The 223035-nt window shown below is 35.8% G+C and overlaps 8 protein-coding genes across 10 annotated transcripts; 5 read left to right on the top strand and 3 right to left on the bottom strand.

Annotated features, from left to right (window-relative positions):
- The first annotated feature begins 3326 nt into the window (after positions 1–3326).
- On the top strand, positions 3327–14884 carry LOC128995085 (urokinase-type plasminogen activator-like). The gene is made up of 3 exons (XM_054419970.1): positions 3327–4646; positions 12036–12233; positions 14717–14884. The coding sequence occupies exons 1-3, from the start codon at positions 3420–3422 to the stop codon at positions 14882–14884; spliced, it is 1593 nt and encodes a 530-aa protein (XP_054275945.1). The 5' UTR covers positions 3327–3419.
- A 1701-nt stretch (positions 14885–16585) lies between these two features.
- On the top strand, positions 16586–28976 carry LOC128995084 (uncharacterized). The gene is made up of 3 exons (XM_054419969.1): positions 16586–17874; positions 26849–27049; positions 28809–28976. The coding sequence occupies exons 1-3, from the start codon at positions 16648–16650 to the stop codon at positions 28974–28976; spliced, it is 1596 nt and encodes a 531-aa protein (XP_054275944.1). The 5' UTR covers positions 16586–16647.
- A 2943-nt stretch (positions 28977–31919) lies between these two features.
- Positions 31920–45147, top strand: LOC128994789 (uncharacterized). The gene is made up of 3 exons (XM_054419557.1): positions 31920–33197; positions 41740–41940; positions 44980–45147. The coding sequence occupies exons 1-3, from the start codon at positions 31980–31982 to the stop codon at positions 45145–45147; spliced, it is 1587 nt and encodes a 528-aa protein (XP_054275532.1). The 5' UTR covers positions 31920–31979.
- A 1204-nt stretch (positions 45148–46351) lies between these two features.
- On the top strand, positions 46352–62528 carry LOC128994505 (coagulation factor X-like). The gene is made up of 3 exons (XM_054419102.1): positions 46352–47665; positions 59556–59756; positions 62361–62528. Exons 1-3 carry the CDS (start codon positions 46445–46447, stop codon positions 62514–62516), a joined length of 1578 nt encoding a protein of 525 aa, XP_054275077.1. The 5' UTR covers positions 46352–46444; the 3' UTR covers positions 62517–62528.
- Positions 62529–70869: 8341 nt separating this feature from the next.
- On the bottom strand, positions 70870–145311 carry LOC128993793 (melatonin receptor type 1B-like). 3 transcript variants are annotated; one of them, XM_054417803.1, is made up of 5 exons: positions 145276–145311; positions 136185–136242; positions 78977–79281; positions 74513–74637; positions 70870–73976 (listed from the first exon to the last, which is right to left on the bottom strand). In XM_054417803.1, the coding sequence occupies exons 3-5, from the start codon at positions 79241–79243 to the stop codon at positions 73475–73477; spliced, it is 894 nt and encodes a 297-aa protein (XP_054273778.1). In that variant the 5' UTR covers positions 79244–79281; positions 136185–136242; positions 145276–145311; the 3' UTR covers positions 70870–73474. The 3 variants fall into 3 exon arrangements, with proteins under 3 accessions (XP_054273778.1, XP_054273777.1, XP_054273776.1); XM_054417802.1 differs by having other exon boundaries at positions 145157–145305; XM_054417801.1 differs by lacking the exons at positions 136185–136242; positions 145276–145311 and adding an exon at positions 84764–84937.
- An 8550-nt stretch (positions 145312–153861) lies between these two features.
- LOC128995029 (uncharacterized) lies at positions 153862–183620 on the bottom strand. The gene is made up of 4 exons (XM_054419898.1): positions 183542–183620; positions 177717–177881; positions 177137–177298; positions 153862–154057 (listed from the first exon to the last, which is right to left on the bottom strand). Exons 1-4 carry the CDS (start codon positions 183593–183595, stop codon positions 153872–153874), a joined length of 567 nt encoding a protein of 188 aa, XP_054275873.1. The 5' UTR covers positions 183596–183620; the 3' UTR covers positions 153862–153871.
- Positions 183621–185054: 1434 nt separating this feature from the next.
- LOC128995469 (pickpocket protein 28-like) lies at positions 185055–199229 on the top strand. Its single transcript, XM_054420488.1, has 11 exons — positions 185055–185143; positions 185658–185852; positions 188724–188865; positions 192146–192279; positions 192851–192932; positions 194584–194682; positions 195363–195549; positions 196305–196358; positions 196891–197001; positions 197344–197457; positions 198854–199229. The coding sequence occupies exons 1-11, from the start codon at positions 185055–185057 to the stop codon at positions 199066–199068; spliced, it is 1422 nt and encodes a 473-aa protein (XP_054276463.1). The 3' UTR covers positions 199069–199229.
- Positions 199230–203838: 4609 nt separating this feature from the next.
- LOC128995381 (zonadhesin-like) lies at positions 203839–222506 on the bottom strand. The gene is made up of 10 exons (XM_054420392.1): positions 222273–222506; positions 220687–220869; positions 219888–220049; positions 218357–218527; positions 214846–214983; positions 213773–213894; positions 212269–212377; positions 210596–210748; positions 208519–209442; positions 203839–205858 (listed from the first exon to the last, which is right to left on the bottom strand). The coding sequence occupies exons 1-10, from the start codon at positions 222328–222330 to the stop codon at positions 205593–205595; spliced, it is 2286 nt and encodes a 761-aa protein (XP_054276367.1). The 5' UTR covers positions 222331–222506; the 3' UTR covers positions 203839–205592.
- Positions 222507–223035: the final 529 nt, after the last annotated feature.

Here is a 223035-nt window from a genome sequence, read left to right as displayed (position 1 = left end):
CTTGGATCGGCCATATTGGATATAAATAATTTTTTTAATGTAATGGCAATGTTGTGACACATTATTTTAAACTAGATTTTCACGCCCATTCCATTGCCAAAATGAGTTTTTAAATATAATTTTTTCGTTTTAAAGATATATTCAAACGAAAATTCTCCTACATACATTTCTTAAGGACGTTTCGTATTTTGAACATTTTATAAGATTATTTTTTCTTATATCTCCAGTACATATTAACGCTTGCAGTTCGTTCTAGCCTGAAACATTTAGTAATGTAAGGGCTTTCATTTGAGCTATTGATCATTAAAATCTGACGAGTTAGAGACTAGTTACCAACCCCAACAAAATATTAAATTTCACTTTTTAAAAATACATTTTTATTAAAATATTTATATCTCGGGTTCTTAATACGCCACCAAGTTCTTTCTGGTTTAATATTACTCAGTAAATGTTTGGGTTAATTTTTTTAATCACTAAATAAAATGTGACAAATTTTATATGGGTCTGTCTTATTAAACAATAATTTTTTTTCGAGATGTGTGTGTTGTTTTTTGTTTGTTTGTTTTGTTTCGATTTGGTTTAAGACATATACCCCCAAATCGAAAAATAACTCCCAATACTCTTTATAATCTTAAAAGATTCATTAAAGTATTGACTTTTACTGTAGTTATGGATTATTTATTGGGAGTTATTAGAATTGGGGATATATGTACTTAACTAAAGACAAATTTCAAATGCAAATAATTTAATATTAAATTAAGGTGCATGACTCATTTTTTATTAATTAGTCAGATATTATTTAGTGACTAATAAAATAAAAAACCTAATTCTCTGCTGAGTAATTTGAGACCAGAAAGAACTTGGTGACGTATTAAGAACCCGAGATATAAATCATTTAATAAAAACTGATTTATAAAAAGTTAAATTTAATATTTTGTTGGGATTGGTATCTCGTCTCTAACTCGTCCAATTTTAATGATCAATAGCTCAAATGAAAGCCCTTACATCATTAATTATTTAAGAATGAACTACTAACTAAAGATAAGGAAAATAATCGTAAAAAATGTCAAAGTACAAAACGTTTAAAACAAAAAAATGTATTTAAAAACGGATTTCGTCAATGGAATATGCGTGAAAATCTAGTATATATAGTAATAATGTGTCACAACACTGTCGTTACAACAACAAAAAATTTTTTCCAATAAGGTGGATCCAAAATGGCGGCCAAAATACGTTACCCTTCGAAATGAAGTTTTTTTTTTTAGGGCAAGGAGGGAAAATGCCTTTACGCACACAGGTAGCCAGCCTGTAGTGTGAGACTCCTGAGTTTATCACAGACTACTCACTAAAAAAACCCCCTCTACTCTGTTGGACACAGACCTGGAATAAAATTGTTTGTCACATTACTTCAAGTCAGGCCAACATGTGACCTAAGCCCACAGGGCTCGCACCGTTTCTGGCATTATTTATTTTTTTGACCTAAACCGCATCCCGGTTGAGGTCAAGCTTCTTGGCGCGGAGAACACCCTGGATGTAAAGTGACACACAGGTCCTGATCACCCAATAAATATAGATGTTGTGGTCCCAAGTAAATATTAGAAAATTGTGCATAGAAAATGCTTATGGTATCTTTTATTTAAAAATTTGTCCAATGTTGGGAAAATCCAACTCTGCACACCCAAAACCACAACATAAAACCATAAAACGTTTCCTTGGATTGTTTTTATGGTTATATTCTATACTTCTCGGACTAATAAGAAATTGATTTTGCTTATTCTCTTTATGATTAAAACTGAGGAACCGAAATACGTAGGTTTGCTGCAATGATAACTGCCAAAAAAGGATTTTTTAGTAAAAAAATATTAAAACAGATAATATGAAGCAGAACAAAAAGTCTTATCTATATAGGTTTAATGAAAAATAATATTAATATTTATGCTTATTCTCCATAAGATTAACATTGAGCTATCTCGGCAAGAATACATACTAACGTTATTACTTTCAATATCTCTGTAACAAATTGAAGCAGAACAAAGATTCAATATACTAAATTGTTAGGTTTTTGTGTTGAATCTAATGGTGAAAAAATAAATTTGAAATTAACAAACTTTGTACAAAATATTAGAAAAACATATATTTGAGGTAAAAAATCTTATTTTTTTAGCTCATAATACCCTGAAAATTCATCTTTGGGTTACTTTGTCTGCCTAGTTTTCATATTTAAGGTTGGAAATATAGTTCTATATTTGTTTGCCAATTTTCGTGGAAATCGGCCAATCCTGGAACTATGAATCGACGAATTTGCAGTCATCTTGTCGATTTGAGGGCCTCACGGCGGCATCTTGGAAAAACCCGACTTCCGGTTGTCCGATTTTGGTAGACTTTTTTCCTGGTACTTTCTACACCTATTACTACCAAAAGCCGTCGAAAAACATTTGTTGGAATTTGTTCTATCTTAGAGGCTTTTTTGGGCTAAATTGACTCGTCTACTCATGATTTAACTGACAACCTTTTGATTTTCATGTGAGTACTATTACTAATCAGCTGTCCAGTTATCAATCCAATACGAAAATGCAAGATCATCACTCACAATCAACCGGGGTAGGGAATGGGCATACGGGAGGGACGATGGCTAAAGGTGTGGTGACGTCATATCTATTGTGGCTAATGTCTTATCTTGAGGCAACACGAATTCCGTAACGAGACGAAGTTATTCCAGCGGCGTTCGTGGCACAGTTGGTAGCGTATCGTACTAGCATTGACTTTAAGTCAATGGTACTAGCCTACAAGGGGTCTCGAGTTCGAAACCCGTCGCGGATATTAATTTTTGACAAAGATTTTGCTATATTTGATTTTTATCTTATATCTTTTTTATATCATCAGCAAGTTTGGTTGGTTAGGTTAGGTTATTACAGTTTAATTTTATAATTAAAAAGTTAATTTTATAATTAAAAAGTTAGTTTTATAATTAAAAAGTTATTTTTTTAACTAAAAGTTATAAAATTAACTCGATTTAAATTTTTTTACTTAGCGGTTCTAGCGGCGAATGCTGACACTATGTTAGACGTCGTCCCTCACGTGTGTCCCACCGATCAGGGTAGCCAATGCACACACTGTCTACAAAGTACACATATCACCAACGGTCATTAAAATGATCGAATGCAGTAAAATATTCTCATCATTGAATACTTGGAGATTCATATGTATATGTACGTTCATTAGCTAAACTGATGACCTATGGCATAGAGTAACCAACACATGGGACTATGCTTAATCTATGGCTATGGCTAAACCAAATCATCAAGTCTGTCAATTTGATCACATGTCGTTGTTTTATACAATGTTAGTAAACAAACATAAATACTCCTAAACTTTTGCATTAAATTCAAAATTGTGTTGTTTCGGTTTCAAAATCATCAATGGAATTGATACTTGGATTATTTACTTTCTATTTTCAAACAATAGTCGTATTTAACCAAAATGTAGCCGGGGAAACAAATGGACAGACCCAAACTTTATCAACAGCAACCAACCATTCTAACTATGAAACACATCTATTAAATACCAACCGAAGTACTGATGGCAATTTTACTAACGATGTTAAGGATATGCACATTGTTTATGCTTTGGAGAGAGCTCAAGATGTACCTGTAACAAATTATACAAGTCTAGAGAACACAAAATTAGTGCATTTTAAAGTCAACAAGACAAAAAAGATTGTCTTCAACCAAATTAAGATTCCTAGCAAAGTCGTTGAAGACGGAGTTACAACGACATCTAAAAATGATATGCATAAAGCAACATTTGAACCAGACGTCATCCAAGCAGAACCCGAAGGGTCTTTCAATAATGGTCGAAACGTAGATATCGCTATGCATCGCTCAGACGTTGGGCACACGGAAGGCACTGAATTCAACGTCACCCAAACAGAAGGTTTGCAGAGTAAGCCAACTGCATATTTTAACGAAGGTGAAAATTTGAACAATTTGACTCATCCCACTGAAAAATGTCAATTCGACAACAAAAAAGAACAGAAAATCTTGCACGACTCGCAGTTTGACAGTGAAAACATTGAATACCAAGACACTTTCGACTGGAGAAGAAGAGAAGATTCTTACAACCTGACAGAACCAGAGCAATACCCGTATTCTGTGCTCCTCGTCGTATTACTAGGCGGTAAAGTGGCAGGTCCGTGCACAGGTTCGATAATAACTGAGGAATGGGTCTTGACAGCGGCACATTGCCTCCGTGAGGGTGATGATTTTATAGTATATGCCGGGGGTCACTCGATGGAGGAGTTAACCAAATTCGTAAATGGAAGCGGCCCCTTTCCTCCTACAGCCCAGGTGCTCCGATCCTCTAGTTTTATCATTCATCCTCGTCATGTGGGAGGAGATTTTGACGTGGGGCTGATCAAAGTGAAGGGAAAGTTCAACTTTACGCGGGCTGTGAGCTCGATACAGCTGACCACGACACCTTGGATGGAGAGTTACCATGGATATACGACGTGTGTTTTTACGGGATTTGGTGTTGTTCAGATGGGAGAGAAGAACAAGGACGATGTCTACAGGAAGACGACTCGTCTGGAGATTAAAAGCCCTTGCCTCTGCTCGTTCCATCTGCACATGCGATTAGGATCAGAGTCGGTGAGTAAGTGTGTGGGTCTAGTGTAGTCTTAGGGTAAATGTAAATGGTATACGAAAGTCCAAATTTAATTTAGTAAATATTTCTTAATGATATATTTTGGAAGTCGCATTGTTGATGTAGTTTAAAGTTTAAAAGTCTGTCACTGATAGTTTTTAAGTAATTTACCTTATTCTGTGTCATTGGGCACTTTTGAAGAGTACTTTAAGTAGGCCTATAGACAAAATACTTTATAAAACAACCCTTTTACTTTTAAAATTGTAAGCTTCGTAGATTTTGTAAAATTTTTCAATATTTTATTTATAACATTGTTAATAAAACGTTTTGACTCGTTACAACTGACTTTGGCAATACGTTTCACAGCTGACCTATGATAATATTTTTTTTATTTATTTGAGACCGGCAAAGATAATGGAACTTGAAATCGCATTTATTCAAAATTCGATATTAAACCTTTGCGAAGTCTGTTAAGATATTTGGGAATGTCGGGTTACAATTATTTACGTTTAGATTATAACGTACAGTAAACATATAGCCACTATATTTTGCAGATGCTTCCTTTAGTTTAGTATTATAACCAAAAATTACAAATCACACTGTAATTTTTACCCTTAAAAGAATATATAAAAATAGTCGATATCAACGCATTTAAGCATTATTACAAAACAGGAAACGGTAAAATCGGCTCGTTCTGAAGATTTGTCTATTTCAATATCATAAGATAGTAAGATGGATATCTAATGGTCGAACATCGCGCCACTCATCCTACACTCATCTCCGATACTTGGCTTAAAATACCTACTTTATATGGTCGCCATTTAATAAGAAAGTATTAAAGTATAAAACTATAATAGTCAATGGTTGAACGAAATTGATAATAGTAGTTTTTGACAGTACAAATTTGTTGTCCGTCATACTGCAGCAAAAACAGCCGTTTTAATGCATGCGTTGCGGGTCAAAAGTAGCAGTTTTGTTCATCGTTTACAGCTCCAAGGGAGTAAGAATCAGCAGTATGTATCGATGTTTTATCGATTGTAGATAATTGTTTCCGTATTGTAAATAGTTCGAAGTATCGATGGTATAATGTACACTAGCATACAGTCGTAATGACGAAACGATTGCATCATTTACTAAACAGCTGCTTGTTTCCATTGCGGTAGCAAATTGAATTTAAAACAAGCTGGAAGTGGTTTTGAGAGGTCAATTTTAAAATTATTAAAACTATTTCAGTTTTTTTTACATAGTTTGTTTAACTAATGGTGCGTTATGACGATAAATAGTTCATCACACTGAACCATGCCCTCGAGCCTGCCCCCAGACTAACGAAATGGAAGCGTGATCCATGCGCAGGCCCGAGGAGCGGCTCACAAAACTTTACTTAACAAAATGAGAACCATGGATGGAGGTTCAAGAACAACACGCCATTTGAGAGAAACGAGCTGTAATTAACCATTGAAAAAAATAAACCACAACATTAACAACAATACATGAAGTAAATACTCTAAATTAAAGTTTAAATAAATTTTTGTTACCAATTTGGCCTACTAACTTACAAAGGAACATTAATTTAAAAAAATTCAAAATAGGCTAAATTCAGTCAAAGTAAATTTAATCAGTTTTAACCTTAGTAAAATAAAATTTGTAAAATTGCAACAATGAATATATAAAAATCTCTTCCTTTAAATAACTGGTAACAATTTAACATTTAGGGGCCCCAAAAAAGAAATTTAATTGGATAGGCTAATTAAAAGGTTATAAAAATATTTTAAGGATTAACAAATAATTAGGCTAGCTAAAATAAATTTTTAAAAAGAAATAACAAAAATAAACTCTGTAGGCCTCAACAATAATAACTTTAGATAGTCTCTTTCCTCTTTTTATGAATCCAACTATGATTTAAATATGTGGTGAAAACAAAACAACAAGTAACTTGCGGTACGACGGATAACTAGTTCATGGGTCTTCAGGCGCACATCACAGGAGGGCTGCTGAAGTTCGACGGAGAGGGGGGTGGCCGGCCCGGATCCCAAAAGAGGGCCCCACTAAGAAGTGTTTCTCCGCCCATGCTCCAAACGTAGAAGGTTGACTTCAAACGGTAGTCCTCCTGGGCCCTGAGTGACAAACCCAGAAAACACAGTAGTCACAGTCTAAGTTCATTACCGCAAGGTTCACTGTCACACGTTTGTTTTGTTTTTCACTGACTTCCAAAAATCCACAGATTAGGCTTAATATATCATTTTCAAAAAGATAATAAATTTTTAAAAGGTTTCTCTCTCTATCACAGCTCTTTAACAATATAAAACATTTCAAACAATAACAATATTTTAAAGACTCGGCTGGCTGCTGAGGACGAAAAACTCTCTCAACTTTCAGCTTCTCCATGACCCGACGGGGCATGAAAAGCTCCAAAACTTCTTTATGGAAAACATCAAAGGTGACGCCTCTGCGCAAACAATCAAGCAATCTGTCCCCCAACGGTTTCAGACAGTATGGAGCAATGAGTTCCATCAAAGTTGCGTCTGACATGCCAGGGTATTCACGCATGCGCAAAACACTCTCCAGAAAAAAACAAAGACCATTCACATCTAACCCGTCCACCGGCCGGAAACCACTCAGGACAGAGGCAAGGGGATGGGGAAGTTTGCCAAAGGAGTTAGAGATGGAAGGGGAACTATGAACTTGAGAAGGAAAGGGAGATGGGGACTGGACATTCAGCGTAGCCGCAGCCAAGGTGGACGTGTGAGAGGGGGACGGTGTGACATTTGCATTTGACATTTGAACATTTGCAGGCAACTGGAGCAGTGTACTTGGCGTAGGCGGAGCCTGGGGGGTACCCACTGGAGTCACATCAACTGACCTTGGTACTTCGTTTGAAATTTCCGAAGAACGGTTGTCTTCAAAAATTTCAACTTTCTCTTTGACAGACTTTCCTGCCTTAATACTCTCCAAAATACCTTCCAGCTCAAGGATTCTGGCCTCCACCCAACTCTTGTCTTCATCCTGGATTTCAGGTTGCCCCAAAACCAAGAGTAGACGCTTACGCCAGTGCGTCAGCTGTGTGATAGCCGAACCCCTAGCTGAGCCCATAGGCAAACTACTCCAACTATTAATTTCCCCACTTAGCTCTTCCATCCTCTCTTTACATGCCTCCAGTTCCTCATCCAAACTGAGAGACTCAACCCAAGCTTGAGGCATGCTAGCTATTTGTCTGAACTGTGTACGCAAAGTGCGTACATCAGTTCCAGGAGTCTCCCCCCGGGACCGCACCTCGTACACCAGCTCCGGCTTCCTCAAATATTCCGGCACAATTGACGCCATACCGAGTCTCAACCAGCACTTGACTCAAAACAGACAACAAAATTTTTTCACAAAACAAACACAGGCTAGCTAAAATAAATTTTTAAAAAGAAATAACAAAAATAAACTCTGTAGGCCTCAACAATAATAACTTTAGATAGTCTCTTTCCTCTTTTTATGAATCCAACTATGATTTAAATATGTGGTGAAAACAAAACAACAAGTAACTTGCGGTACGACGGATAACTAGTTCATGGGTCTTCAGGCGCACATCACAGGAGGGCTGCTGAAGTTCGACGGAGAGGGGGGTGGCCGGCCCGGATCCCAAAAGAGGGCCCCACTAAGAAGTGTTTCTCCGCCCATGCTCCAAACGTAGAAGGTTGACTTCAAACGGTAGTCCTCCTGGGCCCTGAGTGACAAACCCAGAAAACACAGTAGTCACAGTCTAAGTTCATTACCGCAAGGTTCACTGTCACACGTTTGTTTTGTTTTTCACTGACTTCCAAAAATCCACAGATTAGGCTTAATACCTATATCATTTTCAAAAAGATAATAAATTTTTAAAAGGTTTCTCTCTCTATCACAGCTCTTTAACAATATAAAACATTTCAAACAATAACAATATTTTAAATAAAACAACTAACAGGTTAAACAGTACAAGAATGGTAACATTAATTTGCGGTAACAATGTCAGCAGGCCAGACGGGTATGTGACAGTGGTAAATTTCACCAATTGAGAGAAAAAATTTAAATTGTCTGGTCCAAAGTGGCCAGAAGAACAAGTTAACAGAGAACAATTGACACTTAAACACAGAAAAATACTTTAAAATTGACAAAAAACGTTCCATACAAAAATTTAGGCCTAACGCAACGACTCATGTATTTTTGCTAATTTCTCCAAAAGTTGTGATCAGAATTTGTTCGGAATGGTCTTAAAAGCTGGGGGAAATGTTCCAGCAGCTTTTCCAGACCATTCCAAACCTTAACTCAAAGGCAGAAACCAGTGGCCTTCCAGGTTACCCAGTTCAAACCTGAATGAAAAGTTGCCAAACTAAAAATTACTGTAACTTTCTTAAAACTGGAGTAAAATGACTCAAACTTTCAGGGGAGCTTTAAGAGCAGTTAATTCAACTTAATTTAACTAGTTTGGCAAGAACAAAGCAAAATAAAAGACTTTAACCTTACTTGACTGGGTAACACAAACTGAACATTTTACAAGACAAAACAACACTAAAATTTTTACGGGACACAGAGCAAAGGGCTACCAAAGGTAGTAGCCTAAGACATTTACATTTACTGAGCAAAAATTGTAAGCCTAGGCCTACCACAAAACAGTCAGAAGGACTGACTTGGCAGTTTCTCTCAAATAGCGGCTTTCCAACAAACATTTCTCAGTCAATTCTAGGCCTAGCATTTCGGGCAAAGCCCTGAATTATACAAAACAACAGAGAACAGGGAAACTAACTTTCAAAAGTCTTCCACGACCCCAAGACTAGGTTCCAGACCTAGTGCAACCATGTGCAGCTAACCTAACTTTAGAAAAAAGTGCAAAACTCACCCAAAAGGCGCGCGTGGCGCACTTGAACTACTCCATAACCTCGCAGACTAAGCACAAATTAAAAAAAATAATTGACTTTGCATAAAACATGTGCCAAAAGGGCGATGTAAAACGATGGAAAAATGTCTGCGAGGTTAACTAGTTGATTGTCACGCAACCTCTGAAGTGCTTGGCGGTGGGAGTAATAAGAACAAAAACCCACAGCCTTGTTCGGGGTCGTGGAGTGACAACGAAACACTGAACTAGCCTACTATAAAAAAAACACTTGAACCATTGATCATGAGTCGTGACATTCGCCCGGTGGAATTAGTCACGGCTCAACACGGGCAAAAGGTGTCTTTTAACTCTCGCTTATTTTCCAGCGTTTAGGCCCTGACGATGAAATATCCTATTAACAAAAAAAAGGTAAAAAGGGTGAAAAATTCCAAGTTCAACATGAAAGTCGTATGGTAGTTGTTATTGTTTTTAAATTAAAGTAACAACAATTTCGCCTAATCTTGAAATTCTTTGTTACAAATTTTATGTTTTAAAATGTGCCGTAAATATTGGTTGCCAATTTACGAATTTTAAATAAGTCCTGCGTGTTTTACTCGTAACTCTCTCTGTGATCATGCTTTATATATACAGTATCTACAAAGATCGAATATGCAAGTTGAGCATGCTGGGAAAATAAAAGAGGTTATCGTGTTCAAAATATATCGGAAAATGTACGGTGCAATATATAAATATTGCACACGTTTCCCTACCGTTCGCTTAAGTTAGTGCCTCGATGGCCAAATATCGTCGTTCGGTAAAATAAACGGGGGCCGAACTACCTACCGTTCGCTTTAATATCGTACGGTGCAATATATACTATTGCACACGTTTCCCCTAAACTTACCTTACTCCGTGTTAGCGGTGCAGCATGTACAGCTACACTCGCCTAACCCGCAGCGTACGAGTGCTGGGTCTTGACTGTCTCACCACCGTACCCAGAGCTTTATATACCCTCCTGTGACGGTAGGAATTTTCCAGATATCAGTGCGAAGGTCGCGAGTGCAGGTTGCAACGCGCTTGGACGGGCAACTCGACGGTGCGTGCTCGTCCGCGCCTTATCGCTCCTAAAAACTGATACGACCCGTCGACAACAAAGTTCGTCTTGGCTTTAAACAAAAAATATTCTTTTGATTTAAATTAAGTTATTATACTCGACGAAATCATAAATATACCTTTGGGTTCAAATTATATTTATTATTTACAAAAATAAAAACTATCTCCTTAAGTAGAATAACATTTTCTTCTAAACAAAATAAAATCGTCTTCTAAATAAAAAAAAAAATCGTCTTTGAATTAAAATAACGTACTTCTAAAAATAAAACCCTTACAGTCTATATACAATCTTGAATCGACCATAAATTAGACAAGGCATTGTTACAGTCATGAAAGAACATAATTTTTAAAGCTGTAGTTTCGTACTCGAGTTCTGGGCTGTGTTCAGACATAATTGTATATTTCCTAGATCTTCATCCCAATTACAATGTTCATCATGGTAAAAACAACGCAGTTATGGCGACAAATCCCTGATGTATCGTTCAGATTTGTTCCCAGATGGCCTATAAGCCGCGATGCGCCGATGCTGTATGTAATTTCTAAACAAGTAACTGTTCATTTCTTGTGATACAACATATTTAGCGTTGTCTGACACCAAAATACGAGGATACGAAAAGTTTGAAAATGTAAAGTTGAATTTCATTATTATCTCCCGTGAAGTGCAATTTCTCAGCGCATGGAGCATGAATAATTTTTTATTAAACTCCGAAACAATAGCCTCATGATCAGTGTTCAATTGAAATGTATGTAAATTTTCCACTCTTAATTTAAGATGACCCAATTTCGCATCTAATTTAGCTACTGACAGATTGCTAACCTCACTCTCACACTGTTCAATTAACAGTTCCAAAGCACTTATTTTAATCTCAATAAGATCTATTTCATCTTGAATATTAATTTTGTCTTTCAAATTAGCTAAATCTGGTTTGATGTTAATACATTCACGATATTGTTTCCGCAAAGCCTGGACGTTATCAATCATAATAGTTACTCCTCTTATCAGGAGTTCATATCTTAACTCATCCTTACTTAAGTAGTTCAAGTTGTACTTAGCCATATTCAGGTTGATTTTTAAAGTGATAATCCACTATTGATACTGACTATATGATCGGCTCTCTTAATAAAATAAAAATAACGTAAAATACTGAATAAGGTAAATAAAATTGTTTAACACGAGGCAAGAGGTTATGATTGGCAAGTATTTAAAAATATTTTGATTGTCTTGCAGATAAACTAAATCTTTGTTGGAATTTGTTAAACATTTAATACTTCTGATTGATATAAAGGATATTTTACAATGGATGTGCTCAGATAATTATAATTACAACTTTTTACAATAGATCTACTCACATTTTCGAACGGCCTCCTCTATTTCCGCTCTCCACTAAAAAAAAAAAAAAAAACAGTAACAAACATGTAACAAATCAGTATATGTTGTCTGTTGCAGGCCAGCAAGTACCTCTGTACCAAGCCCAAGCTGGACTACGGCTTGTGTCCCGGAGATTCTGGTGGAGGTTTGGTCTGTGGAGGGAAGTTACGAGGAGTGGCCATGATGATAGTCAGGATAGACGACACCAAGAACTGTGATATGTCTATTATTGCTCGCATGCAATGCGGAGGCATGACTACACTCAATGTGTTTCAGGTGGGTGTTTAGTCTCATAATAGAAACATAGATATAACATAGGCTAGGCGTCAACCGAGGAGACTGTAGTCTTGGCCTAACCACTGAGGATGCCTCTTCAGCGATCTCCAATTGACGACTCGATTGATGCTGATCACTATGGATTCTGATAACGCCGGCCTTATGAAGCTACTCGCTTACTAATTTACCTATTGGATTCAACGTTTTAAGTTTTAGGGAAATTCCCATATAGGGATTAAGCTATTACCTTAGGTCTCATGGTAAAACCTGGACACGGGACCGATTTATTTTTTTCGTTTTGGGGTCCCCAGAGGCCAAAAACACCATCCGTTCAAATTAATTTATATATATGTGTGTGTGGGGGGGGGTGTGGGGGTGTGTGCGTGTGTGTGTCTGTGTGTGTGTGTCTGTGTGTGTCCGTTAGCACGATAACTCAAACAAAAATCATCCGATTTTGATTAAATTTGGTATAAACGTGTAAACCTACATTTATCCGAACGAGTTCGCGAACCAGCATGATCGGACCATGGGAACGGGGGGTTTAAGGGGGGTAAAATGGGGGTTTTCCCATTTTTAACCCTAAAAACATTAAATTTTGGAATTTCTTTCCCAACTATTTTGTAGATCCTTTGTTTGAAGTTCATTGTTGGTGATGTTGAGTTAATGTTGTTCAAAGGTTTATTGCGGACATTTTGATTTATGGTTTACTTGACATTTGACCATCGTGATGGAAAATGTCCGCAATAAACCTTTGAACAACATTTTGTAGAGCTTAAAAAAGAAATAATTCAGTATAATGAAGCATTGTTGTATGCCTAATGGTTACGGAGAAAATTTAAAAAATTGCAAATTTAAAATTCCTATGTTATTCTTATGAAGAAAATTAAAACCATTGTAGTTTACATGTTTATGGATACATGTTGATCAAATTTGGCAAATTTATTTATTTCATCCTATAATATTGATGTTTGGTAAAAAACACTGTTTACATTCCCCAGCAGCAAACCTGAGCATTTGCTAAATCTAATGTCATTTAAATCGGGAATAAATACCGGGTGTCCACAAATTCTTGGGCTGATAATAATAACCGCATGGTATGAAAACGAGTGATAGTACGATAACGATTTATTTACAGATATAAAAGGTAACTTCTTAAGATTTTATAACTATGTCCAAACGTAACACAACTCTACGTGTGCGCCTCAGGTGGCCTGCAGATTTTCTAGACGTCTTTTCAGTTTGTCCCAGTTTAGTCAGCATATCCCTGGTTACAGACGCCACAGAATTCCTGAATCCCTCCCGCAAGTGTGTGTAAATTATGAACCGGGGAAGAATAGACAGTGTCCTTGCCAAATGGGTACAACAAGAAACCCATGGGGTTACAACGGGGGAACGAGGTGGCCATTTGGTCGAGCCATCACGCCCGATCCAGCGACCGGGGAAGTGAAGATTTTAAAAATCCCTCACACATTTAGCCCAATGAGGCGGAGCACCGTCTTGCTGGAAAATTATCATAAGTTGCAGTTATTATAATTGAGGGACTGCATACAACCCCAACAAGTAAACAAACCCATTTACATTTTCTTCCGCAAAGAAAAATTATGCAATGAATCCATCATGTATTACACCGCACCAAAGATTAATCTTTGGATGGCCCTTTCATTTTCAATCACGGTCCTGGGATTTCAACTCTCCCAAATTCTACAAAGAAAAATTATGCAAATGGATAGTCGATGAACTGCTATAGGGGATTGGGTTTCGTGAAACAAAAAAACAAACTGTGATATCCGATGTCTCTTTTAAACTCACATTTTTTTTTATTTGTTATTATATTGAATCATAACTGTATTGTTGTCAATCAACTGTGTTTAGGTGTTACCAATTTCATTAAATAAAACTTGATTAAATTCCCTTCAAAACAAGGCATAGGGTTAAGTGTGGCGCTAATGGTTTTCGTACAGCAAAGCTATTAGATCAGACAAGACTTTGTGGACACCCGGTATATCTTATTAAGAAAATATTTTAGTGAATATGTAATCAGACAAGTTGAAATTCGCTTAGTTTGCAGGTTTGCTCTGGCGTGGGTATTAGGGATTTTTGTTTTTTCCCTGTCTTTTATTTTATAGAGCTGGGTAGCTTATCGGTTATATTGCTCGCGTATTAACCAGACGATCGGTAGTTCATCCCAGAGAAAAGTCAGTAGCGTTGTGATGGTTCTAATCGGAATACTGCTGTCCGTTATTCCTACTGTAATCCTAGGTCACTGTTTTCTGGCACATTTGAAGTTTGGTTCATTTGAATTTATCCTAAAATACAATACCTTTGAATTTATTATGCCCTAAATGACATGTTATTGTAAATCTCGCTAAGAAGTCAACCTTGATAAGAAATCGTATATGATAATCCCTAGAGGCTTGCTATAGAGGTTCTACTGCACCTTCTATAATGACATTTATTCCAGTCCCATATTGATTATGTTTCAGGATATCTGTCCATTTCTTCCATGGATCAATGAGCACACGAACGTCTTCAATGGAACGAAAATCTCGAAGAAATGTAAATATAGTGGATCAGCACGAACTAATAACTCCTATGGTTTATTATTTATTAATATCTTATTGATTGTTTTAATAAATTCATTTCTCAGGTAATGTGCTGTTTTATTTATTTACTTAACTAGAAGTAGGCTACGCTTATTCTGCGCGTAACGGCAATGTCAACCAAATCTCAGTCAACAACAGTCCTAACTTCTTGTCGATTAATTAACCAAAGTCATTGGTAATACACGTAATGGATTTCCAACAGTTATCAATAGGAGGGAAATCCATCGTTCCTGTACAAAACGTATTTTGATTAATTGAAGCCTATTTCCTTATTTGTTATGAGGCCTATCATAAAGAAAACTAAGCTAAACTGAACTAATCTAAACCAGACGATTATAAAAACCCACAAACCAAGGATATCTGGGCCTAGTTTCGAACCATATTGCTCCGCTTCTAGGAATACAGTAACATTAAATTGCCTAAGGCAAGTGGAGTCCGCTCTCCGCGTTCCTCTCTCCGCTCGCCGACTCCGCGTCTAGGAAAACCCGGCTTAAAGCAAATTAAGTTCCTCATGATTTAACAGACAACCTTTTGATTTTCATGCGAGTACTATTACTAATCAGCTGTCCAGTTATCAATCCAATACGAAAATGCAAGATCATCACTCACAATCAACCGGGTAGGGAATGGGCATTCGGGAGGGACGATGGCTAAAGGTGTGGTGACGTCATATCTATAGTGGCTAATGTCTTATCTTGAGGCAACACGATTACCGTAACGAGACGGTGTCATTCCAGCGGCGTTCGTGGCACAGTTGGAAGCGTATCGTACTAGTCTACAGGGTCTCGAGTTCGAAACCCGTCGGGAATATTAATTTAGACAAAGATTTTGCTATATTTGATTTTTATCTTATATGTTTTTTATATCATCAGCAAGTTTGGTTGGTTAGGTTAGGTTATGACAGTTTAATTTTATAATACAAAATTTAAAATTGATTTAAAAAAATTATAAGTAAACATTCATTTCATTTTTATCTTATATGTTTTTTATATCATCAGCAAGTTTGGTTGGTTAGGTTAGGTTATGAAAGTTTAATTGTATAGTACAAAATTTAAAATTGATTAAAAAAAATATATAAGTAAACATTCATTTCATTTTTATCTTATATATTTTTTATATTATCAGCAAGTTTGGTTGGTTAGGTAAGGTTATGACAGTTTAATTTTATAATTAAAAAGTTAATTTTACAATTACAACTAAAAGTTATAAAATTAACTTAATTTAAGTTTTTCAACTTAGCGGTTCTAGCGGCGAATGCTGACACTACGTTAGCCATCGTCCCTCCCGCGTGTCCCACCGATCAGGGTAGCCAATGCACACACTGTCTACACAGTAGCTACACATATCACCAACGGTCATATATATATATATATATTCCTTTTTGAATGTAGCCTAAATTATTGTTTGTTTGTGCGGATGATTGACTCAATCCCCAACCAAAGGCATATAGCCCATTTAGGGATCCATATTTTTCATAAATCGTTTTTTTGTACCATTCAATCTGATGTTCTGTATTGAAATAATATTGAAATAATAAAGAATTCATTCATTCATTAAAATGATCGATTGCAGTAAAATATTCTCATCATTGAATACTTGGAAATTCATATGTATATGTTCGTTCATTAGCTAACTGATGACCTATGGCATAGAGTAACATGTTTAATCCATGGCTATGGCTAATTCAAATCGTCCAGTCTGTCAATTTGATCACATGTCGTTGTTTTATACAATGTTAGTAAACAAACATAAATACTCCTAAACTTTTGCATTAAATTCAAAATTGTGTTGTTTCGGTTTCAAAATCATCAATGGAATTGATACTTGGATTATTTACTTTCTATTTTCAAACAATAGTCGTATTTAACCAAAATGTAGCCGGGGACACAAATGGACAGACCCAAACTTTATCAACAGCAACCAACCATTCTAACTATGAAACACATCTATTAAATACCAACCGAAGTACTGATGGCAATTTTACTAACGATGTTAAGGATATGCACATTGTTTATGCTCTGGAGAGAACTCAAGATGTACCAGTAACAAATTCTACAAGTCTAGAGAACACAAAATTAGCGCATTTTAAAGTCAACAAGACAAAAAAGATTGTCTTCAACCAAATTAAGATTCCTAGCAAAGTCGTTAAAGACGGAGTTACAACGACATCTAAAAATGATATGCATAAAGCAACATTTGAACCAGACGTCATCCAAGCAGAACCCGAAGGGTCTTTCAATAGTGATCAAAACGTAGATATCGCTATGCATCGCTCAGACGTTGGGCACACGGAAGACACTGAATTCAACGTCACCCAAACAGAAGGTTTGCAGAGTAAGCTAACTGCATATTTTAAAGAAGGTGAAAATTTGAACAATTTGACTCATCCCACTGAAAAATTTCAATTCGACAACAAAAAAGAACAGAAAATCTTGCACGACTCGCAGTTTGACAGTGAAAACATTGAATACCAAGACACTTTCGACTGGAGAAGAAGAGAAGATTCTTACAACCTGACAGAACCAGAGCAATACCCGTATTCTGTGCTCCTCATCATACGAGGCGCAGGTCCACAGGTGTACAGGTGCACAGGTTCGATTATAACTGAGGAATGGGTCTTGACAGCGGCACATTGCCTCGTTGAGGTTGAAGAATTGGTAGTATACGCCGGGGGTCACTCGATGGAGGAGTTAGCAAAATTCGCAAATAGAAGCGGCCCCTTGCCTCCTACAGCCCAGATGCTCCGATCCTCTAGTTTTATCATTCATCCTCGGTATGTGGGAGGAGATTTTGACGTGGGGCTGATCAAAGTGAAGGGAAAGTTCAACTTTACGCGGGCTGTGAGCTCGATACAGCTGACCACGACACCTTGGATGGAGAGTTACCATGGGTATACGACGTGCGTTTTGACGGCATTTGGTACTGTTCAGGTGGGAGAGAAGAACAAGGACGATGCCTACAGGAAGACGACTCGTCTGGAGATTAAAAGCCCTTGCCTCTGCTCGTTCTATCTGCGCATGCAATTAGGATCAGAGTCGGTGAGTAAGTGTGTGGGTCTAGTGTAGTCTTAGGGTAAATGTAAATGGCATACGAAAGTCCACATTTAATTTAGTAAATATTTCTTAATGATATATTTTGGAAGTGGCATTGTTGATGTAGTTTAAAGTTTAAAAGTCTGTCACTGATAGTTTTTAAATAATTAAGCTTATTCTGTTTCATTGGGCACTTTTGAAGAGTACTTTAAGTAGGCCTATAGATAAAAGACTTTATAAAACAACTCTTTTACTTTTGAAATTGTAAGCTTCGTAGAGTTAGTAAAATAGTTCAATATTTTATTCATAACATTGTTAATAAAACGTTTTGACTCGTTACAACTGACTTTGGCAATACGTTTCACAGCTGAGTTATGATAACATTTTTTTTAAATTTATTTGAGACCGGTTAGGATAATGTAACTTGAAATCGCATTTATTCAAAATTCGATATTAAACCTTTGCGAAGTCTGTTAAGATATTTGGGAATGTCGGGTTACATTTACTTACGTTTAGATTATAACGTACAGTACACATATAACCACTATTTTATTTTGCAGATGCTTCCTTTAGTTTAGTATTATAACAAAAATTACAAATCACACTGTAATTTTTACCCTTAAAAGAATATATAAAAATAGTCGATATCAACGCATTTAAGCATCATTTCAAAACAGGAAACAGTAAAATCGGCTCGTTCTGAAGATTTGACTATTTCAATATCATAAGATAGTAAGATGGATATCTAATGGTCGAACATCGCGCCACTCATCCTACACTTATGTCCATGCATACTTGGCTTAAAATACCTACTTTATATGGTCGCCATTTAATAGAAAGTATTAAAGTATAAAACTATAATAGTCAATGGTTGAACGAAATTGATAATAGTAATTTTTGACAGTACAAATTTGTTGTCCGTCATACTGCAGCAAAAACAGCCGTTTTAATGCATGCGTTGCGGGTCAAAAGTAGCAGTTTTGTTCATCGTTTATAGCTCCAAGGGAGTAAGAATCAGCAGTATGTATCGACGTTTTATCGATTGTAGATAATTGTTTCTGTATTGTAAAAAGTTCGAAGTATCGATGGTATAATGTACACTAGCATACAGTCGTAATGACGAAACGATTGCATCATTTACTAAACAGCTGCTTGTTTCCATTGCGGTAGCAAATTGAATTTAAAACAAGCTGGAAGTGGTTTTGAGAGGTCAAGTTTTAAATTATTAAAACTATTTCAGTTTTTTTTTAATACATAGTTTGTTTAACTAATGGTGCGTTATGACGATAAATAGTTCATCACAAGGGCAAAAGGTGTCTTTTAACACTCGCTTATTTTCCAGCGTTTAGGCCCTGACGATGAAATATCCTATTAACAAAAAAAAGGTAAAAAGGTGAAAAAATCCAAGTTCAACATGAAAGTCATATGGTCGTTGTTATTGTTTTTAAATTAAAGTAACAACAATTTCGCCTAATCTTGAAATTCTTTGTTACAAATTTTATGTTTTAAAATGTGCCGTAAATATTGGTTGCCAATTTACGAATTTTAAATAAATCCTGCGTGTTTTACTCTTAACTCTCTCTCTCTGTGATCATGCTTTATATAGTTGTTAGGAGCAACAAGGCGCGGACGAGCACGCACCGTCGAGTTAACCGTCCAAGCGCGTTGCAACCTGCACTCGCGACCTTTGCACTGATATCTGGAAAATTCCTACCGTCACAGGAGGGTATATAAAGGGCTCTGGGTACGGTGGTGAGACAGTCAAGACCCAGCACTCGTACGCTGCGGGTTAGGCGAGTGTAGCAGTACATGCTGCACCGCTAACACGGAGTAAGGTAAGTTTAGGGGAAACGTGTGCAATAGTATATATTGCACCGTACGGTTAGGTTGCGTGTGCAATAGTTATATATTGCACCGCTCGGGGTTAGAATAGGCGTTAGGGATTTCGGCCCGCGTTTATTTTACCCAACGACGATATTCGGCCATCGAGGCACTAACTTAAGCGAACGGTAGGGAAACGTGTGCAATAGTTATATATTGCACCGCTCGGGGTTAGAATAGGCGTTAGGGATTTCGGCCCGCGGTTATTTTACCCAACGACGGCTTTCGGCCATCGAGGCATTATCCGGCTCGAAGGACCAAATTTATTCCCGATCGATTACTAGGTCTGTGATAGCTGTGATGAAAAGAGTTGTATTGGAGTAAGCTTTTGCTTAACTCGCACTCATTTCTGAGCTTAGACTTAGTATTTACTTTAAATCGAACCTTGGACGAAATTACCCACGCTTCGACTGTTTTATACGGCAAACTTTATTCGTGAGGTACGTTTTTCGATACCCCGGTAATTTTAACCTCACACGACCGAGAAAACCCCAGAGGATAAGAAGATTAATCTGAAGAAAGCATTGATGAAGAATATTTCGGCAAAATATACATCACAAAAATGTACATGCATGACAGTCAAAACTACATTGCTAGCTCTTTACAAAATGATATATATTTATAAAAAACTAATATGTAAAAAACAGAATCACTTAAAATATGTTATTTATATTTATTGTAAGCCTGTTTAAAAATTATAGTTTATTTGTTAGCTAACATTGAAAGTGTTGAGGAGATATAGAAAAATCAAATGTTTCCTTTGGAGGTAGGATGTTTATACTGACTTGTTTCATTAGGAAACATTTATTTAAGTTATATATAACATTCTTCAATGTTATATATATTCATTATATTCTATATTCATTATATTCTTCGATTTCATCAGGACTTTCTTGGTTTTCACGTACACACGGTACTCTCATGTAAACAAAATCATTGACTGGTAGTTGGTGTAGCGCTTCATCGCTAATGGTTATGTCAAAATAGAATGGGTTATTTGCCTTCAGCCAAATAAGTGCTTGCTGTAGTTTTTCACGTCGAACTTCGAAATCGATACACCTTGACGTTGGACAGTGATGACTTTTAAGTTTTCGGGCAGTGTAGGTAAGACAGATGCTATTTCATTAATATCTTGCTCAACATTAATGAGGTTACTAATAAAAGGTTAAATACCTGTAGTACTTGTCCGTGATCCTGTGTTTTAGGCCAGCGACCCAGGTTTCGAACCTAAAGGTTCATTTTCAAGCTGATACCATGGTTAAACTCCTTCTAAACACATAAATCCTCTTCATAACTGTGGAGAGTCGTTGAAGACACGAACACGAACACGAAAACACAAACCTGTAACAAAATTTGCCAATTAAAATAATACTGGTACGGTAGTGTGCGTGGTGTAGCCGGCAAAAGATGAGTCATGACTGGGCAGTGGGCACGCGTACGCGTCGATGTCGGAGCGTGACGTTTGTGCCCCCTCCCACTCCCGTTGTCGTCAGATCCTCGCATCACATTGACACTGCCATCTATCATATCTATTGCTGTATTGTAGATTAAATTTTACTCGAAGGATAATTTTTCATTGAGCAAATGGGTAGGACTGTTTTTAGATGATCGGTATATTTCGAACTCTTCGATGGTGTTCATATGTTTGCCTTTTCTGCAATAATGCAATATGTCCAGATTGGTATTAATGTCGGTGTAATTATGGTTTGTGTCAATCAAATGATTTGCGAAGGCAGATTTAGTAGATTTTTTAGGCAGGTGTTCTTTAAATGTTTGCGTAAACGAACGAGCTGTTTGTCCAATGTAGTAACTCGGACAGTCATTGCATTTAATTTTATAAATTCCTGTCTTATCAAAATTAGCAGTGTTTTGTACAATTCGGGGTTTTAGGAGATAAGATAGTTTATTTGACGTTTTAAATGAGATTTTAAAATTGTTTTTGGTCATTTCAGATTTAAGGCTATTGTTCAAAACTATGCCATACTCAGTGGAAACGTATTTCTGTTTCTCTTTTAACAACTTAGGCCTACTTTCATTTTTATATTTAGTTACTCTCTTGTCTATGATGGAGCTTTTATATCCACTAGATACTGCTATGTGTTTTATGGTGTTAAGTTCCTCGTTATAACTGTCTTGATTAAGAGGTAGAGAAATAAGTCGATGAACAAAACTATTATATGCAGCCATTTTTTGACTGTACGGATGATGGGATGAAGAATGTATCGTTTGGTCAGTTGTGGTTGGTTTCCTGTAGATATTGAAAGTGAAATTGTTGGGATGTTTTGTTATTGTTACGTCCAGGAAATTTAGCTTGTTGTTGTTCTCTTCCTCTAAGGTAAACTTTAAATTCTTATGGATGGAATTAAGATATGAGTTGAGGATATTGAGCTGTCTTATGTTACCATTGAAGAGAAGGAACGTATCATCAACGTAGCGGCAGTAGAATATTATCTTATCTTTCTGGCGGTTCTTGTCAGACCATAGGTGTTCTACTTCGATTTTGTTTAAAAATAAATCAGTTAGTACACTGGACAAAGGTGATCCCATGGCCATGCCTTCATTCTGGATGTAATATTAATTATCAAACATAAAATAGTTCTGTTTTAATATCGCTTCGGTTAAGGTTAACAATTCATCTTTAGCGTGATCTGATAATGTGGAGTTTTTATCAAGATTATTCCTTAGAATATTTATTGTTTCGTTGATTGGAACATTAGTGAACAGGTTAACGATGTCAAAGGAGGCCATATTGTGTCGTGGGTTGTAATTGATTTTTGACAGCTTGTCGACTAACTCTATAGTGTTTTTAATGGAATGGCTATTCTCTAACTTAGTTTCTCTACGAATGATTTTGTCAAGAGTCTTAGCTATTTTATAAGCGGACGAAGGCAAGGGGTGAAGTTAACTAAAGGCCTGATCGGGATATTAGTCTTATGGATCTTCAACAAACCACGTAATATTGGTGCTTGTGGTTTTGTCACTTTTAAGTATTTTATTTCATCTGCAGTTAAAAGGTTGGTGCTGAGAGAAATGATTTTTTTTATGTCCTTTGAAAACGAGGAAGTAGGGTCATGGCTTAAAAGTTCGATGTTATTATCGTTGATGAAATTGTGGACTTTGTTGACATAATCATCCTTGGTTAAGATAACAATACAAGATAACAATACCCTTTATCCGCTTTGGTGATAACTGCGTTGTTTTCTTGTAGTTTATTTTTGATTGAAGCAGCCGTAAACGACAAGTTCTTATATTTTGCGGTATATTTATTTCTTGGAACAGGGTTTTTTAAAACGTTCTTAATTTTATTTTGATCTACATTTACATTGATTTACATTGATGATCTGCATGGCCACTCCTCGTACCTTCCCTCCACAGACCAAACCTCCACCAGAATATCCGGGACACACGCCGTAGTCCAGCTTGGGTGTGATACAGAGGTACCTGCTGGCCTACAACAGACAGCAGACGGATCACAATTTGCTGTATCCCATCTTGTTGATCTGCATGGCCACTCCTCGTACCTTCCCTCCACAGACAAAACCTCCACCAGAACATCCGGGACACACGCCGTAGTCCAGCTTGGGTGTGATACAGAGGTACCTGCTGGCCTACAACAGACAGCAGACGGATCACAGTTTGCTGTATCCCATCTTGATGATCTGCATGGCCACTCCTCGTACCTTCCCCCCACAGAACAAACCTCCACCAGAATATCCGGGACACACGCCGTAGTCCAGCTTGGGTGTGATACAGAGGTACCTGCTGGCCTGCAACAGACAGCAGACGGGTCACAGTTTGCTGTATCCCATCTTGATTATCTGCATGACCACTCCTCGTACCTTCCCTCCACAGACCAAACCTCCACCAGAATATCCGGGACACACGCCGTAGTCCAGCTTGGGTGTGATACAGAGGTACCTGCTGGCCTGCAACAGACAGCAGACGGGTCACAGTTTGCTGTATCCCATCTTGATTATCTGCATGACCACTCCTCGTACCTTCCCTCCACAGACCAAACCTCCACCAGAACATCCGGGACACACGCCGTAGTCCAGCTTGGGTGTGATACAGAGGTACCTGCTGGCCTACAACAGACAGCAGACAGATCACAGTTTGGTGTTACCCATCTTGATGATCTCCATGACCACTCCTCGCACCTTCCTTCCACAACCAAACCTCAACCAGAACATCCGGGACACACGCCGTAGTCCAGCTTGGGTTTGATAAAGAGGTACCTGCTGGCCTACAACAGACAGCAGACAGATCACAGTTTGGTGTTACCCATCTTGATGATCTCCATGACCACTCCTCGCACCTTCCCTCCACAACCAAACCTCAACCAGAACATCCGGGACACACGCCTTAGTCCAGCTTGGGTTTGATAAAGAGGTACCTGCTGGCCTCCAACAGACAGCAGACTGATCACAGTTTGGTGTTGTTTCCCTTGTCTGTGGTGTTACCCATCTTAATGATCTGCATTACTACTCCTCGTAACTTCCCTCCACAGACCAAACCTCCACCAGAATATCCGGGACACACGCCTTAGTCCAGCTTGGGTTTGATAAAGAGGTACCTGCTGGCCTCCAACAGACAGCAGACTGATCACAGTTTGGTGTTGTTTCCCTTGTCTGTGGTGTTACCCATCTTAATGATCTGCATTACTACTCCTCGTACCTTCCCTCCACAGACCAATCCTCCACCAGAATATCCGGGACACACGCCGTAGTCCAGCTTAGGTTTGATAAAGAGGTACCTGCTGGCCTGCAACAGACAGCAGACGGATCACAGTTCGCTGTATCCCATCTTGATGATCTGCATGGCCACTCCTCGTACTTTCCCTCCTCAGACCAAATCTCCACCAGAAGCTCCAGGACACACACCGTAGTCGAGCTTGGGCGCTCTTCACCAGTTGTGCCGTTTCTGGAAGCAGGCCTTCGCCACTTGCGTAATCTTCGAATTCCTGGAGAGAGTTCCCGCCAGCGTAGTCAATAACTCCGTCCACTTCGTCCAGACAGTGCGTCGCCGTCAACACCCACTCTTCTGATATAATCGTTCCTGTACAGATGCCCTGCTCGTCTTTCCCATTCTTAACTAGTATCAGAAGCACAGATAAGTCGAAGAAGTCTTCAGCATACGTTAATTCGTACTCGCCCTTCTCCTCCTTTTCCTGTTTCTTTTTCTTTTTTACTTTTAATACTTTTACATCGTATTTTTTTTCCGTAGTTTTCTTCAGGACTAGTTTGGAAGACTGAGTTTTGTTTATTTATCGTTCTCTTTACTTTGTGTTTGTCACGAGTTTTATTTTTAGGCCTAAAGTGGTCTGGTGGCTTGACATTTATTATATAACTAACTTTATTTAATGACGGGTTCACTTTAACATGTAGATTATATACTGGATGTCCATAAAGTCCTTTGAAATCGTCCTTATTCCTGCATTCGTCCTCCTTGTCAAGCCTTACCTTCTCGTTTTCCGATACATTTTGAACACGATAACCTCTTTTATTTTCCCAGCGTGCTCAACTGGCATATTCGATCTTTGTAGATATAACTGATACGACTCGTCGACAACAAAGTTCGTCTCGGCTTTAAACACAAAATATTCCTTTGATTTAAATTAAGTATTTATAATCGACGAAATAATAAATATACCATTGGGTTCAAATTATATTTATTATTTACAAAAATAAAAACTATCTCCTTAAGTAGAATAACATTTTCTTCTAAACAAAATAAAATCGTCTTCTAAATAAAATAAAATCGTCTTTCGAATTAAAATAACGTCCTTCTAAAAATAAAACCCTTACAGTCGATATAAAATCTTGAATCGACCATAAATTAGACAAGACATTGTTACAGTCATGAAAGAACATCATTTTTAAAGCTGTAGTTTCGTACTCGAGTTCTGGGCTGTGTTCAGACATAATTGTATATTTCCTAGATCTTCATCCCAATTACAATGTTCATCATGGTAAAAACAACGCAGTTATGGCGACAAATCCCTGATGTATCGTTCAGATTTGTTCCCAGATGGCCTATAAGCCGCGATGCGCCGATGCTGTATGTAATTTCTAAACAAGTAACTGTTCATTTCTTGTGATACAACATATTTAGCGTTGTCTGACACAAAAATACGAGGATACGAAAAGTTTGAAAATGTAAAGTTGAATTTCATTATTATCTCCCGTGAAGTGCAATTTCTCAGCGCATGGAGCATGGATAATTTTTTATTAAACTCCGAAACAATAGCCTCATGATCAGTGTTCAATTGAAATGTATGTAAATTTTCCACTCTTAATTTAAGATGACTCAATTTCGCATCTAATTTAGCTACTGACAGATTGCTAACCACACTCTCACACTGTTCAATTAACAGTTCCAAAGCACTTATTTTAATCTCAATAAGATCTATTTCATCTTGAAGATTAATTTTGTCTTTCAAATTAGCTAAATGTGGTTTGATGTTAATACATTCACGATATTGTTTCCGCAAAGCCTGGACGTTATCAATCATAATAGTTACTCCTCTTATCAGGAGTTCATATCTTAACTCATCCTTACTTAAGTAGTTCAAGTTGTACTTAGCCATATTCAGGTTGATTTTTAAAGTGATAATCCACTATTGATACTGACTATATGATCGGCTCTCTCAATAAAATAAAAATAACGTAAAATACTGAATAAGGTAAATAAAATTGTTTAACACGAGGCAAGAGGTTATGATTGGCAAGTATTTAAAAATATTATGATTGTCTTACAGATAAACTAAATCTTTGTTAGAATCTGTTAAACATTTAATACTTCTGATTGATATAAAGGATATTTTACAATGGATGTGCTCGGATGATTATAATTACAACTTTTTACAATAGATCTACTCACATTTTCGAACGGCCTCCCCTATTTCCGTTCTCCACTTAAAAAAAAAAAAAAAAAAAAAAAAAAACGATGTCGAGATTGATTTGTACAACAAGGGCTACCAACCTACCAACTTATATTAGCAACAATAGATAGGCAATAGATTAGCAACAATTAGTTCAATGATTATAACTTAATTATATGTTTCCTACTGTAACAAATCAGTATATGTTGTCTGTTGCAGACCACCGGAAGGTTCCTCTGTTCCAAGCCCAAGCTGGACTACGGCATGTGTCACGGAGATTCTGGTGGAGGTTTGGTCTGTGGAGGGAAGTTACGAGGAGTGGCCAGCATGCTAGCCAGGATAGACGACACCAAGAACTGTGATATGTCAATTATTGGTCGCATGCAATGCGGAGGCATGACTACTCTCAGTGTGTTTCAGGTGAGCGTTTAGTCTCATCATAGAAACATAGATATAACATAGGCTAGGCGTCAACCGAGGAGACTGTAGTCTTGGCCTAACCACTGAGGATGCCTCTTCAGCGATCTCCAATTGACGACTCGATTGATGCTGATCACTATGGATTCTGATAACGCCGGCCGTATGAAGCTACTCGCTTACTAATTTGCCTATTGGATTCAACGTTTTAAGTTTTAGGGAAATTCCCATATAGGGATTAAGCTATTACCTTAGGTCTCATGGTAAAACCTGGACACGGGACCGATTTATTTTTTTCGTTTTAGGGGCCCCAGAGGCCAAAAACACCATCCGTTCAAATTAATTTTTATATATGTATGTGTGTGTGTGGGGGTGTGTGTGGGGGTGTGTGGGTGTGTGTGCCTGTGTGTGTGTGTCTGTGTGTGTCCGTTAGCACGGTAGCTCAAACAAAAATCATCCGATTTTGATTAAATTTGGTATAAACGTGTAAACCTACATTTATTCGAACGAGTTCGCGAACCAGCATGATCGGACAATGGGAACGGGGGGTTTAAGGGGGGTAAAATGGGGTAAAATGGGGGTTTGTGTAAATTATGAACCGGGGAAGAATAGACAGTGTCCTTGCCAAATGGGTACAACAAGAAACACATGGGGGTTACAACGGGGGAACGAGGTGGCCATTTGGTCGGGCCATCACGCCCGATCCAGCGACCGGGGAAGTGAAGATTTTAAAAATCCCTCACACATTTAGCCCAATGAGGCGGAGCACCGTCTTGCTGGAAAATTATCATAAAATGCAGTTATTATAATTATTGAGGGACTGCATACAACCCCAACAAGTAAACAAACCCATTTACATTTTCTTCCGCAAAGAAAAATTATGCAATGAATCCATCATGTATTATACCGAACCAAAGATTTATCTTTGGACTGGCCCTTTCATTTTCAATCACGGTCCTGGGATTTTAACTCCCCCAAATTCTACAATTATTGTGTCTGATAACTTTCCCACTTAAATGGATAGTCGATGAACTGCTATAGGGGATTGGGTTTCGTGAAACAATAAAACAAACTGTGATATCCGATATCTCTTGTAAACTCACTTTTTTATTTTTTATAATATTGAATCATAACTGTATTGTTGTCAATCAACTGTGTTTAGGTGTTACCAATTTCATTAGATAAAACTTGATTAAATTCCCTTCAAAACAAGGCATACAAGTTAAGTGTGGCTCTAATGGTTTTCGTACAGCAAAGCTATTAGATCAGACCAAGACTTTGTGGACACCCGGTATATCTTATTAAGAAAATATTTTAGGTAATCCGACAAGTTGAAATTCGCTTAGTTTGCAGGTTTGCTGCGGCGGGGGTATTAGGGATTTTTGTTTTCCCCTATCTTATATTTTATAGAGCTGGGTAGCTTATCGGTTATATTGCTCGCGTATTAACCAGACGATCGGTAGTTCATTCCTGAGAAAAGTCAGTAGCGTTGTGATGGCTCTAATCGGGATACTGCTGTCCGTTATTACTACTGTAATCCTAGGTCACTGTTTTCTGGCACATTTGAAGTTTGGTTCATTTGAATTGATCTTAAAAAAACAATACCTTTGAATTTATTATGCCCTAAATGACATGTAAATCTCGCTAAGAAGTCAACCTTGATAAGAAATCGTATATGATAATCCCTAGAGGCTTGCTATAGAGGTTCTACTGCACCTTCTATAATGACATTTATTCCAGTCCCATATTGATTATGTTTCAGGATATCTGTACATTTCTTCCATGGATCAATGAGCACACGAACGTCTTCAATGGAACGAAAATCTCGAAGAAATGTAAATATAGTGGATCAGCACGAACTAATAACTCCTATGGTTTATTATTTATTAATATCGTATTGATTGTTTTAATAAATTCATTTCTCAGGTAATGAACTGTTTTATTTATTTACTTAACTAGTAGTAGGCTACGCTTATTCTGCGCGTAACGGCAATGTCATTTGTATGGGCAAATCAACCAAATCTCAGTCAACAACAGTCCTAACTTCTTGTCGATTAATTAACCAAAGTCATTGGTAATACACGTAATGGATTTCCAACAGTTATCAATAGGAGGGAAATCCATCGTTCCTGTACAAAACGTCTTTTGATTAATTGAAGCCTATTTCCTTATTTGTTATGAGGCCTATCATAAACAAAACTAAGCTAAACTGAACTAATCTAAACCAGACGATTATAAAAACCCACAAACCAAGGATATCTGGGCCCAGTTTCGAACCATACACACACACAAACATACACCGATACATACACTAGACAACACCTAACACTTGTGTGATGGGGTGTACACACAAACATTTTTTTTTTTAAATGACCATGCTTTTGACACTCTCGCTCCCGAAGGATGCAAGTAATTACGACCGATTCCACCCGGTGCTTCGGCCCAAGGGCGAGCTCCGAATAAAATGTGTTTACGCCCCACCACAACAACAACAAGACCTTTTCCCAAAACTGCCAGGCCAGAACTTTCCAAGAAACCAATCCATCCACGGTCCTTCAAAACAAAACCGAACGTGGACAGTGATCGGGTCTCTAAGTATCCAAGTCGTGAAGCCAAGTTTCACGACAAGGCACCCAGGACGCAACCAGCAAACCACGCTCTGCTACCAAATGAACCATGCCCTCGTGCCTGCACCCAGACTAACGAAATGGAAGCGTGATCCATGCGCAGGCCCGAGGAGCGGCCACAAAACTTTCTTAAAACTTGATTAAAATGACTCAAACTTTCTGGGGAGCTTTAAGAGCAGTTAATACAACTTAATTTAACTAGTTTGGCAAAAACAAAGCAAAATCAAAGACTTTAACAATACTTGACTGGGTAACACAAACTGAACATATTACAAGACAAAACAACACTAAAAATTTTACGGGACACAGCAAAAGACTCCTAGAAGTAGTAGCCTAAGACATTTAAATTTAATGAGCAAAATTGTAGGCTTAGGCCTACCACAAACAGTCGAAAGGACAAAAAACTTCTCGGCAAATTCTCCCAAATAGCGGCCTTCCAACAAACATTTCTCAGTCAAATTCTAGGCCTAGTATCTCGGGGCAAGCCCTGAATTCTATAACAACAGAGAAAAGGGAAACTAACTACCAAACATTCTCTACGACCCCGAGACTAGGTTCCAAACCTAGTGTAACATGTGACTATAACCTAACTTTCAGAAAAAGGTGCAAAACTCACCCAAAAGGCGCGCAGGGCGCGTTTAATTTACTCCACCGAAGAAAAGTTCACACAAACAGCCAAAAATAAAGAACTAAATGGCACATTATTATCCAAAAATAGAGTATTGAAATGGAAAAAAATCTTCAGTGAAGTTTACTATTACGACGTCTCGCAACCTCTAACACTTGGCGGTGGGAACAAGAAGAACAAGACCCACAGCCTTGTTCGGGGTCGTGGGAAGTAACAATTCGAAACACTAAACTAGCCTACTATACAAAAAACACTTGGACCATTGAATCTGAGTCGTGACATTCGCCGGTGGAATTAGTCACGGCTCATTCCTTATTTGTTACGAGGCCTATCATAAACAAAACTAAGCTAAACTGAACTAATCTAAACCAGACGATTATAAAAACCCACAAACCAAGGATCTGGGCCTAGTTTCGAACCATATTAAAGCAATTGAAGTTCCTCATGATTTAACTGACAACCTTTTGATTTTCATGTGGGTACTATTACTAATCAGCTGTCCAGTTATCAATCCAATACGAAAATGCAAGATTATCACTCACAATCAACCGGGGTAGGGAATGGGCATACGGGAGGGACGATGGCTAAAGGTGTGGTGACGTCATATCTATAGTGGCTAATGTCTTATCTTGAGGCAACACGATTACCGTAACGAAACGAAGTCATTCCAGCGGCGTTCGTGGCACAGTTGGTAGCGCATCGTACTAGTCTACAGGGTCTCGAGTTCGAAACCCGTCGCGGATATCAATTATTGACAAAGATTTTGCTATATTTGATTTTTATCTTATATCTTTTTTATATTATCAGCAAGTTTGGTTGTTTAGGTTAAGTTATGACAGTTTAATTTTAAAATACAAAATTTAAAATTGATTAAAAAAAATATAAGTAAACATTCATTTCATTTTTATCTTATATAATTTTTATATTATCAGCAAGTTTAGTTGGTTAGAATAGGTTATGACAGTTTAATTTTATAATTAAAAAGTCAATTTTATAACTAAAAGTTATAAAATTAACTTAATTTAAATTTTTCAACTTAGTGGTTCTAGCGGCGAGCGCTGACACTATGTTAGCCATCGTCCCTCCCGTGTGTCCCACTGATCAGAGTAGCCAATGCACACACTGTCTACAAAGTACACATATCACCAACGGTCATTAAAATGATCGAATGCAGTAAAATATTCTCATCATTGAATACTTGGAGATTCATATGTATATGTACGTTCATTGGCTACTAATGACCAATGGCATAGGTGTGCTATTCCCACATATTCTGACGTCACTTGGATTGCAAACAAAATATCACCTGATTGTAACTGTCAAATGTGTATATGTATTTGTTTTAAATTTGGTTGTTATTATTTTTATTATTATAAAAACAATAACAATCAAATCAAAACAAATACATACTAATGTGACAGTTACAATAATATCTTTTGTTTGCAATCCAAGTGACGTCAGAATATGTGGGAATAGCACACCTATGTTTTTCCTTCCACCATGAGACTAACCAACACATGGGACTATGTTTAATCTATGGCTATGGCTAATTCAAATCGTCCAGTCTATCAATTTGATCACATGTCGTTGTTTTATACAATGTTAGTAAACAAACATAAATACTCCTAAACATTTGCATTTAATTCAAAATTGTGTTGTTTCGGTTTCAAAATCATCAATGGAATTGATACTTGGATTATTTACTTTATATTTTCAAACAATAGTCGTATTTAACCAAAATGTAGCCGGGGAAACAAATGGAGAACAGACCCAAACTTTATCAACAGGAACCGACCATTCTAACGATGAAACACATCTATTAAATACCAACCGAAGTACTGATGGCAATTTTACTAAAGATGTTAAGGATATGCACATTGGTTATGCTCTGGAGAGAACTCAAGATGTACCAGTAACAAATTCTACAAGTCTAGAGAACACAAAATTAGCGCATTTTAAAGTCAACAAGACAAAAAAGATTGTCTTCAACCAAATTAAGATTCCTAGCAAAGTCGTTGAAGACGGAGTTACAACGACATCTAAAAATGATATGCATAAAGCAACATTTGAACCAGACGTCATCCAAGCAGAACCCGAAGGGTCTTTCAATAATGGTCAAAACCTAGATATCGCTATGCATCGCTCAGACGTTGGGCACACGGAAGACACTGAATTCAACGTCACCCAAACAGAAGGTTTGCAGAGTAAGCTAACTGCATATTTTAACGAAGGTGAAAATTTGAACAATTTGACTCATCCCACTGAAAAATGTCAATTCGACAACAAAAAAGAACAGAAAATCTTGCACGACTCACAGGTTGACAGTGAAAACAGTGAATACCTAGACACTTTCGACTGGAGAAGAAGAGAAGATTCTTACAACCTGACAGAACCAGAGCAATACCCGTATTCTGTGCTCCTCATCAGTCGAGGCGCACGTACGTGCACAGGTTCGATCATAACTGAGGAATGGGTCTTGACAGCGGCACATTGCCTCCATGAGGGTGATGATTTTATAGTATATGCCGGGGGTCACTCGATGGAGGAGTTAACCAAATTCGTAAATGGAAGCGGCCCCTTTCCTCCAACAGGCCAGGTGCTCCGATCCTCTAGTTTTATAATTCATCCTCGGTATGAGGGAGGAGATTTTGACGTGGGGCTGATCAAAGTGAAGGGGAAGTTCAACTTTACGCAGGCTGTGAGCTCGATACAGCTGACCACGACACCTTGGATGGAGAGTTACCATGGATATACGACGTGTGTTTTTACGGGATTTGGTGTTGTTCAGATGGGAGAGGAGAACAAGGACGATGACTACAGGAAGACGACTCGTCTGGAGATTAAAAGCCCTTGCCTCTGCTCGTTCTATCTGCGCATGCTATTAGGATCAGAGTCGGTGAGTAAGTGTGTGGGTCTAGTGTAGTCTTAGGGTAAATGTAAATGGTATACGAAAGTCCACATTTAATTTAGTAAATATTTCTTAATGATATATTTTGGAAGTGGCATTGTTGATGTAGTTTAAAGTTTAAAAGTCTGTCACTGATAGTTTTGAAATAATTAAGCTTATTCTGTTTCATTGGGCACTTTTGAAGAGTACTTTCACGTTGACTGCGCGTGCCGACTTTAGTCGGCGTCGCCAGCGCTCCCAGGACGGCACCAGACCAACAGAAATATATTGAGTCAGTGTGAGCTTAGCCTCAGACGGAGACGTTATAATCGTTGCCAGCCTGCCAGCTTAGAATGCGAGCTTTACTTTGGTGTAGGTTGGTACTAAAATTTCCCGTAAAATCCTGTCTGGCAATGCTTTTGTCCCGGTTTCGGGTACTTTCTCTTCAACCCACATTACAAAGACACTGGATACGGATCCATGCAGTACTGCTACCTTTGGGTGTTTCAGTGAACTACATCCACTCTCGGGGTAACGCAGCACAGTCACCACTGCTCTTTTGTGATTCGTCAGACTGAAATATTTGAATGCCAATTGCGTTCGCTGATTCGGTTGCGCGCCGGGGCTTCGCCCGCCACTGGGGAGCGCCTGTAAAGTCGGCGCGCGCAGTCAACGTGTTAAGTAGGCCGATAGATAAAAGACCTTATAAAACAACTCTTTTACTTTTGAAATTGTAAGCTTCGTAGAGTTTGTAAAATGGTTCAATATTTTATTCATAACATTGTTAATAAAACGTTTTGACTCGTTACAACTGACTTTGGCAATACGTTTCACAGCTGAGTTATGATAAAATTTTTTTTAAATTTATTTGAGACCGGTTAAGATAATGTAACTTGAAATCGCATTTATTCAAAATTCGATATTAAACCTTTGCGAAGTCTGTTAAGATATTTGGGAATGTCGGGTTACATTTACTTACGTTTAGATTATAACGTACAGTAAACATATAACCACTATATTTTGCAGATGCTTCCTTTAGTTTAGTATTATAACAAAAAATTACAAATCACACTGTAATTTTTACCCTTAAAAGAATATATAAAAATAGTCAATATCAACGCATTTAAGCATCATTTCAAAACAGGAAACAGTAAAATCGGCTCGTTCTGAAGATTAGTCCATTTCAATATCATAAGATAGTCAGATGGATATCTAATGGTCGAACATCGTGCCACTCATCTCCATTCATACTTGGCTTAAAATACCTACTTTATATGGTCGCCATTTAATAGAAAGTATTAAAGTATAAAACTATAATAGTCAATGGTTGAACGAAATTGATAATAGTAATTTTTGACAGTACAAATTTGTTTTTCGTCATACTGCAGCAAAAACAGCCGTTTTAATGCATGCGTTGCGGGTCAAAAGTAGCAGTTTTGTTCATCGTTTATAGCTCCAAGGGAGTAAGAATCAGCAGTATGTATCGATGTTTTATCGATTGTAGATAATTGTTTCTGTATTGTAAAAAGTTCGAAGTATCGATGGTATAATGTACACTAGCATACAGTCGTAATGACGAAACGATTGCATCATTTACTAAACAGCTGCTTGTTTCCATTGCGGTAGCAAATTGAATTTAAAACAAGCTGGAAGTGGTTTTGAGAGGTCAAGTTTTAAATTATTAAAACTATTTCAGTTTTTTTTACATAGTTTGTTTAACTAATGGTGCGTTATGACGATAAATAGTTCATCACAAGGGCAAAAGGTGTCTTTTAACTCTCGCTTATTTTCCAGCGTTTAGGCCCTGACGATGAAATATCCTATTAACAAAAAAAAAGGTAAAAGGGTGAAAAATTCCAAGTTCAACATGAAAGTCATATGGTCGTTGTTATTGTTTTTTAATTAAAGTGAAAACAATTTGGCCAAATCTTGAAATTCTTTGTTACAAATTTTATGTTTTAAAATGTGCCGTAAATATTGGTTGCCAATTTACGAATTTTAAATAAATCCTGCGTGTTTTACTCTTAACTCTCACTCTCTGTGATCATGCTTTATGTAGTTGTTAGGAGCAACAAGGCGCGGACGAGCACGCACCGTCGAGTTGCCCGTCCAAGCGCGTTGCAACCTGCACTCGCGACCTTTGCACTGATATCTGGAAAATTCCTACCGTCACAGGAGGGTATATAAAGGGCTCCTGGGTACGGTGGTGAGACAGTCAAGACCCAGCACTCGTACGCTGCGGGTTAGGCGAGTGTAGCAGTACATGCTGCACCGCTAACACGGAGTAAGGTAAGTTTAAGGGAAACGTGTGCAATAGTATATATTGCACCGCTCGGGGTTGGAATAGGCGTTAGGGATTTCGGCCCGCGTTTATTTTACCCAACGACGATATTCGGCCATCGAGGCACTAACTTAAGCGAACGGTAGGGAAACGTGTGCAATAGTTATATATTGCACCGCTCGGGGTTAGAATAGGCGTTAGGGATTTCGGCCCGCGGTTATTTTACCCAACGACGGCTTTCGGCCATCGAGGCATTATCCGGCTCGAAGGACCAAATTTATTCCCGATCGATTACTAGGTCTGTGATAGCTGTGATGAAAAGAGTTGTATTGGAGTAAGCTTTTGCTTAACTCGCACTCATTTCTGAGCTTAGACTTAGTATTTACTTTAAATCGAACCTTGGACGAAATTACCCACGCTTCGACTGTTTTATACGGCAAACTTTATTCGTGAGGTACGTTTTTCGATACCCCGGTAATTTTAACCTCACACGACCGAGAAAACCCCAGAGGATAAGAAGATTAATCTGAAGAAAGCATTGATGAAGAATATTTCGGCAAAATATACATCACAAAAATGTACATGCATGACAGTCAAAACTACATTGCTAGCTCTTTACAAAATGATATATATTTATAAAAAACTAATATGTAAAAAACAGAATCACTTAAAATATGTTATTTATATTTATTGTAAGCCTGTTTAAAAATTATAGTTTATTTGTTAGCTAACATTGAAAGTGTTGAGGAGATATAGAAAAATCAAATGTTTCCTTTGGAGGTAGGATGTTTATACTGACTTGTTTCATTAGGAAACATTTATTTAAGTTATATATAACATTCTTCAATGTTATATATATTCATTATATTCTATATTCATTATATTCTTCGATTTCATCAGGACTTTCTTGGTTTTCACGTACACACGGTACTCTCATGTAAACAAAATCATTGACTGGTAGTTGGTGTAGCGCTTCATCGCTAATGGTTATGTCAAAATAGAATGGGTTATTTGCCTTCAGCCAAATAAGTGCTTGCTGTAGTTTTTCACGTCGAACTTCGAAATCGATACACCTTGACGTTGGACAGTGATGACTTTTAAGTTTTCGGGCAGTGTAGGTAAGACAGATGCTATTTCATTAATATCTTGCTCAACATTAATGAGGTTACTAATAAAAGGTTAAATACCTGTAGTACTTGTCCGTGATCCTGTGTTTTAGGCCAGCGACCCAGGTTTCGAACCTAAAGGTTCATTTTCAAGCTGATACCATGGTTAAACTCCTTCTAAACACATAAATCCTCTTCATAACTGTGGAGAGTCGTTGAAGACACGAACACGAACACGAAAACACAAACCTGTAACAAAATTTGCCAATTAAAATAATACTGGTACGGTAGTGTGCGTGGTGTAGCCGGCAAAAGATGAGTCATGACTGGGCAGTGGGCACGCGTACGCGTCGATGTCGGAGCGTGACGTTTGTGCCCCCTCCCACTCCCGTTGTCGTCAGATCCTCGCATCACATTGACACTGCCATCTATCATATCTATTGCTGTATTGTAGATTAAATTTTACTCGAAGGATAATTTTTCATTGAGCAAATGGGTAGGACTGTTTTTAGATGATCGGTATATTTCGAACTCTTCGATGGTGTTCATATGTTTGCCTTTTCTGCAATAATGCAATATGTCCAGATTGGTATTAATGTCGGTGTAATTATGGTTTGTGTCAATCAAATGATTTGCGAAGGCAGATTTAGTAGATTTTTTAGGCAGGTGTTCTTTAAATGTTTGCGTAAACGAACGAGCTGTTTGTCCAATGTAGTAACTCGGACAGTCATTGCATTTAATTTTATAAATTCCTGTCTTATCAAAATTAGCAGTGTTTTGTACAATTCGGGGTTTTAGGAGATAAGATAGTTTATTTGACGTTTTAAATGAGATTTTAAAATTGTTTTTGGTCATTTCAGATTTAAGGCTATTGTTCAAAACTGTGCCATACTCAGTGGAAACGTATTTCTGTTTCTCTTTTAACAACTTAGGCCTACTTTCATTTTTATATTTAGTTACTCTCTTGTCTATGATGGAGCTTTTATATCCACTAGATACTGCTATGTGTTTTATGGTGTTAAGTTCCTCGTTATAACTGTCTTGATTAAGAGGTAGAGAAATAAGTCGATGAACAAAACTATTATATGCAGCCACTTTTTGACTGTACGGATGATGGGTTGAAGAATGTATCGTTTGGTCAGTTGTGGTTGGTTTCCTGTAGATATTGAAAGTGAAATTGTTGGGATGTTTTGTTATTGTTACGTCAAGGAAATTTAGCTTGTTGTTGTTCTCTTCCTCTAAGGTAAACTTTAAATTCTTATGGATGGAATTAAGATATGAGTTGAGGATATTGAGCTGTCTTATGTTACCATTGAAGAGAAGGAACGTGTCATCAACGTAGCGGCAGTAGAATATTATCTTATCTTTCTGGCGGTTCTTATCAGACCATAGGTGTTCTACTTCGATTTTGTTTAAAAATAAATCAGTTAGTACACTGGACAAAGGTGATCCCATGGCCATGCCTTCATTCTGGATGTAATATTCATTATCAAACATAAAATAGTTCTGTTTTAATACCGCTTCGGTTAAGGTTAACAATTCATCTTTAGCGTGATCTGATAATGTGGAGTTTTTATCAAGATTATTCCTTAGAATATTTATTGTTTCGTTGATTGGAACATTAGTGAACAGGTTAACAATGTCAAAGGAGGCCATATTGTATCGTGGGTTGTAATTGATTTTTGACAGCTTGTCGACTAACTCTATAGTGTTTTTAATGGAATGGCTATTCTCTAACTTAGTTTCTCTACGAATGATTTTGTCGAGAGTCTTAGCTATTTTATAAGCGGGCGAAGGGGTGAAGTTAACTTAAGGCCTGATCGGGATATTAGTCTTATGGATCTTCGGCAAACCACGTAATATTGGTGCTTGTGGTTTTGTCACTTTTAAGTATTTTATTTCATCTGCAGTTAAAAGGTTGGTGCTGAGAGAAATGATTTTGTTTATGTCCTTTGAAAACGAGGAAGTAGGGTCATGGCTTAAAAGTTCGATGTTGTTATCGTTGATGAAATTGTGGACTTTGTTGACATAATCATCCTTGGTTAAGATAACAATACAAGATAACAATACCCTTTATCCGCTTTGGTGATAACTGCGTTGTTTTCTTGTAGATTATTTTTGATTGAAGCAGCCGTAAACGACAAGTTCTTATATTTTGCGGTATATTTATTTCTTGGAACAGGGTTTTTTAAAACGTTCTTAATTTTATTTTGATCTACATTTACATTGATTTACATTGATGATCTGCATGGCCACTCCTCGTACCTTCCCTCCACAGACCAAACCTCCACCAGAATATCCGGGACACACGCCGTAGTCCAGCTTGGGTGTGATACAGAGGTACCTGCTGGCCTACAACATACAGCAGACGGATCACAGTTTGCTGTATCCCATCTTGATGATCTGCATGGCCACTCCTCGTACCTTCCCTCCACAGACCAAACCTCCACCAGAACATCCGGGACACACGCTGTAGTCCAGCTTGGGTGTGATACAGAGGTACCTGCTGGCCTACAACATACAGCAGACGGATCACAGTTTGCTGTATCCCATCTTGATGATCTGCATGGCCACTCCTCGTACCTTCCCTCCACAGACCAAACCTCCACCAGAATATCCGGGACACACGCCGTAGTCCAGCTTGGGTGTGATACAGAGGTACCTGCTGGCCTACAACATACAGCAGACGGGTCACAGTTTGCTGTATCCCATCTTGATTATCTGCATGACCACTCCTCGTACCTTCCCTCCACAGACCAAACCTCCACCAGAATATCCGGGACACACGCCGTAGTCCAGCTTGGGTGTGATACAGAGGTACCTGCTGGCCTGCAACAGACAGCAGACGGGTCACAGTTTGCTGTATCCCATCTTGATTATCTGCATGACCACTCCTCGTACTTTCCCTCCTCAGACCAAATCTCCACCAGAAGCTCGAGGACACACACCGTAGTCCAGCTTGGGCGCTCTTCACCGGTTGCGCCGTTTCTGGAAGCAGGCCTTCGCCACTTGCGTAGTCTTCGAATTCCTGGAGAGAGTTCCCGCCAGCGTAGTCAATAACTCCGTCCACTTCGTCCAGACAGTGCGCCGCCGTCAACACCCACTCTTCTGATATAATCGTTCCTGTACAGATGCCCTGCTCGTCTTTCCCATTCTTAACTAGTATCAGAAGCACAGATAAGTCGAAGAAGTCTTCAGCATACGTTAATTTGTACTCGCCCTTCTCCTCCTTTTCCTGTTTCTTTTTCTTCTTTACTTTTAACACTTTTACATCGTATTTTTCTCCGTAGTTTTCTTCAGGACTAGTTTGGAAGACTGAGTTTTGTTTATTTATCGTTCTCTTTACTTTGTGTTTGTCACGAGTTTTATTTTTAGGCCTAAAGTGGTCTGGTGGCTTGACATTTATTATATAACTAACTTTATTTAATGACGGGTTCACTTTAACATGTAGATTATATACTGGATGTCCATAAAGTCCTTGGAAATCGTCCTTATTCCTGCATTCGTCCTCCTTGTCAAGCCTTACCTTCTCGTTTTCCGATACATTTTGAACACGATAACCTCTTTTATTTTCCCAGCGTGCTCAACTTGCATATTCGATCTTTGTAGATATAACTGATACGACCCGTCGACAACAAAGTTCGTCTCCGCTTTAAACACAAAATATTCCTTTGATTTAAATTAAGTATTTATACTCGACGAAATAATAAATATACCATTGGGTTCAAATTATATTTATTATTTACAAAAATAAAAACTATCTCCTTAAGTGGAATAACATTTTCTTCTAAACAAAATAAAATCGTCTTCTAAATAAAATAAAATCGTCTTTCGAATTAAAATAACGTCCTTCTAAAAATAAAACCCTTACAGTCGATATAAAATCTTGAATCGACCATAAATTAGACAAGGCATTGTTACAGTCATGAAAGAACATCATTTTTAAAGCTGTAGTTTTCGTACTCGAGTTCTGGGCTGTGTTCAGACATAATTGTATAGATTTCCTAGATCTTCATCCCAATTACAATGTTCATCATGGTAAAAACAACGCAGTTATGTCGAAAAATCCCTGATGTATCGTTCAGATTTGTTCCCAGATGGCCTATAAGCCGCGATGCGCCGATGCTGTATGTAATTTCTAAACAAGTAACTGTTCATTTCTTGTGATACAACATATTTAGCGTTGTCTGACACCAAAATACGAGGATACGAAAAGTTTGAAAATGTATAGTTGAATTTCATTATTATCTCCCGTGAAGTGCAATTTCTCAGCGCATGGAGCATGGATAATTTTTTATTAAACTCCGAAACAATAGCCTCATGATCAGTGTTCAATTGAAATGTATGTAAATTTTCCACTCTTAATTTAAGATGACTCAATTTCGCATCTAATTTAGCTACTGACAGATTGCTAACCACACTCTCACACTGTTCAATTAACAGTTCCAAAGCGCTTATTTTAATCTCAATAAGATCTATTTCATCTTGAAGATTAATTTTGTCTTTCAAATTAGCTAAATCTGGTTTGATGTTAATACATTCACGATATTGTTTCCGCAAAGCCTGGACGTTATCAATCATAATAGTTACTCCTCTTATCAGGAGTTCATATCTTAACTCATCCTTACTTAAGTAGTTCAAGTTGTACTTAGCCATATTCAGGTTGATTTTTAAAGTGATAATCCACTATTGATACTGACTATATGATCGGCTCTCTCAATAAAATAAAAATAACGTAAAATACTGAATAAGATAAATAAAATTGTTTAACACGAGGCAAGAGGTTATGATTGGCAAGTATTTAAAAATATTATGATTGTCTTACAGATAAACTAAATCTTTGTTAGAATCTGTTAAACATTTAATACTTCTGATTGATATAAAGGATATTTTACAATGGATGTGCAAGGATAATTATAATTACAACTTTTTACAATAGATCTGATCACATTTTCGAACGGCCTCCCCTATTTCCGTTCTCTACTTAAAAAAAAAAAAAAAAAAAAAACTATGTCGAGATTGATTTGTACAACAAGGGCTACCAACCTACCAACTTATATTAGCAACAATAGATAGGCAATAGATTAGCAACAATTAGTTCAATGATTATAACTTAATTATATGTTTCCTACTGTAACAAATCAGTATATGTTGTCTGTTGCAGACCACCGGAAGGTACCTCTGTTCCAAGCCCAAGCTGGACTACGGCTTGTGTCCCGGAGATTCTGGTGGAGGTTTGGTCTGTGGAGGGAAGTTACGAGGATTGACCATGATGATAGTCAGGATAGACGACACCAAGAACTGTGATATGTCTACTATTGGTCGCATGCAATGCGGAGCCATGACTACTCTCAGTGTGTTTCAGGTGAGCGTTTAGTCTCATCATAGAAACATAGATATAACATAGGCTAGGCGTCAACCGAGGAGACTGTAGTCTTGGCCTAACCACTGAGGATGCCTCTTCAAAATAAGGACCAAGGTTTCTGCAGCGATCTCCAACTGACGACTTGATTGATGCTGATCACTATGGATTCTGATAACGCCGGCCTTATGAAGCTACTCGCTTACTAATTTACCTATTGGATTCAACGTTTTAAGTTTTTGGGAAATTCTCATATAGGGATTAAGCTATTACCTTAGGTCTCATGGTAAAACCTGGACACGGGACCGATTTATTTTTTTCGTTTTGGGGTCCCCAGAGGCCAAAAACACCATCCGTTCAAATTAATTTATATATATATATATATATGTGTGTGTGTGGGGAGGGGTGTGTGGGGGTGTGTGTGTCTCTGTGTGTGTGTCTGTGTGTGTCCGTTAGCACGTGTTCTCGTTTTTAACCCTAAAAACGTTAAATTTTGGAATTTCTTTCCCAACTATTTTGTAGATCCTTTGTTTGAAGTTCATTGTTGGTGATGTTGAGTTAATGTTGTTCAAAGGTTTATTGCGGACATTTTGATTTATGGTTTACTTCACATTTGACCATCGTGATGGAAAATGTCCGCAATAAACCTTTGAACAACATTTTGTAAAGCTTAAAAAAGAAATAATTCAGTATAATGAAGCATTGTTGTATGCCTAATGGTTACGGAGAAAATTAAAAAAATTGCAAATTTAAAATTCCTATGTTATTCTTATGAAGAAAATTAAAACCATAGTAGTTTACATGTTTATGGATACATGTTGATCAAATTTGGCAAATTTATTTATTTCATCCTGTACTATTGATGTTTGGTAAAAAAAACACTGTTTACCTTCCCCAGCAGCAAACCTGAGCCCTTGCTAAATCTAATGTCATTTAAACCGGGAATAAATACCGGGTGTCCACAAATTCTTGGGCTGATAATAATAACCGCATGGTATGAAAACGAGTGATAGTACGATAAAGATTTATTTACAGATATAAAAGGTAGCTTCTTAAGATTTTATAACTATGTCCAAACGTAACACAACTCTACGTGTGCGCCTCAGGTGGCCTGCAGATTTTCTAGACGTCTTTTCAGTTTGTCCCAGTTTAGTCAGCATATCCCTGGTTACAGACGCCACAGAATTCCTGAATCCCTCCCGCAAGTGTGTGTAAATTATGAACCGGGGAAGAATAGACAGTGTCCTTGCCAAATGGGTACAACAAGAAACACATGGGGGTTACAACGGGGGAACGAGGTGGCCATTTGGACGGGCCATCACGCCCGATCCAGCGACCGGGGAAGTGAAGATTTTAAAAATCCCTCACACATTTAGCCCAATGAGGCGGAGCACCGTCTTGCTGGAAAATTATCATAGGTTGCAGTTATTATAATAGAGGGACTGCATACAACCCCAACAAGTAAACAAACCCATTTACATTTTCTTTCGCAAAGAAAAATTATGCAAATGGATAGTCGATGAACTGCTATAGGGGATTGGGTTTCGTGAAACAAAAAAACAAACTGTGATATCCGATGTCTCTTTTAAACTCACAATTTTTTATTTGTTATTATATTGAATCATAACTGTATTGTTGTCAATCAACTGTGTTTAGGTGTTACCAATTTCATTAAATAAAACTTGATTAAATTCCCTTCAAAACAAGGCATAGGGTTAAGTGTGGCGCTAATGGTTTTCGTACAGCAAAGCTATTAGATCAGACAAGACTTTGTGGACACCCGGTATATCTTATTAAGAAAATATTTTAGTGAATATGTAATCAGACAAGTTGAAATTCGCTTAGTTTGCAGGTTTGCTGTGGCGGGGGTATTAGGAATTTTTGTTTTTTCCCTGTCTAAAGCTGCGCGCGCACTACGGCGGCACGGCACGGACGGGCGGGCGGCACGGCAATTTTTAAAAGTTAATAACATTGAATGTCATATGAGTGCGCCCACTACGGCGGTACGGCCGGCAACGGACGTTCGGCAGCTTCCGCCGTTTGTTAAAAAGTCCGGGAGACAGAACTCCAGGACATTTCCGAGCTGCCGTGACGCCCGTACCGCCCGTACCGACCGGGAGCACTGCACACCGACCGGGCGGGCGGCACGGGACATCCGCCATTCTCAACTGATCTCTGTCAAAGTAGTAGTGTTTTCGTGTGTTGTAAACATAGATGTTAGTAAGTTGATTTTTCTCGTTGAGAAATATCCGAAACTGTACAACATGCGACATCCGGAATATTTTAATAACGTCCGGCGTGACAATATATAGGCAGAAATATGATCTATTATGAAACAATCAGGTAAGTTTTACACATAATCCTTCTACAAGATCAGGAAACAAGGTGTGGAACTCTCCAAAACTTTTCCTGTTTATGTGGTGTATATAAAATCTTTGCTTGCACCTTCTTGTCTCCTCTTCCTCTGCTAAAATTAAACCTACTATCACCACTTTATCTACATCCATCTTTACTCACAATTTTTAGCTCGCAGACTGTCAACTGTCCTAAATTGCGGATGTCCCGTCCCGTCCGTCCGTGCCGTGCCGCCCTAGTGCGCGCACCCCCTCTTAAAAATGCCGTCCGTGCCGTACCGCCCGTCCGTGCCGTGCCGCCGTAGTGCGCGCGTAGCTTTATATTTTATAGAGCTGGGTAGCTTATCGGTTATATTGCTCGCGTATTAACCAGACGATCGGTAGTTCATCCCAGAGAAAAGTCAGTAGCGTTGTGATGGTTCTAATCGGGATACTGCTGTCCGTTATTCCTACTGTAATCCTAGGTCACTGTTTTCTGGCACAATTGAAGTTTGGTTCATTTGAATTTATCTTAAAATACAATACCTTTGAATTTATTATGCCCTAAATGACATGTTAATGTAAATCTCGCTAAGAAGTCAACCTTGATAAGAAATCGTATATGATAATCCCTAGAGGCTTGCTATAGAGGTTCTACTGCACCTTCTATAATGACATTTATTCCAGTCCCATATTGATTATGTTTCAGGATATCTGTCCATTTCTTCCATGGATCAATGAGCACACGAACGTCTTCAATGGAACGAAAATCTCGAAGAAATGTAAATATAGTGGATCAGCACGAACTAATAACTCCTATGGTTTATTATTTATTAATATCTTATTGATTGTTTTAATAAATTCATTTCTCAGGTAATGTGCTGTTTTATTTATTTACTTAACTAGAAGTAGGCTACGCTTATTCTGCGCGTAACGGCAATGTCATTTGTATGGGCAAATCAACCAAATCTCAGTCAACAACAGTCCTAACTTCTTGTCGATTAATTAACCAAAGTCATTGGTAATACACGTAATGGATTTCCAACAGTTGTCAATAGGAGGGAAATCCATCGTTCCTGTACAAAACGTCTTTTGATTAATTGAAGCCTATTTCCTTATTTGTTATGAGGCCTATCATAAAGAAAACTAAGCTAAACTGAACTAATCTAAACCAGACGATTATAAAAACCCACAAACCAAGGATATCTGGGCCTAGTTTCGATCCATTTTAAAGCAATTGAAGTTCCTCATGATTTAACTGACAACCTTTTGATTTTCATGCGAGTACTATTACTAATCAGCTGTCCAGTTATCAATCCAATACGAAAATGCAAGATCATCACTCACAATCAACCGGGTAGGGAATGTGCATACGGGAGGGACGATGGCTAAAGGTGTGGTGACGTCATATCTATAGTGGCTAATGTCTTATCTTGAGGCAACACGAATTCCGTAACGAGACGAAGTTATTCCAGCAGCGTTCGTGGCACAGTTGGTAGCGTATCGTACTAGCATTGACTTTAAGTCAATGGTACTAGTCTACAAGGGGTCTCGAGTTCGAAACCCGTCGCGGATATTAATTTTTGACAAAGATTTTGCTATATTTGATTTTTATCTTATATCTTTTTTATATCGTCAGCAAGTTTGGTTGGTTAGGTTAGGTTATGACAGTTTAATTTTATAATTAAAAAGTTAATTTTATAATTAAAAAGTTAGTTTTATAATTAAAAAGTTAATTTTATAACTAAAAGTTATAAAATTAACTCGATTTAAATTTTTTTACTTAGCGGTTCTAGCGGCGAACGCTGACACTATGTTAGCCGTCGTCCCTCCAGTGTGTCCCACCGATCAAGGTAGCCAATGCACACACTGTCTACACAGTACACATATCACCAACGGTCATTAAAATGATCGAATGCAGTAAAATATTCTCATCATTGAATACTTGGAGATTCATATGTATATGTACGTTCATTAGCTAACTGATGACCTATGGCATAGAGTAACCAACACATGGGACTATGCTTAATCCATGGCTATGGCTAAATCAAATCATCCAGTCTGTCAATTTGATCACATGTCGTTGTTTTATACAATGTTAGTAAACAAACATAAATACTCCTAAACTTTTGCATTAAATTCAAAATTGTGTTGTTTCGGTTTCAAAATCATCAATGGAATTGATACTTGGATTATTTACTTTCTATTTTCAAACAATAGTCGTATTTAACCAAAATGTAGCCGGGGAAACAAATGGACAGACCCAAACTTTATCAACAGCAACCAACCATTCTAACTATGAAACACATCTATTAAATACCAACCGAAGTACTGATGGCAATTTTACTAACGATGTTAAGGATATGCACATTGTTTATGCTTTGGAGAGAACTCAAGATGTACCAGTAACAAATTCTACAAGTCTAGAGAACACAAAATTAGTGCATTTTAAAGTCAACAAGGCAAAAAAGATTGTCTTCAACCAAATTAAGATTCCTAGCAAAGTCGTTGAAGACGGAGTTACAACGACATCTAAAAATGATATGCATAAAGCAACATTTGAACCAGACGTCATCCAAGCAGAACCCGAAGGGTCTTTCAATAGTGATCAAAACGTAGATATCGCTATGCATCGCTCAGACGTTGGGCACACGGAAGACACTGAATTCAACGTCACCCAAACAGAAGGTTTGCAGAGTAAGCTAACTGCATATTTTAACGAAGGTGAAAATTTGAACAATTTGACTTATCCCACTGAAAAATTTCAATTCGACAACAAAAAAGAACAGAAAATCTTGCACGACTCGCAGTTTGACAGTGAAAACATAGAATACCAAGACACTTTCGACTGGAGAAGAAGAGAAGATTCTTACAACCTGACAGAACCAGAGCAATACCCGTATTCTGTGCTCCTCATCATACGAGGCGCAGATACAAGTACGTGCACAGGTTCGATTATAACTGAGGAATGGGTCTTGACAGCGGCACATTGCCTCGTTGAGGCTGAAGAATTGATAGTATATGCCGGGGGTCACTCGATGGAGGAGTTAACAAAATTCGTAAATGGAAGCGGCCCCTTGCCTCCTACAGCCCAGGTGCTCCGATCCTCTAGTTTTATCATTCATCCTCGGTATGTGGGAGGAGATTTTGACGTGGGGCTGATCAAAGTGAAGGGAAAGTTCAACTTTACGCGGGCTGTGAGCTCGATACAGCTGACCACGACACCTTGGATGGAGAGTTACCATGGGTATACGACGTGCGTTTTGACGGCATTTGGTGATGTTCAGGTGGGAGAGGAGAACAAGGACGATACCTACAGGAAGACGACTCGTCTGGATATTAAAAGCCCTTGCCTCTGCTCGTTCTATCTGCGCATGCAATTAGGATCAGAGTCGGTGAGTAAGTGTGTGGGTCCACATTTAATTTAGTAAATATTTCTTAATGATATATTTTGGAAGTGGCATTGTTGATGTAGTTTAAAGTTTAAAAGTCTGTCACTGATAGTTTTGAAATAATTAAGCTTATTCTGTTTCATTGGGCACTTTTGAAGAGTACTTTAAGTAGGCCTATAGATAAAAGACTTTAAGCTTCGTAGAGTTTGTAAAATGGTTCAATATTTTATTTATAACATTGTTAATAAAACGTTTTGACTCGTTACAACTGACTTTGGCAATACGTTTCACAGCTGACCTATGATAATATTTTTTTTATTTATTTGAGACCGGCAAAGATAATGGAACTTGAAATCGCATTTATTCAAAATTCGATATTAAACCTTTGCGAAGTCTGTTAAGATATTTGGGAATGTCGGGTTACATTTACTTACGTTTAGATTATAACGTACAGTACACATATAGCCACTATATTTTGCAGATGCTTCCTTTAGTTTAGTATTATAACCAAAAATTACAAATCACACTGTAGTTTTTACCCTTAAAAGAATATATAAAAATAGTCGATATCAACGCATTTAAGCATTATTACAAAACAGGAAACGGTAAAATTGGCTCGTTTTGAAGATTTGTCCATTTCAATATCATAAGATAGTAAGATGGATATCTAATGGTCGAACATCGCGCCACTCATCCTACACTCATCTCCGATACTTGGCTTAAAATACCTACTTTATATGGTCGCCATTTAATAAGAAAGTATTAAAGTATAAAACTATAATAGTCAATGGTTAAACGAAATTGATGATAGTAGTTTTTGACAGTACAAATTTGTTGTCCGTCATACTGCAGCAAAAACAGCCGTTTTAATGCATGCGTTGCGGGTCAAAAGTAGCAGTTTTGTTCATCGTTTATAGCTCCAAGGGAGTAAGAATCAGCAGTATGTATCGATGTTTTATCGATTGTAGATAATTGTTTCCGTATTGTAAATAGTTCGAAGTATCGATGGTATAATGTACACTAGCATACAGTCGTAATGACGAAACGATTGCATCATTTACTAAACAGCTGCTTGTTTCCATTGCGGTAGCAAATTGAATTTAAAACAAGCTGGAAGTGGTTTTGAGAGGTCAAGTTTTAAATTATTAAAACTATTTCAGTTTTTTTTTACATAGTTTGTTTAACTAATGGTGCGTTATGACGATAAATAGTTCATCACAAGGGCAAAAGGTGTCTTTTAACACTCGCTTATTTTCCAGCGTTTAGGCCCTGACGATGAAATATCCTATTAACAAAAAAAAGGTAAAAGGGTGAAAAATTCCAAGTTCAACATGAAAGTCATATGGTCGTTGTTATTGTTTTTAAATTAAAGTGAAAACAATTTGGCCAAATCTTGAAATTCTTTGTTACAAATTTTATGTTTTAAAATGTGCCGTAAATATTGGTTGCCAATTTACGAATTTTAAATAAATCCTGCGTGTTTTACTCTTAACTCTCTCTCTCTGTGATCATGCTTTATATAGTTGTTAGGAGCAACAAGGCGCGGACGAGCACGCACCGTCGAGTTGCCCGTCCAAGCGCGTTGCAACCTGCACTCGCGACCTTTGCACTGATATCTGGAAAATTCCTACCGTCACAGGAGGGTAAAAGGTCTCTGGGTACGGTGGTGAGACAGTCAAGACCCAGCACTCGTACGCTGCGGGTTAGGCGAGTTTAGCAGTACATGCTGCACCGCTAACACGGAGTAAGGTAAGTTTAGGGGAAACGTGTGCAATAGTATATATTGCACCGTACGGTTAGGTTGCGTGTGCAATAGTTATATTGCACCGCTCGGGGTTAGGGATTTCGGCCCGCGTTTATTTTACCAAACGACGATATTCGGCCATCGAGGCACTAACTTAAGCGAACGGTAGGGAAACGTGTGCAATAGTTATATAATGCACCGCTCGGGGTTAGAATAGGCGTTAGGGATTTCGGCCCGCGGTTATTTTACCCAACGACGGCTTTCGGCCATCGAGGCATTATCCGGCTCGAAGGACCAAATTTATTCCCGATCGATTACTAGGTCTGTGATAGCTGTGATGAAAAGAGTTGTATTGGAGTAAGCTTTTGCTTGACTCGCACTCATTTCTGAGCTTAGACTTAGTATTTACTTTAAATCGAACCTTGGACGAAATTACCCACGCTTCGACTGTTTTATCCGGCAAACTTTATTCGTGAGGTACGTTTTTCGACACCCCGGTAGTTTTAACCTCACACGACCGAGAAAACCCCAGAGGATAAGAAGATTAATCTGAAGAAAGCATTGATGAAGAATATTTCGGCAAAATATACATCACAAAAATGCACATGCATGACAGTCAAAACTACATTGCTAGCTCTTTACAAAATGATATATATTTATAAAAAAATAATATGTAAAAAACAGAATCACTTAATATATGTTATTTATATTAATTGTAAGCCTGCATAAATGAGCGAAGCATTATTTAAATGTCAATGGCTAAAGCGATATCTTTTGCGGCCGAGTGAAATCCAATAAGTCTGGTTTTCCATAAGGAAACAGATGAGGAAATGTCATTAGAATATAGCCAACCCTAGTGAATTCGTTTACGGGTGCTGATGTTCCGGTCGCCCACATTAGTCTCTGAACGTGATCCCTTTGACGAGACTGCGCAATCATGGGCACCGATGTTTCTTCAACTTGGTCTTCTTCGATTTCATCAGGACTTTCTTGGTTTTCACGTACACACGGTACTCTCATGTGAACAAAATCATTGACTGGTAGTTGGTGTAGCGCTTCATCGCTAATGGTTATGTCAAAATAGAATGGGTTATTTGCCTTCAGCCAAATAAGTGCTTGCTGTAGTTTTTCACGTCGAACTTCGAAATCGATACACCTTGACGTTGGACAGTGATGACTTTTAAGTTTTCGGGCAGTGTAGGTAAGACAGATGCTATTTCATTAATATCTTGCTCAACATTAATGAGGTTACTAATAAAAGGTTAAATACCTGTAGTACTTGTCCGTGATCCTGTGTTTTAGGTCAGCGACCCAGGTTTCGAACCTAAAGGTTCATTTTCAAGCTGATACCATGGTTAAACTCCTTCTAAACACATAAATCCTCTTCATAACTGTGAAGAGTCGTTGAAGACACGAACACGAACACGAAAACACAAACATGTAACAAAATTTGCCAATTAAAATAATACTGGTACGGTAGCGTGCGTGGTGTAGCCGGCAAAAGATGAGTCATGACTGGGCACGCGTACGCGTCGATGTCGGAGCGTGACGTTTGTGCCCCCTCCCACTCCCGTTGTCGTCAGATCCTCGCATCACATTGACACTGCCATCTATCATATCTATTGCTGTATTGTAGATTAAATTTTACTCGAAGGATAATTTTTCATTGAGCAAATGGGTAGGACTGTTTTTAGATGATCGGTATATTTCGAACTCTTCGATGGTGTTCATATGTTTGCCTTTTCTGCAATAATGCAATATGTCCAGATTAGTATTAATGTCGGTGTAATTATGGTTTGTGTCAATCAAATGATTTGCGAAGGCAGATTTAGTAGATTTTTTAGGCAGGTGTTCTTTAAATCTTTGCGTAAACGAACGAGCTGTTTGTCCAATGTAGTAACTGGGACAGTCATTGCATTTAATTTTATAAATTCCTGTCTTATCAAAATTAGCAGTGTTTTGTACAATTCGGGGTTTTAGGAGATAAGATAGTTTATTTGACGTTTTAAATGACATTTTAAAATTGTTTTTGGTCATTTCAGATTTAAGGCTATTGTTCAAAACTGTGCCATACTCAGTGGAAACGTACCGGTATTTCTGTTTCTCTTTTAACAACTTAGGCCTACTTTCATTTTTATATTCAGTTACTATCTTGTCTATGATGGAGCTTTTATATCCACTAGATACTGCTATGTGTTTTATGGTGTTAAGTTCCTCGTTATAACTGTCTTGATTAAGAGGTAGAGAAATAAGTCGATGAACAAAACTATTATATGCAGCCATTTTTTGACTGTACGGATGATGGGATGAAGAATGTATCGTTTGGTCAGTTGTGGTTGGTTTCCTGTAGATATTGAAAGTGAAATTGTTGGGATGTTTTGTTATTGTTACGTCCAGGAAATTTAGCTTGTTGTTGTTCTCTTCCTCTAAGGTAAACTTTAAATTCTTATGGTTGGAATTAAGATATGAGTTGAGGATATTGAGCTGTCTTATGTTACCATTGAAGAGAAGGAACGTGTCATCAACGTAGCGGCAGTAGAATATTATCTTATCTTTCTGGCGGTTCTTATCAGACCATAGGTGTTCTACTTCGATTTTGTTTAAAAATAAATCAGTTAGTACACTGGACAAAGTTGATCCCATGGCCATGCCTTCATTCTGGATGTAATATTCATTATTAAACATAAAATAGTTCTGTTTTAATACTGCTTCGGTTAAGGTTAACAATTCATCTTAAGCGTGATCTGATAATGTGGAGTTTTTATCAAGATTATTCCTTAGAATATTTATTGTTTCGTTGATTGGAACATTAGTGAACAGGTTAACGATGTCAAAGGAGGCCATATTGTATCGTGGGTTGTAATTGATTTTTGACAGCTTGTCGACTAACTCAATAGTGTTTTTAATGGAATGGCTATTCTCTAACTTAGTTTCTCTACGAATGATTTTGTCGAGAGTCTTAGCTATTTTATAAGCGGACGAAGGGCAGGGCCGTCCCTGGGGTTAGCGGCGCCCGGGACAAATGTGGTCGTGGTGCCCCCCCCCCCAGTAATAGTCGCATTCGCATATTTTAATACTATGTTAATACGGGATGGACAGGATTGAATTTTTAGTTCGGGGTGGGATTTTTTCCTGTGCATAAAAGTCTTGAGTATTGCAGTTACCAAAAAAGACAAACAAAATTAATTTGTAGGCCTATAGAAACTTGTGACAAGCGGTCGAAATGTCTCGCGGTCACAGCGTGATCGTCGGTATGACTCGCGGTCACGGCGTTATCGTCGGTATGACTCGCGGTCACGGCGGAATCGTCGGTATGACTCGCGGTCACAGCGGAATCGTCGGAATGACTAGCGGTCACGGCGTTATCGTCAGTATGACTCTCGGTCTCGGCGGAATCGTCGGTATGACTCGCGGTCACGGTGGAATCGTCGATATGACTAGCGGTCACGGCGCGATTGTCTGTATGACTCCGCGGTCACGATGCGATCGTCGGTATGACTCCGCGATCACGGCGCGATCGTCCAAATGACTTGCGGTCACGGTGCGATCGTCGAAATGACTTCGCCTCCTGCGTTAGTGGAATTACCGTGAACATCACTCGCGATAGCGGCGTCATCGTTACTCGCGAAGCGGCAAAATCGCCGATGATCGGATCAAATCTCGTCCCAAAATAATCCCGAATAAAATGTAATCAATAATCATGTCCTGATAATCGGGATTTTTCCCGAAAATTTCCAAAAATTTCGGGTTAATACCAATAGCCGTTGCACGGGGCCCCCTCAGCCGCGGCGCCCGGGGCAACTTGCCCCGGTTGCCCCCCCCCCCTTCGGACGGCTCTGCGAAGGGGTGAAGTTAACTAAAGGCCTGATCGGGATATTAGTCTTATGGATCTTCGGCAAACCACGTAATATTGGTGCTTGTGGTTTTGTCACTTTTACGTATTTTATTTCATCTGCAGTTAAAATGTTGGTGCTGAGAGAAATGATTTTGTTTATGTCCTTTGAAAACGAGGAAGTAGGGTCATGGCTTAAAAGTTCGATGTTGTTATCGTTGATGAAATTGTGGACTTTGTTGACATAATCATCCTTGGTTAAGATAACAATACAAGATAACAATACCCTTTATCCGCTTTGGTGATAACTGCGTTGTTTTCTTGTAGTTTATTTTTGATTGAAGCAGCCGTAAACGACAAGTTCTTATATTTTGCGCTATATTTATTTCTTGGAACAGGGTTTTTTAAAACGTTCTTAATTTTATTTTGATTTACATTTACATTGATTTACATTGATGATCTGCATGGCCACTCCTCGTACCTTCCCTCCACAGACCAAACCTCCACCAGAATATACGGGACACACGCCGTAGTCCAGCTTGGGTGTGATACAGAGGTACCTGCTGGCCTACAACAGACAGCAGACGGATCACAATTTGCTGTATCCCATCTTGATGATCTGCATGGCCACTCCTCGTACCTTCCCTCCACAGACAAAACCTCCACCAGAACATCCGGGACACACGCCGTAGTCCAGCTTGGGTGTGATACAGAGGTACCTGCTGGCCTGCAACATACAGCAGACGGATCACAGTTTGCTGTATCCCATCTTGATGATCTGCATGGCCACTCCTCGTACCTTCCCTCCACAGACCAAACCTCCACCAGAATATCCGGGACACATGCCGTAGTCCAGCTTGGGTGTGATACAGAGGTACCTGCTGGCCTACAACAGACAGCAGACGGATCACAGTTTGCTGTATCCCATCTTGATGATCTGCATGGCCACTCCTCGTACCTTCCCTCCACAGACCAAACCTCCACCAGAATATCCGGGACACATGCCGTAGTCCAGCTTGGGTTTGATAAAGAGGTACCTGCTGGCCTACAACAGACAGCAGACAGATCACAGTTTGGTGTTACCCATCTTGATGATCTGCATGGCCACTCCTCGTACCTTCCCTCCACAGACCAAACCTCCACCAGAACATCCGGGACACATGCCGTAGTCCAGCTTGGGTGTGATACAGAGGTACCTGCTGGCCTGCAACATACAGCAGACGGATCACAGTTTGCTGTATCCCATCTTGATGATCTGCATGGCCACTCCTCGTACCTTCCCTCCACAGACCAAACCTCCACCAGAATATCCGGAACACACGCCGTAGTCCAGCTTGGGTGTGATACAGAGGTACCTGCTGGCCTGCAACAGACAGCAGACGGGTCACAGTTTGCTGTATCCCATCTTGATTATCTGCATGACCACTCCTCGTACCTTCCCTCCACAGACCAAACCTCCACCAGAACATGGGACACATGCCGTAGTCCAGCTTGGGTGTGATACAGAGGTACCTGCTGGCCTGCAACATACAGCAGACGGATCACAGTTTGCTGTATCCCATCTTGATGATCTGCATGGCCACTCCTCGTACCTTCCCTCCACAGACCAAACCTCCACCAGAATATCCGGAACACACGCCGTAGTCCAGCTTGGGTGTGATACAGAGGTACCTGCTGGCCTGCAACAGACAGCAGACGGGTCACAGTTTGCTGTATCCCATCTTGATTATCTGCATGACCACTCGTCGTACCTTCCCTCCACAGACCAAACCTCCACCAGAATATCCGGGACACACGCCGTAGTCCAGCTTGGGTTTGATAAAGAGGTACCTGCTGGCCTACAACAGACAGCAGACAGATCACAGTTTGGTGTTACCCATCTTGATGATCTGCATGACCACTCCTCACACCTTCCCTCCACAACCATACCTCAACCAGAACATCCGGGACACACGCCTTAGTCCAGCTTGGGTTGGAGACAGAGGTACCTGCTGGCCTCCAACAGACAGCAGACTGATCACAGTTTGGTGTTGTTTCCCTTGTCTGTGGTGTTACCCATCTTAATGATCTTCATTACTACTCCTCGTACCTTCCCTCCACAGACCAAACCTCCACCAGAATATCCGGGACACACGCCGTAGTCCAGCTTGGGTTTGATAAAGAGGTACCTGCTGGCCTGCAACAGACAGCAGACGGATCACAGTTCGCTGTATCCCATCTTGATGATCTGCATGGCCACTCCTCGTACTTTCCCTCCTCAGACCAAATCTCCACCAGAAGCTCCAGGACACACACCGTAGTCGAGCTTGGGCGCTCTTCACCAGTTGTGCCGTTTCTGGAAGCAGGCCTTCGCCACTTGCGTAATCTTCGAATTCCTGGAGAGAGTTCCCGCCAGCGTAGTCAATAACTCCGTCCACTTCGTCCAGACAGTGCGTCGCCGTCAACACCCACTCTTCTGATATAATCGTTCCTGTACAGATGCCCTGCTCGTCTTTCCCATTCTTAACTAGTATCAGAAGCACAGATAAGTCGAAGAAGTCTTCAGCATACGTTAATTCGTACTCGCCCTTCTCCTCCTTTTCCTGTTTCTTTTTCTTTTTTACTTTTAATACTTTTACATCGTATTTTTCTCCGTAGTTTTCTTCAGGACTAGTTTGGAAGACTGAGTTTTGTTTATTTATCGTTCTCTTTACTTTGTGTTTGTCACGAGTTTTATTTTTAGGCCTAAAGTGGTCTGGTGGCTTGACATTTATTATATAACTAACTTTATTTAATGACGGGTTCACTTTAACATGTAGATTATATACTGGATGTCCATAAAGTCCTTGGAAATCGTCCTTATTCCTGCATTCGTCCTCCTTGTCAAGCCTTACCTTCTCGTTTTCCGATACATTTTGAACACGATAACCTCTTTTATTTTCCCAGCGTGCTCAACTTGCATATTCGATCTTTGTAGATATAACTGATACGACCCGTCGACAACAAAGTTCGTCTCGGCTTTAAACACAAAATATTCCTTTGATTTAAATTAAGTATGTATACTCGACGAAATAATAAATATACCATTGGGTTCAAATTATCTATATATTAATTTGAAACTGTTTTTCTTTGTCATAGCTATTTTGAGAGAACGGCTGGGCGTAGAAACTCGGTAGGGGTGTCTAAAGAAAGGTCTTGGTCTGTAGATGAGCCATCAAAAGAGAAACGTGGTAAATTCCCTCGGGGCTCTGCCCCAGTGGCCTTTAAAGTCCCATCCCATGTTATTCTTATGGAGGAAAACAGAGTTTTTGTCACAGCTAATTTGAGAGAACGGCTGGGTGTAGAAACTTGGTAGGGGTGTCTAAAGACAGGTATTGGTCTGTAGGTGAGCCCTCAAAATAGAAGAGAGGTAAATTTCCTTGAGGCTCTGCCCCAGAGGCCTTTAAAGTTCACTCTGCAATTTTGTTTACATTATGATCATATGGATAATTTTACACTACTTTTAATGAACCAGCTGTTAATATTAAAATTGTATTCAAAGGTCTACTGAAACTGTCAAAATTAAATGTTTACATTATTATTTATGATTTTAAAATGATTCTCCACTGCATGGTAAGTTTTTTATAGTTTCAACAAAATGATGAATTTATGATACGTTTTAAATGTTTTGTTCAAAAATCTATGCTTTATTGCTCTTAGAAAATGTTAAATTATGAAATAAGTGTGACATATCATTTTCAAAGGAACATATAACTATTCCTTATCGGGTTAGCTTATGTATTGTAAGGTTGGCACTTGCCTTTTTTTCCTACTTTCAATCACCATTTATTTTTCAATTCAAGAGAGAACACCACAAATTCATTTATTGGTATGAAAGTTTTCGATAATCGGGTGGAAAATTGTGTCATAGATGAGTAACTTGCATTGAGGATGAGAGCTGTGTTCAAGTTTTGGAATAGACTAACTACGGAGTATGTTTCATCTATGGTTTTGGTGAAGTAGGTGAACTAATGTCAATTCAGGTATTTTTAGAAAAATGTGCAGGCCTACAGGGTTTTTACTTTGATGTACACATGTAGCTAGGTCGAACAACGCATCTGAACCTCACTACATACAACACATTCGGAAAAACAACAGTGTCATCACATCTCATCGCATTTGCATAATTTGTTACCAAGGCTGGACTAGGTTATGCATTTGGTTCCACAAATGTTCAAGATTTGTGATTAAATTTCCTACAATTATGGTTCATTCCATCCACGAAAAACATGCTTTATGTGGTCGATATGGCCAGGCAAAACTACCCCCTAAGTTAATTAATTATCAAGTAAGAACAGGATGATTAAATACATGGGTCGATGTGGCAAGAGAAGGAATTAAAATTGCTTAAATTGAAGTAAGAATGTTACTGCTATCTGGAGAATCAGATATTTTTATCAAATACAGAAAAAACTTATTTAAATGATGATAAAATTCTGTATTTTTATGACTAAAGATGAAGATTTACTTATAAATCTGGATACAATCTGAATGATTTTTCTAAAGCAGTTGGAATTAGTTGTTAGTAATAAATATTGACTCTTTCCGTAACATGATAGACTAATTATATGAACTCATTCTCCCAGATAGTGAAAGTGGCTTTGACATGAAACAAACTCATGAACAAACAATTATAACGACTCCTAAAAAACCTTTTGGGCAACATAAAGCCGATAAAAAGGTAGGAAATATTGTGTTAAACGAATTCAACAATCACGTTTTTTAGGGAACACAATCGTCATACTTATTATTATGCTTATCCTCCCTTCATTTGACTAAGATTTTAATGACTTCACTCTATCTATCGCAGTTAGCTGAATTTACATAAAACCTCAAGATTAACCGTCGATTTCGACGGGGTTCCACTAGTATTTATTATTTACAAAAATAAAAACTATCTCCTTAAGTAGAATAACATTTTCTTCTAAACAAAACAAAATCGTCTTCTAAATAAAATAAAATCGTCTTTCGAATTAAAATAACGTCCTTCTAAAAATAAAACCCTTACAGTCGATATAAAATCTTGAATCGACCATAAATTAGACAAGACATTGTTACAGTCATGAAAGAACATAATTTTTAAAGCTGTAGTTTTCGTACTCGAGTTCTGGGCTGTGTTCAGACATAATTGTATAGATTTCCTAGATCTTCATCCCAATTACAATGTTCATCATGGTAAAAACAACGCAGTTATGTCGAAAAATCCCTGATGTATCGTTCAGATTTGTTCCCAGATGGCCTATAAGCCGCGATGCGCCGATGCTGTATGCAATTTCTAAACAAGTAACTGTTCATTTCTTGTGATACAACATATTTAGCGTTGTCTGACACCAAAATACGAGGATACGAAAAGTTTGAAAATGTATAGTTGAATTTCATTATTATCTCCCGTGAAGTGCAATTTCTCAGCGCATGGAGCATGGATAATTTTTTATTAAACTCCGAAACAATAGCCTCATGATCAGTGTTCAATTGAAATGTATGTAAATTTTCCACTCTTAATTTAAGATGACTCAATTTCGCATCTAATTTAGCTACTGACAGATTGCTAACCACACTCTCACACTGTTCAATTAACAGTTCCAAAGCACTTATTTTAATCTCAATAAGATCTATTTCATCTTGAAGATTAATTTTGTCTTTCAAATTAGCTAAATGTGGTTTGATGTTAATACATTCACGATATTGTTTCCGCAAAGCCTGGACGTTATCAAACATAATAGTTACTCCTCTTATCAGGAGTTCATATCTTAACTCATCCTTACTTAAGTAGTTCAAGTTGTACTTAGCCATATTCAGGTTGATTTTTAAAGTGATAATCCACTATTGATACTGACTATATGATCGGCTCTCTCAATAAAATAAAATTAACGTAAAATACTGAATAAGGTAAATAAAATTGTTTAACACGAGGCAAGAGGTTATGATTGGCAAGTATTTAAAAATATTATGATTGTCTTACAGATAAACTAAATCTTTGTTAGAATCTGTTAAACATTTAATACTTCTGATTGATATAAAGGATATTTTACAATGGATGTGCTCGGATAATTATAATTACAACTTTTTACAATAGATCTACTCACATTTTCGAACGGCCTCCCCTATTTCCGTTCTCCACTTAAAAAAAAAAAAAAAAAAAACCATGTCGAGATTGATTTGTACAACAAGGGCTACCAACCTACCAACTTATATTAGCAACAATAGATAGGCAATAGATTAGCAACAATTAGTTCAATGATTATAACTTAATTATATGTTTCCTACTGTAACAAATCAGTATATGTTGTCTGTTGCAGACCACCGGAAAGTTCCTCTGTTCCAAGCCCAAGCTGGACTACGGAATGTGTTACGGAGATTCTGGTGGAGGTTTGGTCTGTGGAGGGAAGTTACGAGGAGTGGCCAGCAAGCTAGCCAGGATAGACGACACCAAGAACTGTGATATGTCAATTATTGGTCGCATGCAATGCGGAGGCATGACTACTCTCAGTGTGTTTCAGGTGAGCGTTTAGTCTCATAATAGAAACATAGATATAACATAGGCTAGGCGTCAACCGAGGAGACTGTAGTCTTGGCCTAACCTCTGAGGATGCCTCTTCAAAATAAGGACAATGGTTTCTGCAGCGATCTCCAACTGACGACTCGATTGATGCTGATCACTATGGATTCTGATAACGCCGGCCTTATGAAGCTACTCGCTTACTAATTTACCTATTGGATTCAACGTTTTAAGTTTTTGGGAAATTCCCATATAGGGATTAAGCTATTACCTTAGGTCTCATGGTAAAACCTGGACACGGGACCGATTTATTTTTTTCGTTTTGGGGTCCCCAGAGGCCAAAAACACCATCCGTTCAAATTAATTTATATATATATATATATATATGTGTGTGTGTGGGGAGGGGTGTGTGGGGGTGTGTGCGTGTGTGTGTCTCTGTGTGTGTGTCTGTGTGTGTCCGTTAGCACGTGTTCTCGTTTTTAAGGTGTCCTCCTGATTGCGAACAGTCCTGATTGCGAACAGTCCAGACTGCGAACATGTTTGGTTCTACGAGGTGGAGGGGGTCGTCCGTGGGGTGGGGAGGATTCCTGATTGCGAACAAATTTTGAGTGGTCGGGGTTTTCAACCCTTTCATAGAAACCCTTAACAAAATGATTTAGCCTAAATCACAACTTAAGACTGGTAATATATATAATGGAGAGGATGAATGTTCTTGAAGACACATATCTTTATGAGACGTAGTATAATTTTACTTAAAGCCGCTTGTATATTAACAGACAGATTCTTTCAGACTCACAAATCCGTTCTGATAACATTTAAAGTGGCTGTTTATTTAAAATTAATTATAATATGTTTGACTTGAACAAGCAACTACAATAACTAAACAATCTCAGAGTAAAAGAAATAAAACAATCATGTCATATGAATACTATAGTTTAACATAATTAGCCGAAGTAACATGCATTTGCCAATATCACATTCCAAACTCAATCATTACCTAAAAAACCATCGTCAACGAGCAATTTAAATAGCAACTAAAACAAATACAATACTTACATACATCTTACATCCGAAATAACATGCATATGCATTACACATTACAACATTAATCATTCAATCACATTCCCAACTCAATCATTACCTAATAGCCCCGCCGCAGCAAACCTGCAGACTAAGCGAATTTGCCTGATCGGATTTACACTAAAATGTCTCCTTAAAATGTCACATTTATTCCCTATTTAAAAAACATTAGTTTAACGAGTACTTAGGTTTGCTGCAACAGGGAGGGTAAAAAGGTGTTTTTTTGTAAAATGTTAATAGTTTAGTATAAAATGAATACATTTTCCAAATTTGATCAAAATATGTGCATAAACAAGCAAACTACAACAGTTTACTTATCCTAGCATATCCCTGGTTACAGACGCCACAGAATTCCTGAATCCCTCCCGCAAGTGTGTGTAAATTATGAACCGGGGAAGAATAGACAGTGTCCTTGCCAAATGGGTACAAAAAGAAACCCATGGGGGTTACAACGGGGGAACGAGGTGGCCATTTGGTCGAGCCATCACGCCCGATCCAGCGACCGGGGAAGTGAAGATTTTAAAAATCCCTCACACATTTAGCCCAATGAGGCGGAACACCGTCTTGCTGGAAAATTATCATAAGTTGATGTTATTATAATTGAGGGACTGCATACAACCCCAACAAGTAAACAAACCCATTTACATTTTCTTCCGCAAAGAAAAATTATGCAATGAATCCATCATGTATTACACCGCACCAAAGATTTATCTTTGGACTGGCCCTTTCATTTTCAATCACGGTCCTGGGATTTTAACTTCCCCAAATTCTACAATTATTGTGTCTGATAACTTTCCCACTTAAATGGATAGTCGATGAACTGCTATAGGGGATTGGGTTTCGTGAAACAATAAAACAAACTGTGATATCCGATATCTCTTGTAAACTCACAATTTTTTATTTGTTATTATATTGAATCATAACTGTATTGTTGTCAATCAACTGTGTTTAGGTATTACCAATTTCATTAAATAAAACTTGATTAAATTCCCTTCAAAACAAGGCATACAAGTTAAGTGTGGCTCTAATGGTTTTCGTACAGCAAAGCTATTAGATCAGACCAAGACTTTGTGGACACCCGGTATATCTTATTAAGAAAATATTTTAGTGAATATGTAATCAGACAAGTTGAAATTCGCTTAGTTTGCAGGTTTGCTGCGGCGGGGGGATTAGGGGGGTAGCTTATCGGTTATATTGCTCGCGTATTAACCAGACGATCGGTAGTTCATTCCCGAGAAAAGTCAGTAGCGTTGTGATGGTTCTAATCGGGATACTGCTGTCCGTTATTACTACTGTAATCCTAGGTCACTGTTTTCTGGCACATTTGAAGTTTGGTTCATTTGAATTGATCTTAAAATACAATACCGTTGAATTTATTGTGCCCTAAATGACATGTTATTGTAAATCTCGCTAAGAAGTCAACCTTGATAAGAAATCGTATGTGATAATCCCTAGAGGCCTGCTATTGGGGTTCTACTGCACCTTTTATAATGACGGTTTCAGTCCCATATTGATTATGTTTCAGGATATCTGTCCATTTCTTCCATGGATCAATGAGCACACGAACGTCTTCAATGGAACGAAAATCTCGAAGAAATGTAAATATAGTGGATCAGCACGAACTAATAACTCCTATGGTTTATTATTTATTAATATCGTATTGATTGTTTTAATAAATTAATTTCTCAGGTAATGAACTGTTTTATTTATTTACTTAACTAATAGTAGGCTACGCTTATTCTGCGCGTAACGGCAATGTCATTTGTATGGTCAAATCAACCAAATCTCAGTCAACAACAGTCCTAACTTCTTGTCGATTAATTAACCAAAGTCATTGGTAATACACGTAATGGATTTCCTGAACTGTTATCAATAGGAGGGAAATCCATCGTTCCTGTACAAAACGTCTTTTGATTAATTGAAGCCTATTTCCTTATTTGTTATGAGGCCTATCATAAACAAAACTAAGCTAAACTGAACTAATCTAAACCAGACGATTATAAAAACCCACAAACCAAGGATATCTGGGCCCAGTTTCGAACCATACACACACACAAACATACACCGATACATACACTAGACAACACCTAACACTTGTGTGATGGGGTGTACACACAAACATTTTTTTTTTTAAATGACCATGCTTTTGACACTCTCGCTCCCGAAGGATGCAAGTAATTACGACCGATTCCACCCGGTGCTTCGGCCCAAGGGCGAGCTCCGAATAAAATGTGTTTACGCCCCACCACAACAACAACAAGACCTTTTCCCAAAACTGCCAGGCCAGAACTTTCCAAGAAACCAATCCATCCACGGTCCTTCAAAACAAAACCGAACGTGGACAGTGATCGGGTCTCTAAGTATCCAAGTCGTGAAGCCAAGTTTCACGACAAGGCACCCAGGACGCAACCAGCAAACCACGCTCTGCTACCAAATGGACCATGCCCTCGTGCCTGCACCCAGACTAACGAAATGGAAGCGTGATCCATGCGCAGGCCCGAGGAGCGGCTCACAAAACTTTCTTAAAACTTGATTAAAATTACTCAAACTTTCTGGGGAGCTTTAAGAGCAGTTAATACAACTTAATTTAACTAGTTTGGCAAAAACAAAGCAAAATCAAAGACTTTAACAATACTTGACTGGGTAACACAAACTGAACATATTACAAGACAAAACAACACCAAAAATTTTACGGGACACAGAGCAAAAGACTACCAGAAGTAGTAGCCTAAGACATTTACATTTAATTAGCAAAATTGTAGGCTTAGGCCTACCACAAACAGTCGAAAGGACAAAAAACGACTCGACAGTTTCTCCCAAATAGTGGCCTTCCAACAAACATTTTTCAGTCAAATTCTAGGCCTAGCATCTCGGGGCAAGCCCTGAATTCTATAAAAACAACAGAGAAAAGGGAAACTAACTACCAAACATTGTCTACGACCCCGAGACTAGGTTCCAAATCTAGTGCAACATGTGACTTTAACCTAACTTTCAGAAAAAGGTGCAAAACTCACCCAAAAGTCTAGAGAACACAAAATTAGTGCATTTTAAAGTCAACAAGACAAAAAAGATTGTCTTCAACCAAATTAAGATTCCTAGCAAAGTCGTTGAAGACGGAGTTACAACGACATCTAAAAATGATATGCATAAAGCATCATTTGAATCAGACGTCATCCAAGCAGAACCCGAAGGGTCTTTCAATAATGGTCAAAACCTAGATATCGCTATGCATCGCTAAGGCGTTGGGCACACGGAAGGCACTGAATTCAATGTCACCCAAACAGAAGGTTTGCAGAGTAAGCCAACTGCATATTTTAACGAAGGTGAAAATTTGAACAATTTGACTCATCCCACTGAAAAATTTCAATTGTCAATTATCAATCATTAAGATGGGGACGCCACTTAGGTGCGTATTTTAACCCAAATATGAGTGAAGGATGAGTGTAGAATGGTGTGAGATGATCTGTGTAGCTTTGTTACTGACTAAGATCAGCGGTTTCATTAGCCAGGATCATTTATTTAAAGCCCAATGATCAGGAACAGCTGGGTCCAGTTTCGAACCATCAAAAAGCTACTGATTTTTCTCAGGATCGAACCGGCGACCTTTTGATTACTAGGCGAGCACTATAACCTTATTCCTTTTCAGATGATGCCGAAATCAAATTAAATATACACTGCGTAATACATTAAACAATAGCACACATTCAAATAAGGTATCCAGAATTATAAGGTGGATAACAATAGAACAGAGTGAGATAAGGTATCCAGCATTATAAGGTGGATAACAATAGCACACAGTGAGATAAGGTATTTAGCATTATAAAGTGGATAACAATAGCACACAATGAGATAAGGTATCCAGCATTATAAAGTGGATAACAATAGCACACAGTGAGATAAGGTATCCAGCATTATAAAGTGGATAACAATAGCACACAGTGAGATAAGGTATCCAGCATTATAAGGGGGATAACAATAGCACACAGTGAGATAAGGTATCCAGCATTATAAAGTGGATAACAATAGCACACAATGAGATAAGGTATCCAGCATTATAAAGTGGATAACAATAGAACAGAGTGAGATAAGGTATCCAGCATTATAAGGTGGATAACAATAGCACACAGTGAGATAAGGTATCCAGCATTATAAAGTGGATAACAATACCACACAATGAGATAAGGTATCCAGCATTATAAAGTGGATAACAATAGCACACAGTGAGCTAAGGTATCCAGCATTATAAGGTGGATAACAATAGCACACAGTGAGATAAGGTATCCAGCATTATAAAGTGGATAACAATAGCACACAGTGAGATAAGGTATCCAGCATTATAAGGGGGATAACAATAGCACACAGTGAGATAAGGTATCCAGCATTATAAGGGGGATAACAATAGCACACAGTGAGATAAGGTATCCAGCATTATAAAGTGGATAACAATAGCACACAATGAGATAAGGTATCCAGCATTATAAAGTGGATAACAATAGAACAAAGTGAGATAAGGTATCCAGCATTATAAGGTGGATAACAATAGCACACAGTGAGATAAAGTATCCAGCGTTATAAAGTGGATAACAATAGCACACAATGAGATAAGGTATCCAGCATTATAAAGTGGATAACAATAGCACACAGTGAGCTAAGGTATCCAGCATTATAAGGTGGATAACAATAGCACACAGTGCTAGTACTGAAACCTATAATACAGATAATTTTAATTGACAAATTAGGTAAATAAAAAACATGTTATTTTTACATGTATTTTCAACAACAAATACAAAATATACAACGTTCATCAACCGTTATACATTTATACTCCACATATGACCCAGTTGGCATTCCAGTTTCAATTTTCTTGTTGTAAAAAATATCTTGAGTTACAACTAGGCCTACCAAATCTTATTCAAAATCGTCATAAGAATCAGTAGTTAAATATAAAATCAAATAAACTATTTAATGTTCTTTAGCCAACTAAAATGAATACTACTGTAGTCTGAAATGAATGTGTTTCATCACCAAACTTTACGAACAATGTTCATGGATAAGAAAATAATGGATAATTGCATAAAATCAATGATTATGCGTACTGTAACATCTTAATGCCAATTCGTTAACTTGTATGAAAAAAAGGTTCTTAGGTAAAGCATTTACATAAAAAAAGCGTTTAAATCTTTAAAATAAAAAAAAAATTACGTTGGATTTTTTTTTCTTTTTTGATAGAAAGTTTTTGGATTAAGTCTATCAACACTATCAATTTATAATCTATAAAGTCTAAAGAACTGATAGTTTTCAGATTTATTTATGAAATATTTTCGCTTGCTCGTAAATACTTGTTAGCTAATTCGGTTAACAAATACTGCATCAAAAATGGTTACAGAGAGTTTTTATGATTACATTATTGGGAACCGACGGAAATATTTATAAATATCTGTGTTTTGAATGTTTTTTCAAACTCATATAAACAGTATTTCTTATGTGTTATTCTATTAAATAAGCCTATCTTGTGGAAAACCAACTTTTGGAATGTTTTCCGTAGAGTATTCAAGTATTTAAAAAACATCTAAAAATACACTCAACATTGTAAACCCTATCTCAAAATTAAACACAACAATTCTATACATACAGTATATAGCAATGGGGGATATTTGTAACATTGGGAGTAGGAAAATACATACAATGAAAGCGTGAGGTTCTATCTACATACAGTATTGTTACATTACGGTAAGATATCACATATACATATCGTTGTTGGCAAGCATGGGCGGCGACATATAACACTTACACCAACATTGTAAACAAAAATATTTTAACACAGGTTGGCCATACAATGTGCAAGTAAAAGTAGGGAAGGAAACAAAAAATAATAAATTTGATGTAAAGTAAAATAATAATAATGATATAATATTATGCTTCATTTCATCATGTGTCTCCTGACATGTACTGTCTGGCCTCACGCCTTCTAGTCACTTAGTCTTTAGTGAGTCGGATAATAATAATTTTCTGTATGGACATTATTCATCTTAAATTTTTCATCAGTCAGGCTAATCATAGACTTCGGGTACTGTCATGGTTTTGGAATTACACGTACGTTGATGTGTTCATTCAAGTCCGGTTATGTAAGTGCGGTGAAGTTTAGTTGAATGAAGGGGTTCCTCTCATTTCAGGGCTGATTTTACAGTTTACGCTTCTATATTTAGTAGTTTGCCAAATACCAAAGTTAAAAAAAAAATAGTTTTTTCACCACACTATGATGTTTTTAGCTGTTTTACATACGTCAATTGGTGGCTAAAAGTTACGTTTTGCTGGCCATGTTAGCTGGCATCGTCATTTGGGGACCGAGCAGGTTTTAACATCCTTAGGGCCGCAAAATCAGCTGCCCGCTTACTTTCTTAAAACATGAATGCATATTAAATATACAATCAGTAACCATAGCATTGCAATAAATTGTTATATTGTCACCGCTGCCATAGACTAAGCCGCTGCATAGCAACTATTTATTAGCGATTTTCCGTATAGGGAAGTAGCTATTACCGTAGGTCTCATGGTAAGAACTAAGCCCGGGACCGATTTACTTTTTCATTTTGATGTCCCCAGAGGCCAAAAACACCATTCGTTCAAATTTTTTTATATCTATATATATATATATATATATATATGTGTGTGTGTGTGTGTGTGTGTCCATCCGCACGATAACTTGAGTAATTTTTGTCCGATTTTGATAAAATTTGGTTTGAAGGTGTAAGGCGGGATAAACTTGAATGAGTTCGCGAACCAGCATGATCGGACTATGGGAAGGGGGGTTTATGGGGGGTTTTATGGGGTAAAAATAGGTTTTTCCCATTTTTGACCCTAAAAACACAAAATTTCACAATTTCTTTTTAAACCATTTTGTAGAGCTTAAAAAAACAAATAATTTAGTATATTGAAGCGTTAGTATGCGCCTTATTGTTACGGAGAAAATTCAAAGAAATTGTAATTTTGAAATTCCCATGATATTCTTATGGAGAATAAGTCAACTGTTGTAGTTTGCTTGTTTATAAACATATTTTGATCAAATTTGGAAAATACATTAATTTCTTACTAAACCGCAGTATCTTTTAACATTTTACATAAAAAAATATTTTTTACCCTCCCTGTTGCAGCAAACCTAAGTACTCATTAAACTAATTCTGTTTAAATAGGGAATAAATGTGATATTTTTAAGGAGACATTTTAGTTTAAATCCAATCAGGCAAATGGAAATTCGCTAAGTCTGCATGTTTGGTGCGGCGGGGGTATTATTATTTTTGCTGATTCCTCAAATTATTTCTTCGCACAAACTTAAAGTTGTAGTTCTATTGACTATCAGTGTGCATTATTATTGTGGTGAATAGTGGTATAGGGTATAGTGTGGTGAAAAATAGCGTTAGTACCACGGATCGAAATGGTTTTGCAGCTCTCGATATAGTTTCGAGACGAAGTCAAGGACTTAAAACAATCAACCGTAAAACCTCATTTTCGGCCATAGTAACGAATTATACTATTTAGTAAAAGTTTTCAGGCTAAAAATATGAAATCAGCTGATTTAAAGTTAAATTCTGTGCATAAATATCAACTTCACAATATTTATCAAACTTTTTCAATCACTTAGCATTAGTGGTTACTTCAAATGCGTTTGTGAAGCTCAGAAAGTGTTAATATCACTAGATTTTGTCGTACGATGAAATCTTATGCGTACCTAAGCCTTAAGTTAACATTTTACTTAAATTGCAATAGTTATTTGTGCAACTAGTGAGAAAAGTGAGCAATTGACTCACTCGAGAGAAATCCTTACTCACGAGCCGTAGGCGAGTGAGGAATGGTTTCTTGAGTGAGGCAATTGTACTTTGAACTCGAGTTGCACATTATACTTTTCCTACAGTTACCACAAAACAAATAAATTTGTGAAGAAACATAACCTATTTTTACGCAGAAGTGAACTTTTAATATAACATTTAATGTGAAGTGACAAATACAACAGTACAACACCTGACCAGCTGATTTACAGCCAGTGCTGCCAACGTATTTCGCGCGCATACGACGTTGCCTGCATGTTACGCGCTCACTATTTCGTGCCTTCACGTTGCAAATCTGGAGTGAGACAAAGTAATTAGAGTGAGACAATGTTAACATTGTCTCACTGATGAGCGAATTGGCCACTTTGCTTTCTCAAATCAGTGAGAGAACATGTACATTGTTAGGTAACTGTAGGAAAAATGTATTACTTTAAAGACACTCAGTATATAAAGTACTTTCGACTATGAAAAACGTCAGTTTAAAACACCAGTTTATAGGTTAACATTATTTCGTAAAAGATATCAAATTGGCAATATGTTGTTGTCGGTTCGTACCACGGTGTCAACACTTAATATTTATTGATTTATTTCATCATTTATTTTACTGGCTCACCTCTTCTCTGCTTTACGTTTGAGGTATATATAAATGGACAAAAGCAAGGTTGGAAGAGACTGTCAGCTTGTTTTATAAGAAACATTGTTTCGATTTCAGGGTAACATATGCAATCTTTTAATATAGAAACTGAATAAAAGTTTGTGCACGTTGATAATATAACTAATTGCGTATAATACCTAAAGCACCATCGGGTGAGGACGGTATTTAAGGTATGGTTTTGATTTTAGCATACATTCAACATACATGTTAAGGTGATACGACATGCTAGGACACGAAGCGTTGGTGACTTTAGGCGATTTTGATTTGTATATACATTTAGTGAACTATTATACAGATTTCTTTAATATTGTTTTATTCTCTTGTTATGTTTTGTTATGTATTGTTATGTTATCAAAATGCTTGTTTTTTTTACCTAAAATGTTCAAGATGTATTTACTTTTTAGAGGTTTAAGTTATTTCCATCAAAGCTCAATTTTTTTTGTGATTTAAATTTTATTGGCATTCAAACACGAAACGGCCCAAGACCTGGTCATTTTACCATCAACATCAATATTTTGATTTTATACGATAGCTTCATTGATTGATAGTCCAATGGGGAATTACTATTGGTCTAGAACCAATTCCGCCTGGAATCGGACTAGCGACCTTTAGATTTGAATGTAACCATTATAATCCCTATATTTATGAAATGTATGACAGTTGTTAGCCTAAAAGGGAGTATGTTTTATCTAGACCTAAATGCAATTTGCCTGCTAACTATCCATGAGCCATCAACTGTTGCGAAATTTTTTTTACGATTAAAATACTTTTACTCGTAGAAAACTTCTAGCTAACTACAGTAGTTTTCACATTTTAAATTGATTGCACAACACAATACTGATCATAATAATTTTTTTTTTCATGACTGACAGTAAATCTAATAGCCTAAAATCACCGTTGCAATAGTTGAAATGGTCCCACCTCCTGGACTATCACAGAGCATTAACCTCAATAACGAGATTTCAACATGATTTCATGCAATATAACATAAAACATCCTAGCTAAATACATTACTGGCTAAATAAATCATTAAATAGCTCAAAACTACTTCAGTGGCATGTTTTTTTATGCAAAAGGTTTTAAAAGTTTGTATTTGATTTTTTATAGTATGTTAAGTGATTGGAAAATAGTGTACACAGCAAAAGAGACCTAAGCAGTTCATGGATTGGTAGATCGTTATACAACTTAGATATATCTCCAATCCCTACATCGTTTTCTGTCTACGTCCATATTTGTGATTAGTCAAGAGCATCAAAAAGTAGACTAAATTATATAGGTATTATATATTGTGTGTTCGAATGACAATTACAAAAATATCCATGTAAAATATGTTTATCTAAAGTTTACGATTTTGTCTTACACTTGTTTTAAACTCTATTCTAAACGGTTTTATTATTATTTATTCAATATTTTGTTTAATTAAATGCATGATATTGAACTACAATTGACACAATACCTTAATGGTTTTCTAGGAACTATCGATGCAAATTTACCCTGCAAGTGTTAAACATGAAATGCATTAAACACTAAGAAAAACTATGCTATCCATTGTAGGTACAAAAATATGTTTTCGTACTATTATATACACAATCTTTAAGCTGTTCAAGTTCCACTGAAGTACTTTTGATACATTGTCACATTTATTGTCACGACATCTATTTTATGTGGACACAAAAACGGTGAGTTTACTTACACAAATAGATACAAAATATACATCTATGACATATCTATGAATCAATATTAGTATATAACTAGTATTGGCTGTTAATGAAGATTAAATTGGTTTAGTTATTGAACATTTTCTTTCACTAAGAGAAATTTTAAGTTGTTATATTTTCTTTACAAAGAATACATCAAACATCACAATAACGTAGGCACTTTTCTGTATTATAACACTTTAGGTTGAACACCAACAATATGTACGCGTTAAGATATATTCACTCTGTAGCATATTTTTCTTTTAAAATGTTTATAAGAATGTACTGCCTAATGTTTTAGATCTGGAATTACAACTGAATTAATTCCCTTGTAATATTTTAGCATAGTTTTTACTTAGCATGTTTACTATTTTATTACTATTAATAGTACAAAATAAAAATTACATAATTTGCATCCATCGAAGACCTTTTTAGAGCTCTACTACATCTAAGAGATCTTTGTAAGAGATAATTTTTATGTTTTAGGTTTACAATTACACTCTCCTTGAATTGGTTATTTTACACACCGATTCTTTTTACCATACTAGGTATTTTTTTTATAATGGGTTTATCATGTAGAATATTTCCCTGTTCTCTTATAGGCATAGGCTACCTATTTACTAAGCTAGCTGTAGTATAAAAGATTAATTTTTGTGGTGCAAACATTTTGTTTTGCTCAGGATCACAAAAAAATAGGGACAGTACTAGCAACATACAGATAAAAATAATGACCAAACAATTCAGATTCCATTTGATCACTCTGAAATTTGTTGAGTTGCCCTGATATACAAATATTTTAGATCAAAGTTACAAGACATATTTCGTTGGAGAAAATATAATATATCAGGGAACCGTTAAATTCTTACAATTTCTTGGGGGAGGGAATATAGTTGCCACTTTTAAAATTGGAAGTGTTCGATACAAAACAACTTACTTGCCCCCAAAAAGGTTGGTTTAGTGAACCCAATAACATTTCAAGGAGTTAAAATGGAAATTCGAGTCTTCTTCATAAGGGTGAAATGTAACGCATCTAAAGATCATCCTAGTAATGGGGTACCTAACTAACAAAGGATATCAATATCTCTTTGTTACTATATTAGCTGTTGATTTTGTACTTTATGCTCAACTTTATAAATTAGTAAAATATTTTTAGGTAATACAATAATCATTCTAATAACTTACAGTTATCAACAAATCTTGAGTTGTGAGTACCATCATAGTGTGATTAAGATTTAATAAATTGTGCTGTATTTTTTGGTATTTAAATATTAGGCATACGTTGGTAACTAGCTTTTACCGTCATCACCAGAACTATCCGCAGCCAATATTGTTCATTAACATGACTTTTGGGTACACATTCATTACATTGCTACGTACATATATGGTTTACATTTAGGTTGTAGACAATTAGTGTAGAGTGTGCCCATGTATATTGTCCCGGATACAACAATCATCACATGAAACATGACATGAACCACAGCTGTATAAATATGGTGTTGACTAAGCGTACAGTAGACATTGACACAGTCAAGAAGCACGAATCGCTCATTTCACACTCGCTCGTCACTTGTATATTCCCCATTTTATAACTACTCGCCTTTTTCTTTATACTGTAGGAAAAATGACTGTTGTCAATACATGATTTGAAGGGTAAGAGTAATTCTTTCAAATCTACGGGAAAAATAATTAGCTGAATTATAATGAATGTGTATATTTAACTCGATGTATTATGTGGTACAGTTAGGTGATTTTTATTACTAAAATAGATCAGATTAAAAGCTATTTTGATATCGTTAAATGAGTGACTATCATTGTCTAACCATGTATATTTGACTACGATGAAACCCCCTTTGTCAATATTTAGTCGGTTTGAAACGTAGAGATTTGCCAGTTATTTATACTTAAAATCCTTTTTGTAATGGCGGAGTAATATGTGATACTTTTTACTCTCCCAAGAACCAAATAGTTGAATATGTCAGTTCCAGATGTTTTCTTATGTAACCAAACAAGACGATCTCATTTTTGTGAGATGTGTGAGCTAACTAAAAAAGTTTCAAGTGCATTTGTTAGTTTAAATATTTGATGCAATATAACGAAAAATACAGTTAATTGCAGGGGCAAAGGGTATTTCCAATTTTATTTATTGTAACTAGTGGATAAAATGTTTGAATAAGAATTTTGTGTCCAACTATTGGTTTTGTTGAAATAAATCGAAGTAATTATCATTTTCCCCAAAAAAGGTTTAATTCAAAAGGTTCTCTTATAAGCTGGTAACGAAACATAAAAAATTAATACATTCCAGGCATTTAGAACCAACCCTAACTTTGCAAAACGCATTTCAAAGCTCCCGAGGCAGTGTGACAGAGCAATTAATGCTTCTAAACAAACATCGCACATAAAGGAAACACCGCACGGGGACGTTAATTTATCAGTCGATTACTCAAGCCACACTTAAATGTTAAGATCACAACTCGTACACATCCCTGCCGTTAGGTCTAGTCCTCGTGGCCGCCCCTCGCTTACCAGGGGACTTGGCTGTGTCTCTATTAGCTCTCTGGGGGCTGGTGTAGGAATACATGTTGTACCCAGGGATGATGTGGACTCTGACGTCTCCCGTGGGCCTAACTGCTTCAGGACGAGACCTCCTGGAGAACGTGACTGTAGTCTTGCAGCAGCAGTAGTGGAACAGGTTGATGTAGGCGTTCCTGAAGTGGCGGTTACAAGCGGCGTAGAGGATGTTGTTGACGCAAGACTTGCTGAGCGCGAGCCACGCCAGGTTGTAGAACAGGAGAGCGGAGATCTTCCTGGTCGACGCGAGGCAGAGGATAATACCGAAGGGCAGCCAGAAGGCGAAGAAGCAAAAGAAGCTGTACATGTTGGTCTTCATTAGAGAGTAGTCCCAGTTGAAAGCCATGGGCGGCTTGAAGTTCGGGTTGGATCGGGCTAGACGGACTTGCATGATGATTCTGCAATTGAGGTCATAGGGTATTAGAACAAAATAAGGAAAATTGGAACGAAAGTACGTATTTTTCCAAGTTGTTTTTAAGAAATTGGGTGCAATATATATTACTCTACCAGATTTTTTTTCAAAAATATTAGGTCAAGCTGCCCTTGTCACTGGACTCCTCACTAAGAATCGTCTCTATGAAATATTTGGAGGGTTTGATAGAGAAATGACATTTTTTACAGAATTAAATAGCATCTAAAAAGTACTGTTTCTGTTTTCCCTCAGATTTAAGTTATATTCTCCAAGCCACATTTCTACTTGCCTAACCTCTCCTTCGGCATCTGCACAATACCTGAGAGGAAGACAAAGTATTCAACAGGTTCACTATCGGCCGTCACTCTCCTCTGTATGTAGTCTCCAGACACCCGGTAGGTAATGAATTGGTTAAACAAGTTGTTGTGTCTTTCCAGACATAGCTGTCATACGTCATGATAATCAGTTCTCGCCACATCTCAGTTCTCTCACATTTTCCCCTCCTTCGTCTTGTTGTCTTACCTAAAGTACAGCGCGAGAGTAATTAACCCCGGCAGTATCACACACATGACTGCCGTCAGTGCCTGGTAGGGGAGAATTTTGGACGTCATGGTACTGCAGTAGTCAGGCAGCAAGTCGTAGTAAAACTGAAACATCAACCATACTTTAGAGTTTGAACTTATCAAAAAAGCATCCAGAGAGGATTATACTAGTAGTACGCTTATTCTGCGCGTAACGGGATGAGTGAACATGAGCGCAGTAATGAAAGAGTCCACCCACACCTAGCCTACTTACCGGTGTCACTGGTGAACACAATGTTATTTGTATGGGCAAACCAACCAAATCTTAGTCAACAACAATCCTAACTTCTCATCCATTAATTAACCAAAGTCATTGGTAATATACGTAATGGATTTCCAACAGTTATCGATAGGAGGTAAACCCATCGTTCATGTACAACATGTCTTTTGATTAAATGAAGCCTATTTCCATATTTGTTATGAGGCCTATCATAAACAAAACTAAGCCAAACTGAACTAATCTAACTTAACCTAATTGCCAAAGCTCGGTGTAAGGAATCTCCTAAAAAATATCGTATGGCTTACAATGATGATTTAAAACAATATCGTAATTATATCATCTAAAAATGATTAAAAATTCAATATATGTTTATATAACTAATGAAGGGTTCCCACACTCCGGACTGCTCGCCTCAACTACTTCCACCACCACTTCCTACGTCGTAAACATGTTTCCCTCCCTTCCTATGGCATTTTAGTATTGCAGGTACATTAACCTAACTGTCACAAAGGGTCCCCACACTCCGGACTGCTGGCCTCAACTACAGTACTTCCATCACCACTTCCTACGTCGTAAATATGTTTCCCTCCCTTCCTATGACATTTTAGTATTGCAGGTACATTAACCTAACTGTCACAAAGGGTCCCCACACTCTGGACTGCTCGCCTCAACTACTTCCATCACCACTTCATACGTTGTAAACATGTTTCCCTCCCTTCCTATGGCATTTTAGTATTGCAGGTACATTAACCTAACTGTCACAAAGAGTCCCCACACTCCGGACTGCTCGCCTCAACTACTTCCACCAACACTTCCTACGTCGTAAACATGTTTCCCTCCCTTCCTATGGCATTTTAGTATTGCAGGTACATTAACCTAACTGTCACAAAGGGTCCCCACACTCCAGACTGCTCGCCTCAACTACTTCAATCACCACTTCCTACGTCGTAAACATGTTTCCCTCCCTTCCTATGGCATTTTAGTATTGCAGGGTACATTAACTCAACTGTCACAAAGGGTCCCCACACTCAACTACAGTACTTCCATCACTACTTCCTACGTCGTGGATCTGTTTCCCTCCCTTGCTTTAGCATTTTTTTATTGCAGATCCATTAATCTAACTGTCACAACGGGTTCCCACACTCCGGACTGCTCGCCTTGAATACTTCCTTCACCACTTCTTACGTCGTGGACCTGTTTCCCTCCCTTCCTTTAGCATTTTTTTATTACAGATCCATTAATCGAACTGTCACAACGGGTTTCCACCCTCCGGACTGCTCGCCTTTTGGATACTCCCTTCACCACTTCCTACGTCGTGTACTTGTTTCCCTCCCTTCCTTTAGCATTTTTACTATTGCAGATACATTAATCTAACTGTCACAAAGGGTTCCCTCACTCCGGACTGCTCGCCTTGACTACTTCCTTCGCCACTTCCTACGTCGTGGACCTGTTTCCCTCCCTTCCTTTAGCATTTTATTATTGCAGATACGTTAATCTAACTGTCACAAAGGGTTCCCACACTCCGGACTGCTCGCCTTGACTACTTCCTTCACCACTTCCTACGTCGTAGACCTGTTTCCCTCCCTTCCTTTAGCATTTTATTATTCCACATACATTAATCTAACTGTCACAAAGGGTTTCCACACTCCGGACTGCTCGCCTTGACTACTTCCTTCACCACTTCCTACGTCGTGGACCTGTTTCCCTCCCTTCCTTTAGCATTTTATTATGGCAGATATATTAATCTAACTGTCACAAAGAGTTCCCACACTCCGGACTGCTCGCCTTGACTACTTCCTTCACCACTTCCTACGTCGTGGACCTGTTTCCCTCCCTTCCTTTAGCATTTTTTTATTACAGATCCATTAATCGAACTGTCACAACGGGTTTCCACCCTCCGGACTGTTCGCCTTGACTACTTCCTTCACCACTTCCTACGTCGTGTACCTGTTTCCCTCCCTTCCTTTAGCATTTTTACTATTGCAGATACATTAATCTAACTGTCACAAAGGGTTCCCTCACTCCGGACTGCTCGCCTTGACTACTTCCTTCGCCACTTCCTACGTCGTGGACCTGTTTCCCTCCCTTCCTTTAGCATTTTTTTATTACAGATCCATTAATCTAACTGTCACAACGGTTTCCCACCCCCGGACTGCTCGCCTTGACTACTTCCTTCACCACTTCTTACGTCGTGGACATGTTTCCCTACCTTCCTTTAGCATTTTATAATTGCAGATACATTAATCTAACTGTCACAAAGGGTTCCCACACTCCGGACTGCTCGCCTTGACTACTTCCTTCACCACTTCCTACGTCGTGGACCTGTTTCCCTCCCTTCCTTTAGAATTTGTTTTTATTACAGATCCATTAATCTAACTGTCACAACGGGTTCCCACACTCCGGACTGCTCACCTTGACTACTTCCTTCACCACTTCCTACGTCGTGGACCTATTTCCCTCCCTTCCCATAGCATTTTTAGAAATGCAGATACATTATTCTAACTGTCACAAAGGGTTCCCACGCTCCGGAATGGCCGCCTCGACTACTTCCTTAACCACCTCCTACGTCGTGGACCTGTTTCTCTCCCTTCCCAAAGGTTTTTAGAATTGTAGATATACATTATTATAACTGTCACAAAGGCTTTCCACACTCCGAAGCGTTCGCCTCGACTACTTCCTTCACTACTACTTCCTACATCGTAGACCTGTTTCCCTCTCTTTCCATAGCATTTAAGTTTTACAGATATATTAATTTAACAGTGACAAAGTATTTCCACACTCCGCACTGCTCACCTTTCCGCTTCCTTTAACACTCTCTACGTCGTGGACCTGTTGCCCCCCCGCCTCTTCGCATAGCAATTTAGTATTACAGTACTAACATCTTTGAATATTTAATATTCAATGCCAACATTAAATTGAATAATGTAAAAAGCTGCTTTGTTCTAAATATACATATATATTTTTAGTTTAAAGGTGAATTTTAATACTGAACATAAACGGTATATAACTGCCGATTAATATTGTAAAGTTCAATTTATTATTCAGAAAGTTGTGAAATTTAATTAACTTAAACAACATTATTCTGAAACCTGTGAAATTATAATGATATATATTCATAGACGCCAAACTGTTTACTCCATGAATGAAAGAGCTTAGAGTAAATGTCGTTCTCTCTGTCTTAAGTAGACAACAAAATTGTTGGTCGCAAAACGTAAACAAATAAAAAGAAGAAGAAGGTAGCTCCTAATGTTATTCTTATGGGACAAATTCAAAAATGTTTTTTAAGGGTTTTATAATTACTACTGAGCGGAATCGTCTAGAATTTTAATGAGGTCTTCCCACTGGTGTCATAATTATTTGTGCAAAATTTGAACGCTATAAGTGCGACGGTTCTTGAGTTTTTGGTGCGAACACACACACAGATAGACAGACAGACAAGCGGACAACTTTTCTCCGACTCCGCTATACACGATACATAGATTAGTTCACTTCGTTCACTCATCTATTAAAACAGATTGTTGAGGGGAAATCCTAATGAATACATGAATTACAATATTTAAACCAGTTGGAGGATCTTTTTGATGCTACGTTTTAGCTGCAATAATCTGGATTATTATGTTTCGAAAGCAATAAGGCTGTATTATACCTATGTCCCCTTGTAACAAATCTTTAAACACATAGATACTTTTAAAGAAATGTTCGACAGCCAACATTGAATTCGCACTCGTTTCTGGATATTTCCAACATGAATTCGTTTGTTGCCATAGTCTTTATGCGCAAGGAGTGTGTGAGTTACATTAATTACGGTGTTCATAATGATTAATAGTCAAATGGATGGGCTATTCTGCGGGAGCTAACAAAGAATGTCATTCCATGTACCTTATCCTCGTGTTTCATCGCATCATGACATTTAAACGTCATGGAAGAATGTTTCTGACATTTTTCGGCAATTCATATTTTTAGTTTACATAAAAGTACAATTCAGGAACTCAGCAAACAATATCTTCCCGTATCCTTCGTCCTTGTGTTTCTTAGCTTCATGCGGGATATAAACGTCTGAAAGAACGACTCGGTGATTTTTCGGCATTTAAACTTTAATCTTTGCACAAATTCACTGAGATAATTCTGCGCAAAAGGAGAGTATTTTTAAGTACTTCTTATATTACCTATTAAACTCTACACTACCTGAAGGGCTACCAAGACGGAGCTGACTACCCAGATGCCAAACATGATGAGGGTGATGAACTCATTGGTGAGCAGGGAGTAGCAATGAGGTGACAGACACAGACGAGCGTAGTTCTCTGCCGCCGTGGCGAGCAACGAGAGGATGGTGACAAGCCAGCAGACGATGGACAGAAGCCACTGGATACTGCAGACGGTTTCCAGCGGGGAGTCCTTGATGCCTGCTAGGATCACAATGGCTGAAGCAGGCATCACGACTCCCACCACCATCAGATCTGCCAGGGCGACGTTGATCAGGAATGTGTTGCCTGAGGTCAAAAATATGCCTCATTAGATAAAATACGGATACATATTTATAGAACATTAATTGATGTATTGTGGTCGTATTTTATCCCAAATATGAATGCAGAGTGAGTAGAATGGTGTGAGATTATCTGTGTAGTAGACGGTTGATCTGTGTAGTAGCCAAGTATGAAATAGGATGTATCAAATGTGCTTTAGTTTACAATAAGGTTATTTCAGTTCGCATTACTGTTTGTTCATAAACAGAAAAATGTTACCTCCTTCAGAAGAGTTTGTTGGAGGTTCAATTAAACTGAATAATTTTATTTTAAAACCAGTTATAGCTTCAACATCCACCGATGTTTAAACTATACCCTCCCTTCAAGCTCTGGGCCCAATAGGCGAGCTCAACATGAGTAAAGTTGAACACCAGACTTTACCAAGATAAAACTCGACTTAAACAATTAAGGGATTATCTGTTGTGTCTTCTCCTGGCCTTACCTCTTGGTCTTGCCTGGTGGTCACCAAACTAACATGTTTAACAAAAAGCCCTATGAAACCATTCCAAATTGACTGCTGGTTGAAATACCTGTGAAGCTTATAGCATTTTTTAGTTTCACTGGCATAGTTAGGGGAAGTTTAATTAGAACTTCAACACGAATATAGCCTACTTCACAGTAGTACATCCATGAGTCAAAGGTGTGTATAGCGAAGCTTCACTGAGGGCAAACAACGCGGCTATTTCTGATCAGGTGGGCGGCTGAAACAGCAATATTTCCTATGGAAACATATTAATAACTCTGTATGGATGGAGGCCAAACGCTTACAATAGGACACCATCCGGCCTGTCAATACATAGGTGAGGCGACTGTTCCAACATTGTAGCTAAAATATGTTTGGAGAGAACACGTCAGCTTGGAGTAGTGTTCAAACTGAAGTAACGAGCATCGTATTGAGTATATCAATCAATTATATCAATTGTTTAAGATGGGGACGCCACTATGTAGGTATTGTAACCCAAATATGAGTAACGGATGAGTGTAAGATGAGTAGTGCGATGTTGTAGTCTTGTTCGTGACTAAGGCCGACATATTCCTTTGACACAGCTGTAAATTGATAGCCCAAACAGCTAATGCTATGTAATAGTATGTAATGTATGTGGCATACTAGCTAACTTGTGATAGAACTGGTTCGTATTACCTGGAATAATGAATAAGGTATACGATATGCAACGCGGACTACCTTTTCGATTAGCTTGCAATTTTAAACATCTCAACATTGGTCATATAGGTTAAAAACTATACAAACGAAAGAATTATAGCAGCTGCAAGCTTAAACATTAACTAGCCAGCCATATTTTATACGATTAACAGGCTATTAACAGTAAGAATATAACAAAACAATCTCGGCTCCAGTGTACTTTTAGCGTAATACATCTATAGTTCGTGTAAAAATTGAGTCTGATCTTTGTGTTTAAATTGTTTAAAATATTTAATTCGACTGTTCAATTATTACAAAAGCACCTTACTTAGAGTAAGAGAAAACATGTTGTGGCGTTTAGATGTATTTTATCCACGCCAATTATGTTCAACAGCTATCCACAGTTTCGCATTTCAACAATTAATTATTGTTCGTCCAAGAGTGAAATAATCGTACAGGATCATAACAATGCCAAAATAATAATCCTCTGTTACTATGATTATAAAAATCCACAGTTGTAATCTTGCAGACTATTGTGCAGCTATGAGGTTACAATCGCACTAAAAACTCATCAATCGAGCTATCGAGTATATTACAGAAACCATTAAAGTTATATTAAATTCTTTATCATGATGATTAACCCAATTTAATTACAAATACTCATTACGGATATCAAACTATTGGTAAGGAAAGTTCTTAACGAGAGCTGGGAACTATTACTGGAATTGCGCGACTCAAAACTTCGAACAAACTGCTTATAAGTACACTTGGAAACTTCTACAAAACTACGACAGAGAGGTTGATGAAGGGTTATCATTTTAAATATGCTCGGTACTTCTACAATAGCATAAAACATAAATCTCAAGGCCTATAACTTGTAGTTAAATATACTGATACTTTTTATTTTTAGTCATTTGAATGGCCACGATCTCTTCAATCATCGCTTTAGTTTTATTTTGTATCGTATTAACATTAAAAGAGATACATTCAGAAAGTCGAGGACTAAGCATTAAAATAGGAGTTAATAGAGCTTATAAACTGTAGGGGATATTTGATTAATGGTATTTATATTTTATTTAGAATGAGAAAAACCAATAAAATCACGTTCATGCAAGAGAGTCTTGCCCGTATATTTTTCAAAGCTAATGATAACTGAGAAGTCGATTACAGTTAGTAGTGGTAAATTTTAAGTATCACAGATGTTTTCGATTACAATATTAAAGTAGGCTTCCTCTCTAAACTTGATCATGAATGTTGAAAATAGAAGCTATTGTAATAAAATAAATATCTGTAATGTTCTTAATGCTAATTTGATGTGCATTTCAAGTTGACTTTTGAGTGCAACTATTTTTTTTCTAATTGGGAAGTAATCCACAATTTTGCAGTGATTAATTTATTATATGGTTCGTTGATGAAAAAAAATATTTTACAAATCTTAGATTGTTGACATTGTCCTAATTTGGTCCGTAAAGATTACTAATCTATCAGTTAATCTTTATCTTGTGAAGGCTGTTTTTCTAAAAGATCCATTTTCACACTTTGACGTGCCATCCAACACTTCCTGCTGAGGTTTTCTCCGGAAGCCCCGCCCTGAAATCTAGCGTGCTTCAGTGCTGGAAATCACTGGGTATCGACTACCAAGCCATAAACCTGTAGCTTACTGATTCCTATACTGTAAAATTGCAGTCAGGACATTCAGGCTAGTTTTCATTCTTCCAGCTACAGAAGTAATCTTAATGTTTATTATGTTGCAATTGTATTCTTCCCAGTGTCACTCATTTTGTTGAAATTGACAATACCAACAAAACAAAATAACAGTAAACTACAATAAATTGATAAGGACAGCTGATCTTAGTCAGTAACAAAGCTACACAGGTCATCACACACCATTCTACACTCATGCTTCACTAATATTTGGGTTAAAATACGCACCTAGGTGGCGTCTCCATCTCAATGATTGATAATTGATAACTATTCTTAGTTGGTTTAAAAGTGAGAAAGATTTACAGCTAATGTCTTTGACTGCAGACCCTTTTAAACATTTTACCTTATAACTTCACAACTCATTACAAAGTTCCACACCTCAGGTATTGAAAAAAAAAATGTTTCGCTGCAGTCAGATGAATAAAATATTTTAACATAAAGTACATTGGTCATAAATTAAATAACTAAATAACCAAACGACTTAGAAACATGGGAATTGTTTAATTAAATAGCAAATTTAAAGCGGTTTTATAGCGTAACTAAGATAATTATAAAAATGTCAGTAATTATAAAAATTAGTCATAAAAAGTCTGAAAAAATCACCTAAAAAGTGATTGTAAGTTATGTTGTCTCCTCAATGACTTGTGTTGTGGCATAGTCAGCTGTCCAACAATGTACCTTTCTAGACCAGCTGAGTATGACTTTTGACGAATCAAACATTAAACTAACCTTAGTATCAAAATGACTAGTGTGAAAGAAAAAGCAAATTGTGTTCTTTGGTTTCATGGAAACAGATCTGTAATAGGCCTAATTGTTCGAAGAAAGCTCCGTTTAGAGTATGGCCGTAATTCTCCGAGTAAAAATTTTATAAAATTGCTCTACAGGGCACAGGCAGTTTCAACGAACGGGAAGTGTTTCATAATAGTCTAACAGGTCCTCAGAAGAAAACATAACTTATCAATAACGTTTAGGTGATTTTCCGAACTTTTTAAAATTACTTTTCATAATTAATTACTGAACTTTTTATAATTATTTTTTGCAGTTACTGGATAAAACTGCTTTAAATTTGCTATTCCCATGTTCCTAAGTTGCTTGGTTATTTATTTATCCAATCTCAAAACGCGTCCAACAATTTAAGACCACTCTGTATTACTGAATATTTTTTTGAGTTTTTCATTAATACTACAGTAGTTTTGTCTTGGTAGTCATTCCACCTGTTTATCACCGTCTGCAGTAGGCTATTACCCTCAAGGCGGCTGCAATTCGTCTCCGCCAGCTTGGCTATTTCCACCAACGCTACAACTTTATTGCTATTGTGTTATAAATAAGCCCGATTTATGGTCTTGCTCCAATTTCCTTACTTTTGTGGGTCGCAACTTTTGTTTGTGTAAACATTTTAAGCCTAACAGGGCCGTTCGTTTCTGCACTATTATTAAACTAATGTTGAAACTTGTTACAATGTTTTAAATTTTAGTTTAGATTTATAACCGCTTATGAATGATTCATAATAAATGTTTTGTAACGTTATATCTGCAAATATTATTTTCTAGTGATTACTTAGAAACATTATTTGGTAACTAGTGGTTCTTTTCTATCCCTACGTAGGCCCATTAAGGCAAAATTCCAAACAAGGCTCAACGAATCTAACCTTCGCATCCAACTAAAATGTCAAGGGTTATCTTCAAATAATTGTTTTACACACAATACATAATTTATTAGAAACTGACACAAGTATTCTGATTTTGGTAATTATATTGAAGTAACTCATCTATGATGTCATGCATAACTATGTTACAATTCATTAATTTATTATTGATAGGGTTTTTATAGTTCTTGCCTCCAAATCTAAATATTGCTGGTTGGTTTTGTTCAAAGAAAGTTCGATGCTTCACACAGTTTTCATTTTGTCATTAGACTATTAATTAATATTTTTCAACAAATAGTCAGCATTGGATTGACAGGATGTATATTTTAGGTGGTTAGGGTATAAACACCCCCTACTAATTCAACATTTTGCCTTTTATAGCACCTTCGATGACTTAGTCTATCATCTTGGCTATGGCTTTTGGTGAGTCATAGCAGTTTACTTAAAGTGGTTTAGATACCTGCATTTAAGTAATCGAATTCATTGCTTCATATTCATGGATGTTAGCCTCCGGATTACTGTATAATAATTAAAGTGGTTTCGATATCTGCATTTAAGTAATCCAATCCATAGAAGTTTGTTGCTTCATTTAGACTTGTCACCTTTTTCCATTGCGCAGAATCTAAATTGGTTTGACTGGCTAAGTGGTGTCCTTTGGTTCCAATCCAAGACACTTTCTTAGTGGTTCAAAGACAGTGGTTCTTAGTGTTCATTTTAAAATTGCTATGCCTTGTACAAGTAGAGCGCTCAAAAACATATTGGTGGATAGTATGAACAGACTATAGAATACATGAAGGGTCAGCCAATATTGACCAGCCTACAATGTCACCCGAAGTTCTTTATAAGAATCTGAGATTGTAAATTTATGTTCATTATCCCATTGGAAGGATGCTTTTTGAACAGTAATACAAAGGAAATCCAAATACACATGGATCAAGCATAAAGCCATTTATTCTCACCTCTTTTCCGAAGGTGGTCTTCTATCATGACTGCACTGATCATGTAGACATTTCCGACACTGCCTACTACAGCTAAGAACACCACCAGCAGTAGACGCGCCACTCTGCTCCAGTCCTCGCTGAGTGTGACAGGTGACACGCCACTCACCTTCTCTAGTCCTCCGGTCATGTTACCAGTCATACTGCAGCTGTAACAACATTCAGAACTGTAGTAACATTAGGAACACCACCAGCAGTAGACGCGCCACTCTGCTCCAGTCCTCGCTGAGTGTGACAGGTGACACGCCACTCACCTTCTCTAGTCCTCCGGTCATGTTACCAGTCATACTGCGGCTGTAACAACATTCAGAACTGTAGTAACATTAGGAACACCACCAGCAGTAGACGCGCCACTCTGCTCCAGTCCTCGCCGAGTGTGACACGCCACTCACCTTCTCTAGTCCTCCGGTCATGTTACCAGTCATACTGCAGCTGTAACAACATTCAGAACTGTAGTAACATTAGGAACACCACCAGCAGTAGACGCGCCACTCTGCTCCAGTCCTCACTGAGTGTGACAGGTGACACGCCACTCACCTTCTCTAGTCCTCCGGTCATGTTACCAGTCATACTGCAGCTGTAACAACATTACATTACATTACATTTACATTTGTTGTCATGAGAGCCGAAGCCCCCTGACTGCTTACCCGGTACCTATCCTTCAGGACATACCCGGGCCCCATGATGTAGGCCGAAGCTTACGCATCAACCTTTAGCACATCATGGGCGGATGACTTAAGGTCATCAGGCTCGCCGGCTGCCGAAGCAGACCCTTCGGAAAGAGGGTTGCCCCTCAATCCTAACCAGGGATTCCGGCTGCTTGTTTAAGCGTCACTCCACCTGGGTTCCACTAGGTCGGAACCTAGAGGTCCATAGTAGAGCGCCCCGACGCATTTAGTGCAAGCAACACTCGGGACCTATCTAATCCCTGACAGGCAGAACCCGCCATCAATAGCCAGGAGGAAGGGGACCATCAGCACGCTGACGGGGGGAACCCCAACCTCCCATTTACACCGCTGCCCGATCGAGGCCTGACCCATTGCTGGGAACCAGAGATATCCAGAGCGATAGATCCCCAGATACCCCTGGCGGGCTCGGACCCAGCACCCGATCTACTTCGTTTGCCCGTCAGACCCAACATCACTGCCAGGCCATCAGGGTTTCCCAAAAGGAGGCAGGTATAGAAGTGGGACCCACCCGGATGAACCTATCCACCAGAGGTGGCGACACCCTTGACTCAATTGAGGTTCCGGGAAGAACCCCCCACACTCAAGATAACCATACCGTCCGTACTCAGAGACAGGGATAGGTTTGCATAAGTACCTACAAACCGTTGCCCTCACACTGCGGAAAGTTACGTTGCCCTTGAGTGTCCCCGTGAGCTGCGGGTACTTGCCCGTTTTCACCTCCAGGAAAGGTTACTTCCAAAGTCGAGGATTTGCCCACTGAATGCTGGTCGCACACAACAAGCAGGCCAAAGCCCAAAGAACCACAGACACAGGTAGGTTAGAGATTATGATGTACTTCCATCTCTCCTAGAGCTAAACACCCCTCCATCCTGGATAAAGGAATGTCACTGGGACCCGATGCCCAGTCGACCATGTCTGTGGCCAACTTGAAAATGCCGATACCAACACGGAGCATTTACCTCCCCTCTGGGGGCTAGGTATTTCACCTCCCAGGACGAGGCTACTTCCAAAGTCGAGGATATGCCTCACAAAATGTCAGTCGAACACAACAGGTAGGACTCAGTCACAACCACAGTTACAGGTAGATGAGGAGAGGCGGAATTAACGGCGTCACTGAGAGCTAAACACCCCCCCCACCCTGAATGGAGGGAATGTCACTGGAGGCTCCCCCTAAGGGGCTGGCGCTTACCAGTCGTCCATAACTGTGGTCTACCTGAAGTGCCGGGTCTGACACCGGGCAGTTACCTCCCCTCTGGGAGAGCTAGGGTCCGCGTGGTCGCCCAGGCCACGAACCCACGCAAGCGTGAGCCCCCTGCGGTTAAGGTGAGAACAACATAGCTGTAACACAGCTGTAGTTAGCTGTAACAACATTCAGAACTGTAGTAACATTAGGAACACCACCAGCAGTAGACGCGCCACTCTGCTCCAGTCCTCACTGAGTGTGACAGGTGACACGCCACTCACCTTCTCTAGTCCTCCGGTCATGTTACCAGTCATACTGCAGCTGTAACAACATTCAGAACTGTAGTAACATTAGGAACACCACCAGCAGTAGACGCGCCACTCTGCTCCAGTCCTCACTGAGTGTGACAGGTGACACGCCACTCACCTTCTCTAGTCCTCCGGTCATGTTACCAGTCATACTGCAGCTGTAACAACATTCAGAACTGTAGTAACATTAGGAACGCCACCAGCAGTAGACGCGCCACTCTGCTCCAGTCCTCACTGAGTGTGACAGGTGACACGCCACTCACCTTCTCTAGTCCTCCGGTCATGTTACCAGTCATACTGCAGCTGTAACAACATTCAGAACTGTAGTAACATTAGGAACACCACCAGCAGTAGACGCGCCACTCTGCTCCAGTCCTCGCCGAGTGTGACACGCCACTCACCTTCTCTAGTCCTCCGGTCATGTTACCAGTCATACTGCAGCTGTAACAACATTCAGAACTGTAGTAACATTAGGAGCACCACCAGCAGTAGACGCGCCACTCTGCTCCAGTCCTCACTGAGTGTGACAGGTGACACGCCACTCACCTTCTCTAGTCCTCCGGTCATGTTACCAGTCATACTGCAGCTGTAACAACATTAAGAACTGTTGTAACATTAGGAACACCACCAGCAGTAGACGCGCCACTCTGCTCCAGTCCTCACTGAGTGTGACAGGTGACACGCCACTCACCTTCTCTAGTCTTCCGGTCATATTACCAGTCATACTGCAGCTGTAACAACATTCAGAACTGTAGTAACATTAGGAACGCCACCAGCAGTAGACGCGCCACTCTGCTCCAGTCCTCACTGAGTGTGACAGGTGACACGCCACTCACCTTCTCTAGTCCTCCGGTCATGTTACCAGTCATACTGCAGCTGTAACAACATTAAGAACTGTTGTAACATTAGGAACACCACCAGCAGTAGACGCGCCACTCTGCTCCAGTCCTCACTGAGTGTGACAGGTGACACGCCACTCACCTTCTATAGTCTTCCGGTCATATTACCAGTCATACTGCAGCTGTAACAACATTCAGAACTGTAGTAACATTAGGAACACCACCAGCAGTAGACGCGCCACTCTGCTCCAGTCCTCACTGAGTGTGACAGGTGACACGCCACTCACCTTCTCTAATCCTCCGGCCATGTTACCAGTCATACTGCAGCTGTAACAACATTCAGAACTGTAGTAACATTAGGAACACCACCAGCAGTAGACGTGCCACTCTGCTCCAGTCCTCACTGAGTGTGACAGGTGACACGCCACTCACCTTCTATAGTCTTCCGGTCATATTACCAGTCATACTGCAGCTGTAACAACATTCAGAACTGTAGTAACATTAGGAACACCACCAGCAGTAGAAGCGCCACTCTGCTCCAGTCCTCACTGAGTGTGACAGGTGACACGCCACTCACCTTCTCTAATCCTCCGGCCATGTTACCAGTCATACTGCAGCTGTAACAACATTCAGAACTGTAGTAACATTAGGAACACCACCAGCAGTAGACGCGCCACTCTGCTCCAGTCCTCGCCGAGTGTGACACGCCACTCACCTTCTCTAGTCCTCCGGTCATGTTACCAGTCATACTGCAGCTGTAACAACATTCAGAACTGTAGTAACATTAGGAACACCACCAGCAGTAGACGTGCCACTCTGCTCCAGTCCTCACTGAGTGTGACAGGTGACACGCCACTCACCTTCTCTAATCCTCCGGTCATGTTACCAGTCATACTGCAGCTGTAACAACATTAAGAACTGTTGTAACATTAGGAACACCACCAGCAGTAGACGCGCCACTCTGCTCCAGTCCTCACTGAGTGTGACAGGTGACACGCCACTCACCTTCTCTAGTCTTCCGGTCATATTACTAGTCATACTGCCGCTGTAACAACATTCCATTTCCATTCCATTTCCATTTTGTTTTGTCATGAGAGCTAGCTCCCTGACTGCAAGCCCGGTACCTATAATTAAACATACCCGGGCCCCATGATGTAGGCCGAAGCTAATGCACCAACCTTTGGTACATCATGGGAGGATGACTTAAGGTCATCAGGCTCACCGGCTGCCGAAGCACACCCTTCAGAGAGAGGGTTTCCCCTCAATCCTAACCAGGGATACCGGCTACTTGTTTAAGCGTCATTCCACCTGGGTTCCCCCAGGTACAAAACCCAGAAGGACCATAGTGGAATGCCCTGACGCATTTAGTGCAAGCAACACTCGGGACCTATCCAATCCCTGACAGGCAGAGCCCGCCATCAAAGCCAGGAAGAAGGGGACCACCAGCAAGCTGATGGGGGGAACCCCAACCACCTTTTTGCACCACTACCCGATCGAGGCCTTACCCAGTTGCTAAGAAACCAGAGGTGGCCAAGGCGATAGACCCCTGAACACCCCTAGCGGGCTTGAACCCAGCACCCGATCTACTTCGTTTGCCCGTCCAGCCCAACATCACTGCCAGGCCATCAGGGTTTCCCAAAAGGAGGCAGGAATAGAAGTGGGTCCCACCCGGATGAACCTATCCACCAAAGGTGGCGACACCCTTTGCTCAATTGAAGTTCCAGGGAGAACTCCCCACACTCTAGATAACCATACCTTCCGGTCTCAGAGACAGGGATTGGCTGATGGAGTGCGCCCAGCCGTTGCCCTCACACTGCGGAAAGTTACGCTCCCCTAGAGTGTCCCCGTGAGCTTACGGGTACTTGCCCGATTTCACCTCCAGGAAAGGCTACTTCCAAAGTCGAGGATTTGCCACACTGAATGCACCATTTCATTCAGTTAGGGCTGTCGCTGTAACAAAAATCAGAACTGTAGTAACATTAGGAACACCACCAGCAGTAGACGCGCCACTCTGCTCCAGTCCTCGCCGAGTGTGACACGCCACTCACCTTCTCTAGTCCTCCGGTCATGTTACCAGTCATACTTCAGCTGTAACAACATTCAGAACTGTAGTAACATTAGGAACACCACCAGCAGTAGACGCGCCACTCTGCTCCAGTCCTCACTGAGTGTGACACGCCACTCACCTTCTCCGTCCTCCGGTCATGTTACCAGTCATACTGCAGCTGTAACAACATTCAGAACTGTAGTAACAAGGATCCTTTATTGTTGTTATTGTTATCGCTCAATGCAGCTGTTACAACATGTTATAGCAGTTACCAAACTTTGCATCCTAAATAATCGAAAGCTTGGAAACTGTTCTGTTTCAACCTGGGAATGTATCAATCAGATTCTTTCCCTCAGACTCCTTACAGGCTATCTACGCCTTGATAATTTAAAGTGATCATTAATAATAAGGGCAATTAGATCGATTAGGAATTGTTTACTATTGTTTTGTTAAGGATCCTCACATACCGTACCTTTTTTACACGATTAAAGTATGATTCATAATATGATCATTTTTGTATACCGTTTGTATCTAACCCTGTCATTGTCCTTTCCTACCTGATGTAGCCCATGGGATAAGGATATGACAATCCTTTCGTGAAACAAAAAAAATTGGAGTTATTATGCTTATTTTCAATTAAGTTTAGTTTAACACATTTAAAAACTAATTTTACCAAATAAATTATCTAATTATCGGGTATTGCTTGCCCGTGTGCTATTAAAACCAAAATATAAAGGCCACCTTGTAAAATTTATACACTGAACGAATGAAAACGTACGTCTACGTCAGCGTTCTCAAACGTAGCTGGACGAGAAACTCTTTTCATAGATTTTTCAATTGGAAGACTCTATTGGACGTATTGAGAACCAAGAGTGTGTAATATTGTTGCCTACAGGAACATGATATTTCCTTGCGGTGTAAGATTCGTGCTGTTGGAGGCAATATTAATTTGTAACTTGATGACGCAAGTCAAAGTCGATAATGAGATTCTTCATTTTCCTCAACATGCGACTGGCGAATTTACATTACCATTTATGTGGGAAGTGCACCATACTGTGTGAAATATTAATTTGAATGCTATTTAAAGCCCTGTCATGATATACGTAATGGTAGGAGTTATAGTTTAAATGATACTAGTTTCAGTTACTTAGATAACTTACAGGTAACACGCTCTTCATTTACCGGATAGATTATGCCCTAGGATTTTGTTTTGCTTATCCATAATGGAGTAGGCCTTGTTTAAACCGAGGAGGAAAATCAACATCAATACCACTGTTATTGTCGCGTGTTGATTCTCCTCATTAACACACATAGTAAGGTACACCGGAACTCTAGATACTATTACATGGGATGTGATTCCTGCTACATAAATTCATGATAAATACATATTTATTGAACTCCTCATTTACATATGTTCTACACATATAACTACTTTCTACTTGAATGAAACTTCCACAAAAATTATCAGTTTTCGATAAACCCTCTCCTAAGGGCACATACGTTTTAATTCTAGGGTTGTTTTTATCACAAATTTTGAATACAATTCAGCTGTCGCATTTGATTTGATATATATTTGGTTGTTTACTTTTTCCCTCATAGTTAACTTTTAGATTCATACAAGCTGCTATACCCGTGCTTTGCAACGGGAAGAAAATGTGACCTAGAGAGCTATTAAAGTGGTGCTGATGTGTGTTTTAAAATACAGCAACTCTTTGAAAATATAAACTGATTTAAAGGCGTAAACAGCGTAAACCTACTTACTTTCAAACCCCTACTTTTGATGTTAATAGATCCCTAGGAATATGGCAACATACCTTGTAGCAATACCATCAATTGCTTCATATTGATGCTTCATGAATAACATGTTTCACCACAATTCTTCAATTTTAGTCAAGCCTCTTGACATGTAGAAAGAAAAGAATTTATTTATAAAAATAAATACCTCTGCCTTAAAAAATAAGGTTGCCAAAGACACAGAAAAATAGTACACATAAAATATCGAAATATTATACAGCTATAAGACTGATTAATTTTGATGTTTGCCATATAGATGATTTCTCATTATGGTCAATGAACCTCTTAATGTTTCATGAATAATAATTTTCAAAAAGGATCTGTCCAAATCATATTATACTCTTAAATTAAAAAATGAAACTTTGAGCAATGTGGCAATACTTTACAAAACGTATACAACCTCACTTTAAAACCAAACATAACCCTCCTCAATCTACATACCTCACAACACAAACATCTTTTTCGAGTAAATAAACAAACGCCAGTTCATTATACTGACCAGTTTCATTAACTAAATTAAATCTAAGGGAGTATGTTTTATCTATGAATAATTTAAATCATTTAAACATTGAAAGCATGCCAGGCGTAGCCCTTTGGAAATCAGCCTGTGGGGCAGAGCCCTTAGGAAATTCGTCCATTTCAATACTTTTCGGCAAATCTACACACTCTAAGCTTCATTTTTATGTGCCATATGCCTATATTTTCATTTGGTAAATGACCTTAACCGTTTACATAAAATGTTATTGTATCACTTTAATAATATAATAGATTCGTCTACGTTTGCATTATATGAAAAATGTATTAGTTTTTATTCTGCCTCACAGCTTTTTGATGAGATCTTCATTTAAAAAGTAATACGTAAGATCGAGCTTTGCCTCTTTGATTCCTGGTAAGTGAGATGTAACTAGTTTCTTTATAGTGGATTCTAAAAAAAACATTGTTCTCTTATGGTTTATCTTATGGGGTGTCCTCAACCCGTAGCGAAAGCACGGGTAGAGCAACTAGTTATATTTAAATTGGACAAATTTCAAAAATTATACATCAAGATAAATATGAAATATATTTCTAACGTTTCCACCTCTGCTCTACTATTACGATGAAGCTCGTCGTTGTGGTAAACAATGTTTATATTTGGTTTGTTTATATTTAAAACTTGATCGACGCCAACTCGTTAAGGAAATACAAATGGTTGTGTAAAACTGTGTGAGAATACGTTGCCTTCATAAAGTAGTGCGTAATTTTAAATACCAGATGACCGGTTGGACTAGGTAGTACGCTACCAATGTGCATTTTGTTGAATGCTGCTTTGTTAGTATGCTCTATATGTGTTTGTTATGTTTATGTATTTAAGTTACCAATTTTAGTGAAAAATTTCTTTTAAATACACTTTAACAAATAAATCACCCCATTGACTACTTATATATTTTTGTATGAACAAGGCTTTACTGTTTTCACTCAAAATGTTGTCATATTGAGCGATATGGTAGCCGGGTGGTTATAGTGTTCGCCTTCAAATCTGAAGGTCGCTGGTTCAATTCCAAGTGATCGTTTCCAGACCTAAATTTCATTTGTCATTGCTATGATTTAATGATGTTATCTAACCAAAGGTCGACAGGGTTTGGACCGTTCCCTTTCAAAACGTAAAAGATTCCAATAGTGTAGAGATCACACAAAAAAATGTATTGGAATCAGTTGAGTTAGTCGACAGTAGTATGCCAAAATATGTTTTATTCTATGGCGTCATTCTTTTACATCATGCTGTACTTTTGAATAAAGAACAATGAGTATGAATATTACGCACTATGTATACGGGAGTAAAGACCTTTCATATTCAAATTGCACTTTGTTTTTGTAAACTTCTTGAACCAAGCCTAATCTAAAAGGCATTCTCCATTATACATCCGCAGTTAACCTTAAAATATGGATTTAATATGGCTGGGAAGCAACAGTGACAGGACAAAGTCGCTATGTTAACCACTGCTTTGTCGTGGGGCTCTTTGTAGTGGAGTTCTGATGGCTATATTGCGTGATCCATATCGTGTCAATATTGGACCTCAAATTGCTTCTCTTTATCTATGTAGGGTGAGAAACTCGATATGATTGACAATCTAAATTCAGGTCTTAACTTTATTTGTCTTTAAACATAGTGTATTTTACCCAACCCGCCATGTTAAACTTTCCTATCCCAAGCGTGATAAACAACTTCTTTACTAGTGAAGTAAAGTTTCAAAAACTCACTAGTGAAGTAATGAAACCCAAAACATTGAGTGCTCAACTTAAAAAAATATACCTCTATGGAGTCAACGCTAGAAATCAGCTGTGCGCTTGAATTTTATTGTTATGCTTTGAAGAATTTTCCTAACCTAGCGTTTCTTTGTAAAAGAACGTTACTGTTAGAAGATGAGTGAAATGGATAATGAAAAATATTGTACGTAACCCCCTGTGTATTGTCGGGTCAGGTAAAATCTTGTACGTTACACGTTACGCAAGCGTGTTTACATCACTTAGGTTAATTATGCAACACGCTTCCGCTCGTTGCACAACATTCACCTGCGTGATGTAAAAACGCTCTTACTACACTTGTAAGGTAAAAAGCTATTACATATCTTATCCGATACGTGTAAATTACTCCGAAATTAAAGACGTTGCTCTGAAAATTTATTTTGGTAAATTAACCAATACTATGTAAAATAAATTATGAAACTAACTATCATATTCTTTAGGTCTTCAGTACAGAACGAGTACTAATTAGTTGGTCACTCAGTCGGTAGCACGACATACTGGTAATGATGACGTGAATTCGCAACGTCACTAACATTAGTTCAACACTAGCTCGCCTCTTGATTTGCTTCATAATTTGTTTTAACACCGTTGTAAGCTCAACTGATTATTGTTTTACATAGTACTAGCTGAACCCGGCAGACATTGTCTTGCCTTTGACTATTTATAATCCCGCGGGCTTTGCCCCGTTTAACTTCTTAATTTTCAAGATGATCTCGTTCGCATGGCTCAATCACGTCCTGGTAGAAGTTCGTTCGCTACGCTCACTCACCTTTAGATTGGAGCTCGTTCGCTGCGCTCACTTGCCTTCAGGTTAGCTCGTTCGCTACGCTAACTCGCCTCCAGGTTGAAGTTCGTTCGCTACGCTCAGTCACCTTTTGGTTGCAAATCAGCTGTTGTCATAAATGTAAACGAAATAATAGTGCTGCACCCTGTTGGTAATCCTTGTAACTTTAATGCTATTGAACATCATAGAACAGAACCAACTTGTTTAATTGAAACAGCTGATAAGATTCATTAATTCCATTTCTCATAAGGTTAACATGGGAAACTCCAGAGCCACTGGGGCGGAGCCGATTGGACGGATCACGAAATTGATGGTGTATAAACCTATTCCATGAAATTCTACACGTATGTACCAAGTTTCGTGGCAATCGGTTCAGCGGTTTCTGAGTTTATCACTTCCAAATATATATACAAACATCCTCTTTTATACTTATAGATTGTGTTAGATTATTGTGTACATATTAAGGTACACCGGAACATTAGATACTATTACATGGTGCATGATTTCTGCTACATAAATTCGTGACATAGATTCGGATAAATTTCCTCGTATTTTCTACAGAACTTCCATTTTTAATTAAGTAAGAATTTATTGACAAAATACCGCCTACTTCTCCTTAACTTGGGTTATAAACAGATGGACCAGGCCGATGTATCACAAACTTGGACGTCTCATCAGTCATCACGTGATGAGTCGGCTCATTCTGCCACGTCCGGGGTTGAATTATCACCTCATCTTCTCACAGAATTATGGTGACGTCGATAGGAAAACATCACTAGTTTTCTTGATTACCTTCTGTTCTATAGAATAAATACTGTATTATTTGAATTTGTTTTTCGAATTTTGCAAAAACAGACAAAAATATTTTCTATGAATATATGAAGTCTTAAATTATTTTTTTGTCCTTTTTTATTGCTTAATGAACAGATTGGTGTATATTGTCTTATATATGATCTGGCTGAAGATAAGTTTCAATTATTTATTCATAGAAAAACCTTATTTATTCGAAGCCCATTAATACGGATTTGGCCAGTTTTAGTATTTTTTTCTCATCCAAGTAAGTTACGAATGCGCCAATTATTTTAAGTCGTGTTTTTTGTCAACGACTTAACATTAAACAGTGGTTGTGACTAGAATATGTAACGATCTTCCATAAATTTATCTTGTTGTTACAAATTGTATTGGTTTGGACCACTTTGTAAAAAAACTTTAGATTATCAATATCTTTCATCTCCTCTAAAATATCACAATGGCGCGAGGACAAGAACACAAATTAATTGTTGATTACATCGGGTTGGTAAAATATTGTTTATAAATGTTAAATAGTTTCTTTATTAGCAGTGGATAATCAGTTTACTTTTTAAAATTCGGTTAGACTATCAAAGAATTTTCCATAACGGATTTACTATCAAGATTATCACAAAGGAATCGACTAAGGCGCATCTTTATAGGTCCTTAGGATAATTTTTAACTTGAAAACCTTTTCGTTAAAAAAAAACAACAAAAAAACATGTAAAACGGAATGGATCTCCATTAGCTTTTCGATTAAAGAAACACCTTAATTGGAGCAAAGACACAAAACATTAATAAATAAGCTGTTCATGAGTTAATTAATGATTTATCTTCTTGTGAAGAAATCATTTACTTATTTAGTTATTTGAAAACTTAAGTCCGTACTTACTATTTTAAAACAGTTCTAAATCGAAGGTAAATTCAATAAATTAGAGTACGCGATGATGTAATGAGTAATTAATAATTTGTGTGGGAAACAACAGTCTGCTTCAAACATCCCTAAATAACAACCACTCACTGAGCGTTGACAAAAACAGTTTGCATGTTTAAACAATTGAATCGTATTTATTTATTTAAGTGTTTGCATTTCCTACAAAACAATCGTGTCTGTTCAGTATTATGTGTATTGAATGGAATGATGAAGTTTTCACATCATTATATCAACAAATTTTCTTCCGATATGTTCGAAGCCAATGGATTATTACTTTATTTAAATTGTTAAAATAAACTTAAACCTGTTATCAATATTATTTTATTATTTTTAAGTTTTAAGACTTTATCAATATTTTTAAACACGCCAGTTTCTCATCCACAGTTTGTTTGAACTTGCCATTTTCGTCAAAATAGAAGTTCCAGACAAAGACATAATTGTTCAGTCACTTGTCCATATTTGACTTGTCTAGCTTAGATTAGCCTACTTTAAAAAATAATATTAAATTTACTGTATAATGAGAAGCATTTCCTCATTTCAAAATCTTTTGATGCCATCGCTTGACTTATTTTGTTTCCGGAGTTTAATATTCAAACAAAGTTAATTTGGATTTAAATGTAAATAAGTTAAATGGAGTTGACAAATACATAAATGGAAATAAATGAAAATTAATTAGAACCCCTTCAAGTAATGAGTCGAAATTTTGAATAAAACCAATTTAGTAACGTCATACATTTTAAATTAAAAACTGAATCGGTCAATTAACCCCTTGCCTGCTGGAATAGGTTAATTGATTTATTACGACTTCAAAATGTAAAATAACTGAAAACGAAAGTTCCAAACGATAGGACCTATCAATTGGATCTAATTTCAGAAGCCAATTTCCTCTCTATTTTATCAGTCATCGGACAATTTATGAAGCCATTTACGCAACTGTCAGGACCGGAACAAGGGTTCCGAGGAAACGTCCTTGAGAAGCTAATTGTGCCTCTTTGTCGACGGTGTCCTATCAAACGGTGATTGTAACTGGAATATCAAATATTAAATCACTTTTCAAGTTGTTTAAGGGCCAGAGTGGATTTGCAATGATCGACAGATTAGGTTAAACTATTCATAAATTTTGAATAACTTCTTGATTAGCATTGTATGATTTGGTATTAAAAGAAGATTAACACTTTGACATTTCGGTAAACACATCGGCGATTGATTTCAATCAATATTTTACTTCAGGCTAGACCTAGGGTTTGCGGCATTATCATTTAGATAAAATCCATTGGTGATATGGCGGGATTTGAACCCGGGACCTCAGGGACTGAAGTCCCGCGCTCTAACCTCTAGACCAGCTCGTTCCCCATATAACATTACATTAAAAGTACTGTAAATAATTCGTTTTATGCCAAGAAAGGTTTTGAATTGGGGGTAGCGGATTTCTACCCCCGGATATTTACCCCCATGAAAAAACGCCTACGTCATTTTGACGTCACGAGGGGCGGGGCTTTTACACGTTCGAGAAACAGCCCGCGACTGGAAATCTACCCCCGGACATCTACCCCCGGACATCTACCCCCGGAAATCTACCCCCGTGGTCAGCTCTGCCGCGTATCGGCCAATATTCATTGTGTTGTATAATTGATTTTATAAATTGCTTTACCTTCTTATATCCATTAGTAAACATGCGATATGTCGATGTCTGTTTTAACATTATCCATATTTATAATTCAATAAGTTGTAACAGTCCTTTTCAACACCCGACCTACTTCACTGATTTTTACGATTGAGGTGTCTTTTAAAAGCTTAAGATCTAGCGCAGCACAAAATGGTAATTAAAAGGATATTTCGATTATGGCTTCAAAAGGTTGACCCCTAAGCCTTTGATTTATTGCTAGAAGGTGCTTCCAATGGTTGACCAACTTTTACACTACACAGTAACAGTTTAAAAGTGAAATGTGAGGAGTACTCATGAGATCAATTTTTAAGTCAGGTTGTGAAAACATGAATGATCGTCTGCAACTGTAAACAGGAGATGAAAAAGTTATGAAAATAATATAATATTGCGCACTTTTCACATGGTCAAGTGTTACATCGTACTGAACCATTGTTTTTACACACATTTCTTAAAGGATAAAGTGAATAATCTGTGGTGAACTTCCGGTTTATTCAATGTAGGCCTAGTAGGATAATTGTTTAGTGAACCAAAACTCAATTGTAAACTGTTAAATTGAGAAAAAGGATCAATAAAAGTCAGGTGTACAATATTAAATTTTTCATATCACCTAGTAAAAAAGATTAGTTTCTAAGATTTAAATGCGTACTAAGAAAGGATTTAAAGTATTTTCTCTTAAATACCTAAAATAAGACAATTATTCAAATTCTAAATAATGGCCACATTCAATTTTTTAAGCATAGCCTAATATCTTTTAATATATATATATACGCCTAAATACCCCCATTGCAGCACATTCGCATATTCAGAGCATGTATAAAGTCTTATTGGAAAATCCTGCCTTAAAACAAAACTTGTCAACTTATGTCCATAAATAAGTGTTCAAAAGATGCATTCATAAGAATACCATATAGGAAGTGAATAAGCAGGTTTCCTGCCAGTAAAATGTTAAAATGAGGCATTTTAAGTATAATACCTAAGGTAGCATACAGAACAGAATTAGGTTAAACCCGTCGACACTGACGGTTACTTTCAAGGCTTATGCTAATTCATATAACTGCGATAAATAGATTGAAGTAATACAAATTTTGAGCATTTAGCTCTTTAGCTTTTTTGATGAGTAATAAGTGTAAAAGCAATAATGACTATTGCGTTAGTTACAAAATATGGTTGATCATTCAATGAATAAAATATTTCCCATACCGTACGTCATAAGAGTTATTGTTACAATTTTAACCGGTTTCTCTTCTTTTGGAAGAACCTTTAAATAGTATTAAAATCGTATTGGTCAATCTTTTGTGATAAACACTTCCGATCCGCTCTCATGCATGCGCCGTTAGCTGTTACTGTATGTGAAAGTTTGTCAACCATTTAAATCACTGTCTGGAAATGAATCAAATGCTTAAGGGTCACACTTTTGAAGCCCTTTATCAACATGTGGTTTTAAATACAATTTTGTGTTGAGCTGGATCTTAAGATTTAAAATTAGACCTCAATCATAAATATCAGTGAAGTAGTTCGGGTGAAAAAGGGCTGTTACAACTTATTTTTATTAGGAAGATAGATAATGTTAAACAAGGCAATGACATATCACATGCTTAATACTAGATATTAGAGGGTAATGATTAACCGAAGAGACGTTGATTTACATAAAACAATTAATAAAATCAATTACAACAATGAATATTGACCGATATGTGGCAGAGCTGACCACTGGGGGTAGATTTCCGGGGGTAGATGTCCGGGGGTAGATGTCCGGGGGTAGATTTCCAGTCGCGGGCTGTTTCTCGAACGTGTATAAGCCCCGCCCCTCGTGACGTCAAAATGACGTAGGCGTTTTTTCATGGGGGTAAATATCCGGGGGTAGAAATCCGGCGACCCTTAAATTGAGTTTTCAGATGTGATCCAGTACCTACTAAATCAACTATTTTTAGGCATTTCTAAAACTTAAGGAACGCGGATACTGTATTTATAAAACAAAAACATTAACTTACAACACATACTCTGATCTTGCAAAAACACCATTAATGGTTTTTTTACATTCAACATGTTGAGTCTTATTCACAATCAATTTCCAATAGCACAAAATCGTTTGGGCAACAATGTATATCAGCTGATCGGCAATCAATTAGAGGAAACGGGGATATCGACTAAAGAGCTTGTTTAGTCAAGTATCTCAGGTACTTGTAGTTTGGGTTGGGTTTAAAAAATGCCCTGTCGAACAACTTAGCATCAAAACATCCTCTCGAAAACGTCACTAACATAGCATTGATTCATTGTCAGTCCTGAATATTTCACGTGTTTTGTTTAATGCCTTAGATTAACAACAACATGCCTAAAGTCTTAGAGAATCATAATTGAGTGCTTCTCTAAATACTTAGATGTGTATTTTACCCTAGATACGAATACAAAATTACTGTAAAATGACATGTATACCTTAGACTATTTACTTAAACCACCAATAATAAAGGACAGTTGAGTCCATTTTTGAATCATCAAAAAGCCACTTGTATACTTTCTGGAGCCTATCATTCACATAAATAGATAACACAACATTCCTAATCAAATAAAAGCAATGTAACCTAAGTGAAATTTGACTTCATAATTATTTTCATATGAATTAATAAGTTACCACAAAACTGGAAGGAAGCGACCCTGTTGATAAACTTTACTTCTTGTAATCGGAATATAAATACAATGGTCGAAGAACTTTCATAGAGTGCTATTAATCTTAATGGGGTTTGGCCAAAAGTTGTGTATAAAATATTATATGAATACATTTTAATGAAGTTATACATGTTATAGTTAAATGTGATTTAAAATAAAATTTGGATCCAAGAGACAGAAGAGTTATACTTGTTTATCCTAACAAATAGAGACAATGTTATACATTTGGATTATACTAAGTTGACAGACGACCTTCTCACCGCAGTATTTTACCTTCCTTTTTTTGAACTTTTGGAACAGTTACACGGAACTGTTTGGAATAGATTTGTTAAAACCGTTACATTACAAACAAAGAGTTCCATTCCATTTCCTTTTTAGGCGTTCATTTTGTTTTTCGTGGATCTCTGTCTTTAACCTCCATTTTGTCAAGTGATTGGAAACTTTATCTCAAATCGATGGTGTAATTTCAAGTTAAAGAGTTACTGGATCAGTATGTCTGATATTAATACAAAAAAGTTTGAATGTTCATTTTGTGACAAACACTTTTGCTAGTAAATTTAATTTAACGCGCCATACACGTAATGTGCATGATAATTGTTGTAGTGAACAATCTGACTGTTCAAACAACCCGAAAAGGCTTATTTGCCCAGAGGCCCAGAGGGTGATTGCTCTCATCAATTTTCGTGGTTTGAAAACTTGATCCAGCATCTGGAAGAAGCCCATGCCATTGAAATAATAGTTGGGGAGCTGAATTTTGAAACAGAAGAAGGTAAGTTAAATTTATTATAATTATGAACTTCACAATACTGTATCCAAAATATAACTATAAATATAATAATAAAACTTTTGATTTTAATTTGTATGTGCTTTTCATTGTGACTCCTGCTCCATCAACAATACCTTATACCTTATAACCTTTCTCATTGTTAGCAAATTTAACAAAACTGTGCAATTTCTTTGAATAGTTTTCCTTAATATGCTATTATATCATTGTCTTTTAAGAATAAGCCGGTTTTCGTGATGTAATGTAAGAATAATTAAATAAACGAAACCAGTTAACTAACTTACAGGTTATGTCCATGTCTATAAAAGACTTGTTATTATTATGAGGAGGAGGAAAAAAGGTATATCATAATAATTAAATTTTTATGCAGGAAAAATAATAAAGTTGAGAAGGAACGGAGCTATTTGTTTGTAATATAACGGTTTCGCCTAACCTATTCTATACTTTTTGTCACAGTTGTATTGAACATTATCCCAAACAGTTCCGTGTAACTGTTCCAAAGGTTCTATAAAAAGGGAGGTGAAATACTGCGGTGAGAAGGTCGTGTTGACAGTAATTATTTGCAGGTTAAAACGCGGTTTTTTACGCTAGGTACAGATAAACCCGTTCTAGAAGCTGGCGAAACGTTGATAACAGTTTGAATTTGCATGTGTGTGTCTCTGTCTCCAAGGGAAAGCTGTAATTGCTATCTTGAATCTGGAATTAGTTTGTCACTTGTTTAATGTATAGGAGCACAACGGAACCTCTATTTGCAAGTATCATGTCCGTGTTTCTTATTGTGTAAATATCTGCTAATTGTACTTATACAAACGCAAAAAATCATACGCAACCATAAAATACCAACTAATATTGCAAAATAGAAGCTCTTGGGAAAGTGTGTTTTTCAAAGTGACGATCTTCAGTAGACAATAACTATAAAATACGTGTGTGATATGCAGCCTGAAGATGACACTAATGCAACGCCGAAACTAGTACGCAACGATATTGCTATGAACAGATCATTACGAAACTTTCAGTGTTTGTTGGTGATCCGGAGACTATTTCACAATTCATTTTTACGCTCTAGATTAAATTTTATTTTTATTTAAAACAAAGACTATGCCTACAGTAGTTATTGAAGATTCACTAAGGTCATTTAAACATGTTTTATAGGATTTTATTACTACGAGAAAAAGCAATAATTATGCTACTTAATGCAAACCAATTTTACGTTTCCAACAGTTCTTTACCAGACAATTTCGTATGTTACATTATTATTTTACGTTTATAACATATTGATAAAAAACAGGTTATTATTGCTAGTCAATCAAAATTCATTTGTACAACACTTTCACAAATTAGTGCCATATTATTTCAGAGTTGTCTTTCCAAATTTAACAATCCTATTTGTAAGTTCCTTGTAACAGCAAATCTAAGTGCTCGTAATAATAATGACTACTGTATGACTTTGAGGTAAACAAAAATACTTTGACATTTCAATCAATTGTTTGCACAATACGTTGAAATACAAACAATATTCTCAGTCAATAGCTTGGCCTGAGTTACTTCACTTGAACGTACAGCTTTAACAATGGCGGCTTGAACAAAGGCCTTTCTTGCTCACAATCGAGCTCTATTATTTTCAAATTCTTTTAATCAATAAACACTTCTTTTCCAGGGAGCTTCAAAACCTGTTTTCCTTGCCGATTGTATTTTGTGTTTTAATTTAAATCTAATATTGTTGAAATATTGAGATGCATAACAAATCAAACTTCGCGTTTGTGTTTTAATTTAAATCTAATACTGTTGAAATATTGAGATGCATAATAAATCAAACTTCGCGTTTTATATAATTTAAATGCTTTTAAGAAATGTTAAATAATGATTTGTCTAGCTACTTATATTTAACCATAGGTTGTCCAGTGGTAGAAAACTCGACCAAAAATATGTAATGTACAGACTTCTCTATTTTCACCGCAAGCTGTACATAAAACATGTGATTGGAATTTCGTCCATTGGTTTTGAGTTTTCGTTTATATTTCGTCACCAGCATGGCACCCCACAGGGCCAATGTTAATTGTTTTTTTTTAATTTTAAATTAATTTGTTGTGTTTATTTTTAACCTATTTTAATTTATAAAGGGATTCTGAACATCAACAGGGAAACATCTTTCTAACAGTATGCGTAAACTTTCCTAGCGATGCACACGAGCTGATAAAAAAGGTTTGAAAGAAACATGCTTGCCTATTAATATACAGATTAGTGAAAGAAAAACTATGATAAGTCGCAACACATGTCCCCAATAAATGTCTAGACCCAGTCTAATAGTTTATAGACTATCCCAATACTATTCCTTTTCAATAGCTGTAAACAAGTAAAAAATATAAATATCCCATTTCTGTTGAATTTATTTTCATTATTTCCCACTAAGGTAAAATCAAATCTGCCAGCGACAATTACAAACAAAATAATTCCACCGCTGAATTATGGATGTCGCTTTCTGAAATACAAATGTTTAATATTGTAATAAATCAAACAGGCAATGTTGGCATCCAGTTTCACTCTAGACGGCAGTCAATTTCATGCTACTTAGTTTCCGATATTGGTTTTGGTAATAACTCGTCTTATACCCCAGGAAGATTTATGGTATTAAATATAAAATATTTCTTTTAATTTTACAATATCATATAAATCCACAATACTGATGCGTTTAAAAGGATTAAAATGGTTTGTTTAGTTGACGTAAAGGTTTCTTTATTTTTATTACATTTCAGTTTAGAGGAAATATTATAAAAAGTGAAAAATATGATAAAATGAATTAAAGAAACCTCATCCTCGCTAGCCAAACATAAAATACTAATCAATTCACCTCATAAAAACACCACGTTTTTAAGTCAAATGGTAGCAAGAGCATATATTGCTAATAAGCCTAAATAAAACTTGAATTTTAAATTTGTCTATAAGCTGGATTGTTTTCAAAATTCTTGAAGGTGCCACAATCTGTTCACAGCCTGGTGTACTTGAAGAAATCACTAAAGTAAAAAGGTTCTGAGAACGAGTATGAACATTTCATAGCATAAATTATTCCCGAAGATATCATTTCTTGTGGAGTTCTAGTAAGAAATACAATAACCTTACGAGAACGCTATCAATCTTGAGCTAAGCCAGATCAAATTGAACCTGTTCTTTTCACCGCGCGGTATCTGCAAACGGATATCGGGGATTATGTTTTATAACAACTTACAGGTAGAAACGCCACGTGGAACTAGAAAACACACGATCAACATATGATCTTCAAGTTTCTAAAGCGTCTTTTATTATGTTGCGGAAATATTGTTTTCTTTCTAACAGATATTCAATGCATCAATTCCAAGCGTAAAAGGGTCAGGATGTTTTATTTCCAAACGACCGTAACAAATGTAGGATATTTTATGTCATATCAGGTATTCTAGTGTCAAAATATAAGAGAGAGAAATGTGTCACATTTTCTATTTTAATACAAATCGAAAACAGCTGATCTATAAAAATGTCTACTACAGTATACAGCAGTCAATCGTGTATGTCAAAAGTTAAGTAATATTGTAAGCTTATATTGGTATTCTCAAACCTAAAATATGTTATCGAAAACCGATAAATATAGCCTAAACTATTTTCTGCTACATTGAGTCATCACTACTGATTTATATTAAATGTCGTAAATTTAAGATAGCCATTGCAAGGTATATTGCAATCTGAGGAGGAATGAGCTTAGATATCTTGTGGGTGTGTGAGACAATGACCTTTCCGTGACATTTGGAGCGTCAGACTATTCATCTCTTATCTTGATAACAAAGCACAAATCACAAATAAATAAAACAAACATTCGACACCCTACTTAACCATGTACCCCAGCACATTCATTTAATAATTTTACTCAGCCTTCTCCAATAAATTATTTGTTTCTATACAGCGAAAGCGGATTTTTTTCAATAGATACGTTGCGAGTGTGAAGTACGTGGTTCTTCTATTATATCAAAAAATAATCAGCTGTATGGTAAAACATAAGGTTACACGATTGTGTTTTTCAATGTTTTTTATCCTCGACAGGTAAAGCAAGTTAAAAGGATGACTTTACCATTGTTGGAGTTTACATCGGTGGTAAAATGTTAAATAAATTAGGCTACTTAGAATGATTTATTTAAAATAACTGGTTGACTTTAAATTAATTCAAAGCCAGTTTGACGCCATCTGTGTTGAATTTGGCATCTCACTCAAGGCTTTATCGTCAGTTCAAATTGTGCCTGGAGCGCAAAATCGTGTAAGTTTGCACATTAGCGTTACACAACGCGTGAAAAGTAACTTTCTTTTACCTGTCTTGCTTTATGGCTTTCCTTTTACGATATGTTTTCCATTTGTGGCAAATTTAGAAAGTATTTGACAGCATGTTACTTGGTTGAGTACGCGTTTTTATTTTTGTTTGAGAATTTAAAGTAAAAAGGTTAAATAATGTACTCATTAAGGAAATAAGACATATTGAAAAAAGGATGAAATATAATCGAGGTGGGTTACTAGAAGAAATATGTAAATAAAAGATTCAAACAGACAATCATGCAATGCAAAGATAAAATGTTAACATTTAATGTAACTATTGCCATAAATGAAAGGAGTGGACATGCCTACTCTTTATGCTGTTACTTTATACAAAAATCGTACGTTTTGGGGAAGGAACATCGCAATTTTCAATTGAAACTAGCAAGCTCATCAAGCGATTTGTTTGAATTTAAAAAGAAAACTACATAGTTGGTTATTATAACACAAAGAAATGTAACATTGTTTAACGATTTATCTATCCTTTTACACAGTATTATTTCTTAAGTATTAACTATAATCAAAAATACATTTGAAATTTTAAATTACATCTAAAAACATAAATTGTTGGTTACCGAACATTTTGAAAATTAAAACACTATGGCACGAACAACGTATTAATTAAACTAGAGTAACCGACATAATTAACAGCAGAGATCGTTTTAATCAGGTTAATTTACACCGAGCATCTCAATTACAGTAAAATATTCAAATATCGTCCATTTTAACTAAACTGTATCCCCCTCGCCATTCATTACCTTCTAAAATGTTTTCCGTCTTAAAAATGTAGATTTTACTTATTTTTTTAACATGTTGTTACAGTTTTATTTCTATTTAAGTGTTAGTAGAGGGGTAGTGGATAGATGATTTGTTCTATTTAGGTATGTTCAAGTTAGGCTCCGAACCCCTCAGTCACCGCATTATTGATAGCATTATTATCAACAATAATAAAACATCCAGCCAGGAATAAAATGTTGCATACTTTAACCTGGATATGAGAAAAGGATCAGGGTAGAATAGAGTGAGTTGCCGTGGCTAACTGTGTTACTTAAGATCAGCTGGTTCTTCAGCAAAGACCATTAAATTGACGATGCATTTATTAAGTGCTATGGACAAGGACGGATAGTCTGGCTGGAGATGTTTTAAACGTGCGAAAAGCTCCTGACTTTTCTCATAATCGTACCTTTTGATTGCTACATGAGCACTAGATATTAGTAGAGCTAAAAGCCGATGGTGATTGGTGTGATTCGAGCCCAGGCTTCCCACACAATTGCAACAACACTCGAAACCAGTTTGATATAGTTGTTACTTTTTTATCAGCATTAAGGGAGTAGGTATATTAAGTAGTAGTATCAAGGAAGTGGAAGGAACCTTAACTATTGTGTATGCAATCTATGGGAGTTTACAACATATTTTAACGATTTATGACATTAAAAGCGTGAAGAGTAATAATTTTTTAAGAACAATTTTTACCAAATAAGAAATTAACGCTTTTGAATCAGGATGGCTTTTTAGAAAATTGTTTTTTGTTTCTCTATCTTTGTATACTTTATTTTCTGGCCGGGTAATATGTTTGTAGCCTCTTAGTCATTTAACAACAGTTTGTTAATATTTCATTTAGCTGAGTTAGAAGAGCACCCTCTGTAAACTATGCAGTTTTGTTTTATTCATACTTGGCTTAAAATACCTACATTCGCATCGTCACCATATCAAAGTAAAGTATTACAGTATAATTAAAGTTAGTGATTCAGTGGTTAACAGTTTTTTTTTATAAATATAAAATATTTTTATATTGAAAAAATACTTTTTTCGAATTTTTTGATAATGGCGTTTCGTCGCATAAAAGGGCGAGTTAAACTGTTCAAAAATACCCATTTGAATTCCCCTAAATTTAGTAAGTTTTATTTGATTTAGGTTTAAAATAATTCAAACAACTTGGATTCCCAATGGGTCAAGATTAATGAAGGTTTGCTGTAATTCAATAAGTTTCTGTAATATTTTCCAGTCATCCTACTTTTAAAAACTGTTATGCCTACTATTTACCTTTCATATTGATTTAAATTCATTTTAACAACATACATTACAATTACAAAGCCAATCTTTAAAGTACAGTGCTTAAAACCCAGATTATTGTTGGCAAGAGTTCACTGTAGACAGATGAAGGACAATAACACTAAAGTTAGTCATTGTCTGCAGTAATGACTACAAGCTAGCACGGTCATTACAAACAGCTTGTTGTCAAATGTTAAGATCCTGAAACATTTCTGGAACAAAATAGTTACAGATAAGAACACATAAAAATAGGTAAATTATTGTTATCATTCTTGATGTGAAGGGAATATGGGATGATTGCTATGTTGGAAGCCTGTGAGGAAACTACGGGTTCGACGCCTAGCATTCAAGAAAACTCAAGGGTTTTGGCACTTTTTTTCTTCAAAACCTTAAGATTGCTTAATAAAGAATTCCACTTTAAAAAGTAAGTTCTTGAGGTTCGTTGATTTTAAACAATGTTGAAAAAGTAAACCGGTAACACATTCAGAACACGGTTTGAATTAAATATAATTTTAGATTTAACAAAATAATCCTAAAACTTAGTTGTTTTATTATTTAATTTATTACTTTATTGTTAAGCACCTTATTGGGAGATTATCTGGTTTGTTTGTTTATATAGTTCTTATATACAGTATATTTACCGGTACCTCATAATGTTTTCTTAGTTTTAACGTTTACTATATGATTACAGTACAAGGGTTACGTCAAATTTCTTTCTAAAAATATTGTGTTTTATTTTGTTTACCATGATTTTTTAATATTTGATCAACTTAAAAATTTTTATAATTTATGCTAAGGAATTTACAGTAACTGTCTTAGTTACAGAGCAAAAATATTTTTAAAATCAATTATTAATTACAATTATTAAAATAAAAACTAAATAATTAAAATTGTCTTTTAAATAATAAAAAAATTCTTTGCTTAAATTGTTCTCCAGGAACAAACTGACAATTTAAAAAAGAAATTGTAGGGATACCACCCTTAGTTTCAGAGAAAAAGGATCTTAAAGTCAAGCAAATTAACATTGCAGAGATAGTGACACCTGGATCCCCTTAAAACTGAGTTTGCTAGTGTAAGAACCTGTAAATGATTATTATTCGTGCGTTTTGGAAATGTAAATGTATTAATTCAATCCATTTTGTATCCCAATGTTTTTCAAAATAATTAATAATACGAGGTGTTAGCCCGTCCTACGTACGGGAGTAGTAAGTTAAAACTGTGTATAAATCAGAACAGCTAACTTACACGTATAAAGACAAATTTTATAGCAGCCTACAGTAGAAAGAGTAATTATTAATTAAAAAAAGTGTATAGGCCTAGTCAACGATATCACCTTCCAATTCCATCGCATACCTCTTATCGAAGGATTGAACCATAGATAAAACATACGGTTAGTCTATGATTGAACGTTTCATTCCACATAGTATAAATAAGTGAACCCTTAGTATGTCTTTTAATTTGATCCAAAGTCTGAATTTGTGTTACAAACGCTGAATGTTTACAGCTGTTATGTTAAGCAAATTATATTATACCAAAAGCTTTGTTTAGAATCTTAGCGTCGGCTGCTAGACTTTTCAAAAATTAAAAGTTAATTTCTAAATAACTGGGACCCTAAACTAAAATTATGGCTTCGACATTCCCTAGTTCTCAAAATTATCTTTATTTCAACACAAAAATCATTAAAATCCGTCGAGTGGTTGATTCAGAATCGTGAAATAAAAAAACCCTGTTTCGTTTTAATATTATAGATTATCTGATTACAGAGTTTTACATTTAAATATTTCAACAGCTGTTAAGCAATTCCTTTTAAATATGAAAAATCATAAGGTTAACATGGGAAACTCCAGAGCCACTGGGGCGGAGCCCGAAAGCCCGATCAGAATAAAAACTACTTAGTTTTCCTATTTAATGCCCAAAGAATCGGTGTACCGAATTTCAGCCTCCTAGGTAAATGGGAAGTGGGAGAATTAGTGATGAGTGAGTGAGTCAGTGAGTGAGTGAGTCAGTCAGTGAGGGCTTTGCCTTTTATATATTTAGAAGATTGTGACAGTAGTAGTTAATATGTTAATAACATATGGTAATTGTTCTACATATGTTTTGTGTTATTGTTTTATATTTGGATTGAGTTTTTGTTAAGTTAGAAATAAACAACTTTTCTTGAGTTCAGTACAATTATTTAATAATTAATTTAATGATAGTTAATATGTTAATAACATATGGTAATTGTTCTACATATGTTTTGTGTTATTGTTTTATTTTTGGATTGAGATATTGAACAATATGTAGCGAGGTGCAATGTATGCAGTAAATATCAACGAGATAAACCTCAAGATGTGATCCTTCAAGAAACAGTACCAGTGAGGCCATGGCAGTTCATCGGTGCTGATGTTTTTGAATGTGGAGGTAAAGACTTCTTAGTAGTTGCTGATAGATACTCAGGATATTTTGAGTGTGAAAGTCTAAGGAACAAAAGTAGCATTACTGTTATTACACACCTAAAAAAGTACTTTGCAACTCATGGTATTCCAGATGAACTAAGAACTGATGGAGGACCATGTTTTGCTTCAATAGAATTCACTAAATTCGTATCCGAATGGAAATTTAATCATAGAATTTCATCTCCTCATTTTCCAAGATCCAATGGGCTGGCGGAGAGGTATGTCCAAGAAGGGAAAAACTTAATTGTCAAGTGTCAAGAAGAACAGTCCGATATTTATCTTGCACTTCTTCATCACCGTAACACACCAAGAGGTAACCTAGGTTCCCCAGGTTCAGCGGCTGATGAGTAGGAGAACAAAGACTTTACTTCCATCTACGTCCAACCACCTAATTCCGATGGTCATAAAGAATGTTTCAAAACAGCTAGAAAAAATTAAAAGGCGAGAGAAGCTATATGGTGATATGAGGAAGACAGAGCCTGATCAGTTTAAACTCGATGAACCAGTGCTTTTTAGATTCAAACCAAAGTGTTGGCTGAGAGCAAAGATTGTTCAAGTTAGTCCTGAACCACGATCGTACAAAATCCAGACTGATGATGGACGAGAATACCAAAGAAACTCATGGTTCCTAAGAAGAGACAAGTCATTCAGAATCTCCCATGATGTGAATAAAGGTCAATCGTCCAGGTCATAAGAACATAACAATGGCTCAGCTCCTGTTGTAAGACGAGGGGAAAGGATTAGAAGAACACCAAATAAATTTGACTTGTGAAGGAGGGATGACAGTAGTAGCTAGTATGTTTATAAGATATGGTAATTGTTCTACATATGTTTTGTGTTATTGTTTTATATTTGGATTGAGTTTTTGTTAAGTTAGAAATAAACAACTTTTCTTGAGTTCAGTACAATTATTTAATAATTAATTTAATGACAGATTGTAATAAGAAATTTAGTGTTTCATTTACAGAAAGATAATTATTAAGTGATTAAATTCTGGAAAGATAATTATCATTGAATATTAGGGAAAAGAATGTACTTGAGACAAATGTTTGACTGATGAAAAAGCCCTTTTAAGAAATTGAAAAACTGGATCTCCAACTTGTCTCTTCATTGCTGTTAATAAAATACACTTTGCAGTTTCATTTATTAGATTGTACTCTGATTGGTACTATTGTTATTATTTTTTTGCAGCAGATTCCCCTATTATATTTTAACAGTATAAAGCAAGTTAGGCCTATACCACAACAAATTTTTAAATTAAAAAATACTATATTGTAGGGTTTTGCCCAGTACCTATTAAATAAGCTGAATTAAATAGAAGTTCGCAAGTTTTCCATAAAATGTATAACATAAAAAACACAATTTCGTACATGTTATGAAAAGTAAATTGTAAACATCATCACAGTGTAATTACCTGAATCCACGTTACTCGTCAAATCTTGCAAATGTCAACGGAGTACCATAGACATTTTGATACATTGTTCGTGTACTTAATTTACAATCAACTATTGAAAGTATAAAATTATAGATTGAAAAGCATGATCTTCATTCTACAACAAATAATGTAAATAAGTGTGGATGACTTGAATCAATATTTTACGTATGCAATTGTTTAATATATTATAATGTGTTAAACAATATTACAATGTCAGCAATATGTGAAGCATTGAAACATTGAAAATATTCCATGTGTGAAATCCTTGCATCAAGTCAATTGTAGCTTATTTATTCTCTTGAGACGCTCTGGTATACAAAATTGGATGTTTTTCTATCTTCTAGTTTCTGAACTCTTATTCAATCAGAACATGAAATATTTTTACCTTTATAAATAAAGCAGTTTTAATAACAATTAACAACTCACATGGAAACGTATACTTGTCTAATAGTTTGAATCAAAATTTCATGTGAAGCAACACGCCAGGGGAAAACTCGTCAAAGTTTATGATGATGCAACTGTGAAGGTAAACCCAGACGTCAGCTGAAAACATTCTTTTGTAAGGAAAAGTTAGCCATGAATGTTTTCGTCTTGGCACCAGCTTTGTCTGTTTGGCTGTGTTGTGTAGTTATCCTCTGTTGCTGTATTTGCTGCGCCTGTTTGTGTTTCAGGGGTCCTTCAAGACAATTTAGTAATGAAACTGCTTGAAATACTTTGAAATATGCTATATATAAATGATTAAATTATGGCATTCAACCATGTTTTAGCTTTTAATTTCTCATATACATCCTACTGCATGCTTATTAAATAAAATCATTACGTTTTAACATGCTTTACTTATTAGCTGCTTTTTAAATTATTTTCATTATAAAAATTTTGATTTATTAGTTACTAGCTGTAACCCGCGGGCTTTGCCCCGTTTAACATCTTAATTTTCAAGATGATCTCGTTCGCATGGCTCAATCACGTCCTGGTTGAAGTTCGTTCGCTACGCTCACTCACCTTTAGGTTGGAGCTCGTTCGCTACGCTCACTCACCTTTAGGTTGGAGCTCGTTCGCTGCGCTCACTTGCCTTCAGGTTAGCTCGTTCGCTACGCTCACTTGCCTTCAGGTTAGCTCGTTCACTACGCTAACTCGCCTCCAGGTTGAAGTTCGTTCGCTATGCTCACTCACCTTTTAGTTGCAAATTAGCTGTTGTCATAAATGTAAAAGAAATAATAGTGCTGCACCCTGTTGGTAATCCTTGTAACTTTAATGCTATTGAACTTCATAGAACAGAACCAACTTGTTTAATTGAAACAGCTGTTAAGATTCATTAATTCCATTTCTCATAAGGTTAATATGGGAAACTCCAGAGCCACTGGGGCGGAGCCCAAAAGGATTTTTGAAATAATAATATGCCTATATGTTAATCGGGAATGTGAGCTATCATCATGCCAAATTTCAGCCCAATCCGACCAGTATTTTTCGCGTTCACTTGTCACAAACATACATCCATACATCCATACATCCAAACTTTCTCATTTATAATATTAGTAGGATACATTATCAATTATCATTCATTGTAATGATAACGTTTAGCTGCAGGAATGACATTTAAAACTGTATATAATGTTAGTTTGTTTGGAGGATTTAAGTTTATACTTTAATCCACTTTTCATGACAATATAATATAAATTTATATTTACTAGAGGACCCATGCTGCTCTGCAGCTTTAAAATAAATATAATATCCGAGAAATAATTAAATTTATGATTTTTGATTGAGTAATACAGTATCTTGAGCTTAACTGATTCAAACAATCGATAGCTCAAATTGAAGCCTATAATTTACTGATTATTTTGAGTCTATAGGACCCGTGCTGCTCTTCAGCGTTCAAACTAATATAATATCCAAGAATAATCAAATTTATGAGAACAAAATATAGAAAAACATTACCAATACTGGAGCTATTAATTTTTAATCATATAAAAACCTTATGAAAAATAATTTTATGTTGGTTTTTCACCTTGTGTTTGCCTGAAACTCGTAAGATTTGAATATCAAATAGCTTAGATGAAAGCCAGTATTTCTTAGAAGGTTCTTAGACTAAAATATATAGGATTATCAAATTATAACTGGTGAAGGTACATCTTAAATTGAAGTAAGAATTAGAAAATAAATCGAATTATGTGTTTTGGTCGAGTAATACAGTAGGTAAATATTTGCCGATGTTTTATGAGAAAACTTGGCGTGCGTACCTTCAATTTGAGACCTCAATCATAAAAATCGGTCGGGTAGAAGACCCAAACGAACTCGGAAAAATACCAAATTAAAGTCACATAAGAAATAGAGCGAATTTAGTTTACGTATACACCGAGTGGGATTATAGATAATTATATGCCGATGCTTGATGGCGAATCTGTGCGTACATACCTTCAATTTGAGACATCAATCATGAAAATCGGTAGGGTAGAAGAGCCAAACTAACTCGGCAAATATAAACCAAATTTAACTCCCATAAGAAATACATGGGGAGCGAATTTCGTTTACATATAAACCGAGTATATTGTATAATTTCAGCTGTAAATATTTCATACTTTGAAAGTATATGAGAAATAAAGCTAATCAATAATTCATAAACAACTATTTATCATTAAAATTTACGAAAAATAATGTCATTTAGACAAATGAGTAGACTGATGAAAAAGCCTTATTAAGAAACGAAAAAGTGGAACTGGATTTCAAATTTAATACTCTTAAGATGTTTCATGTTTTAGAGTGTATTCTTACTTTTGCTCAAATATTGTGTAGAATTTTTCTATTTTTACACTTACAATTTTTTTAACTTTTACATTTTATAAATTTAACTATGAGCTTTTATACAGTAAATAAGTAGTATGTTGAAGTAAATAGAAATGTTTGCCTACTTTACCCACAAATAATTATGCAAATAATAAAACTATGCTTTGAAAAATATTTTTCATCAGTTGTAAAGGTAATATCTATAACTAGGAGTACGCTCTGAAGTCGCGTATGAGAATGAACGAAGACAATTCCATGCATACAAATAATCCTTCTTAATGGTACCTATTAATTCTATTCTTTCTACATAATCAGTTGCCAGCAAGCAGTTTGAATTTGCTAAAGCCCTAAGTTAGATCAAATTATTAATTTTCACTAAAAGGGGTCTCGACTGTACTTTGGGAAATTGAGGAAGGACCAAAAATGAGGGAATTTGCTTTATCATGATAACAAATGGACAACAGTTAAAAGGTAGGGAAACTTTAAACTTTAGTTCACAATGCAGTACTATCATGTGACAGAAAGTATGATTAAAAATCATGGTCTGAGTTTCACTTCTTCAAATTAAGTATTATTATGAACATATTTTTTAAACCTAAAGGATTCTATGATGCACATGTAAACTGATACATGAACAAATAACATATTTCAATGTATTACTGTAAAAAGGAAATTTCTCAATTCTGCTTCTTAGTAACTTACTATAAAGTAGTCAAGCTATGAAAAAACCTTACAATTCTTTGATATTTTTTATTACAATAAAACTTTCAGACAATAACAGAAAGACTATCTTCTACATCAACCATAAAAATTACAAATCACAAAATTGAAAACAGATGTAATTTGTGTAGTAGCCCTTAGAATTAGAATGAATATTAATACTGTAATGTTTACACAAAAGCTTAACAGATCTAGTAATTAATGCATGAGCACCCTAGGTCTGTTGTAAATATTAATTTGAGGTAGCCTACTTCAGAATTATCATCAATTGTTTGATGGCACAAAATGATGTTTATGTAAAATGCATGTAAGAAAAATCTACTATTTAAGTAAGTTATATCTTGAAGTGTAGGGACCATGACACCAGAAGAAATCCTTTTCAAAATTAAAAAGAATAATTAATTAATCCTGACTAAAGAATTTTCTGAATAGGGTTTTTGCTAGGTTTAGTAGCTTGTACTGTATAGGTAGTATACATACAGTAGCAATAAATACAGTGTAATGGAAATTGAATGTGAGGTAAAAAATAACATGATATATATTTCAATTTGTTTTATTGTCTATGTAATAGTTTATACACAATATTGTAACAGATAATTAATTAGGCCTACTGTACATACAATCAAGAAGTAGGTACTATATTTTGTCTTCGATAATTACTTACATACTGAGCTTAGTATAAAATAAATAAATCTGACAAGTTTGATCAAAATATATCCACAAACAAGCCAACTACAACATTTTAGAATATTCCCCATAAGAATAACATTCGGAGTTTTAAATGAAACATATTTTTAATTTTCTCCGTAACCAATAACCGTACAAAAACACTTTGATACTGTATACTAAATTATTTTTTTAGGCTCTTTCAAAAGGTCTGGAGAAAAATTGGTTAATTTAGTGTTTTAAGGGTAAAAATGGAAAAACCTATTTTTACTCCATAAAATCCCCAGTTAAACCTAGATCCCATGGTCAAATCATGCTGGTTTGCAAATTCATTCAAGTTTATCCCGCACTACACCTTCAAACCAAATTTTATCAAAATCAGACCAAAATTCTATTCTGCTAGTAAAGACCTTTAATTTGATGTGCATGTATGCAACCTATGCTTCTATTTAAGATTTCCTTCAGGCTCCTTGCGGGACGTTCCCATGATATGACAGAAAATTTAAAGTTCCTTTAAAAAGTAGATTTTTAGGTGTGGTGTTGATGTACCAAATCTTACATATTAAAAAAATTTGGTTTTTCTTTTCCGAGTTTGCTTGGTTTTTCTACCCGACCGATTTTCATGATTGAGGTCTCAAATTAGTATGCACGCACAGATTTACCATCAGGCATCGGCATATAATTATCTATAGTCTTACTCGGTTTATACGTAAACAAAATTTGCTCCCCATGTATTTCTTATGGGAGTTAAATTTGGTTTTTCTTTTCCGAGTTCGTTTGGATCTTCTACCTGACCGATTTTCATGATTGAGGTCTCAAATTGAAGGTATGCACGCACATATTTGCATCAAGCATCGGTGTTCATAAATATATATATTTAACTATAATCCAAATCGGTATATATGTAAACGAAATTTTCTCCCCATGTATTTCTTATGGGAGTTAAATTTGGTTTCTCTTTGCCGAGTTCGTTTAGCTCTTCTACCCGACCGATTTTCATGATTGAGTTCTCAAATTGAAGATATACACGCACAGATTTGCTATCAAGCATTGGCATATAATTATCTTTAGTTCAACTCGGTTTATACGTAAACGAAATTTGCTCTAGTTATGTATTTCTTATGGGAGTTAAATTTAATTTCTCTTTGCCAAGTTCGTTTAGCTCTTGTACCCGATAGATTTTCATGATTGAGGTCTCAAATTGAAGATATACACGCACAGATTTGCCATCAAGCATTGGCATATAATTATCTTTAGTTCAACTCGGTTTATACGTAAACGAAATTTGCTCTAGTTAAATGTATATTTCTTATGGGAGTTAAATTTGGTTTCTCTTTGCCGAGTTCGTTTAGCTCTTCTACCCGACCGATTTTCATGATTGAGTTCTCAAATTGAAGGTATGCACGCACAGATTTTCCATGAAGCATCTGCATATAATTATCTATAGTCTCACTCGGTTTATACGTAAACTAAATTTTCTCTCCATGTGTTTCTTATGGGAGATTTGGTTTTTCTTTTCCAAGTTTGTTTGGCTCTTTTACCCGGCCGATTTTCATGATAGAGATCTCAAATTAAAGGCATGCACGCAAAGATTTCACATCAAGCGTCGGCATATATTTACCTACTGTATTACTCGACCAAAAAACATAATGAGATTAATTTTCAAATTCTTACTTCAATTTAAGATGTAGTACTTGGGGACCAAGCTTTGCTCGAGGAAAATCATTCCCCCACTCTGCGATGCCAGCCTTTACTACTTCCTTCACCATTTCCTACGTCACGGACCTGTTTCCTTCCCTTCTCATACCATTTAAGTATTAGAGATACATTAATCTAACTGCCACAAACGGTTCCCACACTCTGCGATGCTAAACTTTACTACTTCCTACGCCGTGGACCTTTTTTTCATCTTTTTCCATAGCATTTTAGTATTATAAATACATTAATCTAATTTCCACAGACATAACCCACACTCCGCACTGCCAGCATTTACTACTTCTTTCACCATTTTCCATGACTTGGACATGTTTCCATGCCTTCCCATAGCATTTCAGTATTTTAATTTCAGATACCTAAATCTAACTGTTACAATTAATTGGTTTCCAGTTCCCAGACTCCACACTGCTCGCCTTTACTACTTCCTTCACTTCTTCCTACGTCACGAACCTGTTTCCCTCCCTTCCCATTGTATTTTAAGATTGCAGATACCTTAATCTAATCCTCATAAATAGTTCCCACACTCCGGACTGCTCGCCTTGACTACTTCTTTCACCGCTTCCTACGTCGCGGACCTGTTTCCCTCCCTTCCCATTGCATTTCAAGATTGCAGATACCTTAATCTAATCCTCGTAAACAGTCCCCACACTCTGGACTGCTCGCCTTGACTACTTCTTTCACCACTTCCTACGTCTATGACCTGTTTCCCTCCCTTCCATTTAAAGATTATAGAATTTTAAGATTGTAGATACCTTAATCTAATCGTCATAAACAGTTACCACACTCCGGACTACTCGCCTTTACTACTTCTTTCACCACTTCCTACGTCGCGGACCTCTGTTTCCCTCCCTTCCCATAGCATTTTAGGATTGTATATACCTTAATCTAATCGTCATAAACATTTCCCACACTCCGGACCTCTCACCTTTACTATTTCCTTTACCACTTCCTACATCACGGACCTGTTTCCTTACCTTCCCATAGGATTTTAGAATTGCAGATACTTTAATCTAATCGTCATAAACAGTTCCCTCACTCAGGATAGCTCGCATTGACTACTTCCTTCACCACTTCCTACGTCGCGGACCTGTTTCCTTACCATCCCATAGCATTTTAGGATTGCAGATACCTTACCATCCTTATGGAACAGCTGTAGCCACTTTTATTGTTAGTTCTGTCTGGTTTTCTGTAGATGTCGTATTTTGTTTACAATTTGTTTCTATTATTTTAGGGTTAGTTTCTCATTATTTGTGTCTCACTGTTTGGTAGTGAACGAGTTATCGTTTATGATTGAATAGTATTATTTGGTTAAACGAGGTTTTAAATTACTGAAATAACAAGAAACAAATTGTAAACAAAGCACGACATCTACAGGAAACCGGACAGAACTAACAATAAAATTTGCTTCAGCTGTTCCATAAGGATGGGAAATCTACCTAAATCTAATCGTCATAACAGATCCCACACTCCGCACTGCTAAGTTAGTCTTTACTACAATGTGTCGAGTAAGCTTCAGTATAATCATTGCTCAATAGTAACAAGTGATGTTTTTTTGCTTTTGTACTGTATTTTGTAATTTCTAGTATACTGTGGGTAGTTGCCTTTATGAACACATGTGTTACAGCTTACAAGTCTTTTGTTTACTTTTTCCTTGTTATTTAATTCAACCAACATGGTTACCTAGCAACCCATAAGACTAATGTTAAAAATATGTGACTTTCAGTTTTATTTTTCTACGTAGTTAGATTTTTGTTGGCAGTTCTAACTGCAGTAAACTCGTTTTTAGGCCAAAAATAAACTATCTACAACATTTGAAAAAAATCGTCAGAGCCGTTTTCGAGATCTTTCTGCAAGCAAGCAAGCATACATACATAGCCTACATAAAGCAAACATTGCTCGTATTAGAGTATAGGATTTGACCAGTTATAATAATATAATCCTATATAATTTGGTCAAAGAACCTTATGGTGAAATGCCAAATAATTGGCTTTCATTTAAGCTATTTGTTATTCAAATCGGACGAGTTTCAAGCAATTGCAAGGAGAAAACAACCAACATAACAATAATTTTTCATAAGGTTTTTCGATGATTAAAAATCAATAGCTCCAGTATTGTTTATGTCTTTTATATGTCTTAGACTAAAAAAATTGGTAAATTTAAACTTAGGCTTTAATTTGAGTTATTGATCGTTTGAATCAGTTAAGATCAAGAAACCTACTGTATTACTTTAAAAAATTATAAATACTATTATTTCTTGGTTAGCCTATTATATTTATTTTAACGCTGCGGAGCAGCATGGGTCCTCTAGTCTTATTGATTTATCTGTCGTTTAGAAAATATTAAACAGTTCCGGGACTTTTGGGACAGTCTGTATATAAAAATTTCAACAAATAGTGTTTTTGGCCTCTAGGGACATGGAAATGAAAAAGTAAATTGGTCCCGGGCCTAGGTCTTACCATGAAACCTACGGTAATAGCTACTTCCCCTAGAGGGAAATTCGCTAAAAGGACTGTGTGTCACCCTTTTACAGTACTGTACGCTGTAACAATCAAATAATATAAAAAGTAATTATATAACTGAATTTTACCATTTTAAAACTTGTAAAAAAAACAAGTTACGTCTTTGTAAATCTATCCCTTTATCACACACATTACAGATAGGGCCTATGTTAAAAGAATTCCTTCACCACATAGCAGTGAACTATGGATGACGTAAGGCCCCTATTAGGCACTGAGGATAGTACCGCGCCACGAAAACCCCACGTCTGCAAAACTCGCATGCGGTTTGGGAGCATATCACTGGTAGCAGTGACAGTTGTTGCACCACAGTGCATTTAAAAGCTACCAAAAGACCAAATGTACCTAAAGCCGAAAAAAAAAATGCGTTTCCTATGTCCCCCACACTGGACTTGCAAACCGCAACTATAGAGCAACTGCAGTGCATAAAAGCATCCAGTTGAGTAAATGTTCTTATAGAAACGCAGTGGCTGCCTCAGTGCAGCAACCACGTGCACCACGTGCCTTAGGGTTTTTGTCAAGGACCAGCGCCAACTATAGTTGACAATGGGTCTGGACTCACTGGACCGACGTCAAGTATTTTGTTGATGTCAAAAAGCGTAACTTACACTTTATGGTTTGTGACAAATGTAGGCTAGCCTACAGTTTATTTTATCGACTTAGTTGTTAGTTGTACTTAGGTCTAATGTTATAGTGGAATAAGGAATGGAATAATGCCTAAATATTCTGTTGCTGTGGTTTCTATGTGGTTGATTTTTTTTTTTTTACATCTCGATTAGGTCTCAATGCGTTAGTTGACCCAGTCCTTTTCAAAATAGTTAGTGTGTGTTTATTATAATATTTTTGTGTTTTATATTATGGATAAAGATTGACAGGTACTTTCCTGTTTAAGTGAACATTCATTATAATCGATGATTTCTTTTCGATATAGGCCTATAGGCCTAGGTATTGAATATTTCTATCTGATATATTGATAATAACAAGAATTGAAACATATCAGCTGACAACTTCGATAAGGATGAATAAATAATAAATATTGATCAGTATCAACTAAAAATTTAAAAATATTTTAGCCTATATACAAATGAAACTGTTCTAAACTAACCTAAACAACCAAACTTGCTATAGGCCTAACATTTCAAAATTCCGTTTGATAGCCTATTCCCTTTATGCATCTTCTGTTATCAAACAAAATTTTGGAACCGGTTACTTAGCCTACAGCAAGTTTGGTTAGTTATGTTAGGTTAGTTTGGAATAGGTCTTTCCTAATTCAATAGGCCTATATAGGATTAGGAATATTAAGGAATTTATTTTTGCCTATAAACTAAGTTAGTTTTTAATTTGTGGTACCGGTAGGCTAATTTAAATGCGTTTAAAGGTAATAAATCAGAAGGAATACGGATCATGAAGTAAAACAAAAATATCAATATAGGCTATCAAAAAGAAATCATCGATAATAATGAATGTTCTCTTTAACATACTTTATACCTAACTAACCAAACCTAACCAACCAAACTTGATATATCGAATGAAATAATCTATATACCTAGGCTATCGATCAATATAAGTAGGCCTATATTTAACTTATTTGATTGTATTTAGCCCCACTTGTGAAAGTCTACCCAATTTAATTTTGTTTTCCTATTTCATAAAAACAAATATTAAGTTATTCGCAGAAGATATGCGTCTGGTCCGGCATGGGACGTGGATTAGGCATCCGGTAGTTACTGTCATAACCTAACCTAACCAAGCAAACTTGTTGATAGGCCTAATGAAAAAATTGAGTGAAGGTTAAATTCTGTTCATAAAATAAAATTTTAAATGCCAAAAATTCTAACAAAAGATGTTCAGTTTAGAAGAAATGGCATGCAAAGCGAAATCTTTTGACAAAAAGTTTAAAAGTTACCGATGAGATTCGATTCAGGTACCTCTTGCATATCAGCCAAGCACTCTATCCACTACACCACAAACACCGATGGCTAAACATCGTATCGTTGAGGTAATTGCGTTCTGGGCCCCCACAACCCGGTGACGTCACTGCCGAATGCCTAATCCACGTCCGGTTACCGGATGCGTATTCTCTGTGTGAGTTATTTCAACCCTACTTGTTTAGAAAAACAAATAACTTAAATAGGTTTGGTCTGTGGATTAGTTTTAATTCAATAAGCTTGGTCCAAAAGGGAAATCTGGCCTTTAGGTTAGGGTAATGACTAAAGTTTGGTGTCAACTCTATTTGACGATCGGTAACAGACTAACTTATACAGAATAAACCAACGTCTTTTTTTAGAAATGTTAAGCTAGCCTAACTTATCTTACTTGTTATTAAGTTAGGCCTGTCATAAACTAAAATAAACTAATCTTACGCATCCTAACTGCCGCAGCACTGTGTAAAATATTCTTCTTAAAAAGATCGGTACCTTCCTGTTAAAGGGAACATTCATTATTATCGATGATTTTTATCTTGATATATCGATATTAACAAATTGAAACATATCAGCTGACAACTACGATATCTTCTTAAAAAGATCGGTACCTTCCTGTTAAAGGGAACATTCATTATTATCGATGATTTTTATCTTGATATATCGATATTAACAAATTGAAACATATCAGCTGACAACTACGATAAATAAATATAGGCTAGTTCAGTATCAACAAAGGAGGTAATTTGGCTGCACTTTACTTTAGGTCCTACACTCATTCGAATGAAAATATCGATTATTCGATTGTTTCATTCGATATATCGTTTGGTTAGTTAGGTAAGGTTAACCTAACCTAACTAACCAAACGATATATCGAATGAAACAAGATATCGATCGATATTTTCATTCGAATGAGTGTAGGACCTAAAGTAAAGTGCAGCTGGTAAGGTTTAAAAAAATATTTAAATGAAACTGTTATAAACTAACCTAACAAAACTAACAGTACTTTCCTGTTAAAGGGAACATTCATTATTATCGATGATTTTTTTCTCTCGATATATCGATATTTTTGATTTACGATCCAAAACAACAACAACAAATTGACAACTGATCTTGTTTAGGTTAAAATAGTCCATTATATGGATTAAGAAATGGAACTGTTCTAAGCTAACCTAACATACGGTAACCAACCAAATTTGCTGTACGATTTAAAAATTCTGTTTGATAACAGAAAAGGCAAGTTTAACACTGAGTTTTTAAATGTTACACGTTACACAGCAAGTTTGGTTAGTTATGTTATTTTTTAGAACAGTTTCATTTCATTATTGTTTGTTGATACTGAACAATATTTGTCGTAGTTGTTAGCTGATGTTTCAATTTGTTAATATTGATATATCGAGAAACAAATCATTGATAATAATGAATGTTCCCTTTAACAGGAAAGTACCAAACTAACAAACTCGCTGTAACATTTAAAAATTATGTTTAATATTCTCTACTTGCCTTTTCTGTTATGAAACGGACTGGTTGGTTATGTTAAGTTAGCTTATAGAACAGTTTAGTTTCTTAATCCATATAATAGACTATATTTTAGCCTAAACAAGATCAGTTGTCAATTTGTAATTAATTGTAAAGGAAAACAAAAATACTGATAAGAATCGAGAAAATCATGTTCCCTTTAAAAACAGGAAAGTACCAAAAGATCCAAGGCTTATGTAAAATGTTCGGCTGCACTTTACTTTAGGTCCTACACTCAATCGAATGAAAATATCGATCGACATATTGATTAATCGATTGTTTCATTCGATATATCATTTGGTTAGTCGAATGAGTGTAGGACCTAAAGTAAAGTGCAGCCAAATGTTCATATTAAAAAACATAACTTACAATCAAAATTCTAAGGTATCTTAAGCCTACGGTATCGCCTAAAAATGGAACCCGATGATACAATAAGTAGGAGCACAACAATCGGGTAGACTTCCATATCTGTTGGCACAAACAACCGAATGAAATTGTTGATCGATATATTGATTATTCGATATATGTAGCCTATGTAGGCCTACCGGTAATGTATGATGAATGTATCGGATTATGTATGAATCGATGATTGATATATCAATTATTTCATTCGGTAACTTATATCAAGTTTGGTTAATTAGGTTAACCTAACCTAACTAAACTTAATCAAATGAAATCATCGATACGGTATATCAAGCAGTCTATACCGTAAATTGATATTTTGCATTCGAGCGAGTGTAGGACGTAAACTTAAGTGCAGCCTAAGTTTACAGCAGCTTAGGTTCGAACAATAATATTTCATCCGATAAAATATCATAGGCTAAGGCTAAATTGTCTGCGGGACTGCACCCTGAAGATAGGGTAGGTAACCTACTACAACACGTAGGCCTAAGCCTATTGGTACCTAATAACTTAGCTAGATGAACGTTAAATACATTACCTTTCTAGGCCTAGATAGGCTATTAACTTACCTATCTTTGTTTTTTTACTTGCTAGGGAGGCCTACGCTCTATGTCAGTGAATAATGCATAAAATCAGATTGTTAGTTAGACAAACAAAAGTAGGCCTAACTTGAAAGTATATTTGTAATGCAGCATTAGTAACACAAGCAAAAGATTTTAACATAACACTCACTGATATGCCATAAGATAGCTTAGCCTTTGTCAACAGACACACTTGACACATACACTTCACATGACACAGCACTTTCTCGCTTGAGTTTATATTTTTGAAATTCCCCTGTCCGTCTCACCACCAGCCTTTTTCCACTGGCTTGGTTTTAAGGGATCAATGTAGACATATGGGCCCAACTTTATGTCAACTCCAATGTCTTGATCTTCACTTATTGGTTATCTTAGCCTAGGCCTAGTCCTTACTTTGTTATATTGACCCTCGGCCTCAACAGCATTAGGCTATTATAAGTAGGCTAGGCCATTAGCTGTTCAAAGCAGTAGCAGGCTACCATTTTAATAGCCTATTACCGTTCAATAGGCCTAATTAGTGAAGTGCCTATAAGCTGGGTTGTCACATAGTCAACTTACAGTTCGATAAGACTAATTAAAATGTGTCAATAGGTACTACTTAGGCAAAATCCTGAAAATGGCCTTCCTGTTGTTGTTCTTGCGTCCATTGACACACGCCACACGCGTCAACAACTATATAAGATACTTACAGGTACTAAGTTTACTTGTTGCATTGGTGTAGCCTAGAAAAAGTCAATTCGTCAATTGTTGTAGGTTAAACCACAGATAAAACATACTCGTTAAAGTGTTTAGGCTGAGTAGCTTGAGATTTGATTTAATAAGACACTGGTCACTGATTTGCATTCTTTTAAACATCGATTCGATACTACTAACTTAACACTTTAACCTCAAAGTAAAAGTCTGTTGTCTCCTAGCCCTAGCAGACTGCAGTTATATTATTTACTGATTCTGACTTCTGCTCTGCAGAGTGCAGGCAGACTACGAATTCCTGCTGAAGATATAATTTGAAAAACACTTTAAGAAATAATTATTGGCTTAAAAGCAGGCCTAAGGGGTACAATTTCTTTACTGGGCTTGGGCTTGGGCTATGCTAATATCGATTGAAACTATCGATTCGATTACGATTAGTAACTTAAACCTTCAACGGTCAACGGCTTCGTCGACCGTAGCGTCGTGTAGTCGGACCAAACAATCGTAACCTCTAAACATGTAAAAATGTATTCTTTCATTAGAAATTCGATTGCAATAAATTTCTATATTAGTTTATATTTTTTTAACCACTACCAGTTATATATATTTTTTAAGTATTCTAGAAGTTGTTATAATGTGAATACCGTACAACTGTTACTCTATGAATAAAAGAGTTCATTGGCTAGTAGTTCTCTGTGTCTCAAGTAATCGACAAAATTGTTGCTCGTAAAATGTAAACAAAAAAAAGAAGAAAAAGGTAGCTCTTAATGTTATTCTTATGGGACAAAATTAAAATGGTTATTTAACGATATTTATTTATTTCAGCAAAAATTATCTCCAATAAACAATCCCACGCAAGCTAATATACTATAAAATCTTTGTGCAAAACATCAAGTTGATATACATAGTCATTGTCGAGTTATCGTTGTGCAATGAGATGCATTTTGTCATGTATGAGAATTCACTTCGTTCATTCAATAACCAAATTTAACAATATATTATTATATACATTTCTTTAAAAAAATTAACCATTGTTAACATCGTCATGCAGTAGATGAATTTTCTGAACATGTCCCGTATCGTGCAAATGTTTCATGTATTGAAACAATATTACAATATGCGAAGCATCAACTTATCAGGAAATATGAAATATTTCATATCAAGAATTCGCGTCAAACCAAGCGTCATATATTTATTCTCTTTAGACGATCTCGTGTTCAAATATTGATAGCAGTACACCGTCTAATTTAGGAACTCTGATGAAATTTGAACATGGCCTATTTTATTGACAGTTACATCAATTTTTGAGAGTTATTGTAATGAATTGTAATTTTTGGATGGATCTTTCCATGTGGCTCAACCCTAAATCCATCCGTCCACATTACTCTAAAACATGTGGATGGAACATTTTAAGCAAAGCAATGAGTAAGCTGGTACTGTGCATTAATTATCTGTGATGATAAATTATGGCACTCGAACGCGAACCCACAACATCACTGTCTTGTGGAACCTCAAATTTACCAACTACTGTATAAAGAGTTCAAAATTATAACTGAACATTCATAGTATTAATAGAAAAGCAAAAAGGTTAATTACAGAAATGTCCGTAAAAAAAATCTCAACAAAAATGTATTACTGTACTTCAAAATAGAATACAAAATTCTAAATCTAGAGTTACAAATTATAACTATGTTAGATACCAAATATTACATGCTAGATTTTACTTTTCCGGTTTGTATGAATCAAAAACAGATACAACATCCAAATCAACATCAATCTATGTGACTAAAATACTAAACCTTGTAGAATCAGCAACGAATGATTACATTTTGATATCCCAAAGCCAACAATAACTTCATTTCCCATTCATGACAAAGCCTCATGAATGGTCAAATCACTCTATTTCCATCAATGTAATTCTCACACATTTTATGAATACAGGTTGTCCCCGAACTCTTATCCCTGGACCAAACAGAAACTACATTATTACGTTAAAACTTTCCAAAACTCAAAAGTTACACGTACAAGTATCATTTTCTTTATTCACAAAATACTAGCGTGCCTGTTGCTAGTAACTGTGCAATAGTCAAGTATTACAGGAGTTATTTAAAAACAAATTACTATCATAACTTTCATTGCGTGTATTTAATCTTTGTATTATTAATCTATGTACTAAATTTCAATTCACTACAACAAGCCGTTAAAAATGAAAAATGGTTTTGTGAACGGATAAAACTGGTGGTTGTACGGGTAGCTTTTGACTTTTTTAACATTTTTACGTGATATTTTAGTTTGTCTTTGGACCAGGAATGCGGTTTGGACCATTGACTTACAAAAACGTACAAAAATGCTGATAGCGCAGAAACACAAATAAAACAACCTTACCATTTTCCAAGTTCATGTGTTTGTCATTCTTTAAAAACTAATAAATGAGTGAATGATGAGTGAAGTATCGTATACTCAGATAATTAACCTACCTTCAAATAACTGACGGGTTTCCCGTTAAGGGTGTTTGGTCAAAAATTTGATGTCTTATTTTTTATTATTGTTCAATTGTACTAAAAATTAGAGATACAAATAAATAAGAAAAAATTATTTATTTTGAATATTAAGGGAGATGTGGAGCTTGAAAGTAGTAAATTTTTAATCTTTGGTACCAGTTCACAGGGAGAATGGGTAATGCGATTCTCACCAAAATTTGCATTCAGGTGTGGAAAAATAAGATAATAATCACTATTTAAAGTTAAAAGTTTTTAAAAAATTTTTATTTTTTTTATTTTTTAAAAAAATTTAAAAATTTAAAAATAGCTGTTTGTTTTTGGAAATAATGTATCTGTATGTTGGAATAAAAAAAAAGTAATATGTTAACTCGTTTGGGCTGTGAATTCGTACCTTTGATGCCTTGCGCTGTCGGAGCACTACTCGTTGAGAGTGTGTACACTAACACCGGGGCTTTAGAATACAACGATAAACGTATTCTTTCAATGTTAAAGGATGTTAATAATTACGTGATGTTAAAGTATTCTAAAGCCCCGATGTTAGTGTACAAACTCTCAACGAGTAGTGCTCCGACAGCGCAAGGCATCAGAGGTACGAATTCACAGCCCAAACGAGTTAACATAACACATTTTTTTTAATTCCAACATACAGATACATTTTTCCCAAAAACAAACAGCTATTTTAATTTTTTTAAATTTTTTTAATTTTTTAAAAAATTTATAAAAAATAAAAAATAAAATTTTTTCTAAATTTTTTAATTTCAAATAGCTAGTGATTATTATCTTATTTTTCCACAGCTGAATGCAAATTTTGGTGAGAATCGCATTACCCATTCTCCCTGTGAACTGGTACCAAAGATTAAAAATGTACTACTTTCAAGCTCCATATCTCGCTTAATATTAAAAATAAAAAATTTTTTCTTATATATTTGTATCTCTTATTTTTAGTACAATTAAACAATAACAAAAAATGAGCCATGAAAATTTGCGACCAAACACCCTTAAGTGTGTTGCAACTCTCAATGCAATAATTTAAAGTACAGATTTTGACGGTAGGGCGTTTATTGTTTTTTTTATATCGGTAGATATTATTAAACCTACTATTTGTAACTGCATTTAGGCAAAACTAATTACTTAAACTTTTTCTGTTATGCGCGAAGGATAAATTTTTACCTCTTAAAATTATATTACTTAAACTATTATGCAGGCCTACATGCTACCTAAAATGAATCAGAACAAAAGATCTTTCTCTTCTGTGATAAGATTTGTGATGAAATACCCAAGTCTATTCCCAGGGGGTCTCAGATATGTCATCACAGACCAGCAGGAATCTAGCCCAGGATTGAGTTGCAACAATTTCATAATCCCACCACCTTCCTCCTCTATTACCTAACAAGATGATTTTTAGGTTATCTTTAAAATTATTTTTATGAGATTTAGCTCTGATTCACCACAGAAGTTCAAGGTTCTTAAGTCTTATTTTTTCTAAACACGGTTGCTTATTTTTCCAGTACAGTATATGAAAGAGATTTTTTTACATTTTTAGTGCTTGCAAACCTCCTTATAGCCTAAAATGAATCCATTTAAGATTGAGTTTTAAAAAGTTCAAAATAAATACATTTTTCTTTCCTCTCTTTCTTCCTTTCATCTAACACATAAAAGAGTGGACAAAGAGTTCCTCACTCTCTACTTTTGTGGTTCTAGGATTAAAAGCATCTATTTGTTGGAAAGGTGAAACTTCCAAGGGGTTTTATGTTATAATGAACTAATATAACAAAACTTGTTTTCCAAAACGTCTAGGTAAATTTACACTTATACTTTGAACAATAAATTATATCAAGATGATAAATATTTTATAAAATGTGTTGCGATGACAATTGATTTTTACCATCATTTAGGCCCAATCGAAGACACTTCGTATATATACATGTCGTATTTTTAATATTTAAAGCTACACCTACGCCGACAAGTTTTTGAATAAGCACTTCATTACAATATTTATGCAATCTCATATTATGCAGATTGATCTATAACATCACCAACGCGCCTATTGGTAATTAAGAAATTGTAATATAGATAGCTAAAATAATGATTTTCGTCAAACCTCGGGCAAGATAAAAGTTGTTTAATCATTACTTATTTCGTCCCTCCAGGGTTAATCAAATACTTTAGATTTCCAACCAATTTTGCCAATTTTTTATAGGCTAATGATAATATCCCTAATTAATGTAATTCTTGTGATAGTGTGTGTTTTAGACCGTTATAACGAACGATGTTACTTGAAATAAAGTGATAATGCTTTAAACCTGATATAATTAGAAACCAAGGAAACCTGTAAAGGTATGCGTAGGGGTTTATATCGTATTATTACATGAAATGAATCAAGTAATAATTTTTTCTCTTGCTAGAAAAATATGTCTAATCGAAAGATTATTGTCCACCCAGTCTTACTTTACGATATTTGTAGATGAATAGGTAATATTCTTCAATCCCGGTGCAAGATAAAGTTGTTAAATCCTTTACCCGTAACCCAGTTGAACTTATCTCGATGCATCACAGACGGAGAGCGCTCAAACCAAGTGTCTCACTTATTGATTCAGTTAGAACATTCTGGCAAGCGCCTCTCTTGGCAAAACAAGTTTGGTTTGTAACAAGCGTCACGTTGGAATGTTGAACGTTAGCTCAGGAGTTGTCTCCGTTTCCACGGAAACGATGCCAATAGCAAAATCAAAATTTCACGTGAACCGATACTCTAGGGAAAACACGAAGTTTGAGCCAACGCAGTAAAAGTAACGAAGTCAAAATTGTGGAAGACAGAGAAAAATATTCCTTTACAAGAATTTTTGAGGAGGATTCAACTATGGAACCTATCATCATCGTCCCGACTCTGCCTATGATTATATGCGTTGCGATCTGCATCTTTTTCTGTCTTTGTTGCTCCTGCTTATGCTGCTGTTGTAGAGGTTCGACAACTCATAATTGCAGCCACAATTGCAGCCATGCTTGAAACTTGTTGAAACAATTGAAAATGTGAGTCATTTGATAATCAAATTATTTTACCTGTCCGTGTTAAATTATACTGTGCTACATAATGTGTTAATCGATGTTTTATATTTAACCTAACAATGGTGTTGAAACAGTAAACTTGTAAGTTACATTTTTGTTCTTACTTAATAATAAGACCATAATTAAGTTTTGTTGTATAGGCCTACACCTGCTTATTCTAATACTGACCAATTTTTTTAAATAATATATAGCTATACACTGAATTACATGAAAATACGCATCCTTTTGTATGACAATGGAGTAACTACATTTTCCTTCCACCATGAGTGTGCCTTTTAAGTACAGCGGTTGTTTCCAAATGCCCTGTTATAATTGCTCTGTATTATTTGATCAAAGGTTGTCACCTGAGTGGATTTTTCTTTGTGCTGTATTTAGATTGTATTAGTTTGCTAATAACCTAACAAACATCATATACCATGATTCATTGTTTACATCCACGTTGTTATCTCGTACCATAATGGAAACTCAAAAGGCTAATGCTATAGTTATTTGTGCAACTAGTGAGAAAAGTGAGCAATTGACTCACTCGAGAGAAATCCTTACTCACGAGCCGTAGGCGAGTGAGGAATGGTTTCTCGAGTGAGGCAATTGTACTTTGAACTCGAGTTGCACATTATACTTTTCCTACAGTAACCACAAAACAAATAAATTGGTGAAGAAACATAACCTATTTTTACACCGAAGTGAACTTTTAATATAAAATTTAATGTGAAGTGACAAATACAACAGTACAACAGCTGACCAGCTGATTTACAGCCAGTGCTGCCAACGAATTTCGCGCGCATACGACGTTGCCTGCATGTTACGCGCTCACTATTTCGTGCCTTCACGTTGCAAATCTGGAGTGAGACAAAGTAATTAGAGTGAGACAATGTTCTCACTGATGAGCGAATTGGCCACTTTGCTTTCTTAAATCAGTGAGAGAACATGTACATTGTTAGGTAACTGTAGGAAAAAAACATTATGTTGGTTTTAAATTGTATAGACATTATCAACTTGAATTTGTTTGTTTAATAACATTGTTTGTCAAAATAAACCTAGAATGTTTGGATTAAATTATGTTAGCCATTATTAATTTAGTTGATTACATAGTTTGCACAAGGTCCGGTCTCAAAGAGCTTCGCTAAAAAACTCTCATGGGTATGATCAAATAAGACGCATAATCAAGGTTGACTTCTTATCGAAGTTTTCAATAACATGTACATAAGGGTAGTATAAAATAATGGGTACCCAAATTCTTGTTATCAAGGGCCACTTGCTATCGAGGGTCTTCCTATCCAGGTTCCACTGTATCCAATTCTACAGTATTGCAACAGTTAATCAGAGTTTAGATTTTAAACCGTTTTCCGTCAAAACAGATGTTGGACGCGCGTTGTCTTGGCAACGGGTCAATACTGATAGTGTGATAGTGGCTACCGGTTGAGTCAAGCAGAGTCCTGCAGCAGGGAATTCTTCCCATATTTGGGATTTCAGGGATTTATTAGAATGATATATTATTGTAGTTCGAGCTTGTCTTCACGATACTGATGGTGTGTTAGTGGTTCACAATTGAGGCAACCTGGAGCCAACCGGTGTTCAATAGTGCGGGAATTTTTCCCATATTTGGGATTTCAGGGATATAAACGTGATTTTGATTTTGCGTTATCTACGTCAATAATGATTATGTGATAGAGGCTACCGATTGACCAATCAGAGTGCTGCAGAAAGAGAGAGTTCTTTCATTATTGGGATTTTGGGGATTTTTAGATCGTGTTACATGAGTTAATAATGATAAATGCACATTTATTTCGGGTTTAAATTGTTTTTCTAAAACTATTAAAAGAAGCGTCTCCATAAGTCTCGTAAAGTAGTTTAACTCCTTTTCTAAAGCAAAAATATAATAAAGGCAAATGTAACGCTAATCTATGTTATAAGATCCAAGCCAAAAGTTGAAGTCGGAAAAGAATTTCATTACCTTCTATCTATCAGGGTTTACTCTGTAGAACTTTATCAAATTTCACTACTTAGCTGCTATTATTCCTAATAATGTTAGGTAACTATTGGAAAACTGTTTCCCTTTGATCGATGAAGCTTCTTTGAGATCGTTTTTAATTTCATAAGAAATTTGTAATTTCTTGAGTATTTTATATCTGATCTTAATACTTAATAATTCTATAATCACTCTGAAACCATTGAACATGTGCTTTTGGAGAGGAAGGTTTCAAAAAGGGGTACAGTTCTCGTCGTCATAAGCATAAAAATCATTAGAGCTTAAGAAACTCACCCGCTAAAAATGTAATCTAAAAACCGGATTGCGTCCGAATCATTCAGTTTCATATTATTAGTGATTAGTGTTATTCAAACCAAGCCCAGCGCTCTAGTACAATGGTCCCGGAAAACTAACAGCATGGTAATACTAAGTACAATAGTCTTGTTGTCATACTTGTGGTGATTCGTTTCAAGACCAACTAACAGTATTTACCACGTTCCTTATTAATTGACGAACGCGCTTTTAAGGGAAGCACAATCTACAGTATTAACCCTACTCAAACAGATTATGTACATAAATTATGAAGTCTACATCCCTATACCGCTGTTTAAATGTTGTTTTGGAATGTTTAAAAAAATAATATTTTTCAGCAACTTTAGTACGCTTTAGCTAATCAGCACAGTAGGAAGTATAATATAGAATTAGTCTTCAAAGCTTTCATTTCTATTAGGTTAAACATCTTAAAGATAAGTGGTTCTGGGAGAAACTCTCTCTTGAGCAAAATGTCTCTTTGCGGAGTACAACTCGGCAAAACACACTGGTTGATTATTACCGGAGTGCATCTATACCGCAAAACAACATGGAAAAAATTTATATCCAAGTTAATGTCAACTGAGAAAATTCCAAATATTCCAGTGACGTAAGGGCTTAAACAGCTGACTTTAACCGTGTCTCTAAGCTGGAACCTTGCCAAAATCAACAGGTTCTCCATCAGTCAGTCTGTGCTAACAGGTACTTCTTGGCGAATGCTTTAAATTACTGCTTTATTTTAATATACCAATGTATTTAAATTGACATTTCCCTTTAGTCGATTCTCTTTTAATTTACATGCGAAGTAACAATTAAATTGTTTTCTATATATCAGTTGGTTTATCATTTTATAAAATTAAAAACTTAAATAGGCCTATACGCTCGCTGTATGTTTAGAGGTGCTTGAAATACCTTTAGATTGACTAGTTGTAGTAGTAAACGCTCTTTATGTGTTATTCAATCCAAGGACAGTTTTAGTATCAAGGTTATATTTAAAAATACATTTTATCCAGCAATTTATCAAGTGAGAAAACAAGCTAACTGCGTGTTTGTATTATTGTTTATTTTAAGCAGCCATGTGCTGTGGGTAGATTACCACGAAGCATCAGAAATAGAATACTGATAAAGTAACTCACAAAGAAAACTGTTAAAGATCGCACGTACAACATGATTAAATCAGTATTCCATTCGTTAAGATACGGTAACATTATTGGCACTAAAATCTTACTACGTACTATCATAGACAAAAGTACTATTTATTTGATGTGTTCAGATCGTAGAAACTATAAATTGTTTTAATTTGTTCAATAATAGTTTTCATACTCCCTATAAGATGATACCAGCCACACAGGCTATGCTATGCACTTCATTATTTAAATTGGTGTACTGTATTTTATGTTTCCTTCATTTTTTCAAAGTATGGCTAAAAGAGGAAGTATTATCCATGTCTATGGATAGAATTTTTATTTCCATTACCATTTTAAAGATGTTAGAAATAAATGTAGTTTAAATTGGACCTTCGACAGAGTGCACTGTTAGGCATTGATATTTATTGTAATCGTCAACTTTTAAAAAAGCCAGCCACATCATGTTGTAAGTCCATGTACATCGTAGGATGCAACTGTGGCATCTTTTATTTCATGTAAACTATCATTAGCATCAATAGCTAAGAAAGAGAAAGTATAATTTTGACAGTGACACTCTATAATATGTGTGGATTATTCGAATATTTTAAATTTAATAAAATGTTGGCTATAGGTGGCAGGATTAATGGGGAGAACAAATAATTTAGTAGCCTATATAAAGGATGTTTGTACGGTTATTGGTTAAAAAAAAAATTAAATTTAGAATTCCTATGTTATTGTTATGGAGAATATTCTAAAATTTTTGTAGTTAGCTTGTTTATGGATATATTTTGATCAAAACTGACATCTTTATTTATTTTATAATAAGCTATTAATATTTTACTAGAAACGCACTTTATTAGCTTCCCTGTAGCAGAAAACCTAGGTACTTATTCAACCTAAAGTTATTTAAATATATTTAAATGAAAACCAATTCAGGCAAATGGAAATTCGCTTAGGTTTGCTGTAATGGGGGTATTTATGACATGCCCTTTATCGTGGCATAAATAATTTCCGTTCATCTGTACTTCTCTTATATTAACTACCATTTAATCAAATCAAAATACGCAAATGCATCAAACTTATAAAATAAAGAGGACAATATTCCTACAGCTATCATTCTGTGTTTTGCTAAAACAACGATATTAAATTATTGTTTTGCAGCCCGAGCCTTTTTCGAATTTGAATTATACATCGGCACACCGAAGTTGAGCTCTCCGAAGTTGGTGAGCTGAGACTAAGCTACAAACCAGTCAAGACAATAAAGGAAACTCTCCAGAGTAGCTTTGCTTGTCATTCCATTAACCTGACCCCGCTCGAGTATTCCCATCCGATCATTAGATAAACTCTCAACTCCTTCCTATGACTAAACTACATTAGAGAAAGACTAGCTGGCAACTCCCTACTTCGTTGGGGATCCAAATAATGAAAACAATTAGTAAAGAGTCCATCCAGGCTAAAGAAACACACATCTACTGAGACTATATAAATCAATTATTATATTTCACTATCACAAATAAAACTTTCAGATTTGAGATTCGAATGACGATGAAAGAAAATATTGTACTAGAAGACATCCCACCGGAGCCATACAAATAACATCAGGTAGGAATGAACATTCCAACTTAGAAAATTTTGTTTTACGAAAAACAGATTTCGGAGACAGTGGGATATTCTAATTTGTGTGAGAAATTTGTCACTTTTACCCATACGTAGCCAAACAAAGATCAACGCATTACAAAAAATCGGGGTTTACTTTATTTATTTACATAATCTTTACAAGCAAAACTACTTAACAAAACTTATATTGCCGTCTTGAAGTAAATTAAAATAATTCACTACCTATTCAATAAACTTTATATTTTCATACATAATGAGTTCCTTACCTTTAGGTCTTTAGGCGACGGGTGTTGCAATATTGTACCTTCTCCTTTCATCCCTCTCCTGAAAAATACAAGTTATAAAACATCCGTTTGGATACAATTACTTATTTGATAATACAAAATCTACTGTTCAAAAGTATATTTAATCGGTGAGGCCTATAGTAAATCTTTTCTTAAGTTGTACGACAGAAGTTAAGACAATGTTGGACAATGAGCAAGAGAAGCAAGATACTTTTTATCCATGTTATAAACAATATTTGTTTGACTCTACATTAATTTTGAAATAACGGAATCAAATAAATTAGTCAGAAATCTGACACAGTAATATTTTCTCCCATTAGCTTGTCAACAACACTTATCATGGGTAAGCGGTGGGAGTGACTATGATATTTTATGGGGAAAGTCACAACGTTGCAATAGCTTTGCCACCGTATTTTTACAGCAAAAGGGGACCATTTTGTTTAGAGTTAGAAGGACTATATCATATAAATTTTAATAAAAATTGGTCTAGCGATTTTCTTATCCAAATGTTCTGTTATAATATTATAGGTTTTTATTGAAAAATCACAATAGTTGAAATAGCTATGAACCGCAAAGTTTACAGCAATGGGGGTTGTACCAGTTCGTTTAGAAAAAACAGGCTGTTTCATACTAAACATTAATTAAAATCGATCGGGCTGTTATTTTTTTAAATCCCGTTTTATAGAAAAATTGCCATTATTAATAAAAAAAATAAATAGGTAAATAAAACTCATTCCAAAGATTAGTACCCACATACCAAATTTAATCAAAATGGGAAGTTGTGAACATTTAAAAATAAAAATGAACGTTTTTGTATTAAGCCATCGAAAAAGTGTGCTGTTGTCGCCTTTTTATATAGATTACCGACTTTTAAACTATACTTTGTTTATATGAAATGAAATATCAGAATTGAATTGTAGGGATGCGATTTGATTTGATAAGATTGAATCCAACTCACAGCTGCAAATGTTTCCTGGCTGTTTATAAAATCTAGGACACTTACTTCAGATTCTAAATCGTATATTGTTCCGATACACTAAAACATGTTGCATTGAAGTGTCTGTTTATGAATTGTATACGTATTGTAAGCATATTTATCTTTAAATTCTATAGGAATTTGTTTTACCCGTGCTCATGTGCCTCACGCATGAGCTGGAGACGTATTTTGTAAACTAGGGTGGTCTGCCGTTACACTTTAGACGCATAAATGAGCGAAGCATTATTTAAAGATTGTCAATGGCTAAAGCAGCTAACACCCTACAATATGTTCCCTTTCAACAGATTCACCGTTTGTTTGCCCGATATTATTTAAGTTCTAAAGAATGACATATTTATCTGATAGTTCATACTGTACCTTTGTAGTGAAACTGGCCATCCTGACCATTTGCTTGTACTTTGTAAATGGGCATAGCAGGATGTACTCGTGCAATCAACATTTGTTCTACAATCGTCAGGTCAGTTAATTCGTTCGGGACACTTGACACATCCATATTATTTAACGCCGTGAATTTAGTTGCATTTGAACGACAACGCGAACAAATCGGTGATTGGTTTGAAGCTGTTAGTTGTTGCCGATGACAGTTAATGCAAGTGTAAAATTTTTGTGCATCTAATTCATGTTGGAATTGATTAGCTAACTGCCTATCATTATCAGCTTCTTCCGCCACTGCTTCATCTGGTTCTTCTTGTTCACTACGCCACTCTCTTACAATATTTGCATTATTGGTGCGACGACCAATATTACGTTGGGCCTTTGAGGCATGCTCAAAACAAATATAGCAAAACTGTTACTTCCATTGATAAACTGTTACATTCCAACTTTAACCTAGGATGAAAGTAAACATTGAAATGTAAACAAAACAGTTACAAACAATTAACATATGTTTATCTTATTTAAATGAAACGAGATAAACCCATATGTCATAAGCCCAATATAATTTTTCTTTCAACTTACATTAATATAACAAGACAAAATTGCGTGACCCGTAAAATAAAATCCAGAAGGAAATTCGCAAATATTTTTTACCAAAACATTGTGCTCAGTATTCTTTAGCTGTTGGCCAAATTTCATATCAATTGGTCAAGCAATTACATTCTGATGCTCTTACAAAGAAGTTACAAAGTGAGGGGAAGTGAGCTTCGCTCAACTAGTGGTGAGCTGGTACAGTTAACTTACTATACCGATAACTAGCACCAGGACACGAACCCAAGACATCTACGTATTCAGATCTCTTTTCGAAAATAATGTTATGACAAAATACAATTTGTGTTCACCTCATATTAAAATATTTATCCTCCACAACTTTAAAACTCAAAGCAACTAAATGACAGTAATAAAAAATGAATGAAGAAGGATGCTGTAACTGCATTAGATATAAACAACTTTTAGAGATAATGGAAGTACTAAAACTAAAGTTAATTACATCACTCTAATGGAAAAGCCGTCCTGTTTCAGCGTTTCACATGCTTACAATAATTTTAAATATCTTAAAAGTAAAACAATTAACATCTAGAATATTGTTCAGCCAACAATAATTTTTCTAAGATTACTAATAAAGTTGTATTGTCTAGTACCTGTGAACTATTTATCATTGTTTTTAACAACGAATATGTTATAATTTTGTTGGTCTAAAGTGACCCTTGTCGAAACGAGTTCAAGAATATTTTTTGATGATGAGTTAGTGTTGATAAGACATTTTTAACTCGGTTTATAAACTATGTTTTTCGTAGTAATGTGTTATTATATAGGCCTATAACTAATTTACAAAACAAAAATGTTGTACATAGTTAACCTTCATTAGTTATCCTATTTGTTTATATTATTAAGCCTATAAGAGAAACTCCCAATAACTCAGGTATAACAGTTTGGTATGTTACGATCATATTGAATTCCATATTCAAAGTAAGGACACCACTAACCATCCTACAAAAATAAACCAAAATCGATAACTCATTCTCTTCACTTTTGGTTATTTTACAATCAACTTTTTATTCATGTAAGATGTGCTCGACTATAACTAATAATTCTCCATTACTTTCTTATAAATAAAAATGCCATTGATCATGTTATATGGTAAAATAGTACATTTCGTCATGAGTTCAACAATAGAGGCAAAACCGAGGTCGAAAATTAAAAGAGGAAAAGAAACATATTGTTGGCCCGTATTGCGTTATTTTTCTTAACTCACAAAATTAAAATTTAATTTCTTTGTTATAATTCGAAATAAACCAACCCATTCTTAAAATGATTTGAAAATGAAGTGAAATGATTGAAAAAAAATAATGGTTGCCTAGTTCAAACTATTATTCAAATATTAGAAATTATTGATCTTTGAATATTTTTTTCAATGATCATTGACTTTAGTGTAATTAAATACAAAACTACACAGTAAAATTTATTTTCTTCATAATTTTGTTCCACGGAATAAACTAATAACATACTTAATCAGGTAAATTCAAGAATGAGATATGCTTAACAATAAAAGGTAAATATTGTTGTACACGATAACCAAATATTGGATAGCAATTTCCAAGATTGGATTTTGTTGTTGTGTAATAACAGTCGAACTTTAACCACATGGTTCTCCTTCAGAATTTCAGAAGGATTTTTTATTAATTTACAGTGTGAATTATTTATTTACACAAAACTGTATGAGATAAAAAATACATAATCATGCCAAGTGACATAACTTTAAAATACAATAATTGACATTTTGAACTTCTGTTGTGAAACAATAAAAGAATTATAATACCCGTATACGAAAAATGCCAAATACCAAAGAAAAGGCTAAGTGATATATTTAAAGCTTTATATTAATTCATTTCTGTTGTAACATAAATTAAAACATATAAAAAAGATAAAAGCAGACTAATCAAACGTCGTAAGAAATACAACAACCGCGACTGAGATGTCCTAAAAACCTCATGACAGGTGTAATAAATTTCAGGCAAAGCGCCAGTCTACTAAAACGCCAAATTGTTCTGGACACGCTTGCTTTATAGTCCAGGCAACGAATGCTAAAAAAAGGGTATAGAGGGAAATGTTTGGAACACAATTTCTGACTTCGTAACTTTGTTTAGTATAGTTAGGAGGTTAACATACCAAAAGTCCCCGCCTCTAGCCCTTGTGCTGTGGGGGAGGGGGGGGCTTGAAGGTACCATTTTTCGGTTTTTTGCTAATATCTCGGAAACCATGCGTCCAAGCGAAATTATGCTATTATACAAAATGAAAGCTTATTAAATTTCCAGCAAGTTTGTAATTTACCATTTTTTGATATCTTGTATAGTTGTTGTGTTATTTGCTATCAAAAGTTTGTAAATTTGGAAAAATACATTTTTTCTCATGTTTTTTGTTCTTTTTGACAAGTTGCCTCTCAGACTATGCACCCAAAAAATAAATGCTGGGATAGGGGTGTAGAGAATTAAATTCCCTTCAATAATATATATGACTTTACTAGTTTACCTCCTTCCGTTCAGATTTTAAATCAAATTAACCGTCAGAAAAAAAAAATTAAATTTAATTAAAATTTAAGAAAATTAAAATCTAGTGTTGAGCAAGGAATTTGAAGTCTTGCAACAGCTGTTGACTACTTAATATTTTAGTTTATCACCTTACAAAGTCAAATAATTGGTTGGTATATTCACTATCATGTATCTAAGGTAAGTGATGGGCGTCTAAAAATGGCACAGATACCCTATAGAAAATATATACTTGTGGGCTGCCTAACCAGCTTCCTCACACTTGATGATCTAGCTAGTCTATTGTAATGGGAAAATATGGTGTTATAACCATGTTAATGCATATAAAAGTGTCTATATGACACTGAAAACCAATCTCAACCATTCAATTTTAACAAAGATAAATAATTACATATTTGAATTAATTAATATAAAAAATTACATCAGTAAGTAGCCTACCGTTCTATCCCTTGCTATCTTAGTTTAATAAGGACTACCATCCTCATAATTTTTATATTTTTTTCTCCAGGTATACTGTTTTTCTTCATATTCTTAGTCATCTTTCCCAGGGACAACATTTTGAAATTTTTGGCATACTTATTTTAGGCTTGCTTTTTTGCTACCTGATTTTGCACGAGTACAGTTTTATGTGCATAGGCAGAAAACAATTTTGAGGATATCCTTCAGTGTAGTTTCATGCTGAGTGTACTCTGTTACTACAGAGTTTTTATTATTCTTTTCCACTCTTACATAAGAGAAGGCAGGTTATTTCCCAGCCACAGCTGAACCTTTCAGAATGTACATGATAGGAAACGATGTTTGAAAGCACCATCAGTCGGAGGAAGACAAGAGATATTAGGCTTGATGGAGACCATCGATTCAAAAATTGACTTCTACCTGTATGAATTGAAGTTGAAGTGCACGATACCTCTCTCGCTGAAGCCCATATCAAATAAAGATGTACATTTTCCCTATCTTTTGTATTTGGGTGGTGTTGGAGAGGGGGTGTGAAAGACCGATTGTGCATTTTGGGCCACTGGGGAATTCAGATACAACTTCGCATAAGCAACTTTGCTTTTCTCAAATGCTGAAGATTTTTTGTCACATCCAGTAGAATCGCGTTCAAAATATCATCTAATCCTTGTTAAGATAGTTTATTGGGCCCAGAAAAAGATGTCCCTTACCTTCTTTCTTAGAGAATTGAGGATAAAAACGATTATGAGGATGGTAGTCCTTTCCAAACTAAGATAGCAAGGCTGAATTGATTCAATAGTAGGCTAAGGCTATTCACTAATGTAATGTTTTAAGTTAATTCCTACTTAAACATGTCAATTGTCTTGGTTTCAATTTTATGGTTGTGATTGGTTTCCAGTGTCATATAGACACTCTTATATGCCTAAACATGGTTATAGCACCATATTTTCCCATTACAATAGTCTAGCTAGATCATCAAGTGTGAGGAAGCTGGTTAGGCAGCCCACAAGTATATATTTTCTATAGTGTATCTGTGCTATTTTTAGACGCCCATCACTTACCTTAGATACATGATAGTGAATATACCAACCAATTATTTGACTTTGTAAGGTGATAAACTGAAATATTAAGTAGTCAACAGCTGTTGCAAGACTTCAAATTCCTTGCTCAACACTAGATTTTAATTTTCTTAAATTTTAATTAAATTTAATTTTTTTTATACTGACGGTTAATTTGATTTAAAATCTGAACGGAAGGAGGTAAACTAGTAAAGTCATATATATTATTGAAGGGAATTTAATTCTCTACACCCCTATCCCAGCATTTATTTTTTGGGTGCATAGTCTGAGAGGCAACTTGTCAAAAAGAACAAAAAACATGAGAAAAAATGTATTTTTCCAAATTTACAAACTTTTGATAGCAAATAACACAACAACTATACAAGATATCAAAAAATGGTAAATTACAAACTTGCTGGAAATTTAATAAGCTTTCATTTTGTATAATAGCATAATTTCGCTTGGACGCATGGTTTCCGAGATATTAGCAAAAAACCGAAAAATGGTACCTTCAAGCCCCCCCCTCCCCCACAGCACAAGGGCTAGAGGCGGGGACTTTTGGTATGTTAACCTCCTAACTATACTAAACAAAGTTACGAAGTCAGAAATTGTGTTCCAAAAATTTCCCTCTATATCCTTTCGTTGCCTGGACTATTAATAAAGAAAGAGATTTAAACGTGCGCTCCAGAGTTGACAGTTTTACAAAATGTGTGGTGGTATTTTTATAACATTGTTTTGAATTCTTGTGACGTTTCATTTGGAAATTTTGCGGGCTGGAGACGGTTCTCTCCACACAATATAGTACTCTTCAACACCTCAATGTTCATGTTGCTGTTGAAATGAAAGTAATTGTTTTTATATGACAAAATCCATAGGGATACTGAAATAAATTACTGTAAATTATCAATTATCAATTATTTAAGATGGGGACGCCACTATGTGCGTATTTTAACCGAAATATGAGTGAAGGATGAGTGGCGCGATCTTGTGGTCTTGTTAGTGACTAAGGCCGACATGTTCCTTAGACACAGTTGTTAATTAATAGGCCATACAGCTAATGGCAACTAAGGGATTTACAGTTTATTGTGGAATCCGAACCACATTTTTCCTTGTAATTAACGAATTGGTCTAATTATTAGGATAGTACTGCGGATAGTCGTAGTACTCACTAGCGTGGACGTTAATCCACACCAGGGAGCATCGCATCCACAGTGCATCCCTATAAATGTCCACAATTCGTGACCTCCTAGTAGCTGGATTACAGGACGACGCCACCCGTATTTCATAACCACATATTGAACCATTGCGTCTAGTGGTTAGAGGACGAGACTACGGTCCAAGAGGTCCCGGGTTCAAATCCTGCCAAATCACCAATGGATTTTATCTAAGTGATAATGCCGCAACCCCTAGGTCTAGCCTGATGTAATGTGGAAAAACAATCCCGGGCTCGGCCTAGCATCCAAGGGCAAACAACCACATAAATGAAATGCAAAACAATTTTCAAATTTTGAATTATATCATACTTTTACAATTTTGATTCTTATCGGCCTAGATTTAATATAACTGGTCTAGTCACACAATGGTATCTAAACTAGCATTAAAACCAGTTAGAATATACTGTATTTTCAAATATTTAGAATGTACAACCTGTAAAAATTTGCTCTTTTTGTTCAACAAGAAAAACGTTTAAATTTAACTAATGTATCAACAAATAAAATGAAAGAAAGAAGTTTCGGTTTTATATAAATTTATACGATTTTCTAACACCTTCTCTTAAATGCAACTAATTGTTCAGTATTGAGAAAAGTAAGTAGCTTGATACTATTTCAAACTATAACTGTCCTTGGCCATTCGATTTAAAAAAAGTCTTTCTAAATTAAAAGCTGGTCTTGGTCAGTACACCTATGGCCCTCAGCTGAATATCCGTACCCAAAACACTCACTGTCTTGTAGGGAAGTGATTTGCTAATAATCTATTAGAACACGTGATGGGAAGAAAATAGGCTAAATATTATAGGCTAATGATTTTACAGAACACTTAAGACTCCACTGTTAGATTATAGATAAGGAATATGACAAGAATTGGTATCTACAGTATAACCTTAAAACTTGTAATGATTGTGAGCCGAACCCCAATTTTGCGACTACTGCGAATAAAACGGAAACAATAATGAGTTGATAGGTATATTGCTCGAAATTGAAGGTTAAAACTCGCCAGACAGTGGACGAGTGGCAACAACGAGATTACTTATAGGTCAAGGCGATCAGATGTTCTTATCAGATATTAGGAGGCTAACCATCACCTATGACAACGTCGACCTCTGCTAATAGACACAATATCACTCAGAATTTTATTCAGATTATTATCATGAATTATGTAGAAATTTGTCCTCAATGGAAATTTTGTGTTTTTATTTTATACTTAACTATCTTGGGCTCGACACTTAGTTTCTGTTTCACGGTGACCGTATCCTCTAGTCTAGTATATTCCACACTTATTTAACATCCTTAACCTGTTACATTTTCAATATAATCCACCTTCCAAAATGATTCGATTAGCAAACTATAATTATTTTCTTTCACTGTGTTTTAGCACTGAACTTTATACACCAAGGTCCATTCCTTCTGTATGGACCAACTGATCGAAATTTCCTATTCAAATAGAACACTCATTTAACAACCATAACCCCCTTACAGGATTTACTACAATCTATATTATCTCCTTAATTTCCTATTATGTGATATTAGAGGTGACAAGAAGATTCTAAAGTTAACAATCAGTACTTTTCAAATTAGTTTAGTAAAAGTATGTGAATACAACAGAAATCAGATTTTAACAGCACACGCTGTAAAGACAGAATTCAACTACCTTAATTTTGTTCTAAAACATTTTGAAACATAGGTAACGCAATTAAATTCATAATTTTATTCAAAACAAAGGTTATAGCCTAAATCTATTATTTACATTGAATCAGCTGACGAGCATTTACATTTAAAAAAAACCACAATCAGCTGATTGTATTAATTCCTCCAAGGACCTGGATAGAGATGTGATCGTGGACGGTGCATGCATAGTCTACTCACTTGGACGTCGGGACGGCCACCTCCTGTCATCCCGGCGTCTTACACACACACTGGTCCGCGCCACGACGCCACTGGACGCCGCCCTCTCGCACGCACGCGCGCGCCCCTCCCCCGGCGACCACCTGATGATGACTTATTGACCCTCTTCTAGTCTATATCCACCGTAATTCCATTGCAATTATTCCTGAAGTTTGATTTGCCTATTCGTATGTTATTTAGGAGGATAGACATAAGGGTTAGATTGTTTTGGGGGAGGGGGTTGTAAAGTGTACAACGGGTAATCAGCTTAGACTAACAGCTAAGTAGCTGAGAGGTTAAAGTAGCCTACTAGCAATATCAGAAGGTCACCGGTTCGATCCTGTCAAAAGTGAGTAGTCTTTTGATGGTTCAAATCTTGGGGCCCACCTGCTCTTTATCATTGCATTTTTTAATAAAGAAGTGTTCTTATTAGAAAGTTAAACATGGCACTTGACTCATCTTTCATTCCAGCGTTATTTTTTCGCGTTCCCGTCTCGCAATAGTGATTCTTGTAGTTTTAAAATTCCTTTAGCGAGCATTTCAGCAACAATTTATTCAATTGTATCAATAGTTGTGGGGGGAAAGTGTTCACTCAAATCTGAAGGTTGCCGGTTCGACCACCCGTGGGATTGTTTCTAGACCCAAATGACTATTGATAAGAGCCTTATATCAAAAGGTAGGATTGTAACTGTAAGACCAGCGTTTGGACTGTCTCTTATAAAAACTCTGCAAAATTCAATGGTGTTAAACGCAAAATAAAAATGTAAAATGGAATTTGTTTACGTATCATTTATTTGGTTTTAATCGGCAGACTTTAACAGTAATTGAAAAAGTTTACAATATTGTTGACGAAGTCAAGATGACCAACCCTTACAATACGAGAGGCTTAAGTTAACACAAAGTCCCTTGGCTCCACTCCTCCTCTATTGGTTCAAGTATTGGTGATATTTTCCTATTACTGTCAACAGCTGATTTAAACCTAAAGCAGTCTAGAGATGCTAGATCGACTTATCTTACTTATCCTAGAGGAAAGTCAATGTCACAAATGTTTGTTATAAACTCATTTATAGTGTATAGGTTTAGTTATGGTGTTTTTCTACTTTGACCTTAAACATAATTATACATTATTTTGTTGTTTTCTCTACTGTCCTTGAATAGTGTAAGCATAGTTATTCTATTAAATCTATCCTATTCTATTAAATTATCGATTTTGCCGATAAGATTTCTGTATTGTGTCACAATGTATCCTTTGCAAATAAGTTGTCGAATAAAAAAAAGCTAAACATCCATTCTAATCCCTTTAAAACACATTTGAAAAACAAATTATGAAAACGCTACTAATCACACGATCTTTTAAGTTATGTTTGTAAACAAGAGAAATGTAAACATTGATTTGACTTGTTATAACCTCCAATTATGTAGTCTAATTTACGATTAAGTAATCGTAAATAGTATATATTTTGTTACTAGTCCGGAAATATGCTCTTTGCCAGTGCAAGAACGTGTTTACGTGCTAGACGAAGTCGAGCCCGGAATGTAGATCAAACACTGGCAAAGAGCTTTTCGGACGAGTATTTGACGGTATTTTTCGTCATACTACAACCAAGTCATATGACTACAAACCAAGAAACAAATTTCATCCTAGAATCAAAGTTTGTTTCATTAAAAACACTACGCCTATTCATTATTTTACTACTTACCGTACATATTTTATGTAACAAACACTATAAGCCTATACCATAAGCTTTAAAAAGATTTCTTAGAGTCTTTTTTTCAATATAATTCAACTTCCACTAACCATTTTTGTAGAAATCACGAAAACACAATGCCATAATATACTTTACTTGTACGTGTCTACGTGTGAAATCAATGAGAGGTTAACTGTTACAATAATAACATAATATACCGCATGGGGAATGGGCACACGGGAGGGACTAAGGCTAAAGGTGTAGTGACGTCATATCTCTAGTGGCTAATGTCTACTCTTGAGGCAACACGATTACCGTAACGAAACAATGAGTTTTCAGCGGCGTTCGTGGCATAGATAGTAGCGTATCGGTTTGGTGTTCAAGATGTTCCGGGTTCGAATCCCGCTGGTAGCATTAACTTTTGTCAAAAAATTTTTATATCAGCAAGTTTGGTTGGTTAGGTTAGGTTATGACAGTTTAATTTTATAATACTAAATTTTAAAATTAATTTAATAATTAATTAAAAATTATAAGTAATCATTAATTAGATTTTTATCTTATACAGTTTTTATATTATCACTGGTTGGTTAGGTTATGTTATGACAGTTTTATTTTAAAAACTAAACATTTATTTTATAATTTTAAAACAATATTTTATAATTAAAAAGTTATTAATTTTTTCAACTTAGCGGTTCTAGTGGCGAACGCTAACCCTACAAGATATGTTAGCCTTAGTCCCTCCCGTGTGTCGCACCGTACTACATGGTACCAATGATTTGACAACAACAAAAGTCAGCTGTTGCGTCTTGTTTATAACTTACTAAAACCGATTGGAAAAGAACTGTCCGGCAAAAATAGGCTTTGATTATAAGAATAAGATTAACATGTAGCTCATTATAGCGATCGGAAAAGACAACGAGGGAACAATGTTATTTTAATTTAAACAGCAAGTTTCCAGCCACATTTTAGTATTGAAAGTTATGTTCCCTCGTAGTCGTAGACGGAAATTTGCACACACAATTTTCATCCTTTTCTCTATTGACTATATTATAAAAGTCAAATAATATTCACTGACTCACTGATCACTGTATCTCAAAAACTACTAATCATAAGAACTCAGGAATTGCCATGGAGATTCTAATTAGGTTCAAGATGTTCAGTAAGAAGCGTTTCCAAGAAATTCCAACAGGGCTCTGCCCCAGTGGCCTCTGTAGTTCCTATGTTATCCTTATGAAAAAAGATTTGTTTACATTTGAACGCATGAATACCGTACGTTTGAATCTGGAAATATCTGGTTATATTTTATTAGGCGAAATGAAAATATTTACATTACTTTTGTGACTTGTAAAAGTGTTTCACATTTTTTATGGGTATATGAATGAAAAGTTAAGATGCTTTTGCCATATCTCTATTGCAATATGTTGTGGTTTTAAGATCTGTGTGTTCTCTATAATTTAATAATAAACAGTTTATTATTTAATGTGTTCAGAATGTCAATTTCAAAGGAACCAAATTATTTGCTAACGAGTTTAACCTTTGATTAGAAGGGGTGGCTCCTGCCTTCTCCTATCACTTAATAACTATTTATAATTGGTGTTCAAGAGAGAATCAGAAGTTTTTGATCCCGTCCATTCCTAGCTAGATATAGGATAATGGTAATGTCACAATCATGCAATTGCAAAATGATGAGTCCTGACCAAAAACATATTTTGCATGTAGTTTCAGAGTGAATAGTCCGAAACTCTTGGTGGAAGGGCAGTTAATGTTGTGAATGAAGAAGTTTTCCCTTAGTTTTAACTTTGTAAATCACACATGCTTAGCTAAATTAAATGATTATATATAAATATATTTAGGCCTAATATGTTTTTGACGGGTTTGCTAGTTAACTATATAGTGCAAGTAGAGACTCCTCATAAGTACTGTAAATTCCTAAATCCATCTCGATGTGTTTCGTCAAGCTTTAGTGCACTGGTAACGACTGTGTTACTGGTTTATCTTCTATTATAGGGTAGATTTTTACGATTTCTGCTTTAATATATCCTTATATTATAATAACCGAGGAAAGGATAAATATTGTAAGAAAGATTGTGACACTCAATTGTTATGTGTTTAAAAGTTGAGTTTTATTTTTGTGTATGTAGCTTTTTGCATCCATGTTGATGTTTCAGTAAATTAAACGTATCAATAAATCAGTGCAGTCTATAATATGTAGGCGATAATTCTTGTGAAATTATCTTGATCTGTTGTTTGATATCAGGGTTCTCTCTTCACACCATCTGGCCTGTCTCCCAAAGACGAGGAACCCAAACTAAAATCAAATTTAGAAATTAGAATGTAAAGTTAAAATGCAAAATTGTGTCATATAATAAAGTGGTTATACCTAACGAAACGCAATTTAACTAAACCAAAGTATCCACTACAGCAATGTAAACATTGTAAACCCCTGCACATTGTACTTCACATTAATTACAAAAATAACAAGCTTTCATATTTTTTGCTCTATTAAGTGCATTTCGGTTGTTAAGTTAGGTTTAACAATCGAAAAGTAATGATAGTGTTTCATTATTCTCTCCATTCCTAGTTATGATTTTTTGTAGTTAAAAAAAAATCATGTCGCATAACCATTAATAGTCATTAGTGATTTGATTTATTTTTAGAATAAGTAACAAATTATTGAAATAAGAAATATTTTAAGTTGCTCCATACCTATCTAGTGCTTATATTTGGACTGATATACAATAATAGGAATGTACAGTAATGTTTGTAAACATGTGATTTATACAAGGTGCTCAAAAATGTTGGGGAGATAATTTACGTAGTGATTCCTTGGGTCAAAATAAAATGAAAATCAAGAATAACATGTTTCCAAAATCTCTTCATTCTTTAAAATTGAGTAAATGTTCAAAGGACCACTTCTATCTACAGTATTCGATAATATATTATATAATGCCTTTACGAACTTAGTGTCAAGGTTCTTTACGTACAAATGGTATATCGCTTCTTCGGGGACTAAGTTGTAGGCACGATTACGAGTAAATATTCATCCGTGGGGTCCAAGCTAGTTGCGTTGTATATATTCTAATTCCTTTAGAGATACGTCTAAACTGAAACTCGAAACCAACGAAATATAGTTCACAGAAACATTGTACTAATAAAAAAGTAGTTTTCTCCCAAAAAAGTAGTTTTTTAGTAGTCATCTCCCGCGATCGCAGCAGCATCTGTGATCATCCGAAGATCGCAGCAACATCCCCCCTCGCAAGATTACGGCAACGTTGTAGTCATCTCCCGCGATCGCAGCAGCATCTGTGATCATCCGAAAATCGCAGCAACATCCCCCCTCGCAAGATTACGGCAACGTTCTAGTCATCTCCCGCGATCGCAGCAGCATCTGTGATCATCCGAAAATCGCAGCAACATCCCCCCTCGCAAGATTACGGCAACGTTGTAGTCATCTCCCACGATCGCAGCAGCATCTGTGATCATCCGAAGATCGCAGAAAAATCACCCCTCGCAAGATTCCGGCAACGTTGTAGTCATCTCCCGCGATCGCAGCAGCATCTGTGATCATCCGAAGATATGCATTGCACATGTACAGATATCGAAACCACGCATGTTAATATACCGCGGCTTTTTTACAGTTTTTCGCCTCTTGGACCCACAAAGATATCTCTATATCGCTGGAAGTTCAATTTGTACAGTATGTTTCCAGGCAATTGCTGACACTAGGGTTTTTAGAGATTTCTGACAAAATATTTCAAGGCCGGATAATTTCGGAGATAATATTATATATCTATAACGATAACATGTACCATTAACATTGAAATCTACTAAAAATGGAGAAATAATTGTATTGCCAAAACTGACTTACCTCCAAACTTGACCAAACCTGGTACCCAACCAGGACTTGGGGCCCACTGTTACTTCAATTCGAATGCTTTCTCATTCTGTACGTATCTTGGTTATTTGTTCTTCCATTTCAGCCTGTATTCCCTCCTTTGTACACACACTCTGCTTTTTCATGCCAACGGTTTGCCCAAAACACAAACAATAAAATTAGAAATAGTTTCCTATTATCCCATAAATTTGACGAGTGCGTCTAAATTTAACGTAAAAACAGCATCATAATGCAAAACATTGTATCACCACTACCTACAATAGTATAAAACCAATGCATTTTGTTTTAAGCCTAAAAATAATTATATTTTAAGTTAAAATATTCTAAGTAAAAGTCATTGGTAAAATTACAGTACAAAATTCACTCACACAAATACGAAAAATTGTAAACGCATTCAGAACTCTCTGGTGCTTATTTTTAGAATTATTTTGAGTGATAGACATTTACAGTATATCAATGTTTGGTATACATTTGTATTTGATGTCATATAAAAAAAAGGTAATTTCCATAAATCGGTTAAATAACATTGCATAGTTAATTCTAAAATATTTAATAGTCCATCAACTTCACTCTATCCTATAATTATGGTTTTTGTGCCCTTAAAATACATTATTTTCACGTTTCAATGTTGAGGTTCTCGATATATAATGTGTTTTATGGTTTACATATATAATGGTAATCTTTTTACGTCCATTATGTCCAACTGGTGTTGTCCATAACATCATTGTAAAATCTCTGACAACTGCAAGTTGTACCTTTGGTGCAACTAGCGGTTAAAATAAGAACGTTTAAAATTAACTAAACTAGGCTACTATTTGGCATTATCTGAATAGTATATTACACTCTTTGCTGTACGTTTATGAATGTTTTATGGAGTACGTACATTACTCACGTATGCCATTCCTTCAATGAACATTAGTACTCAGACTGTGTTATCCAGATCCAAAACTCACTGATAACTGCAAATTGTAACTTTCATGTAAGAATACTAAAGGTAAAACATTCCTATATACGTCCCATTACATCTGATGTAAAGTAAGAGAAGAGTTTCCATTTACAAAACGTACTCACCTCCACACGGATTCCACCGAGACTCGTCCCTCAGCAGCTTGTAGTGTCTTGCGTTATTTATTTTACTGTCCTGTGTTTAAAGGATTAAATATTCGTTCAATCTTATTATTGAAATTTCACTTACTATTTCACATACGAAAACATGTATCCTAGGATACCACAAAACATTGCAGCTATAAATTGGCTGCATTTTTATTTTTATATTTTCAACTCACAATACCTTTTACAAGAACGTAATGGAGACAGTGTAGGATTCAAATCCAATTAAGCCCACGGGGAGTCAGGCTAGGAACAATATAATTAGCTTACGGATGACTTCATGTCCATATCGAGGAACTACTTGGCGTACCTTAGGGTTCTTTCAGGCATCCATCGCTTAAACAAAGCGATATATACTGTAAAAGTGAATGTGACTGCCCTCAATGAGTGTATATACTAACTGTGCCATAAGGTCAGCGGAATTAAGGATCGCATAAGGCCAAGTTGGTCTTACTTGATCGTCGGGTGGATCTATAAGGGTAATACAAATTGCGCCCGTCAATGCTAGAGCCTCTTGTGAATTTTAACTTTGTGGAAAGGAATAAAAACTAATAACTGGTTGCTGTTAGAAATCAGGACACTTATAACACTTAATTGATAGGCCCCTATGACGATTATATTAACAGTTTGCAAATTATTACAAATTGACTAATGATGTAGGTAACATTTAACCTTAAAACAATCAAAAACTTAGTTAAGTGTATTTAACTATTCGGTAAATATATGTATATAAATTCAAAAATAAGGTTGATCAAGAGGGGTTTTCCACCAACACCCAAGACGATGAAAGTAGTATAGGGGTTTCAACTCCTGGCACGAAACTAAAAGAATGAATGCGGTGAAAAAAATGTTTGCTTGATAAATATATTACATTATTTGATATAAAGTTTCACCCCGAACTTAATAACAATTTAATTGGTTCAAATGGTACTTAAGTGACAAATCGGTTGTGATAAAAACAAGTTTTTAGTATAGTTTCTAAAATTGATCGGTACCTATCTGATATTTTTATAAATTTAGAGGTTATCTGGCAAAATGTTTTAATGCTTTATCTCTGCATAGTAAGGTTACATTTCAAAGAACTGGAGGTAAATAACAGTGTAATCGATATAATTTCTGTGTCTCGTCTCATAGAATGAATGTCAATATATTAAAAAACGTAATGGTCAACTTTTGAAAATAACATTAATTTAAAACGTGTTAAGCGAAAAGAGTTAGAACGCCCAGTTTTGTAAGTTCTATTTAACACATAAATGTGTAATGACCATTAAGTGATACTATTCGGGATGGTTGGTAAAGCTGTTAAAATGTAAGAAGGATTTGAAAATTACTTACCTCTACGCTGATTCCATCACGACTTGACCCTCAGTTGCTTAAAGCGTCGCGTCCTTTATGCTTAGGCACTTAAATTTTTTATAGAACTGTTTCCACTACAACAGCCTGGATATAAAAGTTGTGGTATTTTTATTTTCATTGTATACGTTTCCTAGATACTAAAAATCATTTAATCTGTAAAATTTTAAATTGACCCTCAGCCATGTATTTGGAAACATGTAGCAATGTAATTTTTTTTATCTGCACTATCTTTTATTTATATAGACAACCACTCTTAATTGACAAGATATATTCTAGACACAGATGGTATTTTTTGTCTTTGACTTGTCAATTAACTATGCTTTCTAAAAAATAATTGACGTTAGGTAGTAAGAAGTAAGTCAAAAGTAAAATGATTCCTAGACACTTGACATACATAATGCTTTTTCCGCAAAATGTTTTTAGTATTTTCTTACGTGAAGTAAAAAAACATGTTATGAGACGTTAACTAGTATTTACAATAATTTTGACATGGGGAAAAAACTTCGAAGGAAGATTGAATATTATATATTTAGCTAAAACATCTGTCAGCGCTTGCCACCTTGCCATCTGTAACTCTAACGTAGAAGCGGTTACATGAGACTACCGTAGGCTCGGACGCGGACCAGAAGGATACGACGAGCTTGTAGCAGCTAAGGGGCAGCATTGGAGGCAGACGATCTATAGTCATGGCGGCGTCTCGCATCTGGTACTCCCCCTAGAGACAAAACCAGTAAAATAGACACAAGCAGTATTAGAATCTAATTTGACAATAGTTGAGTTGGGGTAAAGAGCTTGCATAGCACACAAGGCCGAGATCCTGTGAATAAGAAGCTTTTCAATGGTTCTAAACTCCAGTTTTGTGATAATGGCTAAAGACACTCTGATCATAGTGACAAAGCGTTTAAACTATTCACGCAATACTCATCGTAACTCATCTTCGTCTCATAAAACGAACCCTGGTGTATCAGGTCGTGAAAAGATTAACCTAATCCATCATGTGCATGAAACAAATAATGAATGGGTGTTGTCATCAGTATGTCATCACATGTGCGTCATCAGTATGTCAGTAGGTATATAAATATATGATGTGTATAATAAAATGTATTTTAACTAACAATTAATTTATAGGATACAATTTATTCTATGAAAAATGTATTAGCACTCTACAAACCTGATTATGTTTTTGTTTTTTTGCCAAATATAAAAGTAATATATCATTAGCAGTGAATGTGTTAAATAGTTGGCTCAGTTTAGTAATTTTAATATGTAGAAAATTAACTAATTAAAACTTCATTATTATATACCAACATTTGTGCGGTAAATTCTGAACCATTTAGAGCGACTCCCACAAGGGATCTCTGTGATTTCAAAGGTCATTTAAAGTTCACGTACAACACAAAGGTATCAAAGAACATTCTGGTTTACATTAACTTCCAAACCGGCTTAGAAACATCTCTTACTAAGAGTTGGACGTCAGCTCGTCTAAAACTTCTAATTGTAATCTTACTAATATTATAAATGTGAAAGTTTGTGTGTTTGTTTGTTTGAAGTTTAATCACGCATTAACTACTGGACGGATTGGGCTGAAATTTGGCATGATGATAGCTCATATTCCCGATTAACATATAAGCATATTCTTATCCCTAAAATCCTTTCTGGCTCCGCCCCAGTGGCTCTGTGGTTTCCCCATGAGTATTCATATTTAAAGGGAATTAAAGAATTTAGTCAGGTGTTTCAAATAAAAAAAAAGTTGGTTCTATGGTATGCAAACACATTAAAAAGTTATAAGATTTACCAACAGGGTGCAGCAATATTATTTTTTTACATTTATGAAAACAGCTAATTTGAACTAACAAAAAACTGTGATACGCAATGAGAACTGTCAAATTAGGATTGTTTACAGTTATTTTTGTTTTTTATTTCATGAATAGTTTATGACACTTTGTGAATTTTTAATAATTTCTTTTTCTCTATTGTTTAGGTGAAGTGGTAGAACATTACGGCTATGGTAGGTGTGTACTATAGTATCCTGTAAATTTAAAGAAGCAAATTTTATCAAACTGTGTCCTCCCCCATTGCAAACGCAAAGCTTGAGTATAACTACAATAAGCATTTCATACTTATATACCAACCCCGTACGAAGGACGGGTAAGTAGGGGTTTTTAGCCGCCCCTGCGACAGTGAGCGGCTTGAGCGGCAGTGAGCGGCTGACGTCACACGACGCCGCCCCCACCCCCGACACCGCCCCACCCCCACCCCGACGCCACCTCCACGCCCGACGCCACCCACATCGTCACCCCCACCCCCGTCGCTAACCCCTACCACCATCGGGCAGGTTCAAGGTCATCCTTTGTTGTCTGGAACCACCCTACGCATCGTGGGAGGTCTCCAAGCCAACCCTCCCTACACCATCACTCACTGTCAGCCGCAGCTGCTCCCCAACACCTGCGCTCCAAGCGCCCCCCCCCCCGCTCCTCCCTTGTATTCTTTGTTCTCCGCATAGCGCACACTTATTTACCACCAATAGGATGTTAGCTTATTTTGACCAATCAGAGAGCAGTATTTCACATATTTCAAATATTTTAACTGTTTTACGCACCAGACTGTTTGAAAGATCAACCCAAACTGAAAAAGTGGTGGGAATAGTGAAGTAATAGACGTACACTATGAAAATAGCATACATATGACACAAAATTGTAAGAAAAGTGTATTTTTTCAAGTCCAATAGTTTAGTTTATTTTACTTTGCGGACTATGAAGAGAGAAGATGCTACTTACATTTAGTTAGTTTCGTTTTAAACTAAGAATAGAACAGACTGAAACATTATTACGTTAACATATTCTGCTAAGGTTACAACATATAATAGAGTGTTAAATGTAAACCACGAGTTATGTGGGAGGTCTCCAAGCCAACCCTTGCTCCTCCCGCTCACTCACGATCCTCCCGCTGGGTCGCCGGAATGGTCGCCCCCGGAAACATCACCCCCCAGGCTAAACGTGACGTCACGAAACCAGACAACCAGCTGGTATAAAATCTATGTCCGCGACCGGAATCGTTCCCCCCCAAGGGCTTGACAAGTAATTTATCAAAATCTAGTTGATATGAACTAATTATGTTATTAATTTTAATTCAAACAAGTAGAAACGGAAAGGTCTTCCCCGGCAAGGCATCCCCTATGTACACCCCGGAATCGTCCCCCCCTGAAACGCTACCCCTAGTAGGGCTGGGCTGCTCGGCAGCCTACCTGCTGCCCGTCCTCCTGAGTCCATTGTTCTGAGGGTCGGCCGCTAGTTCATTATTATTGTCGCTTGGACAACAGCTTTTCCACAGAAGAAAATTTCAGACGCTGTGGTGGAATATCAATCAGTAGATTTAGATGTGTATGAACTTCTAAGACAACTAAATAATGCGAGCAAAGATTGACTTTAAAAAATGATTCTTTTATACTTAATTCATAACCAACGATAATGCGTAAAGTATAAATTTTTTCTGTTGCATTAAATGGTAGTTATACTTATCAACATCAGTAAACTTACCTTACACCCTATGGTAATTGTTAAGCAACACATTTGTTAAAAATAGAATAATGTATAAATGTATTAAAAATGAATCGCATTGCTTTAGGTTTGGCCCCGATTTAATTAATAATTTGAAAATTAGAAACAGATTATTAAATAAGAATAAACATAATAATATCTTTTAGGGGATTAATCCCTTAAACTTATCGAAATAATTAATTGTTAGTAATTACAAATATGTAAATGATAGGCTACTATTCTAAAGGTTATGCCAAAAAGTACCTTAATTCAGAAACAGCCTAGGCTAGTTTCATATCACTGGAATAGAGTCAAAACATAATGAAAGTATAATCAAAATATCAGAATCACTTTAAATCGAGAAGAGGACTTGCAATCAGTGTTGATATACCAATAAATTAGTTTTGTTATAAGATGTATATGTTTAGAAAACCTTTTTGCTACTGAAGTTTGCAAAATTATGTTTCATAATTACTAAGGGGAAAATATACGTGAGTTCAAATTTTTAATATGTAATCAAAATTTGAAATGTTGAGCTGTAAACTTGTATTACATCGCTTAAACGATAGTAACATTCGTATATACTCCAATTAATGTATCACAAAGTGTCAATTATAATTAAAAATACCCCCGACACAGCAAACCTGCAGACTAAGCGAATTTCCACTTGCCTGATTGGATTTACGCTAAAATGTTTCTGTAAAAATATCACATTTATTCCCTATTTAAATAACATTAGTTCAATATATATCAATATCAATATCAATTGATATGGGGACGCCACCTAGGTGCGTATTTTAACCCAAATATGAGTGTATAATAGAATGGTGTGAGATGATCTGTGTAGCTTTGTTACTGACTAAGATCAGCTGTTTCATTAGCCAGGACCATTTATTTAAAGCCCAATGATCCGGAACAGCTGGGTCCAGTTTTGAATCATCAAAGTTTAACGAGTACTTAGGTTTGCTGCAACAGGGAGGGTAAAAAGGTGGTTTTTTTTATGATAATAGTTTAGTATGAAATGAATGCATTTTCCAAATTTGATTAAAATATGTATATAAACAAGCAAACTACAACAGTTTACTTATTCTAAGTATAACATGGAAATTTTAAATTTACAGATTTTCGGAATTTTCTCCGTAACCATTAGGCGCATAATTAACGCTTCAATATACTAAATTATTTGTTTTTAAGCTCTACAAAATGGTTTATAAAGAAATTGCGAAATTTTAAGTTTTTAGTGTCAAAAATGGGAAAACCCAATTTTTACCCCATAAAACCCCCCATAAACCCCCGTTCCCTTGGTTCGATCATGCTGGTTCGAAACGTAGGTTTACACGCGTGTACCAAATTTCATCAAATTTATGAATTTGAACGGATGGTGTTTTTGGCATCTAGGGACCTCAAAACGAAAAAGTAAATCGGTCCCGGGTCCAGGTCTTACCATGAGTACTACGGTAATAGCTTATTCCCTATAGGGGAAATTCGCTAACACAAATTTAGGATTTTGTAACAAAGTTTGGAATACAGGTACTTAAATTGAGAAATAAATACACACAATGAGTACTAAATCGTCTATTAGGCCTATACATTTTAATTGTGGAAAGAAAATACAAAAATATACTTACTTACTTACTTGAATACTTGATTCCTTCATCTTTGACCAAAAAAAGTTGGATAGACTGCGTAAAAAAAAAGAGTAAACTTATAAAACACTATAAACATATATATATATATATATACAATTTAATCTGAACTGGTTACAATTACTATAACTGAATAACAATTTAATATTCTACAAAGTGTCAAGGAATTTATACAGTACCGATACAAACTTCATTAACAATATAATTTAAAACAATAAAATATATCAAAATCAAAATCAAGAGCACAAAAAGAATAAAAAAGCATAAAGATATTTTTTTTGTGTTACGCACTTTAAATTTGTGTGTTTCGTTTCTTATTCTTATTTTTATTTCTGTTTATAAATATACATTTTGCTACTGTAGTACCTTTACCTATTTGGTAATGTTTGGACACCTTCTTATATGGGAAAAGGTTGAAAATAATATGTTGATAATATTTCAAATTATCAAATCAAATACTTAGTCATTTTAACTACGTAAAAAATAATGTAAGTAAATAATTAAATATATTTTCTTAAATTGTTTTTGGCAACAAATAAATCATTAAAAACCTGGTAAACATTAAAGACCAAGAGCACAACAAATAAAGAAAGCAAAAAGAAAAATCATTTGTGTCCTAAATGAAAAATGGCTTTAATACAAAAAATAACGTTTTACTAAGGCTAGGATTATACTAGGACGCTGGCGTCCGGGATGCTGGCATCCGAGAGGCTAGCGTCCCACCTCGAGCCGAAAAATGACGTGATTTGTGTTGGGATGCTAGCCTCTCGGACTGTCATTTGATTTCAATGTTTAGTCACTTTTTGTAACATTAAATAACATTAGGTTTAACGAGTACCAAGGTTTTAAGTTTTAAGGGGGCTAATAAAGTGTGTTTTTTTAGTAAAATACTGTATTATTAGCTTAGTATAAAACAAATTGGCCAAGTTTAATCGAAATATATCCATACACAAGCAAATTCCAACACTTAACAACATTTTCTATAAGAATAACATGGCAATTTTAATATACTATTTTTTTAAATTTTCTCCATAACTAATAACAGTACAAAAAAACTTAAATATAGGTACTAAATTATTTGTTTTTAAGCTCATTAAAATTATCTAGAGAGAAATTGTGAATTTTTTTAGTTTTATGGGTCAAAAATAACAAACCCCCCTTTTTAGCACATTAACCCCGTTCCCAAGGTATGTTCATGCTGGTTCACGAACTCATTCAAATTTATCCCACCCTTCACATTAAAACCAAATTTCTTCAAAATAGATCAAAAGTTCTCCAGTTGTTTACAGACATATATATATAATATTTAAATCTATACGATCGGATGGTGTTTTTGGCCTCTGGGGACATCAAAATGAAAAAGTAAATCGGTCCCGGGCCTAGGTTTTACGATGCCACCTACGGTAATAACTTCGAGCTTTCGGTGACTTTTTTTAGCATCCGACGTTTATTATATTTTTATTATATTTTTTTAGCATCCAAAGTATAATCGCCCCCATTTGATTTAATGCCCCGCTAGCGTCCCGGACGCTGGCCTCTCGGACGCTAGCGTCCTAGTATAATCCTAGCCTAAGTTGTTGAATATGCCTACGGTTATCTGTAAATATCAACCTATGCTCTTATTTAAGATTTCCTTCTGACTCCTTGCGGGATGTCCCCATTATGTGACAGAAAACTGACAGTCTTTAAAACGTTGTTTTTAGGTGTGGTATTTATGTACCAAATCTTATTGATTTATCTATTGCCGTTTTGAAAATATTAAGCCCATGCGGGACTTTATAAATACACCCTAAATATGTGACCGTGAGCGCGGTAACTCGGGCAACAACGCTGCGAGTTTGATGAGATTTGTTACAAACGTGTAAGCCTAAGTTTATTAGAACGAGTTCGTGAACCAGCATAATCGGACTATGGGAACGGGTGTGTCTGAATTGCGAACACCTCCAAAATGCTGGAGACTGAACATAAGTCGCCAAGATTGCGCACAAATATTCGGAATCGGGGAAAATGGATGAGTCACTGTTTCTTGTAATTTATGGAAGATTTAATACAATTGTTTTAAATGTAATGTTTTAAGACTTGACTTGGCATGTACAAAAACGCAAAGAGTGGAAAAGTAAACGGATAAGCAAGAATTCATGTGGGTGGGTTTCATCGATTTCCACTAGAGTGTGCAATTAATTGTGATTTATTATATTTTTAAACGTGACAGAGTTTTTTTTCCATTTCAGGATTCTGAATCAACCACTTTCGCGATTTCGTGATTTTTGTGTTGAAATAAATATAATTTTCTAAGGAAGGGAATTTCAATGCCATGATTTCATTTTTTAAAGTTTAATTTTTTTAGTCTAGCAGCCAACGTTAATTTTTTTTTTTTTTTTACTTAATTTTATTTTACAATCTGTTCAGTACTTTGAACAATTAGTAAAAGGGATAATATAAATAAGTGTCTTGACCAAGAATCTTCCCTGTGAAAGATCTTGCAAAATTAAATAGTCATGGCATAACTAAAACTATACAAATCGGTATGGGAGTTCTAGAACTTTCACAATTTTCAGTCTGTTGGGAAAATCACTATTGTCCAGCAAATTAACGGCTATATTGTTCGGGTGGGTTTCGAGTTTTTCTTGATAGTTCTTGCTAATTCTTGTTATTTCTTCAATTACTGTAGGTATTCTGAAATCTTCATGGATTGTTCGATTCGAAACAAACCACGGAGCATCAACTATTCTTCGTAGCGCCTTTGACTGAAATCTTTGAATAATTGCTAAGTTGGATTTACTTGCCGTTCCCCAAAGCTGTATCCCGTACGTCCAAATAGGTTTGATCATAACTTTGTAAAGTGTGAGTTTATTGGTCAACGAAAGCTTAGATTTTTTGCCTAGAAGCCAGTTGAGTTTACGAACCTTCAAGTCCATTTGTTGTCTTTTAAACCAAATATGTGTTTTCCAAGTTAATCGTTTATCCATATGGAATCCTAAATACTTAACGAATTTAAAGTCGTTTCATTGCTGTTTTAACTAACAGCTGGTTTCAAACTGTCATTGACGTTTTTATGTTACAAGTAGTTTACTTAAATATTGATCGTCGGTGTTTGCCCGCATACTGTTTCAATTTTAAATGTTGTTTTTTCCTACCGTAACGGATCTTCGTATTCAGGAAATCTGTAGATTTGATTTGAACTATACATCTACCCTTGGGTAAAATCAAGATTTGTCTGAAATCAAATCTGTGTAAGTAGGCCTATAAGTTTATGCCATGAAAGTTATGTCATGTTTGTAGAATGTGTGTAGTCTATATCGATATACCAAAATTTCGAGGGTTATAAAAATGTGAACCGGTGTAGCAGGTCTCTAGAAAACACTGGGGAAAATCCCCTACAATATTTTGAGCTGATTTTATTGTTAGTGCAACTTTAGAGTATACTTTTTACAAATTACATTAACATTTTCAAAATCTGTTTAAAACTCAATGAGGCGTTCTGTTCACAAATTAACCCCTTCCAAATTAATTAAGTACATAGGCTAGATAACACTGATAAATTATGAATTATATTTAATGTACGAATTATGGTAAAAAGATGAAACTGACTTTAGTAAATAACTAACTAAACTTTTCCTTGACTATGTTAAACAAACGTATTTGGCTCAGGTATTCTTGGGAGGGATACCTGAAATGGGGAAGTCTAAGCTATTTTACAAAAAAATACTTCCCGCTATAAATACAGTTGTACTCTACGAATTAATAGTCTGCAAATTACAGACGAATTCCATAAATCAATACTCTGAGAATAGTGGATACTATACTTAGGATTATGTTCTCTTGCAAACTTATAAGTTATACGTATTAATATTCTGCGAACTATAGGTAGATTTAAATGTGTAACTTTCAAAACAATGGGCGACCGTTCATGGAATAACTGTACTACTTCAATGTCAATTTAGTTATTTAATATCAGCAGTGTGAAATCATGAAATAAAGTGAATGTGACACTGTTGCTTGTTTCTCTGTCAACGCAAACGTAAACAGTGTGAGATTTTTCCTGTTTATTGCCGAAGAAACTAACCAATATTTACTTTCTAAATTCTTTTTACGGGAAAGAGTCCTTCACCAATATCAAATCAGGAATATTCTCAATGCATTTATTTTACCATAAAATCCAGACAATTATTTAAATGTATAAAAATTATATACAGCATTTATTGCTCAATGTTAACAATTTAAGAATTAGGAAATGTGAAAATATGTTTGTCAAGTGTGTATTGACTGTATTATGATGTTGAGTGGTTGAAGCATGCTCATATTAATACGAGTTGATTCCTTACTTAATTGTCACTATTACTATAAACATTTTATTTCATTTCCACGTGTTTCAAATACATTTTATACGTTGACGGAAAAAAACTATATGTAATTTATACATCATTTGATGTATAAAATTAAGGGGAAATGTCTAGAGAAAGCACAATATCAAAGTGTTAATTTGTATTTATCTTAATATCCACAACATTTGCGTAATAATACCAAATCCTTCCCATTCTTGCGAGTTCAGTCGAGCGGTGGTAATATGGGACAGTCTCTACCCTTGTGAACAATAGCTGGCTCGAGTCACGAGCCCAAGCCCTACAGCAGGTATACCGGGGGAGATCATGGCAGGGGGGGACCTTTCCGGGGTGTGCATTTTGAAAACGATCGGGGTTAACGTATCCGGTTAACACAATCAATTCTAATTAGAAAATCTGGTAATTGTATATGATAAGTGAATATAATTATCTAATTAATGCGCAAACTAAAAAATAACTCGTCATATCGACGAGTGCATGCTGCAACTGAAATTGAGTGTCCGCGGCCGGAAACATCACCCCCCGGTCTCTGACGTCAATATGACGTAGAGGGGTGATGTTTCCGGGGGCGACCTTTCCGCGTCCCCCTCCCGCTTACTCATGCTACCCCCACCCGCCCCAACACCCCCCCCCCACACTCACACCTCGACACCCCCACCGCCCAACGCCTCACCACTATGCCCCCACCACATTCTCCCGCCTTCGCGAAGGTTCAGGGTCATCCTTTGTTGTCTAGAACCTGCCTACGCATCGAGGGAGGTCTCCAAGCCAACCCTCACTACACACCAACACTCACTGCCTTAGCTCACTGTCAGCTACAGTCGCTCCCCAACAACAGTGCTCCAAGCGAAAGTGTTTCGCTATTTAAATGCTGTTTAATATTCAAACCATGACACGTAAAATTAACTTTTAGCGTAATTTAAATAAAAAGTATTACAAAAATTATTCTATAGTTTTTTTTTCAATCCATACAACTAATGAGAAAGCAATAACAGGATTAATCATTACGATTTGGCAGGTCACCAAGAATCGATTTTACTGCCCAGCAAATTTACTAATTCCACGATTAAATTGTAGATTCCTTGGGAGAGTAATTAAGGTGTGAAATACAAACATTATCGTTATTATATCACTTTTTCTTCAAAAAAAAATTATCATTTAATGCCTACATGACCCGTAATAAGTATAAATTTATCTATTTTCCACTAAATAAACTGTCACTCTTGTTCAAGAAATTTAAGAATTTGGATATGTGCCTATACTTCAAGTTAGTAAATAAGATAAGTTACGTTAAAAACTTCAAGTTTTTATGGTTTAATTTAAATTGTTGTCTTACTTAAGTTGTTTTAAAAGATAAGTAGGTTTGATAATACACATCTATTTTGTATAGGTATGAGTACAAAAATATAGTGATTCTAGTTTTGGCTTAGACTATACTCAAAAATTTGTCTAAAATTAAAAGTCGTATAATTTAGCTGATAACGTTACATAATACTATAAAACTAATATTTTTACAGAACTATTATCTGACATTTTCTCACTTGAGGAACGTCAATTGTCTAGGCAACGCACATTCAGAATAATATACGGGCTTTGTTGGTTGATAGTTCATCAGTTAAAAAGTAGATTACGTAACTGAATAATTTCACCACGGAGATAATATTTGTTAAAACGAAACTATTGTCCCTGTTGAGTTTTGCTTGTCTTCAAAAAGGTGTTATTGAATGATTAACTTTGTTAGATTTCTTGAAAAAATAGTTAGCTGTTTTGACAAAACATTTAATTGAATTAATTTCAGACAAAGATATCACCAATATTTTAGTTATGTTTTATTATACGTCATAAGGAAAACGTTACAAAATTAAATCTCACTTATGGACAATGTAATATAAAATATAATTTTGTTAGGTAATTTTAGGTAACATTATAAACTTATCCCTAGTTATGATACATGGATTTATTAATGTCATACCTATAGTTTTATCAACGTAGAAACAATTGAAAATTCTAAAAACAAATAAATACGGGTAAATTGTTTGGGAGTGCAATTTTAACGTTTGTTAATCAAACCAGTATTGCAAAGTTGGTCACACATGTGTTATTTATTTTTCTCCTAAACTTAGTAAAAAAAAAAAAAAAAAAAAAAAAAAAAAACAATAAACAAATGTAAATGTATACCAACTCCTTTGCACTATAGTCGAAGCATTTGTATGTAATTTTGTTAACTCCTTTTTACAATTTTCGTCTTTTACAGAAAATAGTATTCATTTATATTTAATGGGTTTTACGGTTTGTCTTAGGAAAACAAAGATCAATATAACTTAAATATGAAAAGCTAGATCTCCACTCTTTTCTTCGTGTTTAATTAGCTTGTTTGGGCGTATATTGGATTATACTTTTACCAACTCATATTGCAATAGTAAAGTGATTAGGCATAGCTATCACATTAGTTTTAAATATTATGCCATGTTTATGTAAATACAACCATGATGGTAGGCTAATGTTGCTTAAAGGGTTATTACAGACACTTTTCATCACACATGTAAAACACTCTACCCAACGTTTCAGCATCTGAAAACTCATCTCGTACACAAATGAGAAAAAACTTAACACATTGTAACATTGTAACTTAACATATTGTACAACTAACAATACACAAACTCCAACCTAAGTTGGAATACACTTCAGAGAACATTCAAGTATAGGCTATCCACTGTATAGCAGTCAAGTCATGATCCTAAATGCAAAATACAACAAATCAAAACACAACAAAATCTAAAATGTAATAAAAGAAAAAAATAAGATATGTGGTTTCAGCTGTTAGCCTATGATAAATACATAATACAATAAAGTTAAAATAAAGTTATATAATAACTAAAAAGTGAGAAATAGTGACAAGTTCTCACACAATATCTTTCGTCAAAGTTTGGCAATTTTTGGTGCAGGTTTTGCCTTTTTTGAGCTGTCATTGGTTGGAGGAATAAAAATAACTTTAGATGAACGGGATTTTATTTCTTCCACGGTCAACGTTCAATTAAATATGCATTCTCATATACAGTCAATTTAAATCTAATTTCAAAATATAATTGCTTTATTTTTCTTGAAAAACAATCTTTCTTTTATTTTCATTATAATTTTTCTATATTTTAAGAAATATATGGGGTTTTGTAGAACTATTTAGTTTTAATTATTGAAAAGTCAAGTAACATTACTGTGCGCAAAACCTATACAAACAATTGATTGCAAAGAAGATGCTTTGTTCTCAACCACAGTTTATTTATCTTTCATATTGTCCCACTTAGGTTCGTATTTTAACTAAATATGAATGTAGAATGAAGTATTCACCTTTCAAAGTCGATGTCAGTACTGATCACGATACCGTTACAATCGACACGTAACTAGTCTAAACCTTGTTAATAATTTTAAAATAAACTAACTACAATTCCTTCTATAAAAAAAAAATAATAATTAAAAATGTATTTAAAAAAACTTGTATTCGGTTTAAAAAATATTCTTTCCAAGCTAGAGATGTCTGATATGTCTAAAATAGGTCAAATTGTTATGAAGTTTATGTGCAGTTTTATTTTATTGAATGCTACAGAGAGTAAAATGATGATTTAGTTCAGAACGCGTTTTATACTCAGATTTATAAGTTCCGCTCGAGCTTTAATAGTTTATGAAGCAATATAGCATTTAATAAGTTTATACCATAGCATACCGTGAATTTAAAGAACCAAATTCTATCAAACTGTGTCCACTCCCATTGAAAACACAAAGCTTGAGTATAACTGCAATACGCATTTTACACCTATATGCCAACCGCGTACAAAGGACGGATACTCTGCTATTAAATAAATAAATAAAGCAAATAACTCAAAACAACATTCGATAACTTCCATTCACATAATAGTGCAGCTTGATTATCAGCATACTTGTAATTCCTTAGCATCCAGAACCTAGAAATTTTCAAATATATTTCCATCCCTGTTTTATTTATCAGTTAACTAAACCTGTAAAAACATGAAGAAATAAGGGTTCACTAACTTAATCCGTTACCAAAGACACCACTGTCGAGTATAATTATTTATCTCATACGGCAACACCCAGTCGTAAATATCCATTACTTTCAAAAGATATAAGAAATCATCGCGGCCAATTGTATCATTGTTTGAAAGATTGGTATATCAACCGCATACTCCTCAGTGTTGTTTGCATACACATTCCTTTCACAGGGTAGGTAGACAATAAGAAGCGATTGTTGTATAATAAATTTATTCCTGAAAGACGAATATATACAAATAAGAATCCTTGTCCCTGGATCAAGTGTGTTAGGTAAAATATTTGATAAACTTGTGTTTCAGCAAATCTCTAGTTATATTTGTGATATTAATAAGTTGTATAAATACCGATCAGGCTATAGTTTTAACTATAGCACCCAGACTGCATTGGTGTCAATAACTGATGATGTAAGAAGAGCAATGGACAGTCGTGAAGTTACTATTATGGTTTTGTTAGATTATTCTCGTGCTTTTGATAGTGTCCATCATAAAATGTTACTGGCATTTATGAGATCTTTTTCTTTTAGTGATAGCGTTGTTAGTTGGTTCGAATCATATTTATCAGATAGACAACAAAGAGTTAGAACTAGTAAAGGTTCATTGTCAGAATGGAAGTGCAATCCCATTGGCTCTACCACCTTGTCTGCAATGTTATTTTCTCTATACATCATTAAAATTTGCGATTCATTGGTTTTTACTAAATCTATTCTCTGCGCAGATGATTTTCAATTGTATTTACATGCTCCTGTTAAAAATATTAATAATGCTATTGATATGTTAAACACTGATTTGGACACTTAATTAGAGTGTTGCAATGGTCATGACCTAAAACTAAATATAAATAAATAAATATAATTTTAGGTACTAGCAGACTATTGAACACAATAGATTTGGAAGTGGTCCCTAAAGTAATGATAGATAACAATGCTTTAGAGTATCAAACTACTTTTAAAAACTTAGGTTTAAGAATGATGAACAGCTTATCATGGTCCGAACAAGCTAGTTACATACACAGAAAGGTATATCAGTGTTTATACCAGTTAAAGCGCATGTGCTTCAATCCCTCTGAAAAGTGAAGAAAAACTTTAATTTTAACATTGGGTTTTTCCCATTTTTGATTATGATAGTGTAGCTTTTTGTGATATCAGTAATGCTCTGTTAACTAAACTTTAGAGAGCACAAAACGCTTGTATTAGATTTTTTTAGATTACAATTACATGAACACGTGACAGAATATTGTAAAAGATTAAATGTCCCGAAGGTTAAAGAGCGATTAGAATATAATACTCTCGTCTTAGCTCATAAAACAATTAAAAGACACGAACCAATGTATTTATTTGAGAATTATAGATTTATGAGGAATGTTCATCTTAGACAGACACGTTTTGGTGATAATATTTTACATTTTACTAGACACAAGACAGTCATATATACTAATTCTTTCCATGTTCAATCAATACGTTTGTTAAATTCCCTCAATGATGAAGTTAAAAAGTAGTATTAGTGACAAGAATTTCGCAAAAAGACTCAAAGCTAAACTCTTAGAAAAATATAGTTTGTAAGATGTTCAATATAAACATGTTTATAATAAGAATCCTGACAATTTGTTTTCTTTTTTTTTGTATCTATATATAGTATACTAAACATAGTTGGGTTTCTTTTTCTTTTACAGTCCAATTGTATAAAATAGTGTGTTTGTATTATAGCTACAACATTTCATTAAACAACTTGTGAATAAAAAAAAAATCGGCATTGTAATAAATATTTTATTGAGTGTAACCACAACAATGTATTGTAATGTGTTTTTTGTGCCTGTTGTGATGGAAGATTGGACCATCGAGGTCTAAATCAAAGCAGGTGAAATAAAGAAATGTCAATTGTCAAAATGTCTCTCTCTCTCTCTCTCTCTCCCTCTCTCTCTCCCTCCCATTCTCTCTCTCTAATAGTAATATATGAAGAGTGAATTTTGATATTCACTCTTTTCATTTCTTATCGTCATACTTTCATTACAACATTTTAGCCAAGAATTAAATAGTATCCTGTTTTATTATAATTAATTTTAATCACAACGTAAAAAATATTTAATTTTTTGAAATTTTTTATGCGGCTGCCGGTGGTGGCATTGCGCGATAAGACAACGCGTTACGCGTAAGGGTAATGCATTACGCGAAAGAGTAACGCGTAAGAGTAACGCGAAAAAGTAACGCGAAAGAGTAACGCGAAATGCTTAACGCTTAAGACTTCCGCGAAACGCGCCCGCGCGTAGGAGTAACGCAAAAGTGTATGTAAGACTTCCGCGAAATGCATTTCACATGCCCTCTATTTTGCTGTCCCACGCATCAATCACCTAGTCTAGACAACGTTAATCTCTTGACACAGGTGGCAAGGGTAGCGAGGGAAGGGGCGATGTAGACACCCCTTATCTCCCTGTGAGTTCCACATCACTGTGGATTGCGGATTAAAATTTATTTTGTTTTTTTTTTACCATTTATTTTACTACAAAATCTTGAAACGCTCAAGACTTCCGCGAAACGCATCCGCGCGTAAGAGGAACGCGAAATGCGTAAGAGTAACGCGTTACGGAAAATACGTCCAAAAATCGAGCCAGCACATTTTAATGTATAACTTCCGCGAAGCGCATTACGCGAGAGAGTAACGCGAAAGAGTAACGCGAAAGAGTAACGCGTTACCCTTACGCGTAACGCGTTGTCTTATCGCGCAATGCCACCACCGGCAGCCGCATAAAAAATTTCAAAAAATTAAATATTTTTTACGTTGTGATTAAAATTAATTATAATAAAACAGGATACTATTTAATTCTTGGCTAAAATGTTGTAATGAAAGTATGACGATAAGAAATGAAAAGAGTGAATATCAAAATTCACTCTTCATATATTACTATTAGAGAGAGAGAATGGGAGGGAGAGAGAGAGGGAGAGAGAGAGAGAGAGAGAGACATTTTGACAATTGACATTTCTTTATTTCACCTGCTTTGATTTAGACCTCGATGGTCCAATCTTCCATCACAACAGGCACAAAAAACACATTACAATACATTGTTGTGGTTACACTCAATAAAATATTTATTACAATGCCGATTTTTTTTTTATTCACAAGTTGTTTAATGAAATGTTGTAGCTATAATACAAACACACTATTTTATACAATTGGACTGTAAAAGAAAAAGAAACCCAACTATGTTTAGTATACTATATATAGATACAAAAAAAAAGAAAACAAATTGTCAGGATTCTTATTATAAACATGTTTATATTGAACATCTTACAAACTATATTTTTCTAAGAGTTTAGCTTTGAGTCTTTTTGCGAAATTCTTGTCACTAATACTACTTTTTAACTTCATCATTGAGGGAATTTAACAAACGTATTGATTGAACATGGAAAGAATTAGTATATATGACTGTCTTGTGTCTAGTAAAATGTAAAATATTATCACCAAAACGTGTCTGTCTAAGATGAACATTCCTCATAAATCTATAATTCTCAAATAAATACATTGGTTCGTGTCTTTTAATTGTTTTATGAGCTAAGACGAGAGTATTATATTCTAATCGCTCTTTAACCTTCGGGACATTTAATCTTTTACAATATTCTGTCACGTGTTCATGTAATTGTAATCTAAAAAAATCTAATACAAGCGTTTTGTGCTCTCTAAAGTTTAGTTAACAGAGCATTACTGATATCACAAAAAGCTACACTATCATAATCAAAAATGGGAAAAACCCAATGTTAAAATTAAAGTTTTTCTTCACTTTTCAGAGGGATTGAAGCACATGCGCTTTAACTGGTATAAACACTGATATACCTTTCTGTGTATGTAACTAGCTTGTTCGGACCATGATAAGCTGTTCATCATTCTTAAACCTAAGTTTTTAAAAGTAGTTTGATACTCTAAAGCATTGTTATCTATCATTACTTTAGGGACCACTTCCAAATCTATTGTGTTCAATAGTCTGCTAGTACCTAAAATTATATTTATTTATTTATATTTAGTTTTAGGTCATGACCATTGCAACACTCTAATTAAGTGTCCAAATCAGTGTTTAACATATCAATAGCATTATTAATATTTTTAACAGGAGCATGTAAATACAATTGAAAATCATCTGCGCAGAGAATAGATTTAGTAAAAACCAATGAATCGCAAATTTTAATGATGTATAGAGAAAATAACATTGCAGACAAGGTGGTAGAGCCAATGGGATTGCACTTCCATTCTGACAATGAACCTTTACTAGTTCTAACTCTTTGTTGTCTATCTGATAAATATGATTCGAACCAACTAACAACGCTATCACTAAAAGAAAAAGATCTCATAAATTCCAGTAACATTTTATGATGGACACTATCAAAAGCACGAGAAAAATCTAACAAAACCATAATAGTAACTTCACGACTGTCCATTGCTCTTCTTACATCATCAGTTATTGACACCAATGCAGTCTGGGTGCTATAGTTAAAACTATAGCCTGATCGGTATTTATACAACTTATTAATATCACAAATATAACTAGAGATTTGCTGAAACACAAGTTTATCAAATATTTTACCTAACACACTTGATCCAAGGGACAAGGATTCTTATTTGTATATATTCGTCTTTCAGGAATAAATTTATTATACAACAATCGCTTCTTATTGTCTACCTACCCTGTGAAAGGAATGTGTATGCAAACAACACTGAGGAGTATGCGGTTGATATACCAATCTTTCAAACAATGATACAATTGGCCGCGATGATTTCTTATATCTTTTGAAAGTAATGGATATTTACGACTGGGTGTTGCCGTATGAGATAAATAATTATACTCGACAGTGGTGTCTTTGGTAACGGATTAAGTTAGTGAACCCTTATTTCTTCATGTTTTTACAGGTTTAGTTAACTGATAAATAAAACAGGGATGGAAATATATTTGAAAATTTCTAGGTTCTGGATGCTAAGGAATTACAAGTATGCTGATAATCAAGCTGCACTATTATGTGAATGGAAGTTATCGAATGTTGTTTTGAGTTATTTGCTTTATTTATTTATTTAATAGCAGAGTATCCGTCCTTTGTACGCGGTTGGCATATAGGTGTAAAATGCGTATTGCAGTTATACTCAAGCTTTGTGTTTTCAATGGGAGTGGACACAGTTTGATAGAATTTGGTTCTTTAAATTCACGGTATGCTATGGTATAAACTTATTAAATGCTATATTGCTTCATAAACTATTAAAGCTCGAGCGGAACTTATAAATCTGAGTATAAAACGCGTTCTGAACTAAATCATCATTTTACTCTCTGTAGCATTCAATAAAATAAAACTGCACATAAACTTCATAACAATTTGACCTATTTTAGACATATCAGACATCTCTAGCTTGGAAAGAATATTTTTTAAACCGAATACAAGTTTTTTTAAATAAATTTTTAATTATTATTTTTTTTTTATAGAAGGAATTGTAGTTAGTTTATTTTAAAATTATTAACAAGGTTTAGACTAGTTACGTGTCGATTGTAACGGTATCGTGATCAGTACTGACATCGACTTGGAAAGGTGAATACTTCATTCTCCATTCATATTTAGTTAAAATACGAACCTAAGTGGGACAATATGAAAGATAAATAAACTGTGGTTGAGAACAAAGCATCTTCTTTGCAATCAATTGTTTGTATAGGTTTTGCGCACAGTAATGTTACTTGACTTTTCAATAATTAAAACTAAATAGTTCTACAAAACCCCATATATTTCTTAAAATATAGAAAAATTATAATGAAAATAAAAGAAAGATTGTTTTTCAAGAAAAATAAAGCAATTATATTTTGAAATTAGATTTAAATTGACTGTATATGAGAATGCATATTTAATTGAACGTTGACCGTGGAAGAAATAAAATCCCGTTCATCTAAAGTTATTTTTATTCCTCCAACCAATGACAGCTCAAAAAAGGCAAAACCTGCACCAAAAATTGCCAAACTTTGACGAAAGATATTGTGTGAGAACTTGTCACTATTTCTCACTTTTTAGTTATTATATAACTTTATTTTAACTTTATTGTATTATGTATTTATCATAGGCTAACAGCTGAAACCACATATCTTATTTTTTTCTTTTATTACATTTTAGATTTTGTTGTGTTTTGATTTGTTGTATTTTGCATTTAGGATCATGACTTGACTGCTATACAGTGGATAGCCTATACTTGAATGTTCTCTGAAGTGTATTCCAACTTAGGTTGGAGTTTGTGTATTGTTAGTTGTACAATATGTTAAGTTACAATGTTACAATGTGTTAAGTTTTTTCTCATTTGTGTACGAGATGAGTTTTCAGATGCTGAAACGTTGGGTAGAGTGTTTTACATGTGTGATGAAAAGTGTCTGTAATAACCCTTTAAGCAACATTAGCCTACCATCATGGTTGTATTTACATAAACATGGCATAATATTTAAAACTAATGTGATAGCTATTCCTAATCACTTTAGTATTGCAATATTAGTTGGTAAAAGTATAATCCAATATACGCCCAAACAAGCTAATTAAACACGAAGAAAAGAGTGGAGATCTAGCTTTTCATATTTAAGTTATATTGATCTTTGTTTTCCTAAGACAAACCGTAAAACCCATTAAATATAAATGAATACTATTTTCTGTAAAAGACGAAAATTGTAAAAAGGAGTTAACAAAATTACATACAAATGCTTCGACTATAGTGCAAAGGAGTTGGTATACATTTACATTTGTTTATTGTTTTTTTTTTTTTTTTACTAAGTTTAGGAGAAAAATAAATAACACATGTGTGACCAACTTTGCAATACTGGTTTGATTAACAAACGTTAAAATTGCACTCCCAAACAATTTACCCGTATTTATTTGTTTTTAGAATTTTCAATTGTTTCTACGTTGATAAAACTATAGGTATGACATTAATAAATCCATGTATCATAACTAGGGATAAGTTTATAATGTTACCTAAAATTACCTAACAAAATTATATTTTATATTACATTGTCCATAAGTGAGATTTAATTTTGTAACGTTTTCCTTATGACGTATAATAAAACATAACTAAAATATTGGTGATATCTTTGTCTGAAATTAATTCAATTAAATGTTTTGTCAAAACAGCTAACTATTTTTTCAAGAAATCTAACAAAGTTAATCATTCAATAACACCTTTTTGAAGACAAGCAAAACTCAACAGGGACAATAGTTTCGTTTTAACAAATATTATCTCCGTGGTGAAATTATTCAGTTACGTAATCTACTTTTTAACTGATGAACTATCAACCAACAAAGCCCGTATATTATTCTGAATGTGCGTTGCCTAGACAATTGACGTTCCTCAAGTGAGAAAATGTCAGATAATAGTTCTGTAAAAATATTAGTTTTATAGTATTATGTAACGTTATCAGCTAAATTATACGACTTTTAATTTTAGACAAATTTTTGAGTATAGTCTAAGCCAAAACTAGAATCACTATATTTTTGTACTCATACCTATACAAAATAGATGTGTATTATCAAACCTACTTATCTTTTAAAACAACTTAAGTAAGACAACAATTTAAATTAAACCATAAAAACTTGAAGTTTTTAACGTAACTTATCTTATTTACTAACTTGAAGTATAGGCACATATCCAAATTCTTAAATTTCTTGAACAAGAGTGACAGTTTATTTAGTGGAAAATAGATAAATTTATACTCATTACGGGTCATGTAGGCATTAAATGATAATTTTTTTTTTGAAGAAAAAGTGATATAATAACGATAATGTTTGTATTTCACACCTTAATTACTCTCCCAAGGAATCTACAATTTAATCGTGGAATTAGTAAATTTGCTGGGCAGTAAAATCGATTCTTGGTGACCTGCCAAATCGTAATGATTAATCCTGTTATTGCTTTCTCATTAGTTGTATGGATTGAAAAAAAACTATAGAATAATTTTTGTAATACTTTTTATTTAAATTACGCTAAAAGTTAATTTTACGTGTCATGGTTTGAATATTAAACAGCATTTAAATAGCGAAACACTTTCGCTTGGAGCACTGTTGTTGGGGAGCGACTGTAGCTGACAGTGAGCTAAGGCAGTGAGTGTTGGTGTGTAGTGAGGGTTGGCTTGGAGACCTCCCTCGATGCGTAGGCAGGTTCCAGACAACAAAGGATGACCCTGAACCTTCGCGAAGGCGGGAGAATGGGGTGGGGGCATAGTGGTGAGGCGTTGGGCGGTGGGGGTGTCGAGGTGTGAGTGTGGGGGGGGGTGTTGGGGCGGGTGGGGGTAGCATGAGTAAGCGGGAGGATCGTGAGTGAGCGGGAGGAGCAAGGGTTGGCTTGGATACCTCCCACATAACTCGTGGTTTACATTTAACACTCTATTATATGTTGTAACCTTAGCAGAATATGTTAACGTAATAATGTTTCAGTCTGTTCTATTCTTAGTTTAAAACGAAACTAACTAAATGTAAGTAGCATCTTCTCTCTTGATAGTCCGCAAAGTAAAATAAACTAAACTATTGGACTTGAAAAAATACACTTTTCTTACAATTTTGTGTCATATGTATGCTATTTTCATAGTGTACGTCTATTACTTCACTATTCCCACCACTTTTTCAGTTTGGGTTGATCTTTCAAACAGTCTGGTGCGTAAAACAGTTAAAATATTTGAAATATGTGAAATACTGCTCTCTGATTGGTCAAAATAAGCTAACATCCTATTGGTGGTAAATAAGTGTGCGCTATGCGGAGAACAAAGAATACAAGGGAGGAGCGGGGGGGGGGGCGCTTGGAGCGCAGGTGTTGAGGAGCAGCTGCGGCTGACAGTGAGTGATGGTGTAGGGAGGGTTGGCTTGGAGACCTCCCACGATGCGTAGGGTGGTTCCAGACAACAAAGGATGACCTTGAACCTGCCCGATGGTGGTAGGGGTTAGCGACGGGGGTGGGGGTGACGATGTGGGTGGCGTCGGGCGTGGAGGTGGCGTCGGGGTGGGGGTGGGGCGGTGTCGGGGGTGGGGGCGGCGTCGTGTGACGTCAGCCGCTCACTGCCGCTCAAGCCGCTCACTGTCGCAGGGGCGGCTAAAAACCCCTACTCGGGTACTCTGCTAGTTGATTAATAATAAAGTAAACTAAATTAATTATGTTAGGAATTATGTCGTTTTTGACTCCTTACATTTTCACGGAAATGGTTTTAATTTTAAAGTAACCTTCATCAAAATAAAGTCATCAATTATGAAACCTAGTAAATGAAGGTTCTAATCGTTAAATCATAGTTACGTTCAATTTGTTCTAGATGTGTTCTTACCGTCGGTGGTCTCTAGATTTAACTATTAACATGAGGACGATAATCGTCTACAGCTGATCGACAAAATGGAGGGCAATAAAGAGTGCATTACATACAGTTCAGGGAATAAAACCATGTAGCTTAGTTATGTTCAAGTTCACGGTCAATGAAAAACTGTAAAACATTACATTACCCTTATAAAACGAACTAAACTATTATAGTTTTTTTTTCGATTGCGTACTGAACCCTTATGTGATCCTATTAAAACTATGCAACCTTTCTTCTTTATGAACGTGGGAATAATAATGTACAGAACTCAAATAGAGATAGGAATGCCATACGACAAACTAGTTGCCAAGACAAGCTACGAAATTTCTATACGGTATGAAAACACAGGATGAGTAAATTTAGTGTTTTGCTGATCCAATTGTTTCTCCATCTAAAATCATATTACAATAGGCACTGGCTGGGTATAGTAGCTGAGTGGTTTTAGCGATCGGTTCTAAAATATTCAATAAAACAATAACAAACAAAACAGTAACAATAAAAAGATCGCCAGTTCAATCATGAGAAAAGTCAGCAGCTTTTTGACGGTTTAAAACCGGACCAAACTGTTCCTGCTCATCGGGATTTAAACCAATATGATCCTGAAGCTACACAGATCATCTTCCAACATTCCACAATCATCCTTCACCTTATATTTTGGTTACAATGCCCACCTAGGTGGCGTTCCCATCTCAAATAATTGAACATTAATCATTGATTTATATTATTTTCTAGTTTATAACCCTAAACCAGATTAAACTTTAAAGAGTATTTCTTCTGAATCAATTAAAGTTTTAGTTACGGTATCTTAAACTAGACAATCGTTCTATTTTGAGGGTTACATATATATTAGCTTGCGTATTCGTTAGATGTTTAGGGAGCGTACCTTTTTTATGGGGCACTCTTTAGGCAGGTCGCTAATCTTGACGATGCCGGGCCAGAAGACTTTATCTTTCTTGATAAAATCGCAGAGAAGCACATTTTTTGTATCCAATAGGGTCTTGGTCCATTTTCCGTGGCTACTCTTTACATATCCAACCAATCTCATCTGAAACACAACAGTGCTTAACACACCAGTAAGATTATTTACATCTCATTCACAATATTCCACAGAGACATGTAAGAATAAACAAAAAAGTATTGTCATGCGGTGAATTATGTTGTTTTACTTTAGAGAGAAACAATCTCCAAATAGTTTAAAGATGCTTTCAAGAGGTCCAAGAGACTTTTTCACTAAAAACCTACTAATAACAACTTGCAAATAGCTGCAAGGAATAATCAAACAGATTTAAAGGCTCCTCTAAAGATCAGTGTCTTTTTTAGTAATATAAAAGCATTATATTAAATCAAACAAAAGGTCGTGTCACATCTGCCTTTCATCTACCCCAGACCAATTAAAGAGTGGAATCTTTTAAATACAACATCGAATATTACAGTTGTATTTAAGCAAGTTTATGTTGATTTACGTAATGCTCCTTATCCAGGTCTTGAAACATTTTTGCAGCTCCGTCAATGGAGAAGGACGTCCGGTTAAAATGAGATATCTTCAGACCAGACATGTCTGCAATGGCGTTGGAGTTGTCTTCACATGGGTAGAAACTCTCCAGCCACACTTTGTACACACTCTGGTCCTGGGAACATAGCGGCAAAATTCAAATCAGTTTACTTTAAGCTCTACCCCATCTGTTTTAATCATCCATTTATTTTATGTCACACCTTCACATTCTAGAACGCTAGGTTCTAGCCCGGTACTGTTTTACACATTACTTCAAACTAGTCCTAGAGGGTCGCGGCATTATCACATGGATAAAATCCACTGTGGATTAGCGGGATTTGAACCCGGGACCTTGGGCTCCGAAGCGCCGCGTTCTACCACTAGACCAGCTCACTCCCCAAAACTTATTCAATACACTGCGGCACGAAAAATTGAATCCAAAATTGCGAGCTTTTAAAATTGATTTATGGAAACTTGTGCGATTTCAGCTGCAACCGTGAACAGACATGAATCAAATCAAAAATGTTTGATTTTTTGTTGATATTGGAAAAGTGAGATTAGAGGTTAAAAAAATTAAATGGGCTTCTGCTCACACAAGTGATTGTTGATTATTTGTTTATTTTAAGATTCTTGTATTTTATTGAGCTTATGGTTATAGAATCAAATATACCATAATCAATGGCAGAGTTTCAGAATAAACTTACCAACCAGTTTTGTATTTTATTTAATTTGTTACGATCAAATGTCTGAAATTATGAAATAAGCATTTAGCAGTTCTGATTGTTTACATAGAAATGTCAACACAAAGGTAAACATTGTGTTCATGCTTCCATGGAGACCAACTAATATTCGGTTTTGAAAACCTCACCTTAAAACTTTGGACATCCAAGGAGCGTAGTCCAAGAGGAAATCAGGTAAGTGAAAAGGCCTATGACTTTCCTAGATACGTGGACCATCTCTGTGCTTAATTTTGGACGTATCGGTTAAGTATTTTAGTCGTGGCAGCCAAACAGACAAACAGACACCACCTCAATTGTATAATAGTATAGATAGATGTACTGATATAAATGAATTTAAATACATCCTCTTTGGGCTGGGTGAAGAAACTAATCCATAGTGGTCAGTTTGTTATCGCCGGTGTACTTTTACTTTAGGAAAACCAATGCAAATTGTAGTGCCACTTATGTTTATTACATTAATAATTAGTACAGGAGCTTTATAATTTAGCTTTGTTGCTTTATTATTAAAGAAAGTGTGTGTGTCGATCTAAAAATGTAAATCGCTGACAATTAATAAAACCTATTTTAATTTTAATGTTTAGGCTATATGGATAACGGCAGCAAACAAAAACTCAATGGAGACTCCAACTATAGTAAGATTTTCTTGGAATGTAAGACTTTGTAGGATAAAATCACATATATCTCAAAATCTGCTTATGTTTTGTTTACAGGAGTACTTCCATAAATTAATGCCAAAAATATGTAATAACAAAAAATACCAACATCAAACCTCAATGATCGTGGTGGATCTTCTCTAGTTTCAAACCAAACCTTTCTTGGGTTCGAACCGGTTACAGTATTGCCAGATTACATTACGAACAATTTAACCACTTGGATGCTAGGCTAATAGGAGTCTCCAACCTCTTTATTAAATACACAAATAAATTCCCACAAGCTTATTTTAATGAACAGCGTTTTATCAATTTTAAGTTATTAAAGTACATATTTATACAGTAATTACTTCATCTATGGTAATATACTTTCTTTTGTAAATCAGTGTAACTGTGACGCAAATGTAGATTGCAATAGGTACGTTTGATATTGAAATATTTTCGTTCATCAACCAACGTTGCTCCCAATTGGAAGGTTGATATTATACGATTGAAACTGCTCATTATACTGAGTTTTCATATTCTTGTTTGCTTCTTATTTTAAAACGAACGGTAGAGATTCTACAAGTTTGTTACACAGTCACTGTAGGATTGCAATTCAAACAGTTGTCTTTAATAAATTGTAAGTTTTGGTTAATTTATCAAAAGGTTGTTCTTTATTTTCATGCGTTTTAACCCCATTAACATTGCTGTGCTGTAAAAAATATAATAGACTGTTTATTCGTGTAACAAAATGACCTGGTCTTGTGCTGTCTAAAGTTTAACTTTTGTTACATACTTAAACACTCTTTTTATTTTGTTAACTTCATATCATGACACTCTGGGTGAACATAAGATTATCAGGAACAGTATTGTACAGTAATAAATTGCAATATCGGCAAATTGTATAGTTGTACGATTATGGAGAAAAGGCAGATACCCTATTGATAAAAAATATTTTTAAAGTTCTGTAAAAAGGTAATAAAACTGAGTCAATCTAATCCAAAGATAAGAAACAAGCTAATTAGCCAAAATGTAAATTAAATCCTTCAAAATCAAAATAACGTACTTTTGAATAATTGTAAATATTTCAAATTAATCAAACTAAATAAATTTGATAATACAAATCGTTCCCTACCATACACTGTCCAACCAAAGGTTTTTTTTAGATACGGCATTAGAATGCAAACAAAATGTCACACAGCAAAAATCCATTAAAGCCAAGTCATTATTCTTTAAGGGTGTTTGGTCGCAAATTTTCATGTCTAATGTTTTGTTATTGTTTAATTGTACTAAAAATTAGAGATACAAACATATAAGAAAATTTTTTTTATTTTGAATATTAAGCGAGATATGGAGCTTGAAAGTAGTAAATTTTTCATCTTTGGTACCAATTCACAGGGAGAATGGGTAATGCGATTCTCACCAAAATTTGCATTCAGGTGTGGAAAAATAAGATAATAATCACTAGCTATTTAAAATTAAAAATTTTTAAAAAAATTTTTAATTTTATTTTTTATAAATTTTTTTAAAAATTAAATTTTTTTTTATTTAAAAAAGCTGTTTGTTTTTGGGAAAAATGTATCTGTATGTTGGAATAAAAAAAATGTGATATGTTAACCCGTTTGGGCTGTGAATTCGTACCTTTGATGCCTTGCGCTGTCGGAGCACTAACACCGGGGCTTTAGAATACTTTAACATCACGTAATTATTAACATCCTTTAACATTGAAAGAATACGTTTATCGTTGTATTCTAAAGCCCCGGTGTTAGTGTACACACTCTCAACGAGTAGTGCTCCGACAGCGCAAGGCATCAAAGGTACGAATTCACAGCCCAAACGAGTTAACATATCGTTTTTTTTATTCCAACATACATATACATTTTTTCCCAAAAACAAACAGCTATTTTTAAATTTTGTAAAAATATTTTTTTATTTTTTAAAAAATTAAAAAAAATTAATTTTTTTTTTAATTTTTAATTTTAAATAGCTAGTGATTATTATCTTATTTTTCCACACCTGAATGCAAATTTTGGTGAGAATCGCATTACCCATTCTCCCTGTGAACTGGTACCAAAGATTAAAAATTTACTACTTTCAAGCTCCATATCACGCTTAGTATTCAAAATAAATAATTTTGTCTTATATATTTGTATCTCTAATTTTTAGTACAATTGAACAATAACAAAAAATAAGACATCAAATTTTTGACCAAACACCCTTAAACTATTATAACCAACGCCATCAAATCCGCCTTTAATATGTGATGTGGCTAAGATCAAGGATACAATGTATATAGAGAGGTAGAGGGATAACAAAGGAAAGAGAAGGATAAAGATTGTGCGAAGGGGAGGAAAAGGTATCCAATGTTTACCAACAACTCTCCTGATGAAATACTTCATCGCAATTTATGAAGTGACGAGCACGGAATACCTCAGAGAGTGTTATACTTTTATTTCGGGACTAGATATCTTACCTTCCTCTCTGCTTTGTCTCGGGTAACACGCAGATCAGCATTTCAGTTTTCAAGAAAAAGTATGTGTTGACCTCATCTTTTATTTTTTATTTTAAAGATTTTTTCTCTTTGAATTGAATAGTGACCCCGGGTAAGTGGGGTTGTTTAACCTTTCATTTTTCCAACCGTTTCATTGACATTCGTTTTTAATTCAATTCAAAGGCTAAAAATGACCCGTCACAGAAAATTTATAAATTGTACATTAAAATTGAAAATGAAAATTTTGTATATATTTATTTATGTTAAAACAAACAATATCTATATCTATCTATCTATATATTAATAGGCAAGCATGTTTCTTTAAAACCTTTTTTCTCAGCTCGTGTGCATCGCAGGGAAAATCTACGCATACTGTTGGAAAGTAATTTTCCTGTAGATGTGCAGAATGCCTTTAAAAGTTAAAATAATTTAACAAATAAGCACAAAAAATTAATTTGAAAACTTCAAAAAATTAACATGGACCATATGGGTTGCCATGATGGTGACGAAATAACAACAAAATGTAAACAGAAAATCAAAACAAATGGAAGAAATTCCAATCACATGTTTTATTTACAGTGTGGGGAGAAAATAGAGAAGTCTGTACATTAATTATTTTTGGTCGAGTTTCGACCACAGGGCGATCACTAGTACTTATTTAATACGCAAGCAGGTTTTTTGTGACAATTACTCCTCCGAAACTACTGAACATGTTTTTGCCTGTTTTTGGTGCTTAACGTGAAGTTGTGCAGGAAACATTCTTTTTAGGGAAATAATTAGAGAGTGAGGACCTGGGGCCCTTTAAAGTTTCATATTTCTCCATAAGATTAACATGAGAAACAAACATCGTTATAAAACTCCAGCTGTTGTCAGAAATTAAAAGTAAGAAGAAGAACATAATATTGTAAACAGTAAATGTGTAAACTATCTATGTTGTATTTAAAAAAAGTCAGGAAATGTTTGTAGAAAACACTAAAAAACAATATCAGCTTATGAAACATGATAAAATATTTACAGAAAATGTTGATTATAGTATATTGAACTGGTATATACATCGTGAGTATTTCCACGGGTTAAACACCGGTAATCTTTGAGTTGACTCTTTTAAACTCATTGTAAATCTGACTGTTATTCGTTTTGAAATAACTTCTGTAATAATATGCAATCGATCGAATTCGAGGCAACTGTTAAATACCCTGTATTTAGAATAAGAAAAGCATTTAAGATAAGGTGCTGGGATTGTAATTTAAAATTATAGTCGTAGAGTAGGTACACATATTTATCTTTGAATTGTTCCAAACTCATCTTTAGGAAACTTGTTATGAACTGTATTTTAAAATAAGGAGACCTATGTTAAAAAAATATTAGATTTTCCCAATTAACAATTTTAAAATAGCAGCCATTTTATTTTGTAAAGTTTAAATAGCAATATACCAACAGCTGATTTTGTAAAAAAGTTTACTTCTAGCATTTGATTCTATCAAATGGCGCTAAGTTCAATAAGATCGAATAACAAAACGGCTGATATATTACGATTATTAGTTGTAAAACCAGAAAAAAATTTGTGCAACCACATACTGTTGACCAAAGGAATAATAATTTTAAACATAGCCTTATTTTACCTAATTTTTATTACCATAGAGTGCTGCTGTACTGTTATTTCCCTTACTCCAACTTTTTAACGAGCCTTTAAACAAATTTTGCACCTTTTATCTCCCCATGAACTTTCATAGCAGCAACAAGTAAAAAATAAAACTTCGATGTAGATTCGATGAGAGTCTTATTCAATCATGGTATTCTTTACTAAAATGGCTAAAGCTAGTCCATATGTGCTGTCTGATTTAGTACTGATAAGTATCTAAATTGAAATCGACAGCACTCCTCCAACGACACTTAATTTTAGATACTTCAAAACTCTCACTAAATCTCTTACCTGAGCATGGACAAAAGAAAGACAAAATATCCACGTGTATACAAAATTCCACATATCCTCTGCTTCACTACAAAACCAACACCACTACTAAGCTGAACATGGGAAAACTTCCGCAGCGTTGCATGTTATCTGTCATCTTCCGTTATCAATGATTGTCCACCATGACATTTCATGGACAGGACATCACACGGCCGGTGTTTTGGAAGTGGGAAGGTCACATTAAAAACATGTCTCCGAACCTAACCATCAAACAATTAAACCCCAATCTATCGGCCTACATTGTATGTTGCTGATTCAAGTACCGTTGATTTTGAACATTTAGTTAGAGGAAAAAGAAATGTTTGTGGTGTTGATGTGTAATAGAAGTCCAGTGAGCCGTTATTAATTCGTACAGTAATAGTATTTAAGCCAGTTTTAGAAAATGACCATGGTTGAATTAAACCAACCACCGGCAGAGCGCGTTGATGTGAATTACCCATTTATGTCGAATATGTCAGCTTAATCCCGGCCAAACTCAAATATAACCCATTTTTGTATGACATAGTGTACATTATGTCACCTTAAGACATAAAATACGTTTTTAGTCAAAAATGTTTATCACACTCACTGGAACATCAACTAAGACTAAATGGCCTACATTTCACACTGTGGTACACTATGGTTGTGGCTCTTTGATTGATGTTCCTTTGAATAGATAATTGGCCAAAGATTGTTCATAGAAATTTTTATGTCTACTTCAGTATTAAAAAGTCAATGAGAAAGAGGAATAAAGAGTGTTGTAGAGGCACAAAATCGTCCCTGTAAGTGTGAGTACAAAGTAACGAGCGGGGTTAACGATTATTTCTGTTTGAATTAATTATGTTTATTGTAAACGCATACATTTACGAGATCAAGGAAAAAGCCTTAACATATTAAGAGCAATTATCACTTTTTGTATGTAGGCTACTGAAAAATTGACCAATGAATGTCCATCTGCAATTAGTTCGCTGCGAACAAATATAAACTAAGTTTATAGCAAGCTGTGGTATTGTTTTAAAAGCTAAAAAATAACAAACTTAGAGTAATTGTTATTTTTTAAATGCAAAAACTTGTCATAATTGAAACTCGACAATGGATCAGAGAAATCAGCAGCCTTTTTATGTTTAAACTGCATATTTTACTGTTAAAATACAATACTTAGAGTAATTGTTATTTTTAAAATGCAAAAACTTGTCATAATTGAAACTCGACAATGGATCATATATAGAAATCAGCAGCCATTTTATGTTTAAACTGCATATTTTACTGTTAAAATATAAACTGTCACATTTACTTACATCACTCATTGTGTACAGTATAAAATACAATACAATTCTACTATTTTGATTACAGACACAAGAATCCTTTTAAACTGAAAGCTTTTAGCGATTGCATGTGTAGATAAGATCAGTAGAGATGGGCATTTGGACACCAGATTTCAGTATTCGTTGGCTAACAGTCTTGTGCGTTTTGTTGTTTTTTATATTCATACACAATGCTTAAACGTATTATTGAGTATTTTACTCACAGCTCTATTCACGGCTTGCATTATATAATAGATTCTAAAAGACACATAAGTGAAAGGTATGTATTTTTTACAACTTATTTCTGGTTCAATATAACTGGACATTATTTACAGAAGTTTGAGCAAAAATGTGGACGAAATTACTATAAAAACAATGTGGGTTCGCTCAGATTTGAGGCACCTTGTAACGTCATAAATTTAAATATGTATATTAAACTCTGCACTTTTTAACCTGCGTTTTAAAGCTGTTGCGAAATCGGCAGGTATTCACATTATTTATGAAAGAATTTTATATAAGTTATATATTGATTTAAGAATTAAGAACAGCATCGATTGTAACAAAATATTCTTGAATGTTTTAACCTGATGTTCTAGTTCTAGTGTGGAAAACAAATAATTTAAACATTCAATGAAAACAAAAACATTGTAGAAGGGCACTGCCATGGAGACCTGTGAAATTTAAGAATGGAGAAACCTCTCAAGTCAAACTTTAATGGAATATAATGGAATATCACCCCTTGGTATCACCTACAAAGTTCCAAAGTTGAACTAAAATACTAATGTGTTCTGTAGGATATTCTGGGCAGTTGTATGTACATCTTGTCTGATAGGAGCCGGACTGGTGCTGAGAGGAAATATTTACAACTATGAAAACAACGCCGTCAGTTTTGTAGTGGAGACGAACCACTTGAAATGGAACACTACCTTCCCTGCGATATCTGTCTGCGAGTTCGAGTCCTCCGACAAACTGTTTGATGCTGGAACCAAGTGAGTGGTTTGTCAAGTAGTTTTCATATTCATTTCCTAATATTGTAAGAAACGTCCTGTGACATTAGCAGTTTACGCAACGATCGCGCAATGATAGCGTTAACGACACGAGTTGAAAATTTAAAATTTAAAAACTTCTACGAGTGTCGTTAACACTTACGCGAGTTGCGTACACTACTTTACCTATGACAGTGTTTAATAACTAAAAATCACTACTCATAACTTCTAAGAGAGGTTATGTTTTCGTTTATAACCTCTCATTGCCACTGACAGTGATGCAACGAAACATTGTACCAAAGTAATTTCACTATTCAACAATTTAATTGGCCTGAACAGCTGATTACTTGAGAACTTCGTTGGTCTGTTTATTTTGTACCAAAGTAAATTCACTATTCCACAATTTAATTGGCCTGAACAGCTGATTACTTGAGAACTTCATTGGTCCGTTTATTTTGTACCAAAGTAATTTCACTATTCAACAATTTAATTGGCCTGAACAGCTGATTACTTGAGAACTTCATTGGTCCGTTACCCGTGTTGTCATGAGTAAATCTATGCTGTTATGAAAGTAAACGATGCTGTTATGTGAAACTTTTAAACTCTAAGAACTGAACTGAAACTGTTACTTTAAAACAGTCGTAGGAAAAAAATTCATAACAAAAAAATTTGGCATAATTCAAAGGTTGCCATAACGCTTTTCAACAAAGATACTTGTTTCACTTCCCTAAGACAGCAGACAGTGACATACTTTATGTGCGTATGCAGGGGAAATGTAAAATGAAGTGGGTGACCTGTGTAGCTTTTTTTGTTGACTAAATCAGTTATTTCTTTAGCCAGTTAGAAAAAAGATTCCTTAAGATGGCTTTTCTAACAAAATTTTACTTCACATCTATTTAAGTTTTTCCATCCAGGTTATTGGTAAATAATTAAGTAGGTTTACTCGTTTATGCGTTTATGCTACAAGGTTGTGGTACTTCTTTTTTAAATGGTGTATATATTTCAGGGATATATTTACTGAAAGGCTCAGTTACTGACTGGGACCACTGTTATTTCCTTATCCAGAACCCAGGACCCTTTTGAGATTGTAAGCCCAATGAATTATCAAGTGAAGTTTGGGTTAGTTTTAGACCATACAACGATTTTGATCATTGGTTTAAATCTCTTATATAACACCTAGAAAATTTGTTTGTATCCTATAAGCAAGCATTTTCTTGAAAACCATTTCTTCTCAGATCAGTGTGCATCGCAGGGAAAATCTACGCCTACTGTTAGGAAGATCTTTGCCTGTAGATGTGCCTTTATAAATTAAAATATGCTCAAGATAAGCACAACAAATTAATTTAACATTAAAAAAAGTTAACATGGACATTACGGGTTGCCATGCTGGTGGCGAAATAACAATGGAATATAAACAGAAAATGAAAACAAATTGAAGAAATTCCAATCACATGTTTTATTTACAGCGTGAGGTGAAAATAGAAAAGGTTTCACAATGCATACAATTATTGTACATTGTGTTTGGTCGAGTTTTCGACCACGGGGCGACCTCTAGTTTATATTAATCTGCGCTAAGATCACATTGGCCCTCCCAGTTCTTATGACAACAAATTAAATTTTTGTATTTAACGTTTTGTTGTGTTTATTTTATTAATTTTGATTTATTTTATGTTTGTTTGTATTGTTTATTTGTTTTTAGCGAATTTCCCATATAGGGAATAAGCTATTACCGTAGTACTCATGGTAAGACCTGGACCCGAGACCGATTTAATTTTTCATTTTGAGGTCCCTAGAGGCCAAAAACACCATCCGTTCAAATTCATATATATATATATATATATATATATATATATATATATATATATATATATATATATATATATTTATATATATATTTATATATATATTTATATATATATATGTGTGTGTCCGTTAGCGCGATAACTCGAGCAAAAATGATCCAATTTTGATGAAATTTGGTACAAACGTGTAAACCTACGTTTATTCGAACGAGTTCGGGATCCAGCATAATCGGACCATGGGAACGGGGGTTTATGGGGGGTTTTATGGGGTAAAAATGGGTTTTTCCCATTTTTGAACCTAAAAACAAAAAATTTTGCGATTTCTTTCTAAACCGTTTTGTAGAGCTTAAAAAAAGAAATAATTTAGTATATTGAAGCGCTGTTGTATGCCTAACGGTCACGGAGAAAATTCAAAAATAGTGTAATTAAAAATTCCCATGTTATTCTTATGGAGAAAATGAAAATTGTTGTAGTTTACTTGTTTATGGGTATATATTGATAAAATTTGGCAAATTTATTTATTTCATCCTATACTATTGACGTATGGTCAAAAAACACTTTTTGCCTTCCCCGTAGCAGCAAACCTAAGCACTCGTTAAATCTAATGTTATTTAAATAGAGAATAATATGTCTTATTTATGGAAATATTTTAGTAAAAATGTAATCAGACGAGTTGAAATTCGCTTAGTCTGCAGGTTTGCTGCGGCGGGGGTATTTATTTATATTTATCATTGCTATTTATATGATTTTTACAGGTTAGTTCGTTATTAGTCTCTTAACGCCCATTGTTTGAGAAACGATATCATTGTCCATAGCCCTACTATGTCGTTTTTGGTCATTTGCAAAAACTACAGTCGGATATAATTTATATTATAAAACGTAAATCGTCAATATTTTAAAATTCTAGTGTGACAAACATAAATAATAGATTTGTAGACAGATGCCATCTTTATCATTCGAACAATGAGAAACTATGAAACTACAAAAATTGTTTTAAGTCAAGACTGCTGTACAAGAGTGAAAAGTAAGAAATAGATCCACAAATTAATTGTTACAATAACCATTATTTTAGGCTTTACGGAGAAGATCGTAACATGAATCTAGACTTTTTCCTCCGTGATATCGCCTTCTACTACGGCACCTGCTACACTTGTTCTGCTCATTGTGGCAAAACGATCAACTGCAGTCAGGACTTTGAAGATATTGTGAGACAGGTAAATAAACAGAATGTTTAATATAGCCAAAACATACCGTAAGTAATATGGTGTATTTCGTCGCTATAAGCCTGATGTGTCTCTTTGACGTAAGTTCAAGTTTAACGAAAGCCCTATATTTTTCGTAATACTGAGTCGTTCAAACTTTGCTAAAATTTTCAATTTGGCTACCAAAATCGGTGACATCCTACTATGTCCTACAATGTCTAAAAATGTTTACCCATTTCTTTTCTTGTTTGCTCGTTTAAAGAAAGTTAGATGCATCAGAAACCACTCCGCCAACAAAACAATATTTTAAAGTTCCACTTCAATCAAGCTAAATTTCTTGGTTTGAATGTTAAATTAAACAATGTAACATAATGTTAAACAAAAATTCATCCAAATAACGTTATAGTCAAGCAGCTGGCTATACTTTAGTGTGTAAACTTGCGTATACTCAATATTGTTTCCTACAACGGAACTCAGTCCGTTTCTCACCTTTTCAAAAATATGTGCTTTGGGCACGGTATCAGCCATGTGACTACTTCTCCTTACTACCCACAGCCTTCCCACGCTGGGATGTTCAACCGAAATCTTCAATCCGCTCTCATAGCTTTCCATGCTGACAAGCAGACCCCTTGGGATCAGGAACTCCCTTGGATTCAATTTTTTTTCAACACTGCACACCATGAGAGTCACAAGGCGGTCCCTTTCGAGTTGTTACTGGGCTATCCAACCAATAATCTCTTGGCAAATTTGTGGGAAATTGGCGACCTTCTGCCACCCCCTGTAGCTGCCAATGTCAAGGCAACTTGGCAGACGGCTAGGAGGAACTTGATCAGAGCTAGGGATTTGGTCTGGAGAAAGCACAATCGGATCGGTTAGACAATCCTTTCCAGGTGGGGGATTTGGTTTTCTGTAAGGCTCATCAAGTCAGTTCAACCGTGGACAAGAGAGCTGCTAAGTTGTCCCATCGGTGGTCAGGTCCCCACCGCATCTTGAAGTTCTTCTCCGTGCGGCTGGGAGATCCGCAAACTGGAGAAGTTTTCCGAGGGCTCACGTTTCTCATCTTAAGCCTTTCCGTGGAACAATTCCGTAGGCCACCTTTCATTACTCTTGTGTCTGAGTGGGAAGTGTGCACTGGGCCAGAGAGCTTGATCACCTCTTCTGTCCCTTGTGCACTGCTGAAGATTTTTTTCCCTTGTAAATTTTCCAGCACCTGTGGATACCTATACTCTGGATACCTCTCCTATGGATACTTCTCCTCTGGATACTTCTCCTTTGGATACCTCTCCTGTGGATACTTCTCCTCTTGGTACCTCTCCTGTGGATACCTATTTTCCCTTTTCTCTTGTAAATTTTCAAGCAACTGTGGATACCTATACTCTGGATACCTTTCCTATGGATACTTCTCCTTTGAATACCTAGTTTACTAGATACCTCTCCTGTGTATTTCTTCTCTGGATACCTCCCTCGTGGATACCTTTATATATACAATACCTGTAAATACTGTTCGTAGTTGTTGTGAAAACTAATTCAGGCCAAACTAATGAGGAACATATGTTTAAACAAATACTCCTCTGGATACCTCTCCTCTATACACCTATCCTCTGGATACATCTCTTATAAATACCTAGCTTGTGGATACTTCTCCTCTGGATACCTCTACTTATATCCAGATACCTCTCCTGTGGGTACCTATACTCTGGATACTTCTCCTGTGGATACCTCTCCTGCAGATACTTCTCCAGCTCCTCTGGATATCTCTCCTCTGGATACATCTCCTTTTGGATACTTGTCCTCAGGATACCTATTCCTCTGGATACCTCTCCTCTGGATATCTCCTTTCGATGCCTCTCCTGTGGATACATATCCTCTGGATACTCTTTCCTCTGGATACCTCTCAAATATATCCAAAGGATACTTTCTTTTGGATATATAGGAACATATATTTAAACAAATTACTGGATAATTATCCTGTGGATACTTCTCTTCCGGATACTTCTCCTTTGGATACTTCACTTCTCCTCTGGATACGTATACCCTCTGGATACGTATACCCTCTGGATGCCTCTCCTGTGGATACCTATCCTATGGATACCTCCCTCGTGGATACCTATATATATATACTGAACGTAGTTGTTGTGAAAACTAATTCAGGTCAAACCAATGTGGAACATGGACAAACTCCTGTGGATACCTATCCTGTGGACACTTCTCCTCCGGATACATCTCCTCTGGATACCTCTCCTTTGGATACTTCTCCACCTCTCCTCTGGATACCTCTCCACCTCTCCTCTGGATACCTCTCCACCTATCCTCTGGATACTTCTTCTCTGTGTATATATACTTATCCTTTGGAACTCTGGATACCTGTTCGTAGTTGTTGTGAAAACTAATTCAGGTCAAAACAATGTGGAACGACAGGTTTAAACAAATACTCCTGTGAATATTCTGAATACATATCCTCTGGATACCTCTCCCGTGGATACCTATTCTCTGAATATCTACTCTGGATACCTAGTTCCCGGATTGGAGGTTTCGTTCAGCTGCTGTCTTTGGAGAGGGTCACCCGGGAGGACACTCCATCTTCCTCCTCCTTGGGCTGCCAAGGGCCCAGCTTCTCCGGGGACCATTAAACCACCCACCACCTTCTACCACCACCGCCTACCACCAGCAAGGACAATAATTGTGCCGCCATGTACCGCAAGTTGTTTTTGAAACTAGTGAACTTTTTTTTTAATTGCTATTTGAAGGGGTCCAAAAAATGATTTATTAGGCTATCTGTTATTTATTTCATAGTAATTGTTATTTATTTAATGTTGATTTATTTTAAAGTTGAAAACAGATCAGTTAGGTACCATCCTTTTATTTACTGTTAGGCCTAACCTTTTACACAGTTACCATTTTTGTAAGATCAGAAGGGTAGACTATAAGTTCATGTTTGATTTAAATTTTTTAAATAAGCATAAAGAGATTATTTCAGAATTTTTTTGAATGGTTGACATTTTATTGATCGTTATTTGTTGATTTTGAAACTATAGGCTTTTGTTCACAATTTTTTTTGTCTTGTAGTTCTTTAAAAACATTATCAATGTATTACCGCCTAAACTTGCACTTTAGCGTGGTCCCGAGGCAACTAGGCGTCATCATGGTCTTCCATGATTGGGCAAAATTGTGAATACTGCCCGTAGTCATTGAAACATTCATTATCATAGTCTACCATGATTGCAACTAAACCTAGGACATCATCAGATAACAACATCTAACATAAACTAGTATTTTACAATAATTGCTATAGGTTCGTGCTCCATGCAACGAACTTTTGGGAGAATGCAAGTTCAATGGACTTCAATTCAAATGCTGTAGGTATTTTCGACTTCTGAGGACTGAAAAGGGCCCGTGTTACACCATAAACTCTCTACTGTTAAAGAAGTGAGTGTAAATTGATTTTTATAATACTTATTCAAATAATTTGACAACAGTTTAGTTAATTATTGACGACTTCTGTTTTTCAATAAGGTTTAATTTAAATGTAGCTGTTCCGACTACCTTTTTTCTGTAACGTATAAAACATAAGACTGCGTGAAAAAATTCATATAAAATATACAAACATGCCATTGATAACAAATAACCCAAAATTAAGTTAAACACAGAAGTGCTTCTTTGGATGGATTTGAACATATTCTCAACGAAATTCCAACCAATGTAGTTTGTAGAGTTATTGAATGATTTTACTATACGTTTAAAACTATAAACTCTAAAATAAACCAAAAACGTTTTGAAACAAACTTAAGTATTGTTAGTTTTTTTTCCGTAACAGAGCTTAACTCCTTGTAAACCTACATTTGCCATGCAGCCATAAAACAAATCCAGTTTTAAGACATGAGGATTCCCTTTTCATCTAATGTGTTTTTGAAGGGTACTCTTGAAACCCCATTAGCATAAATTTATTTGTTCAAAACCTTTTTAAAATCAGTTAAAAATAAAATAATTTGTATTTCAGGAGCAAATTCCCTTTAGATATGACTCAAAATTGGAAAACTGGGCCAGGAAAACTGGAGTTCAGAGCATACGAAAAAGTGAAAGTAAGTACACATTTTAGATCAATAACACAAAATAAAGTGGTTTATTAAAATCGCTAAATATAATAACTATGTCCAGATTCATGTTTGTTTTTTTGTGTCGCCATTAATCAATGGCAATGCCCACTAGAGAATTACGAAGAATGTGTCATTTGGTTTAATGGTAAAAGTCATTTTAGTTTAATGGTAAAATTCATTTTGGTTTAAAACCAAGATGAGTCAAATATGCTGAAACCATAATAAACCACGATAATGTTGTTGGTGGTTTTAAGGGTTGTTGACTTTGACGTATTATTAACTACTAGTTGCAGTATTTACTCAATCTTGATTGAATAGTAACAAAACCAATACATGTTATACTTTTAGCGAATTTCCCTATAGGGAAGTAGCTATTACCGTAGGTCTCATGGTAAGACTTAGGCCCGGGACCGATTTACTTTTTCATTTTGATGTCCCCAGAGGCCAAAAACACCATTCGTTCAAATTTTTATATATGTATATATATATATATATATATATATATATAGATTTATATATATATGTGTCCGTGAACACGATAACTTGAGTAATTTTTATCCGATTTTGATGAAATTTGGTTTGAAGGTGTAAGGCGGGATAAACTTGAATGAGTTCGCGATCCAGCATGATCGGACCATGGGAACAAGATTTTATGGGGGGTTTTATGGGGTAAAAATTGGTTTTTCTCACTTTTGACCCTCAAAACACAAAATTTTCCAATTTTTCTCTAAACCTTCTTAAAGAGCTTAAAAAAACAAACAATTCAGTATATCAAAGTGTTTTTGTACGGTTATTGGTTACGGAGAAAACTAAAAAAAAATTAAATTTAAAATTCCCATGTTATTCTTATGGAGAATATTGTAAAATGTTGTAGTTTGCTTGTTTATGGATATCTTTTGATCAAACTTGGCAAATATATTCATTTTATACTAAGCAATAATTATTTTACTTAAAACACACTATTTATTAGTTTCCTTGTAGCAGCAAACCTAGGTACTCGTTAAACCTAATGTTATTTAAATAGATCAATTGAAAATCAATTCAGCCAAATGGAAATTCGCTTAGACGGCAGGTTTGCTGCGGCGGGGGTATTTTTAATGTTACACTTCATTAAAGTCCATGATCACCATCAATCTATTTAATAACTAAACAATCAGTGTGTCTCAGTTTTTTTTTGTTTTTTAGGTTATCTGTACTTTCCAAATCACTCCTCATGTTTGTCAGTATAAGATGATGGTTATGTTTATTTTTAGCACGTTTCTAATGTTCAGTTGAAATAATTTTAACATTGAGAAGATCTAGCTAGCTACATGTTGAATATAGAATATTATATGACTTCAACAACCCAAACTTACAAAACAATTATTGTTCTTCACATAAGTATTTGCATGAAGAATATAAATTTTTATTGCCCACTTATGGAGTAGGTGTGTAGCTAAAACTGCAATTACTTCATAAAAAGTAACTAAAATAACTGTTGTCTAGGTTAAAGTGTAAATTTACTTTAAAATAAGCTTCTGTATTTTTTTTTGTTTATTATACAACTAAAATGGGCTAGTTAAGAACAACAATAAAATGAGTTTAAACTAAAACAGCTGTGTTTGTAGCATTATGACGATGTGTTTTTAACTGCCAGGTTGTTCTTCATGCTCCAGAAGATGTGCCATTTTTAAACCACCCTCAACAAGAGCAGGAGATTATCCCTTGGGGAAATATCTTTGACATGAGGTTTCAGGTACTTCGCCCTTTTTCTCTTATCAGATTAGAATTTCATAGAATGTCTAACCAAAGTCACCATGATTCAATAGATGGCATCATACATTTAAAGGTTAAAGGCTGGGGGGATTTGAAGGTTTTTATTTGATAATGTTGCTGAACATGATTGATTTTCAAGTGATTAAAATGATTTCAGTCTGTCACATTAAAATCAAAAATGTCATTAGCTTTGTAGCTAGGTGCTTGTCACAAATAAATTAAAAGCTCATATTTTTCCTTACATTTTTCTAACTGTGAACTCAACAGGAGTCTTTTAAGTCACTAGTCAATAAGGACTACAATAGACAAATTAATGTCTGAATTCTTGTAAGTAATGAGGATGGTGCTGAAACTAGTTGTTAAATACAATTTGAAGGATTTCTATGAGCAGACAAGATATTTACACAATTTTCAATATATTGTTAATTTGTAGGTTATAACACCATAATGAATTAACCAAATTAATTTAATTACAAGGTCAAATAAGAAGACTGTCAAATATTTTCCTACAAGATATAACAGCCTTGTTCTGGCCGACATTTTCGATTATTTGCAGCAATCCATCCTTGGAGCAAACTGCAATTCAACAGACTATATTGTGTAGCTTGCCTTAAAGTGGATAGAGTTTGATACAGTAAATTTATTTATTTATTATTTCAGGTCAAAGAGATAAAAAATGATCCATACGTGAAGAAAGTTTCAATCAGTCAAAGGAACTGTCGGTTCCCTGATGAAAACTACCTTCAGACTTACAGCTTGTACAGCTACTCTGCATGTGTCGTAGACTGTCGGGCTCAGGCCCAGATACAATACTGCAACTGCTTGCATCACTTTATGCCGAAAATTGGTAGATCTAGGCTACCCGCATTTTGTGTGAAAGCAACATAGAGCGGACGAGTGTGGTCGCAACAGGAGGGTTTTTGGATATATCTGTAGATTTCAGGTTTTGGTTGACAGTTTTCATGCGGTGAAATGTCACAGATTTTATATTTAAAACTGGCAATCCAGTAAGCAAGTCAGGATACACAGCTTTTATTGGCCAAAAAAATCATATGGACCAACTGTCGCCTTTTTTTATTAAAGAGAACATGTGTGAGCCAGTCATAGAGTGCACCAGTGTCTACTTTCTCAAAAAAGTTAGTTGCTATAGTTCACAATAAGCACAGCAAAGTAAGGTACAGAAGAAACATTATAATGGTGCATTTAAGGGGTGTCTAGCAATAGTACTGGTTGTACAAGAGCTGAAGTATCATGACTAATCCCTTAACTGTGCAATAAGTCATTCCATTAGTTTGACTTGTTACATTTTTGGATATTCTACATAAATCAGCACAATCTGTTGGTAGCTCACACCAACTATGAAAATTTTTATTTAAAAAGTGGCGCCAACTTCAACATATATGGGGATGGAATGTCTAGTTGTATTAACAAAGATTATATCTTCATTCACATCTTTATTTTCTAATAACATCAATATTGCTAAGGTTTTTGTAGTGTAAACCCTGACCTTTTTTTACTGACCTTTACGTTATTTTATAAACTTCTACTATGTCTATCCATAATCAAGATTATAACTAAGAAATGGTTGTGTTTTATTTGCAGCTGGTGTAGCCACATGCAACTTGACTGGGTTGATATGCCTCTCCAATGTTTCAGGTTAGTTTCTAACTCAACATCAAGTTAACTTCAGAAAAAATATCTTACACTACTCTTATCAGCATACTAAGTCTCAGTTTTGCAAAATACCTTTGTGTTTTTATCCAATAGGATAGGCAGGGGAAGAGTGAGCAGTATTGATAAAATCTGCCTCTTTTCTACTCAAAGCTACCTTTTTTCCTTAAAACATCTTAAATGTGGCAATAATGTTAAATTACATGATAAAAAATACATCTTAACTGAAATTGCTACTTATTACTTACTCACTACTTCATATTTATTATTTTGAAACATACTCACACCTAGGTATGTTTGTAATTCTAGCTAGTGTAGCGGTCTGTGTTGCTTGGATACCACTGACTAAGATTTTATGGTTCTTTAACCAGGCCCGTTTATTGGCAACCCTATGACCAAGAACAGGATTCGGATTTAAACCTGTCTAAAAGGTAGAAATGTTACTGATTTTTCTTAGACTTCTGTTGCTCTAATCATGAATATTATAGCTGGGTTTTATTGGTTTATAATTTTTCAGACACACTAAGATCTTTAAGAACTGCAGATTACACAGAAAAGCTTGGACTTGTGTGCGATTGTCTCCCCAGTTGTAATGAGCCTGAGTACACGATCGTCTCTAGGACCACTGGCTTGTGAGTTACTATATTCTATTGATCATCTTACTTTTGGTAAACACACAGAAAGGGCCACTGAAAATTGCTATGGCTTGTTTTCGAAAGTAAAGAAGACAGCTTAAATGACAACACCTCCTGCTATGGTGGCTTAGTGCCAGCAGCCGGCAGCTGACCTTTCCTCAAGTAGTAGCTGAACTGAGAACAATGTTGCCCTTTCAGCTCGCTTACTACAATTAAAGTCAAAGGTTTTTCTCAAGGTCGAGACTTTGGAATAATTCAAGATACAATCATACAATGTACCTCGTACTTTGAACACATTATATTCAAACTTTTTTTATATATTTTTAGAAATGAAGAGTACAATGAAACAATTTATGGAAGATTTGGCTCCAAAATTTCAATTGAGATGGACTCATTACCAAAAGAGCAATTCATCAGAAAAGTTGTTCGATCTCCACTAGAACTTGTAGGTAAGTTGTCTAGTTGTAACTGACAGTGGTTTGCAAAATACAACTAGTTATTTCAACCCAACATTATAAAAACTACACATCATTCCAACCGGACATGATAAAGGCATAACACATCATTCCGACCCATTTTGTTGAATGATCTTTTTAAAATTCTCATTTCTATCAGTTTCTCTAAGTTCCAATATGATTCTTAGAGATTTATAACTACCTGATGATATAAGCAAGTAGTTAATATATGCTATTAATACAATAAAATTGGTTTGCATTATTTTGCAGAGGTGTTTTGTTTCTAGATGCATTATTGATCTTTATAATGTAATAGCAGAGTACCCGTCCTTCGTACGGGGTTGGAATATAAGTATAAAATGCTGATTGCAGTTATACTCAAGCTTTGCGTTTGCAATAAGGGAGGACACAGTTAAAATTTGTTTTTTTAAATTTACAGTATTCTATAGTATTACACATCTACCATAGCACAGAAAACATACTACTATAACCCAGAATGCCAACCGCATGGTAAAAAGCATTAAGTGTTTTGAGAGAGCTTTGCCTGTCAATCGTAGGCAGCGCCACCAGCGTTGCCATGCACTCAGCATAGCAACGCTGGTGGCGCTGCCTACGATTGACAGGCAAAGCTCTCTCAAAACACTTAATGCTTTTTACCATGCGGTTGGCATTCTGGGTTATAGTAGTATGTTTTCTGTGACCATAGCCATAATGTTCTACCACTTCACCTAAACAATAGAGAAAAAAAAATTATCAATAATTCGCAAAATATCACTAATTATTCATGAAATGAAAAACATAAACATAACTGTAAACAATCCTACTTTGACAGTTTTCATTGCGAATCACAGTTTTTTGTTGCTGCTTAGCTCAAATTAGCTGTTTTCATAATTGCAAAAAAAAATACAGTGCTGCACCCTGTTGGTAAATCTTATAACTTTTTAATGCTTTTCCATATCATAGAACCAACTTTTTTAGTTGAAACAGCTGACTAAATTCTTTAATTCCCTTTAAATATGAATACTCATAAGGTTAACATGGGGAACTACAGAGCCACTGGGGCGGATGGATTTTTGGGATAAGAATATGCCTATATGTTAATCGGGAATGTAAGCTATCATCATGCCAAATTTCAGCCCATATCCGTCCAGTGGTTTATGGGTGATTGAACTTCAAACACTTAAACAAACAAACAAACACACAAACTTTCACATTTATAATATTAGTAAGATTAGTAAGATAAGTAGAATCATTGTTAATATTATCATCGTTGACTTGTCGACGATCGTTCCTGTCATTGATATCGCAAATTAAACTTGTGACTTTGTTTGTGAAACTATTTCTAGTGTGATGTTTTACTTGGTTATTTCAATCATACTGTCTTTTCCAGTTTCCATGGGAGGAACAATAGGATTTTTTCTTGGAGCAAGTCTTCTGAGCATTGCAGAGTTCTTTTACTACTTCTTTATAAGGAAGCTGGTCGATCGAAAAAGGTCATCAGTCTTAAGCCATAAACCAGAACTTACAATCAAGACAAACAAAACTATGAAAAACAAGAAATCTAAAAACATCAAACAAGAAAGAATGGCAATTCCATACATATAGTCCAGTGCAATTAGACAAAAAATGACCTTGACCCGGACAAAATTGATAACAGGCTGAAAATTGGTGGAAACGTTCAGAACAATGTCCTGAGTGGCCCACACAAAGTCCCAAGAAATCCCAGTTGGGGAACGGCCGCCATCTTGAAAAAACTGCCGCCATCTTGGAAATTTAGATTTTTTGCTGTATCTTTTGAAGTAATAGTCCGAAAGGCATTATTTATGTCTCAAATTAAGCGTTTTCAACTCATGTATGAGGGTAGTATATAATTAAAGAGTTTAATACGTTTTAAGCATAAACATTATTTATATTAACCTAAAAATATATCTATAAAAATGATACAAATTTACAAAATATTTACAAAATGAAGGTTTTTTTCTGTTGTTCTTAATTGGCTTGTTAAAGCCATTAACCTTTTTGACATTTCTTGCAATTCACTATGGAATTGGTTAAATAAGGGGTGAATAAAAAGTCAAGACCCCCCCCCCCTCCTCTAATATTTTTCTAAGTAAATATACAGAAATATCCTTTTGGTGGTGTTGCAATCTTAGTATGAAGTTTCATTTGATGATTTTGAGTGTCCCCCAAAAAGAGGGAATTTTAAAGGCAACTCAAATATTTTAAAGTAAATCCTATTCAAGTGACACATTATCTTGAAGTGTTTACAAAAACTTAAAGAATGGTGAAAACCAGTGTTCGCTATATCTTCTCTATCCAAAATGGTAGCCCATCAAAAGTTTAATGACGATATTGTTACATTAATTTTCTTGTGTAGTAAAAAGTAACTCCCCCCCCCTCTAATTTGTTCCTAAGTAAATATTACAGAGTAATCCTTTTGGTGGTGATGCAACCTTAGCAGGAAGTTTCATTTTATGATTTTAAAATCTTTGAGTATTCTCCTCTGTCCAAAATGGTAGCCAATATTACAATTACGAACCAATATTACCATTGATTTTCCATAACGTTTGACGGGCTACCCTTTTTGATAAAGATGAAATAGCAAACTCTGGTTTTCACCATTCATAAAGTTTTTGTAAACACATTAAAATGAGATGTCACTTGAAGGGGGTTTACGTTTAAAATTTTTGAGTTGCCCCCAAAATCCCCCCTTTTTGGGGAACATTTAAAAATTTCAAAATCATAAAATGAAACTCCCTGCTAAGATTGTACGACCGCCAAAAAGGACATCTCTGTATATTCACTTAGAAAATATTATAGAAGGGGGGTATTGACTTTTTACTCACTTAAATGCTGTAATTTGTTATTTATTTATTTATTTACTAGCTGTTTGCCCGTTCTACGTACGGGAATCTTGTAGTAAGTTGAAACCTTATATTCAGAACAGGAGTTGGTTAAATCTATGGCAGGAGCAGAGCAACATCGGTAACAGGAAATATAATCTTGACTAGGAAAGCAACAATTTAATAATGAAGTACAAAATACATTTTGAAAAAGCAATTAATAATTTCGTTCGTTCCAATATGAAAAATAGAATCATTTAGATATAGTTGCTATAATTGATTACCATTATATTTTAATATTGCATATAAACTATAATGTAACTACTCGCTGTTATACTCCGTTCAAACAGCCGTGGCACCTGACGGATTAGGAGGCCCCAAGGGTTTCCATGGGGTCTCCTAATCCGTCAGGTGCCACGGCTGTTTGAACGGAGTATAAATAATATTGTCGGTGATGTAATCTTCGTTGTAACTAGCGCGGTTGGCACATCCGTGTCCAGTGCAGTAGCCATGCATCGTGGTACAATTAAGACCATAAGGGTCGTTGTACTGTATCCATGAATCAATTTCAACGTGGACTTGGTTTGTCACTCAGTTGGTGGTGATGAGCCATAGGGTGTCAGAAAGACAAGCATCTACAACTATTTTTGGTTCGGAAAGGGCTGTACTGACATCTCCCAACACTACTAAAGATGTCCTAGGCTTAAGCGGACAATGGTAAGGTGTCACTGGCTGAAAGCCATGAGATAGAAGGACACTTTTTGCTTTTGGGATTGTAGATCGTGGTATAGGAGCACTTGCATTGACACATTTCGGCTGGTGTTGTGCACTCAATGCCACCCATGGCGTGAAGAGTACCATGTCCATCAAGTGTTTTAACGTTGTAATCCGCGTTGTCGAAAACATAATGAACGTAAGCTCCGTCATCTATTGAAGGTGAGACATTATCAGCTATCAAAGTCTCATAATTGACCTTCTTGTATGTCGAGCAAACTCCGAGCTACGATAGAATGTCTAACGGCAACTTACAGCCATAGTGGCGTAGCCAGGATTCTGCTTTGGGGGGGCCCGATCCGGGGGGTCTGGGGGGCAACAAGTTGCCTAAACTACTATTAATCTGCGTGACGTAATTTTAATAAAATAAATCAAGCTAATAAAACTGCACTCAACTTATAGAATAAAGCATACTAATGGTCGTCCAGTGATCGAAAACTCGACCAAAAATATGTAATGTACACGCAATGACTATTGGATACTGAAGTAGACACTATATGTACCAGCTGCCGTCATTTTTTTTATTATAAAACATTGTACAGAAGACCCTATATAATCGGCACTGTACCACTCCGGCACTCCAGTAATCCGGCGTCTTTTGGCGGGAGGTCTTCCGCGGTCGTGGCAAAATTCTGATTATCTCCCGCGGCCGTGTAGATATCATCATTCTCTCCCGCGGTCATGAAAACGTCATCGTCGTCTTGCGCGATCGCGGCAATATCATGAACATCTCCCGCGGACGTATAGACGTTATCATTGCCTCCCGCGGTTACGGAAAAGCCATCGTCGTCTTGTGTGATCGCGGAAAAATCATGAACATCTCCCGCGGTCATGTAGACCGTGTCATGTTATATCGTGGTCTTTCACGGTCGCGGCGAAGATTTTATCATTTCCGCGGCCATGTAAACATCATTGTCTACTCCCGCAGTCACAGAAACGTCATCGTATACTTGCGCGATCGCGGCAAAATCATAAACATCTCCCACGGTCACGGAAACGTCATCGTCGTCATGTGCGATCGCGTCAAAATCACGTACATCTCCCGCGGCCGTACACGTTATCATCGTTTCCCTCGATTACGGAAACGTCATCGTCGTCACGCCCGATCGCGGCAATAGCGGTTTCCGATCGAGCAATCTTCGGAGACGTGTTTTAATTGCATTTTAAGTGTTTTTATTGATAACATTCCAGTAATCCGGCATTTTATATAATAACAACACGTATTGTGTAGTGTGTACGCACTCATTTGAGTGTTTCTAGAACGCGCATTGCAACGCTCCCGTGTGCCGTGTGTACAGGGTAACTAAAAAAAAAAAATTCGGGGGGGGGCCTGGCCCCCTTGGTGGCGTATCCAGGGAGGGGGCTCCCTGGATACGCCACTGAGCCATACCGTCTGTGAAGGTCGAGCAGCAGGGGTGATATGAAAGATCGTGGTCAAAGCTGCAGCAATAATTGCATGAGCTGTATTAGTTGTCTCCTCTTTAAAGCTTTGTCATAGTTAAATGGATATTATATTTATATCTAACCAATTCCAAAGACTAAGCATTGTGGGGTGCAACAAAGAGAAAAGAACTTATCTTGTATATATTTTGTATATTTATATCAATTATTTTAGATGGGGACGCCACTATGTGCGTATTTTAACCAAATATGAGTGAAGGATGAGTGTAGGATGAGTGGCGCAATCTTGTAATCTTGTTAGTGACTAAGGCCGACATGTTCCTTAGACACAGATGTTAATTAATAGCCCATATAGCTAATGGCAACTAAGGGACCTACAGTTTAAAGTGGAATCCGAACCACATTTTTTCCTTGTAATTAACGAATTGGTCTAATTATCAGGATAGTACTGCGGATAGTCATAGTACTCACTAGTGCGGACGTTAATCCACACCAGGGAGCATCGCATCCACCTTGCATGCCTATAAATATCCACAATTCGTATAAAAGGGGGGACATAACCGTTTCTGTATCATTATTATAGATATTTTTTAGGTTAATATAAATAAAATTTATGCTTAGAACATAATAAACTCTTTAATTGTATATTACCCTCATACATGAGCCCAAAACGTTTAATTTGAGACATAAATAAGGTCTTTAGGACAATTACTTCAAAAGATACAGCAAAAAATCTAAATTTCCAAAATGGCGGCAGTTTTTTCAAAATGGCGGCCGTTCCCCAACTGGGATTTCTTGGGACTTTGTGTGGGCCACTCAGGACATTGTTTTGAACATTTCCACCAATTTTCAGCCTGTTATCAATTTTGTCCGGGTCATAACCTAATTGCACTGGACTAATAAACTGAACTGGAGGAACTACTGATTTGAAAGCCCCGTGATAGTTGGATACAATTTCTATGAATAAAAATAAATTGTCTATTAGTCATGATGGCTGACTAGTATTTGGATAGACATCTCATCTAATTAGGTACTGTACTTATTTTATATCACATAAAAACAATATCAATTCATGATGGTCCTAGAACGTATCTTTAATATTTGATTGCCAGTACATCCATCCAGTATTTGTATTATGTAATTTTTTTATGTTTTAAGGTAAAAATCTGAGCATACAATTGACTTTTAAATACCGGTATGGATATCCCATCATTATGAACCTTGTCAGCCAATTTCTTCATTAGATAGAAGCCAGTTTAACAAAGTCGCTCTTAGAGTGTGCTACAGGCAAAATTAGATTTTTTTGTTATTTTTAAAAACTTTTTAATAAAGAGGAATTAACTAATTACAACACAAGTCACCAAAAGCAAATTTAATAGATGTTATCATTCAATATGAACGTAACTTACAGCTAATCTATTTACAATGGTTGTATTATTACAACATGCAACCCATTGATTATTTTGTTGAAGAGATGGGTTCTGGTGAAATCTGTAAGGCGCTGAACGAATTGTGTATATTCGTACTTGGTACAACTTTGTAGGACTTACGCTTCGGCTGTTACCATTTTCACCTACTCACTGACTGTTAGTTTGCAGGGGGGTCCTCATATTATGGCAGCAAAAACACATTTCACTCCACTTATTGTTGAAGGAGATCGTGAAAACGGAAAAATTGAGAATACAATGGATAATAACAGTTTTAGACATAAAACCAAAGCTAGACATATTTGAAATTTTTTTATAAAAAAAAAATAAACGGAAAACCCCCCTTAACCAACAATCTAAAGTTTTTGGTACAGACAAGTTTAAAGTCTTCAACGAGTATTTTAAGTGAAAATCAACTAAATTATTCAATCGAAAGAAAAGCAAAATCATAAATTAAGGTTTTATTAGAAAATCAATATTGGAGGAGGGGTTTCAGTTAAATACATGCTACGCCAACCCGTTGTAAAAAACTTGTGGAATACACCCAGCCGCTACACAGCATACCTAGAATCACCGAAATCGATAACAGTAAACCTTATGGAGTTTTTGCCTACCCTAAATGAAAGGACCCCTCCGCAAACCAACAGTCAGTGAAAAGTTGAAAATGGCGACACCTGAAACACGTGTCCTAAAAAGTTGTACTAAGTGCTTGCAGACAGAAGAATCAAGTGCAAATATATGTCATTGGTTTTTTTTTTTTTATTTCAATATTTTCAACATTATTTTTTTACCAATGGCATTACTCTCTTAAATTTGGTAAAACATAAAACGTTTTAGATTGGTTATTTTCACTTTACCAACACATTTAGACTCAATTACAACAAATGTTCCAATAATTAAACAAATTACCGTGGACAAAATTCAACAGTCATATATGCAATCCGTTAAAAATATACAAGACACAATTCTTAACCTTTTTAACTCTTTCAAATATTAATTTTAATATTTCAGGTTTTTGGAACTGCTGTACTGTATTATCAAATCACTTAAATATTTTCAAATGGCCTCTCACTTCTTTGTATTCTACATAAAATATAATAGGCCTACATAGTCAGGAGTTACTTCAACCACAGACTCCTCACTCCTTTATTAAGAGCCATAATAAAAATAACACATATGGCCATTAAAAAAGTATGTTTTATATGCTACCTTAAACATTTGTGAGCACACTCTTTTCAACTAAACTGAACACCTAATGATTTTTGTATTCATATTTTTCAGTTAACAAGCTCAAGATTTTTACATTTAATTTATTTGTTATAACCTGTATCAAAAGTTTTATTCTGTCTTAAGGCTGCTGGTAGTTATCATAATAAAGTCATGATTGAAAAGAATAAGAATACTGTAATTATAGGTACCGGTACCTAATTATTACACAACAACCAATAGTCAAAGTTTCTTAACAGTTGGGCTATGAGGTGTAAAGTTAGCACAACCCAAAAACAGATCACAAAAGCTGTTCATGAAATGGAATAGAAATTTAAAATGTAATAAACTGTTTTCTTTGTTTTTGTTCACACTATTTACTAGTGACAAAGAAAAAGAGTCCATAAATTTAAACAGATTAAACACTCCAATTTACTCATAGTTTTTAGTTGCCAATGTGCAATACCCTTTCCTCCATCTATCTCCGTGTTTCCTTCATCTGAATGTCCTCCATGCTCGGTCTAGCCAGGGTGAAGTCGAGCATTTCATCAGGAGGAAGGAACTGTATGTCAAGTTCATCATCCTCCATCCTCCGTCGGTTGATCCTTCTCCTTCGTACCACACAGACTGTCGCTAGAGCCATGATCAGGATCACCAATACTCCTGACACCAACACAATGATGTGAACCATCTGACTGGTTGGGCTGGAGGAAACTGCGTACCCGGCATGAACTGGCTCTTCCTCTGGAACATGAGTTGATTTGGTAACAACTTTAGAGAAAAGATGGGTAATCTTAGGATATGGTTGTAATGATAGGAACAAAAAGAAAAAGGCAGAGATACAGGGCCGCTTTAAGGGTCAGTGGCGCCCTGGGCAAACCCAAAAGCAGCGCCCCCTTATATATATATAACTATAAGGGTTTTGACCACAGCAGTGTAGGGAGGGGAAGAGGGAAGGGGGGTTGACTCATCAGTTCGCCGAAATTCACAGCAGGTGAGTTGGGGATTGGGATGAGTGCAAAATGAACTTGACAGTTGTTGCTATGCGAATGCCTCTTGCACTACGCAGTGATTGGATTACTGTTCAGTACAGTACAGTGTGGTGTACAGTTCATTACACACGTATTGAACGAGATTCTACTAAGAGAGTATGTTTTTTCCATGGTTCCTACTATAGGCCCGTGCATAGGGCCTATATATAGGCTACATTAGCGTGTTTTTTACCAGTTTTGTTTCGGGAGGGAGTTTTCAATTCCGTATCAATGCAAATACTGGTTAATACATTTCACTTTCTTTAAAACTACTTCTTGAGTTTGTTTTCTTTGAGCCAACAGCTTGCGGCTCCACTAGATTTTTATGCATTTTTCACTGTTTATAGGCCTACTTACTTGTATCAACACTTCTCTAGGCCTATTTATTTATTACTGGTTCACTAACTGCAGCCTGAGTGTCAACACTAACTAGTGGCTGTCACAGTTTAGGTTGTGTTGTGACTGATTTTACGACTGTGCAGCAGGCACAACACGAACACAACCTACTGACTAGTGAGGGAGGAGTACTGGACTCGGACTTCGGACTGGCGCCGCGCGGTAGTTGGTAGTTGTGACTTGTGGGGATGGGGGTGGGACTGGGAGGGAGAGGAGGGGCACGTCAACCGTAGGCATGTAGACTACAGCTGGCCTTGGTGCTATTCCCGTAATTTGCTGACGTCACCCAAATTGCAAACAAAAAATCAGCTGATGTATTGCTATATAAGTATATATTTGTTTTGATTTGATTGTTATTGTTTTTATAATTTTTCCCAATGGTAAAATTGGTGTTTGCAATCTGAGTAACGTCAGCATATGACAGGAATAGCACACCTATGTATTTTCCTTCCTCCATGCAGGCCTACCGCCCTGCCTCTGATAGTATAGTGAGTGCGCCTGGTTCACACTGCTGTCTGCCTTTCCCTGACTACTTGAGGTAGGCCTATAACCTGAAGGTCGAGTATTTTCAATTTTGTTGTATTTCTTTACTTTTGTAATGAGGGAAAATCACTTAACTACAAGTTGAAATCACCCATTTTATTTTTGAGATTCCGGCTGATAAAAAACCCTATTTTTCCTAGTGCGGGCGGTGGTTCAGGGCGCCCCTGGGCATATGCCCAGTCTGCCCGTTTATAAAAGTGGGCCTGCAGAGATAGGCTGACCATAACAGGAGGGAGATGAACTCCACAATAAGAATGGTAGCAGAAAATAATCCAAAAGAAATTATTTATTATTATAACAGTACGTTAAGTCAGTGACACTAACCTAGGTGCTTATTTCAAGCTAAATATGAATCACTTTACTAAGACAGCGACTTAACTTGTATACACATTTTCCATTGAAACCATTAACTTTTTTACGTTTCCTAACCATGAACAAAGATTTTGCATCAAATTGAAAACGGAGTATAAAACCCACAATGTAACTATAAAATATAAAATAGCAATAATTGTTCACTCAGCCAAAGATTTCTCTTTGCATTGAAACTGAGACAAGAGAGGTAGCATTAAGATACCATGCAGGTATGAGAAGTTTACAAACTAAGAAAGTACAGCGCAATCTCGATAGTCCGACATTTGTCAGACCGAAACGTAGTCCCCGTATCTCCCTTGAGTGCAAGGGAGGGAAAGCGAAAATGTTAAAAAAACAGTGAAGATGCATTACAAAAACTACTTTTAGTGGACATCGAGAACATTCTGTTCATTGAGAACTCCAACATTTAATTAAGAAGCCGTAACTAATGCAGCCTATGCAAGGGACCTAGGGAATGGGGTCAAGAGAGTCATGACCCCCCCCCCCAAAAAATCAATCTACTTTTTAACTACTTTCATAGGTAAACTTACTACTGGTTAAAAAATTTATTTAAGTCAGTTCTACGATCATGTTTTTCCCCCTTTTTTGTGCTTGTAAACCTAAATAAAAGTTTGATTATTTACATTGACTGTCTTTTTAACCCATATCTCATTATTAATTGCCTTGTAGTGTACAGTGATTCTATTTTAAGGGTACTCTTGGTAATCCATAATATTTGATAATTGGACAAGGGCCCGGTACCACATCTGTCAGATTATCAAGAGTATACTCAACTACAGCAAGTCAAGTGCAGCTGCTTAAAGCCTGGCATGTATCTCACAAACACAGAGATGTACATGCAACGGTGTACAGTCATACTAAACTACATGTTGTTAATAGTACTCATCTGACCACAATGAGGGCCAAACAACACAGAAGTTTGGATAACCAGCTACAGATAATTGAAACTCTGCTGTATCAAAGTAGTTTAAGTATCTCTTTTGAATTAATGATCGTCCTACACATTTCTGACTTAGACTTACCCTAGAATAAGACACTGCTTACTTGAAGTTAATCTCTTACCTCTTGGTTTATATTTTGTTTTCCACCTGGGAGATGCAGATGTTGTTGTTGAATCAGTTGGAGGATGATTCAGAGTTGTGTTATGTAGAGCTGTTGTCAGGTGTGAAGTTGTGTTAGGCAGAGCTGTTGTCGGGTAAGAAACAGAAGTTGTTTTGTTGGCCAAATTTGTAGGTTTTGGACCTAGAGGGGGCAACTTTGGCATTTTAGGTGGCTCTCGCACCCAAACTGGATGCAAAACATCATTTTTAGATTTGGGGACTTTTTCTGTTCGGTTAAAAAACCTCTTAGGACTTTGAGTGGTAACAAGAGTTGAAGTGGGGATTGTAGTATTTCTTACATACTTTGTGAAAGGCCCAATGGTTTTTGGATTTCTAAACACAATAGGTGGAGGGAGAGTAACAAATTCAATTTTAGGTTTTAATGTTATCTGCGGTGTTTTGGCCTGACTTTTAGTTGACTTAGTAAATTGAACTGAACTTTTTGTTGTAAATCCAATTGAACTCATTTTTGCATTTGTTGATGTTGTCATATTGGGCAGCAAAGAAAATGTCGTTGATACTCTGGAAGTAGTATTCAGCTTTGCTTCAGTTTGGCTTGTAACTGGTAAATTGATAGTGGTTGGTAAGAAAATTATAGGAGGCTTAGCAACTGTTGTGAATGGGCTTTTTGTTGATGGTGTTATGTTATAAGAAGCTGATTCATTTTGGTGTGTTTCAGAAGTAACTTTAGAAATTCGTGGTTTATATGAAGTTGGATAATCAGGAATGGAAGTGGCGGAATTGTTCTTAGTTGTAGTAGGTAAGTTAGGCGTGGTTGTATGCATAACGATGGAGGTTTCAATTTTGGAAGTAGTCTTGACTGCTTCAGTGGATATGTTAGGTTGTACTTTGGTTGTTTCACTCTCAGCTGTTACATCTGGGGTACCTGGAAATCAATAGAAAAATAAATTATTTACGTATAAGCTAGTTTATTTGCAATGTCTAAATATGTAAATTTTATGTAAAGCAGACACTATAGTCCGTTCACGAATTTTAGTCAGTTTAAGGGGACGGTTTCCTAGGTTCCCTGACCACTTTTTTAGATGAATCTATATATCAGCTGATCAGCCGTCGGCTGTTGTTTCAAAGATAGGGTGAGGTGATGGGCATGAAATATTTTCCCCTCAAACCGCGTAAATGTTTTGAAAGGAGTATAGGCCTAACAGGAAGTAGGCATAAATAAATTGTTTCTATATATTATGTTATGTGGAAAATCAGTTTTTAGGTTATAAATATTGTGGTACTAGTTCTGAAACGCTGGTGTACTAGGGAAAAAGCTTAAATAAAAGTTATTTGTGCAACTAGTGAGCAAAGGGAGCAATTGACTCACTCGAGAGAAATACTTACTCACGAGCCGTAGGCGAGTGGGGAATGGTTTCTCGAGTGAGGCATTTGCACTTTGCACTCGAGCTGCGCATTGTATTTTTCCTACAGTTACCATAAAACATAAAACAAATAAATTGGTAAATAAACGTAACATAATTTTACACAGAAGTAAACTTTTTAAATGACATTTAATGATACAACAGTACAACAGCTGACCAGCTGATTTACAGCCAGTGCTGCCAACATATTTCGCGCGCATACAACCTTGTCTGCATGTTAGGCGCTCACTATTTCGTGCCTTCACGTTGCAAATCTGGAGCGAGTGAGACAATGTAATTAGAGTGAGACAATGTTAACATTGTCTCACTGATGAGCGAATTGGCCACTTTGCTTTCTCAAATCAGTGAGAGAACATGTACATTGTTAGGTAACTGTAGGAAAAGGTACTTTTATTTATTTTTATAGTCACTCAAAAATAAACAATTATAATTTAAGAGTATAGCAAGATATTATACTTTTATAATTACACCCATTCATAGTTATTCCTCACAGTGAGAGCCATTATTGGGAACCGCCCAAACTTACGGAGGCAATTTTCCTGGGAGTCTTTTTATAGTCTTTCTGATACCAATCATTTGGAGTGTATTAAATCATCCTTGCAATCAGAACACAGTCAGCAACTTTTATTTCCAATGCAATCCTGGTAGTCTTACCTGCTGCACACTTGTGCACATAGTCAGGACAGCAAGTGTTGTTGCTGATGCAGTCTTGTGTGCACTCACACATTGAAGGCTCTCTTGCAGCTAGAAAGCAGCGACCTTCACAGCTGCTGTGGACATCTTCAGTAGTAGTCTCAGTATCACCAGCTGAAATGTGAATGGACTTGACAATCACACAAGTGTAATAAGAAGTGTACGTTCACTACATTTGTATTAATGAAGTTCCTTAATCAAATTACTAGTTAGATTGATCCAAATTTTTATAGTTTTGAAGCTCAAAACCCACACAGCACAGGTAGGGCACCGAGGTCAAGGGGGGGCAGCGCCGACGGTCCGACTGTTACCGCTCATCGCAATTGCGAAAAGTAACGTCTTTTCCGTGACCGCGGGACACGATGATTATGCCTTCAAGACCGAAGAAGATATTCATGATTTTGTCGCAATCATGGAAAAATATTACGTTAATTCCGTGACCGCGGGAGACAAAGATGATTTCTACAAGACCGAAGAATATATCTATGATTTTGCCGCTGTTGCGGAAAAAAAGATTTTGTTTCTGTGACCGTGGGAGACCAAGATGTTATCTTCAAGACCGAAGAAGATATTCATGATTTTGTCGCAGTTGCAGAAAAAAGATTAATTTGTTTCCGTGACAGCGGGAGACCAAGATGTTATCTTCAAGACCGAAGAAGATATTCATGATTTTTCCGCATTCGCAGAAAAAAGATGACTATGTTTCAGTGACTGCGGGAAACGATGATCATGTCTACGCAGGATACATTCAAGGAACGCAGGAGATCTTCAAGATTTGGACGCAATCACAAGAAACAATGACGATGTTTCCATGACTGAGGGAGGCGAATAAAAAACGTCTGTGAGTTTTTGGATTTTGCCGTGATCGCGGCTTTTACTGAGATGACCGAATAAAACATAAGTGGTTTTATCGCATCCACATGTAGTGCGGGGGGCGCCGCTCAATGTACTTGCCACTGCCCAAGACATTTTCATTGAGCAACCATTATCAGGATTTTTGAGGTTGTAGGTAATGTAGGGATTCTAAAAGATAATAATTGTTGAGCAAGTGCTTTACAACATAGGTACATCCAGCTCAAAAACATACATTACTCAAATCAAATAAATAGTGTAAGCACCAAGAGCTAATAATCTTGGAACTATGCAATTTATAATAACATAATAATAAATCTTTACCAGTCATAACTCATAAGGTTTACATTCAACACCAATGACAAAGTCAAAATTACCTAATATTAATTTATCTAGAATTACATCACTTCAAGTTCAAATAAATTGCATAGCTTTTTTATTTACACTGATTACCTGTGCAATATTGTGTTGTTGTCCACATGGCTATGATGGAAAAGACATTCCTGACATGAGTCTCACTACCCGTGTTTTCATGTATATGCATAAAATCAAAATGTATGCTGCAATTTAATTGAAGTTAAGTCTATATTGTAGCATTAGAGTAAATAACTAAAATAAATACAAAATTATACAGCATTTTCTCATATTTCTGCCCAAAGTAAATAAACTACCCACAACTACTGTATAAGTACAGTAAGACTCCATTACTAAGTACTGTGTTGCTCAAATCATTTCTATCGCTTAATAAAAATGACTGTTTTGGCTTTGATCATTTAACTTACCTGGTGTGATGTTTAATGACACGGCACATTCTGCTCCCTCGGCTAGTTTGACATCATCGATAGCAATGTCACCATCATAGCTAGCTCCTCTCACTCCTTCCATCACTATCTACAAATATACAATGTTGGACCATAATATGGTTAAATTTTTTCCATTTGTTTAGATTTTCTGTTTATGTTTCGTTATTAAAACAATTGGATGAAGTTGTTTGGGAGGGTGGATTTGTTGTATGTACAATTGGCTACTTAAAATTAAACACTTAAAATATAAAAAATAAAAATAGATAGTTTAAATCTTTGAATATACCACAGGGGTTTATGATCATTGATCACAATGAAAAATAGGAACATAAATTATATGTGGTAGACTGTGATATCACATATAATTTGATATCACAGTCTACCACATATAATTTATGTTCCTATTTTTCATTGTGATCAATGATCATAAACCCCTGTGGTATATTCAAAGATTTAAACTATCTATTTTTATTTTTTATATTTTAAGTGTTTAATTTTAAGTAGCCAATTGTACATACAACAAATCCACCCTCCCAAACAACTTCATCCAATTGTTTTAATAACGAAACATAAACAGAAAATCTAAACAAATGGAAAAAATTCCAATCACGTGTTTTATTTAGAGTGTGGTGTTAAAATAGAGAAGTTTGCACAATACATATTTTTGGTTGAGTTTTTGACCACGGGGCAAACTCTAGTAGAAATAAATATATTGCTGTATCTATGAAAATACAAGGTATTGTAAATCCGAGAGACTTCATGATGAACAACAACTGCTTATCTAAATAGGCCTGGTAATAGAAAAAAATTGCAATCCCATATAAGGCACTGCTTAAAAAATTGATGATATTTTCACGACTGTGAAAGTTGGTTATGATATTACAGTACCTTGAACTCGACTTGATCAAAAATATCAGGCTGGCACACCTCTCGCTATAGTAAAATTTCCTTTGCCAATATTGTTATTGCCCTAATAATCTTCTTTTACATTTGATATGGTATTTATTTTTATGTTTAAATTGGGCTTCCATTTAAATTGGGTAGTTATAATTTTTATTGTTGTTTTAAAAAACATTATTTCAAAAGACAGGGTGTAGTATAATCCATGGCCCTCAATGAAACAGGATTCAAACCCCAAGTATACAATGCTATGGTCTTGGCCAAGGATGTTTGGTTGGTTCAGACCTGAGGGTCTACCTCACTAGTAAAGTAACACTGTTTCATCAAAAAACCAAGTAGTCGTAATACCAATGTTATTCATTTTATATGAATACAGTTCTGTAACTCCTCTAAATTAAGGATACCTGTTTTAATTTTCTTTTAAGAATTTCTGCTCACCAATCAGAGTGATGCTCACAAACATTTACATGTATATTTTTAGTTTAGAATTCAGTATAGAAATATGGCACTACTTAAACCTGAAATGGAGTTATTTAACAATTAAAAATGATGAAAAAGTATATGTCCTTAACAATAAGAATACCTGAAAACTGGAGGAGGTTTCAGGAAGAGGAATTACAGCTTGCAGCCATTGATTTCCTTGGTCTCCAGACTTGTTGAATAGCAGAACTGTGTCCTGCTTGTGAAGATAAACATTAAGAGTTCCTGAAAAATGTATTTATATGTTTAATTAGTATATATGTAAGTTATACTACACACTTTGGATACTGAAATAGACCGTTTTTTGTGTTTTTTTTTATGGAAGAAAACGAAAACATAATTGATTTAATCTCTTATGGAGTGTGCTACAAAGTTGAAGGTCTGCGGTTTTTCATACATGATAGTTGACAGTAACATAAAGGATGCTATTGTTTACATTAAGTTGCCTATGTATTTTAAGTGACAAAACTACACAAGACATTGCACTCCAATCAACACTCATATTTGAGTTAAAAAATAAGCTCCATCTTAATTGATAATATGGTAATAATGGTATTGTTTTGTGAGTATAGCACTTTTAAAATTTAACTTAAGAGGGTTCCCTACCCCCGCCGAAAAACATCAGAAAACCGCTTCGCGCGGTATCATATAGCGATTCTAGTTTTAACATTTAAATTGTGAACCAAACACCATTTTGTATATAAAGAGTGGTTCTACTAAGTTTGCTTTTTAAAAAATGTCTATGCTTACGCAATCAAGGGCAACGACTTGTCAAAGTTAGTGAACTTTACAGTTAAATAATAATATCTTTTTATGAAATTATCGATTTTTAATAAAGCAATATTAGTGCGAAATTTAACTAAAAATATCAAGTCACTTTCAGTTTCAAGAAAAGATTATTTTTTGTATGTGCAAAATGAAACCGCGTAAAACCTTGCACGGCGAAAAGTGCTATGATTCTGACGGACTCTAGCGGCCTTTATCGAAACTACTGTCTCGCGGAGGCGTCCTGGCGGTGACACGACCAGCAGACAGCAATCCTATGGAATATTTTGTCGTCTTGTAGTTCCAACTAAACTCACCAGAGTCGCAGAAAATTGAAAACAGTTCGAGGTAGGGAACCCCCTTAAATGAGAAAGAAATCTATCATACCAGATTGGAAGTTCATTTATTCACCTGTTGAGCTGCCATACATGTGATACCAAAATATAAAGCATGCTCCAGAATCAGTGATAGCGTTGAACACAGGAGAAAACAACCTTGCAGTGTCATTCTGTAGTCGAGGACTTGACACTTCCAGGTACATGTAGTGGCCTGTCACACATTGCAGGGGTTAGTAAAATATTAAAACTTAAGAGACCAATCATTCAATTGTTTCATAAAAATGAATTAATAGGTAACTTCTTATTTTAAAATATAATCATAGATATAATTTGCCATTGGGCTATTTACTTATTGCTATAAAAAAAAGGTTGACGTCAACTGTCTAACCATAGATCTACTATTCAAGGTTTGGAATGTTCACTATCAAAGTAAAATGCTAAAGAGAATAGTAAGTCTAGGCCAAATTTGTGATTTTTAGAAATAAGGGATAACAGCTAACATCTATATATATAATTCCGTAAGTCAAATTTTTGTAAAGAAATTGTGAGTGACTGGATGGCCGTAGAAGGATGGGAGGGGTCTTATTTTAAAGGTCTTGACGTGAATTTTGAGGGAAAACTATTCATTTTTCTTAATTTTTTACCATAAATTCGCAACAGAATAAAACTTTTCCCATTAAAACAACATGGGGTTTAATTTGTTTACATTATTTTGAAATTAAAACAGCTGTGCCACAGATTTGAAAACAGTGATCAATACACGCATTTGGTTTACTTTTAGCCAGTCAACTATGAAATGTATACTATAATAAAACTGAAATATTGAAGATTAGTCGGAAAAACGTCTGCATTCTTTGTTTATATTTAAATCATATACTCAAGTTTCATTTTTTCATGCTTTTACGTTATTGTCGTGTTAAAGGAATAAACGACATAAAATAAATATTCTGTATAAATAATCAAAGAGTCGAAATTAAATCTAACTTCTGTTTTGTTTTTATTTTTAAATCATATGTTCAAGTTTATTTTAAATTTTTTTTTTTTATCACAATTTTATTTACAATCTGTTCATTTTTAGAACATTTAGCAAATACAATAACAAATTTTAATAAAACGTTAGTTAATCTCTGTCCATTGACAGAGCTAACTTAAAAATATTTCAATGAAAACATAAATATGTAAATAAACAAGGGAAAATTAAATTGTTCAAACAAAACGTGTGCTTAGATCCAAAACATGAATCCTTTTTAGCCTGTATATACTGGTGCTGTTGTCCAAGAGGTTTAGAGCCAGGTGATTAGGGTGATTTTCAAGTTTCTTTAGATATTTTGCACTAAATTTGGTTATTTCCTCTTCAACCGTAGGAATTCCACTGTCCTTGTGAAGGATATTGTTATTAACATACCACGGGGCTTGCAGAATGAACCTTAAAACTTTTGACTGAAATCGTTGGATAATGTTTATGTTCGACATACTGGACGTTCCCCACAGTTGGATTCCATAAGTCCAAATTGGCTTCAGTATTACTTTGTATAGTAATAATTTATTTGCAATGGTCAATTTTGATTTACTATTTAGGAGCCAGGAAAGATTTTTAAATTTTAAATTTAGGTACATTCTTTTATTCCAGATATGGGTTTTCCAGGTTAATCTTTTGTCAATCGTCATGCCGAGATATTTCACATCGTGGGATTGCGGAATTTGGACATTATTTAAGGTTACAGGAGGACAAGTACCTAATCTGGTAGTGAAGGTCACATGAGTAGATTTGCTCTCATTCACTTTTATTTTCCATGTTTGCAACCATTCTTCTAAGTCATCTAGGGAATTTTGAAGATTAAGTGAAGCTACCACTGGATCAGGATGGGACGCTAAAATAGCTGTATCGTCAGCAAAAGTGGCCACAGAAGTATTCAAATGATGTTGTTTTCTTTATATTTCTACACATTTTAAGGTTAAGGTTGTGTGAATATATACAACTAAAATAACCTATAAATGTTATTGGTTCTAAAATGGTGTATTTGCATTCCTTCGTAAGTAAACTTTTTTAGTGCAGTGAATATACAACGTAGAGTAATCATATTCGATCATACTTTTATAAAATCACCAGGGATTCAAGATGTTTTGGCATGTAGGCTGCTGGATATATATTCTTTTCATTATAAGTACTGTAATTAATATGAACGCCAGGGGAATACCACAAAGGCGGGGAACTGTTCATAGGAATGACAGTGCGCATAGGAGAGCAAGAGTAGATAATGACGAACTTAATCAAGATATGTTACAACCCCTTTTTAGGAGACCCATGGTAGACGAGAGAAATGTAAAGATCCATGATGCAGGATTACTGGACCAAGAGTACGGTACATTCAATGTAGTGCTCTTCATTTTAGAGAAGAACTAACGAATAATCATTTTATGACATGTTGCCATAACGGACTTATTAACCTTCCTCAGTCAAAAACTAATGTAGAACTTAAAAGTTTGTTTGAAGAGAGCCCACAACTGTATAAATTCATTCGACAATGCAACAGTGCGATGGCTTTTGCTTATTTTTCAGCCAGTAAGAAAGATATTCCAGGAAAAGGACCATACTGTTTCAAAATTCAAGGACAGATTTATCGTTCAATCTCAGATTTGCTGCCTCAACATGATGAAGACCCCGTGTATGGCCAATTGTACATTATTGACACATCAACAGCAACAGAAATTCGTCAAAGGCGTCGAGAAAATAGCGACTTAAAACCTGAAATATTGTCAAAACTAGCTGAAATTCTATTAGAAAATCCATTTGCACAAATTTACAAAAGAGCTTCGGAAGAAATGGTTGTACAAGGTGACAGTGAATTAGAACTTAGGTTTGTAGACAGGATAAATATGGATCGTCGTTACGCCTACTGCAGATGAAATTGCAGGCGTCTTCAATTCATCTGAAGGCGAACCTCCAATGAATTTTTAAAATTCCAAACAGGGAAGCTTTTATTTATCCTCATTAACCACAAGACCAAAGCTACCTTAGTAAACCAGTATTTATTCACAAACAATGATATGTTTGCTGCCTTTTCATGTTAAACCACTGGAGTGATTCAAATTATTTATTGAAAATGACATCAACAAAAGCAAACAAAGAAGAACAACAAACTGGTTTTTATACAAAAGATATGGTGTAGGGATGCCTATTCTGACACATAGATAATGTTATTCTGAGTTTGTTTAAATACCGGTATTGCAAAAAGTTGTTTTACATTTGAGCTTTTTAGGGACTTATGTCCCTACAAGCCACTAGTACTTTAGATTAGAGAGAGTTCAGGTAAGCCACATTACGTACGGAAGACCCAAAAACACAATATTTCCTTCAGCCTCCTGGGAGACTTTGTTAAGTGTAGTCCCCATGGGCCCTGAGGACAGAATATTGGGTAAGCCTATCTTCTGTGTGTAGAATGACCTACTGTGACTTTCTTTAAGGTGAGCTATAACTCAACTGCTATCCCTTTATTCAAAGGACAAGAACATGATAGTTACCCATTTACAGAAACTATAAACATCTCAGTAACTAAATCGATTATTTGTTTAAGTATATTTACCATTCAAGCCAGGGCCCAGAGTGTGGTCAAAGGACGGCCCAGTGCCCACGTGACCAGAGGGTGTGGCAAAGTTGTGTCTTCTCCAGTCAAAGTCATGGTTTTGGTCGTGAGTCCAACCACACAAGTCCTCACTCTCAAAGTCACACCACTTCTGGGCTGTCACTTGATCCTCTGAACATGGAGTTACAATTGTTTATATGATTGTGTGTTCATATTTGTGTGAATCAAACACCTATCAAAGATAAGAGTTACAAAATGTGAGAATACAGGTTAACCTCACTAAGTGGTAGATGTGTTCTAACAAAGTACGGTGATATTTTCTAGAATATCAGGTACAGGATTTGAAACCAACAAAGATCAGTGTATTGGGTGTGCATTTTACAATATTTTCACTCCAGAGTAAGGCGGGACCAAACACACCAATAGCCACCACCCTCAGGTCTTGTTGTGTTCGCGAGCGTAGCACAGGTGGGGATGGCCCGGTCAGTAATAGTTCTGACTCTACTATCTCTGTGAAACATTTTTAATTGGAGAAAAGTAAAACTTTTATGATATAAATTAGTAATTACTAATAACTCCTTTGATTTTAAAGGTAGTAAGTTTTAAATGAACAGCCAAATTTTTCTACATAGGATTTATGTCTTATTCAAGCCTAAAAGCTCACCGAGCCAGCATAGGCTACTGGGCTAGTTAACGAGTTGCAAGTAAAAAAACAAGTTTGTACCTTGAAAACATTATATAGGCTATACTTGACCCTTGTTGAGTTATCAAGTTGTACAAGCTATGAATTCCCAATTACCGCTTTCTGTTAAGTTATATTTTATTTCTCCACTAAAGGAACATTTTGCACAAAGGTGTCTTTATAAAGGTATCCAAGGTTGTTCATGATACCACTTTAACACGTTCGCGGCGGCATGGGAGCGATCGCTCCCATACGGAACCCTAATGCCATCCTTGGTGCGATCGCTCCCAAGCTGCATAGCAGTACGAAATGATTTATTTTTAAGCCAGGATTAGAGCTAGAAACTTGAAACCTCCCACAGCACTGCTCAATAGTATACTGTATTTTGATGTGGTGTAGGTTGGTAGTAATATTCCCCGTAAAATCCCCATCTTGCAATCTCAAAATCGACTTTTTGTCTCGTCTTTATCCCTCCATTTGGCAATATAATTCCAATGGGACCGGCTACGTTCCAAGCAGTGCTGCTATCTGTGGGTGTTTAGCGAACTACGTCGACTCTCGTTGTAAAGCAGGACATCCTCGCACGTTATTTGCTATTTGTCAGACCGAAATTTGAAAGCCAATCACACGCGGCAATCGGGTTTGTTCGACACTGAGGGCTGCGCCGCACTGGGGATACGCCCGCCATTTGACGTGCCACCGCGAACATGTTAATTTATTCGATGCTCCACAATTGGATTGACCACACTGTCAAAGCTGACTATTCCTCTAGTCTACTTCTATTTTACTACTCATTTTAGTTGGTAACTACGTATTCTAGTGTTAACTTGTGTGGTAGATGCTACAAACCTCTGCAGGTAGGTGCAGTGTCGTTCCACACGGCCCCGTTGCAGTAGATACTCTGAGAGCCAATGAGAGTGTAGCCGGGGTCGCAGTGCACAGTCAACAACGCCCCTCGGTATGTCTCTAGCACCTGACCATGAGGTACATCCACTGGCATACATCCACTGCCTGTGAGAGCACAAACCATAATACACATCCTTGAGTAATATGATTAGTCATTAATAGCTAATAACTAAAAGAAACTCAAAACAATCCCAAGTTTAATGATCCATTTATTTATAACCATTATCAACTGCCGATAGGTTTTGAATCAGTAGATAAAGCTCGATAACCTATTCAACCATCATCAATACAATTGCCAAACAAACAGGTATGAAGCAAATATAAACAATGTAAGGAGTGACAATGAGCGCGGGAGGTTTTAGATTTGTTGGGGACGCAAGGAAGAGAAACATTCCACCACAAGGTTATACACAAGGAGGGGGACACAATTATCTCTTGGGCCCAAAGCCCATTACATTTTAACCGTGGGTCTGCAATTAATTTCTTTTTACTTTACTTTCTGGCTGAATTGCAGCAAACCTCCACCTCAAATTTTAAGAGGCTTACGTTCTTCAGGGTAAACTATTATTGGAATTACATAACACTTTTTTGGTGTTTGTAAATTGAAAAACTGGTACATCTGTTGGTTACAGTTTTTGTAGATTGGGTTGTAGAAGCTCTAGTAGGAAAAGATAGAATTTTTTAAGCACAGGATGGAACAACCTTAATAAGAACATATAATATAGCAATGTACTTGACTTACTGATGCACACAGGTAGTGGAGTGTCCCATTTGCCACGGACACACGCAGAGTATTTGTCTCCCAGGACCTGATATCTACGCAGACACACGTACTTGGCCACTCGTCCTTTGCTGCGGAGTTGTACTCGCCCTCCCCTCAACACCCTCACTGGACACTTGAGACTGTCTCTCAATCCAAATATTACTGTAACGTAGACAGGCAAAATATATTTACGTCAACACAATTTCAGGTACCATACAGAGGATAAGAATTCAAATCAGTTTAAGAAAAACGAAATCAACTTTTAACCACAATTTGATTAATAAAGTCAAATAAATATCCGCTATTAATTATGTTTTAGATCAGTTTTTACTTTTCCTCCCTAAACATAGTACATGGAGAAAGTATAGTTTTTGTTAACATTTTTGAGTTTGGCTTTTGGGTGGAAAATATCATCCATCCCTTTAAGGCTTCCCTGAAACGTTAAAAATAAATATTTTGAAAATTGATAAACACTTGGAAATATACATAGATCAGTACCCACATACCCAATTTTATGAAAGTGTTATACAGAAATTTGGTATATTTTTTTAACTTTATCCTGCTCTGACCTACACTAAAGGTACACTCTTCTGCCAAAATAAGCTAAAGAATTTTAAAAGGTTTCTCAAAATGAAAATAACAAACTATTGATATTTAACCAACTGTTTGAATTTAAATAAAAGGAAATCCCATTTCACTGTATATTATCATTTTTATAGTTAGTTTATGTATTTTCAAAAATTCACAAATCTGTTACTCTTTAAATGGAAAAGTTAGTAAAATTCATCTGAGTTTAAATTTAATCATAAGTCAAATTATGTTTAACGTGTTTATCTATTATTGTTTAACTATTAGCATTGACTATTGGATACAGAAGCTATTAGGTATAGTATAAATAAACTTGTATTGTAGAACTTAATGAAATAATGTCCTTGGCCCTGATGGATTTCATTAATTGTTCTTGTTTGAAGTATAACTTATAGCCTGTGTGTTAAAGTAAAACATAATATGGTTATAGGTCTTGTCACTGTGTTACGATGTAATTCATTATTAATATACTTGTTAATCTTTGTCATTTGTCAATTCCATGTACGGTATGTTTCAATTTAAACTTTCAACCTGAAACGATTTAATTTTTTTTGTTTTAAAAATGGTGTACTTATTTTTAATTGTTATTAAGTAATTTGGTGTGAACATACACACTTTTTCCTTTTTTAAGAAGTATGAAAGCTAATATTACAATCGACTCAACATCATGAGAGGGGAAGACGAATAGTCAATGACGATAGTGAGATCAAAATGCTGTGCACAAGCCTTTTGAGGCTTATGCATCAAACTTTTTAAAATAGAATATTTATATTCTATACTGAATAAATAAATAAAATACAGCTTAAAGGAAATAATACTGAAGTTTTATAAAACTTATTTGTTAAAATATTTCAAGGATCTCTTTATTTCTCTGGGTGCGTCTCTACTTTTTTTATATTTATTTTACAGTAAGGTGTAAAATTAATATTGTTGGTTTCTTTTTTAATTGCAACTTATATCTCGTAAACATCACTTACCTTGGTTAATAGCTAGAAGGATGGTGAGCAGGACCAGATGTATAAACAACCACTCCATGATCTTAACAGGACACAAGCTAAAAGCCACAGGACATACTCCCCCACACTCTTATCTGCTTCCTCCCCACTGATAACACTGCAAAACTGCTTCCTCTCCATCACCTTCTAGGAAACTTACTCCCCAGTGTAAAAATAATTCTTGAATAGTTTGTGAGATAACAAAAACCGCTTTCTTTCATGTCAGCTTCTGGGAATCTTACTCTCAGGGGGATTTTCAGAGTAGAACCAATTCATGAATGCGTGAGATAGGACTAGGACTGATGGAAGGAAATCACTAGAATATAATACCTGGTTAGTTAATATGGTCGGAAATTTATGTTTAAAATGTGATATGGGTAGATGCGATATAAATAGGTGGTAGTCCTCAGTTTTGTTTGTGATTTTCAATAACCTCGTACAAAAGATTATTTTGATTTGAAATATTAGAACACTATATAGTTGTCCCACCTACACATGTGGACATTAGGCTATTGCCCGGAACCGTTTAACACATTAGCCCCACTTGAGCCAGGCCTACAAAGTCACAGCATTATTACTTCGCTCCAAACCCATTGGTGGTTGATTGTATTTGAACCTGAAACCTCAGGGAACAAAATCCTTCTTCTACCTTTAGACCAGCTTGCTCCCCACATACTAAACACTTACTATGGAAGATAAGCTGGATCTTTAGTTAGATTCAGTAAAATTCCAACTATAAAGAACA

This window comes from Macrosteles quadrilineatus, unplaced genomic scaffold (assembly GCF_028750875.1).
Source record: "Macrosteles quadrilineatus isolate MER2022 unplaced genomic scaffold, UCM_ALF_1.0 Scaffold_5__1_contigs__length_97177068, whole genome shotgun sequence".
Lineage (NCBI taxonomy): Eukaryota > Metazoa > Arthropoda > Insecta > Hemiptera > Cicadellidae > Macrosteles > Macrosteles quadrilineatus.
This window is presented reverse-complemented; position numbering and strand designations above follow the sequence as displayed.

What these genes read in the sequence shown, in the direction of transcription:
- LOC128995084 (XM_054419969.1), top strand. Translation starts at nt 16,648, where the DNA reads ATGGAATTGATACTTGGATTATTTACTTTCTATTTTCAAACAATAGTC. An exon ending in TGCAATTAGGATCAGAGTCG is followed by an intron (nt 17,875 to 26,848) that starts GTGAGTAAGTGT and finishes TGTCTGTTGCAG; the next exon opens with ACCACCGGAAGGTTCCTCTG. An exon ending in CTACTCTCAGTGTGTTTCAG is followed by an intron (nt 27,050 to 28,808) that starts GTGAGCGTTTAG and finishes ATTATGTTTCAG; the next exon opens with GATATCTGTACATTTCTTCC.
- LOC128994505 (XM_054419102.1), top strand. Translation starts at nt 46,445, where the DNA reads ATGGAATTGATACTTGGATTATTTACTTTCTATTTTCAAACAATAGTC. An exon ending in TGCAATTAGGATCAGAGTCG is followed by an intron (nt 47,666 to 59,555) that starts GTGAGTAAGTGT and finishes TGTCTGTTGCAG; the next exon opens with ACCACCGGAAAGTTCCTCTG. An exon ending in CTACTCTCAGTGTGTTTCAG is followed by an intron (nt 59,757 to 62,360) that starts GTGAGCGTTTAG and finishes ATTATGTTTCAG; the next exon opens with GATATCTGTCCATTTCTTCC.
- LOC128995381 (XM_054420392.1), bottom strand. Translation starts at nt 222,330, where the DNA reads ATGGAGTGGTTGTTTATACATCTGGTCCTGCTCACCATCCTTCTAGCT. An exon ending in GTCATTAAACATCACACCAG is followed by an intron (nt 210,749 to 212,268) that starts GTAAGTTAAATG and finishes TTCACATTTCAG; the next exon opens with CTGGTGATACTGAGACTACT. An exon ending in AACAAAATATAAACCAAGAG is followed by an intron (nt 205,859 to 208,518) that starts GTAAGAGATTAA and finishes CTCATGTTCCAG; the next exon opens with AGGAAGAGCCAGTTCATGCC.
- LOC128994789 (XM_054419557.1), top strand. Translation starts at nt 31,980, where the DNA reads ATGGAATTGATACTTGGATTATTTACTTTATATTTTCAAACAATAGTC. An exon ending in TGCTATTAGGATCAGAGTCG is followed by an intron (nt 33,198 to 41,739) that starts GTGAGTAAGTGT and finishes TGTCTGTTGCAG; the next exon opens with ACCACCGGAAGGTACCTCTG. An exon ending in CTACTCTCAGTGTGTTTCAG is followed by an intron (nt 41,941 to 44,979) that starts GTGAGCGTTTAG and finishes ATTATGTTTCAG; the next exon opens with GATATCTGTCCATTTCTTCC.
- LOC128993793 (XM_054417801.1), bottom strand. Translation starts at nt 84,932, where the DNA reads ATGACCGGAGGACTAGAGAAGGTGAGTGGCGTGTCACCTGTCACACTC. An exon ending in AGACCACCTTCGGAAAAGAG is followed by an intron (nt 79,282 to 84,763) that starts GTGAGAATAAAT and finishes TTTTGACCTCAG; the next exon opens with GCAACACATTCCTGATCAAC. An exon ending in ACTCTCGCGCTGTACTTTAG is followed by an intron (nt 73,977 to 74,512) that starts GTAAGACAACAA and finishes CCTCAATTGCAG; the next exon opens with AATCATCATGCAAGTCCGTC.
- LOC128995469 (XM_054420488.1), top strand. Translation starts at nt 185,055, where the DNA reads ATGCTTAAACGTATTATTGAGTATTTTACTCACAGCTCTATTCACGGC. An exon ending in AACTCTCTACTGTTAAAGAA is followed by an intron (nt 192,280 to 192,850) that starts GTGAGTGTAAAT and finishes TTTGTATTTCAG; the next exon opens with GAGCAAATTCCCTTTAGATA. An exon ending in TCTTTGACATGAGGTTTCAG is followed by an intron (nt 194,683 to 195,362) that starts GTACTTCGCCCT and finishes TTATTATTTCAG; the next exon opens with GTCAAAGAGATAAAAAATGA.
- LOC128995029 (XM_054419898.1), bottom strand. Translation starts at nt 183,595, where the DNA reads ATGTGGAATTTTGTATACACGTGGATATTTTGTCTTTCTTTTGTCCAT. An exon ending in ACCTGGATAAGGAGCATTAC is followed by an intron (nt 177,299 to 177,716) that starts GTAAATCAACAT and finishes GTTGTGTTTCAG; the next exon opens with ATGAGATTGGTTGGATATGT. An exon ending in AAGAGTGCCCCATAAAAAAG is followed by an intron (nt 154,058 to 177,136) that starts GTACGCTCCCTA and finishes TTTTGTCTCTAG; the next exon opens with GGGGAGTACCAGATGCGAGA.
- LOC128995085 (XM_054419970.1), top strand. Translation starts at nt 3,420, where the DNA reads ATGGAATTGATACTTGGATTATTTACTTTCTATTTTCAAACAATAGTC. An exon ending in TGCGATTAGGATCAGAGTCG is followed by an intron (nt 4,647 to 12,035) that starts GTGAGTAAGTGT and finishes TGTCTGTTGCAG; the next exon opens with GCCAGCAAGTACCTCTGTAC. An exon ending in CTACACTCAATGTGTTTCAG is followed by an intron (nt 12,234 to 14,716) that starts GTGGGTGTTTAG and finishes ATTATGTTTCAG; the next exon opens with GATATCTGTCCATTTCTTCC.